At 40.0% G+C, this 244,547-nt stretch overlaps 18 protein-coding genes and 1 non-coding gene across 36 annotated transcripts; 8 read left to right on the top strand and 11 right to left on the bottom strand.

Annotated features, from left to right (window-relative positions):
* Positions 1-1,618: 1,618 nt before the first annotated feature.
* LOC106915585 (kinesin heavy chain-like) lies at positions 1,619-18,483 on the top strand. Its single transcript, XM_014983273.2, has 28 exons — positions 1,619-2,292; positions 6,038-6,125; positions 6,229-6,302; positions 6,820-6,924; positions 7,071-7,119; positions 7,264-7,319; positions 7,421-7,508; positions 9,546-9,670; positions 9,774-9,878; positions 10,423-10,571; positions 11,470-11,618; positions 11,709-11,887; positions 12,245-12,313; positions 12,408-12,614; positions 12,908-13,054; positions 13,380-13,568; positions 13,699-13,816; positions 13,925-13,986; positions 14,229-14,338; positions 14,478-14,579; positions 14,793-14,853; positions 15,255-15,326; positions 15,959-16,063; positions 16,370-16,586; positions 16,682-16,856; positions 17,554-17,633; positions 17,732-17,771; positions 17,957-18,483. Exons 1-28 carry the CDS (start codon positions 2,164-2,166, stop codon positions 18,054-18,056), a joined length of 3,150 nt encoding a protein of 1,049 aa, XP_014838759.2. The 5' UTR covers positions 1,619-2,163; the 3' UTR covers positions 18,057-18,483.
* Positions 12,112-12,184, bottom strand: trnak-cuu (transfer RNA lysine (anticodon CUU)). Its single transcript has one exon. It is a non-coding gene; the product is annotated as a tRNA-Lys (tRNA).
* A 6,236-nt stretch (positions 18,484-24,719) lies between the features above and the next one.
* LOC106915584 (pleckstrin homology domain-containing family G member 4B-like) lies at positions 24,720-58,856 on the top strand (the record flags this gene model as incomplete). Its single annotated transcript, XM_088007444.1, has 25 exons — positions 24,720-24,944; positions 41,603-41,800; positions 41,900-43,976; positions 44,053-44,247; positions 44,539-44,659; positions 45,068-45,161; positions 45,526-45,612; positions 45,773-45,886; positions 46,560-46,658; positions 46,770-46,921; positions 47,136-47,274; positions 47,984-48,106; positions 48,203-48,400; positions 50,015-50,673; positions 51,916-52,350; positions 53,736-53,985; positions 54,099-54,188; positions 54,264-54,566; positions 54,656-54,826; positions 55,198-55,375; positions 55,474-55,590; positions 56,503-56,769; positions 56,897-57,129; positions 57,415-57,464; positions 57,812-58,856. Coding segments are annotated over 24 exons (6,555 nt in total), but the record flags the coding sequence as incomplete, so codon positions are not given.
* A 2,409-nt stretch (positions 58,857-61,265) lies between these two features.
* Positions 61,266-70,520, top strand: LOC106915583 (protein-glutamine gamma-glutamyltransferase 2-like). Its single transcript, XM_014983268.2, has 14 exons — positions 61,266-61,934; positions 62,029-62,262; positions 62,426-62,544; positions 63,539-63,667; positions 65,674-65,842; positions 66,194-66,326; positions 66,426-66,529; positions 66,768-66,856; positions 67,127-67,280; positions 68,162-68,250; positions 68,540-68,723; positions 68,834-68,994; positions 69,719-69,855; positions 70,150-70,520. Exons 1-14 carry the CDS (start codon positions 61,703-61,705, stop codon positions 70,295-70,297), a joined length of 2,082 nt encoding a protein of 693 aa, XP_014838754.2. The 5' UTR covers positions 61,266-61,702; the 3' UTR covers positions 70,298-70,520.
* A 500-nt stretch (positions 70,521-71,020) lies between these two features.
* LOC106915558 (DELTA-sagatoxin-Srs1a-like) lies at positions 71,021-72,497 on the bottom strand. The gene is made up of 2 exons (XM_014983218.2): positions 72,430-72,497; positions 71,021-71,587 (listed from the first exon to the last, which is right to left on the bottom strand). Exons 1-2 carry the CDS (start codon positions 72,495-72,497, stop codon positions 71,161-71,163), a joined length of 495 nt encoding a protein of 164 aa, XP_014838704.1. The 3' UTR covers positions 71,021-71,160.
* A 2,451-nt stretch (positions 72,498-74,948) lies between these two features.
* LOC106915582 (kelch-like protein 10) lies at positions 74,949-82,585 on the bottom strand. The gene is made up of 5 exons (XM_014983267.2): positions 81,623-82,585; positions 80,908-81,394; positions 79,479-80,096; positions 76,786-76,935; positions 74,949-75,359 (listed from the first exon to the last, which is right to left on the bottom strand). The coding sequence occupies exons 1-5, from the start codon at positions 81,739-81,741 to the stop codon at positions 75,000-75,002; spliced, it is 1,734 nt and encodes a 577-aa protein (XP_014838753.1). The 5' UTR covers positions 81,742-82,585; the 3' UTR covers positions 74,949-74,999.
* A 141-nt stretch (positions 82,586-82,726) lies between these two features.
* rprd1b (regulation of nuclear pre-mRNA domain containing 1B) lies at positions 82,727-89,995 on the bottom strand. Its single transcript, XM_014983265.2, has 7 exons — positions 89,286-89,995; positions 86,919-87,048; positions 85,899-86,032; positions 85,656-85,774; positions 85,427-85,553; positions 84,843-85,018; positions 82,727-84,680 (listed from the first exon to the last, which is right to left on the bottom strand). The coding sequence occupies exons 1-7, from the start codon at positions 89,434-89,436 to the stop codon at positions 84,531-84,533; spliced, it is 987 nt and encodes a 328-aa protein (XP_014838751.1). The 5' UTR covers positions 89,437-89,995; the 3' UTR covers positions 82,727-84,530.
* Positions 89,996-91,121: 1,126 nt separating this feature from the next.
* On the top strand, positions 91,122-97,224 carry tas1r1 (taste receptor, type 1, member 1). The gene is made up of 6 exons (XM_014983266.2): positions 91,122-92,231; positions 92,355-92,643; positions 93,185-93,949; positions 94,032-94,250; positions 94,935-95,055; positions 95,674-97,224. The coding sequence occupies exons 1-6, from the start codon at positions 92,047-92,049 to the stop codon at positions 96,597-96,599; spliced, it is 2,505 nt and encodes an 834-aa protein (XP_014838752.2). The 5' UTR covers positions 91,122-92,046; the 3' UTR covers positions 96,600-97,224.
* A 3,127-nt stretch (positions 97,225-100,351) lies between these two features.
* On the bottom strand, positions 100,352-102,345 carry her12 (hairy-related 12). The gene is made up of 2 exons (XM_014983264.2): positions 101,342-102,345; positions 100,352-101,249 (listed from the first exon to the last, which is right to left on the bottom strand). The coding sequence occupies exons 1-2, from the start codon at positions 101,408-101,410 to the stop codon at positions 100,860-100,862; spliced, it is 459 nt and encodes a 152-aa protein (XP_014838750.1). The 5' UTR covers positions 101,411-102,345; the 3' UTR covers positions 100,352-100,859.
* Positions 102,346-105,321: 2,976 nt separating this feature from the next.
* On the bottom strand, positions 105,322-107,387 carry LOC106915577 (transcription factor HES-5-like). The gene is made up of 2 exons (XM_014983263.2): positions 106,875-107,387; positions 105,322-106,426 (listed from the first exon to the last, which is right to left on the bottom strand). Exons 1-2 carry the CDS (start codon positions 106,929-106,931, stop codon positions 105,998-106,000), a joined length of 486 nt encoding a protein of 161 aa, XP_014838749.2. The 5' UTR covers positions 106,932-107,387; the 3' UTR covers positions 105,322-105,997.
* A 4,000-nt stretch (positions 107,388-111,387) lies between these two features.
* ubr4 (ubiquitin protein ligase E3 component n-recognin 4) lies at positions 111,388-161,138 on the bottom strand. Of its 9 annotated transcripts, none has more exons than XM_014983254.2 (106): positions 160,981-161,138; positions 158,105-158,202; positions 157,878-157,981; positions 157,569-157,698; positions 157,286-157,431; positions 157,009-157,108; positions 156,773-156,914; positions 156,517-156,641; positions 155,949-156,073; positions 155,404-155,463; positions 155,090-155,280; positions 154,476-154,575; positions 153,198-153,335; positions 152,818-152,935; positions 152,269-152,310; positions 147,858-148,045; positions 147,579-147,735; positions 147,411-147,496; positions 147,118-147,287; positions 146,132-146,411; positions 145,432-145,564; positions 145,233-145,312; positions 145,003-145,131; positions 144,665-144,847; positions 144,420-144,542; positions 144,104-144,333; positions 143,880-143,998; positions 143,680-143,777; positions 143,333-143,490; positions 143,006-143,212; positions 142,802-142,903; positions 142,629-142,729; positions 142,026-142,413; positions 141,823-141,886; positions 141,446-141,637; positions 141,104-141,174; positions 139,589-139,781; positions 138,606-138,839; positions 138,282-138,452; positions 137,988-138,170; positions 137,388-137,546; positions 137,136-137,288; positions 136,767-136,994; positions 136,449-136,606; positions 136,158-136,332; positions 135,658-135,859; positions 135,343-135,506; positions 134,952-135,168; positions 134,612-134,825; positions 134,061-134,093; positions 133,712-133,775; positions 133,458-133,592; positions 133,093-133,267; positions 132,832-132,963; positions 132,258-132,379; positions 131,955-132,066; positions 131,677-131,807; positions 131,247-131,424; positions 130,606-130,710; positions 130,091-130,228; positions 129,542-129,710; positions 129,135-129,339; positions 128,306-128,419; positions 127,855-128,064; positions 127,616-127,765; positions 127,302-127,529; positions 127,133-127,211; positions 126,776-127,024; positions 126,497-126,665; positions 126,270-126,414; positions 126,037-126,122; positions 125,864-125,951; positions 125,405-125,598; positions 125,073-125,312; positions 124,852-124,990; positions 124,627-124,752; positions 124,380-124,508; positions 123,935-124,284; positions 123,673-123,763; positions 123,476-123,560; positions 121,938-122,065; positions 121,377-121,506; positions 121,120-121,280; positions 120,923-121,032; positions 120,261-120,402; positions 119,955-120,036; positions 119,699-119,872; positions 119,348-119,469; positions 118,876-119,073; positions 118,697-118,777; positions 118,493-118,580; positions 118,058-118,185; positions 117,755-117,862; positions 117,537-117,653; positions 116,918-117,108; positions 116,622-116,795; positions 116,407-116,506; positions 116,096-116,314; positions 115,905-116,018; positions 115,089-115,231; positions 114,883-115,008; positions 114,594-114,788; positions 114,270-114,494; positions 113,387-113,477; positions 112,925-113,087; positions 111,388-112,804 (listed from the first exon to the last, which is right to left on the bottom strand). In XM_014983254.2, the coding sequence occupies exons 1-106, from the start codon at positions 161,103-161,105 to the stop codon at positions 112,740-112,742; spliced, it is 15,600 nt and encodes a 5,199-aa protein (XP_014838740.2). In that variant the 5' UTR covers positions 161,106-161,138; the 3' UTR covers positions 111,388-112,739. The 9 variants fall into 9 exon arrangements, with proteins under 9 accessions (XP_014838740.2, XP_014838746.2, XP_014838742.2 ...); XM_014983260.2 differs by having other exon boundaries at positions 131,247-131,361; XM_014983256.2 differs by having other exon boundaries at positions 131,677-131,804.
* A 1,085-nt stretch (positions 161,139-162,223) lies between these two features.
* emc1 (ER membrane protein complex subunit 1) lies at positions 162,224-174,112 on the top strand. Its single transcript, XM_014983252.2, has 22 exons — positions 162,224-162,367; positions 162,775-162,902; positions 163,007-163,072; positions 163,172-163,265; positions 163,357-163,485; positions 163,576-163,702; positions 163,810-163,959; positions 164,093-164,260; positions 164,556-164,627; positions 164,776-164,874; positions 165,004-165,100; positions 166,689-166,805; positions 167,934-168,133; positions 168,298-168,447; positions 168,617-168,778; positions 168,904-169,023; positions 169,114-169,251; positions 169,806-169,979; positions 170,106-170,316; positions 170,422-170,506; positions 170,843-170,972; positions 173,187-174,112. The coding sequence occupies exons 1-22, from the start codon at positions 162,276-162,278 to the stop codon at positions 173,364-173,366; spliced, it is 2,889 nt and encodes a 962-aa protein (XP_014838738.2). The 5' UTR covers positions 162,224-162,275; the 3' UTR covers positions 173,367-174,112.
* Positions 174,113-174,337: 225 nt separating this feature from the next.
* Positions 174,338-185,348, bottom strand: errfi1b (ERBB receptor feedback inhibitor 1b). The gene is made up of 4 exons (XM_014983253.2): positions 184,768-185,348; positions 179,510-179,682; positions 179,091-179,170; positions 174,338-177,232 (listed from the first exon to the last, which is right to left on the bottom strand). The coding sequence occupies exons 2-4, from the start codon at positions 179,554-179,556 to the stop codon at positions 176,250-176,252; spliced, it is 1,110 nt and encodes a 369-aa protein (XP_014838739.1). The 5' UTR covers positions 179,557-179,682; positions 184,768-185,348; the 3' UTR covers positions 174,338-176,249.
* Positions 185,349-191,122: 5,774 nt separating this feature from the next.
* LOC106915569 (uncharacterized) lies at positions 191,123-203,051 on the bottom strand. Of its 3 annotated transcripts, XM_088007441.1 has the most exons (15): positions 202,904-203,051; positions 202,195-202,303; positions 197,898-197,982; positions 197,730-197,803; positions 197,586-197,645; positions 197,307-197,414; positions 197,102-197,158; positions 196,692-196,822; positions 196,426-196,480; positions 195,918-196,010; positions 195,679-195,813; positions 195,011-195,112; positions 194,345-194,506; positions 194,065-194,200; positions 191,123-192,540 (listed from the first exon to the last, which is right to left on the bottom strand). In XM_088007441.1, the coding sequence occupies exons 1-14, from the start codon at positions 202,915-202,917 to the stop codon at positions 194,072-194,074; spliced, it is 1,314 nt and encodes a 437-aa protein (XP_087863567.1). In that variant the 5' UTR covers positions 202,918-203,051; the 3' UTR covers positions 191,123-192,540; positions 194,065-194,071. The 3 variants fall into 3 exon arrangements, with proteins under 3 accessions (XP_087863567.1, XP_014838734.2, XP_014838736.2); XM_014983248.2 differs by lacking the exon at positions 191,123-192,540 and having other exon boundaries at positions 193,454-194,200; XM_014983250.2 differs by lacking the exon at positions 191,123-192,540 and having other exon boundaries at positions 193,454-194,200; positions 202,195-202,296; positions 202,904-203,045.
* Positions 203,052-203,334: 283 nt separating this feature from the next.
* Positions 203,335-207,020, top strand: taf10 (TAF10 RNA polymerase II, TATA box binding protein (TBP)-associated factor). Of its 2 annotated transcripts, none has more exons than XM_014983246.2 (5): positions 203,335-203,715; positions 205,401-205,558; positions 205,786-205,850; positions 206,489-206,603; positions 206,712-207,020. In XM_014983246.2, exons 1-5 carry the CDS (start codon positions 203,589-203,591, stop codon positions 206,799-206,801), a joined length of 555 nt encoding a protein of 184 aa, XP_014838732.1. In that variant the 5' UTR covers positions 203,335-203,588; the 3' UTR covers positions 206,802-207,020. The 2 variants fall into 2 exon arrangements, with proteins under 2 accessions (XP_014838732.1, XP_014838731.1); XM_014983245.2 differs by having other exon boundaries at positions 203,336-203,721.
* A 577-nt stretch (positions 207,021-207,597) lies between these two features.
* Positions 207,598-224,189, top strand: ppih (peptidylprolyl isomerase H (cyclophilin H)). The gene is made up of 9 exons (XM_014983247.2): positions 207,598-207,790; positions 220,216-220,280; positions 220,413-220,436; positions 221,441-221,485; positions 221,786-221,828; positions 222,508-222,600; positions 222,724-222,811; positions 222,917-222,957; positions 224,021-224,189. Exons 1-9 carry the CDS (start codon positions 207,725-207,727, stop codon positions 224,087-224,089), a joined length of 534 nt encoding a protein of 177 aa, XP_014838733.2. The 5' UTR covers positions 207,598-207,724; the 3' UTR covers positions 224,090-224,189.
* Positions 211,077-216,384, bottom strand: LOC106915565 (putative G protein-coupled receptor 160). The gene is made up of 2 exons (XM_014983237.2): positions 216,281-216,384; positions 211,077-212,631 (listed from the first exon to the last, which is right to left on the bottom strand). Exon 2 carries the CDS (start codon positions 212,589-212,591, stop codon positions 211,494-211,496), a length of 1,098 nt encoding a protein of 365 aa, XP_014838723.2. The 5' UTR covers positions 212,592-212,631; positions 216,281-216,384; the 3' UTR covers positions 211,077-211,493.
* Positions 224,190-226,463: 2,274 nt separating the features above from the next.
* On the top strand, positions 226,464-231,437 carry ybx1 (Y box binding protein 1). 4 transcript variants are annotated; one of them, XM_014983244.2, is made up of 8 exons: positions 226,464-226,734; positions 228,967-229,030; positions 229,298-229,331; positions 229,443-229,532; positions 229,657-229,932; positions 230,292-230,377; positions 230,688-230,974; positions 231,080-231,437. In XM_014983244.2, the coding sequence occupies exons 1-7, from the start codon at positions 226,626-226,628 to the stop codon at positions 230,926-230,928; spliced, it is 900 nt and encodes a 299-aa protein (XP_014838730.2). In that variant the 5' UTR covers positions 226,464-226,625; the 3' UTR covers positions 230,929-230,974; positions 231,080-231,437. The 4 variants fall into 4 exon arrangements, with proteins under 4 accessions (XP_014838730.2, XP_014838729.2, XP_014838728.2 ...); XM_014983243.2 differs by having other exon boundaries at positions 230,292-230,389; XM_014983242.2 differs by having other exon boundaries at positions 229,657-229,995.
* Positions 231,438-243,757, bottom strand: arhgef16 (Rho guanine nucleotide exchange factor 16). 4 transcript variants are annotated; one of them, XM_014983234.2, is made up of 15 exons: positions 243,609-243,757; positions 242,344-243,016; positions 241,656-241,701; positions 240,909-241,072; positions 240,601-240,657; positions 238,696-238,856; positions 236,064-236,216; positions 235,835-235,964; positions 235,310-235,384; positions 235,114-235,206; positions 234,877-235,028; positions 233,360-233,542; positions 233,002-233,072; positions 232,029-232,130; positions 231,438-231,942 (listed from the first exon to the last, which is right to left on the bottom strand). In XM_014983234.2, exons 2-15 carry the CDS (start codon positions 242,959-242,961, stop codon positions 231,803-231,805), a joined length of 2,145 nt encoding a protein of 714 aa, XP_014838720.2. In that variant the 5' UTR covers positions 242,962-243,016; positions 243,609-243,757; the 3' UTR covers positions 231,438-231,802. The 4 variants fall into 4 exon arrangements, with proteins under 4 accessions (XP_014838720.2, XP_014838721.2, XP_014838722.2 ...); XM_014983235.2 differs by having other exon boundaries at positions 243,502-243,744; XM_014983236.2 differs by lacking the exon at positions 243,609-243,757 and adding an exon at positions 243,364-243,486.
* Between the last annotated feature and the right edge of the window lie 790 nt (positions 243,758-244,547).

Genomic DNA, 244,547 nt, shown 5'->3' with positions numbered 1-244,547 from the left:
TTCTCCAAAAACCTTAAGAAATTCTTGAGGCTTTTATTTAGTAGACCAGCCCAATCTTGAAATGGAGGAACACATGCTTTCTCCTTCAGATTATTATTATTATTTTGTTTTGTTTTGTAAACAAAACTTTGAAATTTGGATTTGAATTCACAAGAGTAACATTTTTGGGGGGCTTGTCAGACTTAGGAGGTTGCACTACATTTTGCTCCATTTTTTTCCTCATTGTTTGCGTTTGCTTTTATATGACTTGTGGCGAGCAGTTAAACCTGTGAGGCCTTTTCTTTTGTTCCACAAATGACAAATTTATGGAGTCTAACACTAGGAGATTTTGCTTACATGAGCTGTGGCTCTCTGCAGCTCCTCCAGAGTTACCATGTGCCTCTTTTAGCTCCCCTGATTAAGATCCTCTCTGCCTGCATTGTCTTTCTTGGTTTGCAGTTGTTTCATACTCTCTATTTTCCAGATGATGGATTACAGCAAACAGTGCACCAGGAAAAGTTTGGCATATTGTTTGTTGTAAAATTGCCTGACTAATGCTCACCACACTTTCCAAATTTTTTTTGTTTTGTTTTTAAATTAAATTTATATTTTCTTCCAGTTCACAATTAGGAATAAATTTGTGTTGGTCTGTCACATGAAACCCCAAAATCTCGAATTGTATTAATACTTTTCTGAGGCAGTGCAAGTCGTACATTATTCATATGACCCTGAGTCACGACTGGCACAATGGTTTGTCCGACAATAAATTCATCAAGTCACCGGGTGTTATTTTGTACTTTTATTCTGCTTCAAAATAAAGTCATTTACCATGACCACGTCCTAAATAAACTAACCATGAATAAACAAACATTTCTGGTATCAAAATGACAGAATTTGGAAATGTTCTAGATGTGTGAATATTTTTTCAAGGCACAACATATCAGAAAGTCATTTTATTTTTCCATCGTATTCACCTGGAGCATTTATGCTTACATACAGAACATATACTTTAGCCAAAAAAATCGTTCGTGAAACAAATCACAATTTGAGAGAAACAGGCTAAGATCTGAATCAAAGTACATTGTAACATTGTCAAATTTATTAAAGTTTGTTAAAATATGACAAAAAAAAACTACAATTGCTACAAATACTTTTGGAAAGGATTGCTCCTATCATGGCTGTCCTCCACAACACTCCAAGTTGTGATGTAGCCTGAGAATTAAATAAACCCTCCAAGCAGCAGATCCAAACCCGTCTTAAAGCAGTCTGTCCAACATTGTAATGGGCAGAGTGTGTCCTCAGGCTTCACATTCCGCTGAATCATATTGTCTCACCATCAATCACTGTAATACATCTTCAAAGTGAAGCTCAGTCAGTAACAATAGCCTCTCTCCGCCCAGAGCCCACTTTTATTTATTTATACATTTTTTTCAAAGTGACTTCATGAGATCAGAAAGCTTCCAGAAAATGATTCTGAATGATGATTCATATATTATTAAACACTTTTTTTTTTCCTAATCAGTTCGGATGCGATGCTCCTCATGTTGGCTCCGACTTCCTCTTCCTATAACGATGCGGCTCCGACTCAAGATGATGATGCTGAGGCTGTGGGTACCGCTTTAAAGAAGCGGATGCTGACCACGCCCTTCCGCGAACCACCGATAGAGGGCGCGGTTTCGATCCCAAGCAGGCCGAAAGAGCAGCAGCTTTTACCTCACTGCCCTTCCAGCAGCATCTCACCTTCAGCCGGCCACACGCACATCCGCCGACGCCCCTGACAGAGACCACCGGAGGCAGGAGACACAAGCCGCGTCTGGAAGAGAAAAACAAACGGGGCGAAAGCGTCCAACACCAGGGCCAATTGATTTAATAATGTAGGGCTTGTTTTTGCGGTTTGACATCTAATTTAGCCTGCCCGCTTCACTGCGACACAGAAATCCCGCATAGATCTACCGCAACCTTCTCCTCGGCTTGTCACGATCAACCCGTCTTGCCTTCCCGGACGCAAGCAGTCGACGTCTTCCGCGAATCCGTCGCTGTTTGGGTTTTTTTCTTTTCTCTTTTCGGCAGTCAGATCAGGCCGCATCTGCTCGCCCTCCAGCCTCAGCAGCATCTTTCCAGCAGCAGCAGCAGAAGCAGCAGCATCATCATCCTTCTCATCAACGCCATCCTCGAATCTGCGCAATGGCCGACGTACCAGCGGAGTGCAACATAAAAGTGCTGTGTCGCTTTCGCCCCCTCAACCAGTCCGAGATCGTACGCGGGGACCAGTTCCTGCCCAAATTTCAAGGGGACGACACCGTCATCGTGGGGGTGAGTGAGGATGTTGGAGCCGCTTTGTTGCAGGCCCTTCATCAATAAATCACCAGCCGGCGCGACCCCATCTGTTTGGGTCGGAGCTCAGCTGTTCAACGCGACGCAGCAGCAAATTAAAACGCCGCGCTCTTTTCTCTTATTCTGGGGTCTATTGCATGACAAAGCGCAAAAGTTTAGCATTCAATGTGATGTTTCTGAAATGCGCACATTGGCCTGTTGCATCAGCTGACTGTGGTCTGCGCGGTGCTTAGATTGTTCTAGTGTTTATTTTTTTGTTTAAATGTTGCGATTATTGTAGCGGTTTCGTTGAGAATCGTTGATTCTTATTAACGAAAAAGAAATACGGAAGCTCGCCTCGTTCATCTTTGCCTCAGTGTTAAAGAGGCCCTGGGTGGTGTGTCCCCCCACCCCCCATCTCCCTAATATACACCGACAGTAAACACATTGCCTGGTAACGTGTTTATAGTGCAATTTATTTGTACATCGTTTTTTTTAAAGTGCACTGAAGAAAGAAAATATGTAAATTCTGCCTTTTTAAATTTGTGTTGATGACATCACAAGAGGCACAACAGTGAGTTCCTCATCAAGAACTACAAGCATGCAGATTTACAAACATTTAAAAACTGACCATGTTCCTCTTTGATATTGCTTTGGACCTATAAAAGAAGAAGAAGAAGAAGAAGAAGAAGACGACAACAGTCACTGTGCACTAAAGCCATGAATGAAGACTTTATTTTTGTCAGTTTACAATTTTTATGGAGATAAACTGTCCCAAAAACATTCAAGCATAATATCTAATCTTATTAGATTGTACATGATTATAATCAGAAATCTTTGCTATGCTCTATTTTGATTTATTCATTCTCTAATCCTTTGTGGTCCAGTCGACTTTTATAAAATATGACTAATTTTGGCCCAAGCTCTTACCAAAAATAACAAACTTCTGGTGGCAGATATTATTATTTAAAGTCAAAACACCTCATGGTGGGTGACACAGTTTTGTACCCAAAAACAAACATGAAGTGGGAAAAAGGGTTAAATGAGCAGCACTTGAATCAGGCTAGGTGGCATTAGTAAGCACTAGTATGGAAAAGCGACTTTTGATAGATTTGATTATATATATTTTGACATTCTGAAGCAGATAAGATGCATTAGAGTAAAGCAGTGGCCAGATTTTGATTCATTCGTCTTGATGGATGCAATTATTTCTTACTCATGAGAGTCAGAGAAGCAGAGTCTAATGTTTTGTTCACAAGCAACAATGGAAGAAAGCCTGCTGATCCACTGACATAATTCAAGCGCTCTCTTTGGCCTCCAGGCCAGCAGGGGGCTCCAACCAGGAAGTCACAAAGTTCACTACTCTGTCTGTCAGGTTGTAAATCCTGTTTTGATTTTCTCTCTAAAGTAATGTTACATTTGGACAAGTTTTGGCAATAGGAAATTGTCTACAAAGTTTACATTGATGAAAACTATCAGCAGAGGTTGGCATCTTTTTTTTTATAATAGTAATGTAGTCTGCTTAATTCTGCATAATAATTTAGTTTGAGAAACAGGTTCTGATTAAAAGCATGGAACGAATCTGGCTTGGAAACAGACTGTAGTTGGTAGCTTTTCTATATTTTAGTTTATAAGTAATTTCAAAAACATGTTTTACATTTTTGCATGTAAAGACTGCAAAGTGTCTCTACTCTACTTTCTTGTTGATAATTGTTTTTAAACAGACTAAATTTAGATACCATATGTACTAACAATATAAACTAATTAACTTAGCATAATCTGAATGCTACATTGTTCACTCTTGGCTTCTGCATATGTCAAACATAAAAAGGACACCAATAAAATAGTGTGCCTGCCTAAGGACACGTTCCAAAAAATGAGAGGATAATGTTGATTTAGATTCTCCCGTATCTTCGAACATGCAGAGAGACAAACTACAGTGAAACTATCTCCAGTGATGAATGCAGAGATCTCATCTTGACCTTCCTTTCCTCTGTTGGCATTAGGTTGGACACTAGAGCCAGAAACCGATCTGTCTAATTGCCCAAAGAGCAGATCAATAATCGTTCAGAGACAGCATGCATTACCGCCTGACCTGGTTTTTCATGTCTCTGGCTTTTAGCATCTGTCTCCTCTTGGGTCTTCTAATAATTCTTTGTTTTTCATTTCTTGTACTTTTTTTTTAATCTTCCTCTTGGCTTTCTTTATTGTCTCCCCTTATAAATTTGGTTTCCCTAACGCTTCCTTCAGAGAGTGACTGTCTCTCCCTCGTAAATCACTCTGACGTGTAGGCGGACTGCAGATGAGTCAATTTGCTAATGATGATTAATACAGCTCAGTTTCTGGCTGCTGACATTATTATAGAAGGCTGGCCTCAGGTTCAGATGGAAAAGTGATGGATGTCACTGAGTCACTTATCAGCGTGTCTCACAGAGGCTGCCTACATTTGATGTAATTAAATAAAAAGCATACCATTCTGGATTTAAGCACCAGCATATGGATGAAAGAAAATGACACCAGTTCAGGAGTCAGTATTTGTTTAGAAGGTCTGTATTTTATTCAGACATTAGCATCTTGTTTGGAAAGATATATACATGTATATATTTCCTGATTACTTGTATGGAGAGTAGAAGTGATATTGTGCCATATGTAGAGTTTTACTAACCAAATAAATAATGACAAAATGATTTGGAGATGACATTTTAATCTGGCTTCAGTAAGTAAATTTATCGATTAGCACAGCTAGCATCACTAAAACAGTCGTCATTCTAAGTGTACTCCAGGGAATGTAGATCTTTGTCTTATGTCTGAGATTCACAAAAAGATCCCAACATTCCCAAATCCAGCATTTCCATAACAGACAGAGGCTAAAGATCTGAAGATTAAAACAGAGAAACTGTTTTATACCTTTAGCCTTCCTGTTATTTGGTGAAAAATGTGCTCTCTTTTGTTGGCCGAATGAACTGTATACATGTCTTGACATGTTGTGGAAACAGATGCTTTCAACATCACTATGTGCTGAGACACTTAGTAACTGCATAAAGAAGATACTAAGTGTCGTCCATGTCAGCTGACGGAGTTTACATGCTGTGTGTTTGTTGTTTGGAAAAAGATTGTGTTTTTAATTACAGTGGTAGCTAACCAGTCAGGGCTAATGAAAGTGAAAATCCTCAAATTCTGGTCCGGATCTGATTTCTCAGCCCGTCTCTATAATTTACTTATTTTTTCTAATAAACTGCAGCAGCATGTCCTTTTGCTTCTTGTTCTTTGCTTAGCTTCAGTTTTACTATAAAAACTGGAATCTACTGAAGACAGATCCACATGGTTTTGCTAAGGTTCTGTGGAGCATGGTCATGTCAGAAGTGGCAAAAAAAATGGGGGAAAAAATTGAAAATGGTTCATTTTTAAAAAAGAAAAATCAAATTAAAGAATAGCACTGAAAACTCACTTAGGTGTAGATGTGTTTCAAAACCTGTAGGAGCAAAATTCACGTAAAAAAAAAAAAAAAAAAAAATGGTGATAACATCGTGGTAACATTCCCTCATTAGGAAAGAAACCCATGTTTCTTCAAAGTAAAGCACTTTATCAGGCATCTTCATTGATATGCCGGTATGTCGGATTATCAACAAGTTGTCCAGAATCAAGAGTAAAACTACAAAAAATGTTTAGTCAAAATTTATTTTCCAAAACATTTTCTTCTCTGATGTCATTTCTAACTGTTTGCTTTTGTTTTGTTTTGCTGCAGGGGAAGCCGTATGCATTTGATCGTGTGTTTCCAACCAACACCACCCAGGAGCAAGTTTACAATACCTGTGCCAAGCAGATCGTCAAGGGTAAGGTCAAACCGAGGAACACATCCACTGCTAAATCTACTCACAACATTACAGAAAAAAATCTGACAATCATTTATGTGTCGTTGTGTCTTTCTACATGCAGATGTGCTCAGTGGATACAATGGCACCATCTTTGCATATGGACAAACGTCCTCTGGGAAGACTCACACCATGGAGGTCTACATTACATTACATTACATTATATTATATTATATTATATTATATTATATTATATTATATTATTGCGTTCTGTGTCCAGTGGAGAAAATGAAATATTTCTGCTCTTACTCTTTTGTATCTTGTTCAGCTAAAATGGTGGACAGAATAAGACAATTATAGAGAATCTAGTTGAACTGTTTTTACATTTCCATGACACTATTTACCCGCTGCTTTGTTTTTGGTTCTGGTTTGTTTTGTTTCTGCTCCAGTTGATGGAAGCTGGACAATGGTTTTAACAGAAAATATCTATTTTAACAACTGATTATCTGTTGTCCTGAAAACAAGACAATTTTGGTTTTTTTGGGGGGTTTTTTTTAATCACAAATCTTGCTATTTTTCTATCATATCTTGTTATTTTTAGTGTCTTAAGGGTGTTATTGTAAAAAGAGCTTTCATCAACACTTTGATCTGGACACTAATGGCCGTCTCACACCTTCTCAGTGCTGTTTTTTCATCTGTTTTTCATCTGTTTCAGGGAAAGCTGCACGACCCTCACCAGATGGGCATCATTCCTCGCATTGCTGAGGATATTTTCAATCACATCTTTGCGATGGACGAAAACCTGGAATTCCACATCAAGGTCTAATTTTAGAGTTGCTCCATCTTGTGTCGTGAACATTTCTCGTTTAGGAAGAGTGTCTTATTTAGATGTGAACTTTTTTTTTTAACCCCCTCCCCCCCTATTTTTTTTGCTGTTCCCTTTTCCTTCATTTTTTTCTACATCAGGTTTCCTACTTTGAAATCTACATGGACAAAATCCGTGACCTGCTGGATGGTCAGTGAACAGAGATTGAAAAGAGATTAAAAGAATAATTTGCTAATGTGAAGAAGTATTTGTTTTATTTATTTTGTTTTCTTTTGGCTATAAATGTCTAAATCAAACAGATATGATGTTATGTTCATGTTTCGTTTCTTTTAGTGACGAAGACCAACCTGTCTGTCCACGAGGATAAGAACAGGGTTCCATATGTTAAGGTTGGTAACGGAGATGCTCTATTTTCATCCTTCTAAGTGAACCTCTGGCTGGATTATTACGTCAATGATAACATCTCTGCCTCATTTTCTCCTCCACTTAGGGATGCACGGAGCGCTTTGTGTCCAGCCCTGATGAGGTTATGGATGTGATTGATGAAGGCAAAGCGAACCGCCATGTTGCTGTGACCAGTGAGTATCAGTAAAATCCCATAGAAAACATTTATACGTACAATGATCCACACTCTTTTCTTTTCTTTTCTTTTTTTTTTTTTTTACAATGCAACCTCAAACTTTAATAGATATTGGATTTTTAATTGATTGACCACTGCAAAGCATGAGAGACTGTGAAGAGGAGGGAAAAGGAGACATCATTTTCACAATGTTTTATGAAAATATTTGGTTTTTAGGGCTAAAAATCTGAAATTGCAATCAACTCCCTGCCATGAGTGAATACTTTGTGGAACCTTGTTTTACGGCATTTGCAGTTTGTCCTTACATTTTAAAATTATGCTGTACTTTGTCTTGGTCTACCGCAGATAGTCTCAATAAAATACATTGAGGTTTTTGATTGTAATGTGACAGGATGTGTGGATCATTTTCATAATGTAACTGTTGTGAAGATCTGTGTTTGGAGAAACACTCACAGCTCCCACTGTTGCCAGTGTCATTGATAATAACGTGTTATGAGTAAATGATGGTCAAGTTTATCTTCCTCGTAATGGAAGCTCCTCGTTACAGGAAAAAAGGACAAGGCAAATAATATTTTCTTAATGAAAATGAAAACATGCACAAAGATCCCTGGATGGGGTTTGAACTTGGTGAAAAAATGCTAAATTTTAAAACGCAGTATTGTGAAAAGTAAATAAACAAAAAAAAACAAAATTGACCCCAAAAAATAAATAAAACCAACAGAGGCAGAAAATAAAACTTGAACATCCCTCCATAAAGGTTACAAAGTTTTCAATAAATGGGACAATTGTGTGTTTTGCTTTATTTCTGCACTTTTGTCACTTCAACCCTGAAAATTCACTTCCCTGTTCTGTTTTTGTCTATAAGTTAGTGCAATATCACAAGCTTTTGATTGAAAATGATAATTTACCATTATTGTGTTATATTCAACTCTATAATTATTTCAGGTATTGGTGTCAACTGTTTTTAGTATAAATGCTCTTGTACTTTTGTAGTCGACTTTTTCCTGCTGTGGTTACAAACAACATGCTGAAGTAAAACAATTAGTCCAATTATAAACTCCCTACAACCATAAAAAAATGACTTAAAATGTTTGTGGTTTTATTTGCCCACTCATGTTGATAAAACCAAAGGCAGACTAAAACAGGAAGGGGAAGCATCAGATGAGCTTTGGGAACCGGTGCATTCAAGACATGCGAGTCTCAAACTCACAACAACCTCGAACGTGGAGGGAGCAGCACGCCAGCAGAAGCGGCTCTCAGATGATTTGCTGAAAGCCGCATTCCTGTGCGGCGCAGGGTTGTCCGGTTCCTGTCGCTGCCTGCTGACTCACGGTGCTGCAGAGTGATGTTGCTGATAGCAGCCGAATGGGGCCACAGTCTGCCGACGCGGAGCTGATGCCCTCAGATATCTGCAGAGAAACCTGAACTTTCAGCCTGTGAGGCGGTTCGATCAGGAGAGTCATTTAGGAGAGTGCTGCTCATTTATCAGCGGCTCGCTGTGAAACGGTTAAATCCTCCCGCTGTGATGTTGGCTGCTTTGATCGATTTGAAACTAATTGTAGGGAAATTTTTAATTATTAAAAACAATAAACAGTAGGTTACCGCTTGCACTTCGTAACACTCTTTATTATGAAGAGCTTTGCGTCTTTAAGTTAGATGATTACATGGCTACAGTGTAGTAAAGATAATTAAGTTGCCTTTCATTCAACTCTAATTACATTAGCATAAACTCAAACTCAATCACTGGCTTCTGTTTTCCAACCATGACTTTTCCTTATGTTTTCCTTTCATTCTTTTCCAGAAAGTCGGGAGAGTCTCTCCATTTTAATTGGTTGAAGGGGGTCAGGAAAGGATAGCATTAATGTCAGAATTAATGGGCCCTACATTCGTCCACTTTCTTTATTAAAAAGTTAGTCACAATGCACCATATTTTAAAGTTGTCCTGTATGGGCGCTGGTGCCTCTTGCCACTATAAATTGCATTGTGATTTTCTTAAGTACTTCCTCTGTTTTTTTTTGTTTTTGTCTTTGTCCAGACATGAACGAGCACAGCTCTCGCAGCCACAGCATCTTCCTGATCAACATCAAGCAGGAGCACGTGGAGACAGAGCAGAAACTGTGTGGGAAACTCTACTTGGTGGATCTGGCTGGCAGCGAGAAGGCAGGAGATGCATGCAGGAGACAGCAAATATTCAACACCAGTGAATTCTCGCCAAATTCAGATCAGTGATTATTCTTCTCCGTGTTCGCTTTCCCCCCTCCAGGTCAGTAAGACCGGAGCTGCCGGTTCTGTCCTGGACGAGGCTAAAAACATCAACAAGTCTCTTTCCGCACTGGGGAATGTCATCTCTGCCTTGGCCGAGGGAACGGTAACAGCATTCGTTTCTCTCTTGATTCCCCGTTTGCCATTTCTGTTTGTTTAATTACTTAATTAAAAGACAGACAACAACAAAAAGATTTTCTCCTCAATTGTTTTAAGCTGTAAGCTGAAAGATTCAGTTTTTCCAAAGTGTTTTAGGACAGAAGAAAATGAACCAGTTTTACATTTCCATTTGTTCAGTTAGTTGTGTTTTAACTCAAAGAGGAAAGAGTCTTTCTGTCCTGCTTGTTGGCTGAAGTTTTTACTGCCCTCTATCTTTTCCTTTCCTTTCCTTTCCTTTCCTTTCCTTTCCTTTCCTTTCCTTTCCTTTCCTTTCCTTTCCTTTCCTTTCCTTTCCTTTCCTTTCCTTTCCTTTCCTTTCCTTTCCTTTCCTTTCCTTTCCTGTTTCAGGCTCTGTACTTCTAACATTAAAAAAATGAAATGAAATAAAATAAATCAGTTTCTGTTCTTGTTTTGTATCTCGCTTTTCTCCTGTTCTTTGTTGTTGATTTATCTATAGCCGTTTCTCTTCTCCGATCGTTCATCTCCTGCAGAAAAGTCATGTTCCGTACCGCGACAGCAAAATGACCCGCATCCTGCAGGACTCGCTGGGCGGGAACTGTCGCACCACCATGTTCATCTGCTGCTCTCCGTCCAGCTACAACGAAGGGGAGACTAAATCAACTCTGATGTTCGGACAGCGGTAGACACACAGTCGACTCAGCTTTGACAAATATCTAATTCTGTTCAGATTGGACAATAAAAAAAAAAAATAAAGCTTGCATTAAAAATTGAGCTGCAATAAGTGGGAGAAGTTAAAGAAATAGGAACACATTTAAGGGAATTATACTTTAAATTAATGCTATTTTCATGCAAACGTTTTCAATGTTGATTTTCTTTTGTTAGACAATATATTTTTTCTCCACTTACTTACTTATATTTTACAAAGCATTTAAAACATCTAATATTTTTCTAATTTTTAGTAAGTTTTTACAATCTAAGCTGAACAGATTTTAAAAAAAACTTCCTTCTGATGTTACTAATGTTTTTTTTTTTCTATTTGATTCTGAAAGTCAGAGAGGCGAAGAACCCATGCTTCACTCTTCAGATTAAAATGCATTCTCTGCATTTCTGCTAAAGAAAATGTTTGCACAAAAAAATCTTTGTGAGAAGATTTTCAAATGAAGTTTGGACAATTGTTAGACTCATCCTTAATGACATATTAGACATTTTATTATATAATCACGGTAAACCATAAAAAATGTTTTGCACAGGAATGAATCAGGGCAGTGAAGTCTTTTGGGCATGAACTGAAATTCAAATAATTTGCGGTAGATAGAAATGCCTTTTGATTATATTTAAGTTTTATTTTGTGTAAACCAACACAAAGCTGCACATAAATGGAAACTGGAAATAAAATATTGTTTTTTGTTCCTTTTCCTCACCCTGGATTTCAGTCATATCTCTGCATGTCCAAAGCATCATACTGTGTGATGTTACAAAATCTGGAAAGAAATTCTTATTTATGTGATAAAACAGTCTTAACAAAGCGATTCTTAATTCCAACCTGTATTTATTCCCTTTCCTTCTTCTGGTCTCAGCGCCAAGACCATAAGGAACACGGCCTCCATTAACCTGGAGCTGACTGCCGAGCAGTGGAAGAGGAAATACGAGAAGGAGAAGGAGAAGAACAAGACGCTGAAGGAGACGATTCAGAAACTGGAGGCGGAGCTCAACCGCTGGAGAAACGGTGCGATCATCTCTTCCAATCAGGCCGTCGTTTTGGCTGCATAACTTCTGATCAGATCCGAGATGCAGCGTCGTGTCTTCTGCTTCGCAGGAGAGGACGTACCCGAGACTGAGCAGACCACGCCAGACGTGGTGACTCGCATCGAGACCGTGGAGGAGCGCCCCGTTCTGGACAACGACACCTCCTCCATTGTGGTCCGCATCTCCGAAGAGGAGCGGCAGAAGTACGAAGAGGAGATCCGCAAGCTGTACAAGCAGCTGGATGACAAGGTTGAAAGCTACAAACTTAAAACAGTCCCTTGTTGTTATGTAAACTATGTTAGTAGACGTGCAAAGCTACCCTGAAAATTGGTATTTAAGGCTGATTATGTCCGTCCAACTAAACTAGGGAGCATCAGTCAGAGAGACCAACAAGATCTGTGTGACGCTATACACATTTGAGTCAAATGATTACATTTTTGTAATTTTGCTAAATTATACAGTCAACAAACTGGCGCCCAACGTGGGGCTCAAACCCACGACCCTGAGATTAAGAGTCTCATGCTCTACCGACTGAGCTAGTCGGGCTCAGTCAGGCGTTTCCAACATTTTAAAGGGTCAATATTCATTATGTCACGTTTGCTGCAGGACGATGAGATCAACCTGCAGTGTCAGCTGGTGGAGAAACTGAAGCAGCAAATGCTGGACCAGGACGAGGTGAGAAAACTCTCCCAAATGTCCTAAATGATCCGATTCTGCCTTTAGCTCTTAAAACGTTCTGTTGTATCTTTTACCGTCTTCACGCCGGCAGCTCCTGGCCTCGTCCCGGGGAGACGGGGACAAGGTCCAGGCTGAGCTCGGCAGGCTGCAGGTGGAGAGCGACTGCGCCAAGGCCGAGGTGAAGGAGGTCCTTCAGGCTCTGGAGGAGCTGGCCATTAACTACGACCAGAAGAGCCAGGAGGTGGAGGAGAAGGGCCTGCAGAACCAGCTGCTGGCCGACCAGCTGTCCCAGAAAATGGTACGTTTCACCGTGACGCGATTGGTGGAGGGAGTCAGGAGAACCGAGCTGAGAGGCAGGAGGGGGAACAGAAGGTCCATTCTGGCCGCGCTGCAACAAAGAGACGAGCAAATGTTACAGTAACACAGTTTCAGTGAGTGGAAAGCAGTGCAGGAATTTTATGAAATTTAAATATTGGATTAGAAAAATCTGTTTATATTTTAGATATGTGGAAGTTATGTTTGTACTTCTGTTAGTTTGACGTCCATTAAAGCTCTACGGTTGGCTCGTGTGCTTCTCCTCCCCCCCCCCAGGCGAGTCTGATGGAGCTGGAGGCAGAGCTGTCCCGTATGCAGGAGGTGAGCGGTCAGCAGAGGAAGCGCATCGCCGACGTCCTCAACGGACTCATGAGGGACCTCAGCGAGTTCAGCACCATCGTTGGGAACGGAGAGATAAAGCTGGTGAGCACAACTGCAGAACTAGAAGAGGTTTCATGTGGAGGTTATGGAGGCAGATCACCTTAAAATGTCTTAAACTCAATTATCTCAGGTACAGGCTTCAGTAGGCTAAGATTCTCCTTAATAGATTTTATTTCAGTCATGCATCTACATTCATCCATTTTTTTTATACTCTGTGGCATTAATTTGTTTTATGTGCTGGAGTTTTGCCTCAGGAATTTGGTTGTTGTTGCCCTAATTTGCAAAAAAAAAAAATGTTTGTTGTGGTTGGCTGTTCTTTGTTCTGGTGTAAAATTGGACGAAAACTTGTTCCTGTTTGTTCGTGTAGCCGGTGGAGATCAGCGGCGCCATCGAGGAGGAGTTCACCGTGGCCCGGCTCTACATCAGTAAGATCAAGTCGGAGGTGAAGAGCATGGTGAAGCGATGCCGCCAGCTGGAGAACATGCAGCTGGAGTGCCACCGCAAGATGGAGGAGACCGGCCGGGAGCTCTCCTCCTGCCAGCTCCTCATCTCTCAGGTGCCAACGCAGAATAAAAAAAAAGAGGAATAAATAAAATAAACAAACTAAAATAATCATGGACAGATGGTTGAAGGGGTGGAAGGGCCTTCATGGTTCATGCTGTTGTTTGTGCTTTCTGTTCGTGCAGCATGAGGCTAAGATCCGCTCTCTGACCGAGTACATGCAGAGTGTGGAGCAGAAGAAGAGGCAGCTGGAGGAAAGCCACGACTCCCTGACCGAAGAGCTGGCTAAGCTGCAGGACCAGGGTAACGAGCAGCACAGAAAAGCTCAGGAAAGCCTGTCTTGCAAAATAAATTCTGCTTTCTCGCTTCATGTGGCTTTTTTTTTTTGCTTGTTTGCCACTGAACTTACAGATAACTCTGTGCTTGAGGAGAAAGACGGAGAGAAGGGTGAGATCGAGGATGGAAATACGAAGGTAAAGATTTTACTGTGTGCGTTTAGGTGAAAGTTGGTGTACTTTCCTGTAAAAATGTAGTAATTCCTTTAAACCTCACAATATGTTTGACTCAAATTACACTCCTGAGCTTCACCTGCTAAAAAAAATCAATACCAGATTTTTTTTATTAATTTGATTTAAGTGTTTAATGCCTGGCAGGAGAAACCATGGTATATTATCAGTCAGCATCTTTTAATGCACGTGGTTTTCCCAACTTCCAGAAAGCGCTTCGTCAGCAGGGGGAGTCTCACCGCGGCCTCCATCACAAGCAGCTCGCCCGCCTGCGGGATGAGATCAACGAGAAGCAGAGGGTCATCGATGAGCTCACCGAGTCTGACATCATCTTTTCTTTTACCAAAAGATTGTCTTCTATCCAGTCTTTTAATTTCAATAGTTATTTGCTATTTTACTTGTGTTTTCCATTGAAGGAACTGTGACTTATTTTATTTTTTTATGTCCTAAAACTTCAGTCGTAACTCCAAGCTGGAGCTGGAGCTGGCTCAGGTGCGCGCCGACTTTGATCGCCTGAAGAGTCAGGACAGCTGCAAGAGCGAGCGCCTGGAGGAGCTTTCGTATGTATCTGGGAGTTTTAGTTTCACTAAAGCTATATTTGGATTAAAGTCATGATCCTGATGTTCAAGAAAAGGAAATAAAAAAAGAAAAAAAATCATGGCCATTTAGTATGTAAATGAGTATTTATGCATATTTGACGACAGAAGTGATTGATCTGAGTTTTAGTCCAGCAAGAGAACAACTGAACAGATGCTTTTCCTGCTTTTTGTTAGATTCCTGCATGAGCGCCATGAGCAGACCAAGCAGGACTTGAAGGGTCTGGAGGAGACTGTTGTGAGTAAAACAGACACGACTTTCCATCTGCTTACAACTCCAAGAGTTTCTCCCTAAAGGACGACACTGTATAAGTTTCGCATAACAGAGAAAATAGTTGTTTTTACCGCAGGTCTGCAAGACCAAAACAGTGAATTTTTTTTTTTTTTTTGATGTAGCAGCCCTGGGTTTTGTAGTTTTTACAAGCGTATCTTGTAAAAACTACAAGAACTACAACGGTTTTTAGTTGTTGTCATCTGTGCAGACAGCAGTCGTGTGATTGGTCCGAGTTTTGAATTGGCTGTGGTTCACACGCTGAAATGCTGCAGTGGGAGAAACTTATGAAGACTTTCCAGAGACTCTGCACTTGAGTTCTGTCTAATGGAGCTTCTCTAGACTTTAACCGTCTTTCCGTCTTCCAGGCCCGGGAACTCCAGACCCTCCACAACCTGCGCAAGCTGTTCGTTCAAGACCTCACGTCGCGGGTTAAAAAAGTAAGGAGCTCAGCTCTCAAGAAACCCGTGAGCTACAAGCGCCTCACAGAGGCTTACGAACATATTCACACGCCTTGAAATTCTTCACATTTTGCCACATTACGATGACAGATTGCAGTTTTTTTTTTTACTTGAAAACGATGTGATAGATCAACTCAAAGTAAAGTATGATGGTAAAGTGGAAGGAAAAGGATTCATGGTTTGGACATTTTCATTTTTAAAACATATATGAAAAGGAGCAGCTCAAGTGGGAGAAAAGACTGAAGAGTGGAAAAAAGAAAAGCAATATTAAAAGAAAATAACTGACCACTTGTTTACCTGTAAACACATTACAGTCCTGAATAAAAAACTGTTTCAAAGGCTGAAACTGGGGCACTAAACATTGATAACAGGGTTTGTAAAAAAAAAGAAAAAATGATACAAACTATTAATCATTTATTTTATGCTTACTGACTGATGTGACAAAATGTAAAAACGTACCGCAGCAAACTGCTCTGTGTTACTTTTGATTTTTTAAATATTTCTACAGAAATATAAAAAAAAAATGTTGCAGACAATTCATCAGCTCCTCCGTTAAGAAGCGTTCCCCTTTTGATTTTCTCTTGTTTTTTTCTTTGTTTCTGTCTCTGCAGAGTTCCGAAATGGAGCCTGATGATAGCGGGGGGTCTAGCACCCAGAAGCAGAAGATTTCCTTTCTTGAGAATAACCTGGACCAACTTACAAAGGTTCACAAACAGGTGAGAAGCGCATAGAAGTGAGACGGGTTGTAATAATAAGCGATGTGATCCTGCAGGTTGGAATTAGATCTTAGAGAAGACGTACGACATCAATACAGCAGAGTTATCATGATGCATTATTGCTATTTTTCACTCACTTTTTGCACCAGTCAGTTTTGGGTCATTTGCTCCAAACAACACAAGTAGATTGTGAGTTTGAAAGTAATAAATGAAGATCTCTGCGAACCGTTTGTTTATATTGGTTCTGTGCCTTTAAATCGGTTGTATTTCATCCTGTTTCCTGTCTCTCTTACCCCACACCCACAGCTGGTTCGTGACAATGCAGATCTGCGTTGTGAGCTTCCAAAGCTGGAGAAACGTCTTCGGTCTACTGCTGAGAGAGTTAAGGCCCTGGAGACTGCACTGAGGGACGCCAAAGAGGGCGCCATGATGGACCGCCGCCGCTACCAGCAGGAGGTGGATCGGATCAAGGAGGCCATGAAGTCTAAAATCGCGCTGAGGCGCCCCCATGCTGCACAGATCGGTACAGTTCCCTCACTTGTCCTACGCAACACTCGAGCGTGACGGTGCGACTACGAACAGCTGACAAATCTTACGTGGCGCTCGTCATTCCAACAGCAAAACCAGTGAGACCAAAGCAGCTGCCCGTCTGCTCTCCCACCAACCCGTTCTACGCCTACATCCGGGCCACCGAGCACGCCAACGCCTACAGCAACGCCCTCTTCCAGAGCAGCACGACGCCCAAGAGCTCCTCCAGCATCGACTGCAACCTGAACTCTGTGCAGAGCAACACGTGAGTTAAATACTCCCTCGGTCTGCGCCATCTTTGACCGGAGCGCTTAAACGTTTTTCCACATTTCTCCATGTTTAGACCAGAAACTGCAAATTCGTCTACGTCGAATGTGACAGACCAACGCATGGCGATAACTGTGAAGCAGAAGGAGAACGCATGATATTAGAAACACTGTTTACGAAAGTAAAGCTCATTTAAATAAAGAGGTTAAACCAACGTGCTGCCGGTTAATATATGGAATAAAATATGTGACACCAATGTTTGTAAGAATGTTTTTATAAAAGACTAATGTTAGAGACTGGGGCAGAGCTTCACTTTCCAGTAGAAAAACAACTGAACACATGCAGACACAGAAACAATGAAATCCCTTATTCATGTTTTAGAATGGCCCAGTCAAAGTCCAGCCATAAATCCTCATAGAATACATATGATAAAACTTGAAAACTGTTCTTATTAGAACGTTCAGACTTTCAGAAATATTCCAGTAGCTTGTGTTGGTCTGTCAGGACAGCTGAATCAGCAAAATACTCTGAAGTTAGAGGTGATTATGTGACAAAATGCTAACAGATACAAGGTACTACTTTTGTAATGCCTCATACATAAAGGCGCACAGAATCTAACGAGCTGATTTTGTGCTGTGAAACGCAGAGATCTCGCAGGTTACTTCATTTAGTTTCAATGTTTTCCTGTTTGGCAGAGTTTCCACAGCTCTGGGCTACAGAGCAGGGAGGTATAATGGAGATGTGCTGGAGTCCTACCCTCTCAACATTGACAACGGTAAAAATACATTTATAAAAACCTCAACTCCTGTTGAGAACAGCTCTAATAATTGTGTTTCAACATCTTCTTAAACTCCTGATTTTTTCCTCCAACAGGAAACAGCCTCAATGAAACCAGAGACATAAATGACAACAGGTGAGATCTGAAAGAAAATATTCACCGTTTTATTCAACAGAGGTTTTTAACCATTTTTTTTTCTTCTTCGATAAACTAAAAATGATCTTAAGCAATCAGGTTGTTGACGTCCTTATTAAGAGTCAGTCAGCTGACCTTTACGCGGCACTATCCAGATGAAACTCACAATGTTTCTGCTTCATCAGAAGTGACGTTCACTGTGGCAGCGAGGTGGATGACTCAAACAGGCACAACAGCATGCAGCAGCCGCAGACTGCTTCAAGTTGTAAGTTTATACGAATGTAACCTTTAATCTAACGACTACATACCTGATCCTAGACTCACTTGGAATTTTAGATTTTGTTTCATGCACACACTTCGCTTTCTGCATAAAGCAGTAGATAATAAAGGGCAGAATTCCTGATGTTGTCCAACTAAATACTTTTTCCCTCTCGGCTATTAAAGTAAACAGAACTGCAGTGGATACAAAAACTCAGTAAAAAAAAAAAAATCATCTGTGTTTGGTTTGGCTTTTGCCACGAAAATTAAATCTTGTTGTTTATTGAAATTGTAGGGTTTTTTTTTTCTCCCATCACAATTATTCTACTAAAATCGATGACATTATGTGGAAATATTGAAGCAACATCTAAAATATCAGCCAGGATGCTAAAGCTTGGGTACAGATTGACATTCTGTGCCCAAATGGGCCAAAAGTTCAGCAAACTATAGTGAAAAGCTTGTGGAAGAATAAAAATTTCACCAAAATGATGCAGCCTAAAGGCACTTTGATCAAATATTAAGGAAATATGTGTAAAACAAAATTAATCTGCATGGATTCTCTTTAGCTAAAAGGCTCTTTCATATTCTGATATTTAGCAAGGACATCCTAAATGAGGGTAAGAATGGCTTAGTTGCATATAATGCCACACACTGAGGGAAAAATCTTTTGCAGTGTATTTAAATACTAGAAAATTCCTGCAGAAATTTTAAGGGGCCTGCCTCCTGTGCCCATCCCTTTAAACCCAGCGTTTCAAATTTGTCATGAAAAATAGATATAAGCAGGTCTGACATACTTAACCCAACACCAGCACAGAATAGCTGTGAATATTGTCAGGTATATTATGATATATGTGTCACCATTGAAAAGTGAGACCGACGACGACTATAAGCTTCGCACATGTGGTTCTCACTCATGGTCCAAAATAAAAAACATGAAGAAAGTTGGTAATAGTTAATTTCTAAAAACAATTTAAATTTTCATAGTAAAGATTTTAATTTACACTCAAAAATTCAGACAAATAATTTTATGTAAGCAAAACATGAAAAGTCACAGGAAATATGTATTATTCCCACAATGCATTGTGAGATCTGATTCAGCGCTGTGAGATTACTCACTGCCTCTGTCTAGGACCCGTTGCTATGGTAATTAATTATCTGCACCTGGGCTGGCTCTCTCCCTGGTTTCTATACTTGTGAGACACCCAGCGTCGGTCTCAGGGCCCTGACAAAAAACCATAAGCCCTAGGAAAATTTTGAAAACATTTTACAGGAGCAGGCATGTGTATCTATGTCATGACCAAGTTTGACATCAATAGGCCGCTATTTGTGCCTGTGAGGGGGAGTTAAAAAGAGTTTTGGAGTCTGACCTCCACTGTCCTGTGTGTGTGTTTCAGATTTATCTATTGCAATGTCAGTAAGGCATTGCTTATGGCAGGCCCCAATCAGGCTTATATTGAAAAAAATATCACTTTTCTAAAGAAAATATATTGTACTGGTGAAGAGTTTTTCTTTCATAGCTTCAAAAAATAACTTTATGCATTAGATTCACATACAATAAGCAAGAGAAAGTAATCGAAGACTATAATGCATCTAGAAAAAAACGTGTTTGTGGTTTAGCGAGGTGTTACAAGCACTTAAGCATTTTGGGGTTTTCTATATTTTGTGTGCTAGTTTGAGACACAAAGAGACATTTCTCATAGTGACTAATGAAGGGCATTTACTTCTCCAAGTAAAGCAAGAGGCAAAATTAAATCTGTTTCTCTGAGATCTAAAGCCAGGAATTAAACTGCAAAAAAAAAACGTATATAAATTCGGCTTGCAAAACAAAACACAGTCCAACATAAAACTGGTGGTGTGTACAAACCAAAATCAACCCAAATGAATTGATTAGTTAATGATCCTTCCTGTTATTAATCTCTATTTGGTTGTCTTTGCAGAGCTCAACCAAACACTGTAACCCTCGGAGAACCCTCCCGTTTCGTTCGCATGCAGCCTCTGTGACCTCCGTCCACCGCATCACCACTGAAGATGAAGATGAAGATCTGTAACCCTGTGGAAGATGAAGCCCCCTCCTGTTCCCACGGTGACCTTTCTTGCTCTATGTTTTGGGCTCCAGTCCCTTCCGGTTCAGCCAGTGCTGAGCATCTTCTCTCAGGCTCTGCTTTATTCAGACAGCCTAATCACAGACGAATCTAAATTATTGATCCGTGAGTTCATCGACGGGGCCCAGCAGATATCACTGCCTGAGGTGGCTGAACCGAACCAGGACTGGACCCAGATTGCTCGATGCTCACACTTTGTAAATAGTAGTGCTGTATACTCCTGTAGTTTTTTTTTTCTTCTTTTTGTTTTTGACCAACAACTGTTTGTCCAAATTGCCACACTCGCTCCTCCCCCTTTGTGCAAATTTTCTTCGCCACGCCGGTTTAAAAAAAACAACAAACAAAAAAACAAATGCGAGCGACCATGAATCTTTTATTCCGTCATAAATAAGAGCGTATACCAGCTAGTCGGTTGACACCTCAGTCTTTTTGTGCATGTTGCTTAAGTTTCCTGGCCAAGCTTTCAGATCTCTCTGCATGTGTCCTATATGAAGCTGGTGACGGATGCAAGAAACAAGAAACGAGAGCGGGACGATTTCCCTCAGTCCAGATCTTGGTGTCAGTACTCTATGTTTTCTATCTCAAAGTAAATCTCAGTGCAGATTTAAATCAGTGTAAATAAAAAAAGAAAAGGAAAAATCACAACGAATATTAGAGAGAATCCCAGCTCAGACTCGCAGTTGCATTGAGAGGATCTCGACTGATTGCTTTGATAATGCTGCAGCTGTACGATGGCCCTCTGTACATTCCCTGCACCGCTCGCACACTTCAGTGTCCCCTTTACCGAGCCTTAACATCAACTGATACTTCACAGTCAATTGGACTCGCTGGCATTTGCATAAAGTACATTTGTAATTACTACCTCTAGAGCAGCTTGTTGTTTATGAATACCTTTCTTTTCAAATGCTAATTAAAAAGAGAGCTGATCCTAGAGTTTCTACAGACAGTTGTAACTTTAGAATAAGAGTACGTGTAAGTAGATTTTGACGTATTAACCATAGCTGTAGTTTTCGCCTCATGCCGGTTCATAAAAAAAAAGCATTTTTATTTCCTCAGAGCTTGGCCGATGCGATGGTGTTTGCAAAAACGGCCTTTTCAGCTTTAAAACGACAGCATGAAGCTTTGTTGGCATTCTTTGTCACAAGTTTTGACTTTAGATTTTTGTGTACATTACATCCACTCCCAAATGTGCAGAAAAGCAGAGGCTTTTTTTTTTAAACGTTTGACATATGGGTAGTTGCCCAGGACGGCATTAGAAAACAGGCGCACAAACACCATGTCCAGTATATGTAACCTATTTATCTGTTTGTCGCGTTCTCTCAACAAGTTTTCTATCGTTTTCTTACATGTGCAATTAAATGAGAATTGGTACCTCCATGCTGTGGCCAGTCCTGCTCACATTGGGACAGAAGGGTGTGTCTGCTGTTGGTCATTGTGGCCACATGGGCTTAGGCACAAGCTATTCTGTGACGCCTTATTTTCCTTTGGGTAAAGTGGTTGGGTGCTAAGTTTGGCTTTGCACGACTGAATGAATGAAACTGGAGCCGTTTCCATGGGTGTTTGTATCGTGGAAAGCAGAATCAGAATGGAGGAAGTAGCAGTGGATGTTGGGGGGCGGGAGAAAGAAGTGAAGGATCCTTAAAAGACAGTATGGAAGCTGTTACTGAAGACCGAAACGTTTAACGCTTCAGGTTTTGTTCCAGACTGAGCAGCCACCAGTCTGGAACTTTTTGAAGAAGTTGTGTGTCCTGTTGTCGTTCTTCTGCAAAATCCTGACCAGCCAATCAGGATAGAGGAAATCAGCATTTCATACAGGTGGGAAACAAGTAGGTATTGTCTCAAAATGGAAAGGAAACAGTTAAAAGGGAAGTTGAGCAGCTAAGCACCCAACCATGTTCTGTCTTCTTCAGTAAATCTGACAGAACTTTAGAGTTTAATTAGCTAATTACACACACACACACACACACACAAAAAAAAACATTTAAAAATGCTCAAACATTTATCCCGTGTGAATTCCTCCGTTCTTTTTCATCATATTTCCACTCGGCCTGATGCTCTTGCTGGCATTAATAACATCTCAGGGCTTATTACACGCATAATCAAAGCAGGCATACATCACCGCCATTGTCTTCCTCCTGAGCTATGTGATTGCTGATGAACAATCAATCCGATAAGTATCAGTGTATCCTCCTTCAGTCTAAGCAAAAGAGCGAGGTGACTCGTGAGAATGGAGGAGATATGTACGTAAATCCAAATAAACCCGCCTCCGTTTTAACTCATAGCCTTTCAACCCTTCAATCTTATAATCTGCATTAGAAGGACTGTGTAATATGTCGTCATCTGCTGATACACTGTCTGAACTCAACATATCTACGATACATGTGCTATATACTGGTAAAGCTGTAAGAAAAAAGGCGCATCATGACATAGTAGGATGCACGCTGACCTCGTTCAGAGAAATGCTCCTTTTATTTGTTTCTCTATGCTTCTAATTGTAGTGTCGACATGATTATGTGAAGAGTCACCTTGCAGAATATCTGTAAATATAGATTCATCACTATGCTGTATGTAAACCTGTGTGTTGTAGTAAAAAAGTTCAATAAAACTGTAAAAAAGGTGATTTGGTGTCGTTCTTGTTCACGCCGTGCGTGGTGTGATGCTGCATGAGAACAGATGGAAATGGCGCCATCTAGTGGTTCTTATGGTTAAGGTGTAAATAAAATTTTCAGATTTTATGAATTGTAGGAGAAATTGTCATTTCTCCTGCATTCGTGTTCAATCTTTCTGGGTAATTACTTTGTAGAGCCACTATGTGTAGCCTCATTCAGCTTTGCACTATAAAAATGGATTCTTTCCAGTTTAAGCTCAATGAGGTTGGATGAGTACAACTTGTGATCATCCGTTTTCAGGTCGGTCCACAAATTTTGATAAGTTTTTAGGTCTGGACTCACAAACTGAATGATCTAAGCTCTTATTTTGGCAGGATGTTTAGCATCACTGAACCTCAGTCTCAACTCTTTTTTTTTTTTTTTTTGGCTGTAACGTTTTCTAACAGGATTGCCCTTTGTTTTGCTCCATCCATTCCCCATCAACTCTGACCAGCTTCCCTGTCTCTGTTGAAGAAAAGCAAACCCGTAGCATGATGCTGCCACCACAACGTTTCGCCACGGCGATGCGTTCACATGTGCAGGTTAGTTTTCTGAATGAATTGTTTTGCATACAAATCAAATGGAAACAAACATTTGTTCTGCTCGGCTGGCATTTAAAAACAGCGTTAGCGCAGTGGAACATTATCCATGTTCGTAGCGAAGGGTTAAAAATACCGTCACAAAAAGAGGGACTCCTTGTCATCTGGAACATGCAGTTATTGCATATTTTCCAGTTCATACAGTGTTTCTTGAAATGCCCAAACAGAAATTTGCAACTCCTTTCAGTGACTTCATTTCCTGCTCTCTGGTGTTATCGCAACCTCTGACCTAAACAGGAAACTGATGTGAAATTATCGAAAAATGGAGACTTGCCAAAGAAAAGCTGAGATCAAAGTAATGTCAACGGCAGAGAAATTAGTGAGTTAAGCTGCAAGCACTGAAGACACAATAACCACACATTTAAAAGGTGCTAAAAATATAAAATGTACACTGGTGGTGTAGTTATCTGGACTCTGCTTTTGTCAGCGTTCACAAAATACTGCTGATGAAGTAAAGCTTTGCCTTCAAAGGTACTTCCTTACTTTGTGTTATTTTATAATAAGCTCCGCTTCATGGTTCCCACGAGAAAGGAAGCAGTGATGTAAACAGCAGTGGCATGTGAAGCATCTTCAGGCCACTGTGGGGTTTAAGTAAATAAGAAGGATGCAGATTAGCTGCTCGGCACAGCTAGCCTTAGTTCACATGATTGGAGTTGAATATGAGACAGATTTTTACTCATCTTCTTTTTTTTTTAACTTAAATATCATTCTGAGTTTATAGCATACTGCATGGATGGATGCTTATACTGTACAAGAACCAACTACGGTGAATATCTAAAGCAACAATTACATGGAAAAGTTTGCATTTCATGTCGATTTTCTTTCATTTTAATTTTTTTTCTTATTTTTGTGACATTATTGAGAAATCTATAAATATGTTTTGGACGTGTAAATTTTAAACAAAATTGTAAAAAAAATTTTGTTTTGTTTTTATTAAAGTTTTGAGAGGTGTCTTTTTCAGTTCCTATCAGTCACAAACATCTTGACTGAATAAAAGTGAATTAAAATTCAGATATGCATTTAATTTGAATAATTTCAAATGTGTGCATCTAATTAAAAAAAGAACAACGCACAGGCTGTATGTAATTTCAAGATGAAAAAAGAACAGTATAACGAAATTTACACCAACGATGATGTGTAGATGTGAACCTAATGCTAATTCAAAATACAATAACATGAAGGCAAACTATCTGATCCATAATCTAATAATTTAATAAACAAATCAAAAGACAGATTAATCTATAATTTCACCTTCATATGTTGCAACCGAGTTGTAAAGTTGACTCGGACCGGCTCGGTAATTAACAGCATAGAGTTCAGCTTTGACAGTAATTGATTTGGGGGGGTTCGTGCGCATTCCCGCTGCGCGCTCCCGCGGCGCTGTGGGATCGATCGACAGCAGCGGGGCTGAACGGACGACGACAGTCCGCGGCAGGCAGGCAGGCAGGCAGGCAGGCGGTCAGTCAGTCCCCCGCGTCCCTCATCCCGGTGGACGGAGCTCGGCCAGCAGCGGCTTCTGTCGCCCGCGGGGTTCACTGCAGCACCGCAGAGGAGCCAAGCCACAAGGTAGAGACTGTCAGTGAACGAGCTGAGGGTTGTTTCTCTGTAAAGCTGGAACATCGTCGTTTGCTGTGTTTTAGAGGCAGGGAGTTGCTAAACTGAGAGCTGCGGCGCTGAATTGCTTAGTTAGTAAAATTATAGAAATGGACGCATGACGGTGCCAGGCTTGGTCTACTATTTAGGTTTATTTAGGATTTTGTGGACACCCCTGTTATCCGATATTTAACTCATTTGGCTTGAAGGTTTCATTTAATTGTTTGTTTGTTTTCCCCAAAATGTCTAACTTAGAGCAGCTCTAACTTAAGCTGCTCTAAGTTAGAGCTCTAGAGCAGCTTGCCAGAGAACTGCAGTGCGACTGTAGCTTGGTTACATGCAGTTACTTACAGATGTGAATCTCTTAAAGTCTGCACATTTAGGCTGCTGCAAGGAATTATTTATCTGTACATTAAGGTGGTTTCTTTAGCAATCTTGTCTTATTATTTACTATAGTCAATAACTACAGTTGATGAAATGCTGCTTAACACATGCACTGACTTTATATCACCCAATACTGCTGCGCTAATAGCAAGTCACTGTCATCCTGCCAAACCCACCAGCACTCTGAGGATTGGATTTCACTTCAGCAAAATCAATGAAAAAAAAAAAGGGTTGAGTGAGCAATGAGGTTGATGTTTTTAATCAGAAGCCATGGAAGGGCTGATAATCCTCACTGCTTTTATTCTTCTGGTCAGTCCGATCAGTTGCATAAACCCGAGACTGATGATGTGTTGACACGCAGACACCCTCACACGTACAGGACCCTGTGGTTGGGTGTCACTGGTGGGTCCAAATGAGCTGAAGATCTGATACCGGCTATTCATCACTGCTGCTCTGGTCTTCAAGGAGATATTTGTGAGTGGAAGTGAGACTTGTGAAATGGGCACTGACTTCTGTTATATCCAAGTGTCTGCAGACTTCTGTTTATTTTGGACACCACTGTGATTAATCATGTCAGAGAGTTTTAAGAGTGTTTGATGTTGTGCTGGGGCTCTTACAGTACTTATGTAAGCCTTCATTTGGCTAAAAACAAAACTAGAACGACACACATCACAAATAGGTCTGGTTGAAGAATGGGAAGAATGTTTTTATTTTATTTTATTTTTTTTTACTAATTGACAAAAATGTTTTCAACGTTGTTGTTTTTGCAACGTTACTGAACCAAAACTGGACACCCAACTGATTTTGGATTTGAAATTTGTGCAATTTGCATCGGCAGCCAGTTTTAAGAAACTCAATTGGGTCATTTTGGTGTTAAATGTTGAATCTGAAATGAAACTCATGTAAAAACGATTCTGAAACATGTTGCGAGTCGGCTGATTTCTGACGAACTGTCCGTGTGACCTGAGCGCCGTCTCTTCATTCCTGCAGCCAGTTGTTACTGTCTGTCTGTCTGTCTGTCTGTCTGTGTGGCAGCGTCTCCTCTGCTTCAGGTCTCCTCCTCTGCTGTGTGGGCGAGGTTATAAATAAGGCGCTGCAGGCTTTTTTTTTTTATTTGTTTTTTTTGCGCGTGTGTTTTGTTTAACCAGCTGCCGGAGAGGGTTGTTTGCCTCCTCTGACTGCAGGTGTGCTCTGTGGCCTCTAGATGATGTTCTCGAGCCTGTTCAGCCGGAGCCCGCCGTCTGGTTGTTGTTTCTTTTTTTTTTTTTTTTACAAGTGTTTCTGTCTGTTTGCTTTGGATCAATGTCACCTGTTTCCTGTACTCTAGCACTGTGTGTCTAAATGGACTGCCTCGAAAAAGCGTTCTTACCAATTGAACATTTATTTTTTTTGTAGCATTTTCACACCACAAGACTTGGGTAAAAAAAAAAAAAAGTCATGCATTGCTTTTAAAAATGTGCAAGATAAAAACGGAAAATTTATCACAGAAGCTGGTCAGAGTTTATGGGAACGTGGGTGGAGTTAAATGCAGGGCAATCCTGTAAGAAGCAATGCTAACGGCAGCAGAAGATTTAAGACTAAAGGTTTAGAAAACATTTGAGAAATATTAAGACTTTGGCATTTATTTATTTTTTACTTAAATAGTTATAAATGCAGCACAAATGTGATTTTAAGATGCAGATGAAGAAAGTCAGTGTGTGAATACATAAAATTCAAGGTCTGTAAACTGTTTGCTTTGCTAAGATGCCGTGGATCTAAATAACAACCATGACTGGAGGAAAGTTTTGGGAAGAGGTCTTTGTAGCTGTGAGCTGGAACAGATTGAGAGAAAACAAACTGAAAGAACTGAGCATAGAAAAAAAGTTCAGTAACTCATACTTTGAGGTTTTTCTTCGGAAAAATTATACCCTTGTGATGTTTTTGTCTGAGAGCGTCCTGGTTTGGACAGAAGTGAGCGTGGGACGTTTTTCAGTTTCGACCGGCTGTTTTAAAGTTTTTTTTGTCCATTTCAGCCCCATGAAGTAGGATTGGCTTTATCCAGGATTCTTCTTTAAATTTGCTAATAAATCCTTATCGTTGTTTATTTAGATATTTTGAAGGTGGAGGATGTTGTGCATTAAACTGAAAAAAGGAGAAGGATGACAGTTTCCACATTAAACGTAAAAAAAAAAACTTTATGGAGGAAATATTTATAGAAATTAAAGTTTACCATAAATCCAAACCAGCATAAACTGTCTTTGTATTGTGATTCTCAATTTAAGGTGGTTCTAATTAACAAAATGCTTTTAACATGTTCTTCTTTGTGTTTTTATAATGGATCAATAGGCCTGTTGGCGTTGTGAACCATAAACTATGTCTTAAAGGACATTTAATTAGTGTAGAGTCACACAGCTCATGTCTAATCAGTATAAATATTTAAGATTTGGGACTAGAAGCAATTTAAAGCGTCCAAGAGTATTTGGTCTAGTGCTCAATACTTCTAAATCTAAAGTGTGTTTGGATTCCAGCTGTTCATGGTCATATTTTCACCACTCTCCATTTACTGGACATGGAAGAAAGCAAAATAAAAGATAAAACTAATTCAGTCATGGGTGACAAATGAACTTTTGACTTTTTCAAGTGCTTCTCCCTCCACAGGCAGAAAGGCGCCCTGGGTGGTCAGCCATTCTGCTCACATAAAAAAAAATGCCAGTGGGTTTGCTCTTGGGGAAGTTGATTCATATTATTAAAAAATGGTAACTCTAGGTCAGCTTGGAGTTACCAGAAGCTGCTTCACATAACATTGTATTACAATATCTCCAATAACTAATAATCTATTTTAAATAGAACAAGTTTAACCCCTCTAGCTTCTTACCTGATTTACAGAACATCCTCCCCTCTTCAGCTCAGATCAGCTCGTTTCTCTCTTTAGACAACACCACTAACTCTCTGAGCTACTTTCCGTTTGCCATTTCATTTGGCCAAGTTGCTATTGGTGTTGCGTGTCTGTGCCAAATGCAACACGCCCAAACGCTATATGTTTAAAAAGAGTCGAGTCAGCCTCACAGGCCATTGTGAATGACTGAAGCAGCTCATGTTGATTGATGGCAGTGACTGGTAAGCAGCAGGGTCAGCTCCAGAGGAGGCCCGTCGGGAGCCACACGCTGACTTAGAAGTCTAAAATAGACTCTCCACCTTCCCTCCCCAGTGGGCCAATTCGTCTGTCTTTGCTCTGGGCTGCCACTATGTTGTCGACTAAGCTGCTAATGAACAGAACTAAAAGCTTGTGTGTCACTCATCTTTTTAACGTGTTTCACTTTGAGTTACTGAAATAAGTGAACGTTTCAATCATATTCTAATTCATGGATTATGATTGCATATGTTTGCCCCTATGGCGACCTGTCCGGGCACCAGGTCTTGTGACACAACAAGGAGAAGTTGGTATAGAAAATGGATGAACGTTTGAAGTTGAAAAGATATTGAAGATTTTCCTTCCTCAGTCATTTTTTTTCTCTGCAGAACAAAAAGCTGAACACAAATGCATCTCACACTTTTCAGGATTTTATATGAAAAATGAAAAATCTGTGTCTTTATTTTAACCCTTTGGCTCATAATTACTTTGTTCTTGTACTTTGTGTTGCTCTGTCACATAACTCCCAATAAAAATATAATTAAGGTTGTGGATGTAATCTGACCAAGTGAGGAAAAAGTTGAAGTTGAATACTTTTTTTGAGGCACTGTAAAAAAAAAAAAAAAATCAAAGACTTCTAAATGGTCAATAATATTTTAAGTGCCTAATGAATTGTATAATTTCGTCTTGTGTTTCTGTTGTTTTGGGACTGAACTCTGTAGATTGTCCTCATGTGAGGCCTAATTACAGATGAGTTTAGTAACGATGTTATAACACATCTCTCATATTTACATAGTTTAAAACAGAGTGCAGAAATGACAAAAACAGCCATAGTTACTATTTTAACTACATAAAAGAGTGAAAACATCAGTATTAAGTCTCTTATAGTTTATATAGACAGACTTCTTCATGAGTTTAATGTGAGTGGATTTAAGGTTAGCTGTGCCTAGGGAGCTGTTGCACTTTTACCCCACATAAAAACAAGTTCCTTGCCAGCAGTTTCTACGTTGCCTTACTCACCTTGAATGACGAGTAACTATGGGAACCCAGGAAGTGAAAGGAGAGATCTTGCAGAGAAGAGAAGTCTGATGCTATAAAGGGGTTGCCAGAAATTATACTCTTTACTTTTACAGCTGAGTGTTAAATGTATCTAAGACGGGTTGTTGTCACCTCAAAGAACCGGAGGCAACCCTGTGAATGCTGACTAATCCAGCACCATTTAATTTATTGGCTGGTTTCCCTGAAGAATCCTAATAAAAACTGGAGACGATTCTGTCACTGAATTCCTGAGAAGACTTGGTGTGTAAAGGAAGCCTCACCTGAGGGTAAAAAAGTGCATTTTATTATCTTCTTTGCACCACTGTAATTGGATGACATACATGCGTGACTGTCCTGTGGGTTTTATTAAAAGAAAAACGCTAAACAAACCCAGTTACTTTTCAAGCTGTCAGTCAAATGAACTTTTGACCCTGGCTTGCTCATTGAAGGAAATGCATTTCCGGCTATGCTAACTGCTCTACAGAATGGTAATGAGGTGTTAGGTGCCTAAGCCGGAGCTCGGAGCGAGGCGTGCTCCGAGTGCTGAAGATACTGGAGGTAAAAATAGAAGGCCAAAACTGGAGGTGCATTTGTTTCCATCGGTGACTGGAATTAGCTGCTTCAAATCTCTTCATTCAGTCGCAGCTATCGAGGCAAAGTGCACCAACGCATGAAAGCCTGCACACCTTATTAAACTATGCACTGACACAGTTTAACTGCGGCAGCAGCAAGACTGTCGACTTTCGGATCATCGCGCGTGCTTTATTGGATGTTTTCGTCCGTTGTGCGGTTCTTGATGTCGCCCAGACCTCTTCACTGAGGACACATAGAGTAAAGATGGAGAAAAATAAATTGTAAAAGTGTCAAAATCATTTGCTGAAAGATTTTGGTTCTTTCCCGTTAATTACTTTGTCATATCTTCCATTCAGAAGTTACAGGTATGGACTAAGGTGTGCCAATCTGGTCCATCTGTAGGACTTCATATCTTTGAAATTTGAAACAACACTGCTGTGTTTTTACATGAACAGACGTAAGGCTCCGTATTTAATAAATTTAAAACAAAAATGTAAAAAAGATAACCTAACTGCTTTGGTTTAACAATTTAATCAACAAATAAAGTTTTTCCAGCTAAAATACAAAGACATTTCAGCTAAATAGATATGAAGTAAACTTCTGCTAAACCCCACTACAGTTCGTAGCAGTTTTCCGGTAAACATGCTCATTGAAAATGATCCCGTTTTGCCGATTTGCTACTTCGAAAGTAAACTTTGGAGTCTAACAAGCTCAAATAAACCCAATCAGTTTGGTTACTTGCTTGGGTAGCCAGCCTGCAGTCAGCCTGACAGACATGCCACTCGTGGCTTTCCAACTATAGTTTAAGAACAGTGTCACATCAGTAAGAGCCCCTTTAGTTTTGTACTTAATGTTTTGTTAATTTTTTCAACCAAATTTGTCTTTTATATAATGAAAGTTTAAAGGACTTTAAACTGCAGCAACAGTTTTTAGTATCTGATGTTTTCAAACCACAGCTTTTTAAGCCTTCTGCAAATTTTGATGTAGGCAACCAGTCCATTCATAGTTACTGATGTTAAATAAAACGTATATTAATGTTGCGATTGATGCCAAAAGCACATCTGCTGCATTTCTCTCTACTTCACCGATGCTGTGACAATAGCAGAGGCTCTGTAGGGGATGAATTGAAGCCTTTCTTCCTAAGTTGATGCTTTTTCTCAACTTCTAAGGTAAATATTAGAACTGACATTAAGGCACACTTACAATAATTATGACCCAAACTTTCTGTCTTTGTATGACTAGGCAAAAGCAAAACACAAAAGTGGCATTCAAGATGGAGAAGTAGTTGAAAGTAAAATATCAAAGAGAAATAAATTCTTACTACTCAATATCCCATAGATGACTGCAGAAGCACAAATAAATATGTAATCTGTTAATTAGGAGAAAAACACAAACGTAGAGTAACCATTTTTTGCAGAAATACTTGAGATATATTTTTAATTAAACAGAATCAGTTAAAGTTCAGTATCTTGCAGGACAAAAGCTTTACCACAGTTAAAGAGTTTATTTTTGTAAAGTGTATAATTTTTTTGGCATTAAAGTCTAATCAAGATAAACCCAGAACTCCATCTAAGGCCTCAGTTTGCAGCACTTTCAGTGGTTACAGTGTATATCAAGAATTTTTAAATTTGTTGCAATTTGCAAAATTGCCACTAGATGTCACCTAATTCCTCACATTTCTTCCTTCCTTTGCTTATACCAGCTCATTTTGTTCTCTGATCTTTGTCTGCCGGTGAAGTGATATGGAGGCAGGATACGGCCAGGTCAGGTCACTCACATCTAACAGATACCGGTTGATCCATAGCGTGCAGTTTTATCAGTCTGAGGTGGGAGGTTGAGCAACTAGTTTAAAACCACACATGAATAGGGAGAACGTGCAAACTTCCTGCATATATTTCTGCAGGATTTTAAGCCTAGACCTTCTTGCTGTGGTGGCAGTGATGCTAATATCTGCGCTCGTCCAGCCCCTTCCCCACGATGCTTCTTAACATATTTTTGATCAGACAAGCAGGCTTTGTGCAGATTATAATTCACGGTGAGATTCCGGATTAATAATATGTGCATGGGATTGAGCTGTGTACAAAAGGGATTTTGCAAGACAAACAGAGAGAGAGAGAGATGGAAAGATAAGGACAAGGACGACAAGGCCCTGTCTACGACCAGATGAATCAACAGCTTCCCTCCTCTGGCGAGGACACGCTTGCTTTGCTCAAGCCTAATACCACGGACATGCTGTCACGCATGAACAATTTTTTTCTGTCCCTCATCCCCGCTCTCCCTGGCGCTTACCACCCCACCCTCCCATCCATTCTCTTTGTGTCTTTCTCTGTCCCTTTGTGACTTTTTCACATTGGCCTCGTTAGCCAGCAGATTCACTGCAGAGCCTGAAGCAGGGCCCTGGAGAGGGACAGGACCATAGCAACAAGGGTAGCTCTTTGTAGCACACCAAACTACTTTGACTCACAAGTTTTTTTGTTTTTGTTTTTTTTTTTTTTCCTAAAGCTTGTTTAAAGCTAACACTAAGAACTTGTGCATTTTAGATGAACAAATTGTTTTCTTGCATGGTTTAAATTTCTCTCTGCTGCGTGAAACAGACACAGTGTTTGTTTCAAGAACAGTTTACACAGTTACTCAGCGACAAGGAAAGGAAACAAAATGTGTTTAAATGTTATTTAGAGGTTTGGCATCCTAATGTCCACTGACCTCTTATAAATTTCTGGTAACTTTTGTGCTTTTTTCAAGGCTGTGAAAATAGCAAAGTTTCCATCAATTGGACCCGTCAACGCCACTTGACAGCTATTCAATTTTAACTACACCTCTTCTCAAGGTGCCTCCCAGACAATAAATAAAGATATATAAGTCTGAAAAGTTTGGCCTACTGAGTAAAAGCAAATAAATCATAAAAACAGCTGGAAGCTGACAGAAAGTCTCCATTTATTGGATTGAGCTTGAGCTATTTTTAGAGTCTATGCAAAGCTGATGGACCAAAAACAATCCAAAACATGTCATTTTCCTTCCTCCTAATTATTGGTCTGTTTTGTGAGATCCCAATAGCCTGCACTAAGACCTGTGGGTGCAGCATAAAAAATAGTTCTGCTCCAAAACAAAAGCATTTTTTCTGCTTCATTGCTGTTTATTTGTCCTTCGTTTGAGGTCATATAGTTTTATAGTTTGCCTTTCTGACTCTTAACAGAATCCCTCGAAAAGTTGTTTGGTGTACCTGAAATTTTAATCAGTTCAGAGACATGACTCAACATAGACCTCATTAACTATTGATGTTACTCTGGATCAAATATATTTTTTATTCAGCCTTGGCAGAGACATGCATTCTGAAATGCTTCCTGTTTATGTTATTTTAGCCTAAAGAAATGAAATGCTCTACATACAGAGGAGGGTAGAGTATACTGGGAAATTGCAACAAAACATAAAAAAAACTTCTTTTTTTTTTCTTCAAAGGTCGCTGCAGTAAATGTAACATAAAGCGGTGTGGGTGAGAGGTTGGTGGAAATATATTCATTGTTTTCAACATACTTCAATAAGAAAACATTTTAAAGTCAGGTGGATGTTGTTGAATCCCCTTTAGACTGAAATCCTTACAGGCAACCAGAAAACCTGCAAGAATATAATGGAGCAGAAGCAGTTTTTCATAGAGGAAAAGTTACTTCTTAAAAAAAATCTCAACATTAATTGTAACATTATTTTTTGCTTATCACGTTACCCCGAGAAATGACCTCAAAGCATGAAGTTGGTGCATGATAAATGTGGAAAAAGTTCAGTTCTGTGAATCCTTTTGCGAGGTAGAGACAATCTGCTTCTTTCTGTCTCTCTCTCTCTCTCTTGGCCTCACTCCCTCTCGGACAAACATTGCAGAGAGCACTTGAGGGGCTGTGAGAAGGAAACAACCACAGAGAGACAGAAAAGCAGAGAGCAATCAGAGAATCGGAGCGCACAGTGGGGAGAGAGGGAGGCAGACACACACAGAGTCGTTGTGGACCGGCTGAAGACTCGCCGATTGCTCATCAGCCTGCCATGACTCAGCCTTGAACGCGTGTCCGAGCAGAATGGATTTCATTTGGGTTCAGCTGCCTCTGAGCTCCGCGCAGGATTTTCACTCCTTCTGGATTATATCTGAAAAAGCAGCCGGTGTCATGAGCGGGGAAGCCATCGAGCAGAAGGGAAGATGGTAATGTCACTGTTCTTCCATGTGAGATTACTTTCATCCTGCTCTTTTCTCTCTTTTGTGTTTTTTTTACAAATTAACTGAAGCAGCTACTTTTAAGAGTATAAATTAATTTGCAGCTTGAGTTTATTTCACAGCTCCGCTTTTACCTCTTGAAGACCTTTGAGATGTTTATAATCTTCAGTTGTAGATGTGTTATTTCTTAATCAAAACACTATAGTTGACATATATGTAGGGAGAAATTTTATACTTACATTTAAGTTAATGCTTTCTCTCACGCCTGAACAAACATTGTGTTTTCTACATCTTAAACTGCTGACAGGTGAAGTTTTGCATCAGAAACGTGACGTTCTAACACCACGTCTCCAAACACTAGTACCACAGAGGGATTTGTTTAGTGCGTCCTGACAAGAAGCTCTTTATGTTTTAACACCCGTGTACTCTGACCACATTTCTGCCATAGCTAACACTCTCTGCTGCTGCTCTGCCCGAGCAGCCTGACTCAAGGTGAAGCTCTCAGGTTACCGAGCATTAGTCCAGGTTTTACAATCCATCCCCTGTGCCTCCTTCCTGCTGCTGGCCCTACAAGATGTGACTCATGCAAATACAAGCAGAAAGTTTCTTTTTTCAAAGTACGGGTGGCTGTCTGAAATGTGGATTTAGATTTTAAGCCTGGAGGAAATGTCTCAGTTTGATTTTGTCCGTTTCAGGAAAAGTCTCAGACGAGCGTATTTTTCATTCGACGTCAGAGAGGGTGTGCCTCGTTTTGTGCATAAAGCTGAATGTGTTTGCCGCCGACAGGCTGCAGGGACGTTATGAAGGGAGTTGAATTTTAAATTACCCGCCCAGCTCTCCCGTGGGTTTGACTTGGCAGAAGTCTTTGTGAGTTTTCCCACCCTGCTTCCTGTATAAGTTTTCCTTGTCGTCAAAACCAGGGGTCCATTAGCTCTGTTATTCCTGCTTTCTGAGTGACCTCGATGTCTGGGTGTTCATTCCCATGTTGACTAAGTTGTACAAAGCGTCTCCTTTTCCCTCTGCAGAAAGACATCTTGTCCTGTCTGAGTGATTCGATGGAAAAAATACACAAAAGTCTGATCCAAATTTCTGCTAGTAAATCTACAAATCATCATCTCCCCTTTACTTGAATTACCATCATTACCTTCATATACAATGCCTTGCAAAAGTTTTAATCTCCTTCAGTATTTTATTTTTTTCATTTTTGTAACCTTATGATCAAAAACATCAACATGTTTTATTGGTGTTTTATATTATGATACATGGTTTTTACATGTTTTACAAGATAAAATCTGAAATCTGTTTTCATAATAGCTCAGTCTCACTCAGACTCAAATTAAGATTTTGCCTCTGACTTAACATTGGATTTAATTTTGGACTTTGACTGGGCCATTCAACTGTGTTTTCTTCAAGGGCTTAATTACTTGCATTTATTTGTTCAGACAGCACATGGTAATTGGTACAAAATAACTGTTTTCCAGCAACCATGATGCTGTAACATCAGTGTGTCATAACAGAGATCAGGGCAGTGCAAAGTGTTTTTCCTTGCTTAGGGTTTTGCATGTAAAAAGTTGAATTTGTTTCTCATTTGACCAGAGCATCTTCTGGAAAACAAGAAATCGGACATTTTGATAGTTTTCTTTTCCACTTTCCTTCCACAAGAGTCAGATCTGAGATGTGCTTAGCAAATATTTGCCCTGTCTCTAATTCTCTCCTGTGAGTTGTGGATATCTCTTGGCTACTTCTCAGATTGATTCATCTTCTTTTCCAGCTTTTGCCTTGAGATCGGGACATTTTCTTTCTGTTTATGGACAATCTCTGAATTGTTGTGTGAGATGTTGGTTATTTGTTTTACAATATAACCCATAAATGTCTCCATGTCCTCATCACTGACATGGAGACATGTCAGTGGTGATGCTTGGTCTTCATGATGCTGTTGGTTCACTGACGTTTTCGCTCAAACCTTCACAGAAACGGGTTTATATTGAGATTTAATTACACAGTGGTCACTCTGTTCTCCATTAAAATGGCTCCGTACTTTAAGGCATCATGGTAAAGGAATGTTAACCAAGATTTTTTAATGTGTGAAAGAATAAGAAAACCATGTATTATTTTCTTCACTTATTATGTGTGACTATTTTTTGGACTGTCACGTAAAATATATTTGTGTTTTTAAGTGACAAAATGTAAAAATAAATTCAAGGAGTATGAATTATATATTTTTTTAAAAATCTAACAAATGCCAACAAATGTATGATTCAGTGTTTTGATGTTTGCTCGTATCGAAGTGGTCACTTTCCGTTGTTTGTCCTGAAATCTGTAGGTTAGAGTTACATTAAGCACAGCTGAGGCCTAATTACAGATGAGACGAGCATGTCAGTGAAAGCTAAGCCACACTTTGATATAATAACATCCCTCACATGGACACAGCATACGTACATCAGCCCCGCTCATGGTGATTTTTAAAGATGGCTCGGCTCATTCACAATTCCCTCACGTGTTTTCGATGACCCAGACTGAACCGCCGACTGCTACTTTACGGCCACTTTCAAATCGCTCTGCTGATCGAGACCGTCATGATTGGTGTTTGTCACCGGCGAGCCCCGGTCTCCTTATCCCACTGAAGCTGCTAAATATACCGTCTGGCCATCGCGGAGCCTCTGTGGTTTTGTACAGAGGATTCATGGCTTACGCCAGTGTAATTTGGCTTGAGCTTGAGAGGAGGTGACATCAGGTGTGTTGAGGCACAGAGGGATAGTATAAGACTGAAGAGGAAAAAACAGAGAGAAAATGAGGATTTTTGACCCTTTTTTTTGTTGCCGTTTTCTTCAAATATATAGTTTATAGCTGAAGAGCTCATTGTTTTACCAACTAAGTTGATTCATTCAGAAAAAGAGTGGAATTTGAGCTTTACAGAGTAATCTCTGCCTGCTGTGCCTCTAAATAGCAAAATAAATGAATCCCAAATGATTTATGTCTTTTGATCTCGTACTGAAGCTGTGATTAAAATGAATTGATAAGGAAACTTATGCACTTTGTGAATGTTTAACAGAAAAATCCACATTACAGTTGCCACAAGGCTTCGTGTTTTCTGTTCATCAGCTTGTTTTCACTCGTCTTTAGGGTGGCAGCTAATCTGTTTACTGCACAATTGAATTACACCTTAATATCACATTTGTTGTCATCCATACATGTGTCATTTTCTGTGAGTGACGCAACCGATCAGCAGACTGAAATCCTCCTTTCTGAAGAGAAAAGTATGTGTTCAAGATGTTGAAGCAGTGTGCTTGTTAGCTTAACTACTGACATCAACTATTTATAACGCGTTTATGACTTTTACTCAATGTTCATTTCCAGTGGCCTCTTAAAAAGAATGCAGGATTTGTGGTCACAAATCCATTTGTCCATCCTTACAGCCATCTGTTCAAAGCTAAGGGACATTGCATAAAGTGTTGTGAGAAACTATTTACACATTTTTCTGTTTTTGCTTTTTCACATCCTAAGGAAGGAAAAGTTTTTGTTTTCCCATTTTGAAGAGCGTCCAAAAGAAATGGCCATGTTTACATCTTTGGTTATCTAAAATGGAGATTTTTTATTTTGTTGTTGACCGATGAATATGATGGCTTTTCCTTTGATCTGATTGGTAGATTTTAACACTCTGGTCATGAACAGATGGTCATTTCTGTCGCATGTCTGTTGTTTATTGAAAATCTTTCTTTCTTCCAACAATATGGGTGAACAACAATCAAGGATTGGGTGCTTCAGCTCAGACTGATATTTGTTTTTGTTGAAAAATGTGGGGGGAAAAACTTCCTTATATCTGATAGAAGAGAGTGAAAGAGTTGAAAGCTTGAACTAATTTAGCTTTTTAAACAATCTGTTTTTTTAAATGTTAGACATGTCCTTTATTCTGATGAGGGGCAACTTTAGTGGATCAATTTAGTCAAGTAATTAACAGTTTGAAAACACACAGTGTTATTTGAAAAACAAACTATATTTGCAGATTCATCTTCCAAACCAGATGACATTATGCTCATTTTCAGCTTGTAAAGCTAAACATAATGCTGTTTAAAGAGCGCAATGCAACAATGAAACGGGAAAAGATTTGCTCCTTTAAGACGCCAGCATTTCTCCCTGTCCTCTCTGCCCAGCAGCAGTGAACTCAATATAAACAGTTTGTGTAATCCAGCGGGGAATCAGTGAGTGTGAGCTCAGATGAAAAGCAGCAAATATCAACACAGGAAATTGATTCTTCTCGTGCTTATGTAAAGTTTATCTAAGTGTTAGAACAGTGGTTTCTTACAGGGTCTCACATTTTCTCATACATTTATTAATGTATAAAAAAAAGACAGTCACAGATCCAAATTTTGCCGATTTTTGTTATTTGTTTTGTTGTTAAAGTGGCGATGTGACGCGAGTCGGTCCTTTCGAGCAAACGGTTCCGGCTCCTGATTTACAGACCTTTGTGAAGGCAGATAAGATCAGATTCACGTCGCCGGGCTGCTTGACAGGTCTTTAGCATGTTAAAAAAGTGACAAGCACAGTTAGCACCGCTAGCGTTACGATAGCGACAGCACGCCAGATATAGCTTCTTGAGATTTTTGTAGAAGAATCCTGCCAGAGCTTGATCTGTTACAGACAAAATGGACATTTCTCTCATAATTCAGGATGTAAAAGAAGAATCCATCTCCCTACATTTCCTGTCACTTTCCAGATGATGATGATTAAACTGAAAAAGATTAAGTGTGCATTGAAAACATTCAAGATCTCTATTAGAAACGTCCAAGTCTGCATGCAAACTTTCTGGTTTTCTCAGTCCAGATTTGTTTGCCCAGCCTGGAGCCGGCTTGACATCAGAAATGCTCAGGGACTATTTTTGTGTCATAATGATACTGGACAGAGATATTCAAACTGTCTTTGGCCGCAGCGCTGAGACATCTTATCCACAGCAATGGGAGGGTTGTAATTTATTTCAGTGACTTACTGGGAAGGATCTGTGTGTTTTTGAAGCCAAGTAGTTCTGCGTTAACAGCGGTGTGCTGCCAGGACAAACAAACAAACTTTTGGTTTTAAGTGCAGAAATGCCTGAAAATTGTTTGGGTTCCCCTTCGTGGGTCAATACAGGCTGTTTCTGAAGAAGCAAAGTGTAATGTTGCCTTCCCAAGGATCCAGTGAACACAACTTTAGATATAATTTTGTGCAATAAAATTTTTCAAGCTTGCTAGCTTCTTCTTACTGTGAGCGAAACAAATGAATCAATATTTCTTTTGGGGTTTTTATGTCTTCTGAGGCCTGGAGGCCAGCAGGGGTTCTGAACAAACCCAAAGATCGTTTACACCTTGGGCCGCCGCTGACCCAGATCTATCCAGCAAGTCATTTCACTAATGGAATGACAGAATTGATGACTGAAGTGTTTTTAGTCCTGTGGAAACAGTTTAATTAAAAATGTATGAACTGTGATCTATATTTACTTCCACTAAGCTGTGTGTTTCTGAGCTGCAAGCAACAACCGTCACCATCCAGCCTTCGGTTGTCGTCTCCTCTCCATCATTTTCATAATTGCTGTCCTTGTCTTTCTTGTTAACGTTATGTTGATGAGGATTGTTGAGGTTTGCCCCAGCGGGGTGTGACAGAAGCCACCACAAAGCTCTACGTCAGACATGTTGTACCCTGAGCTGTGGGATCGGAGGACAATCGGGGAGTTTCGGAGGATAATGTCACAGTACGAGATTATAGAGGCGACTCTATAATCCAGTTCAAGAAGACGGTGTCTTGCAAGACATGTCGTCTCCATTGAATATTTTCACATTTTGTAATACTCCATCCATGATAATGCATTATATTTTAATTTGGTTGTAGTACTCCAACACAGTGCATAGATGTGAGGAAAAAGAAATGTGGTTTTAAAATTTTTTTAATTGTACAAACACCCAAAATGATGCTGCTACACACTATTTTGTGATGAAATATCTCAAACATAACCAGTTACAGGGAAGATGTAACTTAGACATGATTGACGTATGGATTTGACTAATTTTGTTAGCTTAGCCAACAGGTTTAGCTTAAGAAACATCTCTGGTGTTACCATTACCATTACTGTGTCTGATTTTATTGAATCCTACACAGTTTGCATGGGTAGAAAAACAATCTTCAGGCCATACATCAACGTTCTCACATGCTGTTTCCTGGAGTCAGGTTCTCCTTCTGAAACCCACTGCTCTGGTCTTAGTGGCGCTAAATAAAGCAAGACCTAAATGTGAGGTGGGAGGTATGGGGGGGAGGGGATGCATGAGTTCAGGTCAAAGGGAATGTGAAACCATAAACCAGAAGTGTAGCCGTGTTTACTTGAATATTTGTCCACAGGCTGTCTGCCTCCGCATAGAAGAATGAGAATTACTTGAACGAAGCCTCATCTCTGATGATGAGGCTTTTCTAGTTTACTCTGGAACAAAATTATTTAATGAACTGCATGTTTGCTGCTTAACACTACGAAGTACTGAGACCTCATAGATCAAATGTAATTAAATTGGTGGGTCGGAATAGAAACTTAGCCAAAATCATGTAAAATCAAGTTTTGGCATTTTAGTCAACAAGGCAGTTAAAAGTGTTTTACATGATTAAAACATAATGTGTTAAATCAAAAAGAAACAAACAAAGAGAAGTAATGACATTTTGAAATCCAGGCTAGAATTAATAATCTATGCTCACTTTTTAATCAGACAACCATAAACAATGTGTTTTTAAAATTGAGCTAAAAAGAAGAATTGTTGTATTTGAATAAAATTAACATGGAAAACAGTGAAGCAGGTGAACACCTTCTGGCTGCTGATCATAATAATGTGCATAAGTTCTGTTAGAATAAATTAATTTGGTTTAATTATACAATAAAATACCCTTCTAACACTAAAATTGAAATAAAAAAAAATTCTAAATTTCCTGCAATATTTTTTGCAAAGAGATAGAAATTTGTATTTTCTGGTCTCAAATTTTACTTAAGTGATGACGACGACTTTTTACGCCACTGTTGAAAGTGTTTACATTATGCTCTTGACTCTATGGCAATCTACTGGACGGTCATTAAATCGATGACGCGAAATACTTTCAGAAAATCATAAAATATTAACTGGAGAACTTCACTGAAATAGTTCATTTGAATATCTACAGGGTAACTTGGTGCTTCATCAGCTTTTTGTTAGTAAAATATTGAGTAGCTGCACCGCTGTTTCTGTGCCATCATCAGTTTCCAGGTTTGAGCAGCTGACATGAAATAATATGCTGAATGCAAAAACGGTAAATGTTTTGAACAGATCTCATTGAAACTTTCCTTTTCAGAACCTTGATTCTGTGGAGGGATCAATCCAGCACCTCCTCTCTGCGCTGTATCCCCCCTATGAAGCCACCGCCCCCACCCTCCTCAGCCAGCTCTTCCAGATCATCGACGGCCGCTACCAGAGGGACGCCCTCCGCTGTTTTCTGGACTTCCTGGTACCGGCCAAGCACATTTTAGATACCGTGCAGCAGGCTGCATGCGTAAGTTATTCGCCGAGACTCTCTTACTGTCTAAAACAGAATATGAATCACGTCAGCTACATACATGTGTAATAACGTCATCATACTGTCCACGTTCAGGCCCGATACTCCAATGTGCTGTTCCTCTGCGAGGGCTGGCCTCTCTGTTTACGTGACCAAGTGGTCGTCCACCTCGCTCCGATTGACCCCTCCCTTCTTCAGCCAGGCGACTTTTACCTCCAGGTGACTCCATTCTGCGACCAATCAGCTCGCATCGTGGTCTGCAGCTTGCTGAAGGAGGAGGGGCTTGGCGTGGAGGTGGTAGAGGAGACCCCGGTCCCTGAGACGTCCTATCCTTGTATCTTCAGCTCTGGCTGGCTGGATGAGATCAACCAGGACCGCCAGGGGTCACCGCTCAGACAATGCCTGGTCGCTACTGAACGAGGCGTAGTGAGGTTACCATGGGAACGGGTGGCTGTGCCTGATTTTGTGCAGCTGGCACGTTGTGCTGGGAGTAGCATGGCCTCTGCTGCTCCGTCAAATTCACCTTTAACTCCGCCTCCTCCTCCATCTCTTCCTGATTCGTCCAAGACTTCTTCATCTGATAATACCTTCCCTCTTTCCTCTTCAAGGAAATCTGGGCAACGTAATCCTGCGACTAGTCAGAACTCAGTTTTAACATCTTCCCCAGCAGCTTTCTCTGTGGAAACCAGGATATGTCCCGCAAAGCACGGCATTGCTGTGTCACTTTGCCTGGTAGATGCTAGAACTTCGTCTTTGTCGCAGCTGGTAAAGATTAAAGGAAGCGAAGCAGAGCATAAGCCAATAGGCTGGGTTTCCCCGCATACATGGGACAGTCGCTTCACTGAGACAAATCAAAACACAGCCGCAAAAACGGAAAAACCCAACCTCTCGGGTGGCAATATAATTGACTTCAAAGTTGGGAATAAAGGTGCTGTAGCCTCTGAAAATATATTGGAAGATAAACAGAGAGACTCTAAAGCACAGAGAATGAGCAGACATGAGCAAGCAGCTGTTGCAACAGGGGACTACATTGATATACTTCAGGCCAAAATGCTCTTCGATAAAAATCGGTCATTGACTGACGAACAACAAAGCATGCAAGTGCATAGCAGAGTACAAAAACATCCAAATTGGCAAATTCAGCCAATCGCGCAACCGTTCAGCACACAGTCGGAAGTAAATTCTCAGACAAAAGCACAAGACGTGTCTGGAGACCAAGGACCTCAATCTGTTCGTGACCATTCCCTGAAGGACCACCCTTCCTCCGACTCCCTGGGCCCCCCTCAGTGTATCCGCACTGTGCGCTTTGCAGAGAAGCCCTGCACCCCATGCTTGACCAGACGACAGGGTGGGAAGGTCACCAAGGCTCAAGAGCTGAGATGTCGATACAGAGACTCATACCAGGCCGCCATAGAGAACCCTGTCACCTTTGGGGCTGAGAATAACGGAGGGACTATGCCGGCCATGGTGGAGGAGGACACGGATACCTCACAGAGCGCCGACAAACTGAGAGCCGAGGACTCGTGGAGAGATGTTCAAAACACAAGATGTGATCCTGGAAGCTGTAATCAGTCTCCTCCACAACTAGGTGGGGACATTTGTAAAGAGTCAGGAGAAATAAACTGCGTCCCGTGCAGAAAACCAAAAGAAATAAATGTCACGCCCTATAACGATGGCAGAGTGCAATCTGTCAAATCTTCTGGCAACTTTCACAACCTGGGCACGACGAATCCAACGTCAGAAATCAGGACACAGACTCCAAACGTTCTGTCAGCTGCTGATGGTCTCAGGTACCCGGACGACTCAAATAAACAGCACAGATTGAAATTTAGTTCAGCTGAAACATCTGAGATCCACATGCCTTTCAACCATCTTGAAAGCCATCAAACCAGAACCACTTCGACAACTACGGCTCCAAACTTTAAGTCTATCCCCGCACCGCAAAACAGGCGAGACACCCACCCAGACAGGAGATGTTCATCTCTCTCCACGGCGGTGGTGGACACCTCGGAAAAGTGTGAACTGATCATTGTCGAAGGCCAAAACGTCCGGAGAAAAGAGACCTCTGAGCCTCGCGCGGAGATTCCTCAGCTGCATGTGGTGAAATGTAAGAACAGCACAGCCTTCAGGCTGGTTTCACCCAAGATCAACAGAAAGAAAAATCCTCTTCCAGGTAAAGAACTGTTCTTGCTTTCGTCACCATAGTTTGGAACATTTTTACCACACATTAAAAGTAAAATGTGTTGCAGTTGCAGAGCAGCTTGGCACCAGAAGAATCAATAGCCATGAAACGGAGAACCCATCCCAGATGAATCCATCATCCTCCGCCGAGACCAAAAGGACCTCTCAGCAAGCGTCCGGTCGCCCCAGACCGGACCACCTCCCTCTGGGATCACCAGACCCCAGAGCCCATCCCGTTTACTCTGGGTTAGCCTCTCTCACAGGTCATTTAAAATTTCTTACTGCTTTAACCACAGATATAAATCTTTGTGCATGCTATAGTTCAACACCTCTAAGCAAAGGGTGACCAAAAACGTTCACATTACAAAGTGAACACTAAATTTATTCCTACACATGTAAACATAATTATCTCATGTTGCATAGATGATAAAATACCATCTACCAAAGTTTACCCAAACATCTATCAGTTTTTTTAGAGATTAGTTACCTGGTTCAGGTGAAGCCTGACTACATTATTTGACTCCACAACTTCTGATGCCCTCCGTCCACTGCAGGCTGCAGAGACAGGACAGGCCGGGCGATCGTTGAACTCTACGGACACGATCAGGGATGGGAGTCAACAGTGACAAGCCACGAGTTGTTCCAGATGCTGCTCTATTTCTACTCCATCACCAGGTGAGAAAGAAGCGTCTCAGATGGTGGAACCTGAAAAATAAACAACATGGGAACTGGTTTGTTGCAGACACTCACTGCTCATTTTTAGTGTTTTAGTGTCTGCAGTGGCATCAGTGTCGATACACAGTGCTGTGGTCAGTTGTCTACACGCAAATTTTTAATAAAAATGTATATACAAACGGATGGAAACTATTTCATGTCAAAACTGATATTTCTTTTAAATTGCCTTATTATCTTTTGAGAGAAGCCTCTTATTTCCTATCAGAAACAAACGTCTTGGCTAAATAATACTTTGGAATCAAATTTTCCAGGTGTATGAACCATTTTTGGACTCTGTTGTAAGTTTTACCAGGACTTCATGTATGTCAACATCAATCCAAAAGCACCTTTGTTTGTGCCTGTTTGCAGAAAAGAAATCAGAGAAGCCGGAATGACGCTAATATTTGACGCAAGGAAGAAAAATCCTCCGCCACAGTTCTACAAGGCTCTGATGGCCCTTCATGTAAGAAGCACACAAAGTATATTTCTGGAGAACGCTGCAGGTTAATTACTGTTTGCATGGTAATATGTGACTGGAGGGCCACTATTAGCATCTAATGACTGGTAAGTAAAGTTAGGCACAGTGCGACAGCCTGGAGTAAAAATAAAACAGTTTCAGGTTGCGCAAAAGTCACACAAAAATTCAAACTACTACAAACATAAACTATTATCTAATTATTAAACACAAAACATTCTTTAAAAAAAAAAAAAAAGTTTATTTTAGGAATTTTACCGGGTTGACATTTGGTGTTGCTTTGCATTTTTTTCAATCAGCTTAATTCAACAAAATTGTTAAAAAGGTTGTAACTTGTGTTAACCTGTTGCAGGAGTGGTCACCTCGTGCTGTGAATAGTTTGGCTCTGCTGGTGGACAAAGACAACAACCCTCAGCCAGAAAGATGTCCCGGCATCCAGGTTGAGTTATTTCATCCAAACACACTGCATTTGCATTTTCTGCTGAGGATGTGTGTTCACAATCGTCCCTGAGCCTTAAGCCACAGGGAACATCACAGAATGGATATGATTTGAGGGGTAATGTGAAAAGAAGAGATATATGTGTCTAATGTTGATGCAGACTGATTTGGTGACATCAATGAAAGCGTTACTCAAGCTGGCGGAGGCGAATCAGCTGAGCTTCGGTCTGGATGGCACAGCTCATGGCTACTGTGACTGGTTGGAGCTTCATCAGGTAGGAATCAAGTATCAAATGACTGCCTTTGTTTTTCTGCTTGACTTTACCTATAAGGAGGGAACTTATGCTTTGCTATGGGTGTAAAAAAAACAAATGTGTGCGGGAAAATGTTTCCTTTTCCCAACTTATTTTCTTCTTCTATTTCCAAAGAACGTAGATCTAATGTTTTCTAGTAAATGCAATGGTTTTTACTTAATTTTATGTTTTTTCTTTGACTTGCCAAGCCTCACTTTCCCTCAGTTTTAACATTTTACTCATCAGCACTTTGGTTTTTAACTTGAGGATTGAATGCACACACACTACTTGTTTAATCACCAGTTTAATTGTAGTTAAACTGGACCTCAGCTGCTTACTAATATATATATATTTTTTAATTTGTACAAAGAATATCAAAGCACCCGAACTGTGCAAAGACTGAATCCGGTCTTTATAGGTAACTCAATGTGTTTAACAATTTGAAGAATTATACATTTCAAAGAAGAGCTGATCTAAGTTACTCCTGATGACAACGAACAAACCAAAAAAAAAAATCAAAACCCAACTGCAGTATCAAAGTTAATATTTTGTACTCAATGTACTTAGAATATCTAAGTGAAAATGTGCAGGAACCCTATTATTCTCTCTTACAGGTAATCATTCATTCATGCGTCTCCAAATCTTTGATTTTCAGAGACTTTTCCCTTTCGTTAACAATCTCCACGAAGCTTCCAGCCTGTTACTGAGAGCCATTAGTAAGTTAGAGAAACTGCAGATGACCGAGTCTGTGCAGGTAATTTTACTCTCCACTCCTTTCCTCTCAAAGATCCCATCATGGCGAGTTTTGTAACTCAGGCTGAGATAACTGTTCTACGTGTAAAAGTGTTAACACTCTGGCAAACAGGCTGTACAGCAATGCATGATGGACCAGAGGACTCTGATGAGGGACGTCTTGGAGGACAGTCGATTGGTCGGCCTGCAGCGGGAGGGCGGGGCCATTCTGGCTCGGCTGAGGAAGGAGAGTGACTTGAAATACCCTCACTGTGAGGACCTTAGGTACCCAACAAACATCATGTTGTCGCTTTGAGCGCTTACAGAAAGCAAACATTCATGGCAGCCAAGATTTTTTTTTCCCCTCCAAGTCAGAGTCACCAGTGGTCTTTTCTTTAGTCAGTAAAGACAAACTGAAGTTGAGATCTTGAGTTTGTATCTGTAAATGTTCAGAAATGTTCTTTCAACAACCTGTAAATTATCTCTTCTCTTTCTAAAGTGATGCAGTGGACTCAGTTACCAGTCTGTACAACTACGTGGAGGAGCAGGCCCACATCCTGGTGCAGAGGACGAACGCGTCACTGGAACATCTGGAGTACCTGCTGCAGCTCAGAGAGATGGAGGGACACTTCATGCAGGTCCGTCATGCTTCTCTCGTGATCTCTGATTTTCATGTCTGTCTGAACTCTGGTAATGTTTACAGTGCTGTACAGAAGTTGCATCCAACTATAAAAGGCACGCAGCCCGTGTCACTGTCGAGGTTTAGAGATGCTTTTTCAAGGTTTGAATAATTATTCAAGAAACAACGGGGTTTTTTATATTGATTCTGTCATAGAACTGACTTGACATTTGATTTTTTTTTTCAATGCAGAATTAGTTCAGATTTTTTTTACATCATTAGGTATAGCGCTTACATTTTTACTACAGCTCAGGTGAGCATTATAAATGCCTTCGAGAACAATAAAATGGGACAAAAATTTAGATATCTAGTTACATTGACAAGAATGTTTGGATGAATTAAGGTGAGGCTTTTAAATGCAAAAACACTGCTACAAACTGTCGAGCACGGTGGCGGTACCATCATGCTGTGGGGGATTTCTTTTATTCTTCTGTCAGCGTTACTGGTGGACGACATTCTCAAGAAGGAGAATTAGTTATTTATACAGTTCTCTCTTCTAGTAACTACTGAGAGGCTGTAGTTAACTAAATTGGTCATAAACTTTTTTTTACATGTTGCGTCATTTCTCATTAACAACGATTATAACATGTTAGATCACAGACATTTAAACAAAAATGGATCTGAAAGCTTCAAAATGTTTTCATCTGAATAACAACTTTGCTCTGCAGATTCAGCAATGGTTTACTGTAGAGGGAGAGCGCCACCTAATGGAGGCCGAATCAGTCGAGGGCTCTGGAGACAGAATGGAGCAGATCCTAAACAGCTTCACTGGTTTCCTAATTGAAGCTAACGTGAGTTTAAATCTCCCTCATGCCTTTCTCTTTGTCTTTGTGTTTTCCTGTTTGTGCGCCTCCCTGAAGCCTCTCCCTCCCTCCTTCGTCCCCCAGGACCGCAGGCACCACGCCATGTCCTTGGTGTCAGAGGCAGAGAGACTCCAGCAGAGTGGGCTTCTCTACCCAGAGACGGGGGCCTTCAAGACCCTCATCGGCACTTTCCGGTCGGACCTGGAGGACTTCCTCTGCAGGGCGGAGGCATGTGGCCGAGAGCTGCAGATCATGGTCAACATATGTGATTTTTGTGAGCAGGTGAGATGGGGATGCTGGAGTGCCCAGTGCAAAATGCAAAAGCACAAAATCTTACCAAGCATTTTTTGTTTTTTGGTCGTCTCTAGTGAAAATCTGTCGGTACACTTGACATAGGACAAAACAAACTTACATGTAACTTTTCAGCAAGATATAGGAGCTTGTTTTAAGTCAATAATTCCTTAATACTAGAGGTGTGCCGATCGATCGGTCACCGATCATAATCGGGCCGATTTTCGTGAAAAAGTGCATGATCGGTGATCGGCGATCATTGTCTCTTTTACCGATACCGATCACCTGCATCTCATTTCCAACCTGCCTGTGCAGCTGGTCTCCTCTTTCCTTCACTCTGCGCAAACGCGCAACAACAAATCTTAAGCGATGTGCAACTATAACGAACTGAGTGAATGGGGAAGTTTGCTGCGTGTTGCTGCGGAAAATTGAAGCACGTCAAAATGCATCAACACAACGAATCTAATATGGCATAAAAACAATGCCATACTTGACGGAGTTTGGCTACATCGAGGCTCACTGCAGTAAAAAAGACATACGGAGGATCAGATATCAGGTAAAGCAGCGCACAGCTACAAACACTCACCCGGATTAGCATGACGGTCAGAAAGCTAAACAAATAACCCGCAAAATTATTTGTCTTTGTGCTGCGATGTAAGACGCTGGTTCTGCTCTCTGTTGAACCGCTGCTACGCTACAGGTAGTAATATTTCACAGACGGAGCTTCGCTTCTGCTCCACCTGGTAGTGACTCTCACACCGAACCTCTGTTTAAAGCTGCAACATCTAACCTAAAAAAAATACATTTTACCTACATATTAAAACTTTCGCTGTCCTAACATGAGACAGATAATCTCTAAAAAAATAATCGATCTCCTCCCTGATCTGCATAATTACTCCGCTCAGTCAGAAACAGCCAATCAGAGCTAGCAGTAATCAGCTAGCCGCCATGCTAACAAGAAGTTTTCATTCAGTAAATCTGGATTGTTTATTGTAATGGAACCTGTTTTTACCTTTGAATGTTAAGTTTTATACTTGAACTTTTTGGCAATGTTGAGAGGTTTTATGCCTTCATATGTTTTCAGTCTGTTAAAGATAGCACTACCAATAGCAGTACAATTTACACAATGCCTGTTTTGTTTAGTTTTCTTCTTGGAAAAAGTTATTAAAAACAAGTTTTTGTCTAAATTAAGGTGAATTCATGGTTCCTTTTTCCACATAATGTAACCGGTAGTGTTTATGATAAAAAATAAATAAATAATTATGTGATCGGTATCGGTGATCGGTATCGGTGTATCGGCCATCATGGGTGATCGGTATCGGCAGGAAAAAACCTGATCGGCACATCTCTACTTAATACTGATGGAAAAAGCACTGGTTCCACTGGAAGATTATTTCACTTCTAATAAGACATTTTCCCCATGTTATAAGTGAAATAATCAACTACTAGAAATAGAATTTTTTTTAACAATATTGTCTTATTTTAAGTATACTGAGATATTTCCAGTGGAAACTAGACCAAAAATTATTTGTAAGACTTCGTTTTGCAGTGATTTATGGTAGAATTTATAATTAAATTCTGTTTTGTTATTGTTGTTTTAAACAGGCTGTGGAGCTTGCCAACGAGTGCACTGATTATTTGAATCTTACTGAAGCCAGAAATCTCACAGTCCAATCCCCTGAAAGTCAAACAAACACTCGGCTGGTGCAGAAGCAAAGCAAAGACCCCGGCCTGGACGCCACACCTCTTTGCCACTCCGATGTCCAGGCTTCTCCTGATCGACTGATTCTCCAGTCTTTCCAGGAAAGGTTCCTCCACTTCAGCCTGGACAAACTCCACGAGGTGAAGGTCCTCGCTGGCTCCCTGCGGGGATCTCGAGGGATGCACGTCTGGAACACTGCCTGGCTGAGATTTCACGAGGCCCAGCAGCGGCTCCAGGAGAGGATGCAGGAGCTGGAGGAACTTTGCCACCCACCGGCAGATCCCAGCAGCAGCTGTGAGGGTCACTTTGTGGATGTGGTGAGCACCAACATCCAGACGGCCTCTCCGGGGGGACAGAGGTTGGTGGTGCAGTCGACCCCGGGGCCTCAGCGTTCTCAGTGGGAGGGCGTCTTGTCCGGTGCAGAGGATTTGGGTAAAAGGAGGCCGGTTGTGGACGGCAGCAGCCCTAATGGAGCAGATGTAGCCTGCAGTAACATTACCGTCATACCGGAGGGCAGCAGTGACGTCGGGACAAACCGGGAGTCAAAGCAGTCGTCTCACAGGTAATGAACTTCCTGCTGGGCGCTACTTTGACTTTTAAGCTTTTATAATGTTGTCATTTTTGTAAATAATGGTCGATAAGATTTTTTTTTTTTTCCAAAATCATTTTGGTAAAAAAAAAAAAAAAAAAAAAAAAGTTTTTTTTCTTTATTTCCATTAACACAAATAATTGAGTTCAAGACGCATTCAGAGCCCTGACACATTAACACCAAAGTACTCAATACTTTTTACTGGGATTATATGCAATTGACTAAAACAAAGTAGAGCATAATTCTGAAATCTGAAGAAAATAATACATAATTTTCAACAGCTTTAACTGTTTGTATTTAACTTCAGTGCAAGCAGAGGCCTTTAGATGTCAGCTTTGTTACTAAACCTCAGCATAAACTCATCTGTTCTATGAAAGCCTCAGTGCTGGAGAACAAACAGCATCCTGGAGACCAAAGACCACAGCAGACAGCTGAGTATGCATAGAGATGTTAATGAAACAATAGCTTCAGCTTTAAACCGTTCAGTTCATCCTCAGTTTTTCATGGTTCAAAGCTGCTGATGGGCCAAAACCACTTGCAGCGAAAGGTTGTTCTTCAAAATATCTGAATCCAAATACACTCCACATTTTTGCAGTTATTTTTATATGTATAAAAGCAATATTTCTTTTCCCTTTCAGTTCACAATTATGCACTACTTTCTGCTGATCTGTCAATAAAATACGTTGAAAATGAAACGTGTGACAAAAAATTTGTGATTTAAACTTAATTCCAACTATCCATTTTTGTGGTATTGTTCGTAACCTCCACAAACATTTTAAATGAAGTTACATGACTTTGGAGTTAGTCCCTAAATCAGTATTAACTCCAGCTAGTGAGGATGAAGGGAAATATTTCAGTAGATCCTGCAAGCACAGGTGTCAAACTCAAGGTCAAATCCGGCCCTCCGTAGCTACTTTGTGGCCTTCTAGAGTCTCTGAATTTGAAGATGACATTTGCGTGCTTAATTATTATTTTATCTGTCAAATTGATTAAGTCTTGATTTAGGATCGAATTACATCAATGTGAAAAGACTTTAAAAATTGTTTCATTTTTTTAACAGTTTAACGGGTAGCTTTATCAACACATTCTGCCACACCCAGCAGAATGTGTGTGAGGACATAGGGCCTTGATGTAGACCCAAAAAGAAAAGGAGGCTGTAGAAACAATGAAAAGTAAAAACTCACCCGTTTGCTGGTTTGTTTCATTCTTAAATAGGTCAGCCAGGAGAACAGAGAGGGAGGCACGAAAGAGACACACAAGCAGAGCCAGAAGCGAGAGGGATGCCGCCGCTTTATCTCAGTCCCACCCCGTCGGCTGCCAGTGGTTTCCATGGAGACGGGGTCTCGGAGCGAGGTCGGTGAGCCAGGACTCGTGCACCGCCAGAGCCGCAGCCGCTGGCTCCACTCTTGAAGAGCAGGGGCCTCGGTCGCCGCCGTGCTGCTCCCACCGCGGTCAGCCGTCTTGCCGCATCCTGCAGGAAGCGCAGAAGTTCCAGATTTCCCGACACGGGAGCTTCTGCTCGGACAACTCCTGCGTGAGCGACGGCAGCGCTGCGGGGGCCGAATGCTGTAAACACTCCAGCCTGCCCCCCGAGACATATGGGAGAGCGTTTTGTTTGTCAGGTCCACAGGAGAATGCCAGCAGTGCTCTGTGAGTTGACTATCAATGACTTTCCTTGCTTCTCATTCTTACTCACTTTACTCTCTGAAGTTTAATGAACTCCTTTCCGTCCCTAAGCTGACAATGAGGAGCTTCAGGTACTCTCTCCTTGTGTTTTCATTGTTGAATTTTTATCCATCATGTTTTTATGAAATAGCAATCTTATCAAGCTCAATCTCCAACACTTCCAGGTTAAAGATTCAAGTCGAAATATTTACTGTCTCTTCCAAAGTATCCAGAAATTTGATTAGTTTGCAGGATGATCAACTAATATTATGTATGTATCAAAGAGGCAGAAAAATTTTACTTTTTTTTTTGTCTTATTTATCAGCACTCTTAGCTGGTGAGGCATAAAACTGTAAATCAATAAGATGCTGTCACTTATAAAATACATTCCTCTAACTGATTCATTCAAAGTTAACAAAACAATCATGGAAGCATCTGTTTGGTAGTTCCTTATGAACAACTTCTGTTCTGCATCCTAAGAATCAAAACATGATTTTAAACTGAATTAGCATAGTTTATTTGACCAGAAAAAACATTAGCAATGATACCAGGGCTGTAGTGATGCATGGTGTTCTCATGATACGATATATATCACAATATTCAGCAAACGGTGCAATTTGATACAATTTAAAGGTTTTCTGAAAGATTTGACAGGGACAGAGTGATTTTGGTGACATTTTGTGTCTGTATATGATTGTTTCATAGACTTGGATTGAATTAATTTAACTTATGGTATAATAAATATTTATGTTATACACTTGCTTTGTTTAAATGTTAATTGTGTGGCTTTGTGTATTTGGTTATGCAGAAAAGGGACCATTTTTGTCTTATTCACTTATATTACATAATGCAATTTATCTATTTCATTTCATTATTTAATTAATTGTAACTGGTTGTTTCATTACATGCCATGTTTAATGTACATGTGCAATAGAGTAAAAATGACATGTGAGATAGCTCATTTAATTCCTGTGGATTTGACATAAAACTCTAAATAGCATTTACTGTATCGATACTTGTGAATGAAAAATCGATGCTTTCTGAGGAAAGAAAGGTCACAGATTTGATAAAATTTCACACCCATAATATCAAGTTCATTTAACTGGAAAAGGAAATAAATTCATCTTCTTGCTGTATGCAAATATACATCTCCACTAGTATTGGTTGTACATGCATCTGATATAAATATTGTTAAATAATTTATCTATCTACTCGTTTACGCACAGTTTTTCATGATATTTTTTTAAGTGCAGCTAAACCGTAAAATCTCAAGAAAACAGTCGCTTATATGTCTTCTGAAACATGCTGTGTTTCACCCTTTACGCCTGGCTGACGGTAATGGAGTTTTAAATCCCCTTTTGTGTCACCAGGAGGGTGCAGCATGTCATGGAGGAGCTGGTTTTCACAGAGAGGGAGTATGTGCGCTCTCTGGGTTACATCCTGACTCACTACCTCCCCCTGATGGACAGGTTGGACATTCCTCAGGATCTCAGAGGCAAGAGGGGGGTCATCTTTGGCAACCTGGAGAAGGTTTACGACTTCCACAGCCACTATTTCCTCCCAGAGCTGGAGGCCTGCGAGAGGCAGCCGGCCATGGTGGCCCGTTGCTTTCTCAGACATGTAAGAAATAATAATAAAAAAAAAAACCTATCTCACTCACTGTGCAGTTTTGAGATTTTTGTATGATTGTTTAAATTTGTTGCGACAATAATCCTAACCTGGCCTTCCTGCAGAGTGAGAGTTTTGGTCTGTACGCCTTGTACAGCAAGAATAAACCTCAGTCAGACGCGCTGATTCTTCACCGCCGCCATGACATCTTTAAGGTCAGTTTAGCGTATTTCCTGTCTGTTGTTAGTAAGTTTTGATACAACACCTTTTCTTCTTCGGGGGGATTTCAGAAGAAGCAGCAGGAGCTCGGGGACCTGATGGATCTGTCTTCCTACCTGCTGAGGCCCATCCAGAGGATCAGCAAGTACAGCCTGCTGCTGCAGGACATGCTGGCCTTGGTTGGACCCTGCAGATCGAAACAGAAGGACGCCGCTGTGTGCACACACGGCGTGTGCGGCCTGGCTGCACCGGATCCGACCTGCGTGGAGAGAGACAGAGAGAGGAGGGAAATCCAGGCTGCTGCAGACCTGATTCAATTTCAGATGCGTCATGGCAACGACTTGCTCACCATGGACGCCATTCAGGATTGCGATGTGAGATATTAGCAGAGCAGAGCAGAGCGCTCACGCTTTGATCTCCAGCGCTGGACGACATAAACAGAAACTTTTTTTTCCTTCGTCAGGTTAACTTGAAGGAGCAGGGGGAACTGATCCGCCAAGACGAGTTCACAGTTTTCTTTCGGAAGAAGAAATGCGTCCGCCGAGTCTTTCTCTTTGAACATTTGATTCTGTTCAGCAAAACCAAGAGGACGGATATCGGAAATGATGTTTATGTCTACAAACAGTCATTTAAGGTATTTATCCACTAGCTTAAAACAAATAGCTGCTGAAGTCTGTTCACAGCCTACTTGTATTAAATTTTGCATACATGATATTGTGCATTTTGCAGTAAAATGCACATCATTGTCACACATCAGTAAAATTGGAACAATGGGGCTTCATAAGAAAGCCTAAAAGTCTTTTCTAAATATTTCCCTGTTTTATGACCTCAGAGCAAATGACAAACTTTATTATTTTAAGCATTCCTAAAGCTTTTAGTCTTCCATTTCAAGTAGAATCTTTACTTTGCGTATATTTCTCACATTTAACTATCACTGGCAAAGATCTGCTGGCGCAGGGATCATTTATCTGTTTTTGTGTGTGTGTGCGTGTGTGTGTTTTCCAGACAAACGATATAGGAATGACCCATAACTCTGGCGTGAGCGGTCTGTGCTTTGAGATCTGGTTCCGCAGGAGGAAAAGTGAGGACACTTACACTCTGAAGGCCTCAAGCACTGAAATGAAGGAAGCCTGGACCACTGACCTGGAGAGGATTCTGTGGAACCAAGCTGCTCACAGTAGAGGTGTTTGTCACAGTATTACATTGAAATGCATATTTAGAGGTTTATTTTTTTATTTCTTTAAAAAAAAGCTCATTCTGAATACGTAGTTTGTATTCCAGAGCTGCGTTTGCAAGAGAGAGTGTTTATGGGAACGAGTCACAGTCCTTTTATGGATATTCAACCCAGTGATGCGGCGATTTGTGACCGAGCCGTCAGCTACGTCCTGCCTGGGAGAAGTAAGAAGTTTGCACCATTCAGAGTGTTTTACATTTTAAATTGTCCTGGTCCTCCACACATTACGTCGGAGAGCATTACAGTGTATCTAATAGCTAATACTGTTATTTTGTAATATTTGTTTAATTTGAAAGTTTTATATTTGGGACACAAAGTTGGTGCATTTTTACAGGAGACTACAAAATCATTGTTATAAAATTAGATCTTAGACCAGTTTGTCTAAATTGAAGTCAACATTTGGTGAAAGCACAAGGACTTGGTGAAATTTTCAAAGCTAGTTTTTTGTTCAGAGTTGAACAAATTGTTTATTAGAATAAGTGAGAAGACACAGTGTCTTGTAAAACTTTCAACACATTGCAAGCCTAAACATCCATTTACTTTATAGGAGTTTCATCAGATAGACCAACACAAAGCTGTAAAGTGGCGGGAAAATAGAAAATAGTTTTCGGGAGGAGTTTTGTACAAATACAAATTTGATTTAGAACAGAGCAGGCAGGTCAATAATAAAGTTGTGGAGCCGTTTAAATTATGAAACAATATCCCAAATTTTCAACATCTCACTAACCACTTGATTTAAAAGTAGAATGATGTTGGTACAACTACAAAACTACCAAGATGTAGTTGTTCACCTAAAGGCATAATCACAAAGCCAGACAAGAGGCCCAAGGCCCAAAGAGCTGCTTAGATAAACGGCTCCAACCTGTTAACAGATGGCCTTAATTAGGAGAACATCAAGCTAGAAATATGTAGTCTAATTAACTGGCTGGATGAATGTATGAATGTAGCTGAGTATCAACAACATGTCAGTGAAAATCTGTCTCATGTTGTCTGATCATTTTACCAAGTAGAAACCTAAATATATAGTGTAAAACGTGTTATATTCTCATTGATTGCATTTATTTGTGTGTCGTTAGTCCCTGTGGCGTGTTGTTCACACAGGGGCTTAGATTATCCCCGACCGCACTCCATTGGCTCTGGCAGCACCGCCTCCACCACCGTCAGCCAATCATCTTCCTCCTCTGGCCGGGGCTCGCTGCCCCCTTCTGGTTATCTTGGGAACACCAACCCTGGAGTTGGGTCATCCCCTGAGGCTGCCACTGAAAACGAACTCAACAGTCATCATCTTCTTCAGCACCAGCCTCATCCTCACTGTGATCAGTGGAAAACTCGCTGTCCTCTGAGTGAGTTTATTGCCTAAGTTTAGATTAACATCTTTTGAAAGAAGTTATAAATTCAGAACTTAAGTAAAGTTGAATGTAATATTTTTAGACATTATTATATTGTGTTTGGTGCATGTCTGTGTTTCAGTCGAGAGCACTGACTCGTCTGGAGAAAGTATGAATCTGTACAGCAGCCCAGACCTCAGCTGTCTGTCTGCTATCAGCGGAGAGGTAGTGGACGACTCTTCATCTGTGTCCCAGAGGTCAGAGCAGAAATCAACTCTTTGTCGGACCCCCAGCCTGAGGAAAAACGGCTCCCCTGCAGCTACCAGAAAGAAGCCTGGTGTCCCCCCCAAACCTCCACATCTAGCTAAACCTCAGGTAAAACTGAAGATGAAACTGAGCAACGTTGTGAAATTTTAACATCGTCTTGAATATAATTTACATGTATGGCTCTGAGCTCCAGATATTTGAAACTACTTGTTTTCCTTGAACAATTATGAATGTTTGCATTCATGGTTTGCTAAAAAAAATACTATTTGTTTATTGAAAAATCTAAGTTCTGTAGTAGACATTGTCCACAAAACATATCAACAAGAATTTAGGTGCTTATATAATGGTATTATTTTCATCTTTGACTAAACTGAACTGTATTTTTCACTGCAGGGGAAGCTGGGAAGATCAACAGAAGTTTGACCCTTATTTCTAAACAGAAGGTAATGGTCATTTAACAACTTAAATTTAAAGGTTAAAATGTTTTAAATAGGAATTTGCCAGTCATGGTACAGTGGATGATTTGCAGTCTAATGATGCCAAGTGGTGGTAGATATTTTTGCCATCAACCAGTCATGTATCATCAACCAGATGTATCTCTGATGTGCACCATGTTCTGTACAGACCAACAACATTTGTGTATTTTATAAAATGGTAAATAGAAATGTATTAATGGTTAATAATAATTGAGACTTGTGGCTTTGGAAGATTTCATTTAATTTATTTTATCATTTAGAAAAATAGAAAGGCAGGTATAATTCTTTTTTTTTTTTTTTTTTTTTTTTTGCAGATGAACAGTCAATAACATAGCTGATGCCTGCTGATGCCTGCTGCAGACTCCATGAAGACAGAAGGATTGCATGCATGGAAACATTTCCATGGGCTTCACAGCCATTATTATCAAAAAGACTGTATTTTTTTATTTATTTATTGAATCGATTTTGGTGTCTCAAAACTATAGATACCACCAGTGTGGGATCTTGTCATGCACAATTTGCGGGGATCAAACAAGTTAATTAAACAAGTTGGAGTCACCAAGACCAGCAGCATTGTTATCCAAGGTTAGCCTGCTCAGTGTTTACATCGGCCCACTGTCCAGAGTGAAGACATAAAGAGGAGGTTGACCTTAAGTGGAGTTAAATATGTGGACATTGGTACTGCGGAAAAACTGAATCTGCTTGGCAAATTTTTTTTGGAAGAAAAAGATTTACCAAATACACGGTAAATGTTTGTACTTTTTCCAATTTCAATTTGAAGGGTTTTTTTTAATGTGGTGCCTCTCAGTATTTGCTTGTTCAGACGTTGTTGTGAATGTCTTTTTTTTTCTTGATCTTGTGTCGTCTTCTGATGGGACAGACCACTAGCCTGTGTGTTTGAGTTGTTACATTTTAGACGCATCCAAAAGGACTGGGCTGACTATATATGCATGATCTTCAAGGAGGAAACTCAAGCTTCTGCAGAAGAATGGAGAAAATTACAAGGCAGCAGTCAAAACCCACCAGGATCCATAAATCAAATCAGTTTCTCCTATTTTTTGGGATTTAGTTAAGTGTTAGTTTTTTTTTTCTTCATATTGTCCTACTGTTGTAAACTTTAAAGTGTCTGGGTTTTGTTTTGCTGTTTGTACAAAATGTACACGTGCAAATTATGACAGCCATATTAGACCATCGTTTTCATACTTTGTGTTTTATATAACTTATGTAATGTCTTTTTTTTTTCAGTTTTATACCCCTTTATTTCTTTTAAGTTTTGTAAGCAGTGTCTAATTTGAATGTCGGGTTTCTTCCCTCTGAATTTAAAATGTTTGATTGCAATAAAATGAGAATGTGATACCAGATGGGAGCTGATCCCTTTATTTATTAAACTTCTTTATATTAGCCCAATGAACCAAACCTGAAACCAAACCTGATTGTTGGTACATGACTCCAAAAACCAGGCTGCAAAGATACCAAAAGCACGTCATACTGCTAATGAATGACAGTAGTGGCAGCATCATGGCCTGGGGTTATTTTTCTTATCAAAATGGGGTTGTTGTCAAGGATGAAAATATAACTGGGTCAAAAGACCCGTTAGGTTTGACCACAAACTTTCACTAAACATGAAATATTTTATTTTTTAGCATCAGTGAGTCCAAAGCAGAAAGGAGAGTTATGTACTGGTCAAAATTTACAAGAATTGGACACCAAAGTCATCAAGCCTGATCTTCACAGATTCAAATGATATCGTTCTTCATTTTCAAATCATTTCACCCATTTTAGGAGTCCTGGCTGTCTTTTTTTTAACAGGTCAAAATGTCCCTACCTTGGAAAAATAGCTGTATAGGAAACAAAAGGGTTCTTTTTAACATAGTAATATTAAATATAATTTATTTTATGAAATGTTTCCATGGAAACCATTGTTTATCTGCACATTTAAAATGGACCAAGCCAGATTTCCAAGAATTTGACACTAAATTCAACTAAAGTGAATATCAACTAGAATAAGTGTATTTCTTAAAATTACTACACCGCCGCTTAACATTACTGACATTTCCAGTCGAGAAAATAACAAAAATCTAATGCTAATAGTTTCTTTTGTTGTTTTTGCTGTTGTTATACAGTAGACAGATTAAAACAAACACAAAATTACCTAAATAATTTAGTACTTACTAATATCTCAGGAATAACTTGTTTTTGTTTATTAAAATATTAGAATAATAATATTAACCTTCCAGCTCATAACGCTCCTCTGGCAGCAGTCATCTTTCAAAAGGATAATTTACCGCAGGTTTCTTCAAGAAGTACTTCTTCAGGAAGCGCTTCTTCTTCACCAAGCTCAAACCTCCCTAGGCTTCTTCGGGCATCTCCTCCCAAAGTCTCGGAAGGGAAAGAATTCAGAACGTGAGAGTTTTTATGGGCTCGCTGACGCTAACGTCGTTTCCATGACTATGATCAGTGGTGGGAAGTAACTGTACTTAAGTACAATTTTCGTGTATATGTACTTTACTTAAGTAGATTTAATAATGGATACTTTCGATCTTTACTCCACTACATTTTTACAGTAAGTATCTGTAATTTCTACTTCACTACATTTCTACAAAACTACCGTCGCGTTACTCGTTACATCCAAGTCGCAATGCGTTTTTTTCTTTTTCCCCCGTTAAAATGTGAAGATCAGGGACTGGTGCTGTAAAGTCCAAGCAATAACGTGACTTACTAATTACGTGTGTCTGTTGCGATTGAGAACGCACGCGCTAGTGCGTGATAGAAATTGGACTACAGACGCTGAAGCGTGCTGACGGCAACAGGTAACAAACAGGTAAAGACTGATGCAGGGCACCTCTTCCTGCAGCAAAGTTCAGGCAGAGCTCACATTTCAAACTCGTTTGAATCCAACATGGAGTTGATGAATGAACGAGAGATGGGCTTTGATCAGCTGGGGAAATTAAACTGCTAAAAGCACCAGAAAATGTGACAGCTTAGACCGTGCAACGAAGCAAAATGTAGGAATGGAAATAAAAAAAAATGTTTTTAGTAAGTGAGTAAGCAAATAGATGCTTGATTGAATGAATTCATTTTCAAAATCAAAAATAATTTGGCAAAAATAACAAAACATCCAAAAGTTGACAAGAAGTTTTTATAAGGGTTTAATTCAATGCATGCCACCAAAAAAATTAATAAAAATAAAAAATCAATTGAGGGTATAAAAAGTTTAGCATGCTGTTGTTTATCAGAATGTAATGAATAGAGATAAGTTGTTTTTTTTCAAATTGATATCCATTTACATTGTTAATTTGTCTGTTCTGTTTTTTTTGTTTTGTTTTGTTTGGGTTTTTTTTTTTTGGTGGGGGGGTTATCTGATATAATCGTCTTGGTTCAATACAAATAGTTTTACATCAAAATCTACCAGGGATATGAAGAATTTGGGGGTACAACCATAAAGTTAAATATTTGCCATTTCAAATCTGTTTCATTCATCATTCTCAAAAATTTCATATACACATGTGTCGCATGTGCCCTGAAGATAGCATTGGAAAGTTCTTTACATTTTCATGATGATAAAAAGGATCCATAATCTACGAAACTTTTTACTGACTCTTTAATTTATTACATTTACACTTAAATAAAAATAACGTGGAAAAAGCAGAGAAATCTGACAGATGCATTTGAGTTGAGTTTATTTTCACCTTTCTCCAACCCTAAATCATTTCTCCCAAACTGGTTTACACACAAAAAGATTGTAACGTTGTAGCGCCATCTGCTTTCCCTGACTAAAAGAAGCAGAATTACTGATGTGGGTTCAAGATAGACAGGTGTGGGCGCAGGGGGTACTGATCATGTTGCATATGCTACAAATATCCGTCACTCTCTGTTACGTTGCTGGGTCTTCAGTCAGTAAGAGCTAGCTAACTGCAGCTGGACTAAAACTTTTCTCTCAAAGGCTGAACAACAATTTCTCTGCAGAAATGAGCCAAGGTAAGGTGGTAGTATTTCTATTTTAACTGTGATAGCGCTTGTTTGTTTTGTGCTCTTACTTCTCATGCACGTCCTTTAGGTTCCTGCACACAAACTCACTTGAGTGTGAGATTGAGTCACGAGTGAAACGTGATGAGTAGGAATGGTGAAAGACATTAAATATTTCAGACCAGGGACGTTAACTTCAGGAAGAATGTTGAATTGAAATGATTTACAATCTGTGAGGAATGACAATGCGTGACCAAGATTTTCTTTGCTTCTGTATAGGAACAGCATTAGACATTGAGCGCTGTGATCTGAATATTAAGGGCAACCACAGCAACCACCACACGGAGCTTTTTGGGGAGAAACGCTTGGTTGTCAGAAGGGGGCAGCCCTTCAGCATTGTCTTACACCTGTCATCTAGCAGCAAAGAGTTCAAAGTGGGCGAAACAAACTTCATGTTCGACGTTGAAACCGGTACTCCCCTCTTGCAGCCTTGCACCCAGTTTTTTATATTGATTTATATCAATTTAATCAGTATATACTCCTATTTATATCTTTGTTTCTGCAGGTCCATTACCAAGAAGAGAATCTGACACCAAAGTTACCTTCAGTCCACAGGCATCCACTGTGGACACAGAGTGGAGCGCTTCAGCTGCTACTGATGCCTCTGGAAGAACAGTAACTGTGTCCATCAGTTCCTCTCCCAAAGCCCCCATCGGGGTCTATACTCTGACTTTAGACCAGTCGGGTCAGGAGACAAGCTTAGGACAGTTTACTCTGCTTTTCAATGCCTGGTGTCCTGGTGAGTTCATTAAACTGTCTTTGATTAATTTACTACAACTTAAACTAACAAATCTTAGTCTCCCTAAAAAACTGTTATCAGCTTCAAAATTGCTTTCTGTAACAGTTTTATATGGAAATAATGTGAAGGGGTTCAAATTTAATCGGTTGTGTCTAACTACCAGATGATGCAGTCTACATGAAGAGTGAGGAAAAGAGGAAGGAGTACGTTCTAGCACAACACGGGCTCGTCTACAGAGGATCACACAAAAGGATTAAAGGGAAACCCTGGAACTTTGGGCAGGTACCCAACCCTACCCCACCACACTCAATGACTTTGTGGAGTGGGGTTGGCTATTGGAGAGAGGGGTGGAGTGGGAGAGGGGCGGGGGGGCCCCAAAAATGTAGTTCTCCCAGGGCGCCAAATAGGCTAGGACCGCCTCTGCCTCAACCTCCGTCACCTCATACCCCCTTTTTTTATATATCCGATTACTGTCAAATAAAGGCAACTAGTCTTGAAATAATTCTTTAAAAAAAAAAAAAAAAAAGAAGAAGAAGAAGAAGAAGAAGAAGAAGAAGAAGAAGAAGAAGAAGAAGAAGAAGAAGAAGAAGAAGAAGAAGAAGAAGAAAAAAAACGAAAAAAAAGACTGCCGGAATGATGTCGGGCTTTTCATCCATCCGACTGATCACGTCACCCTTCGTGTTGAAGCGTCACTGTTACAAAAATGTTGTCTGACAACAGCTGGAAACGAAGTTCAAGTTGCATTCTGAGGATGTGATGGAGGCTATTTCTGCCGTCATCTGCATGTCGGTTCATCCCTCAGAATGAGTCAGCGGAGCATCCTGCTGCGTTCATTGGGCAGCTGCGCTGAATTTGAACAGTAATCAAATGGAATCCGTTCGTAGTAAGTTAAGTTTATTGTGTTCCCAAAACACAATTGTGGTCAACGTAATAATATGATTCCTGCAGCCGGTGTTCAAAAAAAAAAAAAAAGTCAGACTAAACTTTGTGCATCTCATCGGACCAAGTTTTTGTCGTATATTTCTCCACAGTCTACGTGATTTTTGTCAGTATTTACTGAATGTAGCTTATAAAGCCTGTAAGTTGCTGCGAAACATTTTCGCTTACGTTGCCATGACGTCACTGCGACTAATCGACGTTGAGTCGACTTTTATCGTGTTGACGTCGAGTTTAAAAAAACATGAAGTCGTGCAATCCGCAGACTACTGAGACCTTTGGAGTGATTTTGTTTAATGTCCTCTGTTGATCTCATTACTATGTATCTACTTCTCTGCAGTTTGAACCAGGAATTGTGGATATCTGTCTGAAGATTTTGGACAACAATCCTAAATTTGTGTCGGATGCCGATAAGGACGTTTCTTCCCGGAATGATCCCATCTATCTGACCAGGGCGCTTAGTGCTATGGTAATAATAATAATTACAATAACAATAATATGACTTAAAGAACAATGCAGAGAACAAAAGCAAATACTGTATTTATTTATTTAAAATGTAGCGACAGAAACTAAACAAAGATTTTACAATAATTTTCATAAAAATGGTGTCAGAAGTGTTATGCAGCAGGCACAGATGTGGGATTCTGGAATCCATGTGTCTTTATATACACACATGTACATACAACCCCTGGCAAAAAGTATGGAATCACCAGTGTTGGATGAGCAGTCATTCAGACATTTCATGCTGTAAAACAAACTCAGATCAAAAACATGACACAATATTAAGGTCATTCCAAAGTGCAACTTGTTGGCTTTCAGGAACACTCAAAGAAATGAAGAGAAAACATTGTGGAAGTGAGTGAATGATACTTTTATTGACCAAACACAGGGAAATAAATATGGAATCACTCAATTCTGAGGAAAAAAGTATGGAATCATGAAAAACACATAAACAAAAGACCATTCAAAATACATCACTAGTATTTAGTTGCACCATCTTTGGCTTTTATAACAGCTTTTAGTCTCTGAGGCATGGACTTGATGAGGGACAAACAGTATTTGGTGCCTACTCTCTTTGATAGCAGTTGCCAGATCAGCTTTGCTGGTTGGACCCTTCTTGTGGAACATTTTTTTCAATCTCCACCACAGGTTTTCTATTGGGTTGAGATCTGGACTATTTGCAGGCCATGACATCGACTGAATGTGTCTTTCTTCAAGGAATGCCTTCACTGTTTTTGCCCTATGGCACGATGCATTGTCATCTTGGAAAATTATTTCATCATCTCCAAACATCTGTTCAATTGAAGGGATGAGAAAACTGTCCAAAATGTCAATGTAAACTTGTGCATTGATAGAAGAATTAACCACAGTCATCTCCCCAGTGCCTTTGCCTGACATGCAGCCCCATATCATCAAGGACTGTGGAAATTTGGTTGTTTTCTTCAGGCAGGCCTCTTCATAAATCTCACTGGAACGGCACCAAACAAAAGTTCCAGCATCATCACCTTGTCCAATGCAGATTCTTGACTCATCACTGAAGACAACTTTCATCCAGTCATCCACAGTCCATGATTGCCTCTCCTTAGCCCATCGGAATCTTGTTCTTTTATGGTTAGGTGTCAATGCTGGTTTTCATTTAGCTTTCCTGTATTGAAATCCCACCTCCTTTAGGCGATTTCTTACGGTTCGGTCACATACATTGACTCCAGCTTCCTCCCATTTATGCTTCATCTGTTTAGTTGTACTTTTTTGGTTTTCAAGACAAATGACCTTTAGTTGTTTGTCTTGACGCTTTAATGTCTTTCTTGGTCTACCAGTACGCTTGGCTTTAACAACCATTCCATGCTGTTTGTGTTTGGACCATATCTTGGATACAGCTGACTGTGAACAGCCCACATCTTTAGCAACCATGCGTGAAGGGTTACCTTCTTCAAGAAGTTTCACAATCCTCTCTTTTGTTTCAAGGGACATTTCTCTTGTTGGAGTCATGGTTCTCGCCACTCCACTTCGTCCAGCAGCCCTCCAAGGTGTCATGACTGCAGGTGTTTTGAACTGCACACTAACGGGCACATCTAATCTGGGGCAGGTGTCCATTTAGGGAAAGGAAATAGACTGGGTGTGTCCTTTTTTCTACCTCCAATTTGAGTGATTCCATACTTTTTTCCTCAGAATTGAGTGATTCCATATTTATTTCCCTGTGTTTGGTCAATAAAAGTATCATTCATTGACTTCCACAATGTTTTCTCTTCATTTCTTTGAGTGTTCCTGAAAGCCAACAAGTTGCACTTTGGAATGACCTTAATATTGTATCATGTTTTTGATCCGAGTTTGTTTTACAGCATGAAATGTCTGAATGACTGCTCATCCAAGACTGGTGATTCCATACTTTTTGCCAGGGGTTGTATTTATGGTGTGTATATTTCTCACACTGAAGTTCCTAATGTGTGTCTTGGTTGTTGCTGTTGTTCCTCACAGATCAACAGTAATGACGACCAAGGAGTGTTGGTGGGAGAGTGGGCAGAGTTTTCAGATGGCACCCATCCTGGACTGTGGATGGGCAGCGGGGAAATCCTGCGGCAGTGGGCAGAGAGCGGTCCAGTCCGCTACGGCCAGTGCTGGGTCTTTGCTGCTGTTGCATGCACAGGTTGGATATTACATAGAGCATGACTGCTCCCCCCCCCCACACACACACAAAGTTGAGGGAAATAACTATTTGCAATAGATTGTTCTCCATTATATAAGCTAAAAATAGAATATTATTGTGGCACATAGAAAACAGCATAGTCCAATTCAAAATCCTGCTTATGGCACTGACAGCCTTCTCCATCCTATTGGGTTCTCAACGGTCTCTTCTCTTAATCAACAGCCTCAATTTAGTGTCTCAGTCTTCCTTCTCTGTTTGATGCTTTAGTTTGAAGCATCAGTATCACCGATGCTATCTGAAGTATGCTTTCATTTGCCCGTGTGATGTAGAAGGATTTTGCTCCCCCTTCAGTGTCCCGCGCTCTGGGCATTCCATGTCGAGTGGTCACGAACTTTGGATCAGCTCACGACACTAACGCGAACCTGGTGATCGAACGCTTCTATGATGAAAATGGAGACCGAATTTCTGGAGACGATTCAATATGGTGAGTGAAACATATACTGATATACTGTGACTGTGTGCAAACCCTGTGATACAAACTCATTTTCCTCTTATTTGCAACTCTTTTTTTTTTCTTGTCCAGGAACTTCCATGTGTGGGTGGACAGCTGGATGACTCGTCCAGACTTGGGGAGCAAGTTTGATGGGTGGCAAACTAGTGACCCAACACCCCAGGAGACAAGTGATGGTAAAAATAAATAAATAAAATGACAGCAGCTGGGTTTCCACTATAAACGGGGAAAAAACATGTTAGGATAAAAAACAGAGGCTTTAATTAGGGGGAAATAAATGTTCTGCATTTTTGAATAAGGTTGTAACATATTCCAACCAGAGAAAATGGAGTTTGTCTGTAAGACGGTGTACATGTGCAGCCAGAGACTATTTTAAATGATGTTTTTTTTTTCTTGGCTCCTTAATGTCGTCAGGAGTTTTCTGCTGTGGCCCAGCTTCACTGTGCGCCATCAAAGAAGGAGAGGTGGGCCTGAAGTACGACACGCCTTTCATTTTTGCTGAGGTAAATTTTCTTTTCTTTTGCTCTAAAACACGTCTTTATCCAAGAAGAATGTAAATAAATCGAATTACACTCATTTACTTATATTTGAATTAAATTATATCTAACCTATTTACAGTAAACTTTTTAAACAAATTTGCTTTAAAAATATTCAGATAACATTCCTAAAACTTTTCTGCAGTTTTTAAATGCGTGTTTTCAGTTGCAAGATGGCTGTAAACATTAAGATCCTCCTAATATATTTTCTTTATTGTTGTCATTTCATGCGTTCAGGTCAATGCAGATGTTGAGGACTTGGTACAGCTGTCCACAGGACAGTTTGTGACGTTCAGTGAATCCACTAAATCTGTCGGCCGTTTTATCAGCACTAAAGCCGTCGGTGCAAACGAAAGGCGCGACATCACGCACCAGTACAAATATCCAGAAGGTAATGCAAAGTCGCATCGTGTCGTTGCAAGCCATAAATCTGGTTTCTAAAACAAAACCCGGTCAGTTCTCTAACAATGAGACGAATGAGGGATTTTCATGTGGGCAAGCCGGCATCACTCTTTTCTTGAGTGACGCACATTCATAAATGTATTTACAACAAAAAAAAAACCATGTCAAAAACAGATAACCAAAAATACTTCAAAACCTTTGTTTGCTCTCTTGCTGTCATTACATTTAAGCTTCGTGACATCTGACATTTTGAACTGTGATAGATACTCACACATTTCACTCTCTGGTCAAAACTTGAGGCCTTTATCGTAACATTGGAACCGGCGGACATATTTTTTTTGTCCCACAGATAATACATCTTGTCCAAGTTCAATGTTTGCTATTGCGATTGAGAAACTGTGTCTTCTAAATCCATCAAAGTATTTCATATTGTGAATTATTTTTATTCTACTAGTTTAGAACTAATTAAACTTCTGAAACAATACAAAAGTAATTTATGATGTGTTATAATTTTGCATGTGGATTTAGTGCGAAACTGCAACTTGTTTGTTTTTTTTTCCTATTAGAATGAAATTTCCAGACCTTGAAATAGACTTTGGCTTCAATTAGTCTTCAGCTTTCTGGTGTTTTGGAGCTTACACTCCCTCCAAATGTAAACAATAAGGGTTTTTATCTGTTACATAATGCATCGTTGCAAACGCTCGTCAAAAGTCTAATCACTACCTGATGAGTAACTTCTGTGAGTTTCTGGCAAGACCAGAGACACACAGAATCAGCTCCCTCAGAAAAGTCTGATTGCTACGCTGATCTCAGCTATGTTTATGATATTTATTTCGGTTTCATATTCTTTTGTAACTTTGATGATTTCAGGCTCAAAAGAGGAGCGGGAGGTGTATGAGAGGGCCCAGCATCGCAACATGCTGCTGCAGAGAGGAGAAAAGCCTGGGCTTCATCTTAAGGTAGCATGAAGTTGTTAAACTTTACAACGTCCTACATGTTTTAGCTGTTTCCTTGAAAATGGCAGAAAACCTCCTCTACAGGTCATTAGAAACAGTCCAAACAGGAAGTAAAAAGTGTCTATTCAAAAATAAACAGCAATGATGCCTATGAATCAAAAACAAAGAGCTGAATGTTAACACACTGAGATAAATAACTAAAGTCATTATAACAGAATCTGCATCTCTGCCGTTAATCAGTTCTAGTGCGACTTGCACCAATGACTTTGTCTCATTCTTTGGCCCTTTTTAGATCAAACTGGCTGAAAACATGATTGTGGGCTCCAGCTTTGAGGTGTATGCTCTCCTAACGAACAACTGCATGGACACAAGGAACTGCAAACTCATTTTCTATGCCAGAGCGGTCAGCTACAATGGAAAAATTGGGGACCTTTGTGGATTTTCATCAGACAACCTGGAGGTGCCCTCTGGAGAAGGTTTGCTCTGAGCTCAGTACCAACTGTTCAATTTCTTTGTGAGGTAAATAGTCGGACATCCTCGTCAGTGGTCGTAATGTGTAGACTGATCAGTGCACGCGTTTGTTCAGAGAGACGTCTTTCTCTGAAACTGGAGTACCAGCGGTATGAACCAGCGATCACCTCTGACCTGCTGATCCAGGTGTCGGCCATCACCTTCGACAAGGAGACTGTCGATTTCCAGAAGGCTGAAAAAACAATCGTGCTGGACGAGCCAGACATCGGGATCAAGGTTGGAACCTGCAGGACGCAAGAGAATTAGTAGAGACAAATGTTCCACATTTACTTTTTTATTCTTTTACCCTTTCCAAAAGTATGTATATTAATAATTAGCAACCATGTCAATAATCTTATTAGTCTAGATAGCTCAGCACCCCAAATCTGCTTTTTTGGTCATGTCAGGAGTACATAATTTAACTTTTCTCATCTGCACAACTAGCAGTCCAGTATGGAGAATGACATGACATTTCTCAAGGAATTGCTACTTTTCATCATAAGATTTAGTAAACATCTTGCAGATGTTAAAACAGAACTGTCTGACCTACACACAAAGCTCTATGTGAATTCAAAAGCTAACCTTTGTGCTTAACTTTGAGCTATCACATAAACATTTCTGCTCAGAGACACTCTCCATCTCAGCCTGACGGAGCTTGAGATCATTTCAGTCTCTGGATTTGGAACATGAAAACAAATAAGTTCCACATCAACACCAGTGTTTCTGTCTGACCTAGAGAGGTCGATTTGTGTTGTGAAGAGCTGCCTTTCAGCAGAGTAAATATACTACAAGAAGAGATAATTATCCAGATGAAAAGTATAGTTTAATGTTGATTTGTATATTTTTACCCTCTTCTACACTGCAGTGCTTACGTTTCATGTTTCAAAACCTGGAATTTTGCCTACCTGATACCACATTATGTCATGTCTTTTATGGTGAAACCGGAACCTCCTGTCTGCAGCTGGTGGGCGAAGCCAGAGTGAACCAGCCTGTGACCGTAGAGCTGACCTTGTTGAACCCTTTACCAGAGCCGCTGCTGAGCTGCAGCTTCGCCATCGACGGCATCGGACTCACAGGCAGCAAACCCATAACAGCAACGTACGTCAAGTTATGTTACAGCCTTCGCTTGATTACTGAAAACAACCACTAGCACTGGAAACAAGATAAAGTGTGATTTCTTTCAGTGATCAATGAGCTGACATTTGTAGTGGCAAAAGGCAGATGTGGTAGGAGGAAGTTGAGGGAACTGTCAATAAAAACACAGATACAAATGTTTCCACATGACAGAGAACATTACCAAAACTATATAAAGAACCACGAAATACAAAATATGTAACGTAAAATCATAAAACCACTGCAAACGCAGGTAATTAACATGAGTCTCTCTTGCAGGGTTGGATCTGTGGGAGCAAATGAAGCAGCGAAGGCCAGCATTGAGTTTAAGCCCACCGTTGCTGGCTCCAGCGTCCTCCTGGTGAACTTTGACAGTGACAAACTGAAGAACATCAAGAACTTCACTGACGTTGTTGTGGAGGAATGATTTAAACCACATTTCTTTGGCACATTTAGTCTTTGTTGTTATAGTTTAACAGAAAAGTGAGACTGCAAAGCACAGGAGTTTTACTAAATATTCAGAGAATCCTTGGATAATTTCTCTCATAGTTTTGTTGCTGCACCACAGCATGAGCAATTGAAAATAAAATTATCGTTTCTTAATTAAAAAAGGCATTTCATAAAATAAATCATGATTGATTAAAAAAAAACCTATAAAGATATGGGATCATGGTGTTTTGTTGTATTTGAGGAAAAAAGCTATTTCAGCTACAGAAAATAATACACGTCTCAGAACAATGTTGCAAGTACATTATACCCATCAATAAATCTGCAGAAATGAGCAATAAGGACAAGCTTGGCTACCTGGATCACACAAACCCATCATTTATACGTTCTAAATGAAACCTAAAATAAACAGTTACCAGAAAATATTCTGACTTATTTTCTTTTTTATTCAGAAGAATGGCTTTCTACTCTTAGGGAGAATTCAACATTCATACAATCAGAATCACAAGAAGTTTTTTGCATTTCAGCCTGTGGTGTGAAATGAGGAACACTCACTAGTCAAAATGAGTTTCCGTAGAGTTTTCATTGATAATAGCTCCCACACCCTTATAATTATATATAGTTTAAGAATATTACATCAGACAAATATAAAAATAATTACAGAAATGTGGGCTTAGTGGATGATAACGTTTAATGCCTGAGAAAAAGGGTCTAATGTGACAAACGAGCCTCAGCAGATATTTGCTCTTAACTAGAAGCGCTGCTTCCAGCTGTATCAGTGATTCATTCATTTGTTAGGAATACAGGTGATCACATCATATAGTTAGTTATCACATCGAAGACTTAATACAATCCAGTGTCATTGATCTCCACCGACAGGAAGGCTTCGCCCAAGTCTGTCATGGAGGCACTGAGAATAACGTAGTCACCCTCGTAAAATCGGGGCTGCTCATCGGCCTTCCCTCTGACAAAGTTACTCTCACTTCCATTGTACATCTTGACAAAAAGGCTGCGGTCGCATTTTCTATCTTTATTAAAGATTCCCACAGCAAACCAGTTGGAATAAATGACTCTGTCATAGGGCACGGAGAACATGACGGCCATGATGTGGTTGTAGTCGTTCAACTCGCCATCGAAAAGGTCGTAAGTGAAAACGCCAACGGAGCCGCTCGCCAGGCCTGTCGTCTTGTTGAAGCGAGCCTTGACGGCAGAGCAGGGATCGACCATCGAAGGGAAAGGGACCTGGCAGAAGCCGCTCTCAGTGTAGACCCTGAAAAATGGAGACGTAGAAAATCAGATGTATTTGTATTTATCTTGTTGTTCTCGTTAAGATAGCTTACAGGGTTTATGAAAATCTATAGAGAAAAGAAGAAAAAAAAACATTTACATAAGACAATGTAAGGAACTGCAATGTAAGACAAATTCTCGTTTTAGGTGAGGTTTTATCTTATCTGAAGCCGTTTCATCACTTTTCTGCAGTGATGAGTTGGTGTGTTATGAGATCACTGGAGCCACTCACAACACGCAAACGTCTTCTAAAGTTATGAATATTGTTTACATCAGTGTTTGCCTGGCTGGGTGAAATTTTGACAAACCTCTTAAGACTTCACTGATGTACCCACATTTAAAGTTAATATTGCCCAAAGTACAAAGTCAAGGTTTTTATGAAATCACCACATTTCCTGATAGTTTGTAAACTGCAATGTGGAAATTGTTCAAACAGCAGTGCACGTGTTTTTTAAAAAACACCCTCTAACAAAAGCTACACACACGATTTCATAATGTAAACAAATTTCTTTATTTCCTTCTGGAGCAGGAGGACAACAAATCCAGCCGGGAACCTTTTAGACGGATCCCTGGTCCAACACAGCTGAATCAAACAACTGAATCAGTAAGTTCAGCAAGTTCTTCAGAGTCCTGCTAATGACTTCGCTCTTTGACTCAGATGTGTTGAAGCAGAAACAGATCTGAAAGTTGAAAATGCCTGACCCTCGAGGCCAGACGTGCTCCAGACGTTTCAGCTGCTCCAGTGGATTGCCTTGTTGAACAAGTAGAAATTAAGCCTAAACAGGTTTACTTGACAAAAAGGGAGTAATAAGAGCAATGCTCCACCTTGGGTTAGAAAGAGTGTAGTAGTTTGTATTGTTCCTGATCTCAACGTCGCAGCGACGGCGAGGCATTGTGGAAGGTGACCAGACGGGGGCTGTGACATGCAGACAAGAAAAACCCATTAGATTGATTAAGATGGATTTTTAAAACCTACAAACAAAATAACCAGCGGGTGAAGAAAAAAGTGTTCATCCAGTAAGTCTTTGGAATAGATTTAATTACATAAAATTATAGCCAAACAGCTGAAAGTACATGTCAACAATTTCACCATCTGGACGTCCTATGAAAGTGAAACAATTCTGATGCACAGCCTTGCTTACCTTCAGTCGACCAGCTTGACGCAACGACAGCCAGATGATTGGAGAGAATAGGTCGGGTGTCCTGGTTTTAGCCTGAATGTGAAATCGCACTGCGTCAGCTCGTCACAAGTGAGCTCTTTATTGACTCTGCTAATCAGGACCTTTAACTCTCATGCTCAGTATCTTCAGTCCCTTCCTACGTGTGACCCGCAAATTACCGACCCGCAAATTACCACACTGAGTTGCAGAGTGATTCAATCACAGCGTGCTTTGCTTCCAACTGAGTTCTGCTTTGTTTACACACATACGTTTTTATGTCCCAAAGAATAAAGTTGTGTAAAAGATGATTTGGATACCTGAATGAAGTTGCTCACCCCCCCACACCTTCTTCAAATCAGACAAAATTGGTGTCAAACGTTTGTGCTACGTTTGTGCAGCAAAAATTTTCATTTGCACTGCTATCATTTTAAAGATATAAAGAAATATTTCTAGAGGCCATCAAAGGTCAACCACCCCCCCACCTTCTTCAAATCAAACAAAATGGGTGTCAATTAACTCGACTGACTACGTTTGTGCTGCTTTGGCTTTGAAGATATTAATGAAATTTTAAAGGTCAAAAGGTCAACCAAGCCCCCCTCCCCCGCCCCCCTTTTATGAAATCAAACAAAATTGGTGTCAAATGTTTGTGCTGGTTTGTGGAGCAAAAATATTCATTTGGCTCATTTTCAGTAGCTCAGTTGAGGGGTTGACCTTTCAACCAAAATACTATCACATTGTTGGACTTCTGTTAATCAGAATTTGTAAACTTTTAACACACTAGTTCCTGATGAATGAACCAGTGAGTTAGTATTAACTTGACTCTGGTATCATGTCCAGATGTAAATACTCACAATTGGTTTCATAGAAATACCTAAGAACTCTCTATAAAAAAAAAACAAACTACTAAAATTACAGTTCTCACTTCGTGGTGACAAAACAGGCTCTTGGCTAACAGTGGAAATTACCGTCCGAATGGTTGGAATTTAGTCAATACACTGAAATCAAGCTGGGAGAGATCAGTTAGTGACCAGCTAAAGGTCATGAACTGGACAGAAGTCCATGTCCATACAGAAAGACTTGGGGAAAAGTCAGAAACTGCATTATTCACAGGCCAAAAAAAAAGAAAGAAAGAAAACAAGCTTAAGATAAGGAAACAGCTGCATGTACATGCTGCCCAGAGAAGGGTAATCAACCAATGAAACACAGGCATGGAGTAATAAACTACCTGAACACATGTGAGGGAGAAACATTTTGTATTAAACTAAACTAAACCTTGACATCCTTGTAAATGTGTAGTTTATTTTAAAGTTGTGCAAATTTGAGACTGACCATCCTGGAGAGGCTTTTTAAAAACTGACAGCTTTTCAGCTAATGCAAAGAGAAATTACAAACGTTAACCTTGGATAGAAAAGTTCAGTTCAGTGTCTTTCTTAGAAACAATCTCAAAATGACAAAAACAAAAGGTATAAAAATTATTTAACATGAGCCTACAAGAAAACCAAGAATGATGGGGTATGCAGCAGATGTGCTTTTTGGCTTTTCTTTACCTACAAAACAATTTACGAAGTTTTCAACCTCTGGTGCAATTAAAGATTTCTCTTGCAGCTTTCAAACCAAAACCTGGTAGCCCACATTAATTAAGCCTGTTGTGAAAATAATATATGATCTGAATCATGTTCCAGATGCAATTTAATCAAACTGTAGTTAAATTTATTTTCTTCAGATAAACAATAAAGGCAAAGGAAATTCACAAAGCATTTTGAATTTGAGGGCACCCACAACTTTCCATTTAATCTGTTTGTGGTTCACATAGTTGCTCCTACATTGTTCTTTATCTCACTTTATATGTTTGTGTTTCGAAAAACAAAAAAACACCTTTTACTCTAGGTCTACAAATTAGAAAATTAAATTGATTTTATGAAACAAAGATCTTTCACTTCTTTGGATTATGTTGCTTCTGATACACTCCCAGTTTGAATAGTGCATGTGTACTGGGATCAAGGGCATGTAACTCAGTGTTCAGACTGAATTACACGCACTCACTTATACTAATATACTAACTTACTCTTAGTATATTTTTTCCATATTTCAAATAACCACATAGGTCATGCCGTCAGTTTCACTTTCCGTTTCAAACAAACCCTTACACAAACTATGCCCTCAACAACAAACACAAAAGCATAATGGCTTTATGCAGAGAAGTTTATTTGAAGGAATAATTCAGGTGGATAGATTTTATTGCTCCATCTCATCTTCCTCTTGGGCAGGTAAATGTTGGCGCTGCATAGAGTTGAGAGCGGCAGCATATTTAGCCATGTTGTTGAGCCCGTTAACCACACAGCAGCTCAGTGCACTGCGGGACGTCTTCATGTCGCTGGCACTTAGCCACGTGTTGGTCTTGATGTCGTAGAACTCGACGTTAGGGATGGTGGTGACGCCGCCGAAGCCTCCCACGACAAACAGGTGGTCGTTCATCACGGAGATGCCAAAGTTACTGCGGGCGGTTGGCATGCTGGGCACATCGCACCAGGTGTTGGTGGAGGGATTGTAGGCCTCTGTAGTGTTCAAACGTGACACTCCGTCAAAACCCCCAACCTAGAGTACAATATTTGATATGGTTATGATGTCACAAAACCCAAGTAGACAACAGGTTTTGTCAAAATAAACAATTAAATGGATTTTTTTTCTGTGATAAGTCTGAAAAAGTTGGGGCAGAGTCGACAAATGTCTTTTTAGGCTGTGCAAAAGAGTGTTTAAAGAATAGCACATCTGGTGATGCTTTTTAAAATCAACATTTAAGTAGAAATACAGAAGTCTGAAAGTGATAATTTAAAACTTGTCTAAATGTGTACTTATTTCAAGACTAAAGTTAAAAGAAAGTTGATATTTTGTAGCATTAGCTTCTATTCTTATTTTTTAGATATTAATAAGAAAAAGTTATGTCTTACAACTTGACAGTTTAAGAATACACTGAGTTGAAGTGAAAAATGGATCCTCCCACTAAAGTAAGAGCTCTGCCTGTTATTTACAGAAATTAGATCAATATTATCTTTCAGACTAAAGGAGAAATAATGTATCTGGGATACATTGTCAAAAGGAAGTATCAACTGAGGTTTTTTGGGTATCTGATGCACATATAAGAGGTACTATCAACAAATATAACATGCGCATAAATATCAATGCTTTGGAGCAGCAAATGCTGTCATTGAGAATAAGTTCAACACCTGGTTTTCTAACTTGCACTGAACAGCTCAACACTTTGATACAACACTTCACACACATCACACAAATCAAGGTATTCAAAGACCAGCTGAAGTTCAAATTAAGCATAAGAAAGTGGAAGAAAGTGCATTTAATGGAGTTTGAAGGTTTCTTCTAAGTCCGGTTTCAGCTTTTTAGCAACTACTGATCTACTGGAATTTCCACACAAAACTCTTTTCACAATTAGTAGAAAATGGCTCAGAAAAACAAAGAAAAAAAAATCCAGTGAGAAGGAGCTCGGTGTCTGAGATTCATAGGAGACTGGACCAGCAGGTTTAAGAGGGAAGAAAGGCATAACCAACTAGCTCAGTTTTTGATATGAGCCATTTGGGCAACTGCCCAGAGTGACATAAGACAGGGATTGTTTACAAGCACCAGACAAAAATAGGTAATTTGAAGGAGGCTTCTACTGTTTTTAAGCACTTCCAGTCAGTGGGGAGTTGGCAACACATGCCTGCTACTGAAAATAGGGAAATATTTTTTTATTTTGAGACTTTGCTTCATTTTAGCTAGTTCAAGAATTTAGATGATTGCTTTGGGGCCGGTAGAAGGAAGGGTTTGCTCAAGTCATTATTTGTGCAAGGCCAACCAAGGTGTATGGAATGTCATCTCCGAATGCACAGCTTGTTAAACCTCGAAGCAGATGGGTGACAGAAAACTAGGCTCCTGTCAGCTAAGAACAAGAAAGTGCAAACATGCTTACCAAAGGTTGATATTTCTGCTGAGCTCAGTGTTTTTGTTTCTGCTCCACTGTACTCACGGCAAAGATGTAGTTGGCATAGGCAGCAACGCCGACCCCACTACGCCTGCTGCTCATGTTGGCAATCAGGGTCCACTGGTCTTCGTCTGGGTTGTAACACTCGGCTGTGGATAGACACTGTATCCCGTTGAAGCCACCACAAATGTACACCTAGAGAAAGTGGAAAATAAATGGTGTTTTGTTAAAAATATCAACCTACCGTCTGAAATTTCTTGTTGTTCTAGGCTGACATCTAGCAATACGGAAATTTTCCATTTCCCTTTATAAAAATTAAGAAATTACTCAATAATCAATCAAGTTTATTTGTATCGCACATATCAGCAGCAAGGCAGCTTAATATGCTTTACGTCATGAAAACATAAAAACATCAGTAACCAGTTGTGAGACCAGTAACAAACATTACATTTTGTCAAATGCCATCATTTAAATCAGGGGTCCCCAAGCTACGGCCCTAGGGCCTCCACATTTGGTCCGGCCCCCTGAACAATACCAGAGAGGATTGAGATTTTTTATTTATTTATTGTATTTTCTGGTTTATATGTGGATTTTTCTTCAACCACCAGGGGGCTCTTTAGCAAGAAGTGTGTCCTGTAAACTGTGGGTGTTTTGTTTTATATTGCGCTTTGCTGCCATCTGTTGGACTTTTAGGGAACTGCTTGACTTTTATGGTTTTTAATCAGTACGGTTGTTTGCTAGCGGTAGAGCAGATGAACACACGTGTCTGTTATGAACGCCGCATTCCAGGTAAGCAAGCAAAGTAGCAACTTATACTTCAAAATGAGCCTTTATGTTAACATATGAGAAGTTAATATGTTAAAGTTACGTTCCCTCAATAGAATATATAGTCAGTCCCAGTCACCGTTTCACTCATGGTTTTTGCCCATGTGCTTTCTGAGTAAAAATCAATCGAGAAACGCAACCCCCCCTCAACAATGTCCGGCCCCCCACCAGAGAAGGGAAAAGTTATGTGGCCCTCACAGGAAAAAGTTTGGGGACCACTGATTTAAATGATCAATACCCATCAAATCAAAAATCAAATCAAATTTTATTTGTATAGAACATTGCAGCAGCAGGGCATTTCAAGGTGCTTTACATAATTAAATAAATAAAATAAAATAAAAAATAAGAACAGCATGTGACATTGAATAAACAGTAAGAAAGAGAAAGAGATAAAAAGATAAAAACATACTTTTGTTACAGAATTTAAGCGCCTTTCGTTGCCAGACTCCGCCGTCCGTTTAACACGGGTATTATCCAGGCCCCGTCGCCTGAATTTACAGATTTTTTGTCAAAATGCCATTTGACAAGGATTCTTAAAGCTCAGAGTTTAAGTTAAAATGCCATTTAAAAGAAATTAATAAATAGATAAAAAGTAAAGATAAAAACATTAAAAACATAAAAAAAAACATCGAAGACATCAAAACCCATCAAATATGTTGGTCAATGTTGCAGTGATTATGGGTCAAAGGCAACTCTAAACAGGTGGGTGTTTGGTCTGGATTTAAAGGTACTCAGTGTTTCAGCTGTTTTGCAGTTTTCTGGAAGTTTGTTCCAGATTTGTGGTGCATAGAAACTGAATACTGCTGAATGTCATGTTTGGTTCTGGCTCTGGGTATGCAGAGCAGAACCAGAACCAGAACCAGAAAACCTGAGAGGTCTGGAAGGAAGAGAAACAACAACTGGTCATTAATGTTTTTTGGTGCAAAGCCGTTTAGTGATTTATAAACTAACAAAAGTATTTTACAGTCTATTCTCTGACCTACAGAGCGCCAGTGGAACTGTGCTCTATTTTCCTGGTTTCAATAAATCTGCTCAACAGAAACACACCATGTTTGAAAAACCAAGAAGTTTCTCACTAAGAAGTTTTTGCACTAAAATTTCTTTGCACTGGGATGCGGGGTTTTTCCAACCCTATCGAAATAGATGTATTTTGCAAAACTGTAAAAGTAACACTTATTCACATCACACAAGTCGTGATGAACAGCCGGATGTTACTACTGGCAGAAACGACAAAGAAGATGACAAGGAATGGTAGGAGGATGATATAATATTCTTCAGATGATAGAAGGCCAACTTTGTAACTGTCTTTTTGTGGCTCTACAGGTTCAGGTCAGAGTTCATCACCACACCCAGATTTTGGGCCTTCTCGCTAGTTTCCATCTGCAATAACTGAAGCTTCATGCTGACTCTTGATAGTTCCTCTTTAGGTCTAAAGATGTTGACTTCAGTTTTGTTTCTGTTCAGCTGGAGAAAGTTATGGCATATCTGCACATTGCATATGTTCAGTGCCTGGATGGGTTTAGAGTTACCTGTTGACATGGAAATATAGAGCTGTGTATCATCTGCATAGTTATGATAGCTAATCTTATTTCCTGTTATAACCTGAGCTAGATATTGAATAGAAAGGGTCCCAGGGCTGAACCTTGGGTTACTCCGCTTGTGACTTCCATCCTATGTTATGAGAAGCTACCTATAAACACAAAAAAATTCCTGTTCTTTGTGTAAGATTCAAACAAGATGTGTGCTGGACCAAAGAGTATGGAATATGTCATGGTCAGACATATTCCACTATTGCTCATGTTAGCAATAAAGTGATACAAACCATCTGAATTACCCAAAGTTTACCAAATAAATCTCTGCTGTTTTCTCTGTTCCAGTCATAAAGCCCAGAAACATAAATTAGTGCCACCTACTCTGCTGTGAAGGGTTGCACAACTGGCATCACTCCTCTGCTCGTGCATGGAAGAAATAATAGTCCACTGGTTGCATTTTGGGTCATAGCGTTCAGCAGTGTTTAGCCGTTCCTGTCCATTGTAACCTCCTAAAGCATATATGTAGTCATTCATCACAGTCACACTGACAAAGCACCGACTGACATGCATCGGTGACACTTCTTCCCAGTTTTGTGAGGTCAGGTCAAGTCTATGCACAGCACTGAACTGCTCAATACTGTCAAAACCACCAACACAGTAAATTGATCCACTGAAGAAGACAGCGCCATGATAAGCCCGGATGGTTTCTGTGGTATAGGCCACATCTATCCAGCGATCACTGCGAGCATCGTAGGCTTCAATTAAACTGGTAGGGCTGCCATCAGTCCAGCCTCCTATGGCCAACAGGAGAGCGGGCGGCACCCGTGGGATTGCTAAAGATGGGCAGACAAAAGACCTGCAGCTGGTCCTTGACATGTGGTCCAGGATGGGGTTCAATGTCCGAAAGAGCATAGCTCGACATTCTGGATTTGTTTTCACCAATTCACTTTCATTCACATGTTCTATGAGGTACTTTGGAGACATCCAAGCCAGTCTGATCTGCAGAGAGACACAAATACATGAGTTGGGTGACATTGCATAAAGCATGGCCTTTCCAGAGCTAGTACAAGAGTATGTCAACGTTTTCTAGTTCACTTTCATGAAATGGCTTTAATCTACTTTTCTTTTCAACCAAAATGTGTAGCTAATTCAGAACCGAGGACATCATCTCACCATGACATTAATGGTCCTACACCTAACCAAAAATCAATCAATCTCTCTGTCTGTCTCTCTCTATGTGTCTATGTGTGCATTTGTGTATATATATATATATATGTATATACACATATACATATGTGTGTGTGTGCGTGCGTGCGTGTGTGTGTGTATGTGTGTGCATGTATGTAGATACTTTAATACTATGTATATATGTATGTATAATACTATGTATATACATATAATACTATGTATATATATATATATATATATATATGTGTGTGTGTGTGTGTGTGTGTGTGTGTGTGTGTGTGTATCTGTGTGTGCGTATATTTATACGCACACACACATATTTATTTTATATTTATAAAATAAATATATACACAGGAAAGGCAGTTAATTAGGTAGTTAATTTCTAATTAACAGCCTAATTAACTAATTAACTAAAAGTTAATTAGTTAATTAACTGTTAATTAGTTAATCAGTTAATTAACTGTTAATTAGTTAATTAGTTAACTGTAACTAATTAACTGTAACAGTTAATTAGTTACAGTGTAATTTAGGCAGCATATAAATGTTGTGATTATTCATTTATGAAATTATACTTAAATTGATGCCAAGAATGCCAAAAAACCAAAATGCCCACCACCCTCACCTTAGAAAAAAGTAATGAGCTGTAAGTTTTCCGTTCCTCGGGCGCATGGGCGATCCATTTGAGGATGGCTTTGTATACCGTCTTCTCCTGCTTTACAATGAGTAAGTCACTTTCAATGATTTGAACTAGCTGTTGAGCAGAGAGCTGAAGGAAATCTGCGCAGGTGTCAACAACTTCTTTGAAATGACTCAGAATGTATAGTTCGGACTTCTCTCTCAGTTCTGGGTGGTAGAACGTATCTGTAAGCATCCAGATGCTGAGACAGTTCTGTGGGTTCAGCTGCTTTTCTAAATAATCACTACAGGCTTGTAAAAGGCCAGTCATATTATAACGGTCTGCTACTATGAAGAGGTCCTGTGCATTTTGTCCTGTCAGAAGAACATTGCCTGTGTAGGCAAACTCGATAATAAGACACATTAGGCTGGTTGACACTCCAGGGATGTCAAAGGTCACACAGTCTGGTGTTGACCAGTGGCTAAACAGAGCTCTGTGAAGAAACAAAACAAAACAGTCATTGGACTGAAAATGAATACTCACATATTTCCAGATCATGTAGTGCATACTGAATCCATAAAACAGGATAATCACAGTTTATCATTAAATGTTCTTCTTACCTCTATTAGGCTTATTTATCTTACTATTCTCTGTTCCTTAACAAGCCATCCTCTTTTACTTTTTCACATCAAATCTGCCGTATCTCCTGCTAAGAGCTTACCTGAAATATGGGCTGCATTTGCACAAGACGACCTTGTGTACGTAGAATTCACCGCCGTCCACTCTGATCACTGTGTCACAAAGCTGCTGCCTCATGCAGAGCTTGTTATGCAGTGACATATTTTAACCAATCTTTGCTCCCTAGGATTAAAGACCTTTCTATTCTCCTCAGTCTTGGACTGATTTCCTGCAGAAACGAAAGGCTGTGAGAATTTCAGAACTCTCACAGGGTCTGACATTTCAGTTTCTGTGACGTCACATGAACTAGTCATTAGAATTCCAAAGGTAACCATTCCAAGGATAAATCCAGCTGTCTTTATTAAATTAGCTATGTTAAAAATCGGCCACATAAATGATTTCAGTTTAGATAACATATCAATTAACTGGAAAAGTAAATATCCTACCAACGTACTACTTAAAGCTGTAGTATGTAACTTTTATTAAAATATATATTTTTACATATTTTTTTAAACTGTTATGTCTTGACAGTATGTCATGAGACAGATATGTGAAAAAATTCATTTTCTCTTCCTTCTTCCAGTACACCCAGCGCTAACTCGAAACAACCAATCAGAAGCAAGGGGCGGGTCTTAACTAGCGCCGCAGCTCCTACCCCATCTGACTCCTCCCCTTTTCCCCCACCAGCAGATTTCGTTGTGAATGCTAATGCTAGCTAGCATGGCCACCGATGACGGCAAGGAGGGATTGGAGGAGATTAAACTTTTCACAGAATATCTGTCATAATATGGTGACAGTTTTAACAAATATGTTAAAAAAACAACAAAAAACATATTCTTTATAAAAAATTACATAGTGCACCTTTAGCTCTTCTTCACCCATTCAAACCTTCTCCAAATACCCAGAACCAAACTGAGGATTTTGGACGTTTGCTGAACAAATACTGCAAACAATACAAACTCATATTTCTGTTACAACATAACACAAAGTGTTATGACAGTAACAGTCATAAATCAGTGAACCTAATTAAATATAAAAACTAAAAGCTGATGGTTATCCTACTGTGTAAAAACTTGCACCTAGTCACAAGCCTTCACAGCCGGTTTTTCTTCTGACTGCAGTCATTAAATTAAAAATACACACAGCATTTGTTCAAATGGTTCCACTTTATTGGCATCCACTGAATCACTTTCCTTAGAGAAAAACCACGTCTCTTTTCAGGACTAGCATTAGAGAGAAACACAACAGCCGGATGGTAGGAAAATATCTAAATACTATCAAGTTTAGCAAATTGGGGGGGTAAAATGTTACCAGGATCCTTTCTGGTGTACAGTAGTTTAAAGTTGTTGCTCTTTTAAAGCCAAAGACATATTTATGACTTTGGTCTGGAAACAAATGAAGCTGTTTAGCTTCCTTTTTTTAAAAAAATATATATTTGTGCTTCTGAGACAGCCAGGAGACTCTGCTCAGAGTTCAGTAAACATTTCTCACTTTCACAGCTTTTCCAAACCCCTTTTTTGTAAGATAAAAAATAAAATAAAAAATTGTTTTCTCTCCGTTAGCGGGAGCCGTCATGTTCCTCAGAAAGCATCGACTAATTTATTGTCTATGATGAAAAGTCAGAGACGTCTGTGTGTGTAGGGGTGTGTTTTCTTTTTCTTGCTGTGTATGACCCCTCAAAGATAGCCACATATAGCAGCCGTCACAGAGAACAATTAAAGATAATCCCACCAAACGGAATAAATAAAATCAGAGCTAAATTTCATTCTGACCTTAATTTCAAAACCAAATCCAGTTGCTCCTCATCTCCACCTATCCCAGCATCCCTCTCTGTATCCCTACACCAACAGACACGAATTCTCTCTTATCCCTCTACAAAAATATCTAATAAAACATAAAAAAGGGACTCTCATCCAAAGGGAAATATTTTGGTATTTGTTTTAGGCCTTCGAGGCTCAGAACGTCAGTACGCCTGAGGATTAAAACGAAACAAAAAAAACTGAAATGGCCCTGAAGTTTATTTCCCAGTCAGACAGATTTTGATAAGCGAATTTGTTTTTTCCTTGTATTTCCAAACTCTAAACATGCAACATAAGGCATTTTTTTCCTTTCAGAAGATACTGTATTTTTAGGTTTTAGCGTTTCCCATGTATCGTTTACACACAAGCACACACAAAAACAGTTTCTTTGAAAGAAAACTTTGTAATATTTTTTCAGTTCAGCTTGTTTTTGCAAAACTAACATCAATGAACTTAACCATATGTCTAAACCTAAAAACACACACACAAAAAAGGATACTTTTGGGTTGGAAACTGTTTTTTTTGTTGTTGTTTTTTGTCAAAAACCATAAGACTAGAATTTATCTTTTAATTTGTTCATTTCTATCTGGAAGCTTTTATTCAACACATCTGGTTTAAGCGGACTTAAAAGTGTTACTAAACTTAAGATGTGATGTAACAGATGAGAAAACAAAACTCCACCCCCGCTGAGCCCAACATGATCTTTTCACGCACCAAATTGCTCATCTGGCCGAGCGTTGATAAAAAGCCTCCAAGCCAGCCAAGAAAAAACAAAACCCAAAATAAAACTAACGAATATTATCCTCTTCAGCCTGCATCCATAACCTAGACCAATTGGGGAAACGCATCACATGGGATGAGGCTTTAACTCAAACAACATTTCACCGTTTAAAAGCAAATAAAAAATATCAGGAACACAAACTTCCAGGCTGGTGGCAGAGACTCCATTCGGGCAGAGTCTCTGTTCTCCTCTGCTTCTCTTCTCATTGTCTTCTAGTCCAGATGAGTTTAGCGGGTGGACTAAGCTGCTCTTCTGAGAGAACATGTGCCTTCAGTGTTGGAGGCAAAGCCAGGAGCGTCCTTGTTACTCAAACACGGGGCTGAGGTCGGCTGAGGAGGGAAGTCGCAGGAGTCTGTTCAGCCTGGCAGCTCTCAGTCGGTGGAGAAGAGGTCTCCGGCGGAGGGGAGGGGAGCCAAGCCGCCGGTGACGTTGGGCAGCAGCGACAGATCCGGAAGACTCTGGATGTGGGACTTGAGCTCCTTCCTCACCTGAGTCACTCGCGCCAGTTTCTGTTTGTACTCCTGTGGAAGAAGAGTGGGGACCCGCGTTTATCGGCGACGCCTCGAAAGGTTTTGGTTCATGAGAAACAAAAATATTTCCGGGAATGTAAAACGTCTTAAAACGTTTGCGGCAAATCAAGAATCTAAACACTGCAGAATTTTAAAATAGATGTTGTGCTTTACCTCCAGCTTCTTCTCCCTTTCCACTAGCGCCTCCTTCTGGCTGCTGATGTATTCAGTCAGCATGCGGGCGAGCTGCCGGCGGTCTTCCAGCTCCGCTGCCAGCCGTCCGTTGTACTCCGCCAGCAGCAAACACGCCTCGTCCACCGTTTTTGACAGCTTGTCCGCCGCCTCCTTGTCTGAATAGGAGGTAAAGCTGTTGTTGTCTTTGCAGAATTTCTTTCACCGAGTTCATTTCAGTTCAAGCAATGCTACGCTTTTTTTTTTTTACAAATGCCTTATTCTCTAAACGTTTATTTGATTAGTGAGAACTCCATACAATATTTACTCCAATCTAACATCAATAATTAACCTATTTAAATTATTTTATTAAATTACATTTACTTGTTTATTTATTTATTTACAATTAATTCAAAACACCACATGCATTAACTAACTGTTTAACCACTTACTGTCTGTCCAAAGTTTTATACATAATTTTATTTTATTTTTTCAAAGTACAACCCTAATACTCTGTTCTATAATGTAAATAACCCCGATTTTAAAAGTAAAATAAATAAATAAATAAATAGTTTGTCACATTTTACCAGTAATCTTCTCTAGGAGGGAAACATCCTGAACTTCCTGTGGAAGTGAGGCGATCTTCTGGCGCACCGCTGCGTCGCCTGATGCGGCGTTCTCCAAGTCCTGCAGAGCTTTCACCAGCTCCTCTGTCTGAAAATGGTAATGATCGAAAACACAAGGAATAAATCAGAAAAAAAAAAAGGATCAGAAGCATTATCTGATACTGTTACTGTACAATGCCAGCGTTCGTACCAGCTGATTCGCGGAGGAATCCGAGTTGCGGGGAGATGTGTGGCTTCTGTAGTCATCGTCGTCATCCTCTTCATCCTCCTGGATCTTCTGATAACTTCGTTTTACAGCCTTTTTCTCTTCTGCAGATAAATGACAGAGAGCAGAAATGTGCATTAGATCATATACATATATAATAACTGTAGTGAGGGTGGCTCTATATAAACATAGCTATGAAGCAATTATGTCGTTATTAAATGATCAAACCTGAGGGTCTGGGGCTGCTGGAGTCCTCTATGGCCAGTTTGAGCTGCTGAATGAAATCACCTCTGTAGAGATTCCTCTCCTTCCAGATGTTCAGCAGCCTCTCCATTTGCTTTTTACAACCATCATCCACTTCACTGCAGAGAGGCAAGAAAACAGCCAAATGGAATGAGAACAAGCTTTAAAAACACACACACAAAGGTGTTTTTCAACTTGTCTAAACAAGTTAGATATGTCTACAAAAAATACTAGGAAGCTATATTTGAAGAGTTTTTGGAGTTTATTCCACTTATAAGTTTGAACAAACCGAACAAACTACATTTAAGCGTGAGACGTCCAGGCAGAAACCTGGATGCATGCAATTTTATGTCAGTGCTAAGCTTAATTTGTGATAAAAAAAAAAACCTTACTGATTTTCGTTAATTTATTTTATTTATTTATTTAGTAGGGACAATGCACGTACACTGAGACTGCTGAAAATGTGCCAGAATTAGCCAAAAGGCTGTTTTTCATCTGCCGTCCCTGAACAACGCTCAATTTGTCCTGCTAAAACACAACCTAATTCTGTCAATAAATACAAAAGGAAAAACTATCAACACAAACAATAACGAAGAAACTACGACACAATTATCATAAAAAGTACAAGAAGTAATTAAAACTGAATCAATCTGTCATTTGGATGGCAAAACGCCTTTAAAAACTGGTTTCACAATATTGTATACAGAATATTCTACTTCAGTATACGTGAGCAAATTTTAGAAAGATGCTAAAATTAAAATCATTTGCAGTCAGTCCAGTTCAACAGCAAAGAGTCGAGTGATTATTTTCAAACGATCCAACCTAAAATGTTTATCATCCGTGGTTGATATAAAACCTCTGACTTATCACTGCTCACACCAACTCCTCCCACAGAACTCAAGCAGAGGATGTTTTTAGAACATACAGATGCTCTAAAAACACCTGTGTGTTTTTAGAGCATCTGTAAGTTTGTAGAAAACACAGAGATGACTTGTTGAAATGTACCTTGCTACATGGGAGCAGGCGTCCACAAGGACAGACTCAAAGTCTTTGGTGAACTCGGGTCCTTTCTTCTTGCTGTTCTGGATGACGTCATTTGCCAGATACAGGAATGTCAACTTCCTGTTGCTTTTAGCTAGAAAACACACAGAGAAATATATTTAAGACAAACCGCTTTCTAATCAACAAGGAAAAGTCTCTTGATACCAATTAATAATGTGTCAGCTCATTGTTTGTTTGATTACTAAAGGAGAGTGATTTGTGTGGCCATAATGCTTGTTTTTCTTCATAAAAATAACTTTTTGTTTATATCTGCCCAGCAATTAAATCCTGGTTCATCCCCAATGGAGCATCAATCACATAAAACGACAACATCTGCATTAGGATTAAAACTGCATTAAATATTGCCAGGATACCAAAATTTTACTTAAAAAAGAAAGAAAGAAAAAGCCACAAAAATAGCAACATGTCGCAATACAGACATAAATTTCAATTAGTTGGATATTGACAAGGTTTTTACACTTTGCTTTTAAAAAATATGCTTTTCTTTTAAAATTGTTAAGACACATAGCAATGTGAAATCACACAGTTGTTGAATATTGCAAAGTTACAATTACTTGTCACAAAACAAATTATGAAACAGGACCTATTAGACACATTTTTGTGCTTCCGTTTTGGCCTCTACTACTTCGAAAAACAGTCCAAGAGCTTAAAAAAAAACACACACTCCGCTGGTTTTTGGCAATAACTTATTGTACTTTAGAGTCTGGAAAATGAGTCACTTAAAAAACCCTTGGAAATCAGCAGGCACTGGCCCTCACCTAGCAAAGCCCAGACCGTTACCTAGCAACCTGAGCGAAGCACAGCCTGTAACCTAGCAACCTCAGAAGCCAGGCCCATTACTTAGAGCTCAAAATAGGCAGAACTGAGCAGACAAAAAATCTCATTATCTAAGAAGAATGTTGAGCAAATAAAAATGTAATGAACATATTTTGTATATTCTGTTCAAGGCAGCATAATAGGTCACCTTTATCTAGGGCTGTTGTAAACTAATATTTTAGTAATCGAGGTACTCGAATCATTCGAGGAATCGTTTCAGCCCTACCTTTATCGTTCATCAGCGTCCTCAAGCTCTTCTATTACTTTGTACGTAACTTGTTCTACTTCAGCATCTAAATAATCTGAATCTGATTTAGGGCTGTCAGTGTTTGTCCAATTTGTCTAATGTTACTGTATGTTACGGGCATACCAAGAGGAGATATAATAATGCAAGTTATTTTTTAGCTCAGTCAGGAACCAGGTTTATATATTACAAAGATAATATATAAACCTGATCCTGGGTGCATCAAATACAGAGGCTGTTGAATAAAGGCCACTAAAGTCACAAAAACTTTTAAAAATAAAAATGTGGAGGGTGAAACTTGATCTCCTAATGTGGCGCAGTTGACAACTTGTTTGAAAAAAAAAAAATCACAAGTGAATAAATTATATGCAACATCAAATATTTGTCAAACAACGCCTAAATTACTTTTCTTTTTTCAATTCAAACTTAAAGACCGTACATATATTCACACATATGTATGTGTAATGCTTTGCAAAAAAAAAGTACAACCAATTCAGCTTTTATACACTTCCTCACCTTGCAACCACAAACTCAATGTATTTTGGTAGGATTTTCTTTTTTTGAGACATGAAGTTGAATTACAATTATACATAGAGTTCAATATAATAAAAAACTGAAAAGTGTGGGAGGTATAAGTAATGACCCCTTCTTCACACTATTACCCTACATAAATACTAATGTAACCAACTGCCTTCTGACATCACCTAATTAAGAAATAGAAACCCACGTGTGTAATTTGATCTCTACATTACATGGTTATTCTATGTAAACCTGACATACCAGACAGTTTAAAACACAATAACCTGAGTTTTTAGCATCCCAAGGAGAACTGTTCAATTTGTCATCTAAAAAACTAAATGTATGTAGCATTTTGCAGATGTATTACCTAAACCCCCAACAGAACTGTTTTATCTGACATGACCTAATATTAAAAAAAAAAAAACAAGGACTATTCAGGCATACAACTAGCAAGCTGATTTCTCTAATTTACATGAGGTTAAGTTTAAGAAAATCTAATTTACAAAACCTCTGCTTAACAAGAAACAAGCTTGTAAATCACGACATTCCAAAGCTAACATCAACCTCAATTTTACTTAAAAATGTACCTTATACCGAAATACAGAAATATAATCAGCAGTGAGAGAGAGAGAGAGAGAGAGAGTGTGTGTGTGTGTGTGTGTGTGTGTGTGTGTGTGTGTGTGTGTGTGTGTGTGTGTGTGTGTGTGTGTGTGTGTGTGTGTGTGTCTTACCCTTCTTCAGCTCCCGGTGCCACACTTTGACGATGAGGCCCGAGTGTTTGCGGTGGTGAATGATCCACAAAGAGAGAGTCTGGACGCTCTGCTGGGAGCTGCTCAGCTCCGTCAGCTTCTTCTCCAGGGCCGACTCGGAGAAGGACGACATGCCGACCACTTCTTCTGTTCCCGCTCCCCGTACAAACTGACCCCGACCTGCTCCAAAGCAACTGAGCTCCGAGCTATTTTGAAGGCGCTCGCACCGTCATCAAAACTGAAGTTGCGCAGCTTAACTCGCAGATAATCGGCATCAGAGCTTTGTGCACTGAACAGAGAGCTGTTTCTAACGCTGTTGTCGCTCTTAAATGATAAATTATAGAGAAATATGGTGATGAAAACCAGCAGGAGGAAGCTGCTGTGCCTTTGTACAGAGTTGTGTTTGTTTACAGGAGACGCTAACGTTAGCTAACAGCTAAGCAGCTATCTGCAGAGAAGTGGAGCGCCGAGCTCCTCTGCGCTCTAACCCGGTGTAAAACAAACCCGCGTTTCCGAAACGTTCCTCTTCAATATTTCTAGCACACTGCTGAAAAACGAACAACAGCAAAAGACTGGGTTAAAACTCACACTCTGCCTTTGGTCGCATAAACTCATGTAAAAATGGCTCGAAAAAATGGCAACTTGCACTTTCACCCTGTCATGTGCGTCGCAGACAATAGACGTCACTGGTTGGAACCTTGCTGCAAGCTGATGAGTCTATCATCAGGTTCTTTATATTCTTTCCATTCGTACCAAAATGTTTTAAGGAGATATCTGTCGGTTTATAATCGATAATATATATAAAGATTTTTGTTTGACGTTGGGATGATATTGTCCTTGAACAGTTGTTCAAGAATGGAAGAAAATAATTATTTTTTAATTAATTTGATTGTATTTTTTAGCAAAGCTTTTTTTTATTCACAAATGTAAATTCAATAGAAAAATTCCTTACTTTGTGACTTAAAATTGACCTACTGAACTACTTCCAGTTACTATCTCATTCAAAAAAAACTGTAAGGCATTTAAATCACTCAGTTTATAGCTTTAATTTATGTACATGATGTTGTAATAACCCGTGGCTACTGTTGGTAGCCACGGGTAGGTTATATGGTGTGATGTTTTTTGTATACTTGTTGTACCTTGTTCTTTAAAAAAAGAGAGTCTGTAACACTCATCGAATCTTAAAATAAGAAACAACAATCCACCAAATCTTGTCATGTTTGATGAAAATATTGTTTAAAGGCTAAAATCAGAAGTGCAACTTTCTAGATATAAACTATTCACATATATTTTGGCTTTGTACAATTCTTGAAAGATATAATACGATTTTGGTTCAAATAACAGGTTATTTCTGGGTTTTCCAGGGAGGCATGGTATTAGGAGAAGACATATATTTGCTTAAGGTCCCTTTGGCAGCTTGTAAAGAACTAAATATAAGAAGATGGTTTGTAAACAAAAATTTGAGTATAATGAATGAAAAATCTTACATGGAGCTGGGATTTCAGAATAAGAATAATTTTTTTTTTGATTGTTTCTCACACTTTTGTTTTGTTTTAGAATGCTTTCAATAATTCAAAAATAAAAATAAAAAGGTTCAAAAATCAAGTTTGTTTTATCAAAAGCATCACATATCATTATGTTTGGACGGATGAGCTCATTTTCATAAACATTTGCCTCCACGACACCGTGGCTGAAAAAAAGCACACTATCCCAGTCAAAACAATGGGTTAGGGATTTGGAGACAGGTAATCTTCAGCCAGATTGTATTCCAATGCAAAAAGTGTGTTTAGTAATTTGAGGATACAATGTCACCAAAATGCAAACGGATCTACGCCTCTTGTCAGCATTTCTCTTGTGATGTGCCTTGATTTGAGGAAACTGGACGGTAGAAATGTAGCAGACACAAAAGGGAAGGTTCTATTCACAAAACTCACAATGATTACAAAAACCTGTTAGACATTTGGATGTCTTAAACTGATTCTTTCATGTCTATTACTGCACAATATTTTCACAGCTTTACTAAAAGTACATATAAAACATGAAGGTAATGCTCAGGTACTCTGTGCTTTTGGTCAATTAAATAAAACGTTCATGTACTAGTTAAATGTAAAATCAGTGGATAATAAGAATGGCACCACAAATGGGCCATTTTGGAACAACTGGTTGATTTCCAGTTGCACTGCTTGTCCTGGGTTTGAATTACGGCCTTGGTTCTTCATGGAGTAAGTTTGTACATTTTCCCCATGGATGTGTGGGAATCACTGAGTACTCCATCTTCTTTCCACCATCCAAAAACATGAAAGCTGATTGGTTGTTATCAATGTACTATGAGGGCATGAAAACCAGAATCAGCAAACAAACAACAAAAAGCAATGCATGACTCCACCAGAAATATGTTTCTTTACCAAAACAGAATTTCTGACCAAAATAATGCTTGAGAGTAGAATAAGTGTTTTTCCTTTGTCAAAAACTTTTGCTGTTTTTTTTTTTTTTTTTTTTTTTTGGGGCTTTTTACATGTCTCCAGCTCATTTTCATGAGGGGAAACGCTACAGTCTCACAAACAAATTCAACATGCAAACAAGCTTCTTTGAATCAGCATTCCCTTGAAAAGATGCAAAGTATTCCTTCCTGTCACTGGAGACTCCTCGCCTCAGCGGAGGCCTCTTATAAACGAGTCCTGCTTCTTTTCATACAGGCTACATGAGTTTTGTCAGCAGAGGTGTTTGAGCTGAGTTTTGAATAATGTTTCTTGCCGTCTTCCTCTCCTCAGGCTGGCTGATGCTGCAGTTAGCTGCTGGGGAGCTAGATTACACCTCTCAGGCTGAGGGGATGCAGCTCCAGGGTGACTTTTCCTTCGCAGGACTCTTTCCCCTCCATTACATTAACGTCCCTGCTAATGGTCTGCCTGCTTTGGTTCCATGTGATCAGTAAGCACTCAGTCAATACTTGTCTTCATTTAACACCAACAATTTTTTTACTTTTGTTTTTTAAATTGCTCTTGTTTTTTTTGTTTTGTTTTTTTTTTTTTTTTTTTTTTTTACACTTTTCAGAGGAAGACCTAACAAACACGGGTTTCACTTGATTCAAGCCATGAGATTCGCTGTAGAAGAAATCAACAACAACTCCGGCCCGCTGCCTCTGCTGCCAGGAGTAAAGCTCGGCTACCAGATGTACGACATCTGCTCCAACCCGGCCAGTGTCCTGGCCACGCTGGACCTGCTGGAGCAGCAGTACCAGAACTTCAGCAAAGTTCAGAGAGCAGTTGGTGTGATTGGACCAGACAGCAGCAGCAAGACTTTCACGCCAGCCGCTCTGCTGGGGGCTTATGTGATTCCACAGGTGGGAGTTTTAATATTTTTGGTTGGGCTCATGAAATTGACATGTTTTGTCTCTTTTAAAGATTTAAATTAGAATTGTCCTAATATTTTTTTTTAAAAAGAGGGGGAAAAGTACTTTTAGGATTTCTTAGTTTTTGCTTTTCTGTTACGCTTAGACGATTCAAATAATTAGACAATTTTTAACACCAGACAAATATAACCTAAGTAAAATACAACAGAATTATGATTTCATTTATAATAGGGAAACAAGCTTTCCAAACTAATCTGACTGTATGGGGACAAAAAACATAACTGGTTGTGTTCACTTTGGTGGCATTTGCATCAATATGGAGGACGTTTTGTCCTGCTGTTCCTTTGCTTTACTTGTGTTGCTTTTTTCCTTGATAAATTAAATCATTATTCTGTTTTTCCTCACATAGAAAAATAATTGTTTGATGATCTAAAATATTGGAGACCATCAAAATTAACTGTGACAAAATAGCAAAAATAAAATCTGCAAAGCCATTTAATATAATTTGCCACATCCCGATTGCTCGCTGTAGATCTCTTATGAAGCATCAAATGAAATGCTGAGCAACAAGGAGATCTATCCATCGTTCTTCCGCACGATTCCAAGCGACAAGAACCAGGTGGCAGCCATGATCCAGCTGCTGGTCCGGTTCAACTGGATGTGGGTAGCTCTTTTAGGCAGCGACAACGACTATGGCCTGCAGGGCATGAAGAGCCTGTCGGAGCAAGCCCCCCACCACGGCATCTGCATCCCATACCAAGGAATCATCCCCACGGCCTCCGACGACACGGTTCAGACCATGAGGAACATGGTGGACAACATACTGAAAACCAAGGTGAACACCATCGTGGTGTTTTCAAGCAAGACAAAGTTCCACGACTTCCTCCCATATGTGCTGGAGAGAAACATTACAGAAAAAGTGTGGATCGGGACGGAGGACTGGTCGCCGTCCACTCTCATATCCGGGATTCCTGGGATCCAGACCATCGGCACCGTGCTCGGGATCTCGGTCAAGGACGCCGCCATTCCTGGGTTTGACGAGTTCCAGAAGAACATGGTCGAGATCTCAATGCAGCACGTCAATGGAGACGCCAACACGACACTCGGCGGTGGCAATGACTGTCTGCAGAGCACAGACCTGTACTCCCTCGCCAGGAACAACTTCTCCATGGATAAATATGACATCACCTCCGCCTTCAATGTTTACAAGGCAGTTTATGCTCTAGCTCAGGCTCTGCATCAAGCTCTTGACTGTGATTCCGGAGAATGCAGCGGGAGAAGTGTGACTCCACCAGAGGTAATGTGAAGCAAACATCTCCTGAGCTGAAACATTTAAACAACTGTTGAAGCTCCGTGTCTTTGTCCTCTCTCCTCTCCAGCTTCTGGCGCAGCTCAGGAAGGTTCGATTTTCTCTCGGCAACTCTCCTGTGTATTTTGACATTCATGGAGACCCACCCACCGGGTACGATATAGTGTCCTGGGTTTGGAGGGGGACGGACTGGTCTCTCAGAGTGGTAGGCTCCTTCACGCCGGACCCCATCACCCTCACAGTGGATGCCAGTCTGATAGAGTGGCACGGCAAAGAAGACTCAGAATCGGTACGACAGACGATTTTTCACGTTTTTTAGTTGAAATCGAATGAGGGGCAAAAATAAATGGCATTAATCAGAAGCTATAGGCCCAGAAGTGTCAGCCCATATTAAATAAGTCAGTTGTGTTTGTTGATCAGTTCTGGGTCACTCTGTAAAAAAAAAAATAAAAAAAGACAATGAGTTAAATAAATAAATACCAAAATGATTAAATTATTTATTTACTAATTTATCCTGGCAAAACTTTGTGAGTTTCAAGTTTCACTGCAAACCTTAAAAAATTAAGAAACATCTAAACTTTAGCATCAAACAAATTATTAAATGAAATTATTCAAGTTCTCAGATTCAATGTAATAAACTAAAACTGTTATTTCTTCTGTTGTTTTCATCACCGTGTTTTCTTTTCTTGTTTTCTTTTTAGCCATCAAAGCAATAATAATAACAATAATCATATTAATATATATTTTAGTTTTTTTCACTCCCCAAATAAATAATATATATATATATATATTTGCAGTTCCCACCTCCATGTATGATTTAAACCTTTAGATTGTAACTTGGTATGCTTAAAGCAATCGTGCAGCTGTTCTTTTCTCTTTTTTTCAAACCTCTTACTCCTGAAGTTGTATCTTGTTTCATTTATATTTCTTCAACAAAGTAATTTCTTTTCTTTTCCTTCAAACCGTGCTGGAGGTACCCGAGTCCTTCTGCTCCCCACCTTGCCCAAAAGGTCACAAGAAGCTGCTGACAGGTCAGCATGCCTGCTGCTTCGACTGCCAGGCCTGTCCCTCGGCCACGTTCCTCAATATAAGTGGTAATGCACAGACGGGAAACAGAAACTCACGAGAGTGAAGCGAGGCTTTACTTTTCTGCAAAATATCTAATTAATATCTGTGATCTCATTAAACAAGACGGGTCTAACGTCAACTAGTATCTGTTTGGCTGGAAAATTGTTTACATTTGATCTTTATAGAGTAGATAAATAAATTTAGATGCACTGCAGAGTGAGCCAAAGCTAAATAAATTAAAATCTGTGAAATAGAAACATTAGCATCAAGATTATTCTTCAGTCTTTTTATATATATATATAAAATTGCTATAGTTTGAGTGGATTGCCTTCATTTTTAAACACTTGGGAAAAGGCAGATTTACTGTTTAAATAAACTGTTCAGTTTTATTATTTATTGTACAAACCGAATACATTTACCTTTTCACTGAACAGTTGTTGTGTGTGCGTGAATGACCAGCAGGTGGCGCCGAATTCACATCTTATATTCTGACACTAATGCACAATTAGACCAAAATTTGATCCTTCTTGAATTGTTTATGAAAATGTGTACAAAATAAGATGCAAATATGCTTCTATACAAGCTCAACATTCCAGTTTTTCTCTGACTTTTTATGTTTTTTATTTTCTCTCTCTCTCTTCCAGACCTGACGGATTGTCAGGCCTGTCTGCCGGAGCAGTGGGCCCCCCCATCCAGTGAGGAGTGTCTGAACAGGACGGTGGTACAGCTGGACTGGGACCACCCTCTCTCCATAGCTCTCCTCTTCTTCCTGGCCACCTGCGTCCTCCTGACCTCCAGCACGGCCGTAATCCTCCTGCTCAACCTGAACACGCCGGTGGGCAAGTCCGCCGGGGGCCGCACCTGCCTGCTGATGCTGGCGGCCCTGACGGTCGCCGCCCTGAGCACTTTGTGCCACTTTGGCCGGCCATCCCCGGCGGCCTGCGTCCTGAAGCAGACTCTGTTCACCATCAGCTTCTCTGTGTGTCTGGCCTGCATCACGGTGCGCTCCCTGCAGGTCGTGTGCATATTCAAGTTTGCGTCCAGGCTGCCGCCGGCCTACGACAGGTGGATGAAAAAGCAGGGCCCAGAGGTCACCATCTTTCTGGTGTCTGCCACTATCCTGCTCATCTCAGTGCTCCGGGTGTCCGTCGACACGCCGCAGCCTTCCCAGGACCTGCAGTTCTACCAAGACAAAATTGTCTGGGAGTGCAGCAAAACCCTCTCCGTCGGCTCCGGCATTGAGCTGGCGTACGTCTCTCTCCTCAGCGTCCTCTGCTTCTCTTTCAGCTACATGGGGAAGGACCTGCCGGCCAACTACAACGAAGCCAAGTGTGTCACCTTCAGCCTGATGGTGTACATGATCTCCTGGATGAGCTTCTTCACCCTCTACCTCATCAACAGAGAAACGTTCACCATGGCGGCGCAGGTGTTCGCCACGCTCTTCAGCGTCCTGGCCTTCCTGGCTGGATACTTCCTCCCCAAAATGTACATTATCGTTCTGAGGCCCCAGATGAACACCACAGCGCACTTCCAGAACTGCATTCAGATGTACACCATGAACAAAAACTGAAACTTGATCAAGTTTGTGTTATCTAATAACCACAAACTTTAGTGCGTTATATTGAGATTTTCATGTGGTGGACCAGCACAAAGTAATGCATAATTGTAAAGTGACAGCAAGTGACACAGTTTTGATATTTTTTGGCAAAAGGTCAGGGAGAAAGACCAACAAAAAGACCATGACTTATATTTCATCTGTTGTTACATTTATAGCAGAGATTTTATTTAACCTTTTTTTTTTTGTGTGTGTTTGAGTAACATCTTTTAAGCTTCATCTTTTGACTGTACTGGCGTAAAGTAATAGAATAAAGCTTTGACTTATTAACTTGTTAGGATGTTTGGTATGATAAAAATAACATTTTGTTAATCTGCTGAAAAAAAGAGTTATTTTGTGTTGACTCTACAAAAAAGATAATCAACAGAAATGAATCTTGTTGACAATGAAAGGAAAATGTTGGGATGAAATTAATAAAATTGAATTTGGTCATACAATTTTGTTGCTGTGGAGAGTAAAATATGAAGTGTTGTCATGTGACTGACGTTCCTGTGAATCTGCCTGCTGTGCGATGAAGTGAGTTTATCTTATCCACCAACATCAACAAATAATTTGAACAAATTTATTCCTTTTCAGTTCGAGTCAGACATTTATTTCCTTCATTTTCTAGCTAGTGCATTCTCAGAAACATACAGTAAGTTTCTGAGTGATTTTTCTTTTTGTTTTGATGTTAAAGATTACATTTAACATCACGATAATACATTTTGATGTTTCCTTTTGGGATTGTGTGTAATAGACACACACAAAAGTGCAGAAATGGAAGGAGAAGAAGAAAGGAGATATGTGATTTTCTTTTCTTTTTTAATTCGAAATACTATCTGAAAAGTGTGGCATGCACTTGTGTATTTGAATTCTGTTAATATCTCATCTGTCACTGCAGTAAAAGCTTAAAGTCTGGTCAGCTTTTAACATTTTTGTAAAAAAGAAAAATAAATAATGAAAAAAATGTAAGAGAAAAACAAATTAGCAAATCAACAGAGACTGGAAATTTTGCCCTTGAATATCAACTTTCAAGTCTTGCAACAAATTCTACTTGGATTTGCATCTGGGCTTTAACTAGGACACACGAATGCACTTGATCTAAACCATGATTAGGGTTACGTCAAGTTTTTTGGAGCCTCTGACAGGATTACTTTGTATTTAGTCCCAGTCATCTTCATTTAAACTCTGACCAGCAAATCTGAAGAAAAGCATAATGCTGCCCACAGTGTTCCTTGGTCTTCAGGAAGTTTTATGAACTTCATAAAACAACTGAAATTCAATAAAGATAAAGTCACCTACTATATATATATATATATATATATATACACACACTCAAGCAGTGTTTATATATAAACACTGCTTGAGGTTGTAACGTACAAGGGTTAAGCATAGAAATAGTTTTAATTTGATAAAAACAAGGATAAATGTGACGAAGTTGAAAGGTTGTGAATACAATCAACAGGAAGTTAAAATAAACATTTTAATGAAATATTTCTTCTTTGGCTGCTTTGACAACTAAAATGTTATTTTCTGTTGCAGCAATTTGAAGCTAAAACTGAAAACTACAGCCTCACATCACATACCATGTAAAATAAATGCTAAATCTGTGTATCTGTGTATGTGTGTGCACACTCGTGTGTGTGTGTGTGTATGCGTGTGTGTGTGTGTGTGTGTGTGTGTGTGTGTGTGTGTGTGTGTGTGTCTGTACTGTTGGCTGCTGTGGGCGAGGAGGGAGAGATGAAAGGCTCCTTTGTAGCAGGGAGGTCAGCACTGTTGACCAGTAGATGTGTGAGTAGAGCCCCAGCTCGGCTTTCCCACAGTCTGTCTGTCCGCTCGCAGCCAAAGACCCTCCGTCAACAATCGAAGTGTGCCACGGCTGAACAAGCAGGAGTTTTATTGTCGCAGCGCATAAAGGCCGAAGCTGAAGGCGCTCTGGAGTTCACAAGTCTTGTTCGCATTTGATTCTGGTTTTAAAACAGAGGAAGTTAAAAAAAAAAAAAAAAAAAAAGAACAATATGATTTTCCTTTTAAATTTTGCTATTCAATGCTGAAAAAAAATTGTATTAAAAAAATAAAGACTCTAAAGATGTTTTTTTCTTTTCCAGCTACAACCTTTGGCCCCGGTGCTGTCAGGCAACCATGAATGAAATGTATTTTGCATACAAATTTCATTTAACTAACACTGCAGCAGATTATTCCACAGCAACAATTGACGAGAGAGTGATTGTAATCTTTCTCTTAACAGCTTCCCACTGGATGACACTGACAGATCATCAAGCTCTGTTTGGTTATTCCCTGGACGCCCATCAGGAGATGCGGCCTGGATTCCCCTGAGTGGCTGCTGAGGGTGAGATAAGCAGCAGCACATTGGTGCAACGCCGACTCGTTTAATGGGGACGGTTTTATCTCTGCTGGTCACCTTGAGATCAACTCACCTCTCTTTACTGATGGGAGTCCTGGCGATTCAAGTCAAAGCCGTTGCTGCAACACGTGGCTTTGTTAAGCTGATATTATTCACGAACAAGAAACAGTTCTTCCAGAGACATCAGAGAGGACATCAGTGCACTCCTCTGTCCACAGCAACGGGATGTCAGAATAAAGACGACATCAGAGTATTAGAGATTTTAGATTTACACACTACAAATGTGTGTTTGTTGTTGACCAGAAGAGTTATTTTATTTGTCTCAGTCTCATTATAGATGCTCTAGTCTCTAAAACATTTCCTTGTATGTGCTGAAATCTCAGACTGAAAGTGAAGGAATACTGGTTTTCTGTCTGGTGAACAGTAATGATTTCATCCTGTGTTTTTAAACAAACAAAATTAGACTCAGTGATAAAACCTTTTTTTTTTTTTGCATTTTGTTTTTTTGGTAAGCAAATTCTTATCTAAACAACTTTATGTTTCAAAGAACGCCATGCTAGCTAGCAAGATTCAGATGACAGTAGGAGGAGAAGTAGGCCCACAGCATCACAGGTCCTCCATCATGCTTAAGTGCTGCAGCTCTGCAACCTTACTGGATATTTTTTCTTTACCACCCATAGCAACCTACTCACTGTGCCAGCTGCAAGGTAAGTCTGGTTTCCGTGGCAACTTAATCACAACAGTAAAAGATGGTTTCATTTCATTTAGTGGTTGTAAAACTCTGTGTTTTTGTTGAGAACAATTCTTTCTTACCAAGAGATTTCTTGTCTGGCTGACCAAATGTTAAAAACAATTTTTTTGTATGGTGAGATTAAACTACGTCTGTAAAAGAGGGATTTATTTTAAGGATTTTTACACATTTTTATCAGTGTGCCAACAAAAACTGCATCAGCTAATACATTATAATGGAAATTTGTAAAAATAAATAAATTAAATTAAATTAAATAATAAAAATAAGTAGAAAATCCTTTTCCTTTGGGTGTTTTTCTGGTTTCCTCCCATGAGGTTTAGATTTATAGAGCTAAAGTAACTGCACTCATGCTTTCAAAAATAAAAGCTACAAAATATGAAAGCTGACTCAGTTACAATTTAAAGTTTGTGCAACTGAACAAACCTAGTTTTCAAGAAGAATTTGGTTCCTCTCATGCAACATATATTGGATTGTCATCACTTTAGTATAAAAGCTGCCTGTTGCTAATTTAGTCACATGAGGTGGAAATCATTTTAAGTAGCTTATCCTACGAAGGGACACTAAATAGTTAGCATAGAAGCTTAAAATAAATTTTTCAACATCACATCAAGAGTGATTGCATCTTTGTTTTATTAATTGTCACACAAGCTTGAGAAATTAAAAAACAAAAAGGTCAAAACCTTGAAAGAAAAATATTAACATAAACATCCAACCAGACAATAGCAGTACATACATCCACTTGTGGGCTAATAACTAAAAACAATTGGCATAGAAAGTTTAAAACAGAAGAGAAATATTCTCAAAAAAAAGGCTGTCAGTAACACACAGTGAGGCAGAAACACATATACTGTTACATAAATCAGACCCAAGATAAACTCCACCGGAGTAAAAAGAAAAACATTCAGATCACAACAAAAACAACTATGCCACTCAGAATGAATCCTCGGTTTTTAACACGAAGAAAGACAAATCAGGTAACAAGAGAGAAAGCACTTTGCGTTTACTTGTCCATCAATGTGATGAGACAATAAATGAACCCACGCTGAAAGAGCAGGATGGAAATAAATTTCCTACATAGTGAGGGAGAGAACGGCTCCCCTCAGGTCTCAAGAGAGTCTCTCTACCACGGCCTCCACACCGGGCCTCTGCTGCCGCTGCTGCTGTCCGGCTGCGTGTCGGGCCTGAGCGGGGAGCAGCTGCTGGCTCTCTGTGTCTGACGGAGCGTCTGCTCCGGCTGCCGCAGGACCTGCTGAGGTCCGGCCGAGGCCTCCGTGGCCGAGCCGACGGACAGGAAGTGAACCGAGTCCCTCAGGCAGCGGGAGTAACTCTGACAGAGACCCGACTGCAGCTGCTGCCTCAGGAAGCTCACCGTCATCTCCAGGATGTCGGCCTTCTCTAGCTTGGAGTTGGGCTCCTGCTTGTGGAACTCCTTCTCCAGGATGACCTTGAGCTGCTCGATGCAGGTGTTGATGCGGTCCCTGCGCATTTTCTCCACTATGGGTTTCCGTAGCTGCGAAGGAACGGGCAAGACGGGTGAGAAGCCTGCTTCAAGACAGATGTTTCCGCTTTCAGAATCACAAACACAAACAGTTTTCTACTCACTTTTATGTTGTCTCTCTCGGACATCCTGAGGTGGTGGATGGAGGAGTAGCTGTTGGGGCAGGGGGACATGTCTGCAGGTGAGCTGAGGTGCTTCTCGCAGGGCAACACGCTTGGCTCTGATTTCTCTGGAGGAGCTTGCTCCCGGTTTTATGCTGCCTCATTAGCATAACAAAGCCGCGCGGTTCAGGCCGGGCTGGGGTTCCCACACTCTGACCAGTGGGACTCCCGGCGCCACAATGGAGGACGCGTCAATAAAACACAGAGAGAGAGAGAGAGAGAGAGAGAGAGAGAGAGCATATCTGTGCCTGGTGTGGTTCCCAAGATAAGCAACAGGTAATTAAAAGTGTATCAAGGGGTCATCTGAGAATTTATCATGTTAGATGGAGATTTTTTTTTTTTTTTTTTTTTTTGGAAAGCATTGGAAAGCATCATCGCACACATTCTTTGAATATTTCCTTTAGAGTCTGAACTGCTGGGTGTGGATCATGTGTGTCGTTTTACCCCAAAACTCTCAAGTCTTCAGTTAGTTGTTGTGCCGCAGGTCACAGAGGAAATCTGCTGTTTGTCAGGCCTCTTGTTTTTCCTGTGGGTCTGCTGGAGACCCGGTGTCAAATTATAGTGTCCTCAGTTGGCAAGGCAAGCGGGCTGGCCGTGTCCCCCAGAGGGCCCGTATCACTGAATGGCCCCAGATGTGTGGCTGGCCTTGTGTGGAGCAGTCGTCCTCCCAACATCAGGGCGAATGTGTGCAGCTCCTCTAGGATCCGCTGGGAATGTTAATTGATCCTCCGTCGTGGCACAAACAGGAGCCCTGTGTCTGAGTCCATCTGGGGACAATTAAGTCCTCTGGCTTCTGGTGAAGAGTGTTTTCAGTCGCCAACTATAGCTATTGCATATTTAAATATCTAAATATGTGTATATTTATAAAGGTACACTAGTTGTACCAGAATCATGACATTAGGCATAATCTATCAGTGTAGTATGAGTCGAATACTGTACCTTATTCATGTCCCGTTTATACTTTTATGTCATTACAAGCAGAAACTTTGATGTATTTTATTGGGATCTGCTGTGATAGATCCATGTTGTGCACATCTATAAAGTAGAATTAACTTTGTCATTTTCACGTAAAACTCTGAAGTTGTTCTGTTGTTTCTGCATCCGCTTTCATCCCAAGCCACTTACAAATTATAAAATAATGCCGAGAAGAAGTGTGGCTCGCATTTCTTCAGACTCTTTGAGTCAGCACTCTGATTTGCGTCTCTGCACGCCGAAAATGTTTATGCTTTCTTCTTTGCTTTGACTAGGCCATTCTAACACACACAAACATGTGTGTTAGATCTGTTGTTGTACTGCTGGAAGCTGCACCTTTTTGCTCCAGTGTCAATTATTTGTGACCTCTATCAGGTTTCCCTGTGCCCGCTAAAGAGAGACACCCACACAACATAATGCTGCCACCACTTGTTTCTCTTTGTTTCTTCTTGTTGAAAGTTAAATTTGGTGTCATCTCACCAGAGCAACTGCTTCTCTTCGGGGGTTTTTTTGTGTCCTGTAGAGGGATTGTGGCAAACGCCATACAGGATTTCTTAAAGCTCTCTGTCATCTCATCACTCTTCCATGAAAGGCAGCTCACTGAGGACGTCGCTAACAGATTCTCCCACACCTGAGCTGTGGATCTCTGCGATTCCTCCATGATAATCGTGGCCTTTTCTGCCGTCTCTCAACCGCACATTTCTTTGAATCAGAGTACCTTATTTTGTTTGTTTGTTTGTTTGTTTTGACCCTGTGTGAATTAGCCCGCTTCCATCCGTCCAGCTGGTACTTCCTAATTTCCCCCACTGATGATAGAGCAACAAGCCAAAGTGCATCAGTTTTAATGGGCCGCCATGTTTTCAGTTTTCCAGTACTCCTTCCCTTTTTCAGGTGACGGACTGAACAGCGAGGTCAGACCTTCAAATGGCGGGTTATTGTTTTATAACTCTGCTTTAAACTTCTTTACAACCGTTTCCTTGAGCTGTGATCTGTGTGGGATGTTCGCCGTAGTTAAACTGAGTTTAAGTGATTCACACATGGAGTCTGAATCTAAAGTGCTCCAGATTAGTTTGAAAATCTCATAAAGATTTAGTGATGTGAAGAATTGTTGGCGCTTAAAACTTCAATGAAAGCACCAGCCTGAAACTCCCAAGCTACTATTTCTCCTCCCTTCACGTTTGCTTTATATTCATAACATAAAAAAAAAACAAGGCTACTGTCTGTTCCCGTCACACCTGACGTGTCTGCGCAAAAGCAGACCTTCCCCCAAAAGGTTCAGTGTCGCTGGAGCTCTTTGTCTGCAAGTGTGTGGGAAGATGGGCTCCCCTCCCACCGGCGGCCCGAGAACTCCGAATTCCTGCCATAAAATCCCGTCCATCACCGAGACCTGCGGCGGCGCGGGGCTGCTACCCATCAGCCATCTCTCTGTGAGTGTGGTATCTCTCGTTTCCCACACTCTGCGCCTATTCACTGGCCCTGAGACGGGGGACAATAGAAGTGTGTCTTGTTACACATCACATTAGCTACGGTGTTTGATCTCCTGTTGAAGGGGAAGAAGGGGAGGGGGAAGGGGTGGTCGGCTTCAGCCAGGCCATCTGGCCTGGCATACTAGACCCTGAGAAAGTCTCAGGCAGGCATGCCACACTCTCCACAACTTCTGCACACTGAGAAAAAAGGGGGAAAAAAAAGTTGTGAAAGACTTTAGGAGCACTTGAGACATAATTCAAGCTTCAGGCGTCACACCGCGACCGGAGGAACAGAGGAAAGTGGAGCGTGTGACCCGCAGGGGCGTCCCAGGCCCGTTTCTAAAACCACCTGTTGGAAAACAAGGATGGACTAAACAGGGTGTTAGCAATCCCTGTGAGAAATACTATAGATGGGGCAATACAGTAATGCAGTGCTGAGATGTTTTGTTTTTTTTCTTGTTTCTCGACTTATGGGTGTGTGGGTGTTTTAAAGCCATTTAGATCAAAAGTCTTTGGTTGTTTATTTCTGTCCAGATAAAGGATGCAGCTTAGAGGAGGAAGTGTGAGCCAGGCTTAATGTGTCAAAAGTAAATAAATAATAAGGTTATATTTTCTTCTTGATTCACAGACATTGCAGCGTTATAGCTACGGTTCCTCTCAGCCTCCTATTTTCCAGCTGAAAAGGCCAAACAGTTTGACTACTTTAAGAGTTAAGTTGCAGCTTTAATTATTTGTAATGATGGTTTTTCCACTTTTAAATGTCACATATTTGACTGATTTCCTTCACTGATCTGACTTCCAATGCCTGACAGTTATTACAACGATCATTTCCAACTTGTTTAAATAGATTTTTTTTTTAAAGTGCCTTCTTTGAGGTCTAGGGATTTTTGAGAGTCTTTAGAGGTTTTGTGGGGAAACAAAAGCGTCCCGAATTGTTTCCACACATCCTTGGCCAGAACACAAAGTAAGAAGAGACACTTTTGAAGCTGGTAACATGAATGACATGTCAGAGAACGAAACTTCAACCCCACCAAGCCAGAGGCACCGTGAGGATCTGCGTGGTGGACAGATGTGCTAGCATTGCTGATCCCAGTGGCACTTTAAGACCTCCAGTGTACTGAAAGAAAATAAAAGCAAAGAGCTGAAACAGAGGCAGAACAAATCTGACCATCAGACTGTTCAAATTTATGAACTTCCATCAAGAAAACATTCTTTATATCATGCCTGTCTTGTAAGTTGAACTCATTACGTCTTCTGTTGAAGTATCTGATAAGTAAATAACAATTTGATTTAAATCTTAAATTGCAGGGTGTTCCTTTTAAAACCCTCTGTTCTGTTGTCGACTGCAATTTGACCTGCTGATTGTCTTTCAGGTGAAAGTTTGGTAGATGAAACAGATCCAAGTCAAGACAGCCTAAGGTGATTTGATACCTGGAATAACACGCTACGTAAAATAATGATTAAAATTAAGACAAACACTGATGGTTTCTGTGTTTAAAACTTCATCAGAAGTTGATTTATTTCACATTTTCAAATGCAAACTTCTCACAGAAGCAACACGAGAGATTGTTTCAGTAAAGACTGAAGCGAGAATAAAATACCTTTATAAAAGGCACTAAGTAGAAGATGTGAAACATCCATGATGGGCGTCATGAACAGACAGGAAACAGAACTTCATTCAGATAAAAACCAAACATTGGTTACAAAAACATGTTAGAATCCCAACAGGATTACAGTAAACATGGATCCACTGGATCACTTTACAGCTCGATAAAACTTCATCAACTGCAAAATGATGAAACATGTAAATCGCTGGTACTCGGTATCAATACACAGATTGTTCCGACAAATGTCTCAGACACTTAAAGAAAATAAAACCAACATGGTTCAAACGGCACAGCGGTGGCTTTCCGTTAACGTTCCACTCAGGAACAGAGAAACGACCAATCACAAGTCTTTTGAAGGGATGAACACACATGGTGTGGATATTCAGTACAACCCCACAGTTTTCAGTCCTTCCACCAGCAGTTTCACTGCACAGAGTTAAACTTGTGCCCAAGGTAGAAGGAGGCTAGACTCCAGGGGAGTCTTTTACTTTTCTGTCCATGACGTTCACAGACGTAGTGATCTCTCTCTCTCTCTCTCTCTCAGTTGGGAGGTTTCACCAGGGTCTCCACAGAGAGCCGCCGGTCGGGCCCAGGCCCTTACTGGAGCTGACACGATGGAGGGGAGAGCCGGGCGGAGAGGGGCTGCTGGAGCCGAGGCCGTTCCTGCCCGACGCCTGCAGACCCTGGAAGTGGCCGAGGAGCAGCCGGTGGGCCTGAGTCTGGACCTCGCAGCGGGACAGGAAGCCGACGGCCTCCTGGACGCAGCGGGAGTAGCCGTCCCTGGCCGTCATGGGGCCGGAGGTCATGTGCTGCTGCTGCTGCCAGCTCCTCAGGTACGACACGGCCATCTCCAAGATATCGGCCTTCTCCTGCTTCGAGTCCGGCTGCTGCCGGAGAAACTCGGGACCCAGCAGGGATTTCAGCTGCTCGATGCTGGTGTTGATGCGGTCTCTGCGTAATTTCTCCACCATCGGCTTTCTCAGCTGAAGGACAGAGAAAGAGAAGACGGTTCAGTAAGTTCGAATCACTTCTAAAACCCGGGGGAGTCCAATTTAGACCCACACAACTAAAATCTAGCAAATGAAGGAGTCTAATTTTAAAAAAATGTTATTCATTAAAGATCCAAAATGTTAAAAGAGTTTTGCTGTATTAAAATAAACTTCAAACCCTTTAAGGCTCAATTAAACACTTAGCCAAGTTACATAATCCAAATAAAAGCTGATTTTGGTGCAGAAAAGCCGGCTGATCAGTAAAAGTCATGATTCTACCTTGGTTATAAAGAAGCATTTGAGTTTTACTTAATAATTTACACTGAAAGAATTTTTTTATCCTGACTACAAGTCTCCGTCTGCATCGAGCCGGATCCTTCTAGAATCACAAAAATGGCCATTTTGGACTCCCCAGGTCTAAGCTGTTGGAGGAGAGGTTTACCTTGTGAGCGGGAGTCAGGTGCTCCTGGCTGGCTTGGCCGTAAGCAGTAGGCGCCATGGCTGCAGAGTAAGAGGAGCGCTTTCAGCTCAGCGTGGAGAGCTGGGTCGAGTCTGTGCTGCCCCGTCTCCGCCGCTCCTGTCCAGTATTTATACACACACATCTCCATATGAATGTGTGAGTCTGAGTCCTGTCGGAGTTTCTCACAGTCCCCCGGAGCCAATGGGAGCGCTGGGAAGGGCTTGAGGGAGCGCAGGGCTGCCACATGCTCAATGAAGTGTTTATAGCCGTGGGGACAATGAGTGTGCCTCCGGGGAGCAGGTGGAGAAATGGACCGCGAGAGAAAGAGCCCCCGGGTGGGGGGAGGAGCTGGGAGAGTGACCCGGCGGTTGTGTTGATATGGGAAAGTGGTGACCCCAGAGGGAAGCATGCCGCTGTCTCATGTCGTCTCCACTGCCACGTAATTGCAGACAAAGTGCCTCCGCCACCAGGCACACGTGGGTGTTGCAGAGGGGCCAGCCGCTTTGAAAAGACCCAACATGCGGCCACTTCCACTTGTTGGAGGCAGCAAACCTCCCCGGCGCTGCCGCGCAACAGTTGGGACGACGCAGAAATGCCTAAAGGAAAAACAGGGAGGGGCTTTTCTGGAAGGTTGAGTAAAAATAAGCACGTATGAACGACTGGTTCAACCATTATTGGTGTATTTTCATAACTAAGGTCACAATAAAGGAAGTTTCAGTATAGGAGCAAAGGACATCCACAAGTGTTAATTCTATGGTTTCATTTTTTCATTATTCAAAATGTCTTTGTTATGACAACTTGACATTAACCAAGAAATCATTACTGATATAAATTTGTTATAAAATAATTACTGATTTCACTTTAAAAATGAGGTAACTTTATGTTATTAAAGGTAAAGTTTAAACAGTAATGATTTCCTGGTTAATGTCAAGTTGTCATAACAAAGACATTTTGAATAATGTCAACTTTGTATTAAAAGTGTCATAATTTACCGAATGACGCTTTATGACAACAGTCATAAATATTCATGAAGACTTATTCATGTTCATGACAGGTGTTATGTCATGTTTATGACAGTGTCATGACAGTCTTATTCACCCTCTTCAAATAAAGTGTTACCAAACTTTTTTCACGTTTTCACATTAGAAGCCCAAACTTTCACGTATTTTATGCGGATTTCATGTATCAGACCCACATAACATGATCCAAATAATAAAGTCAGTTAAAGTCATGATACAACAATCAGCACAAGATTGGAGATTAAATACTAACAAAGCATCTCATAAAGCCTTTCAGAACAAAGAAAATTACACCATCAGACAAATATATTGGTGGTAAATCCATTAAAATTTAAGGACTTATGAGTTATGTCCCAGGATATCATGTTATTGACATTTTCCTTGCAGCAAGGTGAGATTTAAAAAAAAAAAAACAAACAGAAGCAATTACACAACGACATTGTCAAAACAGTAAAAGGTCTTTGCTGACAGTGAACCGCCTGTGTCTCCAGTTAAGCATCTTCAAGTTTTGTTTTTTTAGAAACTGATGTTGGACTCAGACTTCGATATACTGTGACGCTTACAGGTCACACTCAGCTAACACTTTCAGCTCTTCTCCTTCACTTACCAGAGTTTACTCTTCTGTTAATCCTCTACTTTTCATGTTACTTTGAAAAAAAGGGGAGCAAGTTAAGCATTTGCATCAAAAACTCATTTTGAGCTTAAAGTCTTTCACATGAGCAGTATTTCCGACTATATGAAGAGAGTGAAGCATGCCTCAGATGTTAGCTTTCCCGCTCTCAGCACACGTCAACACGCCAGGCACACACACAGGTTGATCAGCCTGCCGCTGGCCACGTCTCGGTCACACGCTCCCTTCCTGCCTGCATGGAACGTGGGAGCTGCTGTGGTCCCAGGCTTCCCACACTTCAGTGTTAATGACTCCAAGGCAGGCTGCACAAAGGAAGTGTGCCCCGTGGAACAAAGACCGAGTGACCAACCCACCCTTGAAACCACACACACACACACACACACCACCAAGGAAGGCAAGGTTGTCAACAGGGCTTCCAGGCACACCATCTGGATGGATCGAGTGCTTTTGTCGGTCAATCAAGCATGAGAGGCGCCCACCGTGAGAACTGGAGAGGCTGAAATAGAGACGAGAAGTTAAATGAGAAGATCAAGTGTGTGTGTGTGTGTGTGTGTGTGTGTGTGTGTGTGTGTGTGTGTGTGTGTGTGTGTGTGTGTGTGTGTGTATGAGCTGAGGAGTCTTCTAATCTGCTTCATCAAGATGGTTTTTTGGAAATAAATGATGGAAAAATTGGGTGTTTTTTCCTGATTTGTAAGTAATTGCTTTGCTAGAGGTCAAATAATCAACTAAAGGAATCAGTGGAGATTTACTGGCCGTATTTCTTTAAACACATACATGTAATGTGATAGTTAAACTAAACACCAAAAAGATACTATTTTAAAAACTTAGCATGTTGGTCTTTAGTCAATAGAGACACTTGTAAAACAAAATACATGAGGAAAAAGTTTGTCCTCCACATTCCCACCAAACATCCTTCCCATAATAAAGCGTCATTGGAGCCACAAGAGGTTCCTGAAGGGCCCCTCCCAGCTTTTCTTCAGATTGGGGCCTTTGTTTATCATTGTTCCGACTAATTTATTCACTTTCTGTTGTCACTGCGTTGCGTTGTGATTGGATAAACGTGGTGAGAACCAGCATGGCATTAAGTCAGTGGGAAAGTTGGCGTGAAGAAGTATTTAAAGGAGGAAAACCTTGGTGGTCAAAATCATAACCTTGAAAACCCCTTGAAGGCCCTGAGCCAACGTCTGACTGAGCGACCGCCATGAGGGATCAGCGCACGGCGTAAGTTCATTTCCTGGACATTCAGCTTGATTTGATGTTGATCTAGAACTAGAAAGTATTTTAGATTTTAAGGTGGAGATTTGGTTTTTTTAAAAATGGGGAGGGATCCATAAGAATCTCAAAGTAGTAGCATCCTTTGGAAGTCTGCTTTCAATACTCCAACCCATTCCTGTGATGAGTTTTACAAATAAAACCCAAATGTCTAAAACGTAGTCCTGTTTCGTTTCAGCTTGTGTAAGATGAGCATTTTGGAAAGGAAGTGCACAAACAAAGCAGCTCAGCTCAGCTCAGCTCAGCTCTGGAGAGCCAGCTGTGTGCGGGGATGAGCAGTCGGGACGCCGGGGACAGGACGGTCTCCTGCTGCTCCACTAAAACACTCTTCATTTTCCGGAGCGGCTTCACCGGAGCCTCCAGGGACGTCATGAGGCTGCTCCCTGCTTCCCCCGCTGAGGACGTGATGAAGCTGTGCTGCCAGTCATAAATGGACAAAATGATGGATTCTTTTTTTTTAAATGGTGATTTTGTTTGGAGTGTCTTGAAGATGTTTCATTCAGGGAGAAAAACTGTTTTTTTTTTAAATATTATTTTCATTTAAGTTTATTCACCTTAGGTGGAAATTGTAAAAAAAAAACAAAAAAAAAAACAACTCTGTGACTTTAGTAGTTCACAAATGTGCATTCTTTGCCTTAAGCGTCCTTTAATGTGGACCGCGTCATTAAGATTGTTTGATTTAAACAGAGCCACATTCCTTTGATTAAAAGGGTCATTTTTATTTTACAGAATGTTTCAAGACGTCTGTGTATGAGACGCGTTTTTGCCAAAACCCCCCAAAATTTGCAAAATAAGCTTTCATGTGCAGTTCTGTCTTTTGAACTCATTAGGGAGAGTTAGCTTTAATCTATTCAAGATTATCTTGAAAAGTTAATTCTGAAGATAAAGTTAAGATTCACATTTTTATTTTATCTAAGCGAGTTCCAGATGTCATATTTGACTTCATCATACATGTTGGAGTGCGTCGCCCTCTAGAGGTAAAAATAGACCTCGCCAGATATGCGAAGTTGGGATTATAATTTGCAAAGCGTCCTGAGGTAACATTCCCAGCTGTGGCTACCTACAGAGAAATCTACTTCTCAGTTGTGATTATTTGCAACAATATGATCGTAAGACGTATGAAAAAGATTTTCACTAACTGGACTTTTTTTTTGTGGCGGTACAAATAGGAGTAAATACGTAGAAGTATGAATTAATTTGAATAAATGTGATCCCATCAACGTTGCTGAATGTAATGATGGTTTGTCCACATCCGTAAATTATTTCAGATTATGTTTAGGAGTTATAAATAAATGTAGAATACTACGAATAAATCATGAAGAACTTCAAATGACCTTTCCATCATTTGTTGAGTTCATTACCAACACTTGTCCTATCAGCAGTTCCCCCCACATGAGCAGTGGATCCCTGGAGATCCTCCAGAGGCATCATGCGTCTTCTGACAAAAAGTGAAAAAGTTTAAGGAGTGTAAATATTTGTGCAGTGCATTACATGTGATGTCATAGCTCCAGTATAAAAGGATTTCTTTCTAAATGTGCAAACAGCAGCCAAGAGAGAAGAGGTTACCCTTGAATCAGACTGAAAGTATTACAGCTTTATTAATTATACGCTAAATTCAAAAAAAGCAGACATTCAGCAACAGTTTAAACATTGTAGCATTGGGAAAAGCAAATCATTGATGAACTGGGGAAAGTGTACACCATGCATTTAGATCTGAAGAACGGCGACAAGAGTTTTCTGTCATCTGAAAGTGAACGAGATGCTGAGATTTACTTCACATAAATTTTGGTTACCGCCGAGAGAGTTTGAAAGTCTAAATTCGAGTGGAGCGTGGCCTTAGAAATGAAGGAAGCAAAACCGAACAAAATCATAAGAGGAAAGTGTTTAAGCATGTAATGCAAGTCTGTTTTATTGTCATTTTAGACATTTATGGCATCTCATTGCAGAAGGTGGAATCTTTCACGGACTTACTTCAAAAGGCAGAAATTATATGGAAGAAATTAAATCAAAACTTTTTTTTTATTTTTTGAAATCCCGTTTCGCTTCTGATGTTGATAAAACAAACCTAAGACAATTTTATTCTCCCGACCGTCACTCAAATTTCCAGTTAGAATCCACATGTAGACTTAACAGCAGAGGGAAAATGACAGGCACCGCAACCGTGAGACTATGAAAGCACTCTGTCGATTTAAAAACCCCGACCACAAACCAACTCAAAGCAAAAAAAAAACCCCAAACAAAAAAAAAAAAAAAAAAGGAAAAGATAAAATCAAATGCCACTCGTAATATGAGCTGGGTCAAATCCCAAAAGTATTTCGGTTCTTCTAACATCGCACCGTAAGGGTGGGGTAATAAAAGCCGAATCACCCCAAAACAGAATTCACAAGTTCTTACTGTCAACCAAAAAGATCAACGTCTGAATGTGAAAATGCTGCTGACCTGCTCAGAAAAAAAAAAAAAAAAAGACAAAAACTTTCAGCTTTCTGACAAGGAGAGCACACCAGAAAATTCACAAAATTTCTAAAAAGGTCATTTTTACTCAAGCTTGCTTAAAAAAAAAAAGAAAAAAAAAAGAGAAAAAACAGGATCATGACTTTAAATGAAGACTTCAGCAGTTTCAGTTCGGCAGAGTAAATTCTGTTTTAGCGTGTCGTTCCCCTTTAAACAGCGGCGTCTTGGTGTTAGAGGTGTTTAATTTGTTTTTGTAGACTACACACAGGTTTTGCTTATTTTATTCTGAGATGTCATATGGGTGTGGGAGTTAAGTAGGAAGCATGGTGTAGACCAACTGCATGTATTTATGTCTCATGGTGTAAACCTCTGAGTTTTTTCTTCTTTTTTTTCTTTTCTTCAAGTTGGTAGCTGTATCGATTATATTTGTCGGGATTTTTGTCGGGTGTTGGAGGGGTGTGACTCATGGTTGGTTCAGGGCAATGAGTTCAACACTTCCTGCAGGAAGAGGTCTGGCTCTGGGATTTCAGAGAGGAGACCTGGAAAAAAAGACAGATGTTTGCAAATTTGAAACACTTGGAGAGGGGGCGGGGGGGAATCCTACTTGGCCCAAATAATTTTGTAGTTCTAAAATCAATCAGGGGTGTGTTTCCACTGACCTACAACATCGAAAAACTCAGACACGGACTCGGCGGGCATGAGCTCATCCTGGAAGGCCCTAAGCACCCGCTCAGAGGCCTCGTAGATGGGCATGTCGTTGTGGCGGACATACTCTGCCAGCGAGAAGGACCAGCCCCCCTCTGTGTTGCTGGTAGGTACTTTCTGTTATCAACATAAGAGCACAGAAAATATTTGTGATCATGTTATGAGGAAACATATCATAGATGGACACTGGCTCATATAGGAATGAGGTTTTTCTTTTATGCTTTACAGTCCTTTTTTATTTTGGGGGGGGGGAAGCAATGTATGATACACAAATCAAAATACAACAAAGCTGATCTTAACGCCATTCCATGGATGTTTTAACAGCTTTTACTGCGAGAAATAAGACAAAGTGAAGAGAACAACGCTTCAGGAGATGGCTGTTGTCAGCAGATTTTAAAACATTAGTGGACATTTACCCTAAACATGTCGTAGACGAGATCCACCAAGCCCCAGAAGAGAAGAGGAGAGCGGTACACTGCATATTCCTTTGGTGTTTTATCTGTGAGTCTGGAGATTAAACAACAAAATATATAAAGATTAAGACAAGTGTGAAAAACTGTATGACACATAAATGTTCTTTGTCTTCAAGACAATAAATCAATGTTAGAAGTAAGACTGCAACATAAGCAAATGCAGTTTCTGCGGTTATCACCAACTCAAATCTAAACCTTTTTAATGTTGACTCAATATTTACACTACTGATGTTAGCATCCACACTTTAATGGTCTCCATAACGAACAACATGCGCTAAAGTGCTACTCTCACAACAGAATGAAAAACTGCAGTTCTCGGCTTGCCTCCCATTACCTCACATCCAACACATGCACAGTTTGCTACTTACAACTTAACATTTAAGACCATTATGAGTGGAATTTAAGACCCGTATGTACACTGGCAATGAATTTGCACTTAATCATGATAGACACAAAAAGCAAACTAGTTAGCTTGGTGAGTAACAAGGGTATGTTTAATATATTTTACTTAATATTTGTCAATGTATGTTAGTAATGAGTTACCGGTAGTCTCAACCAAAAATCTCATGAGAGAAAAATATACATAGAATATAAGATTAGTTAGTCCTATCAAGACAAAAGTTTAAGGCCAACTTAGTTTTTGCTTAAATGAATGGAAGACATTCCAAGGCCTTCATTTTAGATACATGAACTTAAGAATTTTTAAGCCTGCGTGAACATTGTGAAGTGAAACAAAATGCAAGAATGCCTCAAGTATGCAAGACCACATCATAAACAAACAAACAAACAAAAAAAAAACTGGACGATACAAGGGAGAGTGTCGTACTTGTTTGTGGAGACAGCAGAAACTTTGCGTGCGTGTGCGGCGACCAGTAGTCTTCGAAGGAAATAAACCCGTGAGCTCCTCCACTGTTCAGGGGGCAATATGTGCATGGCCAGGATGGTGAAATAATGAGGTCCTTCGACCTCATAAGAGCCCTCCACCCATTTGTCGCTCGGCTGCTCCTGGAAACTCTGCAGATTCTTCTCTTCTCGGGACGTAGCCCTTGTACTGAACAGACAGACGCTTAAAATGAGACTCACTGTTTCCGGCAAGAAGCTGGCAGCAGAAACACCGAGGCGATGTCTGGCTGTGAGGTGTAAAACGTACGTGTTGAGAACGTAGAGCACTGTGTGGATGATGTAAGGGATGAGGTGGATGTTGCTCTCGCGGCCCCCGCCTCCTGTGTCCACGCTGAACGACTGCTCAGTGGCGAAGCGCAGAAACAGCAGTTTGGTGTCGTGGATGTTGAGTTGGTACGTTGGCTCCCGCTGACCCGTGCACTCCTGAAGATATGTGTTGTGCCTGCGTGGTCGACACAGTCAGTCCAGAACAATCAAGCTGTGATTCAATGAGAAAAACATCTAATCCCTCAGTGTGAGATGGAGTCGGGTATCACCTTGCTAAGCATGTGGCAAAGGCTGATTCTGGCACATGAGGCCCCCAGACAGGCAGCAGTCCGTTGCACTTGGTGTTGGCATTCTGGAGAGCAGCGCTGTCCCACTCTTCTCTCCCACGAGCCAGCCTGATTGGAGGAACGGTATTAGGCGTTTGCGTCGGAGTAAATCAGAACGGACGAGGCGTGAGAGTGGAGGAGGCGGTTACCTGACGGCGGCGAGGTGGCAGTCGTAGTGGACTATGTTAAAGTGGGACACGGTGCTGTAGCCCTGCTGCTTGCGAGGCTTGTTTTCAAATTCCTCCAAGGCCACACGCTTTGTGAAAGTGTAAATACCCAAAACTTTGGTTGGCTAGTGAGAAAGGAACAGAGAAAATCTTAGCAAAAGCTGTTATGCTGTCTGCTCAGAGGGGCCAAGCAGATCATTTAGCCAAGAGCAGAAAGTTGTCAAATTGTGCTTTGCAGAGTTTTTACGTCCAATTAACTTTTTCTGCTTTGTAGAGTCATCATTTGCATGTCGTTACTAGTTTTCCGACATCTAGAGAGTGAAAATATGGCCCGTTCCTTTTTGTAAAGTCCAACTCCAAACTCTTAAGTTCTTCTGTGAGTAAAATATTCTCACAGCATAACATTCATGTTTCACTTTTACTCTACTTGGTGTTTGTCTATCGCATAAAGCTCCAATAAAATACATTTAGGTGTGTAATGTGATAAAAATGTGACAAGCTTCAGCAGGTCTAAACACTTTCGTAAGGCAGTGCACATAACATCGCAATAATGACACAATGTAACATGCTTGTCAGTCATAAAAACGCTGAAGAAGCATCCAGCCTCAGAGGAAAAACTTGCTTGGTTTTAATAAACCAAGAGGATTATTTCAGGTCTTTCTCCAGCCTGCACACCAACAGACCCAGTAAACTTTTCCCAAAGCTTTAAGTCTTGTAACCTTCCAGTTCTTAGCAGAGCAACTAGTCATTACATATTTCACTGTGTTGCGTTTAGGACCTGCTGGATGTGTTCGTTACCTGGAACTTGTAGCCCTCTCTGCAGATACAGCAGGTCAAACCTGGCTCCTCAATCAGCTCCTCCATTTGCTTCAGAAGTGAAGTCTTGGTGACAACCTGCCCCTTCTCGTTGGTCTGAACGGCAAACATGGTGAGATTTAACAAAACTACACGATCCACACAACCTAAACGGGACCAATATCCGAGCCTACCGTCATGCCCAGCGTTCCCAGAGCCTTCTGCCTCATGGCCATGGCCATCCGCTTCTTCTCGGCTCGGGTTTCCCTGCGGGCTGCTTCAATCTTCAGGTTGACGTCGCGGTGTTCCCGCAGAGCCTCCAGAAGGTTCTCCGCCAGAGTCCCAATGCCTTCGTCACTGGATACCTGCTCCAGCTTGTGCAAGTTGGTTATTGAATCTGTTCCTATCAACACCTGGACGTAAAAAAAAAAAGACATTCAGTTAAATTGGAAGGAAAAGTATTATTTGTCAGTGAGTTACTGGAGGTTTATTTGATCTTGTGTACCTGTGTGGGTGGATGCTGCACAGCCAGACCACGAAGCAGTCGGAGGATGAAGGGCAGGGCTGGTCTAGAGAGGAACTTCTTCCAGACATCTGCGTCCAGACTGATGAAAGGAACAAAAATTTTGTTTTGAAGATTCAGGATGATACTAGATGAAACCTGAATTTTTTTTAAAAAAAAAGACCATCTCCAGATATTTGCAGTAGAAGGAGACCTACTTTTTGGCATTTGGGATATGTTTCTTCATGTAGTCCAGTGCACTCTGAGTGATTCCTTTCTGGAGAATGAGGTCTTTCAGCTGATGGCCGTTGCTGTTGTTTTTGATTCCAGCTGCGATTTTGCAGAAGCAATCCAAAAACACTTTGTCTTCTGCACTGTGCTCCTCATCATACCTTAGAGAAAATATTACGGAAGTCACGTTTACAAAAAGTCACCTAAACAAGTGTGGTTCAAGTTTATGATTTATTTATTTTTTTTTTTGTATTTCTCCCAGTGAAAGTTGCACATTGCTCACTTGTCGAAGCTGCAGCACGGTTTGAAGCGTTCCACCAAAATCTTCATCTTCTCTAGTTCACCAAAGGAGAGGAATGGGATGATGCGCAGCAGACCCTGCAGCACGCTGGGGTTCGAGCGAACAAACGGAGTGTTGATCTGGTCCAGCAGCATGACAAGCTGGTCTTTGTCACCTGTGAGCAGAAGGTTACCCTGGAAAAGGAAACAACAGTTTTTAAATAATCTAATTAATTTATTATACTTGTAATTTTTCTTCATGCAGTGTTAAAGTTGAAGAGAAATACTTGGGACTCCAATAAACAGGAGCTAATTATGCAAGTAGGTTCAGATTCTGTGCCAGTGATATTTTTGTTGTTTAAGCAGCAGAAAACGTTTTAGGTGGAAATGAAGACGTTCTGCTAAAATTGTAGAGAACTACAATTTAGTTTGATTTCTATCAAATCATGTTAACACTGTAAATAATGAATTTCATTTTTTCCCATAGCTGGATACAGTACCCACCATCTAGAGCCCAACTTTACTGCATATTAAAGGATTTATGAATATTATGCAGTTCTAATTCAAAGAACATAAATATGTTTTTTAAGCAAATGGAGGCAGGTGACTCTTTTGTATCTCACCTTGTCTTCTGAAATCTCTGCGTTGGCTTCATCCAGAATGATCTCCATAATGCTCAGAACCTGTTCGGCTATGGAGGCTCCACCGCTGTCCTTACTCTCCTGTTCTGCTACCAACGCCTACAAAAACATTTAAAACATGATGGTTCAAAAATATTCACAAACAGCCTCTAAAAACACCAAACTATTTAGATTTAATGATTATCTGCTGACAGACATACCAGGTTTAGAGTTCCCAGCATGACGTTGAGTGTGTTCATCTCTGGTTTGACCAGCTGTTGCCGGTTGATCTTTACTTTCACACAGTAACTGAACAACTTCAGCAACACCTGAGGAAACAAAAACACAAGGATCAACTCAGCTGCTAAAACACTCAGCATCACAACTGAGTTGGCAAGTTTAACTTTACTAAAAATGCTTTGAAACAGCCCCTGTTGTGATCAGTTTTATTCATTTTGCAGACTCTTATGCATCACTGCCTTAAAGAGCTTCAGCTAAATGCTAATCTAACAGTTTTGGCTTACAGTTAGCAGATGTCGTCCTTGTTTAAAGTCTTTGATCCCAGACAGCCGGTTGAGCATACACTCCAGGCCTCCGCACTGAGCCATGACTCCTGCCATCTTGTACACTTCTTCGTCATCCTCCTCTTCATCTGTAATCAAATGTTTCCCTTATTTGTGAACAATAAAGTGGACGTTTGACCTGTTCACACAGATCCATTTTCAAATTAAAGGTTGGATTAAAAAAAACAACAACAAAAAAAAACAACTATTCTGTTTTAGGTTACACCACTGGAATAAAGGATAACTTTAGAGGCTTTTACACATATATATATATATATATATATGTATTTTTAACCAGGGCTACAAAATAAATGTTCCTAGCATTCGGGATTAAATTATAAAACAAGAGTGCATGGGAACATACTGTGAAAAGGACATGTTAATAAATAATCTAACCTGTGGTTGAGTCCAGAGACTCTATGAACTCCTCAGTGGCGTCTCCCAGCAGACCCCTCATTCGATAAATGATCCTCATTGGCTCACCCTTTGGGAAAAAAACACCAGAGTCAAGGTATTAAATAACATTACTGGAATATTTCAGACCACAAACTTCATATATGTATACTGGTAATTAACTGAGACAAATGGAGATCGTCTCACCTCATTGGTTGGGCACCACACCTTCTTGTAGACTTCTGCCACTGAAAGATCTAAGCTGATGATTTTGTTGTTTACCAGAAGCTGTGAAAATCAGAGAGGTGCCAAAAGAAATTTACTTTAAACCTTCTGATAAACAGAAGAGCTTGATTAAAAAAAAGAAGAAAAAAAAACAACTTTACCTCCATGCCACTGTCGTCTTCAAGAAGCGCTACAAGGTCGCAGTCCTGGCAGATCTTGTTCTTGATGTCCCTCATCAGAGGGCCGATGCCCGGCTCGTTGCTGCTGTAAGGGTTTCCTGGCATGCGGCCCTGCAGGAAGTCTTCCTGCTGAGGATCTTTTTCCAGGGTCACGAAGAACTCTGTCACCTCGTTCTCCTCCTACACAGGAAACAACAGATCAAAACACATCAACTGTAACAATGTACTCAACTAGTATGTTTTATATTTAAGGAATGTGTATCGTCTCACATTTTTCATGTCAAACATAGCATGTTTTTTTTTAATCAGTTTTGTCAAGAGGTCTCATGCATTTTCTAGTCGATTTTTGAAGTAAAAATAAAATATGTTTAGTTTACTGCAGATATTTTTAAAGGAGGCTCGGGTTTATGGTAGTTGTATTTATGCTAATAAGCGAATGGTAATATGAACCTACCGGGTAGATTATGCTGCACAGTCTCTCAAAAATGAACACAGGTGTTCTGTAATCATCCAGGTTGTACCGCTTTGCCGTCTCGATGCAAACCGCCATGAAGGCTTTGGTTTCAGACTCTGTACCTATCGGCAGAACAAGAAAACCATTTTTAATGTTCAGCACGTAAAAAAAAAAAAAAAAAAGTTTTGGGGTCAGTCTTTTGAATAAAGGAGAACAATCTGATTAACTTAAAATTGGTGAATGTATAAGTGTCAAATCCAAAGCTTTTATGCTCAAAACATAAACATGAATAGCAACACATTTTCTGGGGAGGGTAAGTTTTCGGTCTGTTGATGTCGAATCTGAGCAGACCTGTGGTCATGTCCTCCAGCATCTCCAGCAGCATGTCCTGAGTTTCATCGATCAGCTTGGTGCGCTGCACCACCAGCTTCCTCAGACACAGGTAGCCGTTCAGCACGGTGCCCACCAGCCGACTTTTGAAGTGCCGCTTGATGGACTCCACCTCCACAAAAGAGGACAGGAGTCCTAGGGTGCGATAAAACAGAAATCACTATGACAGCAAACAAACGGTACAGTGTGTTACAACACAAGATGAAGCCAAGCCCACCAGTTAGGCTCTTCAGAGCATAGCCTTGTTGTAAGTCTGTGCTCAGAGTCGCCTCCTCCAGAGCCAGGAGGTTAGCTATTTCCTAAAGAAAATAAATGACAAAAATGGAGCAGGAAATTAGGGATTCACAGTGGTTATGCAAAAAATAAACATGAAATAACCTGTTTTCAAAACTGTAAAAATCTGAAATCTACGATGCACATTTTCGTCAACTTTTTTAAGTTTTGGGTTACAGATTATCAAGTAGCCCCAATTAACAAAATCAACTGTTATTTTTATTTTTCTATTATGTGAATTATGTATTACCTTGGTGATGAGGTTTCCAATGTAGGGCAGAACGCCGCGGGCGGCCAGGTAAACCTTCCAGTGTGTTGGCTTGATCAGCTTCTGGTACAGACCCAGGTACTCTGCTGCACACTCTCCAGCCACACTCAGCTCGTCCAGGTAGCTGGAAACACACAAGAGTACTGCCCACGTTCACAACTTATCTTTCTCTGTAAGATTTGAATTAATATATAAATTAAGACTAAAACTTGTCTGAAAAAAAAAACAGACCAGCTAACAGTATTTTTGTGTCACTGTAGTTTTAGTTGTGTTTCTAAAACATTTTTATTTTTTACTTTTTCATACTTTCACAATTTTAACACATTCTATAATTCTGATGTATTAGAGTATTTTCATCTGAAGTACATTATTTTCTGTTTTGAAACGTCTATGATGTTTTTTTCACACTTTTTATATGTATTGAAACATGTTTTAACAGTCTCATTTTAAAATATATATTTAGTCATTTACATATTTCTCTTAGTACATTGAGTTATTTTAATCATTATCTTCACTTTTCAACAAATTGGTAAACATGAAATGGATTTTTCACTGGTTTGGATGAGGTTACAAACCGTCTCTATAAAGAGCTTTGCATATTGAATGATTTGATAGTTAAACATGGTTTGTGTTTCAGTTCCCACCTGGTCAGCAGGTCCAGGACCTGCTGCTTGCGGCTGGGGATTGTAGTAAGAGCTTCCACGATAGTGCAAGCAGCCTGCCTTGCAGCCTGGGTGGCTGGTGTAAACAGAACCTGCAACAAGCAATAAATACACTTTGTAAACTGAATTCACTCCAGTAGATGGTTTAGCTCACATTCACCACCTGAATAATGTATTACCTGCCGCAGCCAGTTGTTATGGCTCAGTTTGAGGAGACGAGGGAACAGGCCTTCACCTTTCCTGGATCTCATGAACTGCTTCCACTTCCATACATACTTCTCCTGCAGATACTGCTTCCTTAACTCTGCTTTCCCCTGTGGCTTCGACACAGCTTCCTGGTCTGAGTTAATGCGAACAAACCAAAGAGTAAAAGGTTCATCATTGCAAGCTAGCTCATCACCAATGTACTGAGTATTTGTCCAGATAAAGTACTTACATCTTGCAGGGAGGCACTTTTTCCAGGCATCATAAGATGCTTTGGGATCCTTTTTCAGCCAAAGTTGAGCTTGAGCATGAATTTCATTACTGTAGGGCCTGACTGTGGTCAGAGACTCGGTAGCAGCATCCTTTAAAGAAGCAACAAGCATAAACGCTGTAAAATGCATATCATATACAAAGTGAAGATCAAAGAGTCAGTTTCAGACAGAAATGGAAACATCTTAAAAGTATAATATGAACCTCAGATGAAAACTCATGTTACATTTGAGCTTTTTAATTCCAAAATTAGTTTATTATGTATCCTACAAATAAATATCAAACAGCTGAAATCCATAAAAGCATTACAAAATCCTGAGGATCGGTAATCTGCCAGAAAACTTCAATCTCTGCATTTTTTCAAGCCTTCCAAAGAACCTGCAGAGCTTGTCTTATAGATCATAACTTCTCAACAGTGCAGTCTTCCCAGGTGTGAAAGTCGACCAACTCAGGTTTTTATTTACCTTTTTAATCAAAAAACCCAAAGCAGATGAAAACAAGACATTAAGCAGTTAATATTTACCTTGTTCTTCTTGCTGGTTGGTGCAGGAGGCTTTATCAGCTTTTGCAGGATTCTCAGGCACATGAGAGTGATGTTCTCCACAACTACAGGTGTCTTTATATTAACAGACATCAGGAACAGGCTGAGAGCTAAAGAAAAAAAAAATTATAAACAAAAAATCAAATTGAAACCTAACAGACCAAAATCTGTAAACAAATTATCTACCCCAGAGAGTTATAATGACTATGAAAACCAGGAGGAAAAAGAAAACTTCTGAATCTTACAAAAAAACTTCAAGGCAAAAAAGCTGGAGGACCTTTCTATATTGCGGCAAAATTAAAAACCATAAAAGTCAAAGAAAGCAATGAGATTAGGGCTGTTGTAAACGAATATTTTAGTAATCGAGTAATCTATCGATTATTCTTACGATTAATCGAGTAATCGGATAAAAAAAAATTATAAAATGAAATATTGGTAAATCTGGCATAATACCGGTGTTACTATCAGATATCAATATCAGTCCAATTTTTCATATTTGAGCATCCCTAACAGTTGCTTTTTTGTAGTTTAGAAAACTAACCTGTAACAATAATATCTCACTTTCTAAGTTAACCAGAAGAAAAGTTATAGAAAAATCTGAAATTATATTGAATTTAATAACAAAGAGGCAGGCTCAAAAATATGCTTATAAAAAATGTCTACAATCCAGCTTTTAGTTTATGTATTCATCTAATTAAACTCACCTTGCCACCTAACCTGTCACGCTTTGGGTTTGAAAATACGGGAAATGCCGCCTGGAGTGGGAGGAGAGGGCGAATGAACGAACGTAAGATGGGGTGGAGGGGAGGAAATAGACCAGCGGACTGACGAACCGTTGGACCGGGGGACGAACACGGGGGGGAAGCAATACGGGATATTTACGACACCTTCACTGGTCACTCAGAAACTCATCTACCAGCCATGTACGATGCGCTCCGCCACCCGTTTCTTCAGACCGGGATATGAAATTTATTGTGCGGTTCGTCGGTAAAGCTACATTTACACGGCAAGCATCAGCTACTCAGCCGCCCGCCCTGCTCAGGCTATCCGCTCACCTCAGCGCTCTTCCCGCCGTTCGCTTTCAACCAGCAGCCCCGGAGGAGAAATGCTGCCGTACTCCAGGCATTCCCCCAGTCATTTTAAGGATGCTTATTGGTTCCCCAAAAACGATAAAAAGTCGGGCATTATCATCAATCAATAAAATCCCCACGGGCCAATCTTGAAGATTGGACTTTATGCCGCTGAGACTTAGCTTTTGTCAACAACTCAGAGGCGGAAGTGAGAGCTCCGCGCAACACAAATGAAGTCCCGGCCGGAACACGGTGCGCTAACTAATAAAACATAAATTAAGGAAGCTTCGAGGCAGGTAAATTTTCCTCGAGGAATTTTAGTAATCGAGGTACTCGAATCATTCGAGGAATCGTTTCAGCCCTAAATGAGATATTTTATTTCAATTACAAAAAAATCAGGATGAACTTTTAAATGGATTAAAATAGTTCAGGATGAGAGCTCGGACTTACCACAACGCAATCGGAGCTCCCAGCATCCTCCCTCCTTGGAAATTGAGTCTGTTAGCAGAAGCATCTCGTACTGCAAATTACTAACCTGTTGAGAACAAAAAAACTAAATTCAAGACCAACCTGCATAGCACTACCATAGATTTAAACACCTTAACCTAGCAGCTAGAATACGTCCAAAGATGTGTGGGACAACGTACCAGGTCAGGGTTGGCCCAGTGACCTTTGAGGGCGGCCGACACCTTGGCGATGATGAGGTCATTCATCTGCTGAGTGGCCTCTGGATGATCTCTGGAGCATGAATGTAACCATGTAGAAAGCAAGTTAACCCAGTGTTTTGTGATAGTTAAAAGTATGAGAATTAAGTAGAAGGATTTAGTTTTAGTGGAGATTCAGCAACAAAAAAAAGAAAAAAAAAGTATTTAGCATTTCTACTGAAATACACCAGTTAGAGAAACACACCTGGTAAGGAGACAGATCAGCTGACGCACTTCCTCCCTCATGGCTGCTGTGCCTCGCCGCAGGTTGTACTCAAACAACTCCCGGATGAGACCTTGGAGGACAAGGATCTGCCGGAGAGCCGGGTTCGTGGCCAGCGCGCGGAGCAGCGTAATGCAGTGGCCCGTGACAGCCGAGGCGCAGCCGTAGCACTTGGTGGAGGAGGTGTGGCCGCAGCCCAGCACAGACAGGGCGCGGTACTGACTGGCGGTGAAGGTGGGCTGGTGGCTGCTGCTGCTCCGCGACGACTTGGTGGCGGCCTCTCTCTGCTGCAGGTCATACTCCAGGAGCTCCTTTCGAGATGCCAGCACTTTCTGTAAGCAAAACGTAAGGAATACCGTTACATGGAGGAATAAAAGACAGGATTTCTTTTGTTTTTAGCAGAAAATCAACAGTTTTTCTTCCTGACCTGTATGATCTTGGAGAGCTCGTCGAATGACGTCTTGCAGTCGCCGCTGTACTCCTGAGCCAGCTGCTGGATGTACCGGTTCACATTAGCAGAGGATGCACCGAGTCCTGCGCCTGCTCCAGTGTCATCCTGTAAGGTGGAGAACATGATAACTTCAAGCTGTTCAAGCCTGAAATAGATGCTTAATCACAGCATCATTACAATGTATCTACATTCACTGTAATCCATTATGCATCTTGTGCTTCACCTGAGGTTTCTCTGGCGCTGCCTCGTTGACTTTAGACAGCAAGCTTTCTAACTGAGGCCTGTGGCCCATCAGCTGGTGGTAGACTCGGTCCGCTTTGTCCAGCAGGGTGTTGATGTTGGTCACAGCCTGAAAACACAAATACACTTCAGATGGGTTTTCACAAAAGCAGAAATAAAATTCATTTGGGGGGGAAAAAACATTTTAGCTACTGAAACACATTCTTGCCTTTTTCCTGTCCTCTTCATTCTCTATGGGATCCACTGCACAGCATGGTTTAGCGTACAACATGAAGTCAAATCGGGCATATTTGCAGAAACCACATGCGTTGCACAGGAAAGGGTCTTTTTCGTCGTAGTTTATGGACCTGAAGACAAATAACAAACACTTACGATCACAACTTGAGGCGCCTGCAGTGAATCATCCAGCTGCAGGAGAAAGGTGCTCACCTGCACTTGTGGCACTGGTACACATTTTCACCGCAGTTGCCGCACACTCCAGGGTTAGCGGGCACAGAAGCACTGCAGCGTGGACACTGCAGGGTCTCGGTGGAGGCTTGGTAGTTCTCGTAGAAATCGGAAAACTCGATCATCAGGTTGGAGGCGACGATGGGCAGGGGGAGGTCGATCTTCACCTCAGTTTGTCCAGGAGTCAGCTGAACTTTCTTTGCTTTGTGCCAGCGAGCCGGCCTAAAGAAAACAAGAAAGATCAAGATTACAACCAAGTACTATTAGACATTTAGGATGATAATATGAAGTAATGGGTGTTCCCTGAAGCATACTTATTCTTCAGCTCCACAATAGCCTGGACAGTCCTGTTGTTGTAGTAGAGATTGATGGTGCGGACCATTTTGGTGCGTTTCAGATCACCGATCTTCACTGTTACTTTGCTGATGGTGTGGCTGCCAATCAGCTTCACAACCTGCTGGGTGGTGGTGTAGCGGGTGTCCACTTTGATAGATGATAGTTTGATGTTCTAGAGTCAAAAGAAAAAAAAACATTTAAAAGAAATGTCATGTAGATTTTTTGTGCTTCTTGTTATTAACTTTAGATTTTGCTACACTGGCGTGAATGAGCTTGCCAAGAGAGCTATAATCCAAGCTGAAACTTTAACTTATCGGCACTAGAGATGTTGAACCCAAGTACAATTCATAGGAATCTTTTTAGAGTATAAAAATGGGTAATGGCTAGAAATAATTCCCAGGACTCATAAATACTATTCTGTGAGTTTTTTCACTTACTGAGAAGGGAACTTCTGGGTTGTTGCACACCAAGCACGGGTCACTCTCAAGATAAAAGCCATCAAACTCCACCAAACCGGAGAGAGTGCTGCAAGATAAAACCACACATATTCTCATTTAAAGATATGTATAAATGCTTGAGTCGGTACAGAAATCTTATTGCATGTTCATACTTGTAGATGTTGGAGTTGGGGTGATTTGTCAGGATGTGGTTCTGTGCTCTCAGGATTTCCACAGCTTTCTGGGAATATTCTTTCAGCTTGCATAGAAAAGAAACAGCAGATTAACAAAGACTTCCTATTTTGAATCACTGAAATAGCACAACTGTGGTCTTGTAATGCTGCCATTTGTCAGATTCAGACAATACAAACACACCAGATATCTAAAAAAGTACTTAAAACCTAACCTTTTTCTCTGTTTGAGGAGTTTTGAGAGAGAAATATCCCAGCAGGTCAACAAACTGGGCGGCTTTGCGGCCATATGCAGGAAGCTCTGGCCAGATGGCCCAAGTCAATTCGAGCAGCAGCTCCTGCTGAGATTTACTGGAGTTCCTGTGCAAAAATTTACATAAGCCAAATGCAAAAATTGTATACTTTTTTTATTTGATATCTAAATGAAAAGTTTCAACACTACCTGTAGATATGCAACGCCAAGCAGTGGGCTTGCCAGCGAACAGCAGATGAGTTTGATTCGAGGAGGAAGCAGCGCAAGAACTGGATCAGAGTCTCTTTGTCTGCAAACTTATTCAGCTGACTGACCAGAGCCATGCACAGCTGATCTTCCTGGCTGCTGACGCCATCGCCTGTGATCAGGAGGGAGAGATTTAACCATCAGATTCTGCTGATTATATGCTTAAAAAAAAACCAAGAGCGCTGGAGATTTGGACATAGGTTGAAAATCACTACATCTTACTCTCTTTGTCTTTTTCCTTGTCTTCCTTCTTGCTTTTCTTGCTGGAGGATTTCCCTTGAGAGGACTGGGAAGCTCCTCCCTGACCAGAACTGCCAGAGCCGCTTCCGGAGAAGGAGGAGGAACCCGCGGAGGAGGAGGAAGCGGCCAGCACCTTGCTGCCACACAGGGCACAGGAGAGGAGCTGAAGCAGAACTGGAGAAACGCCCTCATCCACCAGGAAGCTGACCTGGAGCAGAAAGTACAACACGGCTGGGCGGCGAAGAGCATGAAGGGAAAGATCAGAGACACAAACGATGTTAAAAGCATTGCCTTCGAAATGTTTTGTTTCCACTGATGAAATATTTTGAATCAACTCACAGTCATCCTTCATGCAAAACTTCTGCCAGTTGATCGTCCTTTGTGTAGCAATTTCAGCACATGCTTTGAGATGCTCCATCTGCAAAAATAAAAGAAAAATACTTACTTATCTACCTAAACTGAGTTAAACCCTAAAGAATGTTGCATGTTGGGAAAAGAGGACACTGACCAGATTGATGAGTGTGTCATATTGTAGAGCTGAGCCAGATGTTGCGGTGACTATTCCAGCCCGAAGGAAGATACCCTGCTCTTCCAGAAGTTTTTTGATGCTGCGGACATGCGAGTCGAGCGTGTGCAGATCGCGCAGCTGCCGGTATTTCTCCTTGGAGCCACAGATGAACAGCAACAACTTTCTAACTTGCCTCCTGACAAACGGTGTCTGTTGGATCATCAGATACTGAGATTACAGAAGAGAGAGATCAGGATTATTTGCTGTGAAGTTGGAACGAAAAAAAATAAAATAAAGAGCTCATGAAAGCTTACTTCTGACAGATAGTAGAACCAAGAATGGTCAAAGACAGGAGGTGGGATCCGAGGGTTCGTGTCAGCAATCTTCTTTATCTGATACGGCAGCCGGAGCACCATCTCAGTCAGTAACTGGGAGTAGGCTTCAAACACATCAGCGGCATGACCCTGGTAGCAGAAATCACAACTCATCAAAATGCCACAATCAAAGATAAACACAGGATAAACACAGCTAACGTTTGCTGCTGTGATGATACCTTAACATATTGGCGAAGGAAAAAGGGGCTCATATCAGGGGGCGAGGAGGCCGTGTGAGGGCGAAGGAGCTGACTGGTGGAAGTGGGTTCCTCTTCGCCCTGTTGATTTTTCCAGAACTCCAGGAGCGACTTGAGCACGTGGAGGCAGTAGTCGATGGCGCCCAGGCTCAGCAGGGCCGTCGCTGTTGCATTGGAAATCAGGGAGGACGACTAAAACCGAAACAAAAGGAAAAATTATACACAATACTTTTCACCAATTCGATCACACAGCACAATTTAGTTATGTTCTTCTCCGATGGCAATTTTTCTAATTCAAAAATGGTCTGCAAGGTCATAAAAGTAAAGAAGCGACTCAAGTCCTTGCCCAAATATGTTCATCTTGGTGCTGCTCAAACAAATACTGATTTATTCTCAAACATGTCTATGAAGCTGCATGAAAAGGACCCCGTACCTCAGAGGAGGATTTGGACCCAGACTTTGTTCGTGACATGAAGACGCTCAGCAGCCTCATGATGACCAGGTGGACTTCGTTGATTGAACTTCTCTCATTCTTTTTGGACACATCCTGCAGAGGAATGATGCTGATTAAGTAAACCTATTTACATTAATGTTCCAAAAAAGATAAACAGATATAATTTTGAAGAGATCCTCCATACCAACCAAAAATGTTGTAATACCTATGTTGCGTCAGCAGGTGGTGATAACTACATTAACTACAAGAAATTTCAGAAGAACATCCTGAGGATGATGTTCCTCTAAGTCAGGGGTGTCCAAAGTCGGTCCTGGAGGGCCGGCATCCTGCATGTTTTAGTTCTCTCCTTGGTTTTACACACCTGCATCAAATGATGGCTCAGAGGCCTAAGCAGAACACTGACTTGATGAGGAGGTTGTCATTACAACTACGGAGAGAACTAAAACATGCAGGATGCCGGCCCTCCAGGACAGACTCTGGACACCCCTGCTCTAAGTCATATAACATCTTGAGTTTACATTTGCAGTTTTAACTGTTCCTGGGTTGCCATAGTGTTGAGTACCAAAAACCAGGGCTGGCATGAAAAAGTCAAACTCTTTTGCAGCCGTTCTAATCATCTCCGTCTTTCCAGTTCACACAAATCCATCATAGGCAGAAGTTGCTTTTTTTTATGTCTCTACTTTGGGAAAAAAAAAATCTAAATATTTTCTACAGGGTTTTATTTCACAAGGCTCTGTGTGCACGCAGGATCCAAAAGACAGAGAATGTATTTCTTGCTAATTAGCCGTCAGAGCCTCGGTGTAGTTACCTTCTTGTGAATACCAAGCTCAGCGATGAGCTGCGACAACAGGTCGTCTAAAGCACCTTTATCCTTTTCATCCTCCCCATCAAGGTCTGATGTCAACATTAGGATGACTTGCATATACGGGATGGCTTGAACCCCACCAACATTATGGAGCTGAGAAAGATGCTGCAGCAAGCGTTCCAGCAGCATCAGGCGAACCATGTGTAACCTAAGGAGAGAAAAAAGAAAAAAAAGAAATCACAAAAGAGAATTTAATCTGAGATTTTGCTGCTTTCTGCATTGTAAACTCTCCCTGACCAAACTTGCTTTCTGTCTAAGACACTGGCTGTTCAAAGTTACTTCACACAGTCCCACTCCAAACCCTAAACAACACCTTATAACCCACATAAGCCAACATTCACAGTACTAGCCTGTTGCTTGTGTGGATGTCTCCTTCAGTCTCTGCTTCTCCCTCTGAGCCTTCGCCTTCCTGCTGTGCTGTTGTGGTGCTGATGGCTCCGGTGCTGGAGCTCACACTGCCTGGACCTACAGGGTGGCCCTCCACTGTTGTGTCTCCGTATGCACTGCTGCGTCCGGACACTGTGCACAAGCATGTGGGGAGGGGAAAAAAAACATGACAATGCAAGCTAAAAACACAACAAGGAAAAAGCTCCAAGAATCAAGGAATTACTTATTTTAAGGAACTTAATTACATGGTCTAGCAGACTGCGTTTTCTCAACTTTAAAATGTAGTATAGGAAGATGGAGAGAAAGGAGCGGTAAGTTATTCAAGTGCTCATTAAAGATAAGACAGGTGATCAGAGGACAAAAGAAAAATAATGGAAAAACTTACAGGTCTTGTATGTACAGACTGTACTTGAGCAGAAATGTGTTTTAATGGAGTTTCTACAGCTAATTTAAGGCATGCATGATTGTGCTCTCACTAGCTTAGACTGGCCTAATTTATTCAAGTAACCCACCACTGTGCTCCCCTGCTACAGAGTCGATAGCAGAACCCCCACTCTCTGAGCCCACACTGCCTCCGTGCTCAGCTGGGGAGGTCCGCAGCGTAGAGCCGTCAGTAGCAGCTGTGCTGCCCTCATCATCTGATGCCGGGGCTGAAATCATAGCAATAGCTGTAACAGTAAATACACCGCGGTCATCTGGCCAGGATACATGAGCTTTGTTTTTACTTGTTTACTAACAAGCAAAAGACACAATCAATGTTCTTTTCTACACATATTACATGCAACATGATGTGAAGATACAATGCCAGAGTGACACAAAATAGTGGTAAAAATAAAAGATGAAAAACAAGAGATTCAATTAAAATAATAATTAAAAAATAAACTATAAATGTGTTCAGATTTGACATTACATATTCAACAACAAAAAAATTAATTCACAGCGCTAAAACTGTGAAAATGCAGGAATAAAAACAGAGTAAAAGCTTTTGTCTGCTTTTTCTCCAGTTCTGGTGGGAAGGTTTTCTTACCTGATGCCGTTGTGTCTGAAAGGGTTCCAGCGTCCAGTGAGGATGAGCTTGGAGCCTGGCCAGACAGGCCGAGGCTCTGAAGGCCCAGAGCGCTGCTGTTACTGCCTGAAAAGGACAAAAAGTACATTTAGGTGCTAAAACACAACAATAAAAGAGAGTTTGATGACAATATAAAACAACAACAGTTATGTTTAGTGGTATGTGTGTGATTTCTGTGAACAGCTTCAAGACGTTACCCTAAAAACACATGTTCACTGGAAAAACACAAAATCTTACAAAATATTTTTGAATAGAATATATAATACAAATGTCTGAAAACAAACAAGACTTGGCGAGCTTACAAGTAACTTTCCAGCGAGATACAGGAGTTTAAGTCAATAATTCCTTAATATTGAAAAAGTATGAATTCTACTGGAAAGTTATGTGACTTATGGGAAAAAGTTTTGTTATAAGTGAAATAATCTGTCAGTGAAACTAGAACTTTATATTAAAAAAAGACTTAAAACAAGCTCCTGTATTTGCATGTTAATTTTCTTATTTCAAGAGTGAGAATATATTTGCACTAGAAACTAGACCAAATATACTTGGTAGGAGTTTGTGGTTTTGCTGTGCTTATGTTACAGCTTTCTAAAAAAAATTACCTTGTTGGTCCTGCTGAAGGCTGAGCGCAATGGCAAGCTCTACCATAGTTTCATCGTCCGCATCAGGAGGGATGTCGAGCATCGGCGGGTATCCCTCAGCTCCGGCCAGCAGAGCCTCCAGAGGAGAAGGATTTCCATTATTGACATTTTCTGCTGTTTCCAGGACCATTGACTCAGACTAGGAGGAGAGCCACAAAAAGGTGTTACTCCTGCGCAATAAACAGGTTTTAACTGAATATGATAATATAGGATCTGTAGAAATGCATAGATATCAGTCTGCAACGCAAATCTGGGTTGAAAAATGTGAAAACACAAAACAAGTTAAGGTAAAGTTATTCATATTAAGTCACAAACATTTTTTTTAAATGTTTGTGATAAGAGAAAAGTGATGCAGCGATCAGATAATTTTTTTCCTCCTATTTATTCTCACCACCATCTCAAAGTCTCCATGATCCACTTCGTTCTGCTCCTGGCTCTCCTGTTGACCTTCCTCTCCTCCAGTCATCACAGACGATTGCATTTTGTCATCCGCATCATCGTCATCGTCATCATCCTTGTCTCCTGACCGAGTATGAATCAGGAAGCTTTAGAAAACTAGCTACACCGTTCTCATAACACTCGTTAGTATAGATACTATAAGGGGAAGTTATATTTTACAACACGTACGGAAAATCAAAAGGACTTTGTGTTTATCTCTGGCTAGCTTACCAATAGGCGTGTTGGAGCGTGGGGGCGATGGAAGTGTCACATGACGGCGTTTGTTTCTTGGCCGCAGTACTCTGATCAGAGCCTGCTTACAGGAAAAGCTCACAGCAGTGTCCTAATGAGAGTTTTCCAAAAATAAAAAATAACTTGATGACTTTGTATTGCTCTTACAAACGATTAATACAACAGCTTGTGTCTTAACCACATGATTAAAAATAAGCCCATTGAGTTAAATAAAATGGAAGTCTCAGTATTGGGATGATCGATTGTTTGTGATACATAATGACAACATATTGTGCTACTTACGGGGCACAGCAACATCTGCATGTAGATTTTGGAAGCTACATTGATGTAATCCAGTTCACATGTGCAGTAGGCATGTATGATGTCGATCAAGGCATTAACTGTTGCCTCCACATGTGTCAGGCCTTAGAAGGAAGATGTGAACAGACACCGATATCAGAAATCACAATAAGGCCAACAGAAAATTTTGTTCTTCCTCTCAGGATGTTAAATTCATATAATTCTGTTCTTAGAACTTGTTCTAAAACACTTTTCCTTGTGTTGTTTCAGAGAAACATTCTGACTGGTCAGGAAAAAAAAAATACAATGACAAATGTTGCACTGGAATGGACCTATGAGAACAGAACTCTACAGTAGAGCTCTTGTGAAGCATGAAATTTCCAGGTCAGGAAGAACATTGTTCTTGTTTTTGCCACTTCAAGTAAAAGAACAAATTTATCTGTTCTTGCAGAGTAGGTATAAACATTTATAAAGATATTAATAAACACACCCTACGAATAAGAGTAACTACATGTGACTTGTGCAGTTAACAGACGTAACGCATCTGAAGAGTGGCGATTTTATGGTTTACACTTACCAGGCAGGCAAGCAGGTGCAAGAAATGCATTCTTTGGTTTCTGGGAGTGGAGTTTCCAGAAGTTATTCATAAGCTGAGAGATGAAGTTACAGTTTTCACCATCCATGAGCTTCTGCCCATCCTCTGTCGAGTCTAATTTATGAACATATTCAAACAGGAATTGGTCTTAAAACTCCCATTTATTTTTAAGCTGGTACCTCAAAGTTCATTCAAACCAACTTGGAAAGCAGCTTCTGATGATGAAAAAAAAAAGCTTCTTACCAGAGTCATGGTGCAATGACTTGCTTTCTGTGAAATGCACCAAGTTGTTGGGTCTCATGATTGCAATAGAGCGTGCAGTGATCACGAGCCTCTGGAAAACATCTGGGTCAAGTTCTTTTCCTTCACGGCTGCAGCTGTTCAAACACTGCACAGCGTTACTCAGCAAGGATTGGTCCTGGCGAGACAAGGGACACAACGCGGTGCAGAGTTAATCATCACATTGATAAATATTTAGTTCCTTCTTTCATTCCGCAAATGAAATAAAACAACAAAAGAATATGAAAATATTTCCAAATGACTAAGGAAAAGCCCAGCCGGTCGCTGCTATTCCGCAAAAACACGTTTCGTCGTCGTTTCTTCCTCACCTTATGGTTGTGGTAAGCAGTACGGCTGGTGTGCAGACTAGCCAGAAGTCCCTTTGTCTGCTGCTGGACACCAGTTGGAGTCGGCATGGACAGAAGCAAAGTGGCCAGCTCCAGAGCAGCAACCTTGTTCTTCTCCTGGAGAATTAAAAAAATTGAATTTACCACTTTGAAAAAAGAAGAGTTACAGTACAAGACTAAGTTTTATTCTAGCTTGTCAATACATTAAAAATATACATAGAATTTTTCATCTTTACCTTTTCATTGGATGAACCTACAGCAAAGCAGTTTTCTAAAGCTTCAAGTGAGCTGACCACCAATCTGAAATGAAAACTGAGAATTATTTCTGCCTCTCATTTAACCAGTTATTTATTATTTTCACTCTATAGCAATCTTTCCTAATCTAAATGCCAAACAACACAAAATGCGGGAATAAATTCAGAGAAAGAAAAAGTCAAATTTGGTGCAAGCGTGAGGATGTTGCATGACATGTTTGCAGTCTCAGGCATGGACACACAACGTGGCACACGTGCACAAACAAAACAAAACAAAAAATAAAAAAATAAAAAAAACATACAATCAAGCATAGAAAGGGCAGTTACTAACCGGTCCAAGGTTGATAAGGACTCAGTTTCAGAACTTTTTATTGTATTTTTTGGGAGCAAAAGAAAAAGAACAAAATCAAGAGTGAGGATTACAGAAAGAAACAAGTGTAATTAATGATTCAGCTCAACAAAAGAGAGGCATGCGAGAAAGGATGATCACAAGAGCCATGCAGTATTGAGAACCCTTTTGTCCAAATAGAAGCTTGTACTTTTATCATATTCCACGTAAACACTAAACACGACAGTGAGTAAGAAGGGGCAAAAAAAATAAATCGATATGATGAATGTGTTTTATCGTGATTTACATGAGACCAAGAAAATAAAAATTATTCTGAAAGATTTGTACAATTTTTCTTAAAATAAATCTTCAATGTAAAAAAACCCAGAGATCAACAATCCATCTATATTTTAAAAAAACCTACTGCTGCTGTGAGAATCATTTTTAGATTCTAAATGCAATTAGAAAGGTTGAGAAACAAAACAAACTGATTTAAACTTGATGTGATTTAGAAGAGTAAAAGTGATTGAAGCAAACAGTGGAAGGCCCCGTACCTCTCCAGCACAGTGCCACTGGTTGTGGTTGGCGTGGCGATGTCGCCATCGGAGCTGCCACTGCCCTGGTTGAGGCTGGGGCTGCACACATTATTAACCGATCCCGAGAAATCTTCTGGTGGATCCTCGGGCCAGCCGAACTGCTCCTTGGTTTTACCGTAGATTTTTACAGAGTCGAGCATGGTGACTCCTGCTGGATCCACGGACGCTCCGACTAGGAAACAAAAAAAACCTGCATGAGGAAACTACTTACTGAAAACAGCTCTAAGTATAAAGCTGTTAAAATATTTAGCAAATAAGTGAAATATTTTCGGTGAACCTCCCACATGTATAATCTTACTGAATATGGACAGCTTCTTGTCAGCCTGCAGGGCCTCCTCTCTGGTGAAGGGGAAATCGAACCAGCGGGCTCGCGTCAGATTTATCTGCATGGTCCGGCCAAAGACCTCCACATAGGAAGGAGCCCTCTCGATGGCCTGAGTGCCCACTTGCACTCGCATGCCTGTCATCACCATAGAAGTGTTGTTGTTCACCACTTCCACAGTAAATCCCCCAGGCTAGAGAGAGAAAACACAAAGCAAAGTAAGTCTCTGTTCTGAGTTTTATGGTTGCTAAATATAGTAAACAGGTAACATAAATCATAAGCAATAGCAGGTCACCAACACAAGATAGAACTACAACAACATTTAGCACTTTTTCTGACAGGTTTATGAATTAAAAGGAGTATTTACCTTTGTGTTGGCCACATACATCCCGGTGGAGTTGAGCCGGTGTTTTATCTGCTGCCCGTTGTACACCTGCAGCAAGTCGTTTCCCCCGAACTCCACCTCTGTTAGTTGCTGGTTGTGTTCAAAGAAGTCCACTGGGAACGTCACCTGACTGGAGGTCCGAGTGGCTGAAATATAAGAATGGTATTGACATTAGATTTAATAGGTCTGTTTTTTTTTTTTTGGACTCAACGTGACATTTCCGTCTCATTGCTGCAGTCCAATCACTTTTGAGTTTAGTGAGATTTCAAGCAGTCGTTTAAGTGCCTTTAGACTCACTTGCAGCAGCAGCTTTGCGCTTGCGCACTGGCTTCATGATGCTGATGCCGCACGTTGGCTGCAGAGACGGCTGGAGCCAGTAGGACGTGTTGTCAACGTTTGCCATGTAGATTCGCAGGCTTCCGTCCTCGCAGAGAAGAATCATTGTTGTGCGTTGCTGCTCGTTGCTCGCCGTGTGTCTGATAGCAACCATGTCCTGAATCTGGGGAGGAGACAAAATAAAAATATCCAAAATAGATTATAAATAGGACAGTTAGGCATTATTTACAAGAGCAAACATGTTTTCTGTATTTACTATTTTCTACTTCCAGAATTTCTGCACATGTTGTTAATATGTCACATTTTTAATTTATTTTCTTTTTTTCATACTTATCCAAAGCCAAATACTGAAATCAAATTCCATATCTTTCTAGACATTTTCAGAATCCTCTTGACTTCTCCTCTCAAACTTGCCTACAAATATGTTTGTTTTGCTGCGCAGGACAGTGAATGAACCTTACCTTCGCTTTAGCAGGCAGAGTTTTGATCTCCTGGATGAGGAAAGTGTCGGGTTTAACCATGATCACCAGCGGGATTCCAGTCGTCTGCTGCACACAGCAGACCAGACCTGGATGGTTCATCACCTCGGACCACTGGCACAGAGCCGGAGACAACTTGCTGCCGCCGCCGTTGGAGCTAAAATCAAAAAGGACGACAAGCACGTCAGTTCTTCCAGCTAGTTTTGATATTTACTGGCATTATTTCTGTTCCAAGAAAATAAGAAACGATATCTAAGGTCAAGCAAATGTTACCCTTTGATGTTGATGGGAAAGAGCCTCTGCACCTCAATAGTGCTGCGGCTCACGGTGGCAGCGAATGATTTGCCCTGGCTGTAGCTGAAGAAAAGCATTTGAAGGACATGGGAGTAGTAAACAGACACGCCACCTCCTGCCACCTGCCCATTGCTGTCCTACAGTCACAAAGGAAAAAAAACAAGAATTTATCTCAATCGCTTTTTTTGTAGCTTCACAAGAATCTTCAATGTGACAAAATGAAGTGAAAAAAATCTTCTTAAGATGACATCAGGTTTTTTTTCTGAATATTTCTGTAGAATTTTTAATTCAACTTACTTTCAGATCATCATGGGTTATTTCCAGGACATTTGTGACATAGAAAGGCCCATGCTGGGCACTGCTGGACTCATCCATGATCTGAGTGTACATGTAACCTGCTGAGGACATGATTACAATGATGTTTTTTCCCTCTTCGTTGAAAAGGAAGGTTGCATCGCGGATCTTGGAACTGGGGAGCAGGAAGTAGTACATGGGGCTCAGTGCGTCCACCGACAAGTCATAGATCTGTTCACAAATAGAAAAGGCGCATTAATTTTTTTTCCCCCACCAAAATGCAAAACACAAACCATTTGACTCAAAAAACATCACATAATTATACCAATATTAGGAAAATATTGTTTTTAAACCAAATTTGCCGTGGCATACCTTGACAAAGTCAGCTGTGATGATTGCCAGCTCAGTCTGAGAACCTGGCAGCCAAATGGCTTTGATGATGAAATTGCCAGTGGCCAGCTGAGGATGCAGCACCAGGTGGTCGGAGACGGAGCCTGTACTGCTAAACGTTAGAACATGGCAGTCCTGGAGAGATTGAAAGAGTGAAACTTTAGTGAAATGCTGAATTGCAAAGTAACTTATTGGATAACTTTTGTGGGGAAAACCCAAGTCTAGTTTCCTGACCTTTAGGCCACACACCGCCAAGTAATCTTCATTACAGGGGTTGCCTGTGAGACTGAGGACGGTGAAAGGAACTGGGGCAGAGGCCAGTCGGGTCAGAGTTAGCTTCCTCTTGCTAGAGTCCGCTTGCTTCAGAAGTGTGGACAACTGCAGAACTGTTATCTGTCAAGAGGGAGTAAAAAGTACAAAAAAAGAAAAAGAGATCATGTGGAGTGCTACTAGCAAACCTTCTGCAATCAAATAAAAGTTTATCTGCAACAATATCTAATTTACTAGATTTGTAAAACACAGCTAAGAAATACATTCTTATACGTAAAAGTACTTATTAGCTTTAATACTTATTAGACTTTGTGGCTATTTAATGCCCCATAATGAACTGCACCAGCTAATATGATGGCAACAGTCTTCTTTAACATTCAATGTTGATCCAAGTTGCAGTTTTCCATCTGCTAGAACTGATTACAGTCGACTTTCAGCCAAGAAAGACCAATAAGATTTTTGTTTTTATTTTAACACAATGAAAATATATTTTTAAAATTCAGACAATTCAGACAGACCTGTTTGGGTTTGACGCCGTTTCCAGGTTACGACTGCTGCACTTACCTTCCCCTTTTCATGGCTAACTGCAAGATGCTGTCGGCGGCCATGGGGTGAGGAGAGGACGCACATGGCGACCCGACGTAGGACGTGCGCACTGATGAGCTGGCGTATTGTTTGGCCTTGATCGCCGCTGTAATTCATCCTCACATTTTCAAAAGCTCCTTCCTGAGAACCAAGTGTGGGCACCTGAGGAAAAGAGGAAAAAAAGAAATTTTAGACCTTATCTACATAAATTTCAACTATCAGAACATTATTGAGGTGTTTTCATAAACACTTTCAGCCCTTTAGTTATCATACCATTAACTGGTCCGTCATCTCAACATTTTTATCCTGAGTGTGCAGTTCATTCAGGGCTTTCTGGGCCCGGCTGCTGCTTCCCACAGCGGAGGCTTGCTGGAAGTTAGTCTGGATGGCTTCCATCAGAAACATGAGCATCTCAAGTACGACGGCAGCAGTGGATGATCCCATCTGTCGCAAAAAAAAAAAAAAAAAAAAAACGGGCCAAAACCACAGATGTCATAATGTACATTGAATGCACAAATAAATCTAGAGGAAGTAAAGGGACACCACACTTGGGCATCATATGGAGTGAAACAAGTTAAGAAAAGAGGTTTCTCTAACCACTTGTGCTAGCAACTCTTCCTGGCAGCCCTCGATGCTCTTGCAGACGCTGTTTTTCTTTGGTCTTTCTTCATCACTGGATTTGCCATCACAGATTGTGACCTTGCCCTTTTCGGATGGAGAGGCGTTCTGGTGTCTGATGGCGCTCTCAGGCATCCGCATCTCACTCTGGAACGCTGATGATTCTTTCAGAGTTGAGCTAATGCCACTGCTGGGGCTGCGCTTCACCAAAGCCTGTGGGTGAAAGTAAAACCAGTGAAAACTCCTTATAAATTTGAGATAAAAAAGAACAAAAGAAAAAAAAAAAAAAGCTAGCTTCAGCAGAATGCTCAGTTTTAATGAATCCACACTTTGGCGTTACATCATACTTCAACTTTAAGAGCTTTACACTTAGGTTAAGCTAAGTGTTTTCATTTCACTAGCTCCCTCAACGTTATAAGCATTCAGCAAACAACCATTAGAGAAATGGTGATGGATGGAAACAAATTTAGTCCAAAATGCATTAAAAAGCTCAACAAAACTAGGCTGTTAATAATTTTCTCAGATTAATAACCTAAATTTAACTTTAGGCATGCTAGTAGCATGTGCTGTTACTCCTTTAAAACATAAGAAAACTGTGCAAACAACCACAAAAGTAAAATAATAATTATACACATGAAACTGCATCAAGCTCTTATTGACAACTGTAACACACATGGAAGCAGACAACACAATCCACAAACAACACTGCAGGTCTTTGCTACTCCACAATAAACAATAAACACAGAAACATGTAGTGGATGGCTTTCTCTTCGCATGCACATTTACAAAACCAACATTAGAGGTTAACTAGGAAAGCTGGCCTTTTCGCTACACGCTAAAACACAAGGGCAGGCAATTGTAGCATTTTAGGTCTGGCCATGGGTGTGGACTAGCTATAATCCTGATCAAATGAAATGATTGGATGGAAGTCAATGGGGGAATGACTTGCAAACCAAAGTTACCGCTGTTGTTCTCTTCCCATGATGACCTGAGGTATTCGGTCTCACCTGGCAGCTGCCATCCTCTTTGGCACCGCAGTCACAGAAGAAAGAGCCATATTTGGCATAGGAGATCTCATGGTCTTTGTGACAGACCTTGGCGCACACTGTGCACACACCTACCCCATCTACCATCTTACAGGTATGACAGTGGTACCTACAATAGGAAAAACAACAGATGAACGTCAAACGTCTGGTACATTAGCGCAGCAACTAGGCATGGGCCGGTTAACGCTACTGACGTGTTCTGAGGTTTGAACAAGCTGCGATTTGAAATGCATTAAAATGTTCTGTCTCAGGGTTCCTACTGTCCTGATAAGGAGATGACACAGGAAGTGTTTCCATTGAACTGGTTCCAGTGCTTGTCTACTGCTAGTTCTTGTTTCCACCAGGCCAAACTCTGGCTCTGGTCCAGCTGCAAACTGATGCTGGTGGTCATCTAAACTTTGTGAGCTGCATATATGCTTTGTGAGCTGGCTTTTGTTTTGGTCTAATTCTTAAATAAAAACCCTGTAAACAATACAATCGTAAAATGTCATATTAGCATCAGAATAATAAACTGTTTATTGTCTTCCCCCAAGTCATTTTATAATCACTTGTCTCTGAGAATAACTAGGTGGATGTATAAGCTGTGCTAACAGCTGATTATTTCTACTGAGTCCATAAATATTACTTCAGACTTGGTCTGTCTTTAAATACTGCCAGGTTGTGAAAACAAGACTTGCTAAAATTTTTTTTTAAAAATCTCACATTTTCCAGTGCTCTTTGTGCAGATGAGATATTAGCTAAACAAGACTGAAGCACTTCTCTTGATAAAAACACAGTTAATATATCAAAGCTGTGACATTTGGGTATTCGTTTGAAGAAATATAGGGATAATTAGTTTAATTTGTGTGTTTGGACTGTCTCGGTGGTTTCATTTATTTCACACACACAAAAAAACAAAACAAAGCAGGATAGGAGGTCATTTACTATGATGTAAAGACATTTCCCTCGCATGACTCTCAGTCGTGAACTGGCTTTAGCACCAGTCCTGGTTAAACACTAAACCCATTTTCTATGTGAAAGTGCTGGTGTGAGCCGAGGATAAAACAGTGCTAAAACTACAGCTGGAAAAGCTGTTAAACTATTATTGTATTTAATGACCTTTAGACTATATTTATGCTTTAGTTTGAAAATTATGAATATAAAAAAATCTTAGACATTTCATAATAAACGTTATGATTAATGCTACATTATGCATCAAGGTATTTTCACTAAGCAGCCAGTGTCACATTAATATGGCAGCCATATTCTGATAAAGATAAAGGCTTGGTGAGCAATAAGATGGATAGCTTGCATTATCTTGATAAACAAAAAGTTTGAAGTGTGAGAAAAGGTTTGGCAATTGTTTAGGAAATGTCAAATATATGGGTTATAATTTCAAGTTGTTTTGATTCTAAGTTAAGAGCAAACTACTGGAAACAAATTTGTCTTTACCAGTGCTGGTTCATGAACTCCTTCTGAGTGATGGTGAAGGTGCAGAGTTTGTTGCAAAGCGAGTCTTCATCCTGTCAAGCAACAACGACATGTTAACACTTTATTTCTAAGTTTTTGTTGTATACTATACAAATAATCAATCCTGCTCAGAGCAATAATGTCCTGCAGAATGAAATAAATGACAAAAAACATTGAAATGTTTTTAGAAATTAATTACATTTTTTTAGAACTACTGTGCACCTAAAGATGAAGTTTTAAAAGATAATAATAAACCCATTCAGATACAAAAGTTACGCTACTATTATTATTTAATAAAACCGGAGGTGAAGCATGACGTCTTACAGAGTCTTCTGCCTGGGAATCGTCGTCCTCCACTGCCAGCTCCTCCACCCAGTCTGAGTCCACTTCCATTGCTTTCTCTTCTCCCTCCACAAGCAGAGCCGAGGTGCCCTGACCGCTGCTCTGCCGCAGGGCGTTCATCACATCGGCCAAATAGGAAATTATGTGGCACGAGCACTCTAGCATTACGGCATGCTGAGAATGCAAGATAAGCACAATATTAATTAAAGCTGCCACATGCTTGAGAATATAAACACAATTATTTATAAACAAATGAAATAAATATAGTCAATTACATAAACGTTTTAGACATTTGGATGATTTACCAAAAAAAGTTAAAAAAAATAAATAAATAAATTTTTTAAAAAAAGGAGAATTACCTTTCCATGAGATAAGTTGGTGCTAACTTTCTCCACCACATTCTTTTGTGTCAAATACTTTTTGCTGCAAAAAATTATACAAATTTTATATTAATGTACAAATACCTGTACATTGAAATATTTCAGATATATGCAGTCACTAAATGAATATGTTTCGTGAAAAATTTGGAAGGGCCTTTCAGTGAATAAAAGTGGCTCCTTACCACCTTGTCAGCCAATCGATCGCCGCGCGGTGAAGCTGCAGGTGGCCGGCCCCCTGCCCGGCACTGGCCAGAGTTGCCATGATGGCCATGAGCTCGGGGAAACCCGTTCCATCCCCACTGGTCAACATGTCTGTTGCCATGGGAATAAGTGTGCTGAGGAGGACGGTGCAGACTCCTTCGCCAACCTGACTGTTGTCACGCACAATGTGAGTGGTGAGCAGCTGCAGCAGCTGTCGGTTTTCCTGCACCACTTCCAGCTGCTCCGTGTCTTTGGGCGGCGTCGCCGTCATGCGGGTCAGCCAGGACTGCAGGCGAGACGGTTCCACGCAGGCCAGCTGGGCCAGAGAACCACACAAACACAGCAGGCTTGGGTTTGGACTCTTCTCAGCTGTAGAGAATAAAATATTAATTACATTACTATGAAATATTTGGCTTATAACCTAAGATTTTACAATTCTTCCTCCATTTGTTTCATTTAGGCCTACAAAATTATTATATATTGTAAGTTCTTGCTTTCCATATAGATATTAAGACTTATTTTAATTTCTAATTGATCAAAACTGAGCATTAAGATACCTGGTTGTTATTTCAAAATAAACTTACTGAGCTGGAAGAGCTTGGTGAAGAATTTCAGCACCCTGTTGCAGAACTTTGCAGACAGGTTTTCATTGGCTGTGGCCATCATAATCTGGACAAGCTCACCACTGAAAAAGAAACGCATGTTAAAGAAGAAGATGCTACATATAGCTTACCTACAGCGTCAGCAGAACCGATACCTGAATGAAAAGAATTCCTCCATCGCTTTTCGGACCTGGCTGCTCTCAAGCTGCTTCTCCAGATACTGCAGGCATTCCTCAAGAACCGACTCATCCAGGCCACTGAAAAATACATCAGAGACCATTTCTGTTTGTATTCATCAACAACACAACAAAATATTTTTTTGTGATATTACAATCCCAATCCCATCTCCTGTTGTATACCTGTGAGGGTCTGAGTGATTTGCAATGATATTGTAGCATCCTGTGACCAGACGCTCGTAGATGCGGGCTAAGAAGGCATCAGACTCTGCCGGGCCAAGAATGCGCTCCAGTGAGGTGCTGCTGATTTCTGCTACACACTCTGTGCTGCTCTCCAGCAACAGGGGCAGCAGCGTGCTCACAACCTGAGTGGGATTCAGCTCTTCTGTACTAAAAGGGACAGACGACCAACAGTATTAAAAGGAGACGGCTAACAGAAATCAAGTCTCATAAAGATACTAAAGTTTTTCGGGGGTTTTTTTTTTTAAACATAAAGAAACTGCAACTTACACGATGAGGTCACCGGTGAGGCGAACCAACGAGAGAAGGATGTGTTTCAGAGAAGAGGCCAGAGGCAAAGACTGACAACTCAGAGTCCCCAGATGAGCTGCTTGGATGGCACTGATGTAGCTCTCGGATGGGATGGTGTCATTAGCAAACGCATTTCGCTGAGAGAGAAAAAAAAAGGTCAAATTTATTTCAGTGACAGAAATATTTGGTACAATTTTTATTTAATTTCCTCATTTTTAAATACATGCAAAAGCACTGTATATAAGGATATATAAAAATCATCTTAATTAAAAAGCTCTGGCCAAAATTGAATTATATAAAAAAAGACAAGAAGTTTCTCCACTTACCCATGAGCCAATGTTGGGGAACTCATTAGTGTGGACGCTGTTCCAAGTCTCGCATACCGTTTGAACAGCCGATGGCAAGTTCTGCATCAAGTTATGACCTGTAAAGTTTAATTTAAGATTAGATTAAATCTGATAGATTACACAGAGCTGTCAAAGCAATTGTGTTATTTGCCTGGAGTTCAAAAGAATTAAAAATATACCCAGCAGGTTGGCCTTGCAACGTGTGGAGCCAATGGACAGAACTGCAGCGTAACCTTGGAGCTTTGCATCAGTCAGCTTGTTTTCACCTTCCTCTGGGATGTTTAGCAGGAGGTAGGATCTGGTAAAGAGAAGACAAATCAGACTTCTTATATTCTTTTCATATTTAAGAAAATATGATTCAAGAGCAAACTTAGAATGGCTTCCACAAGTGGTTGATTCTTACCTTGTGAAGGCAGTATAAGTGTCTGTGAGCTGTAGTGTAGCAGGCAGCAAGTTTTTTGTGACATCGGAGGACTTGTGGGCGTCGGCCTCAATTGCAACCTTGGACAAATGTTCATCTAATGAAACCTGGACTTTAGAGATGACTGCATCCAGAGTATAAATAGCTTGCAGGGAGGGCAGCTGGTGAAGTGTGAGGACGACGTTCGGATCAACACTTGAAAAGGTGGAAATCTGAAACAGAATATTTTTTGTCAAAGGGAGACCCGTTGGTATAAAATATTGTTTAAGGAACAAAGAGAGATGGTGGTAATTAATACCTGTCTGGCAATGTACTCCTCTGCAAGCTCCACATCGTATTTCACGGTGCTGCACTTTGATACCGTCGTTTCAACCAGAGATGCCGCTTGGTCTGCTTTCATTCCCTGCTTTACCAAGTGCTCCTGATGACGCAGGCAGAACAATGCCACAAAAACCACAAGTTAATAAAGATAAATCAGCACAACTTTAGTGCGGTGTTGTACAGTAATACTTTCAGCAGTAATACTTTCAAGCTGAAACCAACCTTGATCCAGTGAACGTACGTAGACACCCGCAGACGTGAGGACCACCGCAGCGTATGCAGGATGTCACTTTCACTGGGGTCGCTGCAGCCGGTCTTCAGCTGCTCCATGAAAGCTTTGGAGGGTGGCAACACTCCCAGGATTCTCCAGAGAACCAGGAAGTAGTACTGAAGGGAGCAGGCCTCCTGTGTCGAGTTCAAACAGCATTAGGCGACCGTGTAATGAGCTTACAAAGACATCAATATGTCATATTTCTTAATGGTATCTCAAATATTATCATAAAACTTCAATAAAATATCAGCCCAAGCTTATTTGCTCAGCTTGGATATGGTGAACCCACCACAGGAGTGACTGGTTTGCTCTCCTGTCTTCTGGCTGTATCAAACTGAGAGCCTGCTTCCAGGAGTGAGACCAGCCACGCGTACAGCTCATCATATTTAACCGCTCCACTGACCAGCTTTGGAAATACCTGACAAGACGAATAGTAAGAGGCGTCATTAACTGGTATTTACAGTGAACTGTATTATTAATAACTGTGCGGATTTGAAAGGATTTGAAGGTTAACTGTACCTTACTATCCAACCTGCTGATGTCATCTTCAGATGCCTCAGGCGACAGCACACAGTAGAACTTGGGCTGAACATTTGAATCTTAAAAAAATATTTAAAATTAATTTGGAGTTGAAGAGATTTACTAATGTAATAGCAGTAGAGCAGCTGGACTTTAAAAAAAAGAGCTGGGAGAAAATTAAGTGATTTTTAGGATGTACCTGCTGAACAGTGTTTGGCCCAGTTCTCCTCCACCTCTTTGAATCCATAGTAAAGCGGGAGACTGCTACGTTTTCCACCTTCCTGAACAGAACTCGGTCCGCCGGAGGGCGGGGTGAGGAGGTTGTACTGCACCTGCAATAAAAGTTCATCAAGCCGATTAATTTTTAAACTAAGTAAAATATTTTACGGAAAAGAACAAAGTAGGCCACTTGTGGTAGAAAAAGGATGTGTAAAACCATAGATCCTAAATGTCTAGAAGAAGAAAAAAAACAGAATTTACCCCCAAAATTGTATGAACTTATTGCATTTTTTTAAATCTAGAAATTACTTTTATTTATTCTCAGGAACAAAAACAGCACATTAGTCACTCTTTTTCTGTACTTCATTTCTAGTTGCATTTACTATGAAATTAAATTAAAACAAAAAAATAAATAAAAAAATGTTGTATTCTAAATAAAATTTTCTATCTTAAGGAGATTCAATTTGTTGGTGAAACACTTGCACCAAAAAATATTAAATAAGAATCTATCTGCGATGTACTGGTTGGACAAATTTATCCCACCATCTTGAACTGCAAAATTATCCAAATGTCCTGAGGACCAAACTTTGGGTGCTCCACTTTAAGACATGCATTGAGCCTTAATATTTGTAAAATCTGCACACTCAATTAAAAATCAATTAGTTAAATAAAGTATTAACCTGCTCAAAGAGGTATAAGGGAGCTTTGGAGTAGTGACGCATCAGGTAATCAAAAACCAGTAGCAACCGGGCCAGGTTCAGGGGTACCGCCTTCAGCTGGGAGTCTCTGCTCTGTGCCACTTCAACAATGGCCTGGGTGAGCATGGTGAGGACCGACCGTCGACCGCGCTCAGACAGGTTGTGGAAAAGGAGCAGGAGCAACTGGAGGTGTTCCACATTAAGGTCGTCTTCTGACTGGACAGAGCCCTGGATTGTGTGCTGTTTCAAGGTTCCTAGAAATCTGGAGTAATGACCAGTAAAAAAGAAAAACAGGAAAAAAAACAAAAGAGAGGGAAATAAGCATGAGTAAAGTGGAATAATGTGATGTGTGATTACAGAAATAATACACCACTGAGTTCCCCATGTTTATGTCTTTATTTTATTAAATATTTAAACCCTTTTATAAACATTACTGCCAAAAGAAAATTTGGCCCTATTTATTTATTTTTTTGATTGCATTTTAACATATTATGGCTAAGTGCGGTAATGGCACAGATGGACTCCACCTTATTCATTGCAAACGCAATTATGTACAAAATCAGCCATTTATTTTGTTCTTGCAGAGCTTTGGAGATGGAGATCATTTTACTCTGGATTTATTTTGACATCACTTTAACAGTTTTGCTGAACGTACGAGAAAACAAAACACATTACGAGTACTGGTGACATCAGGGCTTTAAAGAGTAAATAAAACCAATAAGTTGATCAGAAAGGTCACAAAGCAACAAAATTGCTTTAAAAATCTTCTGGTTGTGATGATAACTACAGTTCAGCTTCAACCATTAATCTGTAACCAATACTTATGATGAAAAATAGTTTTCTACATTTTATGATGCAATGTAAAAAACAAAACAAAAAAAGGAGAAAACAAAACAATAAGGTGCAGGACAAAATTACAAATTCCACTCCATGATAGGGACAGATGAATACTTCGATGATAATCCTACCTTTCCCAAACTTTCATGCACTCCGGCACATCTGGTTCTCCCTGCACGCTGGCTTTGTGCTGCCAGATCAGGAGAAGTCTGGAGAGAACCGACAGTGACTGAGGGTGAATGTACAGAGGCCAGGGACCTTCTGAGAAGGGAGCAACACCCAGCTGTTGCAGGAGGGTGTTCTGTGAAAGACAAGATGCAAAAAATATATATATATTCTCACCAGCCATTGCTTTTTACTTATAGGGTACAAATGTCCCATAATCTTTAGGAAATGGTAAAGCATAAAAAAAAAAATGTCTTGCCTGCAAAACCGGAGACGGAAGATCTGAGGTGACTAGGGTGTGGTTGAAGTGGTACAGAGCTAAAGCAAACACTTCATCTGAGGAACCTGAGAGACAAAAACATGACACACTCTTCTTCATATTTTGTAAAGCTATGAACAAAAACGTGTATTGTTTGGCAAAGCATACCTTTGACATCTTTATCCACGTCTTTGATGATGCTGGCAAGCGTCGCCATGTGCTGTTCTGTAAGAGAGACGCTGACGTAGTTGCGGATGAAGTTGTTCCTGGACTTCAGCATTGAGGTGGTGATGAAGTTCAGAATGCTGGAGGCCAAACTGAGGAACTACAAGAACGGTTACGGCTCAGAGTGGCGCCACAGGATGTCACTTAAAAACTAAAACATCTATAAGCTCTTAGGAAATAGACCAATTTTATTAAAAGTTTATGAAAATAGAGGTGATTTACCATTTCTGGATCCTTCCGACCTGCTAAAATGTTGCCGTTCTCGCTTGGATTCTGCTTGCTGGGGCTCTTGAGTCTGGGTGACGTCTCCAGGGGCGGGGGAGGCGGAGGGGGCGGAGGAGCCACTTTGTCTTTGGTCGGTGAAATGGCCTCTTCAAACCACAGTCCCAGGATGGGTTCACTGTCGTCATCTGCCAAAGAAATTCAGGTAATTTAACTGCATTGCTTCAAGTGAAACTGAAAAAGAAAACATGTTCCACATCTACAATAAGCCATTTGTGGGGATACAATAGAAAACATAAAAAGCTTCACATTGTGGTTCATGACATCTTTCGCAGCACAAGCAGTGGACAACAGCCAAGGACCAAAGTAGATAGTGAATACTCTTGTTTTTTTGTTTTTTTTTAAATGTACTAACTAGAGGTGTGCCGATCGATCGGTCACCGATCATAATCGGGCCGATTTTCATGAAAAAGTGCATGATCGGTGATCGGCGATCATTGGCTCTTGTTGCCGATACCGATCATCTCATTTCGCAGCCTGCCTGTGCAGCTGGTCTCCTCTTTCCTTCACACTGCGCAAACGCGCAGCAACAAATCCTAAGCGATGTGGAACTATGACGCACTGAGTTAATGGGGAAGTTTGCGTGTTGCGGCGGAAAATTGAAGCACGTCAAAATGCATCAACACAACGAATCTAATATGGCATAAAAACAAAGCCATACTTGACGGAGTTTGGCTACATCGAGGCTCACTGCAGTAAAAAAGACATACGGAGCGATCAGATAGCAGGTAAAGCAGCACACAGCTACAAACACTCACCCGGATTAGCATGACGGTCAGAAAGCTAAACAAATAACCCGCAAAATTATTTAACTCTTCGAGCTGCGATGTCAGATGCTGGTTCTGCTCTCCTGTTGAACCGCTGCTACGCTACAGGTAGTAATATTTGACAGACGGAGCTTCGCTTCTGCTCCACCTGGTAGTGACTCTCACACCGAACCTCTGCTTAAAGCTGCAGCATCTAACTTAAAAAAAATACATTTTACATACGTATTAAAACTTTCGCTGTCCTAACATGAGACAGATAATCTCTAAAAAAATAATCGATCTCCTCCCTGATCTGCATAATTACTCCGCTCAGTCAGAAACAGCCACTCAGAGCTAGCAGTAATCAGCTAGCCGCCATGCTATCAGGAAGTTTTCATTCAGTAACTCTGGATTGTTTATTGTAATGGAACCTGTTTTTGCCTTTGAATGTTAAGTTTTATACTTGAATTTTTTTTGGCAATGTTGAGAGGTTTTATTTTGGCTCTTTGCATTATTTAGCCTCTTCAGAGCCTTCATATGTTATCAGATGGTATTATCAATAGCCGTACAATTTGCACAATGCCTGTTTTGTTTAGTTTTCTTCTTCAAAAAAGTTATTAAAAACAAGTTTTTGTCTAAATTAAGGTGAATTTATGGTTCCTTTTTCCACATAATGTAACCGGTAGGGTTTATGATAAAAATAATAATAATAATAATTATGTGATCGGTATCGGTGATCGGCCCTCATGGGTGCTCGGTAACGGGAGGAAAAAACCTGATCGGCACATCTCTAGTACTAACCCTCATAAATAATCACAGAACTAAGAATAAGGACGAATTTATAACTGAATAGAACTGCATCAGATTGCAAGAATGAATTATTCTTTTCTTGCTAAGTTAATGCTAAATACAACTGTATTTGTTTGCATAGGTTACATATTAAAACAAAAGCAAAATAATGAAATTAAAGCTGTATTTCTTGACCTTAAATGTTTGAACAACCAGTTCCATAGATTAAATTCTTAGTTTTCTTTCTTTAAAATATGTTTTTCACCATCAGGTTCATGTAATGTTCTGTTTCTAAAATCTGTTTAATAGCAGCTTCTGATTGAGAACATTCTTATTCATGCATTTGTGACACAGGCAACATTCAGACAAATGATACTAGGGTCACATTCCAACACTTTATGCAGAATACATATCTCGTTACTGTACAAGGCGACCTCTAGCTCACAAATATGAAAACATCTCGGTGTCGTATTATTAAATGGGGGCCATAATTTAGACAAAAATGTGTCAGGAGTTTAGATCTGACATAATAACACGAAAAATATTCATCAAATATGATAGATTGTTGCTAACTCCACTTTATGAACAAAAACTGGTCAACTTCTTAAATGTTATTTTAGGTTACTCATCAGGCAGGGCATTGTGTCTAATCAAACGTTTTTCCATCTGTGTAAATGGATGCCTAAGCTGCTCAGGCAAACAAGTTCTTTTAATGACTTTAACCTCAAAGTTCAGATCAGTGAGGCTGTCACACAGCTGAATGTTTACATATGCTGTATGAAAACAAAATTGGTCCCTTTCTAAATCAGACTAAATGTTTATTTAATCCAGTTACATACATTTTCTTTAGTACTTTTAAATAAGCTAAACAGGACATTTTCGTCCGATTTCATCTCAGGAAAAAGGGTTTTGTTCTTCCCCCTTCCCCCCTTTTTTTAAGTGTTTTGAAATCTATAAGTTTATTATAGTATTTTTCATAGAGTTTTATTATGTTTTAAGAAGATAAGCTGTGACAAAGAACCTTCCAAGTATTGAGAGTCGATAATGTCCTTCATTACTAGAAAAATGTTAATTCTACTCAGTAAATACATCATAGCTAAGCTTTTCCAAGAAAATAACATTCTTTGGCTTTGATATTGTTGCTAAGGAAAGAAGACCAAGTTAGCCATCTTTAGTATGAAACAGTTGCTGAAACATAAAGAAGGCACAAAAAGATATCTAAAACTAAACTGCATTTCAAACAGAGTTGAGCTTGGTTGCCTCTGTTCCTAATGTGAGCATTCAAATAGTTGTTGACATACATAAGGCAAGTTAATATTATAGTTCCTTTGGAGAAATTAGAATCAGACAAAGATGGTTTCAGCAGGTCAGAGCTTTAAAAAAAAAGATTGAAAACTGGCCACAAATCTTTGCCCCTCACATTTTTAAACAAACAAACAACCTGGTAAATCGTATCCACATAAAAATATATCCATTAACATAAAATAATTCCACCACCAAAACAAACCCTCCACATTTGAAAATTTAAGCCTCAATTTACTCCATCATGCCAACCCTCTCGTCTGACCTCTGACCCACAACACACAAAACATTCAAGCCTGTCGGTGATGCTACCCAACAACAGTGAAGTCATTTCAAGACAGAAAAATAAAAGAGAGACAGAGAGAGAGAGAAAGAGAGAGAGAGAGAGAGAGAAAAAGAGAGACAGAGAGAGACAGAGACAGCGAGAGAGAGAGAGAGAGACAGAGTGAGAGAGAGAGCTTTTATGTTTTTAAAAGAACATCACATCAAGCTGTTCTTCACATCTGCATGCAAAACACAAATCAAAAACTTTTTAGGTGACGGCAAGATGAAGCATTTTGTGTTTCAGACCTTCACGTACAACTTAAAGTGACTGTATTCAAGAATGATACCAATATTTTGATGTGGGTTCTTCTGTTTTATTCAAGAGTCCAGATCTACCTCAATAACGACAAAAGGTTAAAATTTGAAAACTAAACAAATGACAAGTCTGCGTTAAAGGACTTGTAAAGTCACATCGGCTTTGGTGTTTTACCTGTTAATTTGTTTTTTTTATCTTGAAATGTGACAAAAAATGATCAAATACAGTTCAGAGCTGCATTAGACAAGTAGGTTAGTATTTGCTCATTATTACCAATAATAATGCCAGTTTCAAACCGGAGACTCTGATTAGTTTTTAGAAAACATGCGTTGTTAAATATCAACAGACCATGCGATTTGAACAGCGTTATGCAATTTTCCCAGTGAAAATCCAGGTTATGTTTTATGCTCTGATAATAAACAATCTGTTCTTCTGTCACATGCGGTTGTGGAAAAACAACAGCGAGGTAATCATAGCCGCAGATTGGAAGAGATAAGTGCTCTAAATATAGATAGCAAAAGAAAAAGATTCCAAGCATTCAAGGAGCTTCGCTCTTTCACTGTAGATTACAATACCGTTTACTTTCAGTTTATCAGTCAGCTCTAATGATTGTTTTCGTACTAAATTTAATAAGCACCCACATTTAGGAGCATTGGTATTATCCTTTGAAAGACAGCGAGCCACAGATGAACCTCTGACAGAAACAATGTGAAATAGCTGATAAGAATCACAAGAAAATACTATTTTTATAGTATTTTTTTTTTTTTTTTTTTTACTTTTACATGACTGTTCATCTCTGGCTTAATCATTTTTAGAGGATTAGGTTGATAACTCAAGAGCCTAATTTGTGTAACATAACATAAAAAAAAGAAAATGAATCTAAGACAGCGATGTGGACACCAAGTCTTTGACCTGAGGACAGAAAACTGCTGACCTGAGACACAAGCTGCACTTGTCTTCTCCTCTCTTCTCTCTGCTGAAATAGTAAACACTGTCAACTAAACTGGCATTGTTTAAGGAAGGGAAGAAAAATGAACATCACTGTGTGCATATATGTATTTATCTTTCACTGCTGCCATTTCCTGACTGACATTTAGCTAAAAAAAAAACAAAAAGAGAAAACAGGCTTTTTTTTTTTTTATTTCTACAAAATCCACGGTCATTTGACCATTTTAAATCTCAAAAATGTACTTGCTTTAGAACATTTTTTTCTGTATTTTCAGATAGTAAAATCATGTAGTTACCCACCAGAATTTCTAAACAAAAGTCCTGTTTTAAACAGCAAAACATTTCCCTTCATCTCAAAGGTCTCCCATAGTATTTATTTTTCCTACTATGCATGCAAATACGCTGCTGCTTCCCTATGACTTAAAATCCCCTCAGTGTTTTTGCAAATTTAAACTGCTTTATTGGAATATATTCTAGCATTTGTTAGGCCATCTGAAGTGTTGATGCTTTTCCTGAATCCAGAAAAATAAAGTACCTTGGCTGCTGTCCTCCTCCGTGCTGCTGAAATCGTCTTCATAGTAGGTGTTTGAATCTGTTGACGCGCTGGCATCACTGCTGACTGAGCCCTTTCTTTGGCGCTGCAGAACACAAGCCTGGAAGAAAAAGCAAACACACCAGAGCCTTAACTGAAACATCTAAATAGTATGTGTGCTTTATTCTTGTGTTCTGAAACAAATCCCCAACAAAAACATGAAAAAAAAAAGGTAAGAAAAATGTTTTACGTCATTGTTTTAAAGGCCAATATACTTCTCTGGTTACAATGAATCCTTTTAGCTATTGCTTTATGTGAAGCTACATTATGAAAACCATCAAATTTATTCCCCAAGTATTTTCAAACTATATTATAATCTGCACCTTTTTGTAAGAGGTGGAGAGGAGGGTGAAGAGAAGATTTGTCAGAGGAACGGAGTCGATGAGCCTTTGGACCCTCTGGATTGAAGTGCTTTGTGCCATGATGTTGAGCTCGGCTGGTGGTCCATCACTTGCCCACCCCTGCAGAAAGGGGGAAGGTGTTTATAAAGAAGAAACATTACTCACAGTGTTTAGTTGTATATTTAATTCTGCACATGACATATGCTTCTGAGTTGTGTGGCAAAATGTTGTACCACTGAAACTCGGTAAATCCTACCAGGAGTCCGTGAATACTAACTTGACTGGTTTGCAAACCTGCACATCTTCATTTTGTTGGCTGTTAAAGACGGTATGCGACTTGGCAAGAGTTACAGAACATTCACAAACCAAAAGCGTTAAAGACTTGTGTTAAACACATTTTAGCCATTAACACCGATAACCAAGTGTTAATGGCTAAAATGTTCTCAGAAGATGCTGGGTCACTCGACCTCTTGCCACCTGGCACCCCCATTTCTCACTCCCATGTTGCCACTTGTACTCAGGTTCCTGGGTTTCTGTTTGTCTATGTATTTGGATGTTTTTGTAAATCATCGAGATTAATAATCAAATATCTGATATAAAGTAAATGTATATTTTCTGTACGCTTTACATAGTTTCTATCATTTGTGATTCTGATCCCCATTGGGGTCAGTTTATTCGTACAAAACATGAACTGACATAATCCCCGATTAAGCCAAAAATAGTGCTGAGTGATCTCTTGCACCGCGTCTCGTTACAGTAGAATATAAATAGACAGTTGAAAATTATTTTCAGTCATTGGTGGTTAAATCAAGAACAAAGCAACCCCCTAGTAACACATAAAAACATTCCCAGGCAGCTCTTAACTTTACCTAAAAACGTCCAAAAGAATTAAATGACACCTTTTCAGAGCAATTACTGCTTTCAATTTTGCCGTCACGCCTGCAACAAGACTATCAGGCTCCTAATCACTTTGCAACAGTAAAATGTAATTTATTAGTAACTGAAAATTAATTTCAAATTAAAATTGTTTTGGCCCCCTACGGAATGTAGAGCTGTTTCTTCACCTCAACTAATCAGGTGTAAAATGTTGCGTTCTGGAGGTAATGGATTCTTAAAATTAACAAAATTTGATTATTCATGAATGCTCCTGCTGATAACACCACGGCATCAGAGATGTATGATTAAAAAATAGCAGTACAATCATTTAATAAGATAACGATACAGTAGGAAACAACCCTGACCGTTGAGAACTGAACTCACCCGGTGCAGAGCCTCCACTTGCAAATCCTGGAAGAGCGAGGTCAAAAGTTTGATGGCGTGATTGGCCAGTATCACAGACAATATTCCAAACCCTTGGTGTCTTGAGAAAAAACAAGCACAAAAACAGAAGCAAAAATTAATTTGCACACCAAAACTGTTCAGAAAATCTCTAAGTAGTTGCTTCGTAATTGCTTTTTATAGAATGAATTTTTTATGAGACCCATTTACCAGGATTGTTTTAAGAATATATAAAAATTGGTCAAAATCAACAGCAAGAACTAAACAAATAACATAAAATATTTAATAGATTCCAGCATTTATTAGATTTTTCAGCAATCAAGCTCTTCTTATAACTGCTGACCAGCTTTTTGCATGTTTCCATTGTTATTTTTGATGATTTATTTTTGGTGATGAGCTCTAAATCTGTGAGACCGGAGGGATTCCTCTCCACCAACTCTCCAGGGACTCTGGTTAAATCACTCTAAAACATTAACATATTCAGCCAGCAGAAACATGCTTGTAAAATTAAAAGATAACTGAACATGGGATATTAAGTCATGCTGGTCTCAACTGTACACATAGGTATTTATTTTATTTTAATAATTTAAAATCACCCTTTGCCAGGGCCAAGTTTTGGCGATCCTGCGCCATCCTTGGTGCGAGCAGCAATATCCCGGACACGCAGAGCAGCCAGGGGATCCTTCTCTTTGCCTTTGTCTGCCAGGGCGGTCGGGCTCAGATTCAGAATCAGGTACAGGCTGTTTAAGAGGCACCAGGCTCCAAGCAGCTGGAAGTTCTGATAATGCTGAAGTACAACAGTCACAAAATGTGTCATCTTTTCTTAAATTGAACATAAAAAAAAGGACAGAAAGTGCAGGGCACACGTTTCTTCAGCTGTTCTAGTTTTCTAATCAAACCTGGCACTCACCTCTCCTCCAGCTCGGCGAGAGTTGCTGATTGCTTGCCCAATCATTTCGTAGATCTCCAACTGTTAGAACACAGATTTTGTATTTGTAATATTTTTTATATGTTTCAAAAGGGAAAAGAGAGCAAGAGCATCAATAAAAGAATACAAAAAACTGTATTAAAAACTCTGGAATCTCTTTACATTTAATGTTTGGCCAAACTAAATAGTGTTTAGTTTTCATAACCTAAATGAAAAGCCTTTTTAAAAACAATTATTTAAATTCAAAATACACATGATTTGCAATAAATAAGTAATTTTGTCCATTTACACTGCTGTTTTTTTTAACTCTGCTATGCAAGTCTATCAGCATTTCTTCACAGTGAATTACAACACAAAGCATAAATAAATGGATCAATAAATATATAAATAAAAATAAAAAATTAGACTTTTTGTGTTAAAAAAAACACACACAGATCCATTTAAAGAGCTTTAGTTTCAATAGTTTTCTATTGTATCATTGGCAAAACCATCATGAGCTGCAATAATTTTGTACTTCTGGCACTTACACATTTCTGAACAATGGTGGCAGCGTCATTTTCGTAGTCCTCTTCTTTAGTTCCAGTAGAGGCAGAGCGAAGCTGCAATCCGCTGCCCACCTGAAGGATTGCCATGCAAGTGGCCACACTCACGCCTACAAAACACATAAAGTACTTTCAGATTCAGCAATTCAATAAAAAAACAGACAGAAAGACGTTCGTGACAAAGGAAGGTTGTGAGGATAGAAGGAAGACGACGTCAATAAAGTCTGGAAATGCAAATAATTCTTCACACTTTTCTTTTTTTATATTCATGCAGACCAGAAAAGACAGTGAAATCAGAAGACATTTCTGTGTCCTTTCTGTCATGTCTTTGCAGACAGCCTGGTTGCAGTCAGTTGCTCTTGATGATTGTGGCAAAGAAACTTCAGCACAATATTTAGCATGTTAGGTCTATTGCCTTAAAATGTTTGTCTGCTGAAGATCATTCCAAAACTTGGCTCTCCTCGGGTCAATCTTTATTTAGTTGATCGAATTTATAAAAGATTGAGCTAAGAGACGTTTCGCTTTATTTTTACCAAATACGTTTCACACCCACCGGCATAAAGACAGCTAAGGGCCAGCACAGTCATATCCCGTAGTCTTCCTGGGGTCAGAGGTTCCAGTACAGGAAGGGACAGTGTGTCCAGAGCCATAGTGACATCAATCACCAGCGAGTGAAATCTAGACAGAAATTTTATATAATTTTACTAGGCAAAAAAAAAAAAAAAATGTAGAGAGTTCAAAGCATACACAGAGACATTTCTATAATTCTAAACCAGGTCACAGATTAGATTTAACGAACAAGTACGTACCCATTGCGGACAGCAGTGGCGTCAGCCACTGTAGCCGGCATAATGAAGAAAGAGTTGGCTGAAACCGCATCTTGGAACCGGTTGATGTAACGTAGAAAGTACGGCAGGTTTAAACACACCCGTAGTAACTTTTCAGATCCACCTGGGAGGCACAAACACAGGGTCCAAACACACTGTTACAGGCAAATTAGTCACAACCCAAGTTACTGCACTGCATCTGATGGGGAACTACTGACCAAGTTCCTGTAAGCTCGACACATTCTGAGAGACAAACGCATTCTTCATTTTGGCCTGAACAGCTTGATCTGTGGTTTGGTCGTCTGTGTCACTCTCAGCCTGCAAAGTTTGGGGATTTGAGAAATGGGTATGATGAGCTTTTTTTTCCAAACAAAACAGTGACAAAGCATTCAAATAGATGTGAACCAGGAAATTCCCTACATATAACAAGTTTAATATGAGTTAATTAAATATCAATTTGGTTAACTTTAACCGTTATCAATGGATCACACTGACCTGCATGTGCGCTGCTGATGGTGAAGCCAAGATGGTGGTAAGATCCGGGTTAAAAACTGAAGTCAACTGATTAAAGAAGTTCATTTGCACTTCTTTTTGTCGAAGTTCAGGGCTCACAACACTGGGTAACTCCTTCTGATCTTCCACTAGACAAATAAAAGAAGACACGCTTTTATATGAGTCACAAATAATTTAGACATTTTTTCTCTATTGGGATTTTGCTTATTTTCTTCAAAAAAAAAAAAAGTTTTCTAATGACTTTTGTTTGCTTTGGGTTACTCACCGTCCGAGAGGGTCTTGATAGTTTGAGGCAACTTGGCAGACTTCATCATAGCGGTAAATGTAATGATCTCTGTGCGATCCAGCCTGCTGCAGCCAGTGCAAAGTCCTTTTATTAGAAGAATCAGGTGTTTCTGTAGAAGAAATAATACAATGTAAGTGCAATACGCAAACAAAAATTGGATAGCGTTAATTTAGACAGAATTAAAGTGGCAGATAGAAGCAGTCTGTCTCTTCAGAACAACATAACAAACCACTGAATGAAGTCTGAAAATAATAAAATTTTCTTCCTGCACTTTTTCAAAAATCTGACCTGTGATACAGCACATGCTTCATCTGGATTCTCCAATCGCAGCAATGAAAATTCGATGAGTACTTTGCACGCTGCAGCCACCGACAGCAGCTGGTTTCTTGGTACTGGAAAATAAAAACAAAATAATGAGTCAAGATTGCAGAAACGCAGTCAAATTCATTCGATTTATTCATTTAGAATGACAGCGCCTTATCCCTAACACAAAACAGAACATTAAGTATACGTACTTTGACCACAAACTGTGGTGATGTAATGTGCAGAAAGAGCCACGAACGAGGAGTAGAAAGGCTCATATTGTTTGTCGTGGTGAAGAATGTCCGATTCACTGCAAATAAAAGGTGGGACAGCATGTAACAAACCACAAGATGGGAATTTGATTGGAAATTTACAGCGTCTTCCCTAATTTTAGCGTAAATTTGCAGTCATGAATGTAATGCCCTCAAAAAAATTGTAAAAAAAAAAACAAAACAAAAAAACCTCTTTGTTTTGATGTTTTCATGAAATGTGATACAGCAAAAAATACACATATATATATTCATTCCAAACAAAATTCAGAACTACAAAGTTGCACTAAGGATGCAGAAACCTCCTGGGTGGTTTCAGCAGCTCAGGTTGAGGAATATTTTTTCATAAACTTTCTGGTTTGAAGCTGGTTACTCCACAAAATGGAGAATATAATGCTACTGCTAAAAAAACTGATTATCTGCGTCGTCGTTCATATTTGAACAAATATATAAACAGTCAATAACAAATGATCACGAAGGCAAGGGCTGCACAATGCAAGGAAGATATGCAATAATTTTGGTCAATGTCGCAGTAATTATATAATACAACAAATAGTTAAAAAGTGTATTTCTGTTTTGAGTTCAAGCAGACCCCAGATAATTAGTAGTTTATCCAGCTACTGGAAAAAGAATTAAAGTTAAATATTTTCATCTAACGAAGATTTTACAGGAAAAGTTGCGTTAGGCCGACATTTCCTGTTTTGGCAATGAAACAACTCAGCTTTAGTTTCTTAATAACATTTTAAAACTAAACTGCTTTAAACAACAAATGTCACAAAATGCATTGTAGGCATAGGTACCATAAATACTTGGTACTTGATTAAAAGTTCTTTGCAGTATGTATATTGTGTACAGCAATACTGTGACCACAAAATATTTCCAATTTTTTTTTTGCAGGCTGAATGTAGTCACATACTGTCATGTTACATATATTACTGAGATGTAAAACTCAGTCCAAATATCATAGTGTTTGTAGTTAGGCAGTCCTCTTCAACCCACACAGCTTTTATTAGACAAAATGATTTAACACCTACACCAACTTTAACTGTAATGTTGTATTAAATTGGTTGTTTATTTATTGTGTCAAAAAACAATTGTGTGTGTTAGATTTAGCCAAAACCATGTTGCTTGTAGCTCTTGGACCAAGCAACATTAAAGTTTTATAAGCTTCTGAGCTTCAATTTTTTATTATTTTGATATTACTTTGTGGTATAATGTAAAATAAATAAATCTTTAATTATTTTAACTATTAAGTAACAGTTAATCATTGGTACCACCTCTCTCAATTTCTAAAAATGTAAATAAATAAAAGCCACTGCTATATTGCTTAAGTGTAACATTCCTTTTCATGAGCTTGAGGAACTTTCAATTGGTAAACCCAATTTATCTACAAATATGACTGTTCATGTAGGCCTTCTCTGTAATGGGAAAATAATGAGAACGGGCCACTCAAGTGCGGTGGAAGTGGGTTGATTTTAACTCCAAAAATTGCAACAGTTCAGATATTTTACACAAGACAACTGAGTGAAATCTATGGCTGCAAGAAAATTACTCTTAGACAAATTACTTAAGTGTCAATGAACTGAAATCACATTCACATAGTAAAAGTGTTTATGACTGCTGGTTATTTTGTCACTTTCCCATCTTGTTACCTTCACAGTTTTGGTCAATTCCTATAAAAAGTAAACAGCCGTCTTCTTCAAACATTAACTTCTGATACATGAACAGCATCAGCAGCAAAAGTATTCAGTCAAATGAAATATTTACAGAAAGACTGCAGAAACATAATACAGGAGTATTCTATGAGGATATGTTACATTGAGTCCCAAAAAGCTGTCAAGTGAATCATTAAAGTAGACAACGGATTAAACAACGACTGTTTCCTTTTACATCAATACTCTCATAACTTGGATTTTTAGTACGTTTTTTGTGCCTGCTTGGGGCCTTGAAAAACAAACAGGCTCAAAGAGCAGAAGACACCAACTACAGAAAAGTGTTAATGAAGAAAGAGCTTTGATAAGAAACTTTCAGGCCCCGCTGCACAAGTGACGGCACGTATTGACGATTTGTTTCTGAGGAAAATGAAACTCTTCACTTCAAAGTCCCGGGGTGCATCGCTCCAGGTTAAAACTCTCTCGGGGTTTCAGGTGACAGCCTGGCTTCAGCGGTACTGACTTGACACTCACTTAGCGGTGATCCTGTTGAAGTTAAATAGTCAAGCTAATGCTTTTACCAACAATATGCCTAAAGCAAGTCACCTGAAGAAGCAAAACTAGCCGAGAAAAGCTGTCCCCGCCTACTTTTAGTCAAAACAGAAGCACTGCAGACCAAATTCTGAACCTTTAACAGTTTAGCTAATAGTTGCCATATCTGCGTTTGACCGTACCAGACAAGTTCGGCTTCAAACCCCAATCTGGTTCAACTTGGTTACTTCAGCTGACATGGTCCAATATTACTCTGACAGCAGCGTTTCTACGTTACGTTAAGAGTGCAGAGTTGAAGGCCCACGGTTAGCTAGCTAATGATGAAGCATATTTTAAAAGCGCTACACTGCGGCATTCTTTAGCGTTTACTGAACAACAGTGGTATGTTAAAAGGAACGTTAACACCTTTGAAAGGCAAGCGTCTCATTTTGCCAGCAACGTATCTGACGGTGCAAGCTAAACCCATTTTAAACAAGTTAGGAAACGCTAGCATGTTGGCTTCAGTTGGAGACCAACTCGATACCAGTGCAAGTTAAGCTGAGGCTATGTCCGGGATGAACACGGGCGGTTTGGTGATAACAGAGACAAGCAACACACTGACATGTAACCGGTTACCTGTTAATTATAGAGCCAATAAGCTGAGGTAGCTCCTTTGTTTCAAAAGCGGTGTATGAAGCTGATAAAAGCGGTCGCACTGCCGCTGTCCATTCGTGCTCCCCCTCTCCTCCGCTCGACGCCATCTTGAAATCCCATAGAAAAAACTAACTGCTGAGGAAGAGGCTGTGAAGGTAAATCACAGGGGGCGCTCCGTCGCTCAAAATTACATCAAATATGCGTTATTTGATGTGTTTATATTATATTTCTTTTCGGTTCAACTTTGTGTCTTGTACAAAAATTAATGCCCATAACTTTTATTTATGTATTGATACAATTATCTTTGCTGGTTTTGTGTTGTAATTTGATCTTGCTTGATTTATGTCTTTGTAGTGCCTGTATGCATTTAAAAATGGCACACATCACTGCATCCATTAGTAGCTAAATACATCTGTATGCTTGTGATCATATAAATAAGATTAGAAGCGCCTTCATAAAATAAAAAATAAAATAAATAATTCCTTCCATTGTTATAGGAATGTTTCAATAATTTACTGTATGAAAAAAATTGAAAAGGTTTATAAATTGTTTGAGCATTTATTGTATGTTTGGACACTTCCATTTTTTTCTGTAGCAAATTATTTATTTATTGTATTAGTGGCACACATTGCATATTTTTTTATTCTTATTGCAAAAACATTTTCAGCAGTAAGAATACACTCACCTGTTTGCAAATCCTAAGACCAGTTTTTGTTTGGATTGTTGTATACTTTCTGAAATGCTTTCATTTTTGTTTCTGTCGAATCAACAATGCTTGTTTTGCTTATGTTTCCAACTCCTACTAAATGTAGTCATTGTATCTAGCGGTACAGCTGGATGACTGAATGTGACTTTTCCCCTTTTGATTATTGGAAAGAAATATCACATACAATGGAAAATTATAAATATTTGTATGCTTAACTAAATATTCTTAGGGTACAAAATTCAGATGATTCTTATATTAAGTTTTCTTTGTTCAAATGTTTCCCACTTCATATTTTGACTTGCTGGTTGTGATTGGTGTGATTGACTGGTGATGTGGCCAGCCATGCTTATTTATTTATTTTACAAGTTATCTATTTATTTCAGTGTTGGACTTTTGGCTTTCAATAGAGTTTGAGTTTGAACCTCAAGTTGTCATGTCTATGAATCAAGCAAAGCGGTTATGCTGTGTACTTTTTGACCTGTTGGTGGCAGCACTTCCGTTTTAGCAGACAAATAGTGAGTCTGACCACTTCCGACTTCCTCCTTCCGTTGAGCTGGTCAAAGCTGCTGCAATGGCAAAGCTAATTTTGTTGTTGCTGAAATTATGTATTTTATTCTTTGTTGTTCATGCTGTATTTGAGGATCAAGTAGGAAAATTTGACTGGTAAGAACAGCCCAATGGGCCATAAAAAAATAACGTTTTTCTAAGGTATTTTGTCTCACAATTTGAAGATGCTAATGCTAACACCTGTCAAAGCCATTAGCTTCGAGTCGGTGTGTTTAGTGAGCATTTTCAGGAGAGGACATTTTAAAAGAAAAAAAAACTATGATAACGATCTTTTTTTAAAACGGCAGGTTTATAAATAATATTTGGAAACAATGAGCCACGTAAGCACATTTAGTTAAAGAAAAGTAGGTTGATTTTTAAACATATAGAATAATTGTAACTAAATTAATTACAAGTTATTCATGCCAGTGTTAGTCGTAACTTTCGTTATTCTGTTGAAAATTGATAATAATAGTTAGAAAAATTAATAATACATTCTTTTTTATTTATTTCTTGATTCACAGGAGACAGCAATATGTAGGCAAAGTTCGTTTTTCTCATTTCGACACACAATTGCAGTCCTCCAAAAAAGTCCTTGTAGCAACAGAGAGCAATGTTTTTGCAGCGCTAAATTCCAGGACAGGAGAGCTTTGTAAGTATTTTTGAAGCCTTAAACAGACACACCTGTTATCTGTCATATATTCTCATCGTTTTGGTGTTAAGCACAACACACTCCCCTATCCATGTCTGATACAGTTTGGCGACATGTGGACAAAACTGGTCCAGAGGGAAACATCGATGCCCTTCTGCACCATGCACAAGGTTTTTATTTCTTAAGTGTTTATTCAGTTCAAGCTCGAGATTTTATCTCTGCTTATGTTAGCATATTCACTGTTGATACAACTTGTTTTGTGTGCTTAGATGCGGTACTAGTGGTTGGAAATGGGCGCATGTTGCGCTCCTGGGACATCAACGTTGGTGGTTTAAACTGGGAGATGTTGCTGGACACTGGCAGGTGAAGACCTTCATGGTTTGCAGTTGTGACATGTCAGATGGTTCACGTGGATTAAACCCTAACTGTTTTTTTTGTTGTTGTTGTTTTTAAGTTTTCGATCAGCATGTTTAGTGGGGCAACAAGGAACAGTTAAACATGTCGCTGTTTTGAAGAAAACTGTCATCTCTGTCCATTATTTATCCAATGGGCATCAAAAATGGGTAGAGAACTTGCCAGAAGGGTAAAACATTCTATTTTCGTGCTATTTTTTAATTGTATCAGCAATATGAGCTTTATTATTAATTTTATGTCTTTTTGTTTTTCATTGCAGTGAAACTGTGGATTATCAAACTGTGTATTCGGGAGGAAATGGTCAAGTATTTGTTTTGGGAATTGTTCCCCATTCCCATATCACTATTGTTGTTTATAGCATGGAAGATGGCGAGATAATCAAGCAGGTAACCTCTTATTGATTAAAGCTTGAATGTCTGCCAAGTAGATGTCGCTATGAAAGAAAACCTGAACTCCAATTTGTTCCTTTTTTTTTGGTTTGGGATTGTTCCAGGTCTCAGTTGAAGCTCCATGGCTGTCCAACATACCAGCCAGCTGTGCAGTGGTTGGTCAGGGGATGTTGATGTGTGTAGACTCAACAACAATGTCCCTAAATACACTCGACTTACACCAACAGCTACAGATGACTCAGATCCCCCTGCAGGTATCAAGTAAACCAAAACAAAACTCTTTCTATGAAATATTTTTGCCTCCCTTCTTCAGTCTGTATTTATTGTCTATATGAATGCTTTTTTTTCCCCTTCTCCCTAACTTTTGTATCGCTTGTCACATCGCAGTCACTCGGACTTGAAGTGGACCCAGACTTTCATCCGTCGCTTGTCTCACACCAGCCCAACCCTGCCCAAAAGCCATTATCAGAGTTCTTCCTTCAGCTTGGGCCCGAACGTTATTTGCTTCTGCAGCTGAACAACGGGCAGATAGTCACACTGAGAGATTTCAAGCCTGTATGTAATTGCTTCTTCATATTTCATTTTTTGGAAGATTTATCCCAGATTCTGTTAGCTCAATTGCAGCCCAAGGCAACTTTGGTCGAAAGCCCAGTTGATCAGGATGGCTTGAGTGACTTTTAGGTTTTCTTGACTGTGATTCTTGCACATTAAGAATTCCATCAAATTTTGTCCTGAAATGTATTATTCTTTTTCTGTTAATCTTGACAGGGTTGTATAAGATAAAGCATACAAATTAGTGAGTGAAATTGGTGAGTGAAATAGTTAGTGACACATTTTTCTTAATTTATAGGCACTGCTGGCTTCGTTTGCTACCACTGGAGAGAAGACGGTCGCAGCTGTTATGTCACCCAAGAACAAGACAGTAAGTTTATATAGTATTGCTCTCTCAACTCAATCTGGGTATTATAAATAAATTACAATAAATAATACACGAGAAATTATTATATTAAAGTCTTTTTTTTTCTCAAATTAATAATAAAAGTAAGTGATTATCTGTTACTTCTCCACAGGCTTGCAGTATCAACCTCTATAGTGCCGACACCGGGCGCAGACTTCTTGACACAACTCTGATCTTCACTGTGGATCCTAACGGAGGAAAACCCGAGAGGGTGAAACTTGCTGTTTTCTTTGTTTCACGAAGCAGCAATAGTCTTACTATAATCCAACCATTAGTTTGCCATGTTTTGGAATTTAAAGAATCTTTTAATAAAGGTACTCATTTAAATTCTGCCCTGCAGCTGCATGTCCAAGCATTCCTGAAGAAGGACGACTCGGTCGGCTACAGGGTCATGGTGCAGACAGAAGACCACGCACTGACTTTCATTCAACAACCAGGTACGGCACAATATCGCAACACCAACACCAACACCGTGAGTGAAACAATGACTGGAGCAGCCTACTATATAAAGTACTCAGGGACCACATCTTTATTATTATAAATACACATTTGAACAAATTGCTTCCTGTATCGGTTCAATACGGGATGCTACAATTAACAGCCAAATATGGGACGGTTCTGTATTTTACGGGACGGGTGGCAACCCTACTTCCCCTGTTATAATGCAAATAAAGTCAGCAGCTCTTTTAAAATGAGGATGTTGAGGTAAATTGAGAGTTAATTTCCTCTTGAATCAGGGTGTAAACCAGTGTAGAGATGCCCTCACAACCAACCCGACTGTTTCATCAGCAGTGAATAATATTGTTTATTGTTCATTGTTTAGGATCCCCATTAGCTGGGCTTCACACCCCCTCTTCCTGGGTCCAACAATAGAAATCATTAAAACAGATTTAGCATATTTATCAATAAAAACATTTAAAGGTCATACAAAATGTCCATACCTTTATAAAGTGTTCGATAATTAGCCATTTCAGTTATAAATGAAATGGGTACTTTGCTCCTAAAAAACTGTTGTAGCTCTGGTCTGATATTCCCCAACTCTAGTCCAGCTAAAATTTCAAATGGCGACCATGCATCTTGTTTTTAAAAGAGAAAGTGTCTGCAACAAAGCCACAAAACTAAAAAAAAAAGATCCCCCTGTTTGAACAAAGTTTTTGATGAGGAAGCCTAATCCTGTTAAAGGTTTCAGTGGAGCCTATCCCAGCAGCCATCTGGTGAGAGGTGGGTCCACACATCGATTGCGGAGCCAAAACAGGGAGCGCCGCTTGCATTCGTGAGCAATTTAAAGCAACCATTTAACCCCACGTGCATGTTTTTGTACAGCAGGGAAAAGCTGTACCCGTCAATGTATACAGAAAAAAATCCAAACTCCAAAAAAATTAAGGCCACAGCCGGGATTTGAACCGACAAGCTCCAAGCTGTGAGGCAGAAGGTCGACTTGAACAATGAACAAAGAATGTTTTTATTGTGTGAAGCTTGAATAGAGATAAAAAAAGTCAGGATCACACACTGTACTGAAGCATTTTTGCCTCCTCCCACTGTCATTCTCTTCCCAGGAAGAGTCTTACTCGTGAATGAATTCAGTGTTCATAGTAACTCCATTTTCTATTTCTATTTTGTAAATAACGTTTATTTTTACCATGTAGTTGCTTAGTTAAAAGAAACCAGATCAGTTCTTAGAACTAGACTATGGTTAAATATATTTGCTTTTGTAAGAATCTTATTCTGGTGCAATGGCAGTATTTGGGTTTTTAAGGGTTGGTAGGTGTTCCATCCTTCTAAAACACAAAAGTAAGTAGTGAGCCATGCTTTGCGTCATGATGACGCTAAAGGTATTTTCTGCCTTTTAATCATGATAAATAATCCCAGACCCACACATCCCCAGTGTGTAAATGGTTCTGACCTTTTCCACAAGGGGAAAAAGAAATTACCATGTTGTTGGAAAACTCTGAACCCTGTGGACTTTCACAGGGTGTGGAAGGTAGAATGAGTGACTGCAGACGACTAATGAGTCTTGTTTTCCAGGCCGTGTGATGTGGACCAGAGAGGAAGCCTTGTCAGACGTGGTGACAATGGAAATGGTGGATCTTCCCCTCACCGGGACACAAGCCGAGCTCGAGGGCGAGTTCGGCAAAAAAGCCGGTAAATGCTTTGACATTCATCCTGTTTACACCTCACCACCATCAAAGTCTTTTATTTTATTTATTTATTTTTTCCTCCACGTTGGCTGATGTCCATTTCTAACAAGTAGCTCTTAAATAGCTTGTGGTTGTGACTCACCAGGTTGGTTTATTATTTTTGCTCTTGTTTTATTCTGTCTTTCTTGCTGCGTGTGGATTCAGCCATTCAAGGTAACACGTCTCTCTCTTTGTAACGTTTCTTGACCGTCTCTGAAAATGTTAGGTATTAAATAATGTTGTGTTAGAAAAGCTAATTCTCTTCTGCATTTACTGTGATGGAGATGGAAATTTTAAATTTATTTTATTTTATTTTTGTGACCGATTTTTAAATCTCTGGTAGGGCTTTAGCGTCCCTATCCCTTTAAGAACGGAAAGGGTGATCAGTTATAACATGATCAGAGATTACGCCATGTCATTTATCTGTATTAACAGTTGCTGAAATGCTTTACAAAAGCTTAAGAACAAAAATAAAATGATCGGTTGACATTTTAAGCCATCTTTCACCTTTAGTTTTAGTCGTCAGCACGGCTATCATCACCAACAATGCAGCATTGGTGTGTATTTCCAACACAATGTAGTTTCTTACCCAAATCTGAATCTTCATAAGAGCTGCCAGCTGTGCCATATTCTGACTAGCCTTCCTGTTCTCTTCTGAAAATGTCTCCCTACTCTCTCTTGGCAGCTTTAATGAATCAGCTTGTTCTAGAACATAGTTATCTTTTTCTTACACCACAGTGTGATCTCTCTTTATTTTTATGCACCTAACTAGTCTGAAAAGTACTAATTTGGAACATTTTCCACTCAGTTAAAGCATCCACACCAAAGCTGGTTGCTGTCAATTATGACCTGGTAGCACTTAACAACATGGCGTGTTCACTGATTGGAAAAAATATTAGATTTTTAAGCTTCCAGCCACCAAGTCAGCTGATTTCTAAGTGTTTCTGTGTCTCTTTTGTTTAGTCGTTCCTACTCTCTAAGACGACAGTTTTGTCTTGTTGATTTTAATTTAGCTAAAATATGTGAACAATGGCTCTTGACACTTACCGTACATCTTTACAGAATATGTTTGTTCTTGTTCTGATTTCTCTAGATGGGTTGCTGTCGATGGTGTTGAAGAGGCTCTCCTCTCAGCTCATCATGCTGCAGGCCTGGATCGCCCACCTCTGGAAGCTGTTCTACGAAGCCCGGAAGCCCCGCAGTCAAGTCAAAAATGAAGTCTCCATTGAGAACCTGTCGAGAGACGAGTTCAACTTGCAGAAGATGATGGTTATGGTTACATCGTCTGGAAAGGTAAAACTGGAGAGACTAAAACCTCACCTTCTAATATTCACCTTTGTTTTAGTATTTTTTTGCTTGCTATTTTACTGTGCACGGTTATCTGTACAGTCTAAGTTCAGGCAGGCTTAGATATAAACAAACCAGAGCTTTCATCTGGTTTTTCTGTTCCTTTTAAGCTGTTTGGCATCGACAGCAAGACGGGTGGAATTTTGTGGAAACATTATCTCAACAACGTCCCGAAGAATGCTGCTTTTAAATTAATGGTTCAGCGGACCACTGCTCACTTCCCTCACCCTCCACAGTGCACACTGCTCATCAAAGACAAGGTATCTAATGACACATTGGCACTTGTGTTGAAAAAGTTCATTAGTCAGTGTCAGTATCTTCTCTTTTCTTGTTCAAAGTCTCTTTAAGTTACAAACGTCTGGCACAACGAGTGATTTCTAGTCTGTTTCAAACAGTTTTTTTTTTTGTCGGGGCTCTTTTGGGTCACAGGACACGGGTTTGGCAACACTTCATGTGTTTAACCCCATGTTTGGAAGGAAAAGTCAGGTCACGCCACCTGCCCTACCTCAGCCAATACTCCAGTCACTCCTCCTCCCACTTATGGACCAGGATTATGCCAAAGTCCTGCTTCTCGTCGATGACCAGTACAAGGTCAGATCAACACCTCAGATTGTCGTTCACAAGATTACAGTCACTGCATCTTGAGTTTAGAATCGCAACATTTTGATTAAAGCCATTTCCCACCTATTGTTAATTGTCTGTTCTTTCCACTCCAGGTTTCTGCCTTTCCTTCAACCAAGAACGTCCTGCAGCAGCTCCAGGAGACGGCTTCATCCATCTTCTTCTTCCTCGTCGACTCCAGTCAAGGAAGACTCTCTGGTTACAGACTGAGAACGGCAAGTTCTTCTTTTCTCATTGTGTTGCATTCTGAAATAATGCTCCAGTAATCGGTGAAAGCTTAACCGCGGTTATTTTTCTGCTCTCAGGACTTGTCGACTGAGCAGGTCTGGGAGGTCGTCGTTCCAACAGAAGTACAGAAGATTGTCTCTGTTAAGGGGAAGAGGCCGAATGAGCATGTGCACTCACAAGGCAGGGTGATGGGAGACCGCAGTGTGCTCTATAAGGTACAATAACATTTTCTACATGATTTAATTGCAATTTGAATGAGTTCTAAAATAGATAAAATTGCATTTCTTTTTACCAGTGTGAATAAAAACAACTGTTTGTAACATCTTACAATAAAGTAGAGTAAAAATCTGAGTTCCCACTCAATATTACTAATAATATTAATATAATCTGTGCACATCCTACCTAGTCTGGAATTTGATTTAATAATTTTCCAACTCTTTTCCACTTTTTTTTTGTTTTATAATCCCTACTCAAATTTACACTGGAAATTGCTCAGTTTATATTTAAAACATTGGAAAAGACATGTGGAAATTAGAGTATGGGAAAAATATTAAATTTTTATATGAAAAGGTTTGGGAGGATTCATAGGAGTTGTCTTTTATCGTGAGGTCAACTAATGTAAATTTAGGTCTTATTTATACATACATTATCTTCTAATTAACAGTTTAATTGCTTTGGAGCATATTTTTCCTTTATGCAGTTTCGAAGTATTCAATGGAAAATGTTATCCTTTTTTTTTGTTTTGTTTTTTTAAACTTTCTGTTAATAGTACCTGAACCCAAATCTCCTGGCTGTGGTGACGGAGAGCACAGACGTGCATCAGGAGCGCAGCTTCATCGGGATCCTGCTCATCGACGGCGTGACCGGTCGCATCATCCACGAAGCTGTTCAGAGGAAAGCCAGAGGACCCGTTCACGTTGTCCACTCTGAAAACTGGGTTGTGGTAAGCCAGGATGGATTTCCTCGTCCTTCGTTTTGCACATATGAAGCCGCAGAAGTTTCAGTCTTGGTCTGTCGCGTAACTAATGTAACGTTACTCACGTCTCCCCTTGTCTGTCAAACGTCACAGTACGAATACTGGAGCACCAAGTCTCGGCGGAACGAGTTCTCTGTCATCGAACTTTACGAAGGAATGGAGCTTTACAACAGCACCGTCTTCAGCTCGCTGGATCGACCTCACGCCCCTCAGGTGCTCCAGCAGTCTTACATTTTCCCGTCTTCCATCTCCACCATGGAGGCCACCCTGACTGAGAAAGGCATCACCAGCCGCCATCTGCTCAGTACGTTTCAAAAATGATTCTTTTCCATCCTTCTCCAAATTTAGTCTTGGTGAGTAAAACCACAATATTAAACACTTCTGAAACATTCCCCCCCATTTGCCACAGTTGGTCTGCCATCTGGGGGGATTCTGTCATTACCAAAGATGTTCCTCGACCCACGCAGGCCTGAAATAATATCTGAGCAGAGTCGGTAAGTCTAGACACAGCTCACTGTAAAACAGTGAGCTGATTTACAGTGCTTTGCGAAAGTGGTCATTTTTTTTTTTATTTACATTTTGTCACATTTTATCCATGCAGTTCAATACATTTAATGTGACATACACAAAGTAGTGCTTTGTAGTGCACATCCTCAAAATGTCTTTGAGTAAGAATCTGCGGCGGAGGATGAATACAATCACGGTTTTCCTCCCAATTTACAATCATTCACAACTTTGTGTTGGTCTGACACACAAATGTTGAAGTTCAGCGGGTTTCCCGAGGCACCGACTGTTCCCTTACGTGAAGCTAATTACGACTCGATTTCCAGGGAGGAAAACCTGATACCGTACGCACCGGAGCTGATCATCCGCACCGAGTGGTTCATCAACTACAATCAGACCGTGGGAAGAGTGCGAGGAATTCACACGGCCCCATCTGGACTGGAGTCAACCTGCTTGGTGAGTCGAATATTACATTATAAAAGGTGAAATAAAAATGACAAAGGCTGTGTTTAAGCAAAAAAAAAAAAAAAACCTTCTCTGAACCTTAAGTTGCCAAACTACGGAGCCCCCCAGGGGACATGGGGAATTTTTTTTCTTTTGCGTTCCCTCGCAAAACTTTTGCGTTCCCTCGCAATACTTTTGCGTTCCCTCGCAAAACTTTTGCGTTCCCTCGCAAAAGGTTTTGCGTTCCCTCGCAATAATCTACTGATCAGTTCATGCGGCATAATTGATACTATAAGCCTTTTTTACGGTGGCCGCCGTACTTTCTGCTTTAATACAAGCTTATAAGGTTTTTCCATGGACTATTGAGTTATTATCGCGGGGTAATAAGTCATCTGATTGTGTCTCTATTGTCTTCGTGTCTGAATGGTTTAAAGGGCTGCTTTCTGTGCCGTTCCATCTGAGCCTTAACAGACATAAACATGCAGTAAATAAATCGATTTTTCAATCAGTTTTTTGCACCAAAGCGTTAATAATAATAAACACGTTTTATTATTATAAAACACAGCAAACTAATGGTGGTAGACGGCCGCACTGGATTAACTCGGGGAATCTCATCTGTCCGTGTATCAATCAACTCCTAACCTCTTCTTTGTTCTGTCACAATTATCAATTTTTTTAATTTTTATTATGCTCCAAACTTTCTGAGGACTGACCACCCAGCTCACCCACTGCCTCACACACCGAGCCAGCAGCGTCACCTTCCCATTCATACTTCATGACAGTCACTCCCACATCGACACGCCCACCACCAGGTGTCAAAGCCGCTGCTCCTGTCATATCAATAATTACTTATTTCATTCATATTGCTCTTATAGAGCCTCAGTGAAAACGTGTTTATTATTATTAACGCTTTGGTGCAAAAAACTGATTGAAAATCGATTTTTTTACTGCATGTTTATGTCTGTTAAGGCTCAGATGGAACGGCACAGAAAGCAGCCCTTTAAACCATTCAGACACGAACACAATGGAGACACAATCAGACGACTTATTACCCCGCGATAATAACTCAATAGTCCATGGAAAAACCTTATAAGCTTGTATTAAAGCAGAAAGTACGGCGGCCACCGTAAAAAAGGCTTATAGTATCAATTATGCCGTATGAACTGATCAGTAGATTATTGCGAGGGAACGCAAAAGTTTTGCGAGGGAACGCAAAACCTATTGCGAGGGAACGCAAAAGTTTTGCGAGGGAACGCAAAAGTTTTGCGAGGGAACGCAAAAGAAAAAAAATTCCCCATGTCCCCTGGGGGGCTCCGTACCAAACAACTTGCAGTATCTTCTAATTCCCAGTATGTTTTATTTAAAATAACGTGTCTATTAGGTAAGGTAACACAAGCCTTCTATGGAGTGAGACATGATGCTACAGACATTTTTTTTTTTTTTTAGGAAAAAAAATGTCTGTAGTATATTTTGTAGGTCTGTAAAACAGCCAGAATAAACTGTAACTAAAGAGATTTTAATGATGTGTTTGGAAGTTTAGGCTGCTTAATGCTTATAGGCAAGGTTGTGTCATAATGCAGTGCAAGTGGAAAAGTACAAATATTTTAGTTTGGTTGATTCTTTCTGTGTCTTAATGATGGTTTTTAGCAACACATTTGATGCATTTTTTTGAAAGCGTGTTTATTTCACTTGAACTGGTGCCACATTTATAAGGAAGTGTTTTTATGTTTTTTTTGAGTGGGTTTCTCGCTAGAAAATCTTTTTAAATCCTGCATGTTGAAACCAAACAGATTGTTCTGCTATTGACTCTTATTTGGTGGCATTAATTGGACTAGATGACTGAAGTCTGGGGGGAAAACAAAGACTCAACTTTTTTTAGGCATTTCAGTTGTGAGAGGGAAATAAAACTGTATACAGCAGACGGGAACCTCCTCTTCATACTGGTCACCAGCCTGGTCACAGACTGGGATGGCGTCCATTTTCTTTGCCACAGAAGCTGTTAGACTCTCGCACAAACATCAAGTCAAAGCTGATCCTACCATAGTTGTTCCTGACTGAACTGGTTTCTTCATCCTTCCCTCCAATAATTAAAAAAATGTTTAGTCGTGCCTCTCTTAATTCTTTGTTTTAGGGGCGTTTTTTACCACGTTTTAGTCTATGACAATAAAACTGATACCATAAAGGACTGCATATTTTATTTTTTTTGCATGTTTTTTTTCTTTGCAGGTGGTGGCCTACGGTCTCGACATCTACCAGACCCGTGTGTATCCCTCCAAGCAATTCGACGTCCTAAAAGACGACTACGACTACATGCTCATCAGCAGCGTCCTCTTTGCCCTTTTCTTTGCCACCATGATCAGCAAACGCCTGGCAGAAGTCAAACTGCTTAACCGGGCCTGGCGATAAACGCCATGTCATCGAGTCCTGCACCAGAGAGCCCTGCGGCTGCACGACGGACCTCGCTCCGACGAGATGAGACGAGACTGCTGAGGCCGTGCCTGTAGGGAAACACACAGGCCAAAGTTCAATAAGGCCCTTAAGGAACTGCAGGGGACGGTGGGGAGGGGGGCGGGGGGCGAAACAAAGGGGGTAGAATAAGGTTTTATGTGTTTGATTTTTTTTGTTTTGTTGTTTGTTTTTTTTAACTTATTTTGCAAAAAGAAGAAATGACACATCCATAATAGAACTGTTTTTTTCCTCCCCACATCACTTTAATTAAATGTTGAACACATAACTAATTACAAATGAATTTAACAGAGTTGGGTTTATTAAATTATGTTTGTCAAAGTTAGGTGCTTAAATATAGTTTATTATATTAAAAAAAAACTTTACATATGGTGTATACTTCAGTAGCCCTAATGGAAAGTTATAGTAAATTCGGAAGTCGGAGCAGAAATGCAAGAAAACTGTCTGTGAGCCTAAATGGTTACTTTAATATTTGTTTTTTTTAATCTGCTGAATCACCATGATATCCTGTAGTTTTGATTTGATAGGAAAGCAGCTGAACTCTAAGGCAAGACCAAGCAAGGACAAGATGATCTGCGATCAGTCATTAAGATTTCTAACAGAAGGCGCTGTTATAAAATTAGAGGAAAATGTCAAACAGTAGACCTCATTTTCCCTGTTTGGATCCATTAAAATCTTTCTGAGAACTCCCGTTTTGAATGTTTTCCTTTCTTTCCAAGGTATTCCAAGCTGCTGCCCAAAAGATTGTTGAAGCGTTAAACTTAAGACACTTTACAAAGTGGACATTATGCAGATCAGTCTGTAGGCAGGACTTCATGTTTTTGCTCACACTTATCCCCCATCCCCTCCCAAAAAAAGACATTCAAAGCCCCTATTTTATTGGCATCTGGTAGAAAGGATCAAGAAATAAGTTACACAATGAATAAGTTATTTATTTCATTAAATAGACCACAAAACAATATTACAATCTGCAGCCTTTCAAGGGCCTGAATCCATGTTGAACCTTTATAAGAACTTCATGAAGTCGGTGTAACAAAGGTTGTAAACATGAGTCTGAACTTCAGCAGTGTAAACGTAACTGGATTTCATCCACAAATCTCTGTAAAAATAAATCCAACACGGACAGTTACCATGCCAACTGAACCAATGCTGACAAAAAATGTACATGTGGGAATAAATTATCATAAATGTGAGATCTGATTCGAGCTAAGTAGGCCTCCTTTGTCTGGAAAAATTAAATAATAGGCAGAAGACCTAAAGGGGATTAGGATATATAAAAAAAAAACTAAGTGAAGCGATTCCTTGATTATATTTCATTTGAACTTTAGGTGTGGGTTTAAGTATTCAGATGTCTAATTATGTCTTTTAATATAATACGTTCTAGTTGGAGTGTGTGCGACAAAAATTCAAAAAGTTGAAAATTTGAAATGGGCAAATTGATCAAATCAAAACCTGAAAATTATGAAAGAAAACACTTTAAGGTCTCTTCTGATAATGGGATGTGTTCACCAAACATACCCTTCACTGTCACACTTAGCATCAGTCCAAATGTTTAAAATGATCTGAAAATATTACATCTGTGAGTATAAAACAACAACAACTTGTGCAATCAGAACAAAGGCACAAGCCCAGCTTGTACCTTTAATTATGTGCTCTCTTTTAAGGAAAACAGTATTGGTTCAGGATGGTTTTAGTGACATTAGCACAACTTTCCAATAAGCACTACTCAGTAATTACACATTTTAAAAAAAACTGCAGGACACGTATATCTCAATAAAGTAGAATATCAGTTTAAAAAAGGTAATCTAACCGTCGTTACACATAGCGATGTATTTGAAATGTTTTCTTTTTATTATTTTGATCATTCTGGCTTAGTTAATTAAAACCTCTAATCATGAACAGAAACAACAGAAATATATCAATCTGTGGGTAATAACTACGAGTTTTGTTTATTTAAACTGAACTAACTAAAAAAATAACAAAAAAACCCCAGATGACTTTGTAATTAATTGAGAAATACTTCTCAGTGAAAAATGTTAAATGAGGTAAGTGTGTTTCCTCCACTGCTAGAGAAATACTGAGTGCCGTACTTTATTGTTGTAGGGTTGAACAGTAAAAATGTCTCTTAAAAATACTGACCGGTAGGAAATTCAGTCAAAAACAAATCACAGTGAAACCACACATAATAAAACCACACAAAATAAAATAAACGAGTGACGGATAACATACATACAGCAGTGTATCATGTACACAACAACGATGTGGGTTAGGCATGGGTCAGTGCTGGTATCAAGGAATAGCTTGGTTTAAAACCGCTAACGCTAGAAGTTTCTGTCGCACCGTTCCTGTGACTTAAAGTCCTTTTAATGAGAATGAAGAGAAATACTGGACGGGTCATGTTCTCCTGCTGCTTGTTGATATGCACGACCAGTCGGCTGACTGGACGAAGGCCGCTTTTTTTTTGTTTTGTTTTTTTCTCATCTTCAATTCAAAAGCTGCTTTTTAAATTAAGTGGGTTTGCACTGAATTACACCTAACTTGTATTCTTGGCTGTTATTTTCCACATCACACCTTGATTGTAACATTTTGCAAATCAGTATTTTTTAAATTTATTCAGAGCACACAATCAGTTTGCTACTCCATAAAGAATGGCAAAAACGTATTATACTCTCCATAAGAAGCTCTTAAAACCTTTTTTCCTTATTAATACCATGATACTGTTTTATTTTTTTGTCTTTAACTAAAAATTATGCCATAAGACAGTTTTACTGGCCCATGCCTAATGTCAGTCACTTGCTTTGCATTTACTCGTTGGGAGGATGTCTATCTTTTCTGCCACACACATCCCGTCCTGTTGGGCTCGCTCAGGAGCCTTCCCCGCCTCTCGGCGTGAGCGTGCCGCCCCGGCGGCAGCAGGATGTAGTGTGTGGCGCTGGCCTGTTTGCCGTCCTTCAAAATGGGAACGATGCAGGGAGAAAACTGTGCCGCTGGCGGGGCCCTTTCACTCTGCTGCCTCTGTACGGTCTTGCTCACATAATTTGGATTAGCAGCGAAACTCTGCGTGACGGGCATCACGCCGTTGATGTAAATCGGGAGGCTTTTGGGGCTCGGGGTGCGTGGCGGGCAGGGCGGCACCAAGGGGACGCGTGGGGGGATCTTGGGGGGCTTTTCGTCGTCGTTGTCGCTCGCTGGCTTTGAGGAAGCAGAGGGTTTGGGCGGGATGGGGATGCGAGGAGGGATTCGAGGTTTTTCGGGGAGGACGGGCGGACAACTCGTATGGGCATCAGAAGGAAGACCCGAACAGGAAAATCGGTTTCTGGAGGACGGCTGCGCTTGGTCTGACAGTTTGCCTCCAACAGAAGACTCCTCGTGCTGGTTGTCTCTTTTCTCGTGAGCAAACTGATCAAAGTTTGCTGCAATTCTGCTTCCTCTGCCCAGCGGTCTGTCCTCTCTGCTTGGCCAGGAGAAAGCGATGGAGTCGGATCCAGCAGGCCTGATCGCCAGTGAGCCCCCCTGGTAGGCAAAATTCACCTGACCACAGTTTTTGTTGCTGCTTCTGGTTATCGCCTTTGAGCAGCTTTTGGGCAGGAGGCGCTGGCGGTCGCTGGTAAAGAATTCGACCTCACTGTCTGCAGCTTCATCTGACATAAAGTCCTCAGGGTCAGGCAAAGGAGGGAGGGGTTTGGCCTCTTTCTGGCGGCCTCTTCTCTGGGACGAAGGGACCACCTGGTCTCCCTCGCAGGGATGCAGAATGTTACCCGACGTTAGCCGGTAAGCATCGGAGTAGAAAGCAGGAAACCGGGCGGCTGTGGAAGGAAAGACACACAAAGCATTAAACCAAATTAAACCCCCAAACTACCCTTTAATTAAGAACTTCTCTAGCTGATAGGAAGTGTTTGTTATCACTGTTTCTTCCTGCAGAGGAGAAAGAAAAAACATCTCAGAGGAAGAAACATGGAAAAACAACCCACGGTGAAAACAGATAGTGGACAGGAAGCAATTGTGAAAACACCCGCCTAACGTATCGCCTTCTTCGTCAAACATCAGCCAAAACACCCTGATTAACACAGGAACTGTCACAATCTGCAAAACAGGCCACAATCTTAACTAAGCTTCCCATAACCGTCTCGGTGGAAACATCCAACGTGTCCCAGACTGCCGGAACAGCTGGTGACCCAGGAGCGATATCGTCCCCTCCTGTCCCTACTCTGACATGAAACTCAGCTCCGTGATGCCCGACTCATTCACTCCTTCTGAGACGTTTTGTGGGACAATTAAGGTTTAACTAAGGAATATAATCTCTGATGCTAATGAAAGAAAACAATACATGTATTTAGCACTAAATACATGTATTAACGTGTATTTAATGTTAATACATTAAATACATGTTAATACATGTATTTAATGTACATGTATTACATTACATGTACATTAATGTAATTAATGTACATTACATGAAAACTGAAAAACATTCAGTTGTTCACACTATGAACTGGGATTTAAGTGGAAAAATCCCAGTTGTGCAGTTGTTACTGCAATATGTGCAGTAACAACTGCACATATTTATTGTGAAGTAACAATTGCAAAGAATCTAATGTTAAGTTACGATAATCTATGCAAAAAAATATATATATACTTATTAACTCATGTGGTTGAGAGCGTATGAAAGACTCACAATGAATATAACACAATAATGTAAAAAAAATTGGAGAAATTAATCTTTTAATTTTATTGTGTTTAAAGAGTGTGAAAAAAAATCCCACATAAAGAAAATAATTGCTTTCAACAAATATCACCTTTGCTACATTTATTGGTTTCCCAAACAAAACAAGTGAACACATCTAGGTGATATTCAGAGTGTGTCAGACAACGATGTCCAAACATTTGCACTGTGGGATAAAACTGATAAGTTAAATGTACGAAGGGAAAATCTATTTTTTATCCACAAAAATAAAGTAAAATAATTTTTAAAATGAAATACTTTAATAAGACAAAGCAGGGAAAAATTAACTATTGCAGGTTTAGAAAAGGGTCTCAGATATTAAAATTAATAATAATAATTTTTTTAAAAAAAGGTAAACCATTTCTTTTCTTTTCATTTTAAATGTATTTAATTTATTACCAGCAACAAAAAAGTGAACTTTCTTCAAATAGCTTTGCTGCATTCAGTCTAACTTAGTGATCGCTGTGCCCAACTCCGTTTTTGAGTAAGAAAAAGTCAGGATCTCTACATGTTGGAATCTGGATGTTTGTATCTCTACCTAAAAACATGGCAAATAAATTAAAAATACTTTGTCATTAAAAAAAAATGTACAAAATGTTTTGATCTGCATTAACCTCGTTTGCTGGAGCGCCCAAGCTAAGTTGTTCCAAAAAGCCCCCAAGTCACACTTTGGATTAATAATTAGGTATTCCTAGAACCTAGGACTTTTCAACTACAGCGGTATAAATATAATGCTAAACAGAAGTCCATCTCTAAATCCCACAAAGGTTGTATTTTTATTCAGATTTTCAGTGTGAGGTGATGCTACTGCAAGAAAAGATTAGCTCACGTTGAGGCTTTTCACACTGGGTGTTCCAGTAAAAGTGGCGGGCACGGCAACCCGTGGCATCTTCCTCGGTTACTGTTCAGCAAGTTAAAAATAACAGTAATATCTGACTCACGGTTAAACTCCCTGGCCGTTTGTTGCTGCTGAAGCCCTGTCAGGTTGTGGTCCATGTCAGCGCTCAGGCCGAAGCACACTCTGCAAAGCAAAACAGATTCATGTGTGAGTGTGTGAGCAATTCCTGCATGTAACCCGCTGTCAATCAGTTATTATGTGCTGAGTGACAACAAATATGCATGTAACAGAAAATGTGTTCCACATACTTGTTATTACAGGTTAGGTGAATCCTTTAAACATGTTTTATGTTACTGTGTTACATTGCTTTCAGCCATGTTGCTTATTTCCTCTGTACAGCACTTACAGAGAAACCTGATTTAGGGTTTGGGGTTTTTGGGGGTCTTTCCAAACAAAGCACATAAACATACCTTCTTTTTTTTTTTTTCATTTTTCTGTAATATTTAATCAACATTTGTTTACCCGTGCAGTTCTTGGTGTCCCCAGTAGTTACTTTGACTTCCATCCATGATGCGGCAGAAAGGATGTTCCTAATATTCAAGAAGGTCTGAAAGGCATTGATGCGAAGCTCCGACGCCAGTCAGATCCATCAAACCCATCGCAGGTTCATTTTAGGCAGCAGCCGCAGCAACAAGCTGGTGGGAACACACACAGACGCACTTGTTACAGAAGCTGAATTAAAAAAAAAAAATTCAGAAATAAAATAAACACTCTTTCATGTTTGGCTTGTGGGCATTATCTTTGCTTTGGTTTAAACAGGATTTACTGGTGTAAAAAGGCTCATAGCAAAGCTACCTGAACTGGGTGTACAGTTCAAGTCTTCCACCCTGAGCAACACGCCCGGCAATTAAAAGAGTCATCATGTTATCTGATTAAATACTTTAAGAGAAGTGGGAACATTAGATCATAATCATAAAAGCCTTTAGCAGTAAATAAGTACTGACTCGATGGCAGCTGTGCAGGAAGCTGTGAGTGTTTTTAAACGAGGTAGTGTACAGCGCTGCCAAAGCGTTTTAAACCACGGCTTTTCTTTGAAATTTACTTTCTTGTAATATTTCAACGGTCTTCATCAATGTACTATATTTTTTGCTGCCATTTTGTTTATTTTCTAATTTTCTGTTGAGTCCTAATCATAACAGTACATATTTTTAAGAAATATTACACAGGTTCAACTGAAAAATAGCACACGTTAGCAACTTTAATAGTTTGTTTTAGTTGTTTCAACACAGCAACGATTAAGTTAATCTTAAACCAGTCAGTTTAAATAACGACAACACAGTTAAGCGTAATGTGAAAAAAACTAAAAAGCTTAATTACGTTTAACCAGGAGTAGTTCTATTTAATTTTTGTCAAATTACAGCCAAAAACATAAATTTATTGGTGTCGATTGATTGATTTTTGTGTCATCAACACACCAGACAGGTCGAAAATAAAGAGTTTGAAGCAATGCTATGTCATACAACAATCTCCTAAGCTTTAGACATTTCACAACAAACTGTTCAGTCCATCATTTGACAACAGAACAAATACGGCACAACTGCAACATGGCCAGCTGGGAAACATATGGTAAATCTCTGGAGGAGCTGCAGAGATACACTGCTCAGCTGGTAGAATCTGTTGACAGGACAAATATTCACTCTGCCTGCCACAAATCTGTAACAGTGGCAAGGAGAGCGTCACTAGTGAATGAAAGCTAAAAGAAAAGAGTTGAATTTGTAGATTGCCACAGTTTATGTTTATTTTTAGCTCGTAGATGTGCAAAGCTGGCTTTTATTTGTAAAAAAAAAAACAAAAAAAACATGACAGCCTTTTCCATCCGCTTTCCATGTACTTTCCAAGAAAAGCACATGGGAAGTTTGGTGTTGTAAAGACAAAATTAAAAACTTTCTAAATGTGTGGGAATCTTTAGACGTCACGGCAAAAGGACACATTCAGGAATTTGTTGCGACATCAAACGTGAGTAAATCGTGTTTACTTTCAGTACTGCACGGAATGTGCTTGGAAAATTCGAAAAGCAGACAAGCGTAGGAGAAAATAAAAGCAAGCTGTTTGTTTTGTGTCGACTCCACACTCGGTATATCTTACGTCAGAGACGTGCAGCTTAACACAAACACACACACACACACGCGCGCACACACACACGTACACACTAAAAAAACTAAGAGAATAAAAAAAAAACTTTGAAAGCTTTGCAGAGATAATAGTGAACTATTCATCATGTCATGTTTAAAAAGATAACAGGAAAGTCTGGCTCTTTGTGCAGCACTGTAGATCTGTACGCACAAATACAATCCCTCTTTTTTTCTGGCACAAGACACATTAAAACATGCTGTACTTGTGACCAATTTTATGGAAACGTCTAAGAAAAAAAAAAACTGGCAACAGCCTAGTAAATGACTTCAGTCTACTGTAGCAGCTGCTGAACAGTATGTTTCGCTTTGTACTCTCAGGCTGTTGCACAACCTCGGGTCAGATGTGTGTGAGGGAGGGGGAGGCGGCTCTCCTCACTCTCCTTCCTCTCTCCCCCTCTCTCTCTTTGACCATGAAACATGGCAGTATCCGCCTGCTCAACAGGGGCTAATTGTACAGCATTCCTCTGATCCGGAACCACAAACACAAGCAAAGTACAGTGATAAAACAGAAAACTCAGTTTGATCCCAGGAAGACAATGGGTCTTATTTGGTTGTTTATCAAATCAGTCCAGGAAAAAGCATCCAAGTCAAAGTACTTTTACATCTTTTATATCCCACCAGTAGTTATTTTCATATTAATGGAAATATCTAATCCCTCTTGATGTCAAAAACATTGAAAATTTACACTTAATGCGCTATCAGCTGCAGTAAAAGGAGCATTTCACATTAAAATGAAGCTATTCATTAATCCCACCTGACGGGAGGTCAACACCTTAACCATCGCATCGTCCTTTAAGTCTCACAGTCCCGCTTTGTTTCAAGGCCCGCGTCAGACGTATGAGAACTGAAGTGGGAAGCAAACCATTCGAAGCACGCCAAGTTAACCCCACACAGACCAAACAAAACATTGGCTCATCTGTGTGTTTGAATATTAATATCGTTCCTAAACCAACCCGTCTGTGGCGTCATTTCCACCCGAGAGCCTCGGCGATGGAAGGCGCTGAACAATTAGGAATTCTGTGGGCAATTACTCAGCATCCATGAATGGAAGCACTCTCAGCCGTGAATGGGCCTTTGTGCAACCCCGGCCCAGAGTCGGCCAAGCCTGAAAATACAAGTGAACTCTCCCATGAGGTTAGGACGAGAGATGCGCCATGGAGACGGGCCGGCGTGGCCGAAGCATGAGCCTGCGCCGCGCATGGTGAATGTGCATGTTGGCACATGGCAAAGGACGAGGCGCAAGCTGGAGGAAGCAGTTTGTTTTAGGTCGCGCAGGAGCTTGATGTGCTGTCCTTGGCGAGCACCAACCTCACATTTGTCAGGCTATTCACCGGTCAGACGGGTATGGATGAGCCTATTGTTGCAGTGTGTTTGCACAAACGATGTGCTTTAAATCCACAAATTCATCAGTGTGTAGTGAGGGCTTACCAACTAGCATGAAGTTTTCATAGCCACAACAACAATAACAAAAAATAAATAAATAATGTTCTCCTTTGGAGCCTCACCCACAGCATGATGCTGCCACCGCCATGTTTCACCATGGGGATGGTGTGTCACAACGCTGTAAAAATAAATAAATAAATAATAATAATAAAAAAGCGTCTCTAATTTACGGTAAAATACCTTAGAATTTACCTGTGACTTATATAGTAAGATTCAGAATTTTACCATATTTATACGGTGAAATTCTGGTAGCCACAGCTGACAGGATTTTAGAGACATTTTTATTTTACAGTGAATGTGCATTGTTGCTTTTCTGCCACATGCACAGTGATTTTGCCTGTGTTAACTTAAATTAATTTTTCATCTGACCAGAGCTCCTTCATTCACATGATAAAAATTTAAGAAAAATCTAATTTTTTATTTTTTTTTTACCAAGGAAATCAGATTTAAATGCCTATTAAAAACTAGAGTTGGTTTTATTAAAGTTTAAATAAATAAATGTAGCAGACTCCCAACGTTATTCTAAACATATAAGTTTAGGTCACATCCTGTAAAGGTTCTATGTCCAAACCAATCACCAAAACATAAGTTTTAAAGTGACAATGGTCGGTACAGTGCGTAGCAGAGGATTAATATTACTCTCACCACACACAGACCTCTAAATAAAACTAATATTCTGATCCATCTACTGCATATGACACAACTTTACTTTCAGTTTACGCACACACAAAAATGTAGAAGGTTCAGCCCAAGTGTGTCATGGAGTTTTAAGGCACATGAATGAATTCTGGAACCTGATTACCCATTCATTGTAAACCATAAAAAGTGTGGACACGCCTATGAGGCCGTTCATAAAGTCATGTACGCAGAAAACAGGTCATAAAATGAGCAGCCCTGTTTTCCTTTTTAAAAAGATTTTATGAAGATCGATCCAGTGAATATTACAATTTACAGCAAACGTGTATTAAACAATATACTATAGTTGTATAACTATTGTTATTAAATTGTGGTATAATACCAGTCGGTATAGGTAATTCAGGATTAATTATTTCTAAATTGGACTGGATTAAATGAATTTATGTAGTTGGACAACAGTCAACCAGGAACAGTGCTGATGGCCACCTAAGCTCTGTTTTTTTATGCAGTTTGTTCATTAACCAGGCCAACAGCTATTAGCAATCCAGGCTAATTTCAATCTGTTTTTCAGCAAATCGTACTTTGACACTGTGGCATGATGATTGCTGAAGAAAGTTCAGCAGTCGGTAAAGTAAAAATCATAAGAAGTGCAAAACAACTACTTACTGCAGCCAGCCATCGTTTTACATTCAAGGCAGCCATGTTGGCTTTTGCAATGAGGGTTGGTGATAAAATTGTCTTTATATACCGTATATTTTTTTATTAATAAGGAGCTTTTATTTGTTTTTCTAACTTCAGACATGGAAATTTAAACCTACGAGTCAATACGAAAAAGCGTAATTTAACAAAGTTGGTCAACTAACCAGGTAGTACCAAAGGATAAGAATGTTTCTATAGGTAGGTAGGCATTTAGGTAGAGATTTTTTCTACGAAACTTAACTTAAAAACATTTTTGAAAAACGTAATGTGTATCAATGAGATAGGGTATGTGATTGTAACGTGACAAAATGTAAAACTGTATCTGAACAGTTTATCTGAATAGTTTTTCACAGCTATATTACATAGTAAATATATCATTATGGGTTTGCAAGGCATTTCGGGTCTCTTCAGCGCCCTCTGTCGGGCCCAAATGGAACTGGTTGCCTTTCAAATCTGTCAGTAATCCAGTAGCGGGACAGCAGGACAGCTGAGAGTCCCTCTGGACAAATAACCTAATCTATGTGGGTTAGTAGCGTTTTAGACCCATTAAAAAGAGCATAATTTAAACTTCAGCTTTAAATAAAGGCTCTAAACCCATTAAAAACTATTTCTGAACAGAGGATGTTTTCTAAATTAAATTCCCGTGAGCAAAGGGGCTCCCTAAATTCACAGCGTAAACTAGTTCAAGAAGACAACGTGTTCTTTTATATTATACACAAGCCTGTGTAATTTCCAGTCACTCTTTTATTCACAATTTTCAGCCCCAGTTTATCAGCGGTAAAGCACTCGGCAAAAACTGAAAACTCTTACCAGAAATAAATTCCTACTGTCTCCATGACGTAAACGCGTCTTGATCGGTCCTTGCTTCTCCAGGGCGTTCGGATCCAAAAGTGTAGCTGTGGTGAGCCGGAGTCCCATCAGAACCGAGCCATGTGCAACATCCTTCCTCTGTCAACAAGGCAGGGAGGTAAAATCGATTTGGTCAGAGTGACGCAGTTTTCCATAACTCCTTATAAATGGATCCAACACCCTGTGAGCGTTTCTATAACTCCACCCACTGCTGCCTTAAAGGGGAAAAATCTCCCTGAACATGAAACATTCCACCATTCATAAAAAAAATAAAAAATAAAACAAAAACACCAGATCAAAATGAAAAACATTTGCTCAGCGGGATTCTTTAAAAATGCCAAATTTTTAATGGGTTTTCATTTATTCGTATTCAAAGAAGCATCTTGGTTAAAACCTATATTTTTATATTTAATTAATGGGACAGAGGAACACCTAGCAACAGCAGCAGCAGCACATAACTGTGAAGCAAGCAGAGAAGCTTTATTATTTGTGTATTTGTTTACAAATAAGAGTTCATGAAAAATGCATTTTTATATATATTTTTTTAACAATATAAACTATTTTGTAAGACTGTTCTTCTGGGGGAAAGACAGGTATAGGTCTTCTGGGGGAAAGACTTTAACAGCTTTCCACATCTGGAGAATAACATTTATTCCCAATCTAATTTGTAAAGTGACTCAATCTGTGTCAGATTGTTTTCAGATTGTCTGTGAACATTCATTTTTAATTCTTGCAACAGATTGTCAACTGAATTTGGGGTAGACTTTGACTAGGCCATTCTAATACGAGAACATGCTTTGAACTAATCTTACATTGTAGCTGTGGGTGTTTGATTTTATTTGTAAACAGCAAATACAATCCAGTCAAGTTCCTTGCAGGATTGCCCTGCTTGTAGCTCCATCCAGGCCTCCCATCAACTCTGGCCAGAATTGAAATTTTACCTTCTTTTTTCTTAAACACAGCTCACGTTTTTTGTCGATTCTTGCCTTTGTCAAACTGTCCAGCAATCAAACAGAACCCTGGCCTCATCTGTCAGCTCATTCCCCTCTCTTCCTCCCGACAGCCGGCGGTTGTTCAGCAACTGAGCTGTCTGCTCACAGAAGAAGGTCGAAGGTTGTGGTCTGAAACCCACTCAGACATCTGAGGAGCCTGATTTTTTTCCTGCCCGCCTCCTCCGGCTTGTCAAACCCCAACCGTATAACGATCAGACCGCAGAGAACAGGCAAAGAGAGGGAGTGTGTTTCAAATCACTCATAATAACATAAAATCCTAGGCGTTTAGCTGGAAAAGGAAAAAAAACAACAAAATGGGAACTAGAGCGTGTCGCGCTGCAGGAAGCGGTGGGTTGCAACAAAGAGCTGCAGCTAATTAGAGGCAAGAGTTTCATAAGCATTTCTCCTTGCAGATGTTGCATCCGTCAGAATTCGACAACTATGCGCACGCAAGTGCTTTAAACGTCAACTCAACGGATAGGAATTTTAACTATTTAAACCTGCATCTGTTGTAAATGAAGCATTTTTCACGTTTTACTAAGGCGCGTGTCTCATAAACAAAGCTGTCGTGTGTCACACTTTAGTTGCGGTGACCACTAACAGATTTGCCGGGGCTAAGAGCATTAGGAGTCAAAAGAATGTGAAACTCAAACAGAGGACAGGTTGACCGTTACTTTGAAAGCAGCACCAGGCATGTGTGCCTGCAGTCTGTGGTGCTGCTTCTAATTACCTTTACATGTTTACGCACAGCTGGTTCCTCCATAAGAGAATTCCCTGTGTCACCATGTCGGCAGATCCACCCACACAGACATATTTACCACAGAAAACACATGTTAACACCTCCTTCCTTCATCTCCTGTTCCACCTCGAGACATTGTTTATTTTCTGACCAGATGTAAAACTTCTTTCATCCTCTCTTTCTTGCAGGGAAATCCTATCTTATAATTTATGTTATTATTTTTTAAAATGTCCATCAATATCTTCGGTCAAACTGATCCTTAAAAAGGGGGGGGGGGGAATAATAATAAGTGCGGAGGTAGGACGTGCTACAGATGTGGAAGGTGGGCTTCTTACAGCACTGACAGCTGTGAGAGACAGAAATCTGTGAGAGCAGGAAATGATCTGACCTCTGCTCTGGGAGGCTGGCTCGCCCCAACAACGACTCCCACAGCTTTCAGAATCCAGGGTCACCACATGCGCACACGGAGGCCACGGGCCAAAGTGGAAAACATTCAAAATCATCTTTACATGATGACATTTGAGAAATAACTGTGCACATTTTTTAAAGGATGAATGATTTCTTATTTAAGAAGACAAATATGTGCAGAGGAATGCAACGGTATTTATATCCTTTGACTTTTTTTTGGGTCATATTACAACCACCATCCTCAATATAGTTTATTGGAGTTTGATGTGAAGGTTTGTTAAAAAAAAAAAAAAAAGCCCCCCAAAAAACATCAGTGAAGAAACAGCAACAATAAGACCAAAGGAACACAGCCAAAGGGTCAGGGAGAACGTTTTGGAGGTCTCAAACTCACCAAGATGAGACTTTAACTGACTGCCGGGATGAGGAAGGCATCACTTGGAGAAGCAGCCAAGAAACTGCTCTGGAGGATCTCCTGAAACCTATAGCTCAGGTGTGAGAACAGAACAGGACAGCTATTGGCTGGGACTTTCATGTAAGACAAGTTGTGTTTGGCCAGAAGACAACCATTGTTGGACAAAGTTCATAAGAAGTCCTCCGTGGAGTTTGGCTAAAGTCATACATTGGAAAGAAAGTGATCTAGTGAGTGGAAACCAGCAGAAAACCTCAAACACATTGAGGTGACAAAATGTGTTTTTTGAAGCTTTGGGGCTCCAACGTGAAAAAAAAGGGAGCAGTTTCACCATTATGTCACACCGAGGTCAAAGGTCCAACCACGCATCTCATTGCTCAATATGAAATCAATCAAACTTACTGAAAAGCTATGAGTCTTCCTTTGAGCAAACACATCATCTGGGACAGTGGGTGATTGCCTACCCAGATTTCCAAATAGCATGTGGTGAATGCATTGTGTAGGTTTATGATTTACATTGCATACACAGGTTTAGGTCCTCATTATAAGGGCGAACTTAAAGTGATATTGCAATGGAGCAGCGATGATCGGAGGGTTAAATTTGATGCTTCTCCAACACTTTTAAGGGGTGCTTTGATCCAGCTCCATATTTGAAGTGTCTGTTGCCCTGAGGATTTATTTATACCGATGGTTTGAAGTCTGAAGCTCTGTTTAGTCCAGATTAACAAATCCACTTTCCAGTTTCTGCCAGGAGAACGGCTTTCTGTGCTGTCCTTCAGCTTCTGTCTGCATAAGGAAACACAAACACAACCGGTCAACTACGACATGAAGACTTCGGAAACAAGCCAGCATCAACAATGCCAATTGATTGTTTTTTTGTCCTGTAAAACCTCTCTGTTGCACCGAGTCCACCCACACGCTCTCCTACGCAGATCACGTCAGAACCATTTACTGATTTGTGAAATGTCTCTCATTGTGCAACACAAATTAAATCTAAGGTTAAGTAATTTTTTTTGTTTGTTAATTTTGACATTTTCTTTTCCTCCGGCAGGAATGATGCACGTCTTTTTCTTGTTTGTTTTGTTTTACCTAAAGTTGAAATTCACCAAGTTTACATGGCTGTAAGGGTATGTTAGTTACATCTTGATCACAACTTTCATCTGAACTCTAATTCCGATAAACGAAACATGTTCACAGTACCAGGAAATAAAATAAAATGAACCTAGGTTGTAATTTGGACGTTCTTGGTCTTTCACCTCTTTTTCTAAGTAAGACGTTGTTTATTCGGCCTTGATGAAGCGAGGCTCGTCCGGCTGTGTTTTGAACTTGTTCCTGTCAGAGTACGTGGAATGAAACAAAAGTCAATATTTGAAACATTTGCAGTTCTGACATTGTGTCCTGAGAGCAAAGTCTGGTTGAATCAGACCAAGACACACAAAGTAGACTTTGTGTGTCTTTGTGTGTCTTGTCTTCAGGACGGCAGTAGACTAGTCATGCAGGATGATGTCTTTGTTTGATGTTTATCTACAGCGTGTCTGTGTCATGATTGGTACATGGTATGGTAAAAGCCCACTGATTTCTCGAGAAAAAGACGTGGTCAGCACAGCACTCAATAACTCAAAGTCTTCCAAACTCCTTTCTTCTTCTCCTCCCACTCCCACTCTTTCTCTTCTCCCACTCCAGCCCTCCTCCTCCTCCCCTTTCCGTCTCTCACCTCACTTACTCCAGCTCTGCTGCTTCCTGTTGAGTCACAGCCGGAGCCAGACTCTTTCCATGTTTTACAGTTTACTGCGCCCCTCTATTCTTTCCTACTCCACTTCCTCGTTCACGGGTGCCTCTCTCACACAGAGGAACTGTGACGTTGAGAAACCCCCGGGAGTGGAAATCGCTGCCTGGAAGCAGCCAGAAGGAAAGGAAAATCGGGGCAGAAGTGGGTGGCGTGGGGGGGAGAGATGCATCTTCCTGGCAACGGGGACTGTTTCATGAAGCAAACTGTTTGGAAGATTATAGGATAAGCAGCTCCGCAGATAAATCACCACCTCATTCGTCACAACCTGTCATTAGCCTTTTTCATCAATGGGAAAAAATGTTGCTTTAGGCAAAAAAGAAAAAAGGGGGGAGCAGTGAAAAAAGCAGCAATAATCCAAAAAGCCTGTTCACTGAATTGGAAGACCTTCACTTTCTCCTTGTGTGTATTGGAAGACGTTTCAAAGTAGGAGGAAGTGATGATGTAGTGGGGTTAGAGCTCGTGTTAAACATATTAATGGCCTTGCCTGTGTGTGAAGGAGGGCTGAGGGAGGGCAGGGCGCAAGGAAATGAAAAGGCTTGGAGGTGGATGGGTTGAGTCACTGAAAAATGCAGCTGCTGACTCAGTTTGCAAACTTGTCTCCTGGACAATATCTTTACCGTGTTTGTGTGTAACCTGTTAGCAATGGAAGTGGATTCTTTCAGCCAGATCGGTAAAAACCTCAGCGAGCGAGAGAGAAAAAAAAATCTCAAATATGAGTCAGAAATGTGGTCTTGTTTGGCTTACTCTGAGATTTCTCAAAATTTCCATCAAATCACAGCAAATGGAAAAGTAATTCTCCGCTTGAAGGCGTGTCTGTTCACATCACTCCCGTAATCCCATTCTGGCAGCAGGTCAAAGTTTTTTTCTGATTCAACCATTTCGTCACATTTCTCTACACACCCTTCTTTCCAAAGTAATCGTATAACTTGGACAATACAATCTTCAACACATTATGATCCCTCCATGAATATAGAGTGCGGGATACAATATGGAGTTAGTCATCCTGCTTGTGTTGCAAAGGTCCAGGAAGGCTGCTGTTGACATTACGATGTTCACAGGGCAATTAAGGACACCTCCCTCCATAATGCAATGTCACGTCCTGATAACAATCTGGGAAGCTGTTCAATGTGATGTGCAAGAGTAACATATGTCAGTAGTATGAATCACTCCAGGAGGTTTAAGGGTCTACTTGCTCAATAGATTACACAGATTAAAAAATGAAACCGATGTAGACTTGGATCCACACCATCTGAGGTACAGCCAATTGAATTACCTTATTATCTTATATTATAACGTAATATTATGGTGATTACATGTATAAGGAACTTAGTCCATTTTGTTTCCTAAAAACATCTCAACTGGAGCTGGACAATTATATTGATTTAATAGGCCTTTTACACCAAAGAAAACTTATAAAACTAACTAACTAACTAACTAACTAACTAACTAACTAACTAACTAACTAACTAACTAACTAACTAACTAACTAACTAACTAACTAACTAACTAACCAACCAACTACATTACAGTACATACATTTTCATTCAAAGTTAAAATGAGGGATCAAACAGGTATATTCTGGTTTAACTTGTCTTTCAATGGGTTCCACAAAAGCAATCAGAGAAAAGTTACTAACATATATTGGGAAGTCAGTCTGTTCAGGATTTAGCACTGCGCTAAATCCATTTAAGACACATTTTTATGTTTTTAAATAGTATTTAAACTTAATACCGTACATGGAGTTGACTAAGCTGGTTAAATTTTAACCAAATGTGACATGAGTCAGCAGTTGACTTACATGGAGGCCCCGTCTCCATCTGGTTTCACTGACCTTAACTGAGACTAGTGAGGTCTGCAGACCTTTACATGTTTTGTTTGTTTGTTTTATTTTGCCTCCTGGATGAGTCTTTGGTGCTCTCTTGGAACAATTTCTGTTTGGCACTTGTGGGACGGTTCAATAGTGTCCTATGTTTCCTCAGTTTGTCAATGTTGTCCCTCATGGTGAGTCTTTAAAGCAGAAGAAGTGGTAAACTTCTACATTGACTCTGTTTCTCACCTGTTGTTGAATTTCTGTGGATCAGGGCTTACTGACCTACTTTGACCTACTTCATGTTCTTAGACAGGCTCCATTTAAGTGATTTATTGATTCTGCATAGTAATCGGACCTGTGTGGTAGGTTCAAATCAAAAGAGTATTACTCACACAGGATTTGACTGGTCTGGACAGCTTATTTCCCTTAGTAAATTAATTAAATCAGTGGTTTAACTTATTTTCCCTATGGAGATTATATCTTTGTCAAATATTAAATTTAGTATGACTGGAAGAATTGAAGTTTGATTTTTTTTAAAAAAAGGAATAAACTGGAATGGGGCCTTTGAAAAATTAGATGCAGATTCCTTTTAAATGCAACACAATGACAATAAGTGACTTCCTTTCTGGAGTTGCTGACTGGGCCGTGTTTTCAGATTGTGGAATGTCAAAGGAAAATGACAGGACAAAGGAGTGGTGGGGGGACCACAAAGCACAGCTGGGAATCTGCTGGAAACAGGATGTTACTCAATCCCACATGTCACATAGAAAACAAACTACACACATTTAGTGTGTATTAAAAATTCACTTTAGAATCAGGTTTTTAATGCTTCATTTACCACGAGAAACTGACAGCTTCCCACTTTGTGCAATTTTTGTGTGTCTTGTTTTAAATGCCATGCAATTGTTAGTAAAGGTTTACAACTAGGAACAAGTATCTGTGGATCAGCTGATTACAATCATTTAGATATTACATTTTACGTGTAAAACCTTTGCTGTAAAAGTTCTTGCAATGTAATACAACTGAGCTGTGAAACTATATATATAATGTGCCTAATTTCCGTGCTGGATGTGAACAGATGATGTGTTATAATTTAGTTTGAGAATTTAAGTGATACTTTTTAAAACTGACATCTCACCATATCATGGATAAGAGAGTACCTTACAAAAGTATTAATACATTTCCAATGCTTTGATTTCTTTTTTTTAATAGTGTGAACCAAGTACAGTTGCAACTCTCTTAGGGTATACTTCCTCGATCAGCTTCGCACATCTAAAAACAAACATTTCTGCCTTTCTTTGCAAAATAGATTACAACCGAACTCAGAGTGTCTGTAAAAAGCTACTTTCATTTTGACATAAATTCCTGACTGAATCTTGATCTGAACTTTGATTGGGTCATTGGAGCACATCAATATTCTTTCATTGAAACCATCCCATTCTTCCCCTGGCTGATTGATCATAATCTCAAGACATTGCGGCCTTTAAACAAATTTTGTTGCCAGGATTGTATTTAGCTTTATCCACCTTCATACCAACTTTGACCCTCTTCACCCCTCCTTACTGTAGAAAGGTGTCACCACAGCATCTGGGGGAAACATTTCAAAAGTCATGAAAACTTTAGCAGACACTGTACATTAAAGGTACTGAACAGAACAGAATACTGGGTGGAAAACAGGTACACCCTTGTGATTTAATCCTAGAGTACAGTGGTTGACTTAATGAGAAGAAATAAGATATGAATCAGAAACCCATTTACAGAGAACAGAAGGTCATTAGCCCTTCTGTTCTCTGTGAGCAGATAGGTGTGTTGACTATCTGCTGCATTAAAGCAGTTTGACTGCATTTCTGTCTCTCTCCTGTTTTATACATCAGTGTTATTGCCCGTCTGGGTCAAGTGATGAATGTCACATTTTTTAGAGGTTCTAGTGATCACAACACCACTTTTTCATGGTCAAATTTAGCAAACCACTGTCAACGCATTTAATTTCAACTCCTCAATTTCAGAGATGTAAAGTACAATAGTGACACCTAGTGGTTAGAGTGTAGGCATTACAGTTTATTCAGCCAACATTGATTAGACTGGGTGAGAATTTGGAAATGCAAAGTTCAGGGCCAAGTCAAAGCCCAGATTTTGATCTGATTGTGATGCTGTGGTTGGAAAAAATGTCCTCAGACTGAAGCATAGATTGGTACCAGATGTGCTGAACCAAAGTTAATTCTGCTGAAGAGCGTATTAGAGGACAGGTTGTCCTAACTACATCAGTAAAAATGACCTCTTTTTAAAAAATGATGGAGAAACTATAAAAAAAGGAGAGTACAGATTGAAGACCAAATTAAATGAGATTAGAACCTTTGTGGAAAATGGGGATGTATGGGTGTAAAAATGAAACAATTCAAATTTAAACCCTGCAGAAACAGTTTACACCCTTTGTTAAAAAAATCTAACTTCACCCACACAACTTGGATGCAACATCTGAATCAATTTCATTTAGCCGTAGTGTATGCATTGTTTTTAATTTTCTTTACACTGCAACGTAATGTTATAATCAAAGAAGACAAGAATCTTAAGATTACCAAGATAACCCAAGAAACAAGCAGAAAAAAGTTGTTGCAAACAGCGACTTGTTCCAAAAGCTTCTGTAGATCATGAATACAATTATGAACCAAGAATATTACTCAGTTTCCAGAACATTCTTACAGAGGCTGAGAAAATCTGAAATTTTATTGTGTAAAGTGCACAGACATCCCTGCCCTGAAATCTGATAATTTCAGAAAACAGCAATTAAAAAAATCATAACAAAACGAGATAATTACTTCCTCAGTCACATGAAGCTTCGTTAGTTGTGTGTTCATTTTTAGAGTTCCACAAAAAGCTCCTCAAAGTGAGAAATACACTGGTATGGACATTTAAAAGGAACATTACAAAACTAATTAGTAAAATAGCAATCATAACACCAACATCATAATGCCATTTATGACAAGTACATCCTATTTCAATCAACAGAAATTATTCTAGTTATATTCCACGCATGATTTGGATTCTTTTCACTTTAAATTCTTTTAGTAATTTGCAACAGTTCTATTTAAAAGAACTTGAACAGTGACCTACTGCCGTTTCACTGTCTGGCGCTGTCTCCACAGTACACCACCCTGCCCTCCACCCTCGATCGCTCCGCTTCAAACACAAGCAAGTGGCTGATCAGAGTCTCCTCGGGGCCGGATCGAATCATGGACGGATCGTTGTTCTGCAAACACAAACAAATATCAAAGCGCTAGAGACAAAGTTTGTGTAGATTTGAACCCACAGAAACACAAGCTCCTTCTAAAAGGTGAGGTTTTTATTGAAGAGGAATTAAAAAAAAAAAAAAAAAAGAGAGAGCGATGCTCACAGCCACTGCGGAAATAAAAGCATTCATGAGGTGGTAGTCTGCTCCCCCGTGCCCAGCCATGCCGTAGTGTTTGAGCGCTTCGCTGCTCGCCGTGTGCTTTGTGGTTCTCTGGGTCAGGAAGTCAAACACGCATATTTCCTTGCTGTCATAAGACATCTCGCCCTGGAAGGACACAGTTTATCAGACAGCAAGAAAAAAAACAACCCCACCTTAATTTCAAGACTAATTTGAAAGCATACTAAATGTCACTTTAGTTACAATAGTTGGGTATTATTATTATTATTATTATTATTTATTTTTTTCTTATGTTAATATTTTTGGGGGTATTTCTTGTGATAATCCAACACAAAAGTATGTATGGTGTCCAAAGCTTTTGACAACACAACCGATTGCCATCATTACCTGAATAGCAAACTGTGTCTAATCTCATCTCAGTATAAATCCAGCAGTTTAGTAAAAAGGCTCTTGAGGTCTGTTAGAGATCATTAATGAATAAACAGCAGCATGAAGACCGACCAAGAAGCACAACGGACCGATCAGGGAGAAAGCCGACAACAAATTTTCTGAATTACAAACCAATAGCTATTGACACAGTTAATTTCGTTCAAGGGTGCGGCTGACATTTAGGAAAAATTACATATTCATAAGGAGGACCTGTGATCTTACTTTGCTGCCATATATAGTTGTTTTTCGTTGGCAGACGTCCTCGGTGAAAGCCACCATAGAGAAGGCAGCCGTCAAGCCCCCTTCGAACTCCATGTTTACTACCTGCAAGGATATCACAGATAAACCATCACTGTTCATTGAGACTGGAGGAATCCTTATTTTTGCAAAAAATAATCATCAAACCTGGTCACTAATAATGTTTCAGACAGTTGAGGAGATATTACACTACGACTTAAAATGGATTGTGATTTTATCTGGTTATCGACTCGGTCAAAATTATGTATCTAAGCTTTCATTTAATCTTGGTTTTAGCAGAAAAATTGGTGTCTTGAAAGACCGGACAAAAAAAAGAACTTTGGATTCTGGAAACCGTCCTGCTGCCCGAAACGCTTCTAATGTCTGGGAATGATTTTTCGGCATGACTGACTTTCCCCAATAGAAATACAGTGATATGTTGCACAATATTCAATCCTCTCTCTCCCTTAACCAAAAGTAAGAGATAATAGATGGATGGACTCAAGTTCTCTAACATTTTTTTTCTAAAATTTTTGAGGTCTCAAAATGTAGGAATCCAGTAGGACACTGGAGTTTGGTAACAAAATATTTTAGATAAGCGAGACTGAGACAGTAATGGACAATGTTAGACGGAAATAATGAGTTTCCCCAACCTGGTTGCTGGAAACATCATTGTCACACTCATAGACGCATCGGCCGTATGGTCCACTCCTCAGTGCCTCAGTTACTGACTCGATGTCAGGGAGTGAGTTTGGGCAGATGACTGACACCGGCCAGCCAGTGTGACCCTAGCATGAATACATACACATGTACGCTGTTTTTAAAATATGCACAGAGAGTGAACAATTCCTTACTGCAATAATAAAGTGAGCTATTCGTGAATTACGTTTACCCGTTTCACTCTGTCCACGTAGATTTTGCATGCCGAGTACGGACAGGTTCCTTCTACTGAACAGTCAACGCAGCGATCTCCAGCACCTGTTGGCTGATGAAAAAAATTATTGAGCTAAGATTAATTTTACTGTATTATTTACAGAATGCAGCAGCTGCAATGCCAAAGAAACAGTTCATTTCATTTTAAACAGGAAGGACTCAGGGACAGAACTCAAAACTTTTGCTTGTCATCAAGAACAGAGTAAAGGCAGAAAAAGTATAAAGAACCAGATGAACTAATCAGGAAAAAGAAAGTACACGCCATACGCATGGAGCGCAAACAAGTCTGCAGACATGGGATACACAAATCATCATTAACATTTTAGAAAAACAGATTACAAGTGCACCGATTTTAAAAGCTTAAAATTGGCAGGGTTTGTTGCTTTCTACATAAACAACTCTTAGAGAGATAACACAACAGACATAAAGATATAAACCGAGCACAATTACTGATAGCGTGGACGCACCTTACTTTCTTTCCGGAAGTGACTAACAGATCCAAAAGATGTGACTTTTACGCACCTGCCAAGGACAAAAGGTAATGATTTATCTTCAAGATATGAAGCCCCCAAACCTAAAGTGGTGTAAATAGTGACAAAATAACTTGAAATGTAGCATCTAATATATTGCAGTATGTCAGTATATTGATTAACTTACTAGAGGACCAAAAGTGTGTTAATGTTCTGAGCAACAAACAACCCTGGTTTATCACTGACGGCTGGTTTTTGTTTACCTGCGGGCTCCAGCCCAGTGGTGAATCAGGTCAATGTCATGGCACGATTTAGCCAGCAGAGCAAACGAGCTCTCTGCTTCATTCCTCCAGTTCCCTCGAACATATGAGTGGGCAAAGTGATAAAACCCAACCTGGAATGAGAGTTTTTGAATAAACGAATCATTTATGACACGTTGATGCAGATGACGCTTTTGTGCCACACGCAAAGCAGGGATTTAAATTACTTATGTTAAAATCTAAAGAAGCCAACGAGTTCAAAAGGTTTTGCAAATTTCACGCTGCTCTTTACCCGTCATGCAATTAGGTGACTCCTGACTTATTCGCAAATGTTCCTACAGAGCACATAAGTAACGGTGTGTAAATGCGGTTGTGTGGGATTGGGAATATTTCCCCAGTGTCTGCATTCTTACTGGTTCTAAGTGCTGTATATGGATCACGTCCCCAACAACTCCGGCATCTATGAGCTCCTAGAAATAAATCAAAATCCTTCAAAAACTACTTTAAAACCTTTACAAAAGATGTATATTATTCAACAAAACTAAACAGAAGAAGAAACAAGAAGAACTACAAATGACTGAATGTGCTAAAGTTCACACATTTTAATTACGAAACTACCTTGATCTTGTGAATGAGTGGATCGTATCGGAGGACATGACCCACGGACAGCATCACACCGGCCTGAGTGCAAGCCTCCACTATGGCTCTGCAGTCCTCTGCTGTCGTCTAGAGGTTTACAAGGAGAGCAAAAGTTAAAATGTACGGGAAAAAATAAGTGGCAATTTTATTTTAAAATGAAAATTCTAAACTCATAAACACATCCACAGTGACAGAATATTTATTTTAGGGCTATGAAGAAGACATTTTTATTTACTGCTGTCGTTAATAAACACTTACTGCCATGGGTTTTTCCAGAAGAATGTGGTAGCCTTTCTTTGCAAAGGCAACAGCAGGATCCTTTGAAACACAAACTTGTTAACAAAAACCTCACCGTGGATGACAGAGAAATTTTCCAAATAAACACACCTATGGCATGCACACCTTGTGAATGCGATCTGGAGTGCAAATTAGCACTGCGTCTGCAAACTTCTCTCGTTCAACTATGTTTTTCCAGTCTATTTATTTATTTTTTTAAAAAGAAAACAACAATGGTAAATTTCATTATCATGAAAAGAAAATCCCTAAAATTCAGATTTATTAAATACTCACCTTCAAACACGTTTTTATCTTCAATTTTGTGTTGCTGTTGCATTTTGGTGCGGGCAAACTTTCTTGGATCAGCAACAGCTACAACCTAAAAGTTTCATTGTAGACCAGAGAAGAATGATGCTTTACTAGGTTTCAAATCAGGAAGTATTTTAAATATATTTCCAATTCTCTCTCTCTCTCTCTCTCTCTCTCTCTCTCTCTCTCTCTCTCTCTCTCTCTCTCTATATATCTATATATATATATATATATATATATATATATATATATATATAGCTGACTGTATAGCTCAGTGGGTAGACACCAGTCTACCACCCGGGAGACCGGGGTTCGAATCCGGGCTGGGGCGAGTTACAACAGTGCAATTGTGCAATTGAGCTATGCAGTGTGGGTCCTTAGGCAAGACCCTTGGAGCTATATAGCCTACCTCATACCATGAGAGACATTGATACGCATAACATGCCGGCTCAGACGTCGCCCGGCCAAACAAGGTCTGCGTCAGGTGCTGGGGAACCAGAGCACCTTGATGAAAAATGGGCTACTGGAACAAGACGGAAATGGGCGAGAGACGAAAACATGGATCTGTTGGAATGCTACTACTCAAGTAACCCTAGTCAGAGGGGTTACATGCAAAGACTGAGGGTGGAATGGTTACTTCGACACCCACAGTCTACAATGACTGCCAAACAACTAGTAGCTCAGTGTTCCAACATCCGCAAACGGCAACTGCTATCACAACTTGAGATTGACGAGGTACAACACAAATGCTACGGCAAAAGGGAGGAGCCCAAAGATAAGGTCAGGGGGGAGTTAACTACTCCCCACCCCGAGACTGGGTATGCAGCCCCAGTAATGAACGAACTATCAAAGCTGAACGAGACAGCAACTGACCTGAGAGAGAGAATCGTGGCCCGAATGAACACCAGGCAACCCCGACGCCAATTACAACGGCTGAGTGTAATGAATCAGAAAGTCTCATTCAAGATGTGAATGCAGCATTGAGAACAATCCCTACCAACACCATAACAGAAACCAATGAGCTGATATACAACTCAGCATCAGTGATCCTTGAAATGCTCGGCTATAAGAAAAGACGGTTAGAGGCTAAGATCAAGATAACAAGGAGGGAAGTGAGCCAACTGTCAGAGCTCCAAAGAGGTGCAATGAAAAGACCAGTACCTAAGAAGTACAGCCAGATGCCCATACCTGAAGCACTCGAAACTGCCAAACAAAGGCTCCAAGCCTTGGCCAGCCGCCTAAAGAGATACACAAGAGAGAATGAAGCCAGGAGGATTAACCGGCTCTTCTCCACCCAACCAGCTAAAGTGTACTCTCAATGGCAGGGTAATAACAACAGAGCAAGTTATCCAAGAAAGAGTCTCGGGTATGAAAAACTGGACAGCACCAGGGCCTGCCTACTGGCTAAAGAAACTCACTGCCCTCCATGAGCGACTGGCAGTTCAACTGAACCAGCTGCTACAGAATGGGACTCACCCTGAATGGCTAACTGAAGGGCGCACAATCCTGATCCATGTCATGTCATCATAGCAGCTAAGATAAGCGGGCACATGGATAAATACATGAACACGGCACAGAAGGGCATCGGCATAAATAGCAGAGGAGCCAAACACCAACTCCTTGTAGACCACACAGTCACCCGAGACTGCAAAACCCGACACACCAACCTGTGCACCGCTTGGGTTGATTACAAGAAAGCCTATGACTCAATGCCACACACAGCATTGAATGCTTAGAGATGTACAACATCAATAGGACTCTAAGAGCCTTCATTGCAAACTCGATGGGGCTGTGGAAAACCACCCTTGAAGCCAACTGCAAACCGCTTGCACAAGTGTCCATCAAATGTGGCATATACCAAGGAGATGCTCTGTCCCCACTGCTGTTCTGCATAGGCCTGAACCCCCTCAGCCAAATCATCAACAAGACTGGCTACGGATACCGACTTAAGAATGGGGCCACAATCAGTCACCTCCTCTACATGGATGACATCAAGCTGTACGCCAAGAGCGAGCGAGACATCGACTCACTGATCCACACCACCAGGATCTACAGCACTGACATTGGGATGTCATTCGGACTAGAGAAGTGTGGCCGGATGGTTACAAAGAGAGGGAAGGTCGTCCGCACAGAAGGGGTCTCACTCCCAGAGGGAACGATAGCAGACATAGAGCACAGCTACAAGTACCTGGGAATACCACAAGCAAATGGCAACCTCGATGAGGTCACAAGGAAAGGAGCCACAGCCAAATACCTCCAACGAATAAGGCAAGTCCTGAGAAGCCAGCTCAATGGCAAGAACAAGATCCGTGCAATAAACAGCTATGCCTTACCAGTAATCAGATACCCTGCCGGAATAATTAGCTGGCCAATGGAAGAGATGAAGGCCACGGATGTTAAGACTCGGAAGCTACTAACCATGCATGGAGGGTTCCACCCCAAATCCAGCACCCTGAGACTGTACACGAAGGAAGGAGGCAGAGGACTAGTGAGTGTGAGAGCCACTGTCCAGGATGAAACATCTAAGATCCATAAATACATCAAGGACAAAGCCTCAACGGACGATGTGCTCAGCGAATGTCTCAGGCAATGGGGAACAGAGGACGAGGTGCTGGAGGAACCATCATGGGAAGACAAGCCCCTACATGGGATGTACCACCGACAAATAACTGAAGTGGCTGATATCAGGAAATCCTACCAATGGCTGGAGAAAGCTGGACTCAAGGACAGCACAGAGGCCCTCATCCTGGCCGCCCAGGAACAGGCCCTAAACACCAGAGCAATAGAAGCTCAGATCTACCACACCAGACAAGACCCAAGGTGTAGGTTGTGCAAGGAGGCCTCTGAGACAGTCCAGCACATAACAGCAGGGTGCAAGATGCTGGCAGGGAAAGCGTACATGGAACGACATAACCAAGTGGCGGGCATAGTGTACAGGAACATCTGTGCAGAATATGGACTGGAAGCCCCGAGGTCAAAATGGGGGACACCCCCAAAGGTGGTGGAGAATGACCGAGCTAAGATCCTGTGGGACTTCCAGATCCAGACAGACAAGATGGTAATGTCGAACCAACCGGACATTGTGGTGGTGGATAAAGAACAGAGGAAAGCCGTTGTGGTGGATGTAGCAATACCAAGTGACCACAACATCAGGAAAAAGGAGCATGAGAAACTGGAGAAATACCAGGGCCTCAGAGAGGAACTGGAGAAGGCCTGGAAGGTGAAGACCACAGTGGTGCCTGTGGTCATCGGGGCCCTCGGGGCAGTCACCCCCAAACTGGAGCAGTGGCTCAAACAGATCCCAGGAACAACATCAGACATCTCAGTCCAGAAATGTGCAGTTCTAGGCACAGCCAAGATACTGCGCAGAACCCTCAAGCTCCCAGGCCTCTGGTAGAGGACCCGAGCTCAGAGGATGAAAGAGACCACCCACGGAGGGTGAGAGGGGAATTTTTTTTATATATATATATATATATATATATACACACTAATTTAACACCATCCTCCCTAGGTAGCTGATACAGAAAATGGACTGTTTGGAACTGAAAACCTCTTTATGTAACTGACTGCTGAACTTCCTGACAGGTAGTCCAATTCGTCAATAAAGCATCCAGCACCATCAATCTGAACATGTGACTTCAAGGATGTGTTCTCTTCTTGGCTTTGCTTTACTAGGTGAGTCAACTGGCCTGGTGGTGCAGAGACAATTGAAGTTACCAGCTGTGCATTCATCTCCTGCGCTCTGGAAGGAGAATGAGGAACTCCCTACCAGCTCTCCCTTTTTTTTCCTTATCTGAGTTTTGCCCCCCAAAACCCTGGACACTAATCGGACAGTTTAAATACTCTTTATACTGTTTGTTTTATTTTCACTACATTACTTATTATATCAATACTATGTTTATCTGAAGAGCTGCGTTTCTCTCTGCGTTTTGTTTTTACTGCATTTTTAGATTTTTATGTAAATTGCTGTTTGGACTATTTTAATTCTGTGCATGTCTATATGAGTTTGGACAATAAAATGAAATAAAATGTATCCCCCCGCCCCACTCCAAGCCCCCTATTTGCTACAAGCAGAAAATCAAACAGCAGAAGCCAGTAGTTATCAATAAACATTTCTAAAATGTTTTTACAGGAGCAGCTTTTGTTGTCAAGTTAATATTCAATGTTACTGTAACTACAAAGGCACCCCCCCACCCCAAAAGTTTCTATTTTTCTTTTATTCCTTTATTATTAAACTCTAATAACAAACAATGAGTCAACAAGGGCCTCTCTGAGTCCTGACCTTCATGCGTTGAGGATGAATGAAAGCAAACTGGCCGTAGTTCTCTCCTCGACAACCAGCTCCCACCACGATCACATGGACAGGTGAAGACATACTGGACACCTGTGAACTTTCACACACAGCAAAGCTTGCAAATACGTCGACCCTTATGGGTCCGTATCATTTGTACGCCACACAATCAGACACAGCGGCGAGGGCGGCTGGTAGTATGTAGCTGTTGTTTCATGCAACAAACTTCCGCACAGTCTTACTGTGAACTACACGAATGAAGTTAGTGGGTCTGATTACAAAGAGATACAACTGTATGTTAATTTACTGATGATTCCTTAACTGACCAAAAAAAAAAAAAAAACGAAAAAAAGAAAAAAAAAAAAGGTCAGTTGATCAGTCCTCCAAGTCAGAATGGGGGGCAAGTCCCACCGCCCAGTCTGACTTGCCTTTTATCATTAAACTAGCTAGCTTAAGCGCCGGCAGTATGAAAATGAACGGATCCAATGACCAACGAACCAAATCTTTACAAAGGCAGTATTACTGCTAACTACATTACTGTTCAGCTTGGTTGTCATTTGTAGGAAAATGTAAAATAAAAAATAAAAAATTAAACTTTGGTGGCAAATGCAGGTGGAGGTGAGGCATATCCGCAGCCTATTAAATTACACACTACATTGTCTGGTATATTGTTAATTTGACACAAAGTTGGTCTTTCTACCTGTTTTGTCCCATAAAAGTTTCAGGTCCTGTTAAATTTCTTCTGCGTTGGTCCACATTTGCCGACAAAAAAGGACACAGCTATGAAAAAATATATGGACAAAACACTCCTACTGCTTCCTGACGTTTGTTTCCTGACGCCACCTACTTTGTCACGACATTTGTCTGCTGCATTTACTGTACAAGAGTATAATAATAAAATAATGAAGTTTCTGTTTTTTTGGTCGTAGATGTACAAAAATCTATTGCATTATGATAAAAAAATTTAACTTTTTAATGTCGAGACACTATTTGTAACTCATAAATATATATTATTTTTTTTATAAAAAAAACAACAACAAATAGATTAAGTGGAAGAGGCCAAGATTTCTACAACTACAAACGCAACCTCTAGAAAGCTTCGGCTAAATTCGGCAAAACCTCGAGTTTCTCCGGCAAATGCTAACTGGGTGGTCACGTGACAGAACTGTAGCATGACCTCAGCTTTCGGATAGACGGCAGCAGAAGATAAATCTATTTAAGAGCTGGGTTATGTTATTTTGATTTTGTCAAATATTTTTTCTTCAGTTCTCATACTTTAATAAAGAACTAGGGTTGCAACTAAATAGCACAGAGTTGTTTTTTTCTGTTTTTATACACCTTCCCGAGTTAGCTTACCCACCGTTAGCAAGTTAGCTAAAATCGACATGAATATAGACAACGTAAATCAGTCTGTTACAACTGGAGTGCCAGCTACGACCTCTTCAACTTCAAGTAACTGCATCGCAAATGACAATGCAACGACGAACGTCAGCAGCATCCCTTCAGTGACGAGTAATGGTAACGTTTTGTAACTTCGGCTAATGTTTATGTTGTCTGTGCTGTGCTCGGTTTGTTTATCAGTCTGGATGTATTTGTGAAGTCATTTAGCATTACAGAAACGTGCATAGAATGTATTCCAACAACTGTTCTATGTTGAACTATATAGTATAGTACTACTAAATTGCTAACAATCATACTTCAACTTTGTACATACCAAATATTACAAGCGTTGTTAGTTGCAACGGAACTGTGGAAGGTAGTTTTGCGGCATAAAATGTATTTGAATCCAAGTAAACCTAAACTTACGTTATTTGGCAAGTAAAAAACATTGATCGATGCTAACCCTGAAGTTGCATTCGACCCGTATCTTGACCAAAGGGATGTTTTTCTGCGTTAAATAATTCGAAATCTAAAATGCTCAGAATATCAACTTGAAGTAGAATATGTCTAATTAAAATAAGGTAACAATTTTAAATCACAAAGGGATAATGAATTATCTAAATGGAAACTAAATTTTTTTTATAAACATTCTAGAAATGTGGGATTTATGAAAACCGTTCTTTTTTTTTCTTTTTTTACTATTTTGATGTACTTCACTTGGCTTGGAAATAAATTGAACTACGTCCAGACTGGAGAAACTACACCATCCACTCGGATCATTTTGAAACTTTTGTTTTCCTTCAAGTTTTTAAGATAAGAATCCCAAAGAAACTTTACACAGCATACTTTGAGGTTATTACAAATTGAATAAGGGTTTAATAATTCAGTCTTTTGTAGAATCTGAGAGTCTAGACTATTTCTTCCACGGTTTGAGCTAGGTATAGTGGTTTTATAGTCAGAAAGTCAAAGTATCATTTCAGATTTGACAGATTTGATTCTGTCTTTAGTGTAGAAAGATTCAGTTCAGTTTTGACCTTTCTAGCTATTGTAGTTTTTAAACTGGACACTATGAGATAGAGGAAGGGGAAAAAATTAAATTAAACATCAAAATAGCAAGTTTCATAAACATTTTCAAGAATCTCTAATATTTATAAAGAATTCAGTTCAAGTCTTGCTATTTTAAGCATTTTGGACTTTGAACTAGTTCTGACCAACTATGCTCCAGATCAATTTGATGCAGTGAAATTGTCTCTCATGTCAAAGTGAATGCAGTGAATTAGAATTAAACTTCAGCATGAAGTGTGCATTGATGGAGAAAATTCCTTGGCATAATAGTTGATGATAAGAGTATAACAGATTAATTTGCAAGAAAAATTTATCTCAAGTAAAACATTTTGCTCCATAATTGTATACACTTAGATCAATATTTCCAAAAAGTCCCAACATCATCAATCAGAGTTTTTCAGAAAAAAAAAGCTAAATAGAAAATGTAAAAAAGCTAATTATGGAAAAAATAAATCTGTACAAGAATATCAAAAATGTATGGATTTGATTCATATCGTGGCACATCAAATAATGTTTAAAACAATAAACTTTCTCCTCTGTAACATACAAAAATATGAAATGTATGTATGCTTGCAAGTGACTAGATTCAAGTTAAAATAGTAAAATTAAATATGTTAAACGTGGATAAAATAAGAAACTTCAAAAAGGCCCAACTGGAAATTGTGACATGAAAAGAGTTGATTTTCAAGTTTCCTCCTGCTTCTTTAGCAAAAATAAACTGAAATATTTTTTTTCAACTTTCTAACTTCCAGCTGGAGCGTCAGCCGCTGTGGCGACACCGTCCGCAGACTCATCTGTCTCTAACGGGGTTTACCTTCCAAGCGGAATCACTAATGGAGACATAAGGCCTGCCGTCTCCACCACACCTCTGGCGGATTTCCTCATGCAGCTGGAGGATTACACTCCCACGGTAAAGACAGTCGGCTTTTGTCGAGAACACACATCCTCATAAAAGATTTGTGGGCTGATCATTGCCGAGTAGCAGCATGCAGTAATGGTTATTCATTCACGAGCCCATCTGAGAAGGTGCACCCTGTGATCCTTGTCATGTTTTTTTTTTTTTTTTACATAAGTTGAATTAATTCAGGGCTCGTGTAAATGCATTTGCTAAAATATTGTTTGTACATTTGGTTTTAGATTCCTGATGCAGTGACAGGATACTACCTCAACAGGGCAGGCTTTGAGGCCTCTGATCCGAGAATGTGAGTACATTATACTGGGATTACCTACAGGAATTTGGCTGCATCTGTTGTCACTCAGCTTTCAGTCTAAGGCCTGAGCACCATTATAAAAAAACAATTATTACTGCTGTTGTCAGCAGTAAATTTGCTTGCTAAAGAAGTTGTTGTATAAGATGAAAATTGGGAATTTACCGATTGGAATTTACTGATTTTTGAAAAATTATTAGTGGAACTGAAATAATATGGTTGTAGAATAATCTTTTAGGTTCTCTATTTGTAGTCACCTACAGCTGTCACTGGAAAAGCTTTGCACCCCTCGAGAGTTGTATTTCTTGTGTAATTAATTTAGCATCTAAAGTAAAAGCAAAAGCAGACACAATACGCATCTCTAAAGTTTTTTTCCCCCAAAATCTTTACTAGTCATCACGTTATTTCATTTTTTTTTCTATTGCAAAACTCCTAAAACCATTTGTTTTCCAATTTTAGATTTGATTAACTTAAAACAAAGGATTTACAAACTTCTTTTCAGAGTCTTTAAAGATGCAGTGAGCTCTGAGGGTCTTTGAACACCATACTGTGATGTTTTTAACCAATGAAGTCAATGATTGGTGAAAAAAACAACAACAAAAACGTAATAATTTTCTTTGGTATCTTTGCAGAATCCGCCTGATCTCCCTTGCTTCTCAGAAGTTTATCTCTGACATTGCCAACGATGCGCTGCAGTACTGCAAAATGAAGGGAACTGCTTCCGGAAGCTCCAGGAGTAAGACGAAGGTGAGGCCCGAAGCAGCACTTTGAAACTCAAGTTTTTCAGTGATTCTGATGGAGGATGTTGATGGCTGTTTTGTGACTCCTCTTTCTTCCTCCTTTTTTGACCCATAGGATAAAAAGTACACACTGACAATGGAGGACCTGACACTTGCCCTCTCTGAATATGGCGTGAATGTCAAGAAACCTTATTACTTCACATAGAACTCATTTCATAAACCTTTTTGATTGTTGGTAGCAATGGGTGTCCTGCTAGCCTCCTAGAGTTTTCTGCCAGCTTTATTGACAAATGTTTCTCAACCATGGTTTGGTACAGCTTTGTAAAATCTTAAGCTTGTCAGTTTTTGTGAAGCTTTCTTTACATTTAGTTAAAGTGTAGAATTTTGTTTTATGATGAAAATAAAAATATTTCCAAAAAAATAATTTTTTATTTATTTTTTTTGTTCTTTGTTTTATTGTTCTTTGTCATTGAACCTGTTTTCAAAGATCATATTTAGTGACATTGCCTATTGAGTGGTTGATTAGTGTTCATCTTCAACCAAATATGCATTTTGATGTAAACAGAGCAAAAGTTAAAAGCTTTTAATGTTGACAATACATTTAGTGCTTCCTTTTGTTATGATCATGATTATTTTTATCTAGCATCAGATGAAAATATATGTGTAAGAAGTGATGCTAAACAACCTCCTTTCTTGCGTGAAACTGCACTTATGAGGGAATATGCGCACTGCATCTGGTTTTCTTTTTAGATATTTTTCTGCTCTACACAAAAGCATAAGCCAACTTTTTCAATTCATGTAAATACTGTTGAATATTATGAAATTTAATTAATTTTAAATTTATGGAGTTTGAATTTTATTTGGAAAGAGTGCTTCTAGATTTCCCAAAAATACAAAGTGTATTTGCCTTAAGTTTACTTTTGTTACCCTATGTGACCATCAGAGGGCACCCTGGTGCAAGCGCTCGCTTTCGCGCTTGTCTTTTGTGTCGCAGTATTTATACTGTCTCTCGTGAGCTGCCGTCTGTTTCTTTTGCGCATGTGCTGTATACTCGGACCATTCAAATGATTCATGTGTGAACTTCATATATATATATTTTAATTTAATAAAGCAGGCAGAGCACAAAAAATGTCTGTTCAACCATCCAACCCCAACAACCCGATTGTCTTCTTCGACATCACCATAGGAGGACAGGTGAGTTTAAGTTCCCCGCTAACGTTGAGTCGACGTCACTGCTAGTCATCAGTCTCAACTTACCGTGGCTTTCACAGGAAAACGTTGCTTTTTGAGCTGCGTTTAATGCGTCCAATTTACTCTAATTCAGTTTCTTTGCGTAATTTGCAACAATTAGCGAGAGCCCGACATACTTTCTCTAACAGTTTCTCGTTTGCTGAGGTAAATGTAGCTATGTAAAGCAGACAAAGACAAAGTTGTGTCTACATAGTTACACATGGAAAAAACCGAAACATTTGGAGGCGTTACTAACTTGCCTCAAAGGTAAATGTGTCTCCACGGTGTTATTGGACATAAAGCCATACATGAGTTACAATACAGCACCCTAGCTAATAGCTTTCATTGCCCTGTTCTTTCTCATTGTAATCCCCATTGTAATGAATGTCTACATGAAGGTTTATTCAAATAAACAGGTAAGAGAAGATCAGTTACTACTAGAGCGAACATTATTAACTATCAGCTAGAGATTTACCAATCAAGTCGGCCAGTAATTCTCTCTTATTGGTGATGGGCAGGTTAAATGATGAAACATTTAGTTTTGTTTTTCCTTGTTCAATACATGCATCTAAATGGAAACCTCCCACAGTTTTGTTAGTATTATGCACCAACTTACCACTTGCACCTTGATCCACTTTTGTTGCTTGGGAGATATTGTTTAATTCATAAATGAAGTTCATCTTGTAATTCCTTAGTTTCTGTTTTGAGAGATTCAAAATGACTACCTCTGTCCAAGAACCTGCAGCACAGTTTTGTTCAATAGTAATGGCTACACCACTTTAAAAAACAATGGTATTTGCCATGAACAGCCTTATCAGTTCAACTATAAAATAGTCGCTTTGTGATTTTGACAGTTGCACAAAACTAAATTCTATCCATTTTCATTTATTTTAAAGTCAGCTATTTTAAGAAACAATTTTCTATAAAGTCTGGCACTAACATTGCTGTGCTCTAAACATATATATGAAAAGTTAGACTACACATTAAAATATAGTGGAATATCATAAAAACCCTTTTAAATTGATTTGATAATGAATTTATGGTATCAAGGAATTTTGCAAATTCCTATTTAGAGTTGAAGTATTTTGCTTGGCTAACTTTTGGCTTTCAAGTTACTTTGACACTTACGATACAATGTACAGCCGTAGTGTGTCACAAAAGATATTTTAACCTTTTGGTGACACTTTTAGAATCAGAAGGACACAACAACACAACTTGCGCCCAAACTTACCTGGACGATTGATGAGTCGGGTGAAAAGTCCGAACCTCTTTTCTTGTTGTTACCTCGGACCTTTACATTGTGCACAGTGTTTTGTCACAATACAGTGTGGAGTTAATAACTGAATGGGCGCTGAACGATAAAAGCAACACAGACTAAAATAAAAAGATATTGGAGGATCTGTCAAAGTTTATTGTAGACCATTTTCAAACTGTATCTAAATCTCATAAAGCACTGTTTTTTTCCCTTATTAATTTTTATTTATTTTGTCAGTAATGTTTGGTCCAAAATATAGTGTCTGCCAAAATGGACACTCTCCCCCATTAAAACCCTTGGTATTTTAAAAATACATTTAATGTGGAATTTGTCTAGTATAAGTCAAATGAAAAGTACAAATCTATCAAGAGAAATGGATATAAATATAAAATGTTGCCTGGGAATATAAGTGTGCACAGCCTGAAATTCTGACTTTGCATAATCACTTTTCCTTTTAATTATAATGTACACACCTAACATAAAGTAAGTCAAACCTGATCAACCAGAAAAGTGCAGCCTTTCTGACTCATCCCTCATCCCTACCGCTCTCTGTTCTGGTTGAGAGCGGCAGGGATGATACTGCTCTAAACAAGGAGCGGTATCATCCGGTCCTTGTGGCAACAAGGACATTTACGTTTCAGCATCGTAGTAATACTACATCTAGATGTACAGAAGAACGTCTTCATGACTGAAAGCTTACGCCTTTGGAATCGCCGAGCTAAAGTTCAGAGCTAAAACTGACAGAGAATCATTAGGTTCACTTGAATAGAGATTTTGAGAACTTGCGCATGATAAAGGAAGTAGTAGCTATTACCAAATTAAAATGTGGAACGTACAGCCTTTTATGACATAAAATGAATGCTGAAGTTGAATCAAAAGGTTGTGCACATTTTTGCAACCAAAATTGTTGCCACTTTTTCCATATATTTATGTGGCGACATAAAAACACGAGCCGCTATTTGATACAATATTGCTGTTGAGGCCAATAACCAGTGTTTACCGTTATTACATATATTTTACTAACCATTTGACACCTTGAAAAAAAGCAATCACGCCGCTGACATCATCACTGCTGCAGTTAAACTCCCCACAATTCAACGCTGCATCACTGTCACATGACCAACCTCCAGCCTCTCCCTCCAAAGACAAATTGCAAGAAGATGGAAAAAATATAGCTTATTGACTCAGTATTATTTATTGAACCAATACCTGCAAGCAAACAAATGACTAAATGATATTGTCCGATGCTATTGTTAAGCAGATATGTTGTTGATCCCTAATTTTCTAGTTTTAGTTTTTATCTTTTCTGTTTGAGTTGTTTTGCAGTTGAATTATGCAGGATACATCTTACATTAAAGGTGCAAAAAATGGTAACACTTTATTTGAAGGGGGTTGAATAAGACTGACATGACACTGTCATGAACATGAATAAGCCTTCATGAATATTTATGACTGTTGTCATAAAGCGTCATTCGGTAAATTATGACACTTTTAATACAAAGTTGACATTATTCAAAATGTCTTTATGACAACTTGACATTAACCAAGAAATCATTATTGATATAAATTTGTTATAAAAGTATTACTGATTGCACTTTAAAAATTAGGTAACTTTATGTTATTAAAGGTAAAGTTTAAACAGTAATGATTTCTTAGTTAATGTCAAGTTGTCATAACAAAGACATTTTGAATAATGTCAACTTTGTATTAAAAGTGTCATAATTTACCGAATGACGTTTTATGACAACAGTCATAAATATTCATGAAGGCTTATTGATGTTCATGACAGGTGTTATGTCATGTTTATAAAAGTGTCATGACAGTCTTATTCAACCCCCTTCAAATAAAGTGTTACCCAAAAAATTCTAAAATCCTCATGCTCATGTTTTGCATCACAAAACCTAATCTGTTAACAGGTGAGTGTAGTGTACACTTCTGAGATCTCCTTTTAAACTATAAATAGAATGCTATGGTAAATATAACTGAAAGAGGCAATATTTCTGAATATTTTATTTGTATTTTTTGATAAACATGCATCAGTGGAGTCCACAAAGTTAAAATAGAAGAAGATAAAGTGATCTGCTACATTTTGTAGTCTTTGCAAATTTCCCACCATGTACAGTGAACAGTTGCAACATTTTGCTGCGAAGATCAACTTCAGAATCCTGGACCAAAATGGCACCAGCATCAGTAGGCACACTGTCAAAAGTTAACAGTTCATTTAAAGCCACGGTTAATCACCTCTTGGCTTCTGGAGAGGACGATCTGTGTCGATCCGTTTCCGAGTCTGGCTTTAGTAACATTCAGCCACGAGCAGGATGAAGCAACGACCACAGATTCAGATCACTGATCATCAGGACTTTCATTTAGTCTGCATTGCTGTGTCTTTGGGCGATTTTTAAAAAAAATTTTCTACACATGTAATGAGCTGCTCTTCTTTTCACATGATGGATTAAACACAGCAGTAGGCGGCAGAGATCGTCGTATGTCTTTGCTCAAGTGCCAGTAAACCTGCCACAAGCACACGTTCTCTGGTAGAGTGCTGTAAGGCCCCTTTGTGTGGCTCTTTGCCCAGAACACCAAACCCACCAGGAGGCTGTTGGAGCACTCCAACCACAGAAGGTTTACTCCGAGGTGTGCAGGTACTCCAACTCCGCAGATCAGGCAAGAGACAGACATCACAAGATACGGCATCCAGAACAATATAAAGCCAAGTGTTATGCTGAACCACAGAGGAGGCCTCGTCAGGCTGTTCTCCTCCAGTCTGGTTTTTGATTCTGGGTTGGGATTCCAGGTTGAAGTGAGGAGCAGATCGCTCCTCGTGTTCTGCTGCTGCTCCCGAGCTTCAAGCATCCTGTCCACTTCTCTCACCCACTGGGGAATTCTGGACCAAAATGGCACCAACGTCAGTAGGCACGCCATGAAAAGTCCGAAAGCAAAGGCTGTGATCACTGTTGACTCTGTCACTTTACAGAGAAGCACGTTTATCTCCCCCGAAGAATCCAGTTCCACCAGTCCGACGTAATCGGAGAGAATTGAGTTATGAAAAGCAACCGCCCAAACCACCAGGGTCAAGATAACATTTCTAAATGTTTTCCATGACACTGAGACATTGCACATGAAGACGTCATCTAAACAGTAGTCAACAAAGCCCAGGATCAACATAGGGAGTGGCAGAGCTCCGTATGTTGTTGAGGCCGTAGCCAACAGGAAGCATGTTGACGCCAACGACTTCTCTGGGCCGAGAAACCAGGCGGCTCCCATTAACACTGTAAGAAGAAAATCAGCCAGCAAGACGGACAGGCTGCAGACGCTTAAAAAGTACATGTACTTTTTCGGGCTGCATGAGTAAAACACGGCCGTTTCCAGTCCAAACTTGACGAGCAAAATCAAAAAGTACTTCTTGGTGACGTCTGTATATTGGTTGGACGCCTCGTCCCACTGCTCGATGATGGCAAACATTTTCGCAGTTAGACTGTCGTCCAAAGATGAGGAAGACTCTGGAAGCATTTATGTGAAGAGTTTGGAGTAAAGGTGCTCCAAGAAAAATCTGCAGAGGACAAAACAGAATCCTTAGACGCATTTCTCATGAATTTAAAACTTCTTAAAATACTGTTGAGTTGGAGGTACTTTATTCTATGTCGTAGTCAGAAAGGACAGTCTAACGGAGATCATAAGCAACAAAAACTGATTATTTATAAACAGTAGATATGCAAAGATCTGTCTTTTTATTACCGATCCACTGTTTTTATTCTCAGTATTTCTACAGATTCTCTGCGTGAACTTTTTATTTGATTTGTTTTATTCTCAAAAACAGGCAATCATTTTGATACCTTCAGTGTGAATTTTCTTTAATGCAGTAATTGAATTCCTCATTCTCTCTTATTGATTGGTATCTTTCGCTTTTAATTCCTCATGATTCTAAATGACTAGTTTTTCTGTCTGTATGATTGTACACTTCTGATAATTTCTTTCCATTTCTCTTGTGGTTAAATGTCTTTCTGATTTTAATCTCTCTAAAGCACTTTGTGTTAAACACAACAGCATTATTCTCTACAAGCTATTTATAGCTAGAGAGCCTATAAATAGAGCGTATAGTATATTTTTTGCTAAGCCCAAGAATTTTCCTTATTTTACTTTTAAGATTAATTTTTAAGCAGTATCCTTTCCAATTTGATAATCAGTAATCAGGATTTACAGGATGATTCATCTGATGCCTTATTATATATTAAATACTTTTTCAGTAATTTATAGAAAGTGTTGCAGCTGTCCAGAGGAAATCTTGATTCTGATCAACAGGCATCTAAACTGATTTTTGACTTTTCACCTTTCAAATATAAGAGGTCTCTTTTGGCCCTAATTATCAGATAAATTAGTCATTTGTAGTCTGTGGTCCTTGGATTGCTGCTTGTTGGGCGTTCCTCACCACCACCGTTTAAGACAGGTTATGGTCCATGATTAACTATTGCAACAGTCTTGTGGTGTACTTGACCTGCTGACACCAGAAATTAGTGTAAAACCAACTTGCTCTCTGAGATTGGCCTCTGACTTTTAACTTTTTGCTTGCATACACTTAGAGCAAAAGCCTAAAAAAAACGGTTTTAATCATTTCAAATTTAGGCCGTAAAATGATTTTGGTATGCCTAAATCTTCCACCAGTATAGATATTAAATTTTATTTAGTTGCCTCTTAAGATTGTATCTCCATTGCTTTTTTCACTGACATTTTTTTGTTTTGTTTTGAGAGTTATGCGTATGTCACGGAGGTTGGCAGGCAGCCCTATCTGAAGGAATTTATTGCTCGTCATTCTGTAATCACAGTTCATTGAAGAAAAGAGACTGCCGGTGTGTTTTGTAATCAATTGCTTAGGGAATTAAAAAGCACATCTTCACCAACACCTTCAACAAAATGTCTATTTGATATTGTTTGCTATGAAACGTTATTGGAACCATTATGATTGTTGCTGTCAATGGTTACTTTTCTAAAATTACTCAGTTAATCCCTCCATCAATTTGTAACAACAAATTGCCCTGTTGTGCCTTCTTGTTTCTGTAACTGAAATATAACAACCAGAAAAATAGATTACTAGCTAATACACTCTTTATAATGCCACACTCTAAACATTTTTGTAATTGAGACATAGCAGAAAGGAAAATTCATTACCTGAAACACATATCTTAATGCTACACTCAAAAATTATATATACTGCTCTACATTTTACCAACCAAAAACACATGTCTATGTGTCTTCCAAACAAACACTTAGACAAATATTTCCCAAGGTATAATGCATGTAAAATTCGTTCAGTGTTCATGAGCTGCTTACTTTTTTCTAACTGCGTAAATTCTTGGCAGTTAGAAAAAAGTTACCAGAGAAAAATTAAGTTTGATAATGAAGAGAGTTTGCTGCTAACAGTGCTCACTCAATCATGTCTGTGCAAATACAATGACAAAGACCGCTCGTAATACGTGTGTCACACTCTGATCAAACTGTATAGCTTCCAAATTTTAGCTATGGTTAGCATGAAATTAGTCATAAACTTAGCTAACTATGAACTCAACTACCAGCTTATTGATGTGACTCGAGTGATTCGAATACCTCGATTATTGAAATTCCTCGAGGAAAATTTACCTGCCTCGAAGCCTCGTTAAATTATGTTTTATTATTTAGCGCACCGTGTTCCGGGCGGGTCTTGCGTTCCGCCGCGCTCTCACTTCCGCCTATGTTGTTGACGAAAGCTAACTGTTAGCAGCACAACGTCCAGTTTTCAAGTTCGGCCTGGGAGGATTTTACTGATTCCTGATAATGTCCGGGGTTTTGTCGTTTTTCGGGGGACCAATACATATACTAAAAATGACGGTAGCGATGCTTGGAGTACGGCAGCTTTTCTCCTCCCGGAGCTGCTGGTTCAGAGCGAACGGCGGGATTATTTATACATGTGAGCGGATAGACTGAACACTGCGGGCGGCTTTGCCTTAGATGCGTAGCTTTACTGAAAATACCGGAAAATAAATTTCATATCATCCCGGACGCAACAAATGGGTGGCGAAGAGCATCGTGACGTTACATACCTGGGAGATGCGTTTCTGTGTATGACGAATGCAGACCGTGTCAAAACCGCCGCTAACTTGAACACAAACGCTATAAATGGCTGGGCAATGTGAGAGTTCATCTATTAAACTGACAGAAGATGAATACATAAACCAAAAGTTGGAGAATAGACTTTTTTTTTTATAATAACCTCCTCACAAATAGGCAGGCTATTTGTGAAGCTGCCTCTTTATTATTACATTGAATATAATTTCAGATTTTTGTATAGCATTTCTTCAGGTTAACTTAAAGTGAGCTATTATTGTTACAAGTTAATTTTCTAAACTACAGAAAAGTAATTGTTAGGGAAGCTTAAATATGGAAAAATTGGACTGATATTGATATCCAGTAGTAATATTGCTGTTATGTTAGATTTACCAATGTTTTATTTGATCTTTTTTTTATCCGATTACCCAACTAATACTAAGAATAATTGATAGATTACTCGATTGCTAAAATATTTGTTTACAATAGACCTACTGTAAACTAATTAACAGTATTTGATCAAATGGCTTCACAGTTGTCAAAAAGTAAAAGTTTTCTTCTGTAAATGATCATGTAGCACTTGCAGCTCTAATTATATTTATTTAATTTTGGATTGTAAAGGTTGCAGACCTCTGCTTTAGGCTATAAAGTCATACCATGATTATCTGGGAAGGTTTTAAAACATTATTAGATTCAACTTGCTGTGAGTTGCAGAAATCCTACATTTCCTCTGTTAGAAAATATTTGCTATGTGAATAAACATCCTGGCTGATTTCAAGCTGTTAAAAGATTTTCCTGTTTTTTTTATTTATTTTATTTATCTTTTATTTAAACCTGTCGTACTGGAAACTGGCTGAGACGTTTTTTAAATGAAGCAGACTTTTCTTTTGTTTTATGCATGTAAAATGCCCTTCAGTGTCCCTTGCCATCAGGTCTACATTTGAAGCATTTATACTTTTCCCTGTTGCAGCTGTGTGGATACAATCTTTCAATTCTTTAACACCAGTATCACAATACCTGTCTTGTACAAACATTACATTTTAGCCTTTGCCTCTTGTAGAGCAAATAGTCAATACGCTTTATGAAAGACAATAAATGTTATAATAAAGTTAAATGGTGAGTACCTCTCTGCCTGGCGTTATTTTTTCAGTAAGTCAGTCCAGCAGGATGCTGTTGATGTTGTTCCTCTGTGAATATTGTTGAGTTGAGTAACTCCCTTTTAAGCTGCTCCTTCTGTGGCTCCACCTTTTCATTTTTGCTGCAAATGATCCAGGGCGACACACCTTTCAGGTTTTCAAGGAAGCCTGCCATTTAAGTTTGCTTTAGGTAGATCCTCTATTACATAATTCCTAGAAAAGGAGACAGGTTTTGAATATTGGAAACCTGCAGTTGCTTCTCTGAAATATTGTGTCCCAACAGTTTTGGCTCAAGTTGTTTTTACTCTGTGTCTTGTTTGTTCTTTGTTGGGATGTTCCTGTTTTGCTTTGAGTATTGTTAATTAGGGACGAAACTGTGGCAGGATTCCTGGAGTTTGAGTTCTGCAGCATGACAGGTGAAACTCTTGTTCTCCCTTCTGTACAGCACACCTGCTGCCTCTTCTCAAATTCATCCTTTTCTTTTTATCCTACTTCTAGGAAGAGACAGAACAGCTTGAAATTCTTATGCTCGTCAAAAGATCTGCTTTCTGTAAAGCGAAAAACAGTGTAATGTAAGGTGAATAAGTCCTACCTTCTGCAGACGTCGGACCACGGTCAGGAAAATCCTCCCTCGGGTCAGGAGCGCAGTGTTTGACATTTGTTCCGTCTCGACATCCTTATCTGCTTTATGTGTTTGCCTTTGAGTCTTTGAGTGCTTTGTACAGTCTAAACAGCAGGGGTAGGAAATCCAATAGCTTTTTTGTCTTACTTTGAGTTATTTGCATTTAGGGGAGAGGGGGTTGTCACTGATGTCGTCAGGACAAATCTCTTTTTGTGTGCTTGTACGTCTGTGTGAATTCATTTATACACACAGACACACACATTGTATTGGACGTCCATGGCTGTTTTGCATTGTCCAGTTTCCTGGGGAAGAGAAAACTAAGCTGACTCATAGATTTGCTTTTATTGTACACACATGTACATGTAAAGCAAAACAATTATATTCGTTTATGTTTTAAAGCTTAATGTCAAGCCTAACGTGTTCTTTATTATGTTATTGGTTATGACTTGTAAATTATATCGGAACTGATCAGTTCTCCTACGTGTTATTTTAATTGCGGCGGCCGGTATATGTAACTAGTTCTTATACTTTAACGCTTCGTGTAAGACAAACAAATCTGGTAGAAGGTCAAAATTAAACATTTTCCAATAAGCTGGTTGTTTTAGTGTGCACACCAAAGTATTTTGTTGAATTTCTGATTGAAATTCAGCATTTGAATCGGAAGAAGTAGTTCCATCTCTCACTTCTTCAGAGAGTAATATTTGCCCCCTCTTCTTTGAAGAAGCTTTACAAATTTATCACAATTTCAAGACGTTTCTTGTCCACAGCTTTTTTTTTTTTCAGGTGAATCCAGTTTGTTGGGTTTAATTCTAGACTATGAATCACTATGAAGCTCAGAAATGAAGTCCTTTCTTATCTGTAGCTTTCTAACAGACATCTGAAAGTTTTGGCTCTAACCAGACGTTAGTGATTGTTTGTACCTCCACAAGAAACCGACTTCAATCTGGAAAAAAAAGTAATCCCAGGTCATGACACCACAACCGTACTGCACTATGGGTACAGGTCTCTATTGGTAATTTATAGTGTAGTTTCTGTGTTCAACGTACTTTTTGGAATTGTGGAGAAAAGTTTAATTTTAGACTATGATACATTTAAACAAGGCTTTGAAAGATTTAACCAGACTTGGATATTTTCTTTACATGAAGATGCTTCTGTTTGGCCACTTCTAAGTCCTAACTAGCAGAGAAAATGGGATATTACAGTCATGTTTCAAACTCATGTTCAGTCACAGTGGGGGGGATATAATAATTTTTGAATGGAGGGGTCCCTAATTTTCATTGAAGGCTCACCTCAAATGTAAGATACCCAGAAAATCACACTGTTTGATTTTTGAACAGTTAATTTTCAATTTACTGTAATAAGTACTTGGCAGGGCAGAAAAATATTGCGTTATATTTGATGCTGAAACCTTCGTTTAAAATTACAGATGTTTCTTGTTGACCTTGACCAGGTTTGCACACACTGCAGCAGGGATTTTGGTTCACTCCATCAGACAGACCTTCTCCAGATCTTTGCGGTTTCGTTGCTCTGGCTAGCAGCAGTTTCAGCTCCCTCCAAAGATGTTCTTTTGGGTTCAGGCCTGAAGACGGGCTCGGCTGTTCCAGGAGCTCAAAGTGCTTCTTAGAAAGCCACTCCTTGGTTCCCCTGCCTGTGGGGTTCAGGCCATTGTCATGCTGAACGACCCAGCCACAACTCTTCCTCAATGCTCTTACTGAGAGAAGGAGGTTTGTTGTGCCATAATAAATTTACTGTAGGTATTAATAACTATTATTAATACCTCAATTGTTAACTGAGTTAGTAATTCGGAGTAATGATTAATAGGTCAGGGCACAACCGGATTATTAGCCAGATGGCTCTGTCCTTGTCAGTTATTGGTAAGGATTTCCTGACTGTTGAGGTGTGCTATTGTAAAACAATACATATAGGAGTGACCCATTGGCGTTGTATATGTGTGTAACAAGTCCAGCACGTGCATACAAAGAAAAAAGCAAACGCTCGCTCTCAGTCTTGCAGTCGAGGTGAGCGTTCGCCGGGAGCAGCAACTCCTGTGTTGTCTTCTCAGGCCAGTGGAGGAGCAATCCCTTCGTCAACATTATCAGAGACTTCTTGGTAATCTGCAACTCTTTCTGATCCTTTCTTTCAATAGGTGAAACAAGCCAAGTTCAGAGTTATGTACTATTCCATTTATTTACTGGATACGCAAGCAGCCAAATAATTAACTTTGGATCCAGGGTTTCTCCAAAGACACGGTCTTCTACCTGAACAACGAGGTCAAGGTATCGTGTGCGTTTCCCTCCCGGTGCCACCTAGTGGTACGGGAAAAGAACTAAATTTTTCTGCGAGCCAAAGATCTATGACATCATCAGGACGCTAGCTCTGATACCAACATTAGGTATCTGATACCATGTGCGTGTATTTGTATTCATAAAAATTCTCCGATACTACAGAGCCCGATACCAGCGTGACGTTAGTTTCCTTTCGCTCTAACAAACAGTATTACTGGTCCTTTAACCCAGGCAGTGGCGATGATGCTCTATAAACTGAATGCCAGCCACATAAAATGAAGAACACGACAGTGGCAGCTGAGCTGATCAAACCATTTAATGGCAGCAAACCCCCTGCTCTCTTCTCACTACAGCTCCTCTCCTGCATCAGAGCCTGCTGTGAGTGTGTGGGCTAGTTGGCCAGTGATGGTGGTTTTCCTGTTTAGTGTCTAGTTTCTATCTAGGACTATGGCCTCCATATGCGGGTTGTTCTCTACCCCTACACCGCTTATTGCACCTCTCTCAGATGTTTTTCTCTGTTGGTTTTTATCAGTTTTAGAGAAGCATTCATAATGTTCCTGTTGTGCAATATTGTATCTAATTGTTGATACCCGTGTTCATTGTACCAAGGTGAAGGGATATTTTCTGCTCCTTTTTTCCTACTGATAACATTGTGTACTGAGATTACTTTGATCTGTTGTAAGTACTCTAAAACCGTGACTTTAGAAAAAGGCTGTAAATATTTGGAAAAACCTGCTCGGTAACTGAACTTAATCAGATTAACTATAATAGATGTTGGGAGTGTACCAAGAAAAAGATAAAAACTGAAATTAAATCAAAAGCTGCTTTAATCAAGACTTGCAGAGTTTAATGGCTGCCCATTTGCACCCAGGCTGGGTTATACCTGCGTTTTCGACAGTTTCAGTTGACCTGTACAAGGGGGCATATCTGCACTTTTGAGATCCACTGAAACTCAATGTCACGGCTTTATTTGCTGTCTCATCCTTTCACTCAACATTATCTCAACTTTGCGGCAGGATGTCGGCCGGATGAAGATAGAGCTGTTTGCTGATGTGGTTCCAAAGACTGCTGAGAACTTTCGGTAAGGAACAAGCTGGCATCACAGCATCCCTTTAATTCATAGCTTGTGATTTGGGTGTATACAGCACATGTGAACAAAACTCAGGCAGTGGTTTTTAAACCTGTTGCTCATGTTTTCATCCCTTCCTCACAGGCAGTTCTGCACTGGAGAGTTCAGGTAAGGCAGCTTCACGCACAACACTACACCACATTCATGTGGTTCTGCACACACCCATTGACAACTCTAAAGGTAAATGATATGGAAAGTTTTCCACTCCCTGAAGCATTTAGCAACTCAACACGTTTAGTTTTGATGCCGGGGACAAAGCATTTTCTACTTTCTTCTTTCATCATCCTCAAAAAACAGTTGGTTAACCAGTAAATATCTTTAGGTTATAATAAAAGTATAAGTACATTTGTAGTTAATTTAGCACTTGGCTTCATGTAATGCAAAAGGCAATACAGAAATGAAGAACCTCTCACCAAATGAATCCTGTTCAACAAACAGTGCTTCATCAGACGGTGCTTATTTAATAATCTGATTATGTTCAAAAGTTGTCTTGAGGTTATTGAAGTTTAATTTAACTGCTTTAATTTGCCCATTTTTTCCCCAACGTTGTACATCACAAGAATGTTCCTAAACACAATACAAAAACTCCTAACAAAAAGATCCGCAGTGTTAAGGTGTGTAAGTGTGAAGTAAGGAGTATCTGTTTCAAGATAGCGATCCTGTGACACAATCAAGTACCTTCATTTCCATCAAAACATTCAGTTCTACCTGCTCAACATAAACAGACCACAGTGGAACAAATAATATCAGCTGCAAAATAATTCAGTGTACCTGAGTTTGTTTTTGACTAAAAAGTTGCTGGATGTTTTAGGTACGGTAATATGATTTTTAAAATGAAAGAAAAAGCATTTAAAAAAGCACGGCTAATTCTAAAAACAACTTTGTGTCGTAGCTCATGTTTTCCATTTAAGGAGATAATAGCTCGTCATTAAAAAAATCCTAAAACATTACAAAAGGTGTTCATCTGCATCGGCTCCATTTGCTGGAGGGCCAGATTTGCGGAGTCACACAAAATTATTCAAACAGCCACAAATGGCACTGAAACCATATTTTGGACCACCCTGGATGAATTTTTTAAAACTACATTTCTTCCTCCATCTTTTGTGCTGCAGGAAGGATGGCGTTCCAATTGGTTTCAAAGGCTGCACTTTCCACAGGTATGTTAAACTTTACTGAAACAGAAGAAAGAGACCACACCACAGGCTTATGCACCCATGTCTTATTGTGTTCAAAATGGTTCTTGTGCTTTTTTTATGTATCCATTGGGGGTCTAAGCTGTCTTACAAAGTGAAGTTTGAGTCCAAAGAGTATTAAATTATTTTTTTTTTTGGTTTATATTTCACATTCACCCCAGATCTACAATCATAGTCATTGCTTTTCTGACTGAAGGCTCTTTGAATCATACAGCTCAACCTAGTTCACCTTTTTGGTACACATTTTTCTCTGTTTATCTCCAGGGTGATCAAAGACTTCATGATTCAAGGTGGAGACTTTGTAAATGTAAGTATGTGCACACACTTTCTATTTTCTGGTTCAAAATCCTGGCATTTTGTGTGGAAGGTTTTAATTAAGGCGTAAGTAAGCTCGGGTTTTTTTAATCTTTTTTGTTGTTTTCTTTTCCACTGTGCTCATTACTAGAGTACTGATGTTCAGTATGAAACCTATTATTACCTTGACCATGTCGAGATGGGATTTCCTTTAGTAATACCCCAACTTTGTGTGTATACTCCGCTGGAAAAACTGTTGTCATGTACGTTCACTGAGTTTCTGTTGACTCCTTTTTAGCCTATGTGTACTAAGCTTAACTTACTCAATCGAAAAATATAAAAGTTGAAATTCATCGGTAACATCACTTTTTGCAAGGTTGAGAAAATTCAACCAGTTTACAATTCTTTTTTTTTTGTATTACAGAATCAAAATATCAAGAAGAACTACTCCCATTTTGTATTCTCTCTATTAGAACATTTGCTAAAATATAACATTTTACTCCAGAAATGCTCTCATTTAGACTCAATATCTGTTATAACTTCATTAATAAAGATTGCTCTTAGGACAGAAAGAGGACAGTTCGCTTTGCTCTGGATAAAGCCATTTTGTCTCCCTCTTGTGGTCATGAAGTAAATTACACTTCTTATCTAGACGGACTTCTAAAATAGTTCCTGTTTGTCTTTTGCTAAAGGGGGATGGTACTGGTATCTGCAGCATCTACCGGGGTCCATTTGCAGACGAAAACTTCAAAATGAAGCATTCTGCTCCTGGACTTCTATCCATGGTATGTGTTTTGGTGAATGCTATTAAACTATTATTCCATCCTCTGCAGAAAGTAAAGCTAATTTGATGCATTTAAGCGAGGTAATGCTACCAAATGTTTCTGTTCAAATTATTTCTAATTCAGGCAAACAGCGGACCGGGGACAAATGGTTGCCAGTTTTTCATTACCTGCACTAAATGTGACTGGTTAGATGGGAAGCACGTTGTTTTTGGTGAGTCAGTTTACAAAATGTACTTATTTAGACTGGTGCACTCATCATTTTTTTTACACAAACATAATTCCAGTCAGGCTTACACCAGATTCTTGATTGTTTTAGGAAAAGTGGTGGATGGTCTTCTGATCATGAGGAAAATTGAGGTAAAACTTCACAAAATACTTACTCATTTTTGTGCCTCTTGTCTTTCATCCTTTTAAATGAAACACTGGATTTCATAGGTAAATATGCAAGGTTTCTGGCCAATAAGGGCTGTTTTGTGTATCAGTGCGCATACCAATGGATTTGCATGATCAAAAACACTGCACTACGTCATTTTATCACAGGAAAAGAGGGCTAAAATTAATAATTTTACTTTTAAGATATATCACAATAGAATCATTGAGCAATTTAAAAATACACACAAAAATACCTAACAAAATTAGACCCGAGTACACAGCTGTTGTTTCTGAAGCATATTACGCTTACAATAAATTTCCTCACTAGTGTTCCTCTGACAAAGAGAGGTGAAAGACGATATTTTACCCGAGCAGAACCACCTACAGCAGATCTGCTGGAACGATTTCAGTTTCGTGTTTTCTTCACATAATCGGAGGAGTTGCCAGGTCATTCAGTCATTCAAATATAACGTTCAAGTAATAAAAATGTATTAATTTCACCGAACCCGTGAATTTAGGTTGACATAAAATGAAAAGATGATATCATGCATTCTCAGTTATAACGAGACGCCAAAGAATTATTTAATCGGTCAACTTGAGATCTGATAAATGTGAAAATATTTTTGAATTTATAAACAACAAACATGCCACAGGGAAACTATCTGCCTTCGAACTCTTGAAATTCGTCTTGGGTGGATTAGAAATCATTTTCATGACTTTCATGGTAATTTTCTTTTACTTCCATTTTAGTGATGTTTTTTAATTTTTTTTTATTTGTGACTTTGAATGATTCTAGATCAGAAGCTGTTTTAGGGGAGAATATATACTTTATTCTGACTATTTAGAGACAGATGTGGATATGCCGACCGTAAAATAGCGAACCGTAGAAATGAGGCGTTGGATTCAATGAAACGTTCAAAAACGTTCCTCCTGTCCCGGACGAATTTTCGTTGATTCTGAGGCACAAACTCTTCGCCGATTGTTGACGCTGTTTGTTGCTTTGTGGATTTAGTTTTAATTCTGAGTTTATTATTTTCCCCTCAAACAGAACGTCCCCACTGGACCCAACAACAAACCAAAACTGCCCATCCTCATCGCTCAGTGTGGAGAAATGTGATGTTTCATTTTAAAATACATTTCATGAGACCCAATGTGCTTTTCTTTTCTTTTTTTTTTTTTACACAAAAAAATGCAATAAATTGTACTTTTCTAATTTAGATGTTCTGTCTGGTTTATTTTCTTTCTTTTTCCACATCTTTAGACCAAATAACACTTAAACCAGCATAGTTTCCATTTGAAGTATGTAATGCTCATAAGTAGCTTTAGACAATATTAAAATAAAGCTCATGCAAAACAGGTGGGGCTAAGACTCAGGTTTTTCTTTCACGTCTCCAATTCATCGGAATATAAAAACTTCCCCGGGTGGATTATGAACTTGATCTCGGTGTTTGGGCGATATGTAGCTGCATGGAAACGCACAGAGGTGTAAAGTTGTATTGTGAGGAGATGCAGAGATTAATGTCAGTCTTATCCATGGAGCAAATTAGAGCACACTCTCCAGTGCCAAGCAATCCTCTGTTGAACTTATGGCTACCCCTTCTATCCCAGCCAAATCCAAGCTCCGAGCCCCCCTCCCCCATACTCCCCTTGAACATCATTCTCTTGGCACAAAAGGATCCTTTCAGATGGAGACTCTCTTCTTATGGAGGCAGGAAGAGGGTTTTCTTCTTCTTTTTTTTTTTTTCTTCTTTTTTGAAAGGAGGTTTTCTCCATGGGGAGGCTTTCTGAGGCTCATTTTTGTGTGTGGGAGAACAGAGCTCTGCAGTTAGCAGCAGAGCTTCACACGTCGGCCTTTGCTTGTAAATGGTGCCAGTGGAGCTTTAATTACCATGACAATGTTTGTGAAGGGGCGGGAGGATAAGCGGGTACTATTGGCTGTTCACTCTTGCTAGAGAAAAGGGAAGTTTTCTCAACTCACACAAGATGGCTGACTTTTATCAATTATACTGACTGTTTTGAGTGAAAAAAATTAAGTCATGTGGCGTTCTACCAACACCGGCTTATGTCAGCTTTTGCGTTGTCTTTCTCTTATGATAGATACTCCATTTCTCTGTTAGGAACTTTATTGGTGTCAAAGACTTCACTACCACAGATTTAAGAAAGCACAACACACGTTAGAAGCGGCAGTTTAGGCTGAATATGTTCTGCAGACTAAATTTATAGATTGAATATCTTGAGCAACACCTGTCTGTTAATGAATGAATGAATGTGGCTACGGTGTCATGCAAGAGTATTCGCAACCCTTTGAACTTTTACACATTTTGTCATGTTACAAGCACTTCAATGTACCTTATGTGGAAGCCACACACAAAGTAGCACACATTAGTTAGCTCTTTAATTTGCAAAGTGTCTACAATTCTTTAGAAAGAAATCGGAGATGTCTGCAGACACAGCAGTCTGTCCGTTTTTACTCGCATGCTCCAAAATGTAACCTAAGTGCAACCAACTGCTTTTAGACGTCATTTAATTTGAAATTGTACTCCAAATATGAGTTAGTTTAATTATAGCTTGTCCTGTTAAGGCTTAAAAAATTTTAAGAGAACATCAGAGATTAAACATTAACATGAAGACCAAGGGATACACTATACAGGTTAGGGGATAAAAAGTGGTGGAGAAGTTAAAGCAGAATTCTGAGGGAAAACAAAATCCAATGTTTTGAACATCTCAAACTGTTTCCATTCACCTTACCTGGCTGGCCAAGAAGGCCACACTTAGTCTGCAATCTGCAGATATCCACAGCTCATGTGAGAAGAATCTGTCCCCAGAACAATAATTAATAGTGCATTCCACAAATCTGGCCTTTACAGAAGAGTGTAAAAACAAGGTTGTTGAAAGAAATATTTAAGAACTCCTGCTAGCAATTTGTGTCAGTCTACCACATAAAATCCTTGTCAAATACATTTATGTTTCTGGTAATGTGACAAAATGCAAACTTCAAGGGTTGTAATATATTTGATAGTTTGTGTATACTGAGTCTAAGTCATTTAGCTGTATTGTGGTTAGATGCTTTATAATGCTACACAGCTGTTAATTTTATGGGCTGTTTATTAGATGGTAAATGCTGGCATTCATTAAAGGGACTTTAAAATCCTTCATGGTTTTCTCTCCTTACTTGTGCATGCAATGTCTGGTTTGGTACCGTTTCCAAATGTGGTTAGTAGCTTCAGTTAATCCCAAGAGTTTAAGAGTTTGGGCAATTATTGTACCACGTATAAAAAGCAATGCAAAACTACCTGATAGACACTTCCTTATTGCCATCCTTATCTGAAAGGGAGTGTTGAAAAATTTCAGGTATAATCTCCTTTCAGGAAACCCTTTCAAGACAGTTGTACTAGCCAATGAAAAACACGTTCTGTTAGTCGTCACACATTCCAGCCAATCAGAGGAAGAGTTGGGCGGGACTTCCACGGTGAACATTCCCCGGCACATCTACACGTTCTGCCCAGTTCGATCGGCAACGGGAGCGGAAAGAGGAAAGCTGAGAGCCCGAAGGCAGTAAGCCCCCACCACCGCCGGCCCAGGTTACCATCTAGCACCGGGAAAAATAGCAGAGAGCCGCCGCCGGCTGAAGCCATTACCAACGAGTAGTAAGCATGAGCAGCGAGGCCGAGACACAACAACAACCTCCGCAGCCTGCTGCGGATGCGGAGAGCCCATCCAGCCCGGCAGCCGCAGCTTCAGCGGGGGATAAGAAGGTCATCGGTAAGGCTGCCAAAGCTAGTTGAGCTAACTAGGCTGCTAACGTGGATTCTGTTACAGTAGGGCGATCCCCACTGTCACCACTACAGACTGCCGTTAAATGTAACGTTAATGGGACATAAACGTTAAGTTCCTCGGTACAGAACAAAATTGACAAAAATTTAACGAACATAACCTCCGTTTTCTACTTTTTCTGTTTTATTTAGAATGTTGGCATTATATTAGTCTATTCACTATTTTCTCTTCAGCGATGTCAAATATTTTTCGTGTGTAGTAGCTAAGCGTTAGTATCGGGAGATTTAGAATTACATTGCAGTAGCTTTATTTTTTATGAACATCTTTTCCGAGTTCTGAAATTAGCCGTTTGACATATCTGTTATAACATTTTTCAGAGGATTGTCAGTTGTCCGAGACTTCATTACTTTAGTATGAGGATCTAAGCCGTACATTCGTCGGCCTCCCTGCGTCAGATATCCGCTCGATAGACCCATCCATCCAGTCGGCCGTCACATGGACAGTCGTTAGAAAACGTTTGCAGCCGTTATCAAAGCCAACGTGTTTATATAGAAACGGAAACACGGTTTGGAGACGTTAGGTTCTGTGGGTTAACCGCCCGGAGGTTGAAGTTTAACGGTCGCAGATAATTACAAGTAAATTTACCAACCTGTGTTTATTATTTCATATCAACTACATAGGCTAGTAATGTTAGCTGCTTAACCATCCCTTTGTTCACTCGAAAACAGCCTACTGGTTTCACTTTGAATTATTTTATCCAAAATATTCACGACACAAACATTTGTCCCTTCCAACTGGCCAGAATGCCAGATTAACAGCAGTTTACTAACGCCTATAAATATATATGTCAACGGTCATGTCATTTTAGGTCGATTTTCTGGGTTATCAGTCTGGCCTACATACTTCATCACCCGAGCTAACGATGCTATCCCTAGCCTAGCCGGCTAATAGCAGCTACCTTCCAGGCTTTAAAGGCCCCCCTTTCCACCCCCCCAAAAATGTCCGCCGTGGGTTTCCACTTATTTCGCCATTTGGTGGTGTTTTCGTTCAAACCAGTTTAAAATATCGAGTCGCTTTTATTACGTGTTAAATAAAAACTCGGCCCAAATATAAGTCGCCTTGCTTGTTATGTTAGTTTCTGTTTGCTGGCTCAGCTCCAGCCACATGGTTCAAAGCCTCTCTCAGCTACATTGCTATGCTAACACATCCGGGTACGGTTCTACCACGTGTGACCACTCAGATCCTGGGTTGTGTTTAGATCAGGTTAAACAAGAAGGATACGTTAGCTCAGCTACGACAGAGCAAAAATGAAATAATAATATGCGAGTGAACACGACTAAATTGAAGGAAAGGTAAAATATATGTAAAGATTTGATCATTTTCATGACCAGAACAAAAATAAATAAAAGCGTACCCTAATGATACTTTTAAACCCAAAACAATGTCTAGGAAGATATAAGATTTACAGTACATACTTGACTCAATAGAAAATGTTCTGGGGCTATTTTGAATATATTTTATTAGACACCATTAAACACACAAATAAGTCTGTATATTCCATATATGGTCCTCCTTAGCCCATAAATTGAAAATAGACAAGAGATTAGACTAAATCAGTAACATTTGAAGGTGAGTTATCAGTCTTATTTTTGTAAGGAGCTGGGAGGGGAGGTCAAAAATCTACTTTTGATAAAAAATAAATGATTCTTAAAGGTCCATTTTAGTGGTAAAGATCTGGGTATATAAAATGTTAACTGTGGGGGGGAGGGGAGGTGAGAGAAGTGAATGTAGATATCCTGCTTCTTGAAACAGGGCTACTCTTGTGTAACACTGGTCAACACTTTAGCGATCATGGCTATTGGTATTATTTGTCTGTCACTGACATGCTTCACTAAACAGTCCATAACTAAGGTGTGTACAATATTAGATCCTTAAATGAACACATGCTGGGTTCTCCCTCTACAAACTTTGGCTCATGCCTCACACCAAGAGCAGCTGGTGCCGGGCATTCCCAAGCATCCAGGTCTATAATAAGAATGGCAGTTGGGAGTTAAATATAGCATTCACATAATGCATGGCCTTGGTTAGGTTTGTTCATAAGTCAGTCACCTGTTATCAAACTGTTTTAATTGGACTCAATGAGTAGCAGATGTATTTTAACTCGGTGCCAGAAGAAGCCCAGGCTGCCTAATAATCTAGGTTGTTTTAATTTCCTTGCAGCAACAAAAGTCTTGGGTACCGTCAAATGGTTCAACGTCAGGAATGGATATGGTTTCATCAATAGGTAAGCGAGAGCCGCCCGCACCCACTCGCCCGTTCTTCCAAGAGATTTCTGATATAATGCGTACGAGTGGCTGAAAGATTGTTCTCAATCCTATTAGAGTTTTGCTTTGCTCACAGAGCTGACCAGATTATGCTTTCTGCTTGTGTCTATACCGTCGCCACCTACAGTACTACATTAATCCTTGCTGGCTTAGTTCAAGTCCGTTTACAGAGACATTGCATTGTGTGGCTCAACAGGACACTAACTTCTATGTTTTGTTTTGTTTAGGAATGATACAAAGGAGGATGTCTTTGTACACCAGGTATGTTTTAGCTTCTTTATTTCTGCCTTAAAAAAAAAAAATATATATATATATATATACATACACACACAGTTACACAAAAGTTCTCATCCAAGTTCTTTATATTTTTAGACGGCCATTAAGAAGAACAACCCGAGGAAATATCTCCGCAGTGTGGGAGATGGAGAAACTGTGGAGTTTGACGTAGTCGAGGGAGAGAAGGTGACCTTTTCTTTGACTTATTTATTTTTCTATAAAATGTAGAGTTGATACATTCGCTTCTAGACAAAGAAAAAAAAAAAAAAAAGCATCACATCACTGAGAAAATGTGTCCCAATGTATCCAGGGAGCAGAGGCAGCTAACGTCACTGGCCCAGGAGGTGTCGCAGTCCAGGGAAGCAAGTACGCTGCAGACCGGAACCGCTATCGGCGCTATCCACGAAGGAGGGGCCCTCCCCGCGGCGGAGACTACCCAGAGAACTACCAGAGCGACGAAGGCGAGCCCGGCAGCGGAGGACGCGACAAGAGCAGAGAGGGGGGAGAGAACGCCCCCGAAGGATACTCGCAGCAACAGCAGCGCAGACCAGGTTACCCTGGCAGACGGCGCTACCCGCCATACTTTGTACGTAGACGCTACGGCCGTCGGCCCCCGTACACCAACGCACCACGCGGAGAGATGACTGAGGTACGCCGCCAGAGGGCTACTCTCCTGAAGCAGGCACCCAGTTGATCAATAACTTAAGTCTGAAACTCCTGATTTTTGTTCCACCCTCTCCTCTCTTAACAATCACGTGGTTGTGATCAACAAATCTTGGTGTATCGGGGGTCTTGGATGCTCTCAAATAGGCCCCACATTTCCGCAAAATCGATATGACACAAAGTTCCACATTTTCATTACAAAGTCACCGAGTTCTCCTCTGAAAGTTCTGAAGGATTTCTTTTTTTTTTTTTTTGTTTTGGTTTCTTCTTTGTGCCCCTCAGGGAGGTGAGGGCGACGAAGGCCAGGGAGGTCCAGACCAGGGCAACAAACCAGTGAGGCAGAACTACTACAGAGGCTTCCGACCAAGGTTCAGACCAAGGTTTGCATGTGGGCTTTATTGGCAGAGGCTTGCGGTGGCAGGATTGACACGCTTTGCATGTGCTGGTGTTAAGCTTGATTGCACTAACAAAGAAAAAAAATGACACTAAAGAATCTCACGTAAGCTGCCAGTAAACGACGCACGTCACCAGAAAGTTGCATTTTCGTCAGAAATTGCTTGCTATGTCTTGTGCATGTCTCTAGAACTGCATGCCGTCTGTGTAACTGTGTTTTTTTTTTTTTTTTTTTTTTTTTTTTACACTTCTACTTTATGTCTAACGTCACCTTGTGCAACCTAGGGGTCCCCCCCGTCCCAGACCGGTGCGGGACAGCGAGGAGGACAAGGAGAATCAGGGCGGCGAAGGAGGCCAGAATCAACAGCCCCGCCAGCGGCGCTACCGTCGTAACTACAACTACCGCCGCAGACGCCAACAGACCGGTGGCAAACCCGGCCAGGAAAACAAAGAGGCCAAGACAGGAGGTGACCCATCTGCAGAGAAAACGTCCGCTCCCGAGGCCCAGCAGGGTGGGGCTGAGTAGGAAACAACCTGCACACCGGCACCTACCATCTTGTACCATCGTCCGGGTGAGTTTTTTTTTTTTTTTTTTTGTGAACCATGTTGAATGTTTGCGCAGCCCTTGTTGGACTCAGTTTCTGCCTCCTGTTCTTGTTTGTTTTTTTATTTTACAGTTTTTCGTTTGTCAACAAGAAGAAACATCAACCAAGATCTGAGCAATAAAGATTTGACTCTAAGACCGTCACAAGCTTGCACCATGCATTTGACCAGATTACCACTGATTGCCTGCAGAATCTATGCAGACTTGTGTTTTCTTTTCCCATTATTTTTATGTGACAGCTACAAAACATTTTGGGGAAACAACAAATGTTTTTCTAAATCTGTCCTAAGTTTTTACACCAAATGGTTTTTAAAGATGAAAAAAAAAATGAAATTTGATATCTGGTCAGTTTGACATTTTTAAATAACTTTTTATGTATTCAGACATTTTAACAAAATGCAAGCTCAAATAAATCTTCAGAAACCAGGAAACCTGTTTGGAGTCTCTTTATTTTTCTCAAGTATACAGGCTATGAACATTATAAGATTTCTTTTTTTTTTTTTTTTACAGCATAAAGTAGATGTTTAAATTCGAATGTGACATTTTTGTGAGATCTGACCTCGTCTTCATTCCTTTTTACTGAACCACATTTGGCACCATATGAAGAAATGTCAGAAAAATGAAGGAACAAACCCCAACGTCTTGTGTGAGGTCGGTGTTTGCGCATTATGCTACGTACGGAACAGAATCTCAGTCTGTGATCATGGACTTGCAGGGCTCAGTGTAACTCATCAGCAGTGCAGTGTGTGTGTTAGCCTTCAACAGCGTCTTGTTCCAGTGGCGTGCTGCGGCCGCTTCAGACGTTGGTCTCCTTACGCAAACGCTTCATTCGTTGCATGTTGCTCTCCATGGCGGTGGGATCGGTGATCTCCATGGCGCAGTTGGCAGGGAACCAGCCTCTCTCTCCGTCCCGCATCCTCTCCCCATAGCACCACTCTAGGCAAATCGAGACGTTTGTGTTCATTTCAAAGACCAGAAGCGGAAGGCGACGTAAAGACCCAGCCCAGCTCCGACGGCCTCACCTTCTTCCTTTTGGAGAACGATGACGACCTCCGCCTGTCGCAGGCCGAGTTCGTCCGGGTCTTTAGGCATGTAGGTTTTGGTGACTTCATACTGCGGCAAACCTGAAACGCATTCCCCGTTTAACAGGAACGTCAGCCGTTGAGGTAAACGGCTCACATTGATTGATGGTAAATCAATTTAGCAGGTGCATCTCTATTGTAATTTAACTGAAAAAGTGAAACTTGTGTATTTTATGGATTCTTTCAGCAAACGGTGATACACTTTCAGGATTTATGTGGTTTAATTTAGATAATGGCTAAATAAGAATGAATTCAATTTCCCACGCAAAATATTAACACAAAAAAAGGATTTTAAATACAGCAATGTAAAATTAATGAAACATATATTCATATGGTATATGCACTTAATACACTGTCACCGTTTCATATGAATGAATTACATTAATGCAGCACATCAGAGGGAATCAGAGCTCCTTTCAGTTGGTTGAGGGTTGTTTCTTCTGGACACTATGTAGGGTTTAAGTTAGTCCAGGTTTTTTATTTTTTTTTAGGCCATTGCCAAACATTTATGCATTTTTTTCCTTCATAATAATCTAATGTAATAGTAAATAAGTATTTTTTTTAAGTTAGTAAGAGTGTTTCAAAGATGAAATAGTGTTACAGTAACAGCCATAAAACATCAACAGCATTGAAATGACATAATAAAAGGACCAAAACCCCTGTGAGCAGACATAACGCTGGAGCGGAGAGCTTGAGAGAAGTAGAAGTGAATAACAATCATTTTGTAATGAATGCAACTCTTTTTCTTCTTTTTTTCCATGAGGCAAAGCATATTACCCATCTGTTTAGGATTTAAGGGGTTTATAATCTGCATAGCAACAGACTAATCATCTGCTGAAACTTCACACGGATTCCATCGGAAGCACATTTATGTATTAAAATTCCCGTCTGTAATCAAAGCATACAGCCTTACCATCTGTGCAAGTGAAGACCCCTTCCTGCTTCTGCTCCTTAAGAGCGGTGATCCATCGTGCCCGGTCCACCCTTGGCAAAAGAGAGCACAGGAATAACAATGAAGTCTGTTTCTCGTAAAAGGGCCACAGATGTTAGACCATCTTGAACTGCAGCCACTATTTTGTCAACAGAGGGCGCCAAAGACAAAATATGTGGCTTCTAAGAAATACAAGTGGACATGTATAAGGGATTGTTCAGCTGGTATTATCAGTATTATTCACTCTGTAGATCGGTGGATAATCATTTTAGGATAAAAAGTTGGCCTTAATTTCAGAAGGCCAGAGATCGTAAGGTAGAGATCATAAGGGCTGCAGTACCTGGAGTCAGCCACCAGGGAGATCTGCTCTAATTTCCCCTCGCTGTTCTTGCACATCCGCAGTTTAAAGGAAAGGTAGTTGGAGGTACTTTTGCCGGGTGACGTCCGTACATCTGCGTCCTCCACAAACTCGACCTGGACGTTGTCCAGAGTGGCGTAGTCCAACACCACGAAGCTCTCCTCGCTGCAAAACAGCATCGTTAGCCAGGAAACAGAATGGCACAAGCAACATTTTCTTGACTCCTAAAAAAAACCTTGACTCGTACATTTTTTTCCCCTTCTGAACACAGAGGTCACAGAGCTGACTTGAAGACATTTTAATGACTGCAGTGTTGTGGGCAATTTCTTTGTCTGAGCTCACATTGTTTTCTCCCTCCCTAATTCAAAACAGACAGCTGAAGTCAGTCAAGCTGACAAGCTGAATGCAGGAATAAAGAATCCGAGGTATGCACACACTCCTTTCCCTGTCCCTTTACTCTCCTCTTTCCCGATGTTCCCTGGAAGCAGCTGGAACTGTTCAACTCACCATGGGGGACCAAGGCAACCAAAACATCCACGAAAGACTATCAGCTGTGAAATGTAACCTTTAGTTCCTCCATATGTTGCACCTTTTTGTAGCTTGGTGTGATAAGAGTCAATTTCTGAAAAAGTACCAATAAATCATAAATCCAAACTTTGTGGGACAGAGTTTACTGCTTTTGTCCTGCTACAAACTCAACTTCCACGTACTTTCTCTTGATTTTACCAACATAATTAAGCTAAAATATTAAAAAGGAAAAAGAAGAAGTTTCTGAAATTATATTGCACAGTTTTATGCATCCCTTGCAGGTTTTTGATGCACCAACTCTGCACATTTAGACAGACACTTTTGCCCATTTGTCTTTTCCAAAAAGCTCAATCAGAAAGGATGGGCAGCATCTGTCTTCTCGCAAATTTGCAGTTGGATTTCACTGGACTTTAACTAGGCCATTCTAACATCTAAAATACTCAAGTAAAGCTCTGGCTCCATGTCCATGTAGCTCAGTCTATTTTGTGCTGCCTGTTGGCCAAAAAGTTCAATTTTGGTCTCACCAAAGCATCTTAAACTTAGTTTGTGACAAATGGGCAGAGTTGTGCAGCACATCGCTAACAGTAACCTATCCTATCAACAATACATGTGTTTATGCTGAGACCAGATTACACTCGGCTCAACTTTATAAACTACTTAGATGAATTGGTTCCACAGGATTTCAATTCGGGGACATCAAATTCATGTCATATGTCTGTTATTCTATTTTAGTTTTTTTATGTAAAAGAAATTTTAAAACAATGCATCCGTTCACTTCACATATTCTGCTACTTTTTGCCAGACGAAGTAGAGTAATGTTTAGGATTTCAATGTAAATTTGGGCTTTGCGTTTTCTCGGCTGCTGGAAAAAAAGCTTTTTACACACTGTGACACAATTTCCAAATGCATCCTAGCAATATTACGAGTGTTGGTTCGAAGAAGCTCCGTGCTTGTAAAAGAGCGCCACTCACGACTTCTTTTTGGTGACGATCAGCACGTCGTTGAAGAGGAACAGGTAGTGGCTCCTGTTGGTGAAAGCCCTCCATATGCTGAGCTCCTCGCTGGAGACGGCCAGCTCGCCGCGCTTCTTCAACCACCGCGACGCTGACACCAGAGGAAACGGCTGCGGGGACAAGATGACAATGGATACGTTCATCCCGAATCGAGCTCGTTTCTGCTCACAAAACAGTGACGGGCGAGCGTCCGACCTTTATTTTTCCAAAATCCATCTGTTTTTGGATGGTGTACATCTGCTCCGTCCTCTCCATCCGTCTTGCTCCGTCGTTGCATTCGGTGACCAACTGTTCACATGGCAATTGTAGTAAAAACAGTGATCAGAATCCTGTCCGAGCGGATAAACCTGCGTGGACACGGCGGTTCTTTGGATTAGTCCAGCATGCTAACCTTGCTCATAGCCTTCAGCGCCCAAACGGCAGCAAAGTACTCCGCGGTCTGGTCCTGAGTTTTCTGACAGATTGTCTGAGGATGAACAAGCACACAAACGGAAGAAAATAAATAAAACGCTTCATAGTCAAATACATACAAATACAAAGTCAAATACAAATTACATATGTTGCAGTGGAATACAAAAAAATCTAGATGTCCTTTCCCAAAATTTGGATGGTACTAGAAAAAAATGACAACATAAGGTAACATAAATATCTACAAAAAACAGTTTTCAAATGATAATTACATTTATTATGGGGGAAATATGATCCAGACCAACCTGACCTTGGCTAAATAAATAATAATAAAAAAAATCTTGGCATTTTTCATCTTCAGGTGAGTGAGTTTTCATCAGTGCAGATAAATAACTTAGCATCCATGTTTGGTTTTTAACTTGTTCTTTTTTTTTTTGTTATTCTTTGAGCACAGTAATTCTTGTTTTAGAGCACTGTACCGTACGACAAAAGTAAAGATCGAACTGACATCAAGCAGAAGTGGCAGTCTGGTCACACGCTGCATGGGCAGGATCAGAAACGACAACATGGGAAGGCCTCCACATTCACTATTTCTCTCAATTTCTTTCAGGGTGTCTTTGAACGCAGAGTTATTATTCCTGTGAAACACAAAAATAAAAACGAAAATGAAGTTCAGCTCATATTCCTGTGCCGCTGCATGAAGACATTGGCTCATTCTAGATTGTTCCGCCACTCACAGCAGCTTCTGCAGCGTCCTCTGCTGAAAGGTCTCGTTGGAGCAGTAGACGATGTAAGGATCGAAGTGGTGTGCCGCGTGGTTCTGAACAATGTCGCTGATGTCCCGGATCACCAGCTGCTCATTGTGACGTTTTTCGAGATCCTTAAAGAAGCTAGAAATCGTAAAAGAGGCAGGTTAATGTTGAGGCAAAAATGAAGTTTTGTTCTTCTAAAGACAAATCAGCAGAGCGGAAGACACAGCAGGTTTATTCCTAATGGTTTGGTCACTTCTAGATCTAAATTTCAGGGTCAACATGAGTTATTAAGAGATCTGTGGTTTGGGTGTTGAGGAAAATGATGTCTTTGCAAAAGTCAGCTTTAGGAGGATATGGTCATCTTCCATGTGGAGGAGACAGGAAGCATGTGGGAGAAGGTGCTCAGATCAGACAAAAATGTAACTGACACCGCCGATCACCCTGAGCGCACCATCCCGGATCAGAGCTTATGAGAAGACGGGCGAAGCCAATCCTGGGACTAAAACTGCAGGAGGATGAGAAAGTCTTGATAGAGCTGAAGCTACAATGGATCAAAACATAATCATGTTAAATTCAGAATCAAAGATAAGCCTGAAAATGATGTAGATACATTTTAAAATATGGAAACCATGAACCATGTTCCTTTCTTTGCACAACTATGCACTACTTTTTTTTTTTTAAATCAAATAAATTCCAAATAAAATACACCGATGTTTACAATTGCATATAAAATGCAAAAAGAGTTCAAGGTGTGTTATAAACTTTACAAACCTCAACATGCATCGTGTAACTTGAGGTTTAATTGGGATAAAGGAATTGCTAGCAACTGAATCCCGCGACAAATACTGTTGCTACGGATAGAAAGACATTTGTCACAACAGTTTTTGACAGCAGTTGTTGCGATACATCAATAAGGACTAAAAGATTCACAGAATCACTTCATAAGGAAAGAAAGAACTCTCAGTCTTGTCCCGTCTAACAAAAACGTGTAAAGTGACACCAAGTCAAAAACAGCCCCACCCGAGGACCCAGCTACTTGACAGTTTCCCACACAGAAACTGGAAGTCTCTCTGATTTATCCGCACAGATACTGCCAAGGTATTCTGTTCTCTGGTTTTGCTTTACCCTTTAGGGCTTAAATGGGAGAAAATGTATTTCTTTTCTCATTCGCAACAGTGTCCTGAATTTCCGCTCTCATTCAAATTGAAGTACGAAACAACAAACAAAGCATGCCGGTGTAAACATTATCATTTCAAAGCTCAGGAATACCACTCAGAGTGGCAGAACTAGTTTGGCCAGCGTGTCTGAACACGTTAATGGGGCTTTTCAGGATACTAAAGACACGCTGAGGGCAAACAGTTTTTCTGAAACTTAAAATCAACCGTTTTTCTTTTCTTTTTTTTCTTTTTTATCTTGGAACAATATCCTCAGCTGAGAACATAAGAATCACTGAATGGTGTATGAGGCGCTGGGGTCTATTGTTTCTCGCTTTCTCATCTGCATCAGGTATCCGAACGCTGACGAACATTTAGAACGGACGGCTCCTTTAACTTATTTTCAAATATTCTGCACCGCAACATAATTGCTCCCTTACAGATTCCTCAGATTGTTTTTTCTTCATTGCCAAATTAAAAATATTTCAGTGAATCAATTTATCAGTTTTCAAAAGCAGTAAGAGCATATTTGCTCCCTTACAGATTCCTCAGATTTATTTTTCCTCGTTGCTGAATTAAAAATGTTTCAGTGAATCAATTTATCAGTTTTCAAAGCAGTAAGAGGCATCCAAACCAAACTAGGCCTGCTGTATGTAGTAATATAATCGTCCCTCTCAATTAAATCATAAATTAATTATGATAAACTACATGTTTTGATTCAATTTCATCAGCCACACCCAGACATCTAATAAGAAGTAGGCTTTAGGGTCTAAAAAAATTGGAAGGCAAAAGTGGAACTTTCTGCAGGGTGTGCTTATTGTTACATCTGGCATAAAACTAATACAAACTGCTTTGCTACTTCAGGTACCAGACGGCTATGGGCGTAACTGGTAGAAAGTCTGCTGCCTAGCAGAGAATCCGAAAGGAGGGTCTGCCGCCATCAGTTCATGAACCCAAGGTCTCTTGGGTTATACTGCTGGAAAATAATCCCAAACATGCCAGGAGAATCCCCTTCTGAAAGTCTCAGAAAGAAAGGAAGGTTTTGGATTTACCGAGTCAAACTCTGCTCTGAAAATCCCACTGCAATGCCGTGGCATGACATTAAACCAGCTGATGCTCAAAAGCCTTTCAGTGTGACTGAATGAAACGGTTCTACTGAGTGGAGTGGGCCAACATTTCTCCAATGTAAAAGTCTCTAACAGCTAATACAAAAGCTCATTGGCTTGATTAGGTTTCAGTTTGAAATGTTCCTCTCATATGGCGAGGTGGGTTTATAGTCTCTAAGTATAGTAAATCGTATTTTCTAAATTTTGGAACTGCCGTGTTTTTATTTGTCAGATCTTAAAATCTGTTTAACGATATATTTAAGTGTGAAGAAGCTATAAAAAAAAAAAAAAAAAAAAGAACAGTACATCTTTAACAGCACTTATGCAGTACAGTAATCGATATGAAGACCAACCCACCGTTGGCTGGTCGTGTAGATGACGGATATGTTGGAGAAGAGATGGTGGTGCTCCGTCGTCGTCATTGTTTTCTTCAACGCTGCGCTGTTCTTGAAGTGACGTACCAGGATGCCAAGGCTGTGCAGGTATGAGTGCTCTGAGGTGATAATTTCAAAAATGGCCTGTAAAACAAACCATGCACACACACACACACACACACACACACACACACACACACACACCCCCCCCCCCACACACACACACACACACACACACACACACACACACACACACACCCCCACACACACACACACACACCAAGTGGATGTGAAACCAAAATTATATTGCAATGAATGTTTCATTTCAACTTTTTTGCTTGTTTGTTTTCTCTGTGTGATTGGCATTTTTCTCAGCGTCCTGTTTCAACGTCTAAAGAAAAGGCAACATTATATCCTGTGTTTGGATGTTTTACGTCGTGACGAAACGGTGCTTAGCTGCTAGATAGCTGCAGGCCAGAGACTGTTTGGAGACAAATCACATGCTCATAACACACCTTGGTCAACATTTCTACTTCTAAAGGTCAGGTGGCTTCGGAGAGGACCAAAGGGCATAAAGACGTAATTTTCTTCGTTCTGTCTCAAATGACATTCAAACCTCACAGGAACGCTTCAAAACTTTTGGAAGTTGAAATACTTGCACGCTTTTTGAGCACATTTAAAAAAAAACAAAAAAAAAAACAAAAACAGGAAGCGTGAGACGACTGAAGGTCCCAAACAGCAAACCAAGCACCTGTTCAGAGGGCTGTAAAAGCACCATTACACAGGTAGGGTGTGGCTTTATTCAGCAAGAGCACAGCACACAATATGGACCTTGGCATTGACATCTTGGGCGAATGGAGAGGACACATTACCAAGGGAAAAAAATCCTCCCACACAAAGTGTTGCGCTGCAATTGACAGTTTCAGCTTTTACTTTAGCGAGGAATGTTGTGTTTTGAGTTTTGACTCTGACATTTCCTGAACGCCAGCTACCAGTTTCTGTTTCTTTGCGCTTCTTGGGTACCATGAGAATGAGTTTGAACTTGCTGTCAAGCAGACACTCTCTGCAGATGTAGGATAACAGATCTAATCAGTTATTTTTGGCTTTGACATCAATCCGACACGCAGCAAATATCGCTAATCGCTCGGGAGTCGGACAATTTTTCGCACAAGTACAGCTTTTACAAATCTGTGCATTTTAAAAAGAAACAACGAACAATTGTTACTGCTGTGAGTTTTATTTTTGGGTCGACCTACGGCTTGGGTCAGCCGGTTTGAACAGGCCTGGAGTCCAGATGGGGCTGAGTAGATGTTTCTCAGTTTAAAAATTTCAGTTTTTAAACTCAAAGATGAAACCTTTAAAGGATTTTCACACAAGAATTATGTGTATTATCCTATGACTAGAAATAAGTCCAAACAGTTTGCAGCCAGCTGAATACCAGTGCTCAGCAACAGATAGTCAAAGATGCTTTCCTCTCTATTGGCTCCATATTTCTGTAAAAAAAAAAAAAAAAAAAACCTGCTCATTTCGACACGGTCTTTAAACACCTCATTAAACGGTTTATGATCTACAGATTGAGGGGAGATTTTTGCGTTTCTAAAAAAGCAATACGTTATCATAAAATGATTTGATGCTGGTAACTGGCCCCATGGATTTCTGTAAAAATCTGAAACGAGATAACATGGCAATTTGTTTCACTCGTGTTATCTAATTTTACATATATGAACGCTGGAAGAAAAAACAAGTCAAAAACTTTTAATGAACTGTTTTAGAGACAATGACGCGTCCCCTTTTAGAGCCTTGTGCACAAGGAAATATGAAACACCTAAATTCATCCACTGTGTGCAGCAGGACAGGCACTACAGGAAATACTTAGACATAATCTCACCTCTTGCCTCTTTCTCTCCTGAGGTGTGATTGTTTCCAGAATACCAGATTCCTGCACCTTTAAAAGACATAAACAGAAATCAGACATGAATCCCCCAGCCTGTTTGTCTGGATATCTCAAATACAAGAGTTTTTAATACGAGTCAAAATATACATTTTTTAACAGTCTTTCACATCCCAAAAACAGACCTGTCTTGCATTTCTGCAAAAGTATGAAACACTGATAAATAGAGCAGCGCGTAATTAAGTTAAGCTCTTATCAGAGTTCTTAGACTCGACTTGACTTCCTCTGCAAATCTGAAGGTTCACCTGAGGCAACTGGCTCCAGGTGAGGTGAGCTTGTTTATAGCTCTTCATCACGATGTTGTGGTCCTCCGCTGGAGGCTTCACCACCACAAAGTCCTCCAGCAGCTCGTCCTGCTGGGTGGAGTCCAGGCCGCGCTCTCTGATCTCCTGGTACAGGCATGGCGTCGCTGGGGAGAGAACGGCCATCAACAGAAAACCATGAAGTGTCAATGAGAGACTCTCTTTCAAGGACTTCAAAAACACAGCCAGGAGTGTCAAAAAACGAGTTGTAGGATTGCTAAATTACAACAATGGAGCTTAATGTTTCTACTTAGACCATGTCCAGTTTAATAAAATTCAGTTTTGAAGGCTCTTTAGAGATACGTCTAGGTTAGTTTGGAGCAGCTGACTCAATAAGTATATAAGAAAATGAAAAACCTTGTAAAACTCCTAAAATCAACAAAGACAAATGTGAAGGGAAAGGTCAAGTATCCACCGTTCAGGACTGAACAAGTGTTTATCAGGCCAAGAACGGTTTTCCAGTTCTGCCCCTCTCTGCTGCCTCAAGCTCTTTTCAGAGACGTGACATGGAAGCCACTCAGCCCAAATTCAGACTGCCATGAATGATTTTCTGTTTGAGGAAGTCTGCAATGAGCAATGGAGTTTTACAAAGAAAAAAAAACGTCAAATTTCAGTTATTTCCCAATCTATTTGTGTTCCGGTAACCCGATTTAGAAAAAGCAGACGAGAGTGACACATGAGGGGACATACCATCTTTGAATGAACCACGCTGGTTCCTCTTTCTGCCCAGGGATCGCTAGAGAGAACACAGCAGCACAGACTTTATTTCTGTCATGAATTATGGGTTTTAGTCACACACTTGAATAGAGGACTATTCAACATACAACATGGTTTCCACATGTTATGTAAACCTTCTACGCTTTCTTAGATTTTAATTCGTTTTAAAGTAGAATTACAAAAGCTCACCATGAGTTTAAGGAACATGTCCTTGTGACAATGGGGAGAATCATCTAAAAACTTTTTGCTGTACTTGATCTAGATCTGGAATTACAGACTTTTCCAGATCGCGCACAAACTCTGGATCTCTGGTCCAGTGAGAAGTGAAAAATTCAACATCATCAGAAGTGACTGAAGAGTAGAGAGAAACTAAATTGACGAATTGGACCAAATCACAATAAAATTTCACATTAGTTTTTAGTTCCTTTAAGCAAATATATTTAAATATCAAGACTGCTGGGAGATCAGTACCTCCAACTCCCTTTTGCTAGGGTAAAAATAAGCTGACAGTGTAAATAAAAAGTTTCTCTAGTGGGTTAAGTTGTGGCTAGAATTTAAGTTTTAACAAGAACTTCTTAGTGGCAAAAATAAATAAACAAATAAATAAATAAATAAAAGCATTTTCTTTTTCATTCACAACATTTTGGTTGACCGTCTCTACCTTGTGTCTACTGCTGAGAGAAGGACCAGGACTGCTTTCTCGGTTCTCATTGACGGATTTCAGAGTGGGTTTAGGCGCTGTCCCGGATGTCATGGCATCAATGTCCAGGCTGGTCACCGCCGCCCGATACGACTTGTTCCTGCGGTTCCTCCTGAAGGCAAACCCGTCTCCATCGCTGTCATACTCGTCCCGGGAGGAAACATCCGGACCCTGGGCTGAGTGACGGCTGCGGTTCTCGCTGTTTGAGTTCTCCAATCCCACCGGGAAGGTCACCACGGTGGTGTGGTGCCGATTCTTGGGTCGGCTTGACACTGCTAAGCTCTTGGGAATCAGCTGATGGGTACCTAGCTTCTTTGCTGCAGAGCTCTCTGTGCTCAAGATCACCTTTTGGGTCTCGGGCTTCTGTGTTGCTGGAGTCTCTGTGATGACCTGCTCCGGTACCACCAGCTTGTTCACCTCGTCTTCCTGAGGGGTGACTGTTTCAGACTGGAGTGTGGGGGAGCTTTTGGGTTGGAAGCCTTCATCTCCTGCCTCGTATATATGAAGTTCTGTGGAGAAGAGGGTCTCTATTTGAGGGGACTTGTTGTCCGTGCAGTTGTCTGACTCACTGTGGGACATGGTGTCCTCCTGCGGGTCTCCTCAGTTCTTCAGCACCTACAGCATTGGGGGGAATCTAAATAAGAAAAGCAAAACAAAACGCAAGACATTAAACCTGGATTGCCACTGGAATAATGTATGGACCAACAGATGTATTAATAATCTTCAAACTTCTGAAATCTTCAAATATGACCACATTTTCAGTGGAAATATGTTAGGAAGTCATATTAAGGGACTTGACCAATGACTCATGTCTCACTCCCACTCACATATAAAAAAAACAACAACTCACACACATACAAAACTTCTCCTTCCGCTGTCTTAAAGTTACAAGAAAATAAACTCACACTGTTTCTAATAAATGTTTCCAACCTGCTCAGCCAGGAACTGATTCAAAAACCTATTATTAAGTAGACAACCCACCTCTTAACATGTTGTGACAGCCATGCTTAACCATACAGCTGGAAATTAGATCTGAGCGCAGTGTTCATACCGAACTAACCCTTAAAGTAAATAAACTAATAGCTTCACGCGAAATTCCTGTTAACATGCAGTACTTACTTTACAAATTCAATGTCGCGACACAGACGGACTAGTTTGTGGCAGGGGAAAAAAAATGTCCGCCTCACATTCCCATGGTTAATAGATGCAGAACAGAGCGTCTTTACCTGCGAGAGGTGCACCTCAAACTCCAGCTGTAATCCGGTTGAGTGTCTGTCATGCGGCGGTGCTGCTGGCGGAGTAGCGGTCAGATTGAGCAGATACGCGGCTGTATTCCTCCGCCGCGCTGCTCCTTCGCTCCTCTGCCTTCTTCTGCTTACGTCACTCCAGGTGAGCGCCAATCAGTTACCGCTGAGCGACGCTTTTCTTAATAAGTCCAACAGGAAGCAACTTCGACAACTTAGAAGAAGAAGCTTCTTCTTTGACAACCCGCCAGGAACTTGACGGCAAACAATGAGGATTATGCTTTTAAAAAAATTAATTTGACTGTCATTCCAGTCACCCCACATTAATTTCTCATTTCAAAAATACAATAACGTTAGCGTGTCAGTTTAACTTTAACCTCTGAAATGTCAATACTATTTTTTGTTTGTTCTCACCTGACTAGTTAAAAACACGGCTATTTGTCACCCCCTGGTGTTAAATAACATGTACTACACTTTGTTTTAAGATTTCAATCCATCCCTGCAGAAACTCAAACAATAATCTTAAACACGTCCACTCTTTGAATACCAGTGCGATATATATTGGATTATTTATTTTTGTATGTAATTCCCTGATATTTTTTTGAGCCTGGTGTAGGGTTACTTTGTCACTGCATGTTTCTAATTCACACAAACTTTGCTTTATGCCTTCTTTGGCAAATGATTAGATGTTTTTTAGTTTTACATTTAGAAGCTACACCTCATCCAGCAGCTAAAGTTTTCAATTAATTTTACATTAATTCTCCATCAAGGTTGTGGGTAACTATCCAAAAATTGGCTTCTGGTATGGCACATGTCTGATTATTATTTTGCAACTAAGATAAGCTTAATTTTGCATGAATTACCTGAATCTTGTAGTGGAACTAGAATTTTTGTACGACAAACAGCAAGGTTCAGATATGC

Source organism: Poecilia mexicana, unplaced genomic scaffold, assembly GCF_051168715.1.
Source record: "Poecilia mexicana isolate PSO_F unplaced genomic scaffold, ASM5116871v1 scaffold_7, whole genome shotgun sequence".
Classification (NCBI taxonomy): domain Eukaryota; kingdom Metazoa; phylum Chordata; class Actinopteri; order Cyprinodontiformes; family Poeciliidae; genus Poecilia; species Poecilia mexicana.
The sequence above is the reverse complement of the archived record's forward strand: the minus strand, read 5'-3'. Positions and strand labels throughout refer to the sequence as shown.

Excerpts from the sequence above, each read along its gene's own strand:
- LOC106915569 (XM_088007441.1), bottom strand. Across the intron at positions 197,804-197,897 it reads AGATAAAAACGTGTTTGAAG|ACTGGAAAAACATAGTTGAA; the intron begins GTGAGTATTTAA and ends ATAAATAAATAG. Across the intron at positions 195,113-195,678 it reads ATGATGTTTCCAGCAACCAG|GTAGTAAACATGGAGTTCGA; the intron begins GTTGGGGAAACT and ends ATATCCTTGCAG.
- LOC106915577 (XM_014983263.2), bottom strand. The coding sequence starts at position 106,931 with ATGGCGCCTACTGCTTACGGCCAAGCCAGCCAGGAGCACCTGACTCCC. Across the intron at positions 106,427-106,874 it reads ACCTGACTCCCGCTCACAAG|CTGAGAAAGCCGATGGTGGA; the intron begins GTAAACCTCTCC and ends TCTGTCCTTCAG.
- LOC106915583 (XM_014983268.2), top strand. The coding sequence starts at position 61,703 with ATGACAATGCGTGACCAAGATTTTCTTTGCTTCTGTATAGGAACAGCA. Across the intron at positions 63,668-65,673 it reads CCAGGGCGCTTAGTGCTATG|ATCAACAGTAATGACGACCA; the intron begins GTAATAATAATA and ends TGTTCCTCACAG. Across the intron at positions 69,856-70,149 it reads AGCAAACCCATAACAGCAAC|GGTTGGATCTGTGGGAGCAA; the intron begins GTACGTCAAGTT and ends TCTCTCTTGCAG.
- arhgef16 (XM_014983234.2), bottom strand. The coding sequence starts at position 242,961 with ATGTCCCACAGTGAGTCAGACAACTGCACGGACAACAAGTCCCCTCAA. Across the intron at positions 235,965-236,063 it reads AGGACGCTGCAGAAGCTGCT|GAATAATAACTCTGCGTTCA; the intron begins GTGAGTGGCGGA and ends TGTGTTTCACAG. Across the intron at positions 233,073-233,359 it reads TCCCTGGTGGCTGACTCCAG|GGTGGACCGGGCACGATGGA; the intron begins GTACTGCAGCCC and ends TCTTTTGCCAAG.
- rprd1b (XM_014983265.2), bottom strand. The coding sequence starts at position 89,436 with ATGTCGTCCTTCTCCGAGTCGGCCCTGGAGAAGAAGCTGACGGAGCTG. Across the intron at positions 86,033-86,918 it reads GCCTGCTCCCATGTAGCAAG|TGAAGTGGATGATGGTTGTA; the intron begins GTACATTTCAAC and ends GCCTCTCTGCAG. Across the intron at positions 85,554-85,655 it reads ATTCCTCCGCGAATCAGCTG|ACAGAGGAGCTGGTGAAAGC; the intron begins GTACGAACGCTG and ends TACCATTTTCAG.
- her12 (XM_014983264.2), bottom strand. The coding sequence starts at position 101,410 with ATGTCCCCCTGCCCCAACAGCTACTCCTCCATCCACCACCTCAGGATG. Across the intron at positions 101,250-101,341 it reads CCGAGAGAGACAACATAAAA|CTACGGAAACCCATAGTGGA; the intron begins GTGAGTAGAAAA and ends GTTCCTTCGCAG.
- ubr4 (XM_014983254.2), bottom strand. The coding sequence starts at position 161,105 with ATGGCGTCGAGCGGAGGAGAGGGGGAGCACGAATGGACAGCGGCAGTG. Across the intron at positions 113,478-114,269 it reads TCTGCTGTCTCCACAAACAA|ACTCACAGATAAAACACCAA; the intron begins GTACGACACTCT and ends TTTAATCTCCAG. Across the intron at positions 113,088-113,386 it reads TCGTCTACGACATGTTTAGG|AAAGTACCTACCAGCAACAC; the intron begins GTAAATGTCCAC and ends TGTTGATAACAG.
- taf10 (XM_014983245.2), top strand. The coding sequence starts at position 203,589 with ATGAATATAGACAACGTAAATCAGTCTGTTACAACTGGAGTGCCAGCT. Across the intron at positions 205,559-205,785 it reads TGGAGGATTACACTCCCACG|ATTCCTGATGCAGTGACAGG; the intron begins GTAAAGACAGTC and ends ATTTGGTTTTAG. Across the intron at positions 205,851-206,488 it reads GAGGCCTCTGATCCGAGAAT|AATCCGCCTGATCTCCCTTG; the intron begins GTGAGTACATTA and ends GTATCTTTGCAG.
- LOC106915585 (XM_014983273.2), top strand. The coding sequence starts at position 2,164 with ATGGCCGACGTACCAGCGGAGTGCAACATAAAAGTGCTGTGTCGCTTT. Across the intron at positions 11,888-12,244 it reads ACAAGCAGCTGGATGACAAG|GACGATGAGATCAACCTGCA; the intron begins GTTGAAAGCTAC and ends CGTTTGCTGCAG. Across the intron at positions 14,854-15,254 it reads AGGGTCTGGAGGAGACTGTT|GCCCGGGAACTCCAGACCCT; the intron begins GTGAGTAAAACA and ends TCCGTCTTCCAG.
- tas1r1 (XM_014983266.2), top strand. The coding sequence starts at position 92,047 with ATGTTTCTTGCCGTCTTCCTCTCCTCAGGCTGGCTGATGCTGCAGTTA. Across the intron at positions 92,232-92,354 it reads GCTTTGGTTCCATGTGATCA|AGGAAGACCTAACAAACACG; the intron begins GTAAGCACTCAG and ends TACACTTTTCAG. Across the intron at positions 95,056-95,673 it reads CACGTTCCTCAATATAAGTG|ACCTGACGGATTGTCAGGCC; the intron begins GTAATGCACAGA and ends TCTCTCTTCCAG.
- ybx1 (XM_014983241.2), top strand. The coding sequence starts at position 226,626 with ATGAGCAGCGAGGCCGAGACACAACAACAACCTCCGCAGCCTGCTGCG. Across the intron at positions 226,735-228,966 it reads GGGGGATAAGAAGGTCATCG|CAACAAAAGTCTTGGGTACC; the intron begins GTAAGGCTGCCA and ends ATTTCCTTGCAG. Across the intron at positions 229,332-229,442 it reads AGGATGTCTTTGTACACCAG|ACGGCCATTAAGAAGAACAA; the intron begins GTATGTTTTAGC and ends TTATATTTTTAG.
- LOC106915582 (XM_014983267.2), bottom strand. The coding sequence starts at position 81,741 with ATGTCACTGCATAACAAGCTCTGCATGAGGCAGCAGCTTTGTGACACA. Across the intron at positions 81,395-81,622 it reads AAATGCAGCCCATATTTCAG|AGCTCTGTTTAGCCACTGGT; the intron begins GTAAGCTCTTAG and ends GTTTCTTCACAG. Across the intron at positions 76,936-79,478 it reads GTGCAACCCTTCACAGCAGA|GTGTACATTTGTGGTGGCTT; the intron begins GTAGGTGGCACT and ends CACTTTCTCTAG.
- LOC106915558 (XM_014983218.2), bottom strand. The coding sequence starts at position 72,497 with ATGCCTCGCCGTCGCTGCGACGTTGAGATCAGGAACAATACAAACTAC. Across the intron at positions 71,588-72,429 it reads TACACTCTTTCTAACCCAAG|GGTCTACACTGAGAGCGGCT; the intron begins GTGGAGCATTGC and ends TCCATTTTTCAG.
- errfi1b (XM_014983253.2), bottom strand. The coding sequence starts at position 179,556 with ATGGATGGAAGTCAAAGTAACTACTGGGGACACCAAGAACTGCACGG. Across the intron at positions 179,171-179,509 it reads GGACACCAAGAACTGCACGG|AGTGTGCTTCGGCCTGAGCG; the intron begins GTAAACAAATGT and ends TTTGCTTTGCAG. Across the intron at positions 177,233-179,090 it reads AACGGCCAGGGAGTTTAACC|CCGCCCGGTTTCCTGCTTTC; the intron begins GTGAGTCAGATA and ends TTCCTTCCACAG.
- LOC106915565 (XM_014983237.2), bottom strand. The coding sequence starts at position 212,591 with ATGCTTCCAGAGTCTTCCTCATCTTTGGACGACAGTCTAACTGCGAAA.
- emc1 (XM_014983252.2), top strand. The coding sequence starts at position 162,276 with ATGGCAAAGCTAATTTTGTTGTTGCTGAAATTATGTATTTTATTCTTT. Across the intron at positions 164,875-165,003 it reads ACGGAGGAAAACCCGAGAGG|CTGCATGTCCAAGCATTCCT; the intron begins GTGAAACTTGCT and ends TCTGCCCTGCAG. Across the intron at positions 168,134-168,297 it reads TGGTTACATCGTCTGGAAAG|CTGTTTGGCATCGACAGCAA; the intron begins GTAAAACTGGAG and ends GTTCCTTTTAAG.
- ppih (XM_014983247.2), top strand. The coding sequence starts at position 207,725 with ATGTCTGTTCAACCATCCAACCCCAACAACCCGATTGTCTTCTTCGAC. Across the intron at positions 220,437-221,440 it reads TTCTGCACTGGAGAGTTCAG|GAAGGATGGCGTTCCAATTG; the intron begins GTAAGGCAGCTT and ends TTTGTGCTGCAG. Across the intron at positions 221,829-222,507 it reads AAGGTGGAGACTTTGTAAAT|GGGGATGGTACTGGTATCTG; the intron begins GTAAGTATGTGC and ends CTTTTGCTAAAG.